This window comes from Patagioenas fasciata, chromosome W (assembly GCF_037038585.1).
Source record: "Patagioenas fasciata isolate bPatFas1 chromosome W, bPatFas1.hap1, whole genome shotgun sequence".
Taxonomy (NCBI): domain Eukaryota; kingdom Metazoa; phylum Chordata; class Aves; order Columbiformes; family Columbidae; genus Patagioenas; species Patagioenas fasciata.
The window spans coordinates 5,817,172-6,105,529 of NC_092559.1; positions in this window are offsets into that span (position 1 = coordinate 5,817,172).

The following is a 288,358-nucleotide window of genomic DNA, read 5'->3' on the forward strand; positions in this document are numbered from 1 at the left end:
TAGGGTTGCGCTTAGGGTTAGGGTTAGGTTTAGGGGTAGGGGTTTAGGATTACGCTTAGGGTTAGGGTTTAGGGTTAGGGTTAGGGTTTAGGATTACGCTTAGTGTTAGGGTTAGGGTTTAGGATTACGCTTAGGGTTAGGATTAGGGTTAGGGTTTAGGATTACGCTTAGGGTTAGGGCTTAGGGTTAGATTTAGTGTTAGGGTTATGCTTAGGGTTACGATTAGGATTAGGGTTAGGGGTTAGGGTTAGGATTATGGTTAGGATTAGGGTTAGGATTAGGGTTAAGGTTAGGGTTAGGGTTAGGGTTTTGAGTTAGGGTTAGGGTTAGGGTTAGGGATTCGGGTTAGGGTTACGGTCAATTAGGTTTAGGGCTACGCTTAGGGCTACGCTTAGGGTTGCGCTTAGGGTTAGGGTTAGGGTTAGGGATTAGGGTTAGGGTTACGGTCAATTAGGTTTAGGGTTAGGGTTAAGGCTACGCTTAGGGCTACGCTTAGGGTTGCGGTTAGGGTTAGGGTTAGGGGTTAGGGTTAGGGTTTAGGATTACGCTTAGGGTTAGGATTAGGGTTAGGGTTTAGGATTACACTTAGGGTTAGGGGTTAGGGTTAGGGTTAGGGTTTAGGATTACGCTTAGTGTTAGGATTAGGGTTAGGGTTTAGGATTACGCTTAGGGTTAGGGCTTAGGGTTAGATTTAGTGTTAGGGTTATGCTTAGGGTTACGATTAGTGTTAGAGTTAGGGGTTAGGGTTAGGGTTAGGGGTTAGGGTTAGGGTTTAGAGTTAGGGTTAGGGTTATTGTTAAAGTTAGGTTTAGAGTTAGGGGTTAGGGTCAGGATTAGGGTTAGGGTTATGGTTAGGGTTAGGGTCAGGATTAGGGTTAGGGTTAGGGTTAAGGTTAGGGTAAGTTTAAGGGGTTAGGGTTACAGTTAGGATTAGGGGTTAGGGTTAGTGTTAGGGTTAGGGGTTTTGGTTAGGGTTAGAGTTAACGGTAGGGTTAGGGTTAGGGATTAGGGTTAGGGTCAATTAGGCTTAGGGTTAGGGTTACGCTTAGGGTTGCGCTTAGGGTTAGGGGTTAGGGTTAGGGTTAGGGATTAGGGTTAGGGTTAGGGTCAATTAGGATTAGGGTTAGGGTTAGGGTTAGGGTTACGCTTAGGGTTAGGCTTAGGGTTAGGGTTAGGGATTAGGGTTAGGGGTTAGTGTTAGGGTTAGGGGTTTTGGTTAGGGTTAGAGTTAACGGTAGGGTTAGGGTTAGGGATTAGGGTTAGGGTTAGGGTCAATTAGGGTTAGGGTTACGCTTAGGGTTGCGCTTAGGGTTAGGGGTTAGGGTTAGGGTTAGGGGTTAGGGTTAGGGTCAATTAGGATTAGGGTTAGGGTTATGGTTAGGTTTAGGGTTAGGGTTAGGGTTACGCTTAGGGTTGCGCCTAGGGTTAGGCTTAGGGTTAGGGGTTAGGGTTAGGGTTAGGGATTAGGGTTAGGGTTAGGGTCAATTAGGTTTAGGGTTAGGGTTAGGGCTACGCTTAGGGTTGCGCTTAGCGTTAGGGTTAGGGTTAGGTTTAGGGGTTAGGGTTAGGGTTAGGGTTTAGGATTACGCTTAGGGTTAGGGTTTAGGGTTAGGGTTAGGGTTTAGGATTACGCTTAGGGTTAGGATTAGGGTTAGGGTTTAGGATTACGCTTAGGGTTAGGATTAGGGTTAGGGTTTAGGATTACGCTTAGGGTTAGGGCTTAGGGTTAGATTTAGTGTTAGGGTTATGCTTAGGGTTACGATTAGGATTAGGGTTAGGGGTTAGGGTTAGGATTAGGGTTAGGATTAGGGTTAAGGTTAGGGTTAGGGTTAGGGTTTTGAGTTAGGGTTAGGGTTAGGGTTAGGGATTCGGGTTAGGGTTACGGTCAATCAGGTTTAGGGCTACGCTTAGGGCTACGCTTAGGGTTGTGCTTAGTGTTAGGGTTAGGGTTAGGGATTCGGGTTAGGGTTACGGTCAATCAGGTTTAGGGCTACGCTTAGGGCTACGCTTAGGGTTGCGCTTAGGGTTAGGGTTAGGGTTAGGGATTAGGGTTAGGGTTACGGTCAATTAGGTTTAGGGTTAGGGTTAGGGCTACGCTTAGGGCTACGCTTAGGGTTGCGGTTAGGGTTAGGGTTAGGGTTAGGGGTTAGGGTTAGGGTTAGGGTTTAGGATTACGCTTAGGGTTTGGATTAGGGTTAGGGTTAGGGTTTAGGATTACGCTTAGGGTTAGGATTAGGGTTAGGGTTTAGGATTACGCTTAGGGTTAGGGGTTAGGGTTAGGGTTAGGGTTTAGGATTACGCTTAGTGTTAGGATTAGGGTTAGGGTTTAGGATTACGCTTAGGGTTAGGGCTTAGGCTTAGATTTAGTGTTAGGGTTATGCTTAGGGTTACGATTAGGGTTAGAGTTAGGGGTTAGGGTTAGGGGTTAGGGTTAGGGTTTAGAGTTAGGGTTAGGGTTATTGTTAAAGTTAGGTTAAGAGTTAGGGGTTAGGGTCAGGATTAGGGTTAGGGTTAGGGTTAAGGTTAGGGTAAGTTTAAGGGCTTAGGGTTACAGTTAGGATTAGGGGTTAGGGTTAGTGTTAGGGTTAGGGGTTTTGGTTAGGGTTAGAGTTAACGGTAGGGTTAGGGTTAGGGTTAGGGATTAGGGTTAGGGTTAGGGTCAATTAGGTTTAGGGTTAGGGTTAGGGCTACGCTTAGGGTTAGGGTTAGGGTTAGGGTTAGGGGTTAGGGTTAGGGTTAGGGTTGAGGATTACGCTTAGGGTTAGGATTAGGGTTAGGGTTTAGGATTACGCTTAGGGTTTGGGTTAGGGTTAGGGTTTAGGATTACGCTTAGGGTTAGGGCTTACGGTTAGGGTTAGGGTTAGGGCTAGGGCTAGGGTTAGGGTTAGGGCCGTTAGGGTTAGGGTTATGGTGTTGGGTTAGGTTTAGGGTTAGGGCCGTTAGGGTTAGGGCCATTAGAGTTAGGGTTAGGGTTAGGGTTACGATTAGGGGTTTGGTTTAGAGTTAGGGTTAGGGTTGGGGTTGTTAGGGTTAGGTTTAGGGTTAATGTTAGGGTTAGGGTTTTGGGTTAGGCTTAGGCTTAGGGTTAGGGCTATTACGGTTGGGTTACGGGTTAGGGGTTAGGGTTAGGGTTACGGATAGGAATAGGCTTAGGCTTAGAGTTAGGGTTAGGGGTTAGGGTTCGGGCTAGAGTTAGGCTTACGGGTTAGGGGTTAGGCGTAAGGGTAGGGTTAGGGCCTTAGGGTTAGGGCCTTAGGGTTATGTTTAGGCTTAGTGTTAGGGTTAGGGGTTAGGGTTAGGTGTTAGGTTTAGATTTAGGATTAGTGTTAGGGTTAGGGTTTAGGGTTATGGTTAGGTTTAGGTTTAGGGATGATGTTTAGGGTTTAGGGCATAGGGTTAGTGTTAAGGGTAGAGGTTAGGTTTAGGGTTACTGTTAGGTTAGGGTTAGGGCCGTTAGGGTTAGGGTTAGGGCCGTTAGGGTTAGGGTTAGGGTTAGGGCCATTAGAGTTAGGGTTAGGGCCATTAGGGTTGGGTTAGGGTTAGGCTTAGGGTTAGGGCCATTACGGTTGGGTTACGGGTTAGGGCCATTAGGGTTAGGGTTAGGGCCATTAGGGTTAGGGTCGTTAGGGTTAGGGTTAGGGCCATTAGGGTTGGGTTAGGGTTAGGGTTAGGGCCATTAGGGTTAGGGTCAGGGTTAGGGTTAGGGCTAGGGTTAGGGCCATTAGGGTTAGGGTCAGGGTCAGGGTTAGGGTTAGGGCCATTAGGGTTAGGGTCAGGGTTAGGGTTAGGGTTAGGGTTAGGGTTAGGGTTGGTTGGGGGTTAGGGTTGGGTTAGGGTTAGGGTTAGGGTTTAGGGTTAGGGTTAGGGTTATTGGGTTAGGGTTAGGGTTAGGTTAGGGTTAGGGGTTAGGGTTAGTGTTAGGGTTAGGGTTAGGGTTTAGGGTTAGGGTTAGGGTTAAGGTTTGGGTAAGTTTAAGGGGTTAGGGTTACAGTTAGGATTAGGGGTTAGGGTTAGTGTTAGGGTTAGGGGTTTTGGTTAGGGTTAGACTTAACGGTTAGGGTTAGGGTTAGGGTTAGGGTTAGGGTCAATTAGGGTTAGGGTTACGCTTAGGGTTGCGCTTAGGTTTAGGGGTTAGGGTTAGGGTTAGGGTTAGGGTTAGTGTTTAGGATTACGCTTAGGGTTAAGATTAGGGTTAGGGTTTAGGATTACGCTTAGGGTTAGGGGTTAGGGTTAGGGTTTAGGATTACGCTTAGGGTTAGGGTTTAGGATTACGCTTAGGGTTAGGATTAGGGTTAAGGTTTAGGATTACGCTTAGGGTTAGGGCTTAGGGTTAGATTTAGTGTTAGGGTTAGGGTTAGGGTTTAGTATTACGCTTAGGGTTAGGATTAGGGTTAGGGTTTAGGATTACGCTTAGGGTTAGGGGTTAGGGTTAGGGTTAGGGCTACGCTTAGGGTTGCGCTTAGGGTTGCGCTTAGGGTTAGGGTTAGGGTTAGGGATTAGGGTTAGGTTTACGGTCAATTAGGTTTAGGGTTAGGGTTAGGGCTACGCTTAGGGCTACGCTTAGGGTTGCGGTTAGGGTTAGGGTTAGGGGTTAGGGTTAGGGTTAGGGTTTAGGATTACGCTTAGGGTTAGGATTAGGGTTAGGGTTAGGGTTTAGGATTACGCTTAGGGTTAGGATTAGGGTTAGGGTTTAGGATTACGCTTAGGGTTAGGGGTTAGGGTTAGGGTTAGGGTTTAGGATTACGCTTAGTGTTAGGATTAGGGTTAGGGTTTAGGATTACGCTTAGGGTTAGGGCTTAGGGTTAGATTTAGTGTTAGGGTTATGCTTAGGGTTACGATTAGGGTTAGAGTTAGGGGTTAGGGTTAGGGGTTAGGGTTAGGATTAGGGTTAGGGTTAGGGTTTAGAGTTAGGGTTAGGGTTATTGTTAAAGTTAGGTTTAGAGTTAGGGGTTAGGGTCAGGATTAGGGTTAGGGTTACGGTTAGGGTTAGGGTCAGGATTAGGGTTAGGGTTAGGGTTAAGGTTAGGGTAAGTTTAAGGGGTTAGGGTTACAGTTAGGATGAGGGGTTAGGGTTAGTGTTAGGGTTAGGGGTTTTGGTTAGGGTTAGAGTTAACGGTAGGGTTAGGGTTAGGGATTAGGGTTAGGGTTAGGGTCAATTAGGGTTAGGGTTAGGGTTACGCTTAGGGTTGCGCTTAGGGTTAGGGGTTAGGGTTAGGGTTAGGGTTAGGGATTACGGTTAGGGTTAGGGTCAATTAGGATTAGGGTTAGGGTTAGGGTTAGGGTTACGCTTAGGGTTGCGCTTAGGGTTAGGCTTAGGGTTAAGGTTAGGGTTAGGGGTTAGGGTTAGGGTTAGGGATTAGGGTTAGGGGTTAGGGTTAGGGTTAGGGTTAGAGTTAGGATTAGGGGTTAGGGTTAGTGTTAGGGTTAGGGGTTTTGGTTAGGGTTAGAGTTAACGGTAGGGTTAGGGTTAGGGATTAGGGTTAGGGTTAGGGTCAATTAGGGTTAGGGTTACGCTTAGGGTTGCGCTTAGGGTTAGGGGTTAGGGTTAGGGGTTAGGGTTAGGGTTAGGGTTAGGGATTAGGGTTAGGGTTAGGGTCAATTAGGATTAGGGTTAGGGTTATGGTTAGGGTTAGGGTTAGGGTTACGCTTAGGGTTGCGCCTAGGGTTAGGCTTAGGGATAGGGGTTAGGGTTAGGGTTAGGTATTAGGGTTAGGGTTAGGGTCAATTAGGTTTAGGGTTAGGGTTAGGGCTACGCTTAGGGTTGCGCTTAGCGTTAGGGTTAGGGTTAGGGTTAGGGGTTAGGGTTAGGGTTTAGGATTACGCTTAGGGTTAGGGTTTAGGGTTAGGGTTAGGGTTTAGGATTATGCTTAGGGTTAGGATTAGGGTTAGGGTTTAGGATTACGCTTAGGGTTAGGATTAGGGTTAGGGTTTAGGATTACGCTTAGGGTTAGGGCTTAGGGTTAGATTTAGTGTTAGGGTTATGCTTAGGGTTACGATTAGGATTAGGGTTAGGGGTTAGGGTTAGGATTAGGGTTAGGATTAGGGTTAGGATTAGGGTTAAGGTTAGGGTTAGGGTTAGGGTTTTGAGTTAGGGTTAGGGCTACGCTTAGGGCTACGCTTAGGGCTACGCTTAGGGTTGCGCTTAGGGTTGCGCTTAGGGTTAGGGTTACGGTTAGGGTTAGGGATTAGGGTTAGGGTTACGGTCAATTAGGTTTAGGGTTAGGGTTAGGGCTACGCTTAGGGCTACGCTTAGGGTTGCGGTTAGGGTTAGGGTTAGGGGTTAGGGTTAGGGTTAGGGGTTAGGATTACGCTTAGGGTTAGGATTAGGGTTAGGGTTTAGGATTACGCTTAGGGTTAGGATTAGGGTTAGGGTTTAGGATTACGCTTAGGGTTAGGGCTTAGGGTTAGATTTAGTGTTAGGGTTATGCTTAGGGTTACAATTAGGGTTAGAGTTAGGGGTTAGGGTTAGGGTTAGGGGTTAGGGTTAGGGTTAGTGTTTAGAGTTAGGGTTAGAGTTATTGTTAAAGTTAGGTTTAGAGTTAGGGGTTAGGGTCAGGATTAGGGTTAGGGTTACGGTTAGGGTTAGGGTCAGGATTAGGGTTAGGGTTAGGGTTAAGGTTAGGGTAAGTTTAAGGGGTTAGGGTTACAGTTAGGATTAGGGGTTAGGGTTAGTGTTAGGGTTAGGGGTTTTGGTTAGGGTTAGAGTTAACGGTAGGGTTAGGGTTAGGGATTAGGGTTAGGGTTAGGGTCAATTAGGTTTAGGGTTAGGGTTAGGGTTAGGGTTAGGGGTTAGGGTTAGGGTTAGGGTTGAGGATTACGCTTAGGGTTAGGATTAGGGTTAGGGTTTAGGATTACGCTTAGGGTTTGGGTTAGGTTTAGGGTTAGGGTTAGGGTTTAGGATTACGCTTAGGGTTAGGGCTTAGGGTTAGGGTTAGGGTTAGGGCTAGGGTTAGGGTTAGGGTTAGGGCCGTTAGGGTTAGGGTTATGGTGTTGAGTTAGGTTTAGGGTTAGGGTTAGGGCCGTTAGGGTTAGGGCCATTAGAGTTAGGGTTAGGGTTACGATTAGGGGTTTGGTTTAGAGTTAGGGTTAGGGTTGGGGTTGTTAGGGTTAGGTTTAGGGTTAATGTTAGGGTTAGGGTTTTGGGTTAGGCTTAGGCTTAGGGTTAGGGCCATTACGGTTGGGTTAGGGGTTAGGGGTTAGGGTTTGGGTTACGGATAGGAATAGGGTTAGGCTTAGAGTTAGGGTTAGGGGTTAGGGTTCGGGCTAGAGTTAGGCTTACGGGTTAGGGGTTAGGCGTAAGGGTTAGGCGTAAGGGTAGGGTTAGGGCCTTAGGGTTAGGGCCTTAGGGTTATGTTTAGGCTTAGTGTTAGGGTTAGGGGTTAGGGTTAGGTGTTAGGTTTAGATTTAGGATTAGTGTTAGGGTTAGGGTTTAGGGTTATGGTTAGGGTTAGGTTTAGGGATGATGTTTAGGGTTTAGGGCATAGGGTTAGTGTTAAGGGTAGAGGTTAGGTTTAGGGTTACTGTTAGGTTAGGGTTAGGGCCGTTAGGGTTAGGGTTAGGGCCATTAGAGTTAGGGTTAGGGCCATTAGAGTTAGGGTTAGGGCCATTAGAGTTAGGGTTAGGGTTAGGGCCATTAGAGTTAGGGTTAGGGCCATTAGGGATGGGTTAGGGTTAGGCTTAGGGTTAGGGCCATTACGGTTGGGTTACGGGTTAGGGCCATTAGGGTTAGGGTTAGGGCCATTAGGGTTAGGGCCGTTAGGGTTAGGGTTAGGGCCATTAGGGTTGGGTTAGGGTTAGGGTTAGGGCCATTAGGGTTAGGGTCAGGGTTAGGGTTAGGGTTAGGGTTAGGGCCATTAGGGTTAGGGTCAGGGTCAGGGTTAGGGTCAGGGTTAGGGCCATTAGGGTTAGGGTCAGGGTTAGGGTTAGGGTTAGGGTTGGTTGGGGGTTAGGGTTGGGTTAGGGTTAGGGTTAGGGTTACGCTTAGGGTTGCGCTTAGGGTTAGGCTTAGGGTTAGTGTTAGGGGTTAGGGTTAGGGTTAGGGATTAGGGTTAGGGGTTAGGGTTAGGGTTAGGGTTAGGGTTAGAGTTAGGATTAGGGATTAGGGTTAGGGGTTAGGGTTAGGGTTAGGGTTAGGGTTAGAGTTAGAATTAGGGGTTAGGGTTAGTGTTAGGGTTAGGGGTTTTGGTTAGGGTTAGAGTTAACGTTAGGGTTAGGGTTAGGGATTAGGGTTAGGGTTAGGGTCAATTAGGGTTAGGGTTACGCTTAGGGTTGCGCTTAGGGTTAGGGGTTAGGGTTAGGGGTTAGGGTTAGGGTTAGGGTTAGGGATTAGGGTTAGGGTTAGGGTCAATTAGGATTAGGGTTAGGGTTATGGTTAGGGTTAGGGTTAGGGTTACGCTTAGGGTTGCGCCTAGGGTTAGGCTTAGGGATAGGGGTTAGGGTTAGGGTTAGGGATTAGGGTTAGGGTTAGGGTCAATTAGGTTTAGGGTTAGGGTTAGGGCTACGCTTAGGGTTGCGCTTAGCGTTAGGGTTAGGGTTAGGGTTAGGGGTTAGGGTTAGGGTTTAGGATTACGCTTAGGGTTAGGGTTTAGGGTTAGGGTTAGGGTTTAGGATTATGCTTAGGGTTAGGATTAGGGTTAGGGTTTAGGATTACGCTTAGGGTTAGGATTAGGGTTAGGGTTTAGGATTACGCTTAGGGTTAGGGCTTAGGGTTAGATTTAGTGTTAGGGTTATGCTTAGGGTTACGATTAGGATTAGGGTTAGGGGTTAGGGTTAGGATTAGGGTTAGGATTAGGGTTAGGATTAGGGTTAAGGTTAGGGTTAGGGTTAGGGTTTTGAGTTAGGGTTAGGGTTAGGGTTAGGGCTACGCTTAGGGCTACGCTTAGGGTTGCGCTTAGGGTTGCGCTTAGGGTTAGGGTTACGGTTAGGGTTAGGGATTAGGGTTAGGGTTACGGTCAATTAGGTTTAGGGTTAGGGTTAGGGCTACGCTTAGGGCTACGCTTAGGGTTGCGGTTAGGGTTAGGGTTAGGGTTAGGGGTTAGGGTTAGGGTTAGGGGTTAGGATTACGCTTAGGGTTAGGATTAGGGTTAGGGTTTAGGATTACGCTTAGGGTTAGGATTAGGGTTAGGGTTTAGGATTACGCTTAGGGTTAGGGCTTAGGGTTAGATTTAGTGTTAGGGTTATGCTTAGGGTTACAATTAGGGTTAGAGTTAGGGGTTAGGGTTAGGGTTAGGGGTTAGGGTTAGGGTTAGTGTTTAGAGTTAGGGTTAGAGTTATTGTTAAAGTTAGGTTTAGAGTTAGGGGTTAGGGTCAGGATTAGGGTTAGGGTTACGGTTAGGGTTAGGGTCAGGATTAGGGTTAGGGTTAGGGTTAAGGTTAGGGTAAGTTTAAGGGGTTAGGGTTACAGTTAGGATTAGGGGTTAGGGTTAGTGTTAGGGTTAGGGGTTTTGGTTAGGGTTAGAGTTAACGGTAGGGTTAGGGTTAGGGATTAGGGTTAGGGTTAGGGTCAATTAGGTTTAGGGTTAGGGTTAGGGTTAGGGGTTAGGGTTAGGGTTAGGGTTGAGGATTACGCTTAGGGTTAGGATTAGGGTTAGGGTTTAGGATTACGCTTAGGGTTTGGGTTAGGTTTAGGGTTAGGGTTAGGGTTTAGGATTACGCTTAGGGTTAGGGCTTAGGGTTAGGGTTAGGGTTAGGGCTAGGGTTAGGGTTAGGGTTAGGGCCGTTAGGGTTAGGGTTATGGTGTTGAGTTAGGTTTAGGGTTAGGGTTAGGGCCGTTAGGGTTAGGGCCATTAGAGTTAGGGTTAGGGTTACGATTAGGGGTTTGGTTTAGAGTTAGGGTTAGGGTTGGGGTTGTTAGGGTTAGGTTTAGGGTTAATGTTAGGGTTAGGGTTTTGGGTTAGGCTTAGGCTTAGGGTTAGGGCCATTACGGTTGGGTTAGGGGTTAGGGGTTAGGGTTTGGGTTACGGATAGGAATAGGGTTAGGCTTAGAGTTAGGGTTAGGGGTTAGGGTTCGGGCTAGAGTTAGGCTTACGGGTTAGGGGTTAGGCGTAAGGGTTAGGCGTAAGGGTAGGGTTAGGGCCTTAGGGTTAGGGCCTTAGGGTTATGTTTAGGCTTAGTGTTAGGGTTAGGGGTTAGGGTTAGGTGTTAGGTTTAGATTTAGGATTAGTGTTAGGGTTAGGGTTTAGGGTTATGGTTAGGGTTAGGTTTAGGGATGATGTTTAGGGTTTAGGGCATAGGGTTAGTGTTAAGGGTAGAGGTTAGGTTTAGGGTTACTGTTAGGTTAGGGTTAGGGCCGTTAGGGTTAGGGTTAGGGCCATTAGAGTTAGGGTTAGGGCCATTAGAGTTAGGGTTAGGGTTAGGGCCATTAGAGTTAGGGTTAGGGCCATTAGGGATGGGTTAGGGTTAGGCTTAGGGTTAGGGCCATTACGGTTGGGTTACGGGTTAGGGCCATTAGGGTTAGGGTTAGGGCCATTAGGGTTAGGGCCGTTAGGGTTAGGGTTAGGGCCATTAGGGTTGGGTTAGGGTTAGGGTTAGGGCCATTAGGGTTAGGGTCAGGGTTAGGGTTAGGGTTAGGGTTAGGGCCATTAGGGTTAGGGTCAGGGTCAGGGTTAGGGTCAGGGTTAGGGCCATTAGGGTTAGGGTCAGGGTTAGGGTTAGGGTTAGGGTTGGTTGGGGGTTAGGGTTGGGTTAGGGTTAGGGTTAGGGTTACGCTTAGGGTTGCGCTTAGGGTTAGGCTTAGGGTTAGTGTTAGGGGTTAGGGTTAGGGTTAGGGATTAGGGTTAGGGGTTAGGGTTAGGGTTAGGGTTAGGGTTAGAGTTAGGATTAGGGATTAGGGTTAGGGGTTAGGGTTAGGGTTAGGGTTAGAGTTAGAATTAGGGGTTAGGGTTAGTGTTAGGGTTAGGGGTTTTGGTTAGGGTTAGAGTTAACGTTAGGGTTAGGGTTAGGGATTAGGGTTAGGGTTAGGGTCAATTAGGGTTAGGGTTACGCTTAGGGTTGCGCTTAGGGTTAGGGTTAGGGGTTAGGGTTAGGGTTAGGGATTAGGGTTAGGGTTAGGGTCAATTAGGATTAGGGTTAGGGTTATGGTTAGGGTTAGGGTTAGGGTTAGGGTTACGCTTAGGGTTGCGCCTAGGGTTAGGCTTAGGGTTAGGGGTTAGGGTTAGGGGTTAGGGTTAGGGTTAGGGTTAGGGTTAGGGTTAGGGATTAGGGTTAGGGTTAGGGTCAATTAGGTTTAGGGTTAGGGTTAGGGCTACGCTTAGGGTTGCGCTTAGCGTTAGGGTTAGGGTTAGGGTTAGGGGTTAGGGTTAGGGTTAGGGTTTAGGATTACGCTTAGGGTTAGGGTTTAGGGTTAGGGTTAGGGTTTAGGATTATGCTTGGGGTTAGGATTAGGGTTAGGGTTTAGGATTAGGGTTAGGGTTAGTGTTTAGCATTATGCTTGGGGTTAGGATTAGGGTTAAGGTTTAGGATTACGCTTAGGGTTAGGGCTTAGGGTTAGATTTAGTGTTAGGGTTATGCTTAGGGTTACGATTAGGATTAGGGTTAGGGGTTAGGGTTAGGATTAGGGTTAGGATTAGGGTTAGGATTAGGGTTAAGGTTAGGGTTAGGGTTAGGGTTTTGAGTTAGGGTTAGGGTTAGGGTTAGGGCTACGCTTAGGGCTACGCTTAGGGTTGCGCTTAGGGTTGCGCTTAGGGTTAGGGTTACGGTTAGGGTTAGGGATTAGGGTTAGGGTTACGGTCAATTAGGTTTAGGGTTAGGGTTAGGGCTACGCTTAGGGCTACGGTTAGGGTTGCGGTTAGGGTTAGGGTTAGGGTTAGGGGTTAGGATTACGCTTAGGGTTAGGATTAGGGTTAGGGTTAGGGTTTAGGATTACGCTTAGGGTTAGGATTAGGGTTAGGGTTTAGGATTACGCTTAGGGTTAGGGGTTAGGGTTAGGGTTAGGGTTTAGGATTACGCTTAGGGTTAGGGGTTAGGGTTAGGGTTAGGGTTTAGGATTACGCTTAGTGTTAGGATTAGGGTTAGGGTTTAGGATTACGCTTAGGGTTAGGGCTTAGGGTTAGATTTAGTGTTAGGGTTATGCTTAGGGTTACGATTAGGGTTAGAGTTAGGGGTTAGGGTTAGGGTTAGGGGTTAGGGTTAGGGTTTAGAGTTAGGGTTAGAGTTATTGTTAAAGTTAGGTTTAGAGTTAGGGGTTAGGGTCAGGATTAGGGTTAGGGTTACGGTTAGGGTTAGGGTCAGGATTAGGGTTAGGGTTAGGGTTAAGGTTAGGGTAAGTTTAAGGGGTTAGGGTTACAGTTAGGATTAGGGGTTAGGGTTAGTGTTAGGGTTAGGGGTTTTGGTTAGGGTTAGAGTTAACGGTAGGGTTAGGGTTAGGGTTAGGGTTTAGGGTTAGGGTTAGGGTTAGGGTTAGGGTTCGGGTTAGGGTTAGGGTTAAGGTTAGGGTAAGTTTAAGGGGTTAGGGTTACAGTTAGGATTAGGGGTTAGGGTTAGTGTTAGGGTTAGGGGTTTTGGTTAGGGTTAGAGTTAACGGTAGGGTTAGGGTTAGGGATTAGGGTTAGGGTTAGGGTCAATTAGGATTAGGGTTAGGGTTAGGGTTAGGGTTACGCTTAGGGTTGCGCTTAGGGTTAGGCTTAGGGTTAGGGTTAGGGTTAGGGGTTAGGGTTAGGGTTAGGGGTTAGGGGTAGGGTTAGGGTTAGGGTTAGGATTAGGGGTTAGGGTTAGTGTTAGGGTTAGGGGTTTTGGTTAGGGTTAGAGTTAACGGTAGGGTTAGGGTTAGGGATTAGGGTTAGGGTTAGGGTCAATTAGGGTTAGGGTTACGCTTAGGGTTGCGCTTAGGGTTAGGGGTTAGGGTTAGGGGTTAGGGTTAGGGTTAGGGTTAGGGATTAGGGTTAGGGTTAGGGTCAATTAGGATTAGGGTTAGGGTTATGGTTAGGGTTAGGGTTAGGGTTAGGGTTACGCTTAGGGTTGCGCCTAGGGTTAGGCTTGGGGTTAGGGTTAGGGATTAGGGTTAGGGTTAGGGTCAATTAGGTTTAGGGTTAGGGTTAGGGCTACGCTTAGGGTTGCGCTTAGCGTTAGGGTTAGGGTTAGGGGTTAGGGTTAGGGTTAGGGTTTAGGATTACGCTTAGGGTTAGGGTTTAGGGTTAGGGTTAGGGTTTAGGATTATGCTTAGGGTTAGGATTAGGGTTAGGGTTTAGGATTACGCTTAGGGTTAGGATTAGGGTTAGGGTTTAGGATTACGCTTAGGGTTAGGGCTTAGGGTTAGATTTAGTGTTAGGGTTATGCTTAGGGTTACGATTAGGATTAGGGTTAGGGGTTAGGGTTAGGATTAGGGTTAGGATTAGGGTTAGGATTAGGGTTAAGGTTAGGGTTAGGGTTAGGGTTTTGAGTTAGGGTTAGGGTTAGGGTTAGGGCTACGCTTAGGGCTACGCTTAGGGTTGCGCTTAGGGTTGCGCTTAGGGTTAGGGTTACGGTTAGGGTTAGGGATTAGGGTTAGGGTTACGGTCAATTAGGTTTAGGGTTAGGGTTAGGGCTACGCTTAGGGCTACGCTTAGGGTTGCGGTTAGGGTTAGGGTTAGGGTTAGGGGTTAGGGTTAGGGTTAGGGGTTAGGATTACGCTTAGGGTTAGGATTAGGGTTAGGGTTTAGGATTACGCTTAGGGTTAGGATTAGGGTTAGGGTTTAGGATTACGCTTAGGGTTAGGGCTTAGGGTTAGATTTAGTGTTAGGGTTATGCTTAGGGTTACAATTAGGGTTAGAGTTAGGGGTTAGGGTTAGGGTTAGGGGTTAGGGTTAGGGTTAGTGTTTAGAGTTAGGGTTAGAGTTATTGTTAAAGTTAGGTTTAGAGTTAGGGGTTAGGGTCAGGATTAGGGTTAGGGTTACGGTTAGGGTTAGGGTCAGGATTAGGGTTAGGGTTAGGGTTAAGGTTAGGGTAAGTTTAAGGGGTTAGGGTTACAGTTAGGATTAGGGGTTAGGGTTAGTGTTAGGGTTAGGGGTTTTGGTTAGGGTTAGAGTTAACGGTAGGGTTAGGGTTAGGGATTAGGGTTAGGGTTAGGGTCAATTAGGTTTAGGGTTAGGGTTAGGGCTACGCTTAGGGTTAGGGTTAGGGGTTAGGGTTAGGGTTAGGGTTGAGGATTACGCTTAGGGTTAGGATTAGGGTTAGGGTTTAGGATTACGCTTAGGGTTAGGGTTAGGGTTATGGTTAGGGTTAGGGTTTAGGATTACGCTTAGGGTTAGGGCTTAGGGTTAGGGTTAGGGTTAGGGCTAGGGTTAGGGTTAGGGTTAGGGCCGTTAGGGTTAGGGTTATGGTGTTGGGTTAGGTTTAGGGTTAGGGTTAGGGCCGTTAGGGTTAGGGCCATTAGAGTTAGGGTTAGGGCCATTAGGGTTGGGTTAGGGTTAGGGTTACGATTAGGGGTTTGGTTTAGAGTTAGGGTTAGCGTTGGGGTTGTTAGGGTTAGGTTTAGGGTTAATGTTAGGGTTAGGGTTTTGGGTTAGGATTAGGCTTAGGGTTAGGGCCATTACGGTTGGGTTAGGGGTTAGGGGTTAGGGTTAGGGTTACGGATAGGAATAGGGTTAGGCTTAGAGTTAGGGTTAGGGGTTAGGGTTCGGGCTAGAGTTAGGCTTACGGGTTAGGGGTTAGGCGTAAGGGTTAGGCGTAAGGGTAGGGTTAGGGCCTTAGGGTTAGGGCCTTAGGGTTAGGGCCTTAGGGTTATGTTTAGGCTTAGTGTTAGGGTTAGGGGTTAGGGTTAGGTGTTAGGTTTAGATTTAGGATTAGTGTTAGTGTTAGGGTTTAGGGTTATAGTTAGGGTTAGGTTTAGGGATGATGTTTAGGGTTTAGGGCATAGGGTTAGTGTTAAGGGTAGAGGTTAGGTTTAGGGTTACTGTTAGGTTAGGGTTAGGGCCGTTAGGGTTAGGGTTAGGGCCATTAGAGTTAGGGTTAGGGTTAGGGTTAGGGCCATTAGAGTTAGGGTTAGGGCCATTAGAGTTAGGGTTAGGGCCATTAGGGTTGGGTTAGGGTTAGGCTTTGGGTTAGGGCCATTACGGTTGGGTTACGGGTTAGGGCCATTAGGGTTAGGGTTAGGGCCATTAGGGTTAGGGCCGTTAGGGTTAGGGTTAGGGCCATTAGGGTTGGGTTAGGGTTAGGGTTAGGGCCATTAGGGTTAGGGTCAGGGTTAGGGTTAGGGTTAGGGTTAGGGCCATTAGGGTTAGGGTCAGGGTCAGGGTTAGGGTTAGGGCCATTAGGGTTAGGGTCAGGGTTAGGGTTAGGGTTAGGGTTGGTTGGGGGTTAGGGTTGGGTTAGGGTTAGGGTTAGGGTTAGGGTTTAGAGTTAGGGTTAGGGTTATTGGGTTAGGGTTAGTGTTAGGGTTAGGGTTAGGGGTTACGGTTAGGGTTAGGGTTAGGGTTAGGGTTTAGGGTTAGGGTTAGGGTTAGGGTTAGGGTTAGGGTTAGGGTAAGTTTAAGGGGTTAGGGTTACAGTTAGGATTAGGGGTTAGGGTTAGTGTTAGGGTTAGGGGTTTTGGTTAGGGTTAGAGTTAACGGTTAGGGTTAGGGTTAGGGTTAGGGTTAGAGTTAGGGTTAGGGTCAATTAGGGTTAGGGTTACGCTTAGGGTTGCGCTTAGGTTTAGGGGTTAGGGTTAGGGTTAGGGTTAGGGTTAGGGTTTAGGATTACGCTTAGGGTTAGGATTAGGGTTAGGGTTTAGGATTACGCTTAGGGTTAGGGGTTAGGGTTAGGGTTAGGGTTTAGGATTACGCTTAGGGTTAGGGTTTAGGGTTAGGGTTAGGGTTTAGGATTACGCTTAGGGTTAGGGTTTAGGATTATGCTTAGGGTTAGGGCTTAGGGTTAGATTTAGTGTTAGGGTTAGGGTTAGGGCTACGCTTAGGGTTGCGCGTTACGGTTAGGGTTAGGCGTTAGGGTTAGGGTTAGGGTTTAGGATTACGCTTAGGGTTAGGATTAGGGTTAGGGTTTAGGATTACGCTTAGGGTTAGGGGTTAGGGTTAGGGTTAGGGTTTAGGATTACGCTTAGGGTTAGGGGTTAGGGTTAGGGTTAGGGTTTAGGATTACGCTTAGGGTTAGGATTAGGGTTAGGGTTTAGGATTACGCTTAGGGTTAGGGTTAGGGTTAGGGTTAGGGTTAGGGTCAGGATTAGGGTTAAGGTTAGGGTAAGTTTAAGGGGTTAGGGTTACAGTTAGGATTAGGGGTTAGGGTTAGGGTTAGGGGTTTTGGTTAGGGTTAGAGTTAACGGTAGGATTAGGGTTAGGGTTAGGGATTAGGGTTAGGGTCAATTAGGGTTAGGGTTAGGGTTAGGGCTACGCTTAGGGTTGCGCTTTAGGGTTAGGGTTAGGGTTAGGGTTAGGGGTTAGGGTTAGGGTTTAGGATTACGCTTAGGGTTAGGATTAGGGTTACGGTTTAGGATCACGCTTAGGGTTAGGGGTTAGGGTTAGGGTTAGGGTCAGGGCTACGCTTAGGGTTGCGGTTAGGGTTAGGGTTAGGGTTAGGTTTAGGGGTTAGGGTTAGGGTTAGGGTTAGGGTTTAGGATTACGCTTAGGGTTAGGATTAGGGTTAGGGTTTAGAATTACGCTTAGGGTTAGGGGTTAGGGTTAGGGTTTAGGATTACGCTTAGGGTTAGGGTTTAGGGTTAGGGTTAGGGTTAGGGTTTAGGATTACGCTTAGGGTTAGGGCTTAGGGTTAGATTTAGTGTTAGGGTTATGCTTAGGGTTACGATTAGGGTTAGGGTTAGGGGTTAGGGTTGGGATTAGGGTTAGGGTTTTGGGTTAGGGTTAGGGTTAGGGTTAGGGTCAGGATTAGGGTTAGGGTTAAGGTTAAGGTTAGGGTAAGTTTAAGGGGTTAGGGTTACAGTTAGGATTAGGGGTTAGGGTTAGTGTTAGGGTTAGGGGTTTTGGTTAGGGTTAGAGTTAACGGTAGGGTTAGGGTTAGGGTTAGGGCTACGCTTAGGGTTAGGGTTAGGGGTTAGGGTTAGGGTTAGGGTTTAGGATTACGCTTAGGGTTAGGATTAGGGTTAGGGTTTAGGATTACGCTTAGGGTTAGGGCTTAGGGTTAGGGTTTAGGATTATGCTTAGTGTTAGGATTAGGGTTAGGGTTAGGGTTAAAGTTAGGTTTAGGGTTAGGGTTAGGGTTACGGATAGGAATAGGGTTAGGCTTAGAGTTAAAGTTAGGGGTTAGGGTTAGGGCTAGATTTAGCCTTACGGGTTAGGGGCTAGGGTTAGGGCTAGGGTTAGGGTTAGGGTTAGGGCCGTTAGGGTTAGGGTTATGGTTTTGGGTTAGGTTTAGGGTTAGGGTTAGGGCCGTTAGGGTTAGGGCCATTAGAGTTAGGTTTAGGGTTAGGGTTACGATTATGGTTTTGGTTTAGGGTTAGGGTTAGGGTTGGGGTTACGATTAGGGTTTTGGTTTAGGGTTAGGGTTAGGGTTGGGGTTGTTAGGGTTAGGTTTAGGGTTAATGTTAGGGTTAGGGTTTTGGGTTAGGCTTAGGCTTAGGGTTAGGGCCATTACGGTTGGGTTAGGGGTTAGGGGTTAGGGTTAGGGGTTAGGGTTAGGGTTAGGGTTATTGTTACGGGGCTATTGTTGGGGCTGCAGGTTCCTCAGCAGGGAGCAGGAGGGGCAGGGCTGAGCTCTTCTCTGTGACAGTGACAGAACCCAGGGAATGGCAGAAGATGTGCCAGGGAGGGTCAGTGGGACATGAGGAAAAGGTTCTTCACCCAGAGGTGCTGGACACTGAACAGGCTCCCCAGGGAGGTGTCATGGCCCCAAGCCTGGGCCCCTGTATGATGTGACAGAGTGAACCTTCAGCTCCTTTGTGGATGGTGCAAAGCTGGGCAGAGGCCTTGGACAACCTCACCTGGTTCACCCTGCCCTGAGCAGGACACTGAGACAAGATGATGTTCAACCTGAGTTACTCTGTGATTCAAGGAATCTTTCCCTTGGAAAGGTTTTGGGAGAAGGAATAGGTGGAGGAACAAGAAAATAAAAAATAAACAGAGCAGTTCCTGTGAAGAATGCTTCTCTACTCAAATTGTTAGCAGGAAATCTATAATCAGCTCCCCAAACTCCCTGTTCTGCCCATTGGCCCCTGGGATTTACAGCACATTTCTTTACATCACATTCTGCAATGAAGTTTGCACTGATTGTTACAGCTTCCTCGCAGGAATCGCTTCATGTTTCCTTATAGAACCAGACGTAAACAGCCACCAGGGAATTTTTAATTAGAGGAAACAAAAAAGGAGGAAAAAAAAAGAAAACACAATAGAACTTAATGATGTTTCTCAGTTCTATGGTTAAATTCAGTATTTTCCAGTGAGGTCCGTTGCCGTAACTGAAGAGTTGCCCATAGGGAGTATGAGAGCAACTGAAAGACTGAGCTGAAAGACTTCACCTGCCTGAAGCTCAAAGCAGAGTGAGAGCTGAGAGGCTCTGAATGAGCAAAGAGTGAGAGGTGAAGAACCTCTGGGGAGCGATGGAAAGTGCAAATGTCCAGACAGGTTTCTGAAAATTCATATTTTGGCAGGATAGAAATTCCACAGATATTTTATTGGAAATACTGAATTATTTCATCTGATAAAAAAAATAAGAGTGGGGAGTTTTTTGTTGTTGTTGTCATTGGTGGTTTGGTTTTGTTTTTCAGTTTTGAGGGGAGTTCTCAGGTTTTCGGGCTGAGCTCCATGGTCTCACTATAAGCACCCAGCGCAAACCTCGAGAGGCCCCCGTGTACCTGAGGTGTTTGCCTGGGACTGGCAGGTATCAGACCAGACTGATGGAGCCACGTCAGTTTTGTCATTTACATCTAGTGTTCAAGAATTGTGTACTTAATTAGATAAGTTTCAGGAGTATGGGTAAAGAGGCAGGTGCGTGAAGAAGTGATAGAAGAATTTTCCAGTTTATATCATAGAATCATAGAAACGTTTCAGTTGGAAGAGACTCTCAGAACCAGTGAGTCCAAACATAACCTTACTTTATCCCTAAACCATGTCCCTGAGAACCTCATCCAAACTCCTTTTAAACCCCTGCAGGCATGGCGACTCCACCACTGCCCTGGGCAGCCTGTTCTAATGCCTGAAAACCCTTTTTGTGGATTATTTTTTCCTAAAATCCAATCTGAACCTCCTCTGGCGCAATTTGGGACCATTTCCTCTTCTCCGATCACTTGCTACTTGGGAGAAGAGAACAACATCTCCCATGCCCCATCCTCTTTTCAGGCACTGCAGAGAACGAGAAGGTCTCCCCTCAGTTCCTGTTCTCCAGACTGAACAGCCCCAGTTCCGTCAACTGCTCCTCATCACACTTGTGTTCCAGACCCTCAGCAGCTTCATCACCTCCTCTGCACTCTCTCTAGTGCCTCACTGTTCTTCTTATGATGAGGGGCCCAAAACTGAACACAGGAGTCAAGGTGCGGCCCCACCAGTTCCAAGTACAGTGGCACAATCACTTCCCTCATCCCACTGGCAACACTATTCCTGATACAAGCCAGGATGCCGGTGGCCTTTTTGGCCACCTCGGCACACACTGGCTCATGTTCAGCCTCTGTTGATCAACACCCCCAGGTCTTTTTCCAACAGCAGCTTTCCAGCCGCTCTTGCCCAAGCCTGTAGTGTTGCAGGAAGTTGTTATGACCTATGTGCCTGACCCAGCACTTGGCCTCGTTGAACCTCAGACAACTGGCCTCAGTCAGCCAAGATCCCTCTGTATGGCCTTCCAACCCTCCAGCAGATCAACACTCCCACCCAATTTGGTGTCATCTGCAAACTTAATGAGGGTGCACTCAATCCCCTCATCCAGATGATTGACAAAGAGATTAAACAGAACTGGTACCAATACTGAGCCTTGGGGACACCACTTGTGACCGGTCATCAACTGGATTTGGCTCTGTTCACCACAACTCTTCGGCCCAGCCCTCCATCCAGTTCTTTACCCATCCCAGATACACCATCCAGGCCACGAGCTGCAGTTTCTCCAGGAGATGCTGTGGGATACGGTGTCAAAGGTTTTACTGAAGTCTAACGACACAACATCCACAGCCTTTCCCTCATCTACTGGGGGTGTCACCTTATCATAGAAGGAGATCAGGTTTGTCCAGAGTACCTGCCTTTCATAACCCCCTGTTGGCTGGGCCTGATCACATGATCCTCTGGTATGTACTGCCTGATGTTACTCAAGATCACCTGCTCCATGACCTTTCCCTGCATCGAGGGCAGACTGACAGGTCTGTAGTTCCCCAGATTCTCCTTCCAGCCCTTCTTGTAGATGGGTGTCATATCTGCCAACTTCCAGTCAACTGGCATCTCCCTAATTAGCCAGGACCACAGCTAAATAAGGGGAAGTGGCTCAGTGATCGCCTCCGCCAGCTCCTCAGCACCCTTGGGTGCATCCCATGTGACCCCATAGACTTGTGGGTATCCAAGTGGTGTAGCAGGTTGCCAACCATTTCCTCTTGGATTATTTGGGCTTCATTCTGCTTCCTATCCCTGTCTTCTGGCTTGGGGTGGTGGGTACCTGGAGCACAACTGTTCTGACTTAGAGACTGAGGCAAAAAGGTATGTAATACCTCAGCCTTTCCCTTATCTTCTGTCACTATCTTTCCCTCTGCATCCATCGGGGACTGGACATCCTTTTTAGCCCTCCTGTTGTTGCTGATACATTTATAGAAACATTTCTTGTTGTCTTTAACAGCAGTAACCAGGCCTGACTCTAGTTGGGCTTTGGCCCTTCTAGTTTCTCCCTGCATAACTTCATGGCATTCTTGTATTCCTCTTGAGTAGCCTGACACTTCTTCCAAAGATTATAAATTCTGATTTTATTCCTATGTTTCAGCCCCAGCTCTCTACTCAGACAGGCCGGCCTTCCTCCCCGCCAGTTCACCTTCTGGCACATGGGGACAGCTGCTCCTGCTCCTCTGAGATCACCTTCCTGAAGACAGACCAGCCTTCCTGGACTGCGTTGTCCTTCAGAACTGCCTCCCGAGGGTCTCTGCCAACCAACCTTCTGAACAGGTCAATGTCTGCCCTTCAGAAATCCAAAGTAGCAGTTCTGCTGACCATCCTCCTCAAATTCAACTCCTGTCCCTTCACAGGACACCATACAGTTCACACCGTGTGTCTGAGGACGTTGTCCAGTCTCCTCTTGAACACTGTCAGGCTTGGACTGTGACCCCTCCCTGGGGATCCTGTTCAGTGTCCAGCACCTCTGGGTGAAGAACCTCTTCATCATGTCTGAACCCTGGCACATCTTCCTTCTATTCCCTTGGCTTCTGTCATTGGTCACCAAAGACAAGAGATCAGTACCTTCTCTCCCTTCTCACTTTGCCTTGTTGAAGCTCATACAATTGGACTCAGTCAACCAAGATCCCTCAGCATCTGCAAACTTAATGAGGATGCACTCAGTGCCCTCATCCAGATCATTGATAAAGAGATTAAACAAAACTGGCCCCAATACTGAGCCCTGGGGACACCACTCGTGACCAGCCACCAATCAGATTTGGCTCTATTCACCAAAACTCTTTGGGCCTGGCCCTCCAGCCAGTTCTTTACCCATCGCAGATACACCATCCAGGCCATGAGCTGCAGCTTCTCCAGGAGATGCTGTGGGATACGGTGTCAAAGGCTTTACTGCAGTCTAAGGACACAACACCCACAGCCTGTGTGGCAGATTCACTCCCCACCACAGACTTTCCCTCATCTGCTCAGCCGGTCACCTTGTCATAGAAGGAGATCAGGCTGGTCAAGCAGGACCTGCCTTTCACAAAACCATGCTGATTGGGCCCGATTGCTCGTCTGGTATGGGTGACCTCACAGTCCTTTCCCAGCCATGTTCCTGCTGTTGGCCTATCCCCTGCAGAGGCAGAAGTGACCTCACAGTCCCCTCCACAGCCATTGGCTTCCTACTGGACTATGGTTTCCTGACACACAAGTGACCACATGGCATTGTACCCAGCCATCACCCTGCTTGTGGTCCGGTGTGTGAGCAGATCAAACTGAACTGCTTTCATCAAATTTATCCAATAGATTTCCTATCAAGGGTTTGAGTGGAGAAACGTTCCTCAGAGGAGCTGCTGTATTTACTCTGGGGCATTTTATATCTCACTTGAAACAGCTCTCCAAGGAAAATATTCATGGAATCCTACGATAACACAGGTTGGAAGAGACCCCTGAACACCATCTCTGTCCCACTGACCTTTATGGCACCCCAAGGAACAGCTGACAGCATCAGTGCTCACTTGGGCTCATCTCACGACATGCACACAATGGACATGCACATGATGTGTATGGTTACATCTCATCTGTACAATGACACATGGACTTTTGACCTTGTATTTCATAGAATCATAGAATCTCTTGAGTTGGAAGGGGCGCACGAGGATCATCGACTCCAACTCCTGTCCCTGCACAGGACACCCCACAGGTCACACCGTGTGTCTGAGGACCTTGTCCAGTCTCTGCTTGATCACTGTCAGGTTGGGGCCCTGACTCCTCCCTGGGAAACTGTTCAGTGTCCAGCACCTCTGCAAACATGGAAACATGGACTTCTGACCTATTCATTCAGTGTAATTCCATGGAGGGACAAAGAACTCTGAGCTGGGGTGAGAGGCCAGTGCTGGAAATGGTGGTTGTGAGGGTCCAGCCCATGACGATTGCCCTGGGTGTCCAGTGCACAGGGGCACAGCCCAGCCCCTGCTCTGCTGGTCCTGGAGGAGGCCTGGCTGTGAGAGGACACTGCTGTGTGCCAGCCTGCACACACACACTGTTCAGCTGTGCCCTGGGGTTTGCATCTGTGGCCACTTTTGTGGGCATGTTCTTGAGAGAAGGTTTATAAGAAGACCTAAACCTTCAGGCCCTGCCCCGAGGAGATCACCTTTCTATCTGGAAAGGCTGTTGTGAGCCCAGCTCTGTCACAGCAGTGCCCATTGCCTGTCCCTGCCTGCGCTCACAGCACTGACACACAGCAGGACGGGGACCAAGCTGCCAGAGCACTCAGGCCTTGCACCAACACAAGGGATGAGAAGGAGAGTGTGGGAGTGGAACCAGAACAGCTCTGGGAGACCAAGCACTGGTGCTCTGTGGCAGTGCTGCCATGCTGGACTCTCTTCCCTTCTACCCATGCACACAGGAACTGTCCCTGCAGCTCCAAAATAGCCCTGCAGGAGGGACAGAGTGAAAAACAAGTCACTATACGAACCTTTATTTTGTTTAAACAAAAGGAGAGCACGGCTCCTCATTTATACAGCCAGTGGTTATAAAAGAAAAGCAGACAGAGAATTGGAAAGGGGATGAAAACATTATAACAATAAAAAACCAACACACCAAAACAGAAAATCCAGATGACAGGCTAAGCCTGTAATAAGTTACTTTAAAACTCCTATGCAGAAGCAGAGGGGCAGTTTATTACTCCAGAAAACACTTATATATGATTTTGCACAGGGCATCCTTGAGCTCCTGGTTCCTCATGCTGTAGATGAGGGGGTTCACTGCTGGAGGTAACACTGAGTACAGAACAGACACCACCAGGTCCGTGGATGTGGAGGAGAAAGAGGGGGGCTTCAGGTGAGCAAATATGCCAGTGCTGATAAACAGGGAGACCACGGCCAGGTGAGGGAGGCAGGTGGAAAAGGCTTTGTGCCGTCCCTGCTCAGAGGGGATCCTCAGCACGGCCCTGAAGATCTGCACGTAGGACACCATGATGAAAATGAAGCACATAAAAGCTAAACAGCAACTGACCACAAGAATCCCAAGTTCCCTGAGGTAGGTGTCTGAGCAGGAGAGCTTGAGGATCTGGGGGATTTCACAGAAGAACTGGCCCAGGGCATTGCCCTTGCACAGGGGCAGTGAAAATGTATTGGCCGTGTGCAGCAGAGCATAGAGAAACCCAGTGGCCCAGGCAGCTGCTGCCATGTGGACACAAGCTCTGCTGCCCAGGAGGGTCCCGTAGTGCAGGGGTTTGCAGATGGCAACGTAGTGGTCGTAGGACATGATGGTGAGAAGAAAATACTCTGCTGTAGCACAGAAAAAGAAAAAAAAGATCTGGGCAGCACATCCTGTGTATGAGATGGCCCTGGTGTCCCACAGAGAGTTGGCCATGGACTTTTCTCTGTTCTCCCTTTCATAACAATTCCGGGTTTAGTTTCCTCCCATTTCTGATCATTTCCCTGCTGCCTTGAGATTCTCCCCCTGGGAGGTGTTTCCCTGTCCATGTCTCTTCCATGTCAGTGCTCACAGACCCCATCCCACCCTCTGTGCCCTCCCCCTGGCCCTACAGATCCTGCCTGTTCACAGGGCACTGCCTGGGGGCATCTTCCTGTTTGCAGGTTGGAAAACAGGACAGGTCAGACTAAGGCTGACGGGTCCAGCCAATGGTGGAGATGAAGCCCAGGTCGAGGAGGGAGAGGTTGAGCAGGAAGAAGTACACGGGGGTGTGGAGGTGCTGGTCCCAGGCTATGGTGGTGATGATGAGGCCGTTGCCCAGGAGGGCAGCCAGGTAGATGCCCAGGAAGAGCCAGAAGTGCAAGAGCTGCAGCTCCCGTGTGTCTGTGAACGGCAGGAGCAGGAACTGGGTGATGGAGCTGCTATTGGACATCTGCAGCCTCTGGGCATAGGACACTGACAAGTTAGGGGAGATTTCTCTGAGCAAAGTCAAAGCCATTTCTCACACACCCTCCCCTGCTCCACGCTCCCTTGTCCTTTCCCAGACCTTCCTCCAGCTCCGTGTCTGAGCCCTGGGTGGTGCTGGCTGGAGGTGCCGTGAGGAGCAGGGCCTGTGCCCGCTGGCTGCCGAGGAGTCAGCCCTGCTCTGCAGCAGGGGGCATGGGAACAGGGGGCAGGGGACAGTCCTGGGGATCAGCTTTGTCGGATGGAACCAAAACAAGTCTCATCCTTTCCTAAAAAGCATTTTCTTGGTTGCAGCATCTCTGCACTTCTCTGAGGGGCTTTCAGATAACACACAGATGCTGTAGGACAGGTTTCCATCCTGGATGGAACCTCACTTCTTGGAAGGAAACCTCAGTGAAACAGACAAGGGTCCTAATGATGGCATTTGATTCAGGGAGACTCAGCTCATTCCCAGCCCCACAGCCTGCATTGCCCACAGCCCCACAGGGCAGAGCAAAGCTGGGACACGTGTTCCCATGGACACACCTGCAGGAAAGGACCCACATGATCAGGCTGTGACTCTGCAGCTGAAACTGCCATCCCCAGAGAGCCTGACAGCAAGAACAAGATCCCAACAGCAGTGACCCAGAGCAGGGGAGCAAGAAGGAAAATGTGCTGAGGGTGGGTGTGAGAGAGGCCAGGGCAGAGGCAGCCGGGCACTCAGACAGCATCACCCTTCCCCAGCTGTGCAGCCACCTCCCAGACACCAACATTGCCGGGCAGCTGCTCTCAGCCCCTGTGCTCTGCAGAGGAACTGGAGCTCTGGCTGCACAGGAGCTGCTTCATGCCTTGGAGCCCCCGGCCCTGAGGGCAGAGGCTTTGCTGGGTGGGACAGGAGGCCAGGGGGCTGCTCACAGAAGGAATCTGCACTGCAGGGGATCACAGGGACTTTTCTCTGTTCTCCCTCCCATAACAATTCCGGGTTTAGTTTCCTCTCACTTCTGATCATTTCCCTGGTGCCTGGAGATTCTCCCCCTGGGAGGTGTTTCCCTGTCCATGTCTCTTCCCTGTCAGTGCTCACAGACCCCATCCCACCCTCTCTGCCCTCCCCCTGGCCCTACAGATCCTGCCTGTTCACAGGGCACTGCCTGGGGGCATCTTCCTATTTGCAGGTTGTAAAACAGGACAGGTCAGACTGAGGCTGACGGGTCCAGCAAAGGTGATGCAGGTGCTGTGCACAGGCAGAGGGGTGGTGAAGGGATGTTATGAGCCTTCTGGCAGATGTACTGATCACTCAGAGTTGCAGTTCAGGAGTCTCAGTGACTTGTTTAAGCATGAGAGCTCATTTTCATTTTATCCTTTCCTGCACCCCCAACCCCTTGGGATAGGAAACTGAAAAGACAGGCTCAGGAAAGCTCCTTATCTGTCAGGTAATCCTTGCATTGATCTTCTCCTTGGGGCGTCCCCTTGGAAGAATCCTGCAGGACATCTGGAGCTGTGAGCAGTGCTGACCCACACAGTACCCTCTCAACAGCAGAAGCACCTTTCCTACCCTTATGGGGGATGCTCCTTTCCCCTGAAGCTTATCCCTGCAGCACTGTGGGGATCTCCCCGGTCAGGCTGAGCGCTGACCCTGGCAGGCGGCAGAGTCCCTGCCCCAGCACAGCCCTGGGGTGCAGGGACCCTGCTCTGCAGGACAGCCCTGGGCACCCCCGGGTGCTCACCCGGCTTCACAGCTGTTCAGCATTGCCTGACAAGATCCCCTCCTTACAGATCCCACCAGCTGTGCCTGTGCCAGTTTTAGGAGATGCCTCCATTAGCTACAGCTGCATTGCCCTGCATGCAGAGACTTACCATGGCATGGGCTGCAAAGGCTTCTCCTCCAGTGAGCTCTCAGTCATCCTCCCAATCCTGACCACCTTTCATCTCTCTCTGCCTTGCTCGTCTCCCTGAGATCCCCATGCAGAGCCCTCAGCCCTGCTGCGCTGTGCAGAGGAGCTGCTCCTGGGCAGAGCTGTCTCTCTGCAGCGCTGCCGCTTGCCAGGAGCTCCCTGTGTCCCAGGAGCCCAGCCCAGCTCAGCAGCACAGGAGCAGCCCAAGGCGCTTTAATGACCCCCCTGGTGGGTTTGGTGCTGTGCCCATTGACCTCAGACCCTGAGGTGGAGTTGATGCAACTTCTCAAGAAGTGAAAGTCAGAATCAAACTCCAAAGTTTCTTGCAATGTTATTGGGTCCCACTGAGGGGCACAACTGAGAAACCATCCACAGAGTTGGGTTAAAACAGAAAAATGGAGGCAGAGATGACAGATCAGGAAAAGCAAAGTAAATGTCTCTCTGATGCTGAGTAAACCTGGATGTGTTTCATTAACCAAAGGGCCAAGCCCTGACCCCCAGCCCTGGGAAGGCAGATCCTGTCCATCCCACGTTGCCCAGGGCCCTTCCTGGGACAGTGTGATGTGGGTCTGTGCAAGGCCAAGGGCAGGACTATGGTCCCACAGCTCCCAGGTTCCTGGCTGGGGACAAGGAGGCCATGAGGCCCCTGTGCTGGAAGGACAAGGTGTCTCCTCACAGGCATCAGAGGTGCAGACAACAGCCATAGCCAAGGGGAGAAGGAGCTCATGTCTGCTGGGGGTTTCAGCCCTTTACATCCCTTGATCATCTCCACCACAGCCTGTCCTGTGCTGTGGCATCCCCTGCACCTCTTTCCCTGCAGGCTGCAGACATCCCCCCTGCTGCCCCACCTTGCTCTTGTCTGAGCATCTTCCTTCCTTTGCTGACATCTCTGCATCCTCCCCAGCTGTTCCTTGGAGCACAAAGCCTTGGGCTGATGCAGACTCCCTCTGCTGACCTGCTCCACCACAGCACTGCCCTTCCAGTCACCTTCCTTGCTGCTCATGTCCAGCCTGGACCTCCCCAGCTGCACTTTGGGCCATTATTTTCTTCTCATGCTCTTTCCCACTAGGAAGAAAAACTCCACCACCTCTGAAACCACCCTTCGAGCACTCTCCGGCTACTCCTGCCCTGCTGCAGCCTCCCCAGCGCTGCTGGGCCAAAGCAGCCCAGGTCCCTCAGCATCCCACACCATGTGCACAAGGTGCTGAACCTGCTTGGCAGAGCCCTGCACTCTCCAGTTCCTCCCTGCTTCTCCAAACTGGGAAGCCGCACACTGGCACACCCCCGTGTGTGTGGGGTCACAGCAGTGCTGAACCGAATGGGATGAGAACTCCAGGTGTCTGGGTCCCCACGCTCCTCCTCATGCAGCCCCGTGTGCAGCTGCCTTGTTCATGGTGAGCATGCACCATGGGCTTGTGTGGGGACCTTGGAGTGCCCAGGCCCTTCTCCTCAGGGTCACTGCTCAGCATGTCAGGTCCTGCTCTATCCTGATGTGTGGGGTAATTCTCCCACCCTTATGCAGAATGTTTCACTTCTCCTTGTAAAACTGAAGAGCTTTCTGACGGGTGAATCCCAGATTTCCTCAAAGTTGTGCCTCTCCCTGGACTGAAGTTCCATTTGCTCAGCTGTTATTGTTTGCATGTAGAGGGCTTGTCCTGATGGGGGTGTGTCTCCCAAGATAACAAGATAAGGAGCTGCAGGGCACTATAAATACCATCTCCTGGAGAAACTGTGGGGTCTTGGGGGCCTGGTACTCGTAATGCCATGTCTGGACTCCAAGGGCAAGTTGTCCTTTATGTCAGAGAACAGCAGGAATGTGTGGAGCTCTGCCTGGGGACAGACAATGTCAGCTGAATTTTGAGGAGTCAGCATGAGAGGGCAGAACAACATGGGCAATGTTGTGGTCACTGGACATCAGCTGCAGACTCACTGGTCAGGAAGAGGAATTAGATGATGCCTTCTTCAAACAGATGAAAGAAGCCTCATGTTTCCAGGGCTGTGTCCTCGTGGCAGACCTGAGATATCCCAATATCTGCAAGGCACCAGCCTTCCAGGAGGGTTTGGAGCTCATTGACAACATCTTCCTGACACGGGTGTCTGAGGGGTCAGTGAGGTGAGGTGCCCTGTGGGACTTCACACTTACAAACCACAAAGAGTTGGTCAGGATGGAACAGTCAGGGATGGGAAAGTGGAGCTGAGGCTCCTGGGAGATGATAACAAGGCAAAGAGCAGGATTTCAGGAGAGCAAGCTTTGACCTGCTGAGGGACCTGCTTGGGTCCTATGGGATATGACCTTGGTGTCTGCAGTGCTTTTCTCTCACATTTCCTTCCTCCTCTCTCCCACCTGCTGTTGTGCAGCTTTTTTTACCCTTTCTCAAATTCAATATCCCAGAGGTGCTGCCAGCATCACTGAGTGGCTCAGATTTGGAAGGCGTGGGTCCATCTTGGAGCAGCTGAAATCAGTTCTGTCTGACGTTGGTGAACGTGAATTGTGAAACAAGGAAGAGGTGGTGAGGGATGTGAACATGAGTGTCCACCTTGGCTGTTGTGACCAGGAAACAGTGGGGTCCCAGGCACCAGAGGGGAGGGAGGGAGGCCAGCAGCAGAGCACAGGCTGGTGGGCTCCAGAGGAGAAGACTTTGACATACTGAGGGGTGGCGACCAATAGAGGTGGTGGCATGGAAGTAGATCTGAAGAGTGAAGGAGCTCAGGAAACCTAAACAAGCCTTACAGGACAACCTGCTCCAAGCACAAGAATGATCTTTCCAAGTACCCCTGAAAAGAAGCATTTATCTCATGGGGCTGGACCAGTTCTTCTGTGAAATCCCCCACATCCTCAAGCTCTCCTGCTCACACTCCTACCTCAGGCAACTTGGGCTTATTGTGGTTGGTGTCTGTTTAGCATTTGGGTGTTTTGTGTTCATTGTGCTGTCCTATGTGCAGATCTTCAGGGCCATGCTGAGGATCCCCTCTGAGCAGGGACGGCACAAAGCCTTTTCCACCTGCCTCCCTCACCTGGCCGTGGTCTCCCTGTTTGTCAGCACTGCCATGTTTGCCCACCTGAAACCTCCCTCCATCTCCTCCCCATCCCTGGACCTGGTGGTGTCTGTTCTATACTCGGTGGTGCCTCCAGCAGTGAACCCCCTCATCTACAGCATGAGGAACCAGGAGCTCAAGGACGCGCTGCAGAAACATATGACTCGATTTCTTCTGAAGCTATAAACTGTATCTATCTTCTTCTACGTAAGAGTTATAGTCTAACTCTTTGCAGGTTCATCCTGTCTGCAGTACTTTTTTTCTCTATTTGTGTTTTTTTTATTGTGATAATGTTTTAAGTCCCTTTGAAATTCACTGTCTGCTCTTCTCACTGAGTGGCTGTGATGATGAGGAATGGTGCTCTCTGTGTATAAACAAAATAAAGGGCCCTTCAGGAAATATTTTTCTGCTGACATCCTAACTCCAAGGCCTTTTTGGAGCTGCAGGGACAGTTCCTGTGTGTCTGGATGGAGAGGAAAAGAGTCCAGTATGGCAGCACTGCCAGGGAGCACCAGCACTGCGTGCTCTGGCACCTTTGTCACCATCCTGCTGTGTATCACTTGTGATCGCAAGCAGGGACAGGCGATGGGGATTGTGTGGCAGAGCTGGCCTCAGAACAGCCTTTCCAGAAAGAAAGGCTTAGGTCTTCATTCAAACTTTTTCTCAGAACCTCCTGCAGTGTCCTCTCACAGCCAGGCCTCCTGCCAGAGACCTGCAGGACCAGCAGAGCAGGGTCTGTGCTGTGCCCCTGTGCACTGGACACCCAACACAATCTGCCCCAATCATCATGGACTAATCCCTCACAATGTCCATTTCCATCACTGGCCTCTCACCCCAGCTCAGAGCGGTTCTTTGTCCCTCCATGGAAAGACAATGAATGAGTTGGTAAGAAGAAGAATGTTTGTGTTCTACAGATGAGATGTGTGCATGCACATCATGTACGTGAGATGAGATTAACAGAAGTGAGCACAAATGCTGTCAGATATACCGGGGGTAGCATTTTGCATCTGAGACACAGCAACCCTGTCTGTACAGACAGACTGAGGGACGAGATCTCAGAATCCCAGAATGTCAGGGATTGGAAGAGACCTGGAAAGCTCATCCAGTGCAATCTCCCCATGGAGCAGGAACACCCAGCTGAGGTTCCACAGGAAGGTGTCCAGGCGGGTTTGAATGTCTGCAGAGAAGGAGACTCCACAACCTCCCTGGGCAGCCTGGGCCAGGCTCTGCCACCCGCACCGGGAAGAAGTTTCTTTTCATCTTTCAGTGGAACCTCCTGTGTTCCAGTTTGCACCCATTACCCCTTGTCCTATCATTGGTTGTCACCGCGAAGAGCCTGGCTACATCCTCCTGACACTCACCCTTTATATATTTATGAACACTCATGAGGTCACCCCTCAGTGTCCTCTTCTCCAGCTCCAGAGCCCCAGCTCCCTCAGCCTTTCCTCACACGGGAGATGCTCCACTCCCTTCAGCATCGTGGTGGGTGCGCTGGACTCTCTCCAGCAGTTCCCTGCCCTTCTGGAACTGAGGAGCCACAACTGGACACAATATTCCAGCTGTGGTCTCCCCAGGGCAGAGCAGACGGGCAGGAGAACCTCTCTGACCTACTGACCACCCCCTTCTAACCCACCCCAGGTACCATTGGCCTTCCTGGCCACAAGAGCCCAGTGCTGGCTCATGGTCACCCTGCTGTCCCGAGGACCCCCAAAGCCCTTTCCCCTACACTACTCTCTAGCAGGCTGTTCCCCAACTTATACTGGAACCTGGGGTTGTTCCTGCCCAGATTCAAGACTCCACACTTGCCCTTGTTATATTTCATTAAATTTTCCCCCACTCAACTCTCCAGCCTGTCCAGGTCTCTGATGGCAGCACAGCTTCCAGTGTCAGCCACTCCTCCCAGCTTGGTGTCACCAGCAAACTTGCTGACAGTCACTCTATTCCCTCGTCCAAATCATTGATGAGTATATTGAATAATACTGGCCCCAGCACTGCCCCCTGGGGCACTGCACTGGATCCAGGCCTCAACTGGACTCTGCCCATTGACCACAACTCTCTAGCTTCTTCCCTTCAGCCAGTTCACAGTCCACCTCACTACCCGCTCATCCAGACCGCACTCCCTCAGTTTAGCAGCAAGGTTGCTGTGGGAGACGGTGTCAAATGCTTTACTGAAGTCAAGGTAGATCACATCCACTGCTTTGCCATCATCCATCCACCTTGTTATGTCCTCATAAAAGGCTATGAGGTTGGTCAAGCACGACTTGCCCTTGGTGAAGCCATGCTGACTGCCCCTAATGACCCTCTTATCCTTGATATGCTTTGAGATGGCACCAAGGGTAAGTTGTTCCATCACCTTCCCAGGGATGGAGGTGAGGCTGACCAGTCTATAGTTACCTGGGTTCTCCTTCTTGCCCTTTTTGAAGACTGGAGTGACATTTGCTTTCCTCAAGTCTTCAGGCACCTCTCCTGTTTCCCAAGACGTGGCAAAGATGATGGAGAACGGTCCAGCAATGACCTCAGCAAGCTCCCTCAGCACCCGCGGGTGCATCCCATCCGGACCGATGGATTTATGGATGTCCAGATTGCCCAACTGCTCCCTAACCCAGTCCTCATCAACCCAGGCAAACTCCTCCATTGTCCTGCTTTCCCCATGGGTCTCAGTGGTACAGGGCTCCTCAGGACAGCCCCTGGCAGAGCAGACAGAGACAAAGAAGCATTCAGTAACTCTGCCTTCTCTGTATCTTCTGTCACCAGGGCACCCACCTCGTTCATCAGTGGGCCTACATTGCCTCTGCTGTTAGTTTTATCTGCCACGTATTGGAAAAAACTCTTCCTGTTGTCCTTGACCCCTCTCGCCAGGTTTAATTCTAAGGAGGCCTTAGCTTTCCCAGTTGCCTCCCTACACCCTCTGACAACAGCCTGATATTCTCCCCAAGTGGCCAGCCCCTCCTTCATGATCTAGAAACTCTCCTCTCCCACTTGAGCACATCCAACATCTCCCTGTTCAACCACACAGGTCTCCTGGCTCCCTTCCTTGACTTCCTACGTGTCGGGATGCTCTGATCTTGTGCCCGGTACAAACAGTCCCTGAACACTGACCAACTATCTTGGGCCCCTTTACCTTCAAGCAGCCTTGCCCAGGGGATTTCCCCCTGCAATTGCCTGAAAAGGCCAAAGTTTACCCTGCTGAAGTCCAGGGTTGCAATTCTGCTTGCTATCCTGCTCCTGCCACAGGAGATCCTGAACTGCACCATCTCATGGTCGCTGCAGCCAAAGCAGCCCTCAACCGTTACCGCTTCAACCAGCCCCTCGTTAGTGAGGATGAGGTCCAGCAGCTCCTCGCCTAGTCGGCTCCTCTGCCCTTTGCATCAGAAAGTTCTCGTCAAAGCACTGGAGGATCTTCCTAGACTGTGGCTGGCTGGCTGAGTAGTCCTTCCAACAAACATCAGGGAAGTTAAAATCCCCCACCACAACCAGGGCCTGTGATTGCGAGGTTGCTCTCAACTGTCTGGTGGCTTGTATGCCCATCTGTCACGGTCCATTCAATGATGGGCTTGTGATGGTTCTGGTCACCTTGATCTCAGAGTGCAAAATTACAGTGACCAGAATGCCAAGGGCTTATAGTTCAATCAAGCAGTGTAACTTTATTAATTTGCCCATAAAGCGGCACGCGATAGAGAGAGAGAAAGAAAAAGAAGTCCTGCCAGTCCTCCATTGTGGTTCTGGATCCTCTGGTGGGAAGATCTTCAATTGTGTCCATTCTGGAGTCACCTTTTATGCTTCTTCACCCCCCCTCGCTCCCATTGTTTGAGGCCAGTCTCCGCCTTGATTTCACAACCCAGGCTCATACTGCGCAGGCTCGAAGGGTTCACGCTTTCTTTTCCCAACGCTTATGTGGCCTGCATTCAGGGGTCCTTTTCTGGTCCATTGGGTGACCTGAGGACCCTTGGCAAGCTCCTGGGCATGCTCCTCTTCATTGGCCATTGTTTGAGGGAGCAGGTGAGGGACATGTGTAACTGAGGCTGCAGGTGAGAACACATCTTCTGGACGGCAGCTCTTGTCCCTGGGTTGAAGAGACCCTCATAACAACAGCTTTCAGGAGGCAGGGGCTGCCTTGGCTGAAGCAGCAGGCAAAGTCCACACAGCAGCCATTGTAAGCAGGAGCCCCCCCATATCGGAGAAAACAGTTCAACACAATGCTTCTCCTTGGGCCTCTCTCCAAATCATCATCCAACTGTTCTTTCAGTCAGGGCCTCAGTTCTCTCAGATCACCCCAACCCAAGCATTCATTGCAGATCCCTCAACCCATTAACAATCACACAAAACCCATTGGAGATCCCCCCAAACCCAAACATGGGAGATCCCCTCAAACCCATTGGACATCCCCCAACCCATTGGAGATCCCTTAAACACATTGGAGACACCCCAAACCATACCATGGGAGATCTCCCAATGCATTGGATATCCCCTCAAACCCATTGGAGACCCCCAAAACCAACCATGGGAGTTCCCCCAACCCATTGGATATCCCCTGAAACCCATTGGAGATCCCCCCCAAACCCACTGGAGATCCCCCAAAACCAACCATGGGAGATCCCTCAACCCATTGGAGATCCCCCAATCGACTAGAGATCCACCCCAACCCATTGGAGATCCAACAACCCAACCACGGAAGATCCCCCAAACCCCTTGGAGATCCCCTAACCCATTGAAGGTCCCACCAAACCCATTGGAGATCATCCAACCCAACCATGGGAGATCTCCCCAACCCTTTGGAGATCCCCCAACCCAACCCATTGGAGATGCCACGAAACCCATTGGAGATGCCCCCAAACCCAAACATGGGAGATCCTCCAATCAATTGGACATCCCCTAACACATTGGAGATCTCTTAAACCCATTAAAGATCCCCCCCAACCTATTGGCGATCCCTCAACCCAACCATTGGAGATCCCCCCAACCATGGGAGATACTCCAACTCACTGGAGACCCCCACCCAAACCCATTAGAGACCCCCTCCCCCAACCCATTGGAGATCCCCCCAATCCCGTTGGAGTTCCCCCAATTCCCTGGAGATCTCTGAAACCCACTGGAGATCCCCCAAACCCATCGGAGATCCCCCCAAACCCACTGGCAGATGTACTGATCACTCAGAGTCGCAGTGACTTGTTTTAAGCATGAGAGCTCATTTTTGTTTTATCCTTTCCTGCACCCCCACCCCTTGGGATAGGAAACTGAAAAGACAGGGTCAGGAAAGATCCTTCTCTGTCAGGTAATCCTTGCATTGTTATTGCCCTTGGAAAAATTCTGAGGGTGATCTGGAGCTGTGAGTGGTGCTGACCCACACAGCACCCCCACCACAGCAGAGGCACCTTTCCTGCCCTTATGTGGGATGCTCCTTTCCCCAGAAGCTTCTCCCCACAGCACCACGGGGATCTACCCGGGCAGGATGAGCGCTGACCCTGGCAGGCGGCAGAGTCGCTGCCCTGGCACAGCCCTGGGGTGCAGGGACCCTGCTCTGCAGGACAGCCCTGGGCACCCCCGGGTGCTCACCGGGCTTCACAGCTGTTCAACATCGCCTGAAAAGATCCCCTCCTTACAGATCCCACGTGCTATGCCTGTGCTAACTCTAGGAGACGCCTCCAGGACCTACAGCTGCATTGCCCTGCATGCAGAGACTTACCATGGCAAGGGCTGCAAAGGTTTCTCCTCCAGTGAGCTCTCAGTCATCCTCCCAGTCCTGACCACCTTTAATCTCTCTCTGCCTTGCTCGTCTCCCTGAGATCCCCAGGCAGAGCCCTCAGCCCTGCTGCGCTGTGCAGAGGAGCTGCTCCTGGGCAGAGCTGTCTCTCTGCAGCGCTGCCGCTTGCCAGGAGCTCCCTCTGTCCCAGGAGCCCAGCCCAGCTCAGCAGCACAGGAGCAGCCCAAGGCACTTTAATGACTCCTGTGGTAGGTTTGGTGCTGTGTCCATGGACCTCAGAACCTGAGGAAAAGGTGATGAAACCTCTCAAGAAGTCAGAGTCAGATTCAAACTTCCAAGGTTGTTGTAATGTTAATGGGTCTCACTGAGGGACACAACTGAGAAATTGTCCCCAGGGTTGTTCAGAGTAGAAAACTGAAGACAGTGATGACTGGTCAGGAAAAGCAAAGTAAATGTCTCTCTGATGCTGAGTAAACCTGGATGTGTTTCATTAACCAAAGGGCCAAGCCCTGACCCCCAGCCCTGGGAAGGCAGATCCTGTCCCTCCCATGTTGCCCAGGGTCCTTCCTGGACAGTGTGATGTGGGGCTGTGCAAGGCCAAGGGCAGGACTATGGTCCCACACCTCCCAGGGTCCGGGCTGGGGACAAAGAGGCCATGAGGCCCCTGTGCTGGAAGGACAAGGTGTCTCCTCACAGGCATCAGAGGTGCAGACAACAGCCATAGCCAAGGGGAGAAGGAGCTCATGTCTGTTGGGGGCTTTCAGCCTCTTTACATCCCTTGACCATCTCCACCACAGCCTGTCCTGTGCTGTGGCATCCCCTGCACCTCTTTCCCTGCAGGCTGCAGACATCCCCCCTGCTGCCCCACCTTGCTCTTGTCTGAGCATCTTCCTTTGCTGAGCTCTCTCCATCCTCCCCAGCTGTTCCTTGAAGCACAAAGCCTTGGGCTGATGCAGACTCCCTCTGCTGACCTGCTCCACCACAGCACTGCCCTTCCAGTCACCTTCCTTGCTGCTCATGTCCAGCCTGGACCTCCCCAGCTGCACTTTGGGCCATTATTTCTTTCTCATGCTCTTTCCCACTATGCAGAAAACCTCCACCACCTCTGAAACCACCCTTCAAGCACTCTCAGGCTACTCCTGCACTGCTGCAGCCTCCCCAGCCCTGCTGGGCCAAAGCAGCCCAGGTCCCTCAGCATCGCACACCGTGTGCACAAGGTTCTGAACCTGCCTTAGCAGAGCCCTGCACTCTCCAGTTCCTCCCTGCTTCTCCAAACTGGGAAGCCGCACACTGGCACACCCCCGTGTGTGTGGGGTCACACCAGTGCTGAACCGAGTGGGATGAGAACTCCAGGTGTCTGGGTCCCCACGCTCCTCCTCATGCAGCCCCGTGTGCAGCTGCCTTGTTCATGGTGAGCGTGCACCACGGGCTGGTGTGGGGACCTTGGAGTGCCCAGGCCCTTCTCCTCAAGGTCACTGCTCAGCGTGTCAGGTCCTGCTCTGTCCTGATGGATGGGGTTATTGTCCCACCCTAATACAGAACTGGTCACTTCATCTTGTCAATATTCAGAGTTTTCTGATGGGTAAATACCAGATGCGAGGAGCTCTGCCTGGGGACAGACAATGTCACCTGAAGGTTGAGGAGTCAGCATGAGAGGGCAGAACAACATGGGCAGTGTTGTGGTGACTGGACATCAGCTACAGGATCCCTGATCAGGAAGAGGAATTAGATGAGGCCTCCTTCAGAGAAACGAAAGAAGCCTCATGTTTCCAGGGCCATGTCCTTGTGGCAGACCTGAGATATCCCAATATCTGCAAGGAACCAGCCATCCAGGAGGGTTTGGAGCTCATTGACAACATCTTCCTGACACGGGTGACTGAGGAGTCAGTGAGGTGAGGTGCCCTGTGGGACTTCACACTTACAAACCACAAAGAGGTGGTCAGGGATGGAACAGTCAGGGATGGGAAAGTGGAGCTGAGGCTCCTGGGAGATGATCACAAGGCCAAGAGCAGGATTTCAGGAGAGCAAGCTTTGGCCTGCTGAGGGACCTGCTTGGGTCCTATGGGACATGACCTTGGTGTCTGCAGTGCTTTTCTCTCACATTTCCTCTCTCCTCTCTCCCACCTGCTGTTGTGCAGCGGTTTTACACTTTCTCAAATACAATATCCAGAGGTGCTGCCAGCATCACTGAGTGGCTCAGATTTGGCAAGGAGTGGGTCCATCTTGGAGCGTCTGAAATCAGCTCTGTCTGTTGTCTGTCAAACTCCTGATGTCGTCTTAGAGAGGTGACAACTGTAGCACATCAGTACCTACCTCCAGTTCCAAGACTTTGCCATGTAAACCCAATAGAGAGTGACAATGTGTTGGATATTACCAGCTACATGATCATGGAGAAGAAATGGAAAAGATCTTCTGTCAGTAACTCAAGCAAGTCTCCAGTCAATGAGCAGGTTCCTATGGGGAACTGTAATTACCCTGCCATTCACTGGTCAAGCAAAACAGCAGCTGCCAACAATCCAGAGAACCTTGGGCCAACTGCTTAACAAAAGGGAGGGAATCATCTCTCCAAGTACCCATGAAAAGAAGCATTTCACAGTATCACAGTATCACAGTATGTTTGAGATTGGAAGGGACGTCGAAAGATCATCCAGTCCAATCCCCGAGCTGGAGCAGGATCGCCTAGGTGAGGTCACACGTGAACATGTCCAGGCGGGCTTTGAATGTCTCCAGAGAAGGAGACTCCACAATCCCCCTGGGCAGCCTGGTCCAGGCTCTGTCACCCTCACTGAGAAGTAGTTTTTTCTCAAGTTTAAGTGGAACCTCTTGTGTTCCAGCTTGATCCCATTGCCCCTTGTCCTATCATTGTTTGCCACTGAGAAGAGCCTGGCTCCATCCTCATGACACTCACCCTTTATATATTTATAAACATTAATAAGGTCACCCCTCAGTCTCCTCTTCTCCAAACTAAAGAGACGCAGCTCCCTCAGCCTTTCTTCATAAGGGAGATGCTCCACTCCCTTAATCATCTTTGTTGCCCTATGCTGGGCCCTCTCCAGCAGTTCCCTGTCTTTCTGGAACTGAGGGGCCCAGAACTGGACACAATATTCCAGATGGGGTCTCACCAGGGCGGAGTAGAGGGGAAGGAGGACCTCTCTTGATCTACTAACCACCCCTCTTCTTATACACCCGAGGATACCATTGGCCTTCTTGGCCACAAGGGCACAGTGCTGGCTCATGGTCATCCTGTTGTCCACCAGGACCCCCAGGTCCCTTTCCCCTACACTGCTCTCTAATATGTAATTTCCCAACCTATACTGGAACCTGGGTTTGTTCCTGCGCAGATGCAGGACTCTACACTTTCCCTTGTTAAATTCCATCAGGTTATTCCCCGCCCAACTCTCCAGCCTGTCCAGGTCCCGCTGGATGGCAGCACAGCCTTCTGGTGTGTCAGCCACTCCTCCCAGCTTAGTGTCATCAGCAAACTTGCTGATAGTACACTCAATTCCCTCATCCAAATCGTTAATTAATCTGTTGAATAATATTAGCCCCAGTACTGACCCCTGAGGCACTGCACTAGGTTCAGGCCTCCAAGTGGACTCCGCACCATTGACCACCTCACTACTCTATTGTCTAGACGACACCTCCTCAACTTAGCGGTGAGGATGCTGTGGGAGACTGTGTCAAAGGCTTTACTGAAGTCAAGGTAGACCACATCCACCGCTCTGCAATCATCCATCCACCTTGTTACATTCTCATAAAAGGCTATGAAATTGGTCAAGCATGACTTACGCTTGGTAAAGCCATGCTGACTGCCCCTAATGACCCTTTTATCCTTGACATGCCTTGAGATGACACCAAGTATAAGCTGTTCCATTACTTTCCCAGGGACAGAGGTGAGGCTGACCGGTCTATAATTACCCGGGTCCTCCATCTTGCCCTTTTTGAAGACTGCAGTGACATTTGCTTTCCTCCAATCCCTGGGCACCTCTCCCATTTCCCAAGACTTGGCAAAAATGATGGAGAGCAGTCTAGCAATGACTTCAGCCAGCTCCCTCAGCATCCGCAGATGCATCCCATCTGGACCCATGGATTTATGGACGTCCAGACTATTTAATTGCTCCCTAATCCAGTCCTCATCGACTAAAGCAAACTCCTCCATTAACCTGGCCTCATCCGGGGTCTCAGAGGTACAGGGCTCCCCAGGACAGCCTCCAACAGAGTAGACAGAGACAAAGAAGGCATTCAGTAACCCTGCCTTCTCTGTGTCTTCTGCCACCAGGGCACCCACCTCATTCATCAGTGGGCCTACATTACCTCTGGTATTAGTTTTACCTGCTATGTATTTGAAAAAGTTCTTTTTGCTGTTCTTGACCCCTCTCGCCAGCTGTAATTCTAAGGAGGCCTTGGCTACCCTAGTTGCCTTCCTGCATCCTCTATCAGCAGCCTTATATTCCTCCCAAGTGGCCAGTCCCTGCTTCCATGACCTGTAAACTCGCCTCTTCTGCTTGAGCATACCCAACAGATCCCTATTCAACCACGCAGGCCTCCTGGTTCCCTTCCTCGACTTCCTACGTGTGGGGATGCTCTGATCCTGAGCATGGAAGAAGCAATCTCTGAATGCAATCCAGCTCTCTTGGGCCCCTTTTCCTTCAAGCAGTCTTGCCCATGGGATTTCCCCCAGCAATTGCTTGAAAAGACCGAAGTCAGCCCTGCTAAAGTCCAGGGTTGCAATTCTACTTGCTATTCTGTTCCTGCCACACGAGATGCTGAACTCCACCATCTCGTGGTCACTGCAACCCAGGCAGCCCTCAACCTTTACTGCTTCGACCAGACCCTCTTTGTTAGTGAGGATGAGATCCAGCAGTGCACCTCTCCTGGTCGGCTCCTCCACCATCTGCATGAGGAAGTTATCATCAAGGCACTGGAGGAACCTCCTGGACTGTGGCTGGCTGGCTGAATGGTCCTTCCAGCAAACATCAGGGAAGTTAAAATCACCCACAACAACCAGGGCCTGTGACTGTGAGGCCACTCTCAGCTGCGCATAGAAGGCCTCATCAACTTCCTCAGCCTGATCTGGTGGCCTGTAATAGACACCTACAACAGTATCACCCCTGCCAGCCTGTCCCTTGATCCTGACCCATACACTCTCAACTCGTTCCTCATCCGCTCCTGGGCAGAATTTAGTACATTGCAGTTGCTCTCTCACATAGAGAGCAGCTCCACCACCACTCCTGGTTGACCTGTGTTTCCTGCTGGCAGAATGTCTCACAGCCCCCACTGAGGAGGGCAGGGGGTTGGGAGATGGGAGCACGTTTCAGTTTCCAGATCCCAGGACAGAGCCCAAACCATCCTGCCCTTGAAATCCAATTCCTTGAGCTGCACAGCTGGTGGGCTTCTGTGGATAATCATGTTAAAAAGCATCCTTCAAGTGTTTGTGTAATACGTCTAGGAATGTCAGTTTTTAAAGAAAAATAAAAGTTTAACAGGCTAATATTTAAATATCTGTAAAATAGTACTCTGTATCCGTGATAGCCCCTCTGGCAATGACAATTAAATAGATATTTGCACTATAAGGCATGATACCCCACCCACAAGCACACATCTAAGTGGTTCAGATGAAGGGTGGTCTGGCAAACGTGACCCTTTGTGTCCCCAGGTGCACGGACACTGCTCATGTGCCTCTGCAGAGAGTGGCAGGAGCTGGATCCCCTTCTCGGGACAGACTTCTTCCAGGAGAGACACAGACACAGGGGGAACTCATCAGGGCTTTACTGCATTTCACTTGGCATCAGTTTTGACACATTGGGTGCTGTCCTGTGACTGCCCTTTCTGCACAAATGATCATACAAAGACAACCATTTAGTAAGACATGTCCATAAAGGGTCTGTTATGGACAAGAAAGCTCACCATAAACTCTGGAGAGAGCGAGGAAGTTTATAATAAGCACCAGGAAGAACCAAGAAGCTTAAGGCCTCTTCTGAAGAGCGGGAGGCCTGAGCAGCCGTGATTGGCCATGTGTAGGTGTGGGAGAGGGTCAGGGCATGTCAGGGAGAAGCAATGAGATGGCTGATGGCTTCAGTGAACCCTTCCAGCCATGTCTGAACCCAGAAATGGAAAGCAGTTGATGTCTGCAGGTGGAGGAGGAACAGGAGGAAGAATTTCCTGGGAATATGGAAGGAAGAAAGGCCTCTCTTGGGCTAATCATGTATGGCAGTGTCATTTCCATCCTGTGGGCATGGCTGTGCCTGGGAGATGGGGAATGGCTGCTGCTGGGGTGGCCGTGCTCAGTCATGGCCCATGAGCTGACCCTGCTCTGCTCCTCTCACACTGCCCACACTTGGATGGTCCTCAGGAATCATCCATGAGCCTGGTGGATCCATGAACCTCCTGGAGTGATGGGTATGGATCCAAATAGAGGATTCAAGCAAGTTTGGGACTGGGACATTGAGGTGATTGGTGACCATTGCCAGGTGTATGAAAGAAGCTGGGTGAGTTGTGAAGAACTCACAGGCATTTGCAGCTCCACAGAAAACCAGAGCCTTGCAGTTAAAGCGACAGCACTTGACATAAAACCCACCCCCAAAGCATGAAACACTCACAGTGACCACAGGAGAAGCCTTGTAAAACATTTGAGAAAAATCTACCAGGTCCCAGGGGTCAGGGCTCACCCATTGTGATGATGAACAAGCATCAAGGGCTCACATGGCATCAGAGCCACCTCCCCATGGCCCTCACCACCTTTAACCAGTGTCTCCAAGTCTTTCCTTCACCGGCCCTCACGGACAGGGACCTGCACTGGTTGTTTCCTTCACAGCTGTGTCAGTGATAGCCCTTCATGGGGTCCCACACACCCTCAGAAACTTGGGGTTTGCTTCTGCCTTTCACTTCATTAGAGGTTTGTTCGTTGTTTCAGCATCTGCAGTTCAGGATCATGGCAGCAGAGGGCTCATTAACATCTGAAATGCTCTTACAAGGCAAGGCTCTGTGCATCTTTTTCCTAAAGGCTTCAAGTCTGTTGTTGATGATTAGGGAGATTTCAGAAATAGTAAAACAGAGAGCATTTCCATAATAAATAGCAATAAAGCTAAATTTCTTCTATTTCCTTCCATGCTCAGTTTTCATTTTCTGTAATGGTGTCTGAGTATCTGAGTTGCCTCAGGTCACCCTGACTTGAGCCCCATCCATTGCTGGGTTTTCTCCAGACTCCTGAGTTTAGGAATGAACTCCCAGGAGACCTTGCTGGTGAAGATGGGGGCAAAGAAGCTATGAAGAACCTCAGTCCTGTCTGATTGTACTCTTACAAAGTTGAGCAGGAGGCCCACGTCTCTTATTTTAAGGAAACTGTGTAAGCTCGTCTTGCTGCCTTCATTCTCCCCTGCAGCTATGAAGTTCAGATCAGCTTTGGCATCATCTTTACATCGATGGACAAGGTTTCTGAATTCCTCCTCTGCAGCTTCCCCTGCTTCCACCTCCTGTGTGCTGCCTTTTTGTCCTGGAGCTCCATTAGTTCAGATGAGCAGCCTCACAAGATAAATGCTTCTTTTCATGGGTTCTCAAAGAAATCATTCTTGTGCTTGGAGCAGCCTGTCCTGTAAGGCTGCTCTGGTTTCCTGAGCTTCTTCACCTTTCAGGCCTGCTTCCACGTAACCACCTCATCTGCCATCCTCCAGTACGTCAAAGTCTTCTCTGCAGCCCACCAGCCTGTGCTCTGCTGCTGGCCTTCCTCCCTCCCCTCTGGTGCCTGGGACTCCACTGTTTCCTGGTCACAACAGCCAAGGTGGACACTGACGTTCACATCCCTCACCAGCTCTTCCTTCTTGATCAGGAATAGATCCAGGTGAACATCACCCCTATTGGCCCACCAGGCAGACATGTTAAGAAGTCGGCCCAAGATCACCTCCTGGCCAGTGAGTGTCAGGGTAATTACAGTTCTCCATAGGAACCTGCTCATTGACTGGAGACATCCTAAGGTTGCTGACAGAAGATGTTTTCCATTTCTTCTCCACGGTCAAGTAATTTGTAACATCCAACTGGATGTACATGGCTAAGTCTTGGAACTGGGGGTGAGAGTGGCTGGGCACCTCACCTCACTGACTCCTGAGTCACCCATGTCAGGAAGACGTTGTCAATGAGCTCCAAAACCCTCCTTGTCCCCAGCCAGGAACCTGGGAGGTGTGGGACCATAGTCCTGCCCTTGGCCTTGCACAGCCCCACATCACACTGTCCAGGAAGGGCCCTGGGCAACGTGTGAGGGACAGGATCTGCCTTCCCAGGGCTGGGGGTCAGGGCTTGACCTTTGGTTAATGAAACACATCCAGGTTTACTCAGCATCAGAGAGACCTTTACTTTGCTTTTCCTGAACTGTCATCACTGCCTCCGGTTTTCTACTCTAACCAGATCCTGGAGACCGTTGCTCAGTAGTGTCCCTCAGTGAGACCCATTAACAATACCAGAAACTATGGAGTTTGAATCTGACTTTGATTTCTTGAGAAGTTTCTTCTTCTTCCCCTCAAGGTCTGATGTTCATGGACTCTGCACCAAAGCCACCAGAGGGGTCATTAAAGCGCCTTGGGCTGCTCCTGTGCTGCTGAGCTGGACTGGGCTCCTGGGACAGAGGGAGCTCCTGGCAAGCGGCAGCGCTGCAGAGAGACAGCTCTGCCCAGGAGCAGCTCCTCTGCACAGCGCAGCAGGGCTGAGGGCTCTGCCTGGGGATCTCAGGGAGACGAGCAAGGCAGAGAGAGATTAAAGGTGGTCAGGACTGGGAGGATGACTGAGAGCTCACTGGAGGAGAAACCTTTGCAGCCCTTGCCATGGTAAGTCTCTGGGTGCAGGGCAATGCAGCTGTAGCTAATGGAGGCATCTCCTAAAACTGGCACAGGCACAGCTTGTGGGATCTGTAAGGTGGGGGATCTTGCACCTCAATTTTGAACAGCTGTGAAGCCCGGTGAGCCCCCAGGGGTGCCCAGGGCTGTCCTACAGAGCAGGGTCCCTGCTCCCCAGGGCTGTGCCAGGGCAGGGACTCTGCCGCCTGCCAGGGTCAGCGCTCAGCCTGCCCGGGGAGATCCCATGGCAGCAGCTGTGGGTGGAAGGAGCGACCCCCGGCAGGGCAGGCAGGGAACTTGTGGGCTTGAAGGGTGCTGTGTGGGTCAGGGCTGCTCAGAGCTCCAGATCAACTCCACAGACATGGCAGAGGGTCCTTCTGAACAACGACATCAAGACAGGAACAGCTGCAAGGGAAGGAGTCTGTGCTTTCAGTTTTCCACTCTTGGTTGTCTGGTGTGCAGTGGGAGATGGGGATTTATTTCTCTCTTTGGAGAAGACACTGAGACCCCAGTTCTCGTTAGGACTTGTCTGAGCTGCTCCTGAGCCCCTGCACACACAGAGCTGCCCCTGGGCAGTGCCAGGAGGTGTGAGCAGGACAGAGCTGAGCACACAGCGGGTGGGACGGGGTCTGTGACACTGACAGGGAGCAGACCCAGGGACAGAGACACAGCTGCAGGCAGCACAGCCATGGGCAGGAAGAGTTAACTGCTACCAGAAATGCTGGGGACAGGATTTAGGAACCTCTCTCACATCCCCTGCAGTGCAGACACATTTCCCAGTGCAACCCCTGGTCTCCCCTCCTCTCCATCAGAGCCTCTGCCCCGAAGCAATGGGGTCCAGGTCACGAGTCTCCACTTCAGCAGCTGGACCTCCAGGGGAAGGGTTCCTGGAACGTGAAACACAAAAAAGGTGCTAAAAGTACTTGCTCTACAGTGTCATTTCATGAGTGGCAGCAGCACAGTCGGGTAAGGAGAAGGTTCCACAGCATGCCTGTCTGCCTTTCTGTCCTTGCTTTATTTCTCAGAAGCACTGCAGTGTTCTTTCCTGTTTCTCCACCTGTTCCTGGAGCTCTTGCTCTCTGGGGTTGGGGTGGGAGTGTGGGTCAGTTTTTGTCCTGACACCTATTCAGTGGATATTGTCCCAGAGCTGTGTTCATGGAAACTGCATTCCCAAGCTGCATTTTAAACCGTGATGAGCTGTTTTTCTCACTTGGTAGAAAGAGAGAATGAACGGAAACGTCCCTCCGTCAGGGAGGGGGTTTTCCATGAGAAACAGTCTGTTCATTTTCCTCAGAGAAGTCTCCCCTAACTTGTCACTGGCTTTTCCTCCTTGCACAGGTCCTCATGCCCACAGACAGCAAATGTCCAACAGCAGCTCCTTCACCCAGTTCCTCCTCCTGCCGTTCACAGACACACGGGAGCTGCAGCTCTTGCACTTCTGGCTCTTCCTGGGCATCTACCTGGCTGCCCTCCTGGGCAACGGCCTCATCATCACCACCATAGCCTGTGACCAGCACCTCCAGACCCCCATGTACTTCTTCCTGCTCAACCTCGCCCTCCTTGACCTGGGCTTCATCTCCACCACTGTCCCCAAATCCATGGCCAATTCCCTCTGGGACACCAGGACCATCTCCTTTTTAGGATGTGCTGCACAGCTCTTTTCATTTGTGTTCCTGATAATAGCAGAGTACTCTATGCTCACCATCATGTCCTATGACCGCTACGTTGCCATCTGCAAACCCCTGCACTACGGGACCCTCCTGGGCAGCAGAGCTTGTGTCCACATGGCAGCAGCTGCCTGGGCCACTGGGTTTCTCAATGCTCTGCTGCACACGGCCAATACATTTTCACTGCCCCTGTGCAAGGGCAATGCCCTGGGCCAGTTCTTCTGTGAAATCCCCCAGATCCTCAAGTTCTCATGCTCACACTCCTACCTCAGGGAAATTTGGCTTCTCATGTTTTGTGCTTCTTTTTTTGTGGGATGTTTTGTGTTCATTGTGGTGTCCTATGTGCAGATCTTCAGAGCTGTGCTGAGGATCCCTTCTGAGCAGGGACGGCACAAAGCCTTTTCCACCTGCCTCCCTCACCTGGCTGTCATCTCTCTGTTTGCCAGCACTGGCATTTTTGCCTATCTGAAGCCCCCCTCCATCTCTTCCCAATCCTTGGACCTGGTGGTGTCTGTTCTGTACTCGCTGATACCTCCAGCAGTGAACCCCCTCATCTACAGCATGAGGAACAAGGAACTCCAGGGTTCCATGTGGAAACTGATAACTGGATGTTTTCAATAACAAACAGCAACAAACTCTCATTTTCTCCATAGCAGTTATAGTTTAATTCACTGCAGGCTCAGCCATTCTTGTTCTCTTGTTGTTCTTGTCATGTTTTGTGATAATGTTGTCATCCCTTTCCTAATTCACTGTCTGCCTTTTTTTCTGACCAATTTTTATGTAAATGAGAAGCCATTGTGCCTGTGTTTAAAAAATAAATAAAGGGAACTACAGTGTTCTGTCTAGGTTTGTTTTTCTCCTGAGATCTTCTTTGAAGTCCTTTTTGGAGACACAGGGAGTTTCTGTTTGCATTGGTGGAGGGGAACAGAGTCCAGCCTGGCAGCCCTGCCAGGGAGCACCAGCGCTTGGTCTTCCAGAGCTGTTCTGGTTCCACTCCCACACTCTCCTTCTCATCCCTTGTGTTGGTGCAAGGCCTGAGTGCTCTGGCAGCTTGGTCCCCGTCCAGAAAATAAAGCAGGGACAGGCAATGGGCACTGCTGTGACAGAGCTGGCCTCAGAACAGCCTTTCCAGATAGAAAGGTGATCTCCTCAGGGCAGGGATGAAGGTTTAGATCTTCTTACAATGTTTTTCTCAATAACATTTTCAAGAAAGTGGCCACAGATGCAACACCAGGGTACAGCTGAACAGTGTGTGTGTGCAGGCTGGCACACAGCAGTCTCCTCTCACAGCCAGGCCTCCTGCCAGAGACCTGCAGGACCAGCAGAGCAGGGGCTGGGTTGTGCCCCTGTGCACCCCTTCAGAAGGTGCCTCAGGTCAATCACCATGCACTGGCCACTCACAACCACCATTTCCAGCCCTGCGCTCTCACCCAAAGAGGCTGTTCTTCCCTCCATGGGTAGACACTCAATGAGTGCTTCAGCAGTCCATGTTTGCTTTGGACAGATGAGATGTGAGTATCCACATCATGTATGTGAGGTGACATGAACGTGAGTGAGCACAAACACCATCAACTACTCCTTTTCCATTCTGTGAAGGTCTGTGGAACACACGAGGTCTTGAGCTCACTTCATATTGGGAGGAGCAACCTATGGGAAATCACCTGAATGCAGCACTGGGTTGTGCTTCCTTTGACTGAGGTCCCCGTGTCCATTCCCCATGACGTGGGACATCTCAGATGAGTCCAGAGCAGGTGACACAGCAGAGGGGTGAGGTGTCTCCCATCCTTTGGGAGTGGCAACAGGAAGCCAGAAGGACACTGTGACTCCTGCCTCTGTGTGTAAAAGGGACAGACTCTGTCTGTGAGCATCCCTGGGTGCATAAGGAGTCCTGAGATCAACTCAGATATGGATGCCAGACAGAACCCTGATATTTCTCTGTGTGACTCCAGGAACAGATCCCACTGGATCAGTGAGATTCATCTCAGCTGCACTGGACAGGATCATTGCAGGATCGTTCTCCAATCTGCTACATCACCCTTGCCTGTGATTCCACATTGTGCTTTCATAAGTGCCATAGAAACCAGAATGGTTCTGGGGTCCTAAGGAAATGCAGATCTCAAACCCATCTTCAAGAGGAGCAGGAATAGGAACGGGGAGAATAACAGGCTGGCCACCCTACCTCCCTCCCTGGGAAGGGGATGGGACGCGTCCTCCTGCAGCCGTTTCCAGGAATGTGAAGGACAAGGAAGGGACTGCTGAACCCAAATGGACAAGGAAAAGAAAGGCATGTTGTGTACAGGGCGTTTGCAAGGCTCAGCCATGGTCTCCTTCTGGCCAGAGTGATGCTGATGGGGCTCAAGAAGTGGATGCTGGGTGGGAAGTTGGCTGAACCATCAAGCCCAAATATCAGCAGTGGTACAAGGTCCTCTGTGCAGCCAGTTACTGGTGTCATCTCTCATTGACCAGCACTTGGGCCAACACTGTTGAACATCTTTATTCTCCCCTTCCAGGATGTAACACTGTGCACTTTCAGTGCCTTTGAGGATGATGGAGGCTTTTCATTCACATTGCTCGTAGGAAAAATATTTGACAAATTTGACAAAGGTGAGGGAGTGAGATGGGTGTCTGCAGCCTGCAGGGAAAGAGGAGCAGGTGTAGGATGATGTAGAGCACGATTCAATCTTGGTCAGGTCCTGGGTCCTCAGGAGGGGATGGATGGGTGTGGTATTATGAGGTCTCAGACACTCATAATCCAGTCACAATCGTGTGGCTGTGAAGGGACAGTGAGGTCAGTTCTGTCTCTGGAGGTGACAGCCCAGCAGCAGGGACATGGCTGGGAAAGAACCTCTGCCTAGGTACCCACAGGCCCTACCCAGGAAGAGGCCTTGGAGATGGGTTGTCATGTCCATCCTGCCTGAGAACATGATGGGACAGCAGCAGGGACATGTGCAACTTGGAAGGTGAGGACTGGATATGAGGAGTAAGAAATGTCACTGGAAGGGCAGTGCTGTGGTGCAAGAGGTCACCCAGAGGGAGCTGGATCAGCCCATGGTTTGTGTTCCAAGAGCAGCCAGTGAGGGTGCAGACACAGCAGTGAAGGTGCAGAAATGCTGGGATGAGAGCAGGTGGGGAAGCGAGATGGGTGTCTGCAGCCTGCAGGGAAAGAGGGGCAGGGGTAGGACCGTGTAGAACAGCCTGTGGTGGAGATGGCAAAGGGCGCTGGCAAGGCTGGAAGGGACCCACAGAACCCAGGTCTCTGCCCCTTGGCCATGGCAGTTGTCTCTGCCACTGAGGCCCAGGAGAAGCCATGTTGTCCTCATGGCACTGGGGCCTCTCTGCCTCCTTGCAGCCCCATGGGGAAGCTGGAAGTTGTTGTACCAGTGTTGTCCTTCCCTGGGCCTTGCACACCCACATCCCATGGTCCCAAGAAGAGCCCTGAGCCGTGTGTGAGGGACAGGATCCCCCTTCCCATTGCCTGGAGGTCATGGCTTCTCCTTTCTGCTTCAGAAAGCAAACCAAGGGGTTTCTCAGCATCAGAGCTGAAGAGAAGACTAAAAGGAGACCTCACGGTGGCTACAGCTTCCTCACGAGGGGAGAAGGAAGGGAAGGTACTGATCTCTTCTCTGTGGTGACCATTGACAGAACCCAAGGGAATGGAAGAAAGATGTGCCAGGGGAGGGTCAGTTGGACATGAGGAAAAGGTTCTTCACCCAGAGGTGCTGGACACTGAACTGGGTCCCAGGGAGGTGTCACGGCCCCAACCTGACAGTGTTCAAGAAGAGACTGGACAGCGTCCTCAGACACACGGTGTGACCTGTGGGGTGTCCTGTGCAGGGACAGGAGTTGGACTCCATGATCTTTGTGGGTCCCTTCCAACTCCGGACATTCTGTGATTCTATGAAATAATAGGTCAAAAGTCCATGTTTTCATTGCACAGATGAGATGTAACCATACACATCGTGTGCATGTCCACTGTGTGCATGTGGTGAGATGAACCCAAGGGAGCACTGATGCTGTCAGCTATTCCTTGGGGTGCCATAAAGGTCAGTGGGACAGAGATGGTGTTCAGGGGTCTCTTCCAACCTGCGCTATTGTAGGATTCCATTAATCTTTTCCTTGGAGAGCTCTTTCACGTCAGAAGAGACAAAGGAAGATGAAGAAAAAAACAGAGTCAGAAGCAGTGTAAATACAGCAGCTCCTCTGAGGAACGTTTCTCCACTCAAACCCTTGATAGGAAATCTATTGGATACATTTGATGAAAGCAGCTCAGTTTGATCTGCTCACACACTGGAGCACAAGGAGGGTGATGGCTGGGTACGATGCCATGTGGTCACTTGTGTCTCAGGAGCTCGTAGTCCAGTAGGAAGCCAATGGCTGTGCAGGGCACTGTGAGGTCACTTCTGCCTCTGCAGGGGATAGGCCAACAGCAGGAACATGGCTGGGAAAGGACTGTGAGGTCACTCATACCAGACGAGCAATCGGGCCCAATCAGCATGGCTTTGTGAAAGACAGGTCCTGCTTGACCAGCCTGATCTCCTTCTATGACAAGGTGACCGGCTGAGCAGATGAGGGAAAGTCTGTCGTGGGGAGTGAATCCGCCACAAAGGCTGTGGGTGTTGTGTCCTTAGACTGCATTAAAGCCTTTGACACCCACCATGATAAAACCTCCTTTCAGGTAGCTGTAGACAGCAATAAGCCTCCTTTTCTCAAGGCTGAACAGCCTCAGCTCCCTAAACCGTTCCTCATAACACTGGTGCTCCAGACCCTTCACCACCCTTGTCACGCTCCTCTGAACTCTCTCCAGCACCTCAATGTCTTCCTTGTCCTGAGGGGCCTAAAACTGACCCCAGGATTCAAGGTGCAGCCTCACCAGTGCCCAGTACAAAGGGATGATCACTCCTCCAGTCCTGCTAAAACTCGAATTGAATCAAGGCTTGAACACCTTGTTCTGACCCAGTTTGTGACAGGTTGGACTGCAGACTCCTGAGGTCCCTTCAACCTCAGTTCTCTTATGATCCTGTTGTGATGTTGGGCTCTGTTTCTAACTGGAGCAGAGCAGACGATTCTGGGGCAGGATCCACCTGTGCTGTAGGTGACCATCTAAACCAACATCTCAGCCAGGGAACCAGCCAACACCTCAGTGTGACTCGCTCTGGGCAAAGTGTGAGGAGTCCTGGGCAGGGAAGGTTGAGAGGGCATGGGGCGCTATGTAAGACACAAAATGATCTTGGCTTAATGATTGTAGGCCCATCAGATGTCAGTTAATGTCAATGAAAATTAAAATAAGAAGAACTGAAGGCAAAGATCCAAAGCAAAGGAAGGTGTCAACATACTTCTCTTTATTTTTCTTTACGGGGGCTTTCTTTTCTTTGAAAAGGAAAGAGTTTTCCAGAACTGGGCATGGATTTAAGACACAGATGTCTTCAGCTCCAGAGACACAAACACCTGGTGCCAGTGTAGGTGCCCCAGGAACCCCTGTCCAGGCTCCACCTGCATTGCAAGGTGCTCTAGTCTCCCCAGGTCCTGTGTGATAGATGCCAATCCCAGGCCAGCACCTCAGGTACACTGGGGCCCCTAAACTGGCACTGGCTGTTAATGATGAGACAGCTGATGACTGATGTCTGCTTGGAAAGGTGCACCTTTGCGTTGTTGTTTTGTTTCTGCTTTGTTTTGTTGTTGTTGTTCCTGCTGTTTTGTTTTTGATTTTGGTTTTTGTTTTGTTGGGTTTGGTTGGTTGGTTGGTTGGTTTTGCTTTGGTTTTGTGGGGTATTTGTTTCCCTGTTTTCTTTCTTTGATTGTTTGATTGGAGATTTTTGTTTAGTTATTGTTTTTTGTTTGTTTGTTTGTGTGGGTTTGAGTGTGGTTTGTTCTTTTTAACATATTAATTAAAAAAAATAAAAGGTCAAAAAGTGAATTATGGGGAAGTGTACTAAGGGTAGAAGAAGAAATATCGGTCTTCCCCTGTACTTCTGTCCTGGTTTTGTTAAAAACAAGTTTCTCTTTTAGCGAATTTTTGCCTGTCAGCTAAAGTCTTCATATTAGCTGCATTTTCCTGGAGAACCCGACACATGTTTTGGTTAAACCCAGCAAGGGAATGCAAACTTATTGATAAGCACGGATGGACATCTCGCGAGAGGGGCAACGAGAAACTGGTGATCGAGAGACTGACCAACCGTGTATAACATTCCATTCACGTGAATACTTCATATAAAAGTGGGAGATCACGAGGATCTCGTCCCTTTGCCCTTTTTCCCTTTTTCCTCATGGCTGACATTAGGAGAGGACCTTGCTGGTCGTCCCTGCGAACTGAGGCCAGTGACAGACTGAATCCAGCTCCGGTTGGCTACAGAGTCTAATCCAGGACTTTGGGTGCTGGCTCTGCAGTTGCTGAGACTTACAAGATTGGTTTTGTATATTTTGTATTATTTTCTCTATTCTTATTAGTAGCATTAGTAAAACATCTTTAACTTTTCCAACTCTCTTCTCTCTGTCCTTCTTTCCCTCCCGATCGCCTGTCCTGAGTGGGAAGGGGGGAGAGGGAGGGGCAAAAGGGGGAAGTGGGGGGGGAGGAGGTTAACAATACATCTGCCAGGGTTTGATTGTCACCCCGCAATCTTAACCCTCGACAGATAATTGGCGCCCAACGTGGGGCAAGAGAAAGGGGTAAATTTGGAGATTTTTGGCTTTTCTACTGCTCTGACGTACCTTTCAATTTTCTTGGCATGGTGCCAACTCAGAGTTGTGATACCCGCGCGTCTGTTTGCTTCGGATATTTTTTAGTGGTATTAAGGCAAAGTGAATTACATTGACTTAAAGATGTTGTGGCATAAGTTGTATCAGTTATTTTCTACATTGTGCTCACTGATCCCATATCTGTGTTGGTGTTTCTTTCTGAATCGAAGTATTCATTATATAACAACAAGAAACTGGACAGCGGTCATGATGATTCTGTGTGGTATGGCACTGGTTTATTTCATTATATTGCAGCCGCTAATGAATTTCTACTCGCTTCTGCTTTACCTTGAAAAACCTCCAGGAGAGATTAAAGAGCAGAATGGCTCTATATTTGCTAATTGGTCAAGCGAATCTTTAGAAAGGCTGACTAACAATACTTTTGTGTTTTCGCTAGGACAGTTTGCAAATGTTTTAGAGAACTTTGAATATCCTTGGAGCTTTGATAGAACTGTGATGGTGTTATCTGGTTTGCTGAATGTGTGTCAGTTTGTGTTACTGTTAAGAGAAATGAGGTTCAATAGGAGGTTTGCGTCTCTTCTTAGTCCTGAGATTTGCGGTGCGCCTTCGGAAGCTTTAGCAAAAAGCACTCCGAGCCGCTCGAGAAAAGGCAAAACAGCCAAAGCTGCTGCTGCAGCCACTGCCCCCCCAACCGCGGCTTCACAGGCTGAAGCTACAGCTCCTCCGCAGAGCTCCTCTGCCAAGGTCGCTGCAGATAACGTTGCTTCTCCAGCCTCAAAGGCTGACAAGGCAACCCCCCCCGTCTTCACACACTGGGCACTGTTGCTGCTGTAACCACAGCAATCACTGTGACAGTCATTCAGACTCTGAAAATGAATCAAATGATGGTGAACCCATATCAGCATCAGTTGCTGGTTGTAAGAAAGTCACTAGAAAGACCACTCGTGCAGCAGGTGATGGCACAGGGCCAACATCAACCCAAGAGGCATCATCATCAGGACAGGGTGGAGATGAAGTGACCACCACTCGGTCCTTTTCTCCAGGTGAGCTGAGAGATCTGCGAAAAGACTTCAGTCGTTGTGAAGGTGAGAATGTTTTAACCTGGCTGCTGCGATGCTGGGACAATGGGGCAGAAACAATTGAATTGGAAGGTGGTGAAGCCAGGCAGCTGGGATCTCTGTCAAAAGATTCCGCCATTGATAGGGTAATTTCAAGAGAGTCTAATGCCGCTACTCTCTGGACCCGACTCCTGCAGCTATGAAAGCCAGATTTCCCTACAAGGAAGATTGTATATCCAAGTTAGGGAAATGGAATACTATGGAGAGAGGTATCCAATTCCTAGAGAGAATTAGTCGTGCGAGAGATCATCTATCTAGGACCAAACAGCCAAGAGGGTACAGACCCAGATAGAATCAATTGTACAAAATCTATGTGGCGCAGATTTGTACAAAGTGCACCACCTGCATATGCTAAGTCATTGGCAGGAATGGTCTGGTCAGCTAGAGGTGTACAAGAAATTAATGAAGTGATTGAGCAGCTCCGGTACTTTGAGGACAGCCTTGCTGGTTCTCTACGGGCTTGTGTCTCCGCTGTGGAGAAACTCTGTGAAAAATCTGATGACCGGTTTGAAAAGCTGCTGCAAGAAATCCAAGAGCTCAGAGCAGACTCGTACCGTTCACGACCTGCACAAACCTATGTTTCAGCTGTTAGGAGAAGGCGTTTCCAATCTCGAGAGAGAGGGCAGAGACAGCCCACAAAAAGAGGTTCACTGTGGTTCTTCCTACATGAGCAGGGAGAAAACATGAATAAGTGGCATGGAAGGCCTACCTCAGAACTTCAAGAACGAGTACGTGAGATAAAAGGAAAAACTCCTAGGAAGGTGGCTGCTCCAGTTTACAAAAGGAGCAGAAGAGATTCTGATGCTCTTGAAGGAACCTCTAATTCACACCCAGAGACTGTGCAAAACAGGAATTAGAGGTGCCCTGCCTCCAACCAGGTGGAGGAAAGGGATAACAGAGTTTATTGGACTGTACAAATACTATGGCCTGGTACAACACAACCCCAGGAGTACAAAGCTTTAGTGGACACTGGTGCTCAGTGCACAATAATTCCTTCTAATTATAAAGGAACGCAATCCATCAATATTGTTGGAGTGACTGGGGGATCCCAGGAACTGACTGTTGTAGAGGCTGAAATGAGCCTAACTGGAAAAAACTGGCAAAAGCATCCCATTGTGACTGGTCCAGATGCTCCGTGCATCCTTGGCATAGACCACCTCAGGAGAGGGTATTTTAAGGACCCAAAAGGGTATAGGTGGGCATTTGGTATAGCAGCTGTGGACACTGAGAAAATTGAACAGCTGTCTGATTTGCCTGGTCTTTCAGATGACCCTTCTGTTGTAGGACGGCTGATGGTTGACGATCAGCAGGTGCCAATTACTACCACGACGGTGCATCGCCGGCAATATCGCACCAGTCGAGACTCTTGGATTCCTATCCAGAAGCTGATTCGTCAATTGGAAAGCCAGGGTGTGATCAGTAAGACTCGCTCACCTTTTAACAGCCCAATCTGGCCAGTGCGTTAGTCTAGTGACGAGTGGAGACTAACTGTAGGCTATCGTGGCCTGAGTGAAGTTACAGCACACTGAATGCTGCTGTGCCTGACATGCTAGAACTGCAATTTGAACTGGAGTCAAAGGCAGTGAAGTGCGATGCTACAATTGACATTGCTCATGCATTTTTCTCTATTCCTGTAGCAGCAGAGTGCAGGCCGCAGTTTGCTTTCACCTGGAGGGGCATCCAGTACACATGGAATCGCTTGCCCCAGGGGTGGAAACACAGTCCTACCATCTGCCATGGACTGATCCAGACCACGCTGGAGCAAGGTGAAGCTCCAGAACACTTGCAATATATTGATGACATCATCGTATGGGGCGACACAGCGAAAGAAGTCTTCGAGAAAGGTGAGAGAATAATTCATATTCTTTTGGATGCTGGTTTTGCCATAAAACGGAGCAAGGTCAAGGGACCTGCACGAGAGATCCAGTTTTTAGGAATAAAATGGCAAGATGGCCGTCGTCAGATCCCGATGGATGTGATCAACAAAATTGCAGCAATGTCTCCACCTACTAATAAAAAGGAGACACAGACTTTCTTAGGTGTTGTAGGTTTTTGGAGAATGCACATTCCTGACTACAGCCACATTGTGAGCCTCTCTATCGAGTGACTCGTAAAAGGAACCAATTTGAGTGGGGCCCTGAACAACGACAAGCCTTTGAACAAATTAAGCGTGAGATAACTCATGCAGTGGCCCTTGGACCAGTCCGAACTGGACTAGGTGTTAAAAATGTGCTCTACACCGCAGCCGGAGATAATGGACTTACCTGGAGCCTCTGGCAGAAAGCACCAGGAGAAACCCGAGGTCGACCCCTAGGTTTTTGGAGTCGAGGATAGAAAGGATCTGAGGCCAACTATACTCCAACTGAAAAGGAGAGACTGGCAGCATATGAAGGAGTTCGAGCTGCTTCAGAAGTGATGGGCACTGAAGCACAGCTCCTCCTGCACCTCGACTGCCGGTGCTGAGCTGGGTGTTCAAAGGGACGGTTCCCTCTCCACATCATGCAACCGAAGTTACATGGAGTAAATGGATTGCACTGATCACACAACGAGCTCGAATTGGAAGTCCCAACCGTCCAGGGATATTAGAAGTGATTACAGACTGGCCAGAAAGCAAAGACTTTGGGATGTCTCCAGATGAGGAGGAAGTAAAACGTGCTGAAGAAGCACCACCATATAATACGCTTTCAGAGACTGATAAGCAGTGTGCACTGTTCACAGGTGGATCCTGTTGTCTGTAGGAAAACATCGAAGGTGAAAGCTGCTGTGTGGAGTCCCACACGACAAGTTACAGAAGCCACTGAAGGACAAGGTGAATCCAGTCAGTTTGCAGAAGTGAAAGCCATCCAGCTGGCTTTGGACATTGCTGAACGAGAGAAGTGGCCAATACTTTATCTCTATACTGACTCATGGATGGTAGCAAATGCCTTGTGGGGGTGGCTCCAGCAATGGAAGAAAAGCAACTGGCAGCGCAGAGGTGAAACCATTTGGGCTGCCACGCTGTGGCAAGACATTGCTGCTCAGCTAGAGAGCCTGCCTGTGAAAGTTGGTCATGTAGATGCTCATGTGCCTAAAAGTCGAGCCTCCGAGGAACATCTAAACAACGAACAAGCGGATCAAGCTGCTAAGATTAAAGTAGCTGAGGTGGACTTGGGCTGGCAACATAAAGGTGAACTTTTCCTAGCTCGGTGGGCCCATGACGCTTCAGGGCATCAAGGTAGAGATGCAACATGAAAATGGGCTCGTGATCGAGGGGTGGATTTAACTATGGACACTGTTTCACAGGTTATTCATGAATGTGAAACTTGCGCCGAAATCAAACAAGCAAAACAGTTAAAGCCTGTATGGTATGGGGGGCGATGGTTAAAGTGTAAGTATGGAGAAGCTTGGCAGATTGATTATATTACACTTCCACGGACACGTCAAGGTAAGCGTTATGTACTTACAATGGTGGAAGCAACCACCGGATGGTTGGAAACATCTGCTGTACCTCATGTTACAGCCTGAAATACCATCTTGGGCCTTGAGAAGCAAGTCCTTTGGCGGCACGGTACGCCAGAAAGAATTGAATCAGACTATGGTACTCATTTCAAAAACAGTATTATAGACAATTGGGCCAAAGAACATGGTATTGAGTGGGTGTATCATATTCCATATCATGCACCAGCCTCTGGGAAAATTGAAAGGTACAATGGTTTGTTAAAAACTACACTAAAGGCACTTGGTGGTGGAACCTTTAAAAACTGGGATTCACATTTAGCAAAAGCCACTTGGTTGGGCAACACCAGGGGATCAACCAATCGAGCCGGGCCTGCCCAATCAGAAATTCTATGGACTGTGGAAGGAGATAAAGTCCCTGTAGTACACATGGAAAATATGTTAGGATAGGCAGTCTGGGTTCCTCCTGCCTCAGGCACAGGCAAACCTATTCGTGGGATTGTTTTTGCCCAGGGACCTGGCAGCACCTGGTGGGTGATGCTCAAGGATGGAGAAGTTCGGTGTGCACCTCAAGGGGATTTGATTTTAGGTGAAAATACTCAATACTGAACTGTATGATGTGAATTGCCGCACTAACAATGTTTAATAAGTGTCTTTCAGATCAAGACAATGGTGATGAAACCAGCGCTGGCTTCTTCGAGTGGCGCCCGACACCTTCTTGGAAGTTGGTGTCCTTAACCCACCAACAGGGGTCATGAGATGCACTTGGACCATTTTCCCTGCCCTGGGAGACTGTTGTGACAAAATGAACTTAATGAACTTTTCAAAGGATGGTCCACTGATTAATTACTCCTGTGTATATATGTACATATGCGTATATATATATATATATAGTAGTGATTAATTAGATTGTATTGATAGATTGTATTGATAAGGTTTAAGTATTCAGTGAATGTCATATTATAAGGGGTGGAATGTCCTGGTTTTGTTAAAAAACAAGTTTCTCTTTTAGTGAATTTGCCTGTCAGCTCAAGCTTCATATCAGCTGCATTTTCCTGGAGAACCGGACACATGTTTTGGCAAACCCAGCAATGGAATGAAAACTTATTGATAAGCACGGATGGACATCTCGCGAGAGGGGCAATAAGAAACCGGTGACAAACTGTGTATAACATTCCGTTCACGTGAATACTTCATATAAAAGCGGGAGATCACGAGGATCTCGGCCCTTTTTTCCTCATGGCCGACATTAGGAGAGGACCTTGCTGGTCGTCCCTGCAAACTGAGGCCAGTGAGAGACTGAATCCAGCTCCGGTTGGCTACAGAGTCCAATCCAGGACTTTGGGTGCTGGCTCTGCAGTTGCTCAGACTTACAAGATTGGTTTTGTATATTTGTATTATTTTCTCTATTCTTATCAGTAGCATCAGTAAAACATCTTTAACTTTTCCAACTCTCTTCCCTCTGTGCTTCTTCCCCTCCCAATCGCCTGTGCTGAGTGGGAAGGGGGAGAGGGAGGGGAAAAAGGGGGAATTGGGGGGGAGAGGAGGTTGACAACACATCTGGCAGGGTTTGATTGTCACCCCGCAATCTTAAACCTCGACAGGGACAAAGAGGGCCCTGGGATGTCACAATGGGCCCTGGGGACAAAGGGCGGTCCTCAGGATATCACAATGGGCCCTGGGGACAAGGGTGGTCACCAGGATGTCACAATGGGCTCTGGTGACAACGGGGTCCCCAGGATGTCACAATGGGCCCTGGGGACAACAGGCGGTCCTGGGATGTCACAATGGGCCCTGGGGACAAAGAGTGTCCCCAGGATGTCAGAATGTGCCCTGAGGACAAGTTGGGGTCCCCTGAATTTCACAATAGGCCCTGGGGACAAAGAGGGCTCCCCAGCATATCACAATGGGCCCTGGGGACAATGGGGGGTCCTGGGACGTCACAATGGGCCCTGGGGACAAGGAGGGATCCACAGGATGTCACAATGGGCCCTGGAGACAATGGGGGGTCCTGGGACGTCACAATGGGCCCTGGGGACAAGGGGGGGTCCCCAGGATGTCACAATGGGCCCTGGGGACAAAGAGGGGTCCCCTGAATGTCACAATGGGCCCTGGGGAGAAGGGGGTCCAGTGGATGTCACAATGGGCCCTGGGGACAAAAGGGTTTGCCATGGTGCCACAATGGGCCCTGGGGTCAAAGGGGGTCCCCATGGTGCTACAATGGGCCCTGGGGTCAAAGGGGGTCCACATGGTGCTACAATGGGCCCTGGGGACAAAGGAGGGTCCTGGGATGTCACAATGGGCCCTGGGGACAAGGTGGGGTCCCCAGGATGTCACAATGGGCCCTGGGGACAAGGGGGTGCCGAGGATGTCACAATGGGCCCTGGGGACAATGGGGGGTCCTGGGATGTCACAATGGGCCCTGGGGACAAGGAGGGATCCCCAGGATGTCACAATGGGCCCTGGAGACAATGGGGGGTCCTGGGACGTCACAATGGGCCCTGGGGACAAGGGGGGGTCCCCAGGATGTCACAGTGGGCCCTGGGGACAAGGGGGTGCTGAGGAGGTCACAATGGGCCCTGGGGACAATGGGGGGTCCTGGGATGTCACAATGGGCCCTGGGGACAAGGAGGGATCCCCAGGATGTCACAATGGGCCCTGGAGACAATGGGGGGTCCTGGGACGTCACAATGGGCCCTGGGGACAAGGGGGGGTCCCCAGGATGTCACAATGGGCCCTGGGGACAAGGGGGTGCCGAGGATGTCACAATGGGCCCTGGGGACAATGGGGGGTCCTGGGATGTCACAATGGGCCCTGGGGACAAGGAAGGGTCCCCAGGATGTCACAATGGGCCTTGGGAACAAGGGGGTCCCCCAGATATCACAATGGGCCCTGGGGACAAAGTAATGTCCTGGGCTGTCACAATGGACCCTGAGGACAAGGGGGGTCTCCATGGTGACACAATGGGCCCCAGTGACAAAGGGGGTCCCCTGAATGTCACAATAGGTCCTGGGGACAATGCGGGGTCCTGGGACGTCACAATGGGCCCTGGGGACAAGGAGGATCCCCAGGATGTCACAATGGGCCCTGGGGACAATGGGGGTTCCTGGGACGTCACAATGGGCCCTGGGGACAAGGGGGGGTCCCCAGGATGTCACAATGGGCCTTGGGGACAAAGAGGGGTCCCCTGAATGTCACAATGGGCCCTGGGGACAAGGGGGTGCAGAGGATGTCACAATGGGCCCTGGGGACAATGGGGGTTCCTGGGACGTCACAATGGGCCCTGGGGACAAGGGGGGGGTCCCCAGGATGTCACAATGGGGCCTGGGGACAAAGAGGGGTCCCCTGAATGTCACAATGGGCCCTGGGGACAAGGGGGTGCAGAGGATGTCACAATGGGCCCTGGGGACAATGGGGGGTCCTGGGACGTCACAATGGGCCCTGGGGACAAGGAGGGATCCCCAGGATGTCACAATGGGCCCTGGAGACAATGGGGGGTCTGGGACGTCACAATGGGCCCTGGGGACAAAGGGGGGGTCCCCAGGATGTCACAATGGGCCCTGGGGACAAGGGGGTGCCGAGGATGTCACAATGGGCCCTGGGGACAATGGGGGGTCCTGGGATGTCACAATGGGCCCTGGGGACAAGGGGGGGTCCCCAGGATGTCACAATGGGCCTTGGGAACAAGGGGGTCCCCCAGATATCACAATGGGCCCTGGGGACAAAGTAATGTCCTGGGCTGTCACAATGGACCCTGAGGACAAGGGGGGTCCCCAGGATGTCACAATGAAGTCTTGGGACAAAGGGGGTCCCCAGGATGTCACAATGGGCCCTGGGGACCAGGGGGGGTCCTGGGATGTCACAATGGGCCCCAGTGACAAAGGGGGTCCCTATGGTGCCATAATGGGCCCTGGGGACAAATGGGGTCCCCTGGATGTCACAATGGGCTCTGGGGACAAGGAGGGTCCCCAGGATGTCACAATGGGCCCTGGGGACAAAGAGCGTCCCCAGCATGTCACAATGGGCCCTGGGGACAAAGGGGGTCCCCACGGTATCAGAATGGGCCCTGGGGACAAAGGGGGGTCCCCTGAATGTCACAATGGGCCCTGGGGACAATGGGAGGTCCTGGGATGTCACAATGAGCCCTGCAGAAAAGCGTGGTACCCACGGTGTCCCAATGGGCCCTGGGCACAAGGGGGGGTCCCCATAGTGTCACAATGGGTCCTGGGGACAAGGAGGGATCCCCAGGATGTCACAATGGGCCCTGGGGATCCTGGGACGTCACAATGGGCCCTGGGGACAAGGGTGGGTCCCCAGGATGTCACAATGGGCCCTGGGGACAAGGGGGTGCCGAGGATGTCACAATGGGCCCTGGGGACAATGGGGGGTCCTGGGATGTCACAATGGGCCCTGGGGACAAGGGGGGGTCCCCAGGATGTCACAATGGGCCTTGGGAACAAGGGGGTCCCCCAGATATCCCAATGGGCCCTGGGGACAATGTAAGGTCCTGGGCTGTCACAATGGACCCTGAGGACAAGGGGGGTCCCCAGGCTGTCACAATGAAGTCTTGGGACAAAGGGGGTCCCCAGGATGTCACAATGGGCCCTGGGGACCAGGGCGGGTCCTGGGATGTCACAATGGGCCCCAGTGACAAAGGGGGTCCCTATGGTGCCACAATGGGCCCTGGGGACAAAGGGGGTCCCCTGGATGTCACAATGGGCTCTGGGGACAAAGAGCGTCCCCAGCATGTCACAATGGGCCCTGAAGACAAAGGGGGTCCCCACGGTATCAGAATGGGCCCTGGGGACAAAGGGGGGTCCCCTGAATGTCACAATGGGCCCTGGGGACAATGGGGGGTCCTGGGATGTCACAACGAGCCCTGCAGACAAGGGTGGTATCCACGGTGTCACAATGGGCCCTGGGCACAAGGGGGGCTCCCCATAGTGTCACAATGGGTCCTGGGGACAAGTGGGGTCCCCAGGATGTCACAATGGGCACTGAAGACAATGGGGGGTCCTGGGACGTCACATTGGGCCCTGGGGACAAGGGAGGGTCTCCAGGATGTCACAATGGGCCCTGGAGACAAAGAGGGGTCCCCTGAATGTCACAATGGGCCCTGGGGAGAAGGGGGTGCAGTGGATGTCACAATGGGCCCTGGGGACAAGGGGGGGTCCCCAGGATGTCACAATGGGCCTTGGGAACAAGGGGGTCCCCCAGATATCCCAATGGGCCCTGGGGACAATGTAAGGTCCTGGGCTGTCACAATGGACCCTGAGGACAAGGGGGGTCCCCAGGCTGTCACAATGAAGTCTTGGGACAAAGGGGGTCCCCAGGATGTCACAATGGGCCCTGGAGACAATGGGGGGTCCTGGGACGTCACAATGGGCCCTGGGGACAAGGGGGGGTCCCCAGGATGTCACAGTGGGCCCTGGGGACAAGGGGGTGCTGAGGAGGTCACAATGGGCCCTGGGGACAATGGGGGGTCCTGGGATGTCACAATGGGCCCTGGGGACAAGGAGGGATCCCCAGGATGTCACAATGGGCCCTGGAGACAATGGGGGGTCCTGGGACGTCACAATGGGCCCTGGGGACAAGGGGGGGTCCCCAGGATGTCACAATGGGCCCTGGGGACAAGGGGGTGCCGAGGATGTCACAATGGGCCCTGGGGACAATGGGGGGTCCTGGGATGTCACAATGGGCCCTGGGGACAAGGAAGGGTCCCCAGGATGTCACAATGGGCCTTGGGAACAAGGGGGTCCCCCAGATATCACAATGGGCCCTGGGGACAAAGTAATGTCCTGGGCTGTCACAATGGACCCTGAGGACAAGGGGGGTCTCCATGGTGACACAATGGGCCCCAGTGACAAAGGGGGTCCCCTGAATGTCACAATAGGTCCTGGGGACAATGCGGGGTCCTGGGACGTCACAATGGGCCCTGGGGACAAGGAGGATCCCCAGGATGTCACAATGGGCCCTGGGGACAATGGGGGTTCCTGGGACGTCACAATGGGCCCTGGGGACAAGGGGGGGTCCCCAGGATGTCACAATGGGCCTTGGGGACAAAGAGGGGTCCCCTGAATGTCACAATGGGCCCTGGGGACAAGGGGGTGCAGAGGATGTCACAATGGGCCCTGGGGACAATGGGGGTTCCTGGGACGTCACAATGGGCCCTGGGGACAAGGGGGGGGTCCCCAGGATGTCACAATGGGGCCTGGGGACAAAGAGGGGTCCCCTGAATGTCACAATGGGCCCTGGGGACAAGGGGGTGCAGAGGATGTCACAATGGGCCCTGGGGACAATGGGGGGTCCTGGGACGTCACAATGGGCCCTGGGGACAAGGAGGGATCCCCAGGATGTCACAATGGGCCCTGGAGACAATGGGGGGTCTGGGACGTCACAATGGGCCCTGGGGACAAAGGGGGGGTCCCCAGGATGTCACAATGGGCCCTGGGGACAAGGGGGTGCCGAGGATGTCACAATGGGCCCTGGGGACAATGGGGGGTCCTGGGATGTCACAATGGGCCCTGGGGACAAGGGGGGGTCCCCAGGATGTCACAATGGGCCTTGGGAACAAGGGGGTCCCCCAGATATCACAATGGGCCCTGGGGACAAAGTAATGTCCTGGGCTGTCACAATGGACCCTGAGGACAAGGGGGGTCCCCAGGATGTCACAATGAAGTCTTGGGACAAAGGGGGTCCCCAGGATGTCACAATGGGCCCTGGGGACCAGGGGGGGTCCTGGGATGTCACAATGGGCCCCAGTGACAAAGGGGGTCCCTATGGTGCCATAATGGGCCCTGGGGACAAATGGGGTCCCCTGGATGTCACAATGGGCTCTGGGGACAAGGAGGGTCCCCAGGATGTCACAATGGGCCCTGGGGACAAAGAGCGTCCCCAGCATGTCACAATGGGCCCTGGGGACAAAGGGGGTCCCCACGGTATCAGAATGGGCCCTGGGGACAAAGGGGGGTCCCCTGAATGTCACAATGGGCCCTGGGGACAATGGGAGGTCCTGGGATGTCACAATGAGCCCTGCAGAAAAGCGTGGTACCCACGGTGTCCCAATGGGCCCTGGGCACAAGGGGGGGTCCCCATAGTGTCACAATGGGTCCTGGGGACAAGGAGGGATCCCCAGGATGTCACAATGGGCCCTGGGGATCCTGGGACGTCACAATGGGCCCTGGGGACAAGGGTGGGTCCCCAGGATGTCACAATGGGCCCTGGGGACAAGGGGGTGCCGAGGATGTCACAATGGGCCCTGGGGACAATGGGGGGTCCTGGGATGTCACAATGGGCCCTGGGGACAAGGGGGGGTCCCCAGGATGTCACAATGGGCCTTGGGAACAAGGGGGTCCCCCAGATATCCCAATGGGCCCTGGGGACAATGTAAGGTCCTGGGCTGTCACAATGGACCCTGAGGACAAGGGGGGTCCCCAGGCTGTCACAATGAAGTCTTGGGACAAAGGGGGTCCCCAGGATGTCACAATGGGCCCTGGGGACCAGGGCGGGTCCTGGGATGTCACAATGGGCCCCAGTGACAAAGGGGGTCCCTATGGTGCCACAATGGGCCCTGGGGACAAAGGGGGTCCCCTGGATGTCACAATGGGCTCTGGGGACAAAGAGCGTCCCCAGCATGTCACAATGGGCCCTGAAGACAAAGGGGGTCCCCACGGTATCAGAATGGGCCCTGGGGACAAAGGGGGGTCCCCTGAATGTCACAATGGGCCCTGGGGACAATGGGGGGTCCTGGGATGTCACAACGAGCCCTGCAGACAAGGGTGGTATCCACGGTGTCACAATGGGCCCTGGGCACAAGGGGGGCTCCCCATAGTGTCACAATGGGTCCTGGGGACAAGTGGGGTCCCCAGGATGTCACAATGGGCACTGAAGACAATGGGGGGTCCTGGGACGTCACATTGGGCCCTGGGGACAAGGGAGGGTCTCCAGGATGTCACAATGGGCCCTGGAGACAAAGAGGGGTCCCCTGAATGTCACAATGGGCCCTGGGGAGAAGGGGGTGCAGTGGATGTCACAATGGGCCCTGGGGACAAGGGGGGGTCCCCAGGATGTCACAATGGGCCTTGGGAACAAGGGGGTCCCCCAGATATCCCAATGGGCCCTGGGGACAATGTAAGGTCCTGGGCTGTCACAATGGACCCTGAGGACAAGGGGGGTCCCCAGGCTGTCACAATGAAGTCTTGGGACAAAGGGGGTCCCCAGGATGTCACAATGGGCCCTGGGGACCAGGGCGGGTCCTGGGATGTCACAATGGGCCCCAGTGACAAAGGGGGTCCCTATGGTGCCACAATGGGCCCTGGGGACAAAGGGGGTCCCCTGGATGTCACAATGGGCTCTGGGGACAAAGAGCGTCCCCAGCATGTCACAATGGGCCCTGAAGACAAAGGGGGTCCCCACGGTATCAGAATGGGCCCTGGGGACAAAGGGGGGTCCCCTGAATGTCACAATGGGCCCTGGGGACAATGGGGGGTCCTGGGATGTCACAACGAGCCCTGCAGACAAGGGTGGTATCCACGGTGTCACAATGGGCCCTGGGCACAAGGGGGGCTCCCCATAGTGTCCAAATGGGTCCTGGGGACAAGTGGGGTCCCCAGGATGTCACAATGGGCACTGAAGACAATGGGGTGTCCTGGGACGTCACATTGGGCCCTGGGGACAAGGGAGGGTCTCCAGGATGTCACAATGGGCCCTGGAGACAAAGAGGGGTCCCCTGAATGTCACAATGGGCCCTGGGGAGAAGGGGGTGCAGTGGATGTCACAATGGGCCCTGGGGACAATGGGGGATGTCCAGGATGTCAGAATGAGTCCTGAGGACAAGGGGGGGTCCCCATGGTGTCACAATGGGTCCCCAGTGACAAGGAGGGGTCCCCATGGTGGCACAATAGGCCCTGGGGACAAAGGGGGGTCCTGGGATGTCACAATGGGCCCTGGGGACAAAGGGGGTGTCCCCATGGTGCCACAAAGAGCCCTGGGAGCAAGGGGGTGGCCAGGATGTCACAATGGGTCCTGGGGAAAATGGGGGGTGCCCAGGATGTCACAATGGACCCTGAGGACAAGCGGGGGTCTCCATGGTGACACAATGGTCCCCAGTGACAAAGGGGTTCCCCTGAATGTCACAATAGGTCCTGGGGACAATGGGGGGTCCTGGGACGTCACAATGGGCCCTGGGGACAAGGAGGGATCCCCAGGATGTCACAATGGGCCCTGGGGACAATGGGGGTTTCTGGGACATCACAATGGGCCCTGGGGACAAGGGGGGGTCCACAGGATGTCACAATGGGCCCTGGGGACAAGGGGGTGCAGAGGATGTCACAATGGGCCCTGGGGACAATAGGGGGTCCTGGGACGTCACAATGGGCCCTGGGGACAAGGAGGGATCCCCAGGATGTCACAATGGGCCCTGGGGACAATGGGGGTCCTGGGACGTCACAATGGGCCCTGGGGACAAGGAGGGATCCCCAGGATGTCACAATGGGCCCTGGGGATCCTGGGACGTCACAATGGGCCCTGGGGACAAGGGGGGGTCCCCAGGATGTCACAATGGGCCCTGGGGATCCTGGGACGTCACAATGGGCCCTGGGGACAAGGGGGGGTCCCCAGGATGTCACAATGGGCCCTGGGGACAAAGAGCGTCCCCAGGATGTCACAATGGGCCCTGGGGACAACAGGCGGTCCTGGGATGTCACAATGGGCCCTGGGGACAAAGAGTGTCCCCAGGATGTCAGAATGGGCCCTGAGGACAAGTTGGGGTCCCCTGAATTTCACAATGGGCCCTGGGGACAAAGAGAGCTCCCCAGCATATCACAATGGGCCCTGGGGACAATGGGGGGTCCTGGGACGTCACAATGGGCCCTGGGGACAAGGAGGGATCCACAGGATGTCACAATGGGCCCTGGGGACAATGGGGGGTCCTGGGACGTCACAATGTGCCCTGGGGACAAGGGGGGGTCCCCAGGATGTCACAATGGGCCCTGGGGACAAAGAGGGGTCCCCTGAATGTCACAATGGGCCCTGGGGAGAAGGGGGTGCAGTGGATGTCACAATGGGCCCTGGGGACAATGGGGGGTGTCCAGGATGTCAGAATGAGTCCTGAAGACAAGGGGGGGTCCCCATGGTGTCACAATGGGTCCCCAGTGACAAGGAGGGGTCCCCATGGGGTCACAATAGGCCCTGGGGACAAAGTGGGGTCCAAGAATGTCACAATGGGCCCTGGGGACAAAAGGGGTTGCCATGGTGCCACAATGGGCCCTGGGGTCAAAGGGGGTCCCCAGGATGTCACAATGGGCCCTGGGGACAAAGAGGGGTCCCTGGATGTCACAATGGGCCCTGGGGACAAGGGGGTGCAGAGGATGTCACAATGGGCCCTGGGGACAATGGGGGGTCCTGGGACGTCACAATGGGCCCTGGGGACAAGGAGGGATCCCCAGGATGTCACAATGGGCCCTGGAGACAATGGGGGTCCTGGGACGTCACAATGGGCCCTGGGGACAAGGGGGGATCCCCAGGATGTCACAATGGGCCCTGGGGACAAGGGGGTGCCGTGGATGTCACAATGGGCCCTGGGGACAATGGGGGGTCCTGGGATGTCACAATGGGCCCTAAGGACAAGGGGGGTTCCCCAGGCTGTCAGAATGGGCCTTAGGAACAAGGGGGTCCCCCAGATATCACAATGGGCCCTGGGGACAAAGTAAGGTCCTGGGCTGTCACAATGGACCCTGAGGACAAGGGGGGTCCCCAGGCTGTCACAATGAAGTCTTGGGACAAAGGGGGTCCCCAGGATGTCACAATGGGCCCTGGGGACCAGGGGGGGTCCTGGGATGTCACAATGGGCCCCAGTGACAAAGGGGGTCCCTATGGTGCCACAATGGGCCCTGGGGACAAATGGGGTCCCCTGGATGTCACAATGGGCTCTGGGGACAAGGAGGGTCCCCAGGATGTCACAATGGGCCCTGGGGACAAAGAGCGTCCCCAGCATGTCACAATGGGCCCTGGGGACAAAGGGTTTCCCTACGGTATCAGAATGGGCCCTGGGGACAAAGGGGGGTCCCCTGAATGTCACAGTGGGCCCTGGGGACAAGGGGGTGCAGAGGATGTCACAACGGGCCCTGGGGACAAAGGGGGATCCTGGGACGTCACAATGGGCCCTGGGGACAAGGAGGGATCCCCAGGATGTCACAATGGGCCCTGGGGACAATGGGGGGTCCTGGGACGTCACAATGGGCCCTAGGGACAAGGGGGCGTCCCCAGGATGTCACAATGGGCCCTGGGGACAACAGGCGGTCCTGGGATGTCACAATGGGCCTTGGGGACAAAGAGTGTCCCCAGGATGTCAGAATGGGCCCTGAGGACAAGTTGGGGTCCCCTGAATTTCACAATGGGCCCTGGGGACAAAGAGGGCTCCCCAGCATATCACAATGGGCCCTGGGGACAATGGGGGGTCCTGGGACGTCACAATGGGCCCTGGGGACAAGGAGGGATCCACAGGATGTCACAATGGGCCCTGGGGACAATGGGGGGTCCTGGGACGTCACAATGGGCCCTGGGGACAAGGGGGGGTCCCCAGGATGTCACAATGGGCCCTGGGGACAAAGAGGGGTCCCCTGAATGTCACAATGGGCCCTGGGGAGAAGGGGGTGCAGTGGATGTCACAATGGGCCCTGGGGACAATGGGGGGTGTCCAGGATGTCAGAATGAGTCCTGAGGACAAGGGGTGGTCCCCATGGTGTCACAATGGGTCCCCAGTGACAAGGAGGGGTCCCCATGGGGTCACAATAGGCCCTGGGGACAAAGTGGGGTCCAAGAATGTCACAATGGGCCCTGGGGACAAAAGGGGTTGCCATGGTGCCACAATGGGCCCTGGGGTCAAAGGGGGTCCCCAGGATGTCACAATGGGCCCTGGGGACAAAGAGGGGTCCCTGAATGTCACAATGGGCCCTGGGAACAAGGGGGTGCAGAGGATATCACAATGGGCCCTGGGGACAATGGGGGGTCCTGGGACGTCACAATGGGCCCTGGGGACAAGGAGGGATCCCCAGGATGTCACAATGGGCCCTGGAGACAATGGGGGTCCTGGAACGTCACAATGGGCCCTGGGGACAAGGGGGGGTCCCCAGGATGTCACAATGGGCCCTGGGGACAAGGGGGTGCCGTGGATGTCACAATGGGCCCTGGAAACAATGGGGGGTCCTGGGATGTCACAATGGGCCCTAAGGACAAGGGGGGGTCCCCAGGCTGTCAGAATGGGCCTTAGGAACAAGGGGGTCCCCCAGATATCACAATGGGCCCTGGGGACAAAGTAAGGTCCTGGGCTGTCACAATGGACCCTGAGGACAAGGGGGGTCCCCAGGCTGTCACAATGAAGTCTTGGGACAAAGGGGGTCCCCAGGATGTCACAATGGGCCCTGGGGACCAGGGGGGGTCCTGGGATGTCACAATGGGCCCCAGTGACAAAGGGGGTCCCTATGGTGCCACAATGGGCCCTGGGGACAAATGGGGTCCCCTGGATGTCACAATGGGCTCTGGGGACAAGGAGGGTCCCCAGGATGTCACAATGGGCCCTGGGGACAAAGAGCGTCCCCAGCATGTCACAATGGGCCCTGGGGACAAAGGGTTTCCCTACGGTATCAGAATGGGCCCTGGGGACAAAGGGGGGTCCCCTGAATGTCACAGTGGGCCCTGGGGACAAGGGGGTACAGAGGATGTCACAATGGGCCCTGGGGACAATGGGGGATCCTGGGACGTCACAATGGGCCCTGGGGACAAGGAGGGATCCCCAGGATGTCACAATGGGCCCTGGGGACAATGGGGGGGCCTGGGACGTCACAATGGGCCCTAGGGAAAAGGGGGGGTCCCCAGGATGTCACAATGGGCCCTGGGGACAAGGAGGGATCCCCAGTATGTCACAATGGGCCCTGGGGATCCTGGGACGTCACAATGGGCCCTGGGGACAAGGGGGGGTCCCCAGGATGTCACAATGGGGCCTGGGGACAAAGAGGGGTCCCCTGAATGTCACAATGGGCCCTGGGGACAAGGGGGTGCAGAGGATGTCACAATGGGCCCTGGGGACAATGGGGGGTCCTGGGACGTCACAATGGGCCCTGGGGACAAGGAGGGATCCCCAGGATGTCACAATGGGCCCTGGAGACAATGGGGGGTCTGGGACGTCACAATGGGCCCTGGGGACAAAGGGGGGGTCCCCAGGATGTCACAATGGGCCCTGGGGACAAGGGGGTGCCGAGGATGTCACAATGGGCCCTGGGGACAATGGGGGGTCCTGGGATGTCACAATGGGCCCTGGGGACAAGGGGGGGTCCCCAGGATGTCACAATGGGCCTTGGGAACAAGGGGGTCCCCCAGATATCACAATGGGCCCTGGGGACAAAGTAATGTCCTGGGCTGTCACAATGGACCCTGAGGACAAGGGGGGTCCCCAGGATGTCACAATGAAGTCTTGGGACAAAGGGGGTCCCCAGGATGTCACAATGGGCCCTGGGGACCAGGGGGGGTCCTGGGATGTCACAATGGGCCCCAGTGACAAAGGGGGTCCCTATGGTGCCATAATGGGCCCTGGGGACAAATGGGGTCCCCTGGATGTCACAATGGGCTCTGGGGACAAGGAGGGTCCCCAGGATGTCACAATGGGCCCTGGGGACAAAGAGCGTCCCCAGCATGTCACAATGGGCCCTGGGGACAAAGGGGGTCCCCACGGTATCAGAATGGGCCCTGGGGACAAAGGGGGGTCCCCTGAATGTCACAATGGGCCCTGGGGACAATGGGAGGTCCTGGGATGTCACAATGAGCCCTGCAGAAAAGCGTGGTACCCACGGTGTCCCAATGGGCCCTGGGCACAAGGGGGGGTCCCCATAGTGTCACAATGGGTCCTGGGGACAAGGAGGGATCCCCAGGATGTCACAATGGGCCCTGGGGATCCTGGGACGTCACAATGGGCCCTGGGGACAAGGGTGGGTCCCCAGGATGTCACAATGGGCCCTGGGGACAAGGGGGTGCCGAGGATGTCACAATGGGCCCTGGGGACAATGGGGGGTCCTGGGATGTCACAATGGGCCCTGGGGACAAGGGGGGGTCCCCAGGATGTCACAATGGGCCTTGGGAACAAGGGGGTCCCCCAGATATCCCAATGGGCCCTGGGGACAATGTAAGGTCCTGGGCTGTCACAATGGACCCTGAGGACAAGGGGGGTCCCCAGGCTGTCACAATGAAATCTTGGGACAAAGGGGGTCCCCAGGATGTCACAATGGGCCCTGGGGACCAGGGCGGGTCCTGGGATGTCACAATGGGCCCCAGTGACAAAGGGGGTCCCTATGGTGCCACAATGGGCCCTGGGGACAAAGGGGGTCCCCTGGATGTCACAATGGGCTCTGGGGACAAAGAGCGTCCCCAGCATGTCACAATGGGCCCTGAAGACAAAGGGGGTCCCCACGGTATCAGAATGGGCCCTGGGGACAAAGGGGGGTCCCCTGAATGTCACAATGGGCCCTGGGGACAATGGGGGGTCCTGGGATGTCACAACGAGCCCTGCAGACAAGGGTGGTATCCACGGTGTCACAATGGGCCCTGGGCACAAGGGGGGCTCCCCATAGTGTCACAATGGGTCCTGGGGACAAGTGGGGTCCCCAGGATGTCACAATGGGCACTGAAGACAATGGGGGGTCCTGGGACGTCACATTGGGCCCTGGGGACAAGGGAGGGTCTCCAGGATGTCACAATGGGCCCTGGAGACAAAGAGGGGTCCCCTGAATGTCACAATGGGCCCTGGGGAGAAGGGGGTGCAGTGGATGTCACAATGGGCCCTGGGGACAAGGGGGGGTCCCCAGGATGTCACAATGGGCCTTGGGAACAAGGGGGTCCCCCAGATATCCCAATGGGCCCTGGGGACAATGTAAGGTCCTGGGCTGTCACAATGGACCCTGAGGACAAGGGGGGTCCCCAGGCTGTCACAATGAAGTCTTGGGACAAAGGGGGTCCCCAGGATGTCACAATGGGCCCTGGGGACCAGGGCGGGTCCTGGGATGTCACAATGGGCCCCAGTGACAAAGGGGGTCCCTATGGTGCCACAATGGGCCCTGGGGACAAAGGGGGTCCCCTGGATGTCACAATGGGCTCTGGGGACAAAGAGCGTCCCCAGCATGTCACAATGGGCCCTGAAGACAAAGGGGGTCCCCACGGTATCAGAATGGGCCCTGGGGACAAAGGGGGGTCCCCTGAATGTCACAATGGGCCCTGGGGACAATGGGGGGTCCTGGGATGTCACAACGAGCCCTGCAGACAAGGGTGGTATCCACGGTGTCACAATGGGCCCTGGGCACAAGGGGGGCTCCCCATAGTGTCCAAATGGGTCCTGGGGACAAGTGGGGTCCCCAGGATGTCACAATGGGCACTGAAGACAATGGGGTGTCCTGGGACGTCACATTGGGCCCTGGGGACAAGGGAGGGTCTCCAGGATGTCACAATGGGCCCTGGAGACAAAGAGGGGTCCCCTGAATGTCACAATGGGCCCTGGGGAGAAGGGGGTGCAGTGGATGTCACAATGGGCCCTGGGGACAATGGGGGATGTCCAGGATGTCAGAATGAGTCCTGAGGACAAGGGGGGGTCCCCATGGTGTCACAATGGGTCCCCAGTGACAAGGAGGGGTCCCCATGGTGGCACAATAGGCCCTGGGGACAAAGGGGGGTCCTGGGATGTCACAATGGGCCCTGGGGACAAAGGGGGTGTCCCCATGGTGCCACAAAGAGCCCTGGGAGCAAGGGGGTGGCCAGGATGTCACAATGGGTCCTGGGGAAAATGGGGGGTGCCCAGGATGTCACAATGGACCCTGAGGACAAGCGGGGGTCTCCATGGTGACACAATGGTCCCCAGTGACAAAGGGGTTCCCCTGAATGTCACAATAGGTCCTGGGGACAATGGGGGGTCCTGGGACGTCACAATGGGCCCTGGGGACAAGGAGGGATCCCCAGGATGTCACAATGGGCCCTGGGGACAATGGGGGTTTCTGGGACATCACAATGGGCCCTGGGGACAAGGGGGGGTCCACAGGATGTCACAATGGGCCCTGGGGACAAGGGGGTGCAGAGGATGTCACAATGGGCCCTGGGGACAATAGGGGGTCCTGGGACGTCACAATGGGCCCTGGGGACAAGGAGGGATCCCCAGGATGTCACAATGGGCCCTGGGGACAATGGGGGTCCTGGGACGTCACAATGGGCCCTGGGGACAAGGAGGGATCCCCAGGATGTCACAATGGGCCCTGGGGATCGTGGGACGTCACAATGGGCCCTGGGGACAAGGGGGGGTCCCCAGGATGTCACAATGGGCCCTGGGGATCCTGGGACGTCACAATGGGCCCTGGGGACAAGGGGGGGTCCCCAGGATGTCACAATGGGCCCTGGGGACAAGGGGGTGCCGAGGATGTCACAATGGGCCCTGGGGACAATGGGGGGTCCTGGGATGTCACAATAGGACCTGGGGACAAGGGGGGGTCCCTGGGCTGTCAGAATGGGCCTTGGGAACAAGGGGGTCCCCCAGATATCACAATGGGCCCTGGGGACAAAGTAAGGTCCTGGGCTGTCACAATGGACCCTGAGGACAAGGGGGGTCCCCAGGCTGTCACAATGAAGTCTTGGGACAAAGGGGGTCCCCAGGATGTCACAATGGGCCCTGGGGACCAGGGCGGGTCCTGGGATGTCACAATGGGCCCCAGTGACAAAGGGGGTCCCTATGGTGCCACAATGGGCCCTGGGGACAAAGGGGGTCCCCTGGATGTCACAATGGGCTCTGGGGACAAGGAGGGTCCCCAGGATGTCACAATGGGCCCTGGGGACAAAGAGCGTCCCCAGGATGTCACAATGGGCCCTGGGGACAACAGGCGGTCCTGGGATGTCACAATGGGCCCTGGGGACAAAGAGTGTCCCCAGGATGTCAGAATGGGCCCTGAGGACAAGTTGGGGTCCCCTGAATTTCACAATGGGCCCTGGGGACAAAGAGAGCTCCCCAGCATATCACAATGGGCCCTGGGGACAATGGGGGGTCCTGGGACGTCACAATGGGCCCTGGGGACAAGGAGGGATCCACAGGATGTCACAATGGGCCCTGGGGACAATGGGGGGTCCTGGGACGTCACAATGTGCCCTGGGGACAAGGGGGGGTCCCCAGGATGTCACAATGGGCCCTGGGGACAAAGAGGGGTCCCCTGAATGTCACAATGGGCCCTGGGGAGAAGGGGGTGCAGTGGATGTCACAATGGGCCCTGGGGACAATGGGGGGTGTCCAGGATGTCAGAATGAGTCCTGAGGACAAGGGGGGGTCCCCATGGTGTCACAATGGGTCCCCAGTGACAAGGAGGGGTCCCCATGGGGTCACAATAGGCCCTGGGGACAAAGTGGGGTCCAAGAATGTCACAATGGGCCCTGGGGACAAAAGGGGTTGCCATGGTGCCACAATGGGCCCTGGGGTCAAAGGGGGTCCCCAGGATGTCACAATGGGCCCTGGGGACAAAGAGGGGTCCCTGGATGTCACAATGGGCCCTGGGGACAAGGGGGTGCAGAGGATGTCACAATGGGCCCTGGGGACAATGGGGGGTCCTGGGACGTCACAATGGGCCCTGGGGACAAGGAGGGATCCCCAGGATGTCACAATGGGCCCTGGAGACAATGGGGGTCCTGGGACGTCACAATGGGCCCTGGGGACAAGGGGGGATCCCCAGGATGTCACAATGGGCCCTGGGGACAAGGGGGTGCCGTGGATGTCACAATGGGCCCTGGGGACAATGGGGGGTCCTGGGATGTCACAATGGGCCCTAAGGACAAGGGGGGTTCCCCAGGCTGTCAGAATGGGCCTTAGGAACAAGGGGGTCCCCCAGATATCACAATGGGCCCTGGGGACAAAGTAAGGTCCTGGGCTGTCACAATGGACCCTGAGGACAAGGGGGGTCCCCAGGCTGTCACAATGAAGTCTTGGGACAAAGGGGGTCCCCAGGATGTCACAATGGGCCCTGGGGACCAGGGGGGGTCCTGGGATGTCACAATGGGCCCCAGTGACAAAGGGGGTCCCTATGGTGCCACAATGGGCCCTGGGGACAAATGGGGTCCCCTGGATGTCACAATGGGCTCTGGGGACAAGGAGGGTCCCCAGGATGTCACAATGGGCCCTGGGGACAAAGAGCGTCCCCAGCATGTCACAATGGGCCCTGGGGACAAAGGGTTTCCCTACGGTATCAGAATGGGCCCTGGGGACAAAGGGGGGTCCCCTGAATGTCACAGTGGGCCCTGGGGACAAGGGGGTGCAGAGGATGTCACAACGGGCCCTGGGGACAAAGGGGGATCCTGGGACGTCACAATGGGCCCTGGGGACAAGGACGGATCCCCAGGATGTCACAATGGGCCCTGGGGACAATGGGGGGTCATGGGACGTCACAATGGGCCCTAGGGACAAGGGGGCGTCCCCAGGATGTCACAATGGGCCCTGGGGACAACAGGCGGTCCTGGGATGTCACAATGGGCCTTGGGGACAAAGAGTGTCCCCAGGATGTCAGAATGGGCCCTGAGGACAAGTTGGGGTCCCCTGAATTTCACAATGGGCCCTGGGGACAAAGAGGGCTCCCCAGCATATCACAATGGGCCCTGGGGACAATGGGGGGTCCTGGGACGTCACAATGGGCCCTGGGGACAAGGAGGGATCCACAGGATGTCACAATGGGCCCTGGGGACAATGGGGGGTCCTGGGACGTCACAATGTGCCCTGGGGACAAGGGGGGGTCCCCAGGATGTCACAATGGGCCCTGGGGACAAAGAGGGGTCCCCTGAATGTCACAATGGGCCCTGGGGAGAAGGGGGTGCAGTGGATGTCACAATGGGCCCTGGGGACAATGGGGGGTGTCCAGGATGTCAGAATGAGTCCTGAGGACAAGGGGTGGTCCCCATGGTGTCACAATGGGTCCCCAGTGACAAGGAGGGGTCCCCATGGGGTCACAATAGGCCCTGGGGACAAAGTGGGGTCCAAGAATGTCACAATGGGCCCTAGGGACAAGGGGGGGTCCCCAGGATGTCACAATGGGCCCTGGGGACAAGGAGGGATCCCCAGGATGTCACAATGGGCCCTGGGGATCCTGGGACGTCACAATGGGCCCTGGGGACAAGGGGGGGTCCCCAGGATGTCACAATGGGCCCTGGGGACAAGGGGTTGCCGAGGATGTCACAATGAGCCCTGGGGACAATGGGGGGTCCTGGGATGTCACAATAGGCCCTGGGGACAAGGGGGGGTCCCCAGGCTGTCACAATGGGCCTTGGGAACAAGGGGGTCCCCCAGATATCACAATGGTCCCTGGGGACAAAGTAAGGTCCTGGGCTGTCACAATGGACCCTGACGACAAGGGGGGTCCCCAGGCTGTCACAATGAAGTCTTGGGACAAAGGGGGTCCCCAGGATGTCACAATGGGCCCTGGGGACCAGGGGGGGTCCTGGGATGTCACAATGGGCCCCAGTGACAAAGGGTGTCCCTATGGTGCCACAACGGGCCCTGGGGACAAAGGGGGTCCCCTGGATGTCACAATGGGCTCTGGGGACAAGGAGGGTCCCCAGGATGTCACAATGGGCCCTGGGGACAAAGAGCGTCCCCAGGATGTCACAATGGGCCCTGGGGACAACAGGCGGTCCTGGGATGTCACAATGGGCCCTGGGGACAAAGAGTGTCCCCAGGATGTCAGAATGGGCCCTGAGGACAAGTTGGGGTCCCCTGAATTTCACAATGGGCCCTGGGGACAAAGAGGGCTCCCCAGCATATCACAATGGGCCCTGGGGACAATGGGGGGTCCTGGGACGTCACAATGGGCCCTGGGGACAAGGAGGGATCCACAGGATGTCACAATGGGCCCTGGGGACAATGGGGGGTCCTGGGAAGTCACAATGGGCCCTGGGGACAAGGGGGGGTCCCCAGGATGTCACAATGGGCCCTGGGGCTAAGGGGGTGCAGTGGATGTCACAATGGGCCCTGGGGACAAGGGGGGGTCCCCTGAATGTCACAATGGGCCCTGGGGAGAAGGGGGTGCAGTGGATGTCACAATGGGCCCTGGGGACAATGGGGGGTGTCCAGGATGTCAGAATGAGTCCTGAGGACAAGGGGGGGTCCCCATGGTGTCACAATGGGTCCCCAGTGACAAGGAGGGGTCCCCATGGGGTCACAATAGGCCCTGGGGACAAAGAGGGGTCCCCTGAATGTCACAATGGGTCCTGGGGAGAAGGGGGTGCAGTGGATGTCACAATGGGCCCTGGGGACAATGGGGGGTGTCCAGGATGTCAGAATGAGTCCTGAGGACAAGGGGGGGTCCCCATGGTGTCACAATGGGTCCCCAGTGACAAGGAGGGGTCCCCATGGTGTCAGAATAGGCCCTGGGGACAAAGTGGGGTCCAAGAATGTCACAATGGGCCCTGGGGACAAAAGGGGTTGCCATGGTGCCACAATGGGCCCTGGGGTCAAAGGGGGTCCCCATGGTGCTACAATGGGCCCTGGGGACAAAGGGGGGTCCTGGGATGTCACAATGGGCCCTGGGGACAAAGGGGGTGTCTCCATGGTGCCACAACGGGCCCTGGGAGCAAGGGGGTGGCCAGGATGTCACAATGGGTCCTGGGGAAAATGGGGGGTGCCCAGGATGTCACAATGGACCCTGAGGACAAGCGGGGGTCTCCATGGTGTCACAACGGGCCCCAGTGACAAAGGGGGTCCCCTGAATGTCACAATAGGTCCTGGGGACAATGGGGGGTCCTGGGACGTCACAATGGGCCCTGGGGACAAGGAGGGATCCCCAGGATGTCACAATGGGCCCTGGAGACAATGGGGGTTCCTGGGACGTCACAATGGGCCCTGGGGAAAAGGGGGGGTCCCCAGGATGTCACAATGGGCCCTGGGGACAAAGAGGGGTCCCCTGAATGTCACAATGGGCCCTGGGGACAAGGGGGTGCAGAGGATGTCACAATGGGCCCTGGGGACAATGGAGGGTCCTGGGACGTCACAATGGGCCCTGGGGACAAGGAGGGATCCCCAGGATGTCACAATGGGCCCTGGAGACAATGGGGGTCCTGGGACGTCACAATGGGCCCTGGGGACAAGGGGGGGTCCCCAGGATGTCACAATGGGCCCTGGGGACAAGGGGGTGCCGAGGATGTCACAATGGGCCCTGGGGACAATGGGGGGCCCTGGGATGTCACAATAGGCCCTGGGGACAAGGGGGGGTCCCCAGGCTGTCACAATGGGCCTTGGGAACAAGGGGGTCCCCCAGATATCACAATGGGCCCTGGGGACAAAGTAAGGTCCTGGGCTGTCACAATGGACCCTGAGGACAAGGGGGGTCCCCAGGCTGTCACAATGAAGTCTTGGGACAAAGGGGGTCCCCAGGATGTCACAATGGGCCCTGGGGACCAGGGGGGGTCCTGGGATGTCACAATGGGCCCCAGTGACAAAGGGGGTCCCTATGGTGCCACAATGGGCCCTGGGGACAAAGGGGGTCCCCTGGATGTCTCAATGGGCTCTGGGGACAAGGAGGGTCCCCAGGATGTCACAATGGGCCCTGGGGACAAAGAGCGTCCCCAGGATGTCACAATGGGCCCTGGGGACAACAGGCGGTCCTGGGATGTCACAATGGGCCCTGGGGACAAAGAGCGTCCCCAGGATGTCAGAATGGGCCCTGAGGACAAGTTGGGGTCCCCTGAATTTCACAATGGGCCCTGGGGACAAAGAGGGCTCCCCAGCATATCACAATGGGCCCTGGGGACAATGGGGGGTCCTGGTACGTCACAATGGGCCCTGGGGACAAGGAGGGATCCCCAGGATGTCACAATGGGCCCTGGGGACAATGGGGGGTCCTGGGACGTCACAATGGGCCCTGGGGACAAGGGGGGGTCCCCAGGATGTCACAATGGGCCCTGGGGACAAAGAGGGGTCCCCTGAATGTCACAATGGGCCCTGGGGAGAAGGGGGTGCAGTGGATGTCACAATGGGCCCTGAGGACAATGGGGGGTGTCCAGGATGTCAGAATGAGTCCTGAGGACAAGGGGGGGTCCCCATGGTGTCACAATGGGTCCCCAGTGACAAGGAGGGGTCCCCTTGGTGTCACAATAGGCCCTGGGGACAAAGAGGGGTCCCCTGAATGTCACAATGGGTCCTGGGGAGAAGGGGGTGCAGTGGATGTCACAATGGGTCCTGGGGAAAATGGGGGGTGCCCAGGATGTCACAATGGACCCTGAGGACAAGCGGGGGTCTCCATGGTGTCACAACGGGCCCCAGTGACAAAGGGGGTCCCCTGAATGTCACAATAGGTCCTGGGGACAATGGGGGGTCCTGGGACGTCACAATGGGCCCTGGGGACAAGGAGGGATCCCCAGGATGTCACAATGGGCCCTGGAGACAATGGGGGTTCCTGGGACGTCACAATGGGCCCTGGGGAAAAGGGGGGGTCCCCAGGATGTCACAATGGGCCCTGGGGACAAAGAGGGGTCCCCTGAATGTCACAATGGGCCCTGGGGACAAGGGGGTGCAGAGGATGTCACAATGGGCCCTGGGGACAATGGGGGGTCCTGGGACGTCACAATGGGCCCTGGGGACAAGGAGGGATCCCCAGGATGTCACAATGGGCCCTGGAGACAATGGGGGTCCTGGGACGTCACAATGGGCCCTGGGGACAAGGGGGGGTCCCCAGGATGTCACAATGGGCCCTGGGGACAAGGGGGTGCCGAGGATGTCACAATGGGCCCTGGGGACAATGGGGGGTCCTGGGATGTCACAATAGGCCCTGGGGACAAGGGGGGGTCCCCAGGCTGTCACAATGGGCCTTGGGAACAAGGGGGTCCCCCAGATATCACAATGGGCCCTGGGGACAAAGTAAGGTCCTGGGCTGTCACAATGGACCCTGAGGACAAGGGGGGTCCCCAGGCTGTCACAATGAAGTCTTGGGACAAAGGGGGTCCCCAGGATGTCACAATGGGCCCTGGGGACCAGGGCGGGTCCTGGGATGTCACAATGGGCCCCAGTGACAAAGGGGGTCCCTATGGTGCCACAATGGGCCCTGGGGACAAAGGGGGTCCCCTGGATGTCACAATGGGCTCTGGGGACAAGGAGGGTCCCCAGGATGTCACAATGGGCCCTGGGGACAAAGAGCGTCCCCAGGATGTCACAATGGGCCCTGGGGACAACAGGCGGTCCTGGGATGTCACAATGGGCCCTGGGGACAAAGAGCGTCCCCAGGATGTCAGAATGGGCCCTGAGGACAAGTTGGGGTCCCCTGAATTTCACAATGGGCCCTGGGGACAAAGAGGGCTCCCCAGCATATCACAATGGGCCCTGGGGACAATGGGGGGTCCTGGGACGTCACAATGGGCCCTGGGGACAAGGAGGGATCCCCAGGATGTCACAATGGGCCCTGGGGACAATGGGGGGTCCTGGGACGTCACGGGCCCTGGGGACAAGGGGGGGTCCCCAGGATGTCACAATGGGGCCTGGGGACAAAGAGGGGTCCCCTGAATGTCACAATGGGCCCTGGGGAGAAGGGGGTGCAGTGGATGTCACAATGGGCCCTGGGGACAATGGGGGGTGTCCAGGATGTCAGAATGAGTCCTGAGGACAAGGGGGGGTCCCCATGGTGTCACAATGGGTCCCCAGTGACAAGGAGGGGTCCCCTTGGTGTCACAATAGGCCCTGGGGACAAAGAGGGGTCCCCTGAATGTCACAATGGGTCCTGGGGAGAAGGGGGTGCAGTGGATGTCACAATGGGCCCTGGGGACAATGGGGGGTGTCCAGGATGTCAGAATGAGTCCTGAGGACAAGGAGGGGTCCCCATGGTGTCACAATAGGCCCTGGGGACAAAGTGGGGTCCAAGAATGTCACAATGGGCCCTGGGGACAAAATGGGTTGCCATGGTGCCACAATGGGCCCTGGGGTCAAAGGGGGTCCCCATGGTGCTACAATGGGCCCTGGGGACAAAGGGGGTTCCTGGGATGTCACAATGGGCCCTGGGGACAAAGGGGGTGTCCCCATGGTGCCACAACGGGCCCTGGGAGCAAGGGGGTGGCCAGGATGTCACAATGGGTCCTGGGGAAAATGGGGGGTGCCCAGGATGTCCCAATGGACCCTGAGGACAAGCGGGGGTCTCCATGGTGTCACAACGGGCCCCAGTGACAAAGGGGTTCCCCTGAATGTCACAATAGGTCCTGGGGACAATGGGGGGTCCTGGGACGTCACAATGGGCCCTGGGGACAAGGAGGGATCCCCAGGATGTCACAATGGGCCCTGGAGACACTGGGGGTTCCTGGGACGTCACAATGGGCCCTGGGGAAAAGGGGGGGTCCCCAGGATGTCACAATGGGCCCTGGGGACAAAGAGGGGTCCCCTGAATGTCACAATGGGCCCTGGGGACAAGGGGGTGCAGAGGATGTCACAATGGGCCCTGGGGACAATGGGGGGTCCTGGGACGTCACAATGGGCCCTGGGGACAAGCAGGGATCCCCAGGATGTCACAATGGGCCCTGGAGACAATGGGGGTCCTGGGACGTCACAATGGGCCCTGGGGACAAGGAGGGGTCCCCAGGATGTCACAATGGGCCCTGGGGACAAGGGGGTGCCGAGGATGTCACAATAGGCCCTGGGGACAATGGGGGGTCCTGGGATGTCACAATGGGCCCTAAGGACAAGGGGGTGTCCCCAGGATGTCACAATGGGCCTTGGGAACAAGGGGGTCCCCCAGATATCACAATGGGCCCTGGGGACAAAGTAAGGTCCTGGGCTGTTACAATGGACCCTGAGGACAAGGGGGGTCCCCAGGATGTCACAATGAAGTCTTGGGACAAAGGGGGTCCCCAGGATGTCACAATGGGCCCTGGGGACCAGGGATGGTCCTGGGATGTCACAATGGGCCCCAGTGACAAAGGGGGTCCCTATGGTGCCACAATGGGCCCTGGGGACAAAGGGGGTCCCCTGGATGTCACAATGGGCTCTGGGGACAAGGAGGGTCCCCAGGATGTCACAATGGGCCCTGGGGACAAAGAGCGTCCCCAGCATGTCACAATGGGCCCTGGGGACAAAGGGGGTCCCCACGGTATCAGAATGGGCCCTGGGGACAAAGGGGGGTCCTGGGATGTCACAATGAGCCCTGCAGACAAGGGTGGTACCCACGGTGTCACAATGGGCCCTGGGCACAAGGGGGGGTCCCCATAGTGTCACAATGGGTCCTGGGGACAAGTGGGGTCCCCAGGATGTCACAATGGGCCCTGAAGACAATGAGGGGTCCTGGGACGTCACATTGGGCCCTGGGGACAAGGGAGGGTCCCCAGGATGTCACAATGGGCCCTGGGGACAAAGAGGGGTCCCCTGAATGTCACAATGGGCCCTGGGGAGAAGGGGGTGCAGTGGATGTCACAATGGGCCCTGGGGACAATGGGGGGTGTCCAGGATGTCAGAATGAGTCCTGAGGACAAAGGGGGGTCCCCATGGTGTCACAATGGGTCCCCAGTGACAAGGAGGGGTCCCCATGGTGTCACAATAGGCCCTGGAGACAAAGGGGGGTCCTGGGATGTCACAATGGGCCCTGGGGACAAAGGGGGTGTCCCCATGGTACCACAACGAGCCCTGGGAGCAAGGGGGTGGCCAGGATGTCACAATGGGTCCTGGGGAAAATGGGGGGTGCCCAGGATGTCACAATGGACCCTGAGGACAAGCGGGGGTCTCCATGGTGACACAATGGGCCCCAGTGACAAAGGGGGTCCCCTGAATGTCACAATAGGTCCTGGGGACAAAGGGGGGTCCTGGGACGTCACAATGGGCCCTGGGGACAAAGGGGGTGTCCCCATGGTGCAACAACGGGCCCTGGGAGCAAGGGGGTGGCCAGGATGTCACAATGGGTCCTGGGGAAAATGGGGGGTGCCCAGGATGTCACAATGGACCCTGAGGACAAGCGGGGGTCTCCATGGTGTCACAACGGGCCCCAGTGACAAAGGCGGTCCCCTGAATGTCACAATAGGTCCTGGGGACAATGCGGGGTCCTGGGACGTCACAATGGGCCCTGGGGACAAGGAGGGATCCCCAGGATGTCACAATGGGCCCTGGGGACAAAGAGCGTCCCCAGCATGTCACAATGGGCCCTGGGGACAAAGGGGGTCCCCACGGTATCAGAATGTGCCCTGGGGACAAAGGGGGGTCCCCTGAATGTCACAATGGGCCCTGGGGACAATGGGGGGTCCTGGGATGTCACAATGAGCCCTGCAGACAAGGGTGGTATCCACGGTGTCACAATGGGCCCTGGGGACAAGGGGGTGTCCCCAGGATGTCACAATGGGCCCTGGGGACAAGGGTGGTACCCACGGTGTCACAATGGTCACTGGGCAGAAGGGGGGGTTCCTATAGTGTCACAATGGGTCCTGGGGACAAGTGGGGTCCCCTCAAAGTCACAATGGGCCCTGGGGACCAGGGGGGGTCCTGGGATGTCACAATAGGCCCCAGTGACAAAGGGGGTCCCTATGGTGCCACAATGGGCCCTGGGGACAAAGGGGGTCCCCTGGATGTCACAATGGGCTCTGGGGACAAGGAGGGTCCCCAGGATGTCACAATGGGCCCTGGGGACAAAGAGCGTCCCCAGGATGTCACAATGGGCCCTGGGGACAACAGGCGGTCCTGGGATGTCACAATGGGCCCTGGGGACAAAGAGTGTCCCCAGGATGTCAGAATGGGCCCTGAGGACAAGTTGGGGTCCCCTGAATTTCACAATGGGCCCTGGGGACAAAGAGGGCTCCCCAGCATATCACAATGGGCCCTGGGGACAATGGGGGGTCCTGGGACGTCACAATGGGCCCTGGGGACAAGGAGGGATCCACAGGATGTCACAATGGGCCCTGGGGACAATGGGGGGTCCTGGGACGTCACAATGGGCCCTGGGGACAAGGGGGGGTCCCCAGGATGTCACAATGGGCCCTGGGGACAAAGAGGGGTCCCCTGAATGTCACAATGGGCCCTGGGGAGAAGGGGGTGCAGTGGATGTCACAATGGGCCCTGGGGACAATGGGGGGTGTCCAGGATGTCAGAATGAGTCCTGAGGATAAGGGGGGGTCCCCATGGTGTCACAATGGGTCCCCAGTGACAAGGAGGGGTCCCCATGGTGTCACAATAGGCCCTGGGGACAAAGTGGGGTCCCCATGGTGCTACAATGGGCCCTGGGTACAAAGGGGGTCCCCTGGATGTCACAATGGGCTCTGGGGACAAGGAGGGTCCCCAGGATGTCACAATGGGCCCTGGGGACAAAGAGCGTCCCCAGGATGTCACAATGGGCCCTGGGGACAACAGGCGGTCCTGGGATGTCACAATGGGCCCTGGGGACAAAGAGTGTCCCCAGGATGTCAGAATGGGCCCTGAGGACAAGTTGGGGTCCCCTGAATTTCACAATGGGCCCTGGGGGCAAAGAGGGCTCCCCAGCATATCACAATGGGCCCTGGGTACAATGGGGGGTCCTGGGACGTCACAATGGGCCCTGGGGACAAGGAGGGATCCACAGGATGTCACAATGGGCCCTGGGGACAATGGGGGGTCCTGGGACATCACAATGGGCCCTGGGGACAAGGGGGGGTCCCCAGGATGTCACAATGGGCCCTGGGGACAAAGAGGGGTCCCCTGAATGTCACAATGGGCCCTGGGGAGAAGGGGGTGCAGTGGATGTCACAATGGGCCCTGGGGACAATGGGGGGTGTCCAGGATGTCAGAATGAGTCCTGAGGACAAGGGGGGGTCCCCATGGTGTCACAATGGGTCCCCAGTGACAAGGAGGGGTCCCCTTGGTGTCACAATAGGCCCTGGGGACAAAGTGGGGTCCAAGAATGTCACAATGGGCCCTGGGGACAAAAGGGGTTGCCATGGTGCCACAATGGGCCCTGGGGTCAAAGGGGGTCCCCATGGTGCTACAATGGGCCCTGGGGACAAAGTGGGGTCCAAGAATGTCACAATGGGCCCTGGGGACAAAAGGGGTTGCCATGGTGCCACAATGGGCCCTGGGGTCAAAGGGGGTCCCCATGGTGCTACAATGGGCCCTGGGGACAAAGGGGGGTCCTGGGATGTCACAATGGGCCCTGGGGACAAAGGGGGTGTCCCCATGGTGCCACAACGGGCCCTGGGAGCAAGGGGTGGCCAGGATGTCACAATGGGTCCTGGGGAAAATGGGGGGTGCCCAGGATGTCCCAAAGGACCCTGAAGACAAGCGGGGGTCTCCATGGTGTCACAACGGGCCCCAGTGACAAAGGGGGTCCCCTGAATGTCACAATAGGTCCTGGGGACAATGCGGGGTCCTGGGACGTCACAATGGGCCCTGGGGACAAGGAGGGATCCCCAGGATGTCACAATGGGCCCTGGGGACAAAGAGCGTCCCCAGCATGTCACAATGGGCCCTGGGGACAAAGGGGGTCCCCACGGTATCAGAATGTGCCCTGGGGACAAAGGGGGGTCCCCTGAATGTCACAATGGGCCCTGGGGACAATGGGGGGTCCTGGGATGTCACAATGAGCCCTGCAGACAAGGGTGGTATCCACGGTGTCACAATGGGCCCTGGGGACAAGGGGGTGTCCCCAGGATGTCACAATGGGCCCTGGGGACAAGGGTGGTACCCACGGTGTCACAATGGTCACTGGGCAGAAGGGGGGGTTCCTATAGTGTCACAATGGGTCCTGGGGACAAGTGGGGTCCCCTCAAAGTCACAATGGGCCCTGGGGACCAGGGGGGGTCCTGGGATGTCACAATAGGCCCCAGTGACAAAGGGGGTCCCTATGGTGCCACAATGGGCCCTGGGGACAAAGGGGGTCCCCTGGATGTCACAATGGGCTCTGGGGACAAGGAGGGTCCCCAGGATGTCACAATGGGCCCTGGGGACAAAGAGCGTCCCCAGGATGTCACAATGGGCCCTGGGGACAACAGGCGGTCCTGGGATGTCACAATGGGCCCTGGGGACAAAGAGTGTCCCCAGGATGTCAGAATGGGCCCTGAGGACAAGTTGGGGTCCCCTGAATTTCACAATGGGCCCTGGGGACAAAGAGGGCTCCCCAGCATATCACAATGGGCCCTGGGGACAATGGGGGGTCCTGGGACGTCACAATGGGCCCTGGGGACAAGGAGGGATCCACAGGATGTCACAATGGGCCCTGGGGACAATGGGGGGTCCTGGGACGTCACAATGGGCCCTGGGGACAAGGGGGGGTCCCCAGGATGTCACAATGGGCCCTGGGGACAAAGAGGGGTCCCCTGAATGTCACAATGGGCCCTGGGGAGAAGGGGGTGCAGTGGATGTCACAATGGGCCCTGGGGACAATGGGGGGTGTCCAGGATGTCAGAATGAGTCCTGAGGATAAGGGGGGGTCCCCATGGTGTCACAATGGGTCCCCAGTGACAAGGAGGGGTCCCCATGGTGTCACAATAGGCCCTGGGGACAAAGTGGGGTCCCCATGGTGCTACAATGGGCCCTGGGTACAAAGGGGGTCCCCTGGATGTCACAATGGGCTCTGGGGACAAGGAGGGTCCCCAGGATGTCACAATGGGCCCTGGGGACAAAGAGCGTCCCCAGGATGTCACAATGGGCCCTGGGGACAACAGGCGGTCCTGGGATGTCACAATGGGCCCTGGGGACAAAGAGTGTCCCCAGGATGTCAGAATGGGCCCTGAGGACAAGTTGGGGTCCCCTGAATTTCACAATGGGCCCTGGGGGCAAAGAGGGCTCCCCAGCATATCACAATGGGCCCTGGGTACAATGGGGGGTCCTGGGACGTCACAATGGGCCCTGGGGACAAGGAGGGATCCACAGGATGTCACAATGGGCCCTGGGGACAATGGGGGGTCCTGGGACATCACAATGGGCCCTGGGGACAAGAGGGGGTCCCCAGGATGTCACAATGGGCCCTGGGGACAAAGAGGGGTCCCCTGAATGTCACAATGGGCCCTGGGGAGAAGGGGGTGCAGTGGATGTCACAATGGGCCCTGGGGACAATGGGGGGTGTCCAGGATGTCAGAATGAGTCCTGAGGACAAGGGGGGGTCCCCATGGTGTCACAATGGGTCCCCAGTGACAAGGAGGGGTCCCCTTGGTGTCACAATAGGCCCTGGGGACAAAGTGGGGTCCAAGAATGTCACAATGGGCCCTGGGGACAAAAGGGGTTGCCATGGTGCCACAATGGGCCCTGGGGTCAAAGGGGGTCCCCATGGTGCTACAATGGGCCCTGGGGACAAAGTGGGGTCCAAGAATGTCACAATGGGCCCTGGGGACAAAAGGGGTTGCCATGGTGCCACAATGGGCCCTGGGGTCAAAGGGGGTCCCCATGGTGCTACAATGGGCCCTGGGGACAAAGGGGGGTCCTGGGATGTCACAATGGACCCTAAGGACAAGGGGGTGTCCCCAGGATGTCACAATAGGCCTTGGGAACAAGGGGGTCCCCCAGATATCACAATGGGCCCTGGGGACAAAGTAAGGTCCTGGGCTGTCACAATGGGCCCTGGGGACAAAGGGGGTGTCCCCATGGTGCCACAACGGGCCCTGGGAGCAAGGGGGTGGCCAGGATGTCACAATGGGTCCTGGGGAAAATGGGGGGTGCCCACGATGTCACAATGGACCCTGAGGACAAGCGGGGGTCTCCATGGTGTCACAACGGGCCCCAGTGACAAAGGGGGTCCCCTGAATGTCACAATAGGTCCTGGGGACAATGGGGGGTCCTGGGACGTCACAATGGGCCCTGGGGACAAGGAGGGATCCCCAGGATGTCACAATGGGCCCTGGGGACAATGGGGGGTCCTGGGACGTCACAATGGGCCCTGGGGACAAGGGGGGGTCCCCAGGATGTCACAATGGGCCCTGGGGACAAAGAGGGGTCCCCTGAATGTCACAATGGGCCCTGGGGACAAGGGGTGCAGAGGATGTCACAATGGGCCCTGGGGACAATGGGGGGTCCTGGGACGTCACAATGGGCCCTGGGGACAAGGAGGGATCCCCAGGATGTCACAATGGGCCCTGGAGACAATGGGGGTCCTGGGACGTCACAATGGGCCCTGAGGACAAGGGGGGTTCCCCAGGATGTCACAATGGGCCCTGGGGACAAGGGGGTGCCGAGGATGTCACAATGGGCCCTGGGGACAATGGGGGGTCCTGGGATGTCACAATGGGCCCTGGGGACAAGGGGTGCAGAGGATGTCACAATGGGCCCTGGGGACAATGGGGGGTCCTGGGACGTCACAATGGGCCCTGGGGACAAGGAGGGATCCCCAGGATGTCACAATGGGCCCTGGAGACAATGGGGGTCCTGGGACGTCACAATGGGCCCTGAGGACAAGGGGGGTTCCCCAGGATGTCACAATGGGCCCTGGGGACAAGGGGGTGCCGAGGATGTCACAATGGGCCCTGGGGACAAAGAGGGGTCCCCTGAATGTCACAATGGGCCCTGGGGACAAGGGGTGCAGAGGATGTCACAATGGGCCCTGGGGACAATGGGGGGTCCTGGGACGTCACAATGGGCCCTGGGGACAAGGAGGGATCCCCAGGATGTCACAATGGGCCCTGGAGACAATGGGGGTCCTGGGACGTCACAATGGGCCCTGAGGACAAGGGGGGGTCCCCAGGATGTCACAATGGGCCCTGGGGACAAGGGGGTGCCGAGGATGTCACAATGGGCCCTGGGGACAATGGGGGGTCCTGGGATGTCACAATGGGCCCTAAGGACAAGGGGGTGTCCCCAGGATGTCACAATGGGCCTTGGGAACAAGGGGGTCCCCCAGATATCACAATGGGCCCTGGGGACAAAGTAAGGTCCTGGGCTGTCACAATGGACCCTGAGGACAAGGGGGGTCCCCAGGATGTCACAATGAAGTCTTGGGACAAAGGGGGTCCCCAGGATGTCACAATGGGCCCTGGGGACCAGGGCGGGTCCTGGGATGTCACAATGGGCCCCAGTGGCAAAGGGGGTCCCTATGGTGCCACAATGGGCCCTGGGGACAAATGGGGTCCCCTGGATGTCACAATGGGCTCTGGGGACAAGGAGGGTCCCCAGGATGTCACAATGGGCCCTGGGGACAAAGAGCGTCCCCAGCATGTCACAATGGGCCCTGGGGACAAAGGGGGTCCCCACGGTATCAGAATGGGCCCTGGGGACAAAGGGGGGTCCCCTGAATGTCACAATGGGCCCTGGGGACAATGGGGGGTCCTGGGATGTCACAATGAGCCCTGCAGACAAGGGTGGTACCCACGGTGTCACAATGGGCCCTGGGCACAAGGAGGGGTCCCCATAGTGTCACAATGGGTCCTGGGGACAAGTGGGGTCCCCAGGATGTCACAATGGGCACTGAAGACAATGGGGGGTCCTGGGACGTCACATTGGGCCCTGGGGACAAGGGAGGGTCTCCAGGATGTCACAATGGGCCCTGGAGACAAAGAGGGGTCCCCTGAATGTCACAATGGGCCCTGGGGACAAAGAGGCGTCTCCTGAATGTCACAATGGGCCCTGGGGAGAAGGTGGTGCAGTGGATGTCACAATGGGCCCTGGGGACAATGGGGGGTGTCCAGGATGTCAGAATGAGTCCTGAGGACAAGGGGGGGTCCCCATGGTGTCACAATGGGTCCCCAGTGACAAGGAGGGGTCCCCATGGTGTCACAATAGGCCCTGAGGACAAAGTGGGGTCCAAGAATGTCACAATGGGCCCTGGGGACAAGGAGGGATCCACAGGATGTCACAATGGGCCCTGGGGACAATGGGGGGTCCTGGGACATCACAATGGGCCCTGGGGACAAGGGGGGGTCCCCAGGATGTCACAATGGGCCCTGGGGACAAGGGGGTGCCGAGGATGTCACAATGGGCCCTGGGGACAATGGGGGGTCCTGGGATGTCACAATGGGCCCTGGGGACAAGGGGTGCAGAGGATGTCACAATGGGCCCTGGGGACAATGGGGGGTCCTGGGACGTCACAATGGGCCCTGGGGACAAGGAGGGATCCCCAGGATGTCACAATGGGCCCTGGAGACAATGGGGGTCCTGGGACGTCACAATGGGCCCTGAGGACAAGGGGGGTTCCCCAGGATGTCACAATGGGCCCTGGGGACAAGGGGGTGCCGAGGATGTCACAATGGGCCCTGGGGACAAAGAGGGGTCCCCTGAATGTCACAATGGGCCCTGGGGACAAGGGGTGCAGAGGATGTCACAATGGGCCCTGGGGACAATGGGGGGTCCTGGGACGTCACAATGGGCCCTGGGGACAAGGAGGGATCCCCAGGATGTCACAATGGGCCCTGGAGACAATGGGGGTCCTGGGACGTCACAATGGGCCCTGAGGACAAGGGGGGGTCCCCAGGATGTCACAATGGGCCCTGGGGACAAGGGGGTGCCGAGGATGTCACAATGGGCCCTGGGGACAATGGGGGGTCCTGGGATGTCACAATGGGCCCTAAGGACAAGGGGGTGTCCCCAGGATGTCACAATGGGCCTTGGGAACAAGGGGGTCCCCCAGATATCACAATGGGCCCTGGGGACAAAGTAAGGTCCTGGGCTGTCACAATGGACCCTGAGGACAAGGGGGGTCCCCAGGATGTCACAATGAAGTCTTGGGACAAAGGGGGTCCCCAGGATGTCACAATGGGCCCTGGGGACCAGGGGGGGTCCTGGGATGTCACAATGGGCCCCAGTGACAAAGGGGGTCCCTATGGTGCCACAATGGGCCCTGGGGACAAATGGGGTCCCCTGGATGTCACAATGGGCTCTGGGGACAAGGAGGGTCCCCAGGATGTCACAATGGGCCCTGGGGACAAAGAGCGTCCCCAGCATGTCACAATGGGCCCTGGGGACAAAGGGGGTCCCCACGGTATCAGAATGGGCCCTGGGGACAAAGGGGGGTCCCCTGAATGTCACAATGGGCCCTGGGGACAATGGGGGGTCCTGGGATGTCACAATGAGCCCTGCAGACAAGGGTGGTACCCACGGTGTCACAATGGGCCCTGGGCACAAGGAGGGGTCCCCATAGTGTCACAATGGGTCCTGGGGACAAGTGGGGTCCCCAGGATGTCACAATGGGCACTGAAGACAATGGGGGGTCCTGGGACGTCACATTGGGCCCTGGGGACAAGGGAGGGTCTCCAGGATGTCACAATGGGCCCTGGAGACAAAGAGGGGTCCCCTGAATGTCACAATGGGCCCTGGGGACAAAGAGGCGTCTCCTGAATGTCACAATGGGCCCTGGGGAGAAGGTGGTGCAGTGGATGTCACAATGGGCCCTGGGGACAATGGGGGGTGTCCAGGATGTCAGAATGAGTCCTGAGGACAAGGGGGGGTCCCCATGGTGTCACAATGGGTCCCCAGTGACAAGGAGGGGTCCCCATGGTGTCACAATAGGCCCTGAGGACAAAGTGGGGTCCAAGAATGTCACAATGGGCCCTGGGGACAAGGAGGGATCCACAGGATGTCACAATGGGCCCTGGGGACAATGGGGGGTCCTGGGACATCACAATGGGCCCTGGGGACAAGGGGGGGTCCCCAGGATGTCACAATGGGCCCTGGGGACAAAGAGGGGTCCCCTGAATGTCACAATGGGCCCTGGGGAGAAGGGGGTGCAGTGGATGTCACAATGGGCCCTGGGGACAATGGGGGGTGTCCAGGATGTCAGAATGAGTCCTGAGGACAAGGGGGGGTCCCCATGGTGTCACAATGGGTCCCCAGTGACAAGGAGGGGTCCCCTTGGTGTCACAATAGGCCCTGGGGACAAAGTGGGGTCCAAGAATGTCACAATGGGCCCTGGGGACAAAAGGGGTTGCCATGGTGCCACAATGGGCCCTGGGGTCAAAGGGGGTCCCCATGGTGCTACAATGGGCCCTGGGGACAAAGGGGGGTCCTGGGATGTCACAATGGGCCCTGGGGACAAAGGGGGTGTCCCCATGGTGCCACAACGGCCCCTGGGAGCAAGGGGGTGGCCAGGATGTCACAATGGGTCCTGGAGAAAATGGGGGGTGCCCAGGATGTCACAATGGGCCCTGGGGACAAAGAGGGGTCCCCTGAATGTCACAATGGGCCCTGGGGACAAGGGGTGCAGAGGATGTCACAATGGGCCCTGGGGACAATGGGGGGTCCTGGGACGTCACAATGGGCCCTGGGGACAAGGAGGGATCCCCAGGATGTCACAATGGGCCCTGGAGACAATGGGGGTCCTGGGACGTCACAATGGGCCCTGAGGACAAGGGGGGTTCCCCAGGATGTCACAATGGGCCCTGGGGACAAGGGGGTGCCGAGGATGTCACAATGGGCCCTGGGGACAATGGGGGGTCCTGGGATGTCACAATGGGCCCTGGGGACAAGGGGTGCAGAGGATGTCACAATGGGCCCTGGGGACAATGGGGGGTCCTGGGACGTCACAATGGGCCCTGGGGACAAGGAGGGATCCCCAGGATGTCACAATGGGCCCTGGAGACAATGGGGGTCCTGGGACGTCACAATGGGCCCTGAGGACAAGGGGGGTTCCCCAGGATGTCACAATGGGCCCTGGGGACAAGGGGGTGCCGAGGATGTCACAATGGGCCCTGGGGACAAAGAGGGGTCCCCTGAATGTCACAATGGGCCCTGGGGACAAGGGGTGCAGAGGATGTCACAATGGGCCCTGGGGACAATGGGGGGTCCTGGGACGTCACAATGGGCCCTGGGGACAAGGAGGGATCCCCAGGATGTCACAATGGGCCCTGGAGACAATGGGGGTCCTGGGACGTCACAATGGGCCCTGAGGACAAGGGGGGTTCCCCAGGATGTCACAATGGGCCCTGGGGACAAGGGGGTGCCGAGGATGTCACAATGGGCCCTGGGGACAAAGAGGGGTCCCCTGAATGTCACAATGGGCCCTGGGGACAAGGGGTGCAGAGGATGTCACAATGGGCCCTGGGGACAATGGGGGGTCCTGGGACGTCACAATGGGCCCTGGGGACAAGGAGGGATCCCCAGGATGTCACAATGGGCCCTGGAGACAATGGGGGTCCTGGGACGTCACAATGGGCCCTGAGGACAAGGGGGGTTCCCCAGGATGTCACAATGGGCCCTGGGGACAAGGGGGTGCCGAGGATGTCACAATGGGCCCTGGGGACAATGGGGGGTCCTGGGATGTCACAATGGGCCCTAAGGACAAGGGGGTGTCCCCAGGATGTCACAATGGGCCTTGGGAACAAGGGGGTCCCCCAGATATCACAATGGGCCCTGGGGACAAAGTAAGGTCCTGGGCTGTCACAATGGACCCTGAGGACAAGGGGGGTCCCCAGGATGTCACAATGAAGTCTTGGGACAAAGGGGGTCCCCAGGATGTCACAATGGGCCCTGGGGACCAGGGGGGGTCCTGGGATGTCACAATGGGCCCCAGTGACAAAGGGGGTCCCTATGGTGCCACAATGGGCCCTGGGGACAAATGGGGTCCCCTGGATGTCACAATGGGCCCTGGGGACAAAGAGGGGTCCCCTGAATGTCACAATGGGCCCTGGGGACAAGGGGTGCAGAGGATGTCACAATGGGCCCTGGGGACAATGGGGGGTCCTGGGACGTCACAATGGGCCCTGGGGACAAGGAGGGATCCCCAGGATGTCACAATGGGCCCTGGAGACAATGGGGGTCCTGGGACGTCACAATGGGCCCTGAGGACAAGGGGGGTTCCCCAGGATGTCACAATGGGCCCTGGGGACAAGGGGGTGCCGAGGATGTCACAATGGGCCCTGGGGACAAAGAGGGGTCCCCTGAATGTCACAATGGGCCCTGGGGACAAGGGGTGCAGAGGATGTCACAATGGGCCCTGGGGACAATGGGGGGTCCTGGGACGTCACAATGGGCCCTGGGGACAAGGAGGGATCCCCAGGATGTCACAATGGGCCCTGGAGACAATGGGGGTCCTGGGACGTCACAATGGGCCCTGAGGACAAGGGGGGTTCCCCAGGATGTCACAATGGGCCCTGGGGACAAGGGGGTGCCGAGGATGTCACAATGGGCCCTGGGGACAATGGGGGGTCCTGGGATGTCACAATGGGCCCTAAGGACAAGGGGGTGTCCCCAGGATGTCACAATGGGCCTTGGGAACAAGGGGGTCCCCCAGATATCACAATGGGCCCTGGGGACAAAGTAAGGTCCTGGGCTGTCACAATGGACCCTGAGGACAAGGGGGGTCCCCAGGATGTCACAATGAAGTCTTGGGACAAAGGGGGTCCCCAGGATGTCACAATGGGCCCTGGGGACCAGGGGGGGTCCTGGGATGTCACAATGGGCCCCAGTGACAAAGGGGGTCCCTATGGTGCCACAATGGGCCCTGGGGACAAATGGGGTCCCCTGGATGTCACAATGGGCCCTGGGGACAAAGAGGGGTCCCCTGAATGTCACAATGGGCCCTGGGGACAAGGGGTGCAGAGGATGTCACAATGGGCCCTGGGGACAATGGGGGGTCCTGGGACGTCACAATGGGCCCTGGGGACAAGGAGGGATCCCCAGGATGTCACAATGGGCCCTGGAGACAATGGGGGTCCTGGGACGTCACAATGGGCCCTGAGGACAAGGGGGGTTCCCCAGGATGTCACAATGGGCCCTGGGGACAAGGGGGTGCCGAGGATGTCACAATGGGCCCTGGGGACAAAGAGGGGTCCCCTGAATGTCACAATGGGCCCTGGGGACAAGGGGTGCAGAGGATGTCACAATGGGCCCTGGGGACAATGGGGGGTCCTGGGACGTCACAATGGGCCCTGGGGACAAGGAGGGATCCCCAGGATGTCACAATGGGCCCTGGAGACAATGGGGGTCCTGGGACGTCACAATGGGCCCTGAGGACAAGGGGGGTTCCCCAGGATGTCACAATGGGCCCTGGGGACAAGGGGGTGCCGAGGATGTCACAATGGGCCCTGGGGACAATGGGGGGTCCTGGGATGTCACAATGGGCCCTAAGGACAAGGGGGTGTCCCCAGGATGTCACAATGGGCCTTGGGAACAAGGGGGTCCCCCAGATATCACAATGGGCCCTGGGGACAAAGTAAGGTCCTGGGCTGTCACAATGGACCCTGAGGACAAGGGGGGTCCCCAGGATGTCACAATGAAGTCTTGGGACAAAGGGGGTCCCCAGGATGTCACAATGGGCCCTGGGGACCAGGGGGGGTCCTGGGATGTCACAATGGGCCCCAGTGACAAAGGGGGTCCCTATGGTGCCACAATGGGCCCTGGGGACAAATGGGGTCCCCTGGATGTCACAATGGGCTCTGGGGACAAGGAGGGTCCCCAGGATGTCACAATGGGCCCTGGGGACAAAGAGCGTCCCCAGCATGTCACAATGGGCCCTGGGGACAAAGGGGGTCCCCACGGTATCAGAATGGGCCCTGGGGACAAAGGGGGGTCCCCTGAATGTCACAATGGGCCCTGGGGACAATGGGGGGTCCTGGGATGTCACAATGAGCCCTGCAGACAAGGGTGGTACCCACGGTGTCACAATGGGCCCTGGGCACAAGGAGGGGTCCCCATAGTGTCACAATGGGTCCTGGGGACAAGTGGGGTCCCCAGGATGTCACAATGGGCACTGAAGACAATGGGGGGTCCTGGGACGTCACATTGGGCCCTGGGGACAAGGGAGGGTCTCCAGGATGTCACAATGGGCCCTGGAGACAAAGAGGGGTCCCCTGAATGTCACAATGGGCCCTGGGGACAAAGAGGCGTCTCCTGAATGTCACAATGGGCCCTGGGGAGAAGGTGGTGCAGTGGATGTCACAATGGGCCCTGGGGACAATGGGGGGTGTCCAGGATGTCAGAATGAGTCCTGAGGACAAGGGGGGGTCCCCATGGTGTCACAATGGGTCCCCAGTGACAAGGAGGGGTCCCCATGGTGTCACAATAGGCCCTGAGGACAAAGTGGGGTCCAAGAATGTCACAATGGGCCCTGGGGACAAGGAGGGATCCACAGGATGTCACAATGGGCCCTGGGGACAATGGGGGGTCCTGGGACATCACAATGGGCCCTGGGGACAAGGGGGGGTCCCCTGAATGTCACAATGGGCCCTGGGGAGAAGGGGGTGCAGTGGATGTCACAATGGGCCCTGGGGACAAGGAGGGATCCACAGGATGTCACAATGGGCCCTGGGGACAATGGGGGGTCCTGGGACATCACAATGGGCCCTGGGGACAAAGAGGGGTCCCCTGAATGTCACAATGGGCCCTGGGGAGAAGGGGGTGCAGTGGATGTCACAATGGGCCCTGGGGACAATGGGGGGTGTCCAGGATGTCAGAATGAGTCCTGAGGACAAGGGGGGGTCCCCATGGTGTCACAATGGGTCCCCAGTGACAAGGAGGGGTCCCCTTGGTGTCACAATAGGCCCTGGGGACAAAGTGGGGTCCAAGAATGTCACAATGGGCCCTGGGGACAAAAGGGGTTGCCATGGTGCCACAATGGGCCCTGGGGTCAAAGGGGGTCCCCATGGTGCTACAATGGGCCCTGGGGACAAAGGGGGGTCCTGGGATGTCACAATGGGCCCTGGGGACAAAGGGGGTGTCCCCATGGTGCCACAACGGCCCCTGGGAGCAAGGGGGTGGCCAGGATGTCACAATGGGTCCTGGAGAAAATGGGGGGTGCCCAGGATGTCACAATGGACCCTGAGGAAAAGCGGGGGTCTCCATGGTGTCACAACGGGCCCCAGTGACAAAGGGGGTCCCCTGAATGTCACAATAGGTCCTGGGGACAATGGGGGGTCCTGGGACGTCACAATGGGCCCTGGGGACAAGGAGGGATCCCCAGAATGTCACAATGGGCCCTGAGGACAATGGGGGGTCCTGGGACGTCACAATGGGCCCTGGGGACAAGGGGGGGTCCCCAGGATGTCACAATGGGCCCTGGGGACAAAGAGGGGTCCCCTGAATGTCACAATGGGCCCTGGGGACAAGGGGTGCAGAGGATGTCACAATGGGCCCTGGGGACAATGGGGGGTCCTGGGACGTCACAATGGGCCCTGGGGACAAGGAGGGATCCCCAGGATGTCACAATGGGCCCTGGAGACAATGGGGGTCCTGGGACGTCACAATGGGCCCTGAGGACAAGGGGGGTTCCCCAGGATGTCACAATGGGCCCTGGGGACAAGGGGGTGCCGAGGATGTCACAATGGGCCCTGGGGACAATGGGGGGTCCTGGGATGTCACAATGGGCCCTAAGGACAAGGGGGTGTCCCCAGGATGTCACAATGGGCCTTGGGAACAAGGGGGTCCCCCAGATATCACAATGGGCCCTGGGGACAAAGTAAGGTCCTGGGCTGTCACAATGGACCCTGAGGACAAGGGGGGTCCCCAGGATGTCACAATGAAGTCTTGGGACAAAGGGGGTCCCCAGGATGTCACAATGCGCCCTGGGGACCAGGGGGGGTCCTGGGATGTCACAATGGGCCCCAGTGACAAAGGGGGTCCCTATGGTGCCACAATGGGCCCTGGGGACAAATGGGGTCCCCTGGATGTCACAATGGGCTCTGGGGACAAGGAGGGTCCCCAGGATGTCACAATGGGCCCTGGGGACAAAGAGCGTCACCAGCATGTCACAATGGGCCCTGGGGACAAAGGGGGTCCCCACGGTATCAGAATGGGCCCTGGGGACAAAGGGGGGTCCCCTGAATGTCACAATGGGCCCTGGGGACAATGGGGGGTCCTGGGATGTCACAATGAGCCCTGCAGACAAGGGTGGTACCCACGGTGTCACAATGGGCCCTGGGCACAAGGAGGGGTCCCCATAGTGTCACAATGGGTCCTGGGGACAAGTAGGGTCCCCAGGATGTCACAATGGGCACTGAAGACAATGGGGGGTCCTGGGACGTCACATTGGGCCCTGGGGACAAGGGAGGGTCCCCAGGATGTCACAATGGGCCCTGGAGACAAAGAGGCGTCTCCTGAATGTCACAATGGGCCCTGGGGAGAAGGGGGTGCAGTGGATGTCACAATGGGCCCTGGGGACAATGGGGGGTGTCCAGGATGTCAGAATGAGTCCTGAGGACAAGGGGGGGTCCCCATGGTGTCAGAATGGGTCCCCAGTGACAAGGAGGGGTCCCCATGGTGTCACAATAGGCCCTGGGGACAAAGTGGGGTCCAAGAATGTCACAATGGGCCCTGGGGACAAAAGGGGTTGCCATGGTGCCACAATGGGCCCTAGGGTCAAAGGGGGTCCCCATGGTGCTACAATGGGCCCTGGAGACAAAGGGGGGTCCTGGGATGTCACAATGGGCCCTGGGGACAAAGGGGGTGTCCCCATGGTGCAACAACGGGCCCTGGGAGCAAGGGGGTGGCCAGGATGTCACAATGGGTCCTGGGGAAAATGGGGGGTGCCCAGAATGTCACAATGGACCCTGAGGACAAGCGGGGGTCTCCATGGTGTCACAATGGGCCCCAGTGACAAAGGGGGTCCCCTGAATGTCACAATAGGTCCTGGGGACAATGCGGGGTCCTGGGACGTCACAATGGGCCCTGGGGACAAGGAGGGATCCCCAGGATGTCACAATGGGCCCTGGGGACAAAGAGCGTCCCCAGCATGTCACAATGGGCCCTGGGGACAAAGGGGGTCCCCACGTCATCAGAATGGGCCCTGGGGACAAGGGGGTGCCGAGGATGTCACAATGGGCCCTGGGGACAATGGGGGGTCCTGGGATGTCACAATGAGCCCTGCAGACAAGGGTGGTATCCACGGTGTCACAATGGGCCCTGGGGACAAGGGGGTGTCCCCAGGATGTCACAATGGGCCCTGGGGACAAGGGTGGTACCCACGGTGTCACAATGGTCACTGGGCACAAGGGGGGGTTCCTATAGTGTCACAATGGGTCCTGGGGACAAGTGGGGTCCCCTCAAAGTCACAATGGGCCCTGGGGACCAGGGGGGGTCCTGGGATGTCACAATGGGCCCCAGTGACAAAGGGGGTCCCTATGGTGCCACAATGGGCCCTGGGGACAAAGGGGGTCCCCTGGATGTCACAATGGGCTCTGGGGACAAGGAGGGTCCCCAGGATGTCACAATGGGCCCTGGGGACAAAGAGCGTCCCCAGGATGTCACAATGGGCCCTGGGGACAACAGGCGGTCCTGGGATGTCACAATGGGCCCTGGGGACAAAGAGTGTCCCCAGGATGTCAGAATGGGCCCTGAGGACAAGTTGGGGTCCCCTGAATTTCAAAATGGGCCCTGGGGACAAAGAGGGCTCCCCAGCATATCACAGTGGGCCCTGGGGACAATGGGGGGTCCTGGGACGTCACAATGGGCCCTGGGGACAAGGAGGGATCCACAGGATGTCACAATGGGCCCTGGGGACAATGGGGGGTCCTGGGACGTCACAATGGGCCCTGGGGACAAGGGGGGGTCCCCAGGATGTCACAATGGGCCCTGGGGACAAAGAGGGGTCCCCTGAATGTCACAATGGGCCCTGGGGAGAAGGGGGTGCAGTGGATGTCACAATGGGCCCTGGGGACAATGGGGGGTGTCCAGGATGTCAGAATGAGTCCTGAGGATAAGGGGGTTCCCCATGGTGTCACAATGGGTCCCCAGTGACAAGGAGGGGTCCCCATGGTGTCACAATAGGCCCTGGGGACAAAGTGGGGTCACCATGGTGCTACAATGGGCCCTGGGTACAAAGGGGGTCCCCTGGATGTCACAATGGGCTCTGGGGACAAGGAGGGTCTCCAGGATATCACAATGGGCCCTGGGGACAAAGAGCGTCCCCAGGATGTCACAATGGGCCCTGGGGACAACAGGCGGTCCTGGGATGTCACAATGGGCCCTGGGGACAAAGAGTGTCCCCAGGATGTCAGAATGGGCCCTGAGGACAAGTTGGGGTCCCCTGAATTTCACAATGGGCCCTGGGGACAAAGAGGGCTCCCCAGCATATCACAATGGGCCCTGGGGACAATGGGGGGTCCTGGGACGTCACAATGGGCCCTGGGGACAAGGAGGGATCCACAGGATGTCACAATGGGCCCTGGGGACAATGGGGGGTCCCCGGACATCACAATGGGCCCTGGGGACAAGGGGGGGTCCCCAGGATGTCACAATAGGCCCTGGGGACAAAGAGGGGTCCCCTGAATGTCACAATGGGCCCTGGGGAGAAGGGGGTGCAGTGGATGTCACAATGGGCCCTGGGGACAATGGGGGGTGTCCAGGATGTCAGAATGAGTCCTGAGGACAAGGGGGGGTCCCCATGGTGTCACAATGGGTCCCCAGTGACAAGGAGGGGTCCCCTTGGTGTCACAATAGGCCCTGGGGACAAAGTGGGGTCCAAGAATGTCACAATGGGCCCTGGGGACAAAAGGGGTTGCCATGGTGCCACAATGGGCCCTGGGGTCAAAGGGGGTCCCCATGGTGCTACAATGGGCCCTGGGGACAAAGGGGGGTCCTGGGATGTCACAATGGGCCCTGGGGACAAAGGGGGTGTCCCCATGGTGCCACAACGGGCCCTGGGAGCAAGGGGTGGCCAGGATGTCACAATGGGTCCTGGGGAAAATGGGGGGTGCCCAGGATGTCCCAATGGACCCTGAAGACAAGCGGGGGTCTCCATGGTGTCACAACGGGCCCCAGTGACAAAGGGGGTCCCCTGAATGTCACAATAGGTCCTGGAGACAATGGGGGGTCCTGGGACATCACAATGGGCCCTGGGGAAAAGGGGGGGTCCCCAGGATGTCACAATGGGCCCTGGGGACAAAGAGGGGTCCCCTGAATGTCACAATGGGCCCTGGGGACAAGGGAGTGCAGAGGATGTCACAATGGGCCCTGGGGACAATGGGGGGTCCTGGGACGTCACAATGGGCCCTGGGGACAAGGAGGGATCCCCAGGATGTCACAATGGGCCCTGGGGATCCTGGGACGTCACAATGGGCCCTGGGGACAAGGGGGGGTCCCCAGGATGTCACAATGGGCCCTGGGGACAATGGGGGGTCCTGGGATGTCACAATAGGCCCTGGGGACAAGGGGGGGTCCCCAGGCTGTCACAATGGGCCTTGGGAACAAGGGGGTCCCCCAGATATCACAATGGGCCCTGGGGACAAAGTAAGGTCCTGGGCTGTCACAATGGACCCTGAGGACAAGGGGGGTCCCCAGGATGTCACAATGAAGTCTTGGGACAAAGGGGGTCCCCAGGATGTCACAATGGGTCCTGGGGACCAGGGGGGGTCCTGGGATGTCACAATGGGCCCCAGTGACAAAGGGGGTCCCTATGGTGCCACAATGGGCCCTGGGGACAAAGGGGGTCCCCTGGATGTCACAATGGGCTCTGGGGACAAGGAGGGTCCCCAGGATGTCACAATGGGCCCTGGGGACAAAGAGCGTCCCCAGGATGTCACAATGGGCCCTGGGGACAACAGGCGGTCCTGGGATGTCACAATGGGCCCTGGGGACAAAGAGTGTCCCCAGGATGTCAGAATGGGCCCTGAGGACAAGTTGGGGTCCCCTGAATTTCACAATGGGCCCTGGGGACAAAGAGGGCTCCCCAGCATATCACAATGGGCCCTGGGGACAATGGGGGGTCCTGGGACATCACAATGGGCCCTGGGGACAAGGAGGGATCCACAGGATGTCACAATGGGCCCTGGGGACAATGGGGGGTCCTGGGACGTCACAATGGGCCCTGGGGACAAGGGGGGGTCCCCAGGATGTCACAATGGGCCCTGGGGACAAAGAGGGGTCCCCTGAATGTCACAATGGGCCCTGGGGAGAAGGGGGTACAGTGGATGTCACAATGGGCCCTGGGGACAATGGGGGGTGTCCAGGATGTCAGAATGAGTCCTGAGGACAAGGGGGGGTCCCCATGGTGTCACAATGGGTCCCCAGTGACAAGGAGGGGTCCCCATGGTGTCACAATAGGCCCTGGGGACAAAGTGGGGTCCCCATGGTGCTACAATGGGCCCTGGGTACAAAGGGGGTCCCCTGGATGTCACAATGGGCTCTGGGGACAAGGAGGGTCCCCAGGATGTCACAATGGGCACTGGGGACAAAGAGCGTCCCCAGCATGTCACAATGGGCCCTGGGGACAACAGGCGGTCCTGGGATGTCACAATGGGCCCTGGGGACAAAGAGTGTCCCCAGGATGTCAGAATGGGCCCTGAGGACAAGTTGGGGTCCCCTGAATTTCACAATGGGCCCTGGGGACAAAGAGGGCTCCCCAGCACATCACAATGGGCCCTGGGGACAATGGGGGGTCCTGGGACGTCACAATGGGCCCTGGGGACAAGGAGGGATCCACAGGATGTCACAATGGGCCCTGGGGACAATGGGGGGTCCTGGGACATCACAATGGGCCCTGGGGACAAGGGGGGGTCCCCAGGATGTCACAATGGGCCCTGAGGACAATGGGGGGTCCTGGGACGTCACAATGGGCCCTGGGGACAAGGGGGGGTCCCCAGGATGTCACAATGGGCCCTGGGGACAAAGAGGGGTCCCCTGAATGTCACAATGGGCCCTGGGGACAAGGGGTGCAGAGGATGTCACAATGGGCCCTGGGGACAATGGGGGGTCCTGGGACGTCACAATGGGCCCTGGGAACAAGGAGGGATCCCCAGGATGTCACAATGGGCCCTGGAGACAATGGGGGTCCTGGGATGTCACAATGGGCCCTGAGGACAAGGGGGGTTCCCCAGGATGTCACAATGGGCCCTGGGGACAAGGGGGTGCCGAGGATGTCACAATGGGCCCTGGGGACAATGGGGGGTCCTGGGATGTCACAATGGGCCCTAAGGACAAGGGGGTGTCCCCAGGATGTCACAATGGGCCTTGGGAACAAGGAAGTCCCCCAGATATCACAATGGGCCCTGGGGACAAAGTAAGGTCCTGGGCTGTCACAATGGACCCTGAGGACAAGGGGGGTCCCCAGGATGTCACAATGAAGTCTTGGGACAAAGGGGGTCCCCAGGATGTCACAATGGGCCCTGGGGACCAGGGGGGGTCCTGGGATGTCACAATGGGCCCCAGTGACAAAGGGGGTCCCTATGGTGCCACAATGGGCCCTGGGGACAAATGGGGTCCCCTGGATGTCACAATGGGCTCTGGGGACAAGGAGGGTCCCCAGGATGTCACAATGGGCCCTGGGGACAAAGAGCGTCCCCAGCATGTCACAATGGGCCCTGGGGACAAAGGGGGTCCCCACGGTATCAGAATGGGCCCTGGGGACAAAGGGGGGTCCCCTGAATGTCACAATGGGCCCTGGGGACAATGGGGGGTCCTGGGATGTCACAATGAGCCCTGCAGACAAGGGTGGTACCCACGGTGTCACAATGGGCCCTGGGCACAAGGAGGGGTCCCCATAGTGTCACAATGGGTCCTGGGGACAAGTGGGGTCCCCAGGATGTCACAATGGGCACTGAAGACAATGGGGGGTCCTGGGACGTCACATTGGACCCTGGGGACAAGGGTGGGTCCCCAGGATGTCACAATGGGCCCTGGGGACAAAGAGGGGTCCCCTGAATGTCACAATGGGCCCTGGGGACAAAGAGGCGTCTCCTGAATGTCACAATGGGCCCTGGGGAGAAGGGGGTGCAGTGGATGTCACAATGGGCCCTGGGGACAATGGGGGGTGTCCAGGATGTCAGAATGAGTCCTGAGGACAAGGGGGGGTCCCCATGGTGTCACAATGGGTCCCCAGTGACAAGGAGGGGTCCCCATGGTGTCACAATAGGCCCTGGGGACAAAGTGGGGTCCAAGAATGTCACAATGGGCCCTGGGGCCAAAAGGGGTTGCCATGGTGCCACAATGGGCCCTGGGGTCAAAGGGGGTCCCCATGGTGCTACAATGGGCCCTGGGGACAAAGGGGGGTCCTGGGATGTCACAATGGGCCCTGGGGACAAAGGGGGTGTCCCCATGGTGCCACAACGGGCCCTGGGAGCAAGGGGGTGGCCACGATGTCACAATGGGTCCTGGGGAAAATGGGGGGTGCCCACGATGTCACAATGGACCCTGAGGACAAGCGGGGGTCTCCATGGTGTCACAACGGGCCCCAGTGACAAAGGGGGTCCCCTGAATGTCACAATAGGTCCTGGGGACAATGGGGGGTCCTGGGACGTCACAATGGGCCCTGGGGACAAGGAGGGATCCCCAGGATGTCACAATGGGCCCTGGGGACAATGGGGGGTCCTGGGACGTCACAATGGGCCCTGGGGACAAGGGGGGGTCCCCAGGATGTCACAATGGGCCCTGGGGACAAAGAGGGGTCCCCTGAATGTCACAATGGGCCCTGGGGACAAGGGGTGCAGAGGATGTCACAATGGGCCCTGGGGACAATGGGGGGTCCTGGGACGTCACAATGGGCCCTGGGGACAAGGAGGGATCCCCAGGATGTCACAATGGGCCCTGGAGACAATGGGGGTCCTGGGACGTCACAATGGGCCCTGAGGACAAGGGGGGTTCCCCAGGATGTCACAATGGGCCCTGGGGACAAGGGGGTGCCGAGGATGTCACAATGGGCCCTGGGGACAATGGGGGGTCCTGGGATGTCACAATGGGCCCTAAGGACAAGGGGGTGTCCCCAGGATGTCACAATGGGCCTTGGGAACAAGGGGGTCCCCCAGATATCACAATGGGCCCTGGGGACAAAGTAAGGTCCTGGGCTGTCACAATGGACCCTGAGGACAAGGGGGGTCCCCAGGATGTCACAATGAAGTCTTGGGACAAAGGGGGTCCCCAGGATGTCACAATGGGCCCTGGGGACCAGGGGGGGTCCTGGGATGTCACAATGGGCCCCAGTGACAAAGGGGGTCCCTATGGTGCCACAATGGGCCCTGGGGACAAATGGGGTCCCCTGGATGTCACAATGGGCTCTGGGGACAAGGAGGGTCCCCAGGATGTCACAATGGGCCCTGGGGACAAAGAGCGTCCCCAGCATGTCACAATGGGCCCTGGGGACAAAGGGGGTCCCCACGGTATCAGAATGGGCCCTGGGGACAAAGGGGGGTCCCCTGAATGTCACAATGGGCCCTGGGGACAATGGGGGGTCCTGGGATGTCACAATGAGCCCTGCAGACAAGGGTGGTACCCACGGTGTCACAATGGGCCCTGGGCACAAGGAGGGGTCCCCATAGTGTCACAATGGGTCCTGGGGACAAGTGGGGTCCCCAGGATGTCACAATGGGCACTGAAGACAATGGGGGGTCCTGGGACGTCACATTGGGCCCTGGGGACAAGGGAGGGACCCCAGGATGTCACAATGGGCCCTGGAGACAAAGAGGGGTCCCCTGAATGTCACAATGGGCCCTGGGGACAAAGAGGCGTCTCCTGAATGTCACAATGGGCCCTGGGGAGAAGGTGGTGCAGTGGATGTCACAATGGGCCCTGGGGACAATGGGGGGTGTCCAGGATGTCAGAATGAGTCCTGAGGACAAGGGGGGGTCCCCATGGTGTCACAATGGGTCCCCAGTGACAAGGAGGGGTCCCCATGGTGTCACAATAGGCCCTGGGGACAAAGTGGAGTCCAAGAATGTCCCAATGGGCCCTGGGGACAAGGAGGGATCCACAGGATGTCACAATGGGCCCTGGGGACAATGGGGGGTCCTGGGACATCACAATGGGCCCTGGGGACAAGGGGGGGTCCCCAGGATGTCACAATGGGCCCTGGGGAGAAGGGGGTGCAGTGGATGTCACAATGGGCCCTGGGGACAATGGAGGGTGTCCAGGATGTCAGAATGAGTCCTGAGGACAAGGGGGGGTCCCCATGGTGTCACAATGGGTCCCCAGTGACAAGGAGGGGTCCCCTTGGTGTCACAATAGGCCCTGGGGACAAAGTGGGGTCCAAGAATGTCACAATGGGCCCTGGGGACAAAAGGGGTTGCCATGGTGCCACAATGGGCCCTGGGGTCAAAGGGGGTCCCCATGGTGCTACAATGGGCCCTGGGGACAAAGGGGGGTCCTGGGATGTCACAATGGGCCCTGGGGACAAAGGGGGTGTCTCCATGGTGCCACAAGGGCCCCTGGGAGCAAGGGGGTGGCCAGGATGTCACAATGGGTCCTGGGGAAAATGGGGGGTGCCCAGGATGTCACAATGAACCCTGAGGAAAACCGGGGGTCTCCATGGTGTCACAACGGGCCCCAGTGACAAAGGGGGTCCCCTGAATGTCACAATAGGTCCTGGGGACAATGGGGGGTCCTGGGACGTCACAATGGGCCCTGGGGACAAGGAGGGATCCCCAGGATGTCACAATGGGCCCTGAGGACAATGGGGGGTCCTGGGACGTCACAATGGGCCCTGGGGACAAGGGGGGGTCCCCAGGATGTCACAATGGGCCCTGGGGACAAAGAGGGGTCCCCTGAATGTCACAATGGGCCCTGGGGACAAGGGGTGCAGAGGATGTCACAATGGGCCCTGGGGACAATGGGGGGTCCTGGGACGTCACAATGGGCCCTGGGGACAAGGAGGGATCCCCAGGATGTCACAATGGGCCCTGGAGACAATGGGGGTCCTGGGACGTCACAATGGGCCCTGAGGACAAGGGGGGTTCCCCAGGATGTCACAATGGGCCCTGGGGACAAGGGGGTGCCGAGGATGTCACAATGGGCCCTGGGGACAATGGGGGGTCCTGGGATGTCACAATGGACCCTAAGGACAAGGGGGTGTCCCCAGGATGTCACAATGGGCCTTGGGAACAAGGGGGTCCCCCAGATATCACAATGGGCCCTGGGGACAAAGTAAGGTCCTGGGCTGTCACAATGGACCCTGAGGACAAGGGGGGTCCCCAGGATGTCACAATGAAGTCTTGGGACAAAGGGGGTCCCCAGGATGTCACAATGGGCCCTGGGGACCAGGGGGGGTCCTGGGATGTCACAATGGGCCCCAGTGACAAAGGGGGTCCCTATGGTGCCACAATGGGCCCTGGGGACAAATGGGGTCCCCTGGATGTCACAATGGGCTCTGGGGACAAGGAGGGTCCCCAGGATGTCACAATGGGCCCTGGGGACAAAGAGCGTCCCCAGCATGTCACAATGGGCCCTGGGGACAAAGGGGGTCCCCACGGTATCAGAATGGGCCCTGGGGACAAAGGGGGGTCCCCTGAATGTCACAATGGGCCCTGGGGACAATGGGGGGTCCTGGGATGTCACAATGAGCCCTGCAGACAAGGGTGGTACCCACGGTGTCACAATGGGCCCTGGGCACAAGGGGGGGTCCCCATAGTGTCACAATGGGTCCTGGGGACAAGTGGGGTCCCCAGGATGTCACAATGGGCACTGAAGACAATGGGGGGTCCTGGGACATCACATTGGGCCCTGGGGACAAGGGTGGGTCCCCAGGATGTCACAATGGGCCCTGGGGACAAAGAGGGGTCCCCTGAATGTCACAATGGGCCCTGGGGACAAAGAGGCGTCTCCTGAATGTCACAATGGGCCCTGGGGAGAAGGGGGTGCAGTGGATGTCACAATGGGCCCTGGGGACAATGGGGGGTGTCCAGGATGTCAGAATGAGTCCTGAGGACAAGGGGGGGTCCCCATGGTGTCACAATGGGTCCCCAGTGACAAGGAGGGGTCCCCATGGTGTCACAATAGGCCCTGGGGACAAAGTGGGGTCCAAGAATGTCACAATGGGCCCTGGAGACAAAAGGGGTTGCCATGGTGCCACAATGGGCCCTGGGGTCAAAGGGGGTCCCCATGGTGCTACAATGGGCCCTGGGGACAAAGGGGGTGTCCCCATGGTGCGACAACGGGCCCTGGGAGCAAGGGGGTGGCCAGGATGTCACAATGGGTCCTGGGGAAAATGGGGGGTGCCCAGGATGTCTCAATGGACCCTGAGGACAAGCGGGGGTCTCCATGGTGTCACAACGGGCCCCAGTGACAAAGGGGGTCCCCTGAATGTCACAATAGGTCCTGGGGACAATGGGGGGTCCTGGGACGTCACAATGGGCCCTGGGGACAAGGAGGGATCCCCAGGATGTCACAATGGGCCCTGGGGACAATGGGGGGTCCTGGGACGTCACAATGGGCCCTGGGGACAAGGGGGGGTCCCCAGGATGTCACAATGGGCCCTGGGGACAAAGAGGGGTCCCCTGAATGTCACAATGGGCCCTGGGGAGAAGGGGGTGCAGAGGATGTCACAATGGGCCCTGGGGACAATGGGGGGTCCTGGGACGTCACAATGGGCCCTGGGGACAAGGAGGGATCCCCAGGATGTCACAATGGGCCCTGGAGACAATGGGGGTCCTGGGACGTCACAATGGGCCCTGAGGACAAGGGGGGTTCCCCAGGATGTCACAATGGGCCCTGGGGACAAGGGGGTGCCGAGGATGTCACAATGGGCCCTGGGGACAATGGGGGGTCCTGGGATGTCACAATGGGCCCTAAGGACAAGGGGGTGTCCCCAGGATGTCACAATGGGCCTTGGGAACAAGGGGGTCCCCCAGATATCACAATGGGCCCTGGGGACAAAGTAAGGTCCTGGGCTGTCACAATGGACCCTGAGGACAAGGGGGGTCCCCAGGATGTCACAATGAAGTCTTGGGACAAAGGGGGTCCCCAGGATGTCACAATGGGCCCTGGGGACCAGGGGGGGTCCTGGGATGTCACAATGGGCCCCAGTGACAAAGGGGGTCCCTATGGTGCCACAATGGGCCCTGGGGACAAATGGGGTCCCCTGGATGTCACAATGGGCTCTGGGGACAAGGAGGGTCCCCAGGATGTCACAATGGGCCCTGGGGACAAAGAGCGTCCCCAGCATGTCACAATGGGCCCTGGGGACAAAGGGGGTCCCCACGGTATCAGAATGGGCCCTGGGGACAAAGGGGGGTCCCCTGAATGTCACAATGGGCCCTGGGGACAATGGGGGGTCCTGGGATGTCACAATGAGCCCTGCAGACAAGGGTGGTACCCACGGTGTCACAATGGGCCCTGGGCACAAGGAGGGGTCCCCATAGTGTCACAATGGGTCCTGGGGACAAGTGGGGTCCCCAGGATGTCACAATGGGCACTGAAGACAATGGGGGGTCCTGGGACGTCACATTGGGCCCTGGGGAAAAGGGAGGGTCCCCAGGATGTCACAATGGGCCCTGGAGACAAAGAGGGGTCCCCTGAATGTCACAATGGGCCCTGGGGACAAAGAGGCGTCTCCTGAATGTCACAATGGGCCCTGGGGACAATGGGGGGTGTCCAGGATGTCAGAATGAGTCCTGAGGACAAGGGGGGGTCCCCATGGTGTCACAATGGGTCCCCAGTGACAAGGAGGGGTCCCCATGGTGTCACAATAGGCCCTGGGGACAAAGTGGGGTCCAAGAATGTCACAATGGGCCCTGGAGACAAAAGGGGTTGCCATGGTGCCACAATGGGCCCTGGGGTCAAAGGGGGTCCCCATGGTGCTACAATGGGCCCTGGGGACAAAGGGGGGTCCTGGGATGTCACAATGGGCCCTGGGGACAAAGGGGGTGTCCCCATGGTGCCACAACGGGCCCTGGGAGCAAGGGGGTGGCCAGGATGTCACAATGGGTCCTGGGGAAAATGGGGGGTGCCCAGGATGTCCCAATGGACCCTGAGGACAAGCGGGGGTCTCCATGGTGTCACAACGGGCCCCAGTGACAAAGGGCGTCCCCTGAATGTCACAATAGGTCCTGGGGACAATGGGGGGTCCTGGGACGTCACAATGGGCCCTGGGGACAAGGAGGGATCCCCAGGATGTCACAATGGGCCCTGGGGACAATGGGGGGTCCTGGGACGTCACAATGGGCCCTGGGGACAAGGGGGGGTCCCCAGGATGTCACAATGGGCCCTGGGGACAAAGAGGGGTCCCCTGAATGTCACAATGGGCCCTGGGGACAAGGGGTGCAGAGGATGTCACAATGGGCCCTGGGGACAATGGGGGGTCCTGGGACGTCACAATGGGCCCTGGGGACAAGGAGGGATCCCCAGGATGTCACAATGGGCCCTGGAGACAATGGGGGTCCTGGGACGTCACAATGGGCCCTGAGGACAAGGGGGGTTCCCCAGGATGTCACAATGGGCCCTGGGGACAAGGGGGTGCCGAGGATGTCACAATGGGCCCTGGGGACAATGGGGGGTCCTGGGATGTCACAATGGGCCCTAAGGACAAGGGGGTGTCCCCAGGATGTCACAATGGGCCTTGGGAACAAGGGGGTCCCCCAGATATCACAATGGGCCCTGGGGACAAAGTAAGGTCCTGGGCTGTCACAATGGACCCTGAGGACAAGGGGGGTCCCCAGGATGTCACAATGAAGTCTTGGGACAAAGGGGGTCCCCAGGATGTCACAATGGGCCCTGGGGACCAGGGGGGGTCCTGGGATGTCACAATGGGCCCCAGTGACAAAGGGGGTCCCTATGGTGCCACAATGGGCCCTGGGGACAAAGTAAGGTCCTGGGCTGTCACAATGGACCCTGAGGACAAGGGGGGTCCCCAGGATGTCACAATGAAGTCTTGGGACAAAGGGGGTCCCCAGGATGTCACAATGGGCCCTGGGGACCAGGGGGGGTCCTGGGATGTCACAATGGGCCCCAGTGACAAAGGGGGTCCCTATGGTGCCACAATGGGCCCTGGGGACAAATGGGGTCCCCTGGATGTCACAATGGGCTCTGGGGACAAGGAGGGTCCCCAGGATGTCACAATGGGCCCTGGGGACAAAGGGGGTCCCCACGGTATCAGAATGGGCCCTGGGGACAAAGGGGGGTCCCCTGAATGTCACAATGGGCCCTGGGGACAATGGGGGGTCCTGGGATGTCACAATGAGCCCTGCAGACAAGGGTGGTACCCACGGTGTCACAATGGGCCCTGGGCACAAGGAGGGGTCCCCATAGTGTCACAATGGGTCCTGGGGACAAGTGGGGTCCCCAGGATGTCACAATGGGCACTGAAGACAATGGGGGGTCCTGGGACGTCACATTGGGCCCTGGGGACAAGGGAGGGTCCCCAGGATGTCACAATGGGCCCTGGAGACAAAGAGGGGTCCCCTGAATGTCACAATGGGCCCTGGGGACAAAGAGGCGTCTCCTGAATGTCACAATGGGCCCTGGGGACAATGGGGGGTGTCCAGGATGTCAGAATGAGTCCTGAGGACAAGGGGGGGTCCCCATGGTGTCACAATGGGTCCCCAGTGACAAGGAGGGGTCCCCATGGTGTCACAATAGGCCCTGGGGACAAAGTGGGGTCCAAGAATGTCACAATGGGCCCTGGAGACAAAAGGGGTTGCCATGGTGCCACAATGGGCCCTGGGGTCAAAGGGGGTCCCCATGGTGCTACAATGGGCCCTGGGGACAAAGGGGGGTCCTGGGATGTCACAATGGGCCCTGGGGACAAAGGGGGTGTCCCCATGGTGCCACAACGGGCCCTGGGAGCAAGGGGGTGCCCAGGATGTCCCAATGGACCCTGAGGACAAGCGGGGGTCTCCATGGTGTCACAACGGGCCCCAGTGACAAAGGGGGTCCCCTGAATGTCACAATAGGTCCTGGGGACAATGGGGGGTCCTGGGACGTCACAATGGGCCCTGGGGACAAGGAGGGATCCCCAGGATGTCACAATGGGCCCTGGAGACAATGGGGGGTCCTGGGACGTCACAATGGGCCCTGAGGACAAGGGGGGTTCCCCAGGATGTCACAATGGGCCCTGGGGACAAGGGGGTGCCGAGGATGTCACAATGGGCCCTGGGGACAATGGGGGGTCCTGGGATGTCACAATGGGCCCTAAGGACAAGGGGGTGTCCCCAGGATGTCACAATGGGCCTTGGGAACAAGGGGGTCCCCCAGATATCACAATGGGCCCTGGGGACAAAGTAAGGTCCTGGGCTGTCACAATGGACCCTGAGGACAAGGGGGGTCCCCAGGATGTCACAATGAAGTCTTGGGACAAAGGGGGTCCCCAGGATGTCACAATGGGCCCTGGGGACCAGGGGGGGTCCTGGGATGTCACAATGGGCCCCAGTGACAAAGGGGGTCCCTATGGTGCCACAATGGGCCCTGGGGACAAATGGGGTCCCCTGGATGTCACAATGGGCTCTGGGGACAAGGAGGGTCCCCAGGATGTCACAATGGGCCCTGGGGACAAAGAGCGTCCCCAGCATGTCACAATGGGCCCTGGGGACAAAGGGGGTCCCCACGGTATCAGAATGGGCCCTGGGGACAAAGGGGGGTCCCCTGAATGTCACAATGGGCCCTGGGGACAATGGGGGGTCCTGGGATGTCACAATGAGCCCTGCAGACAAGGGTGGTACCCACGGTGTCACAATGGGCCCTGGGCACAAGGAGGGGTCCCCATAGTGTCACAATGGGTCCTGGGGACAAGTGGGGTCCCCAGGATGTCACAATGGGCACTGAAGACAATGGGGGGTCCTGGGACGTCACATTGGGCCCTGGGGACAAGGGAGGGTCCCCAGGATGTCACAATGGGCCCTGGAGACAAAGAGGGGTCCCCTGAATGTCACAATGGGCCCTGGGGACAAAGAGGCGTCTCCTGAATGTCACAATGGGCCCTGGGGACAATGGGGGGTGTCCAGGATGTCAGAATGAGTCCTGAGGACAAGGGGGGGTCCCCATGGTGTCACAATGGGTCCCCAGTGACAAGGAGGGGTCCCCATGGTGTCACAATAGGCCCTGGGGACAAAGTGGGGTCCAAGAATGTCACAATGGGCCCTGGAGACAAAAGGGGTTGCCATGGTGCCACAATGGGCCCTGGGGTCAAAGGGGGTCCCCATGGTGCTACAATGGGCCCTGGGGACAAAGGGGGGTCCTGGGATGTCACAATGGGCCCTGGGGACAAAGGGGGTGTCCCCATGGTGCCACAACGGGCCCTGGGAGCAAGGGGGTGGCCAGGATGTCACAATGGGTCCTGGGGAAAATGGGGGGTGCCCAGGATGTCCCAATGGACCCTGAGGACAAGCGGGGGTCTCCATGGTGTCACAACGGGCCCCAGTGACAAAGGGCGTCCCCTGAATGTCACAATAGGTCCTGGGGACAATGGGGGGTCCTGGGACGTCACAATGGGCCCTGGGGACAAGGAGGGATCCCCAGGATGTCACAATGGGCCCTGGGGACAATGGGGGGTCCTGGGACGTCACAATGGGCCCTGGGGACAAGGGGGGGTCCCCAGGATGTCACAATGGGCCCTGGGGACAAAGAGGGGTCCCCTGAATGTCACAATGGGCCCTGGGGACAAGGGGTGCAGAGGATGTCACAATGGGCCCTGGGGACAATGGGGGGTCCTGGGACGTCACAATGGGCCCTGGGGACAAGGAGGGATCCCCAGGATGTCACAATGGGCCCTGGAGACAATGGGGGTCCTGGGACGTCACAATGGGCCCTGAGGACAAGGGGGGTTCCCCAGGATGTCACAATGGGCCCTGGGGACAAGGGGGTGCCGAGGATGTCACAATGGGCCCTGGGGACAATGGGGGGTCCTGGGATGTCACAATGGGCCCTAAGGACAAGGGGGTGTCCCCAGGATGTCACAATGGGCCTTGGGAACAAGGGGGTCCCCCAGATATCACAATGGGCCCTGGGGACAAAGTAAGGTCCTGGGCTGTCACAATGGACCCTGAGGACAAGGGGGGTCCCCAGGATGTCACAATGAAGTCTTGGGACAAAGGGGGTCCCCAGGATGTCACAATGGGCCCTGGGGACCAGGGGGGGTCCTGGGATGTCACAATGGGCCCCAGTGACAAAGGGGGTCCCTATGGTGCCACAATGGGCCCTGGGGACAAATGGGGTCCCCTGGATGTCACAATGGGCTCTGGGGACAAGGAGGGTCCCCAGGATGTCACAATGGGCCCTGGGGACAAAGAGCGTCCCCAGCATGTCACAATGGGCCCTGGGGACAAAGGGGGTCCCCACGGTATCAGAATGGGCCCTGGGGACAAAGGGGGGTCCCCTGAATGTCACAATGGGCCCTGGGGACAATGGGGGGTCCTGGGATGTCACAATGAGCCCTGCAGACAAGGGTGGTACCCACGGTGTCACAATGGGCCCTGGGCACAAGGAGGGGTCCCCATAGTGTCACAATGGGTCCTGGGGACAAGTGGGGTCCCCAGGATGTCACAATGGGCACTGAAGACAATGGGGGGTCTTGGGACGTCACATTGGGCCCTGGGGACAAGGGAGGGTCCCCAGGATGTCACAATGGGCCCTGGAGACAAAGAGGGGTCCCCTGAATGTCACAATGGGCCCTGGGGACAAAGAGGCGTCTCCTGAATGTCACAATGGGCCCTGGGGACAATGGGGGGTGTCCAGGATGTCAGAATGAGTCCTGAGGACAAGGGGGGGTCCCCATGGTGTCACAATGGGTCCCCAGTGACAAGGAGGGGTCCCCATGGTGTCACAATAGGCCCTGGGGACAAAGTGGGGTCCAAGAATGTCACAATGGGCCCTGGGGACAAAAGGGGTTGCCATGGTGCCACAATGGGCCCTGGGGTCAAAGGGGGTCCCCATGGTGCTACAATGGGCCCTGGGGACAAAGGGGGGTCCTGGGATGTCACAATGGGCCCTGGGGACAAAGGGGGTGTCCCCATGGTGCAACAACGGGCCCTGGGAGCAAGGGGGTGGCCAGGATGTCACAATGGGTCCTGGGGAAAATGGGGGGTGCCCAGGATGTCACAATGGACCCTGAGGACAAGCGGGGGTCTCCATGGTGTCACAATGGGCATCAGTGACAAAGGGGGTCCCCTGAATGTCACAATAGGTCCTGGGGACAATGCGGGGTCCTGGGACGTCACAATGGGCCCTGGGGACAAGGAGGGATCCCCAGGATGTCACAATGGGCCCTGGGGACAAAGAGCGTCCCCAGCATGTCACAATGGGCCCTGGGGACAAAGGGGGTCCCCACGGTATCAGAATGGGCCCTGGGGACAAAGGGGGGTCCCCTGAATGTCACAATGGGCCCTGGGGACAATGGGGGGTCCTGGGATGTCACAATGAGCCCTGCAGACAAGGGTGGTATCCACGGTGTCACAATGGGCCCTGGGGACAAGGGGGTGTCCCCAGGATGTCACAATGGGCCCTGGGGACAAGGGTGGTACCCACGGTGTCACAATGGTCACTGGGCACAAGGGGGGGTTCCTATAGTGTCACAATGGGTCCTGGGGACAAGTGGGGTCCCCTCAAAGTCACAATGGGCCCTGGGGACAATGGGGGGTCATCGGACGTCACAATGGGCCCTGGGGACAAGTTGGGATCCCCAGGATGTCACAATGGGCCCTGGGGACAATGGCGGGTCCTGGGACGTCACAATGGGCCCTGGGGACAAGGGGGGGTCCCCAGGATGTCACAATGGGCCCTGGGGACAAAGAGGGGTCCCCTGAATGTCACAATGGGCCCTGGGGACAAGGGGGTGCCGAGGATGTCACAGTGGGCCCTGGGGACAATGGGGGGTCCTAGGACGTCACAATGGGCCCTGGGGACAAGGGGGGGTCCCCAGGATGTCACAATGAACCCTGAGGACAAGCGGGGGTCTCCATGGTGTCACAATGGGCCCCAGTGACAAAGGGGGTCCCCTGAATGTCACAATAGGTCCTGGGGACAATGCGGGGTCCTGGGACGTCACAATGGGCCCTGGGGACAAGGAGGGATCCCCAGGATGTCACAATGGGCCCTGAGGACAATGGGGGGTCCTGGGACGTCACAATGGGCCCTGGGGACAAGGGGGGGTCCCCAGGATGTCACAATGGGCCCTGGGGACAAAGAGGGGTCCCCTGAATGTCACAATGGGCCCTGGGGACAAGGGGTGCAGAGGATGTCACAATGGGCCCTGGGGACAATGGGGGGTCCTGGGACGTCACAATGGGCCCTGGGGACAAGGAGGGATCCCCAGGATGTCACAATGGGCCCTGGAGACAATGGGGGTCCTGGGACGTCACAATGGGACCTGAGGACAAGGGGGGTTCCCCAGGATGTCACAATGGGCCCTGGGGACAAGGGGGTGCCGAGGATGTCACAATGGGCCCTGGGGACAATGGGGGGTCCTGGGATGTCACAATGGACCCTAAGGACAAGGGGGTGTCCCCAGGATGTCACAATGGGCCCTGGAGACAAAGAGGGGTCCCCTGAATGTCACAATGGGCCCTGGGGACAAAGAGGCGTCTCCTGAATATCACAATGGGCCCTGGGGACAATGGGGGGTGTCCAGGATGTCAGAATGAGTCCTGAGGACAAGGGGGGGTCCCCATGGTGTCACAATAGGCCCTGGGGACAAAGTGGGGTACAAGAATGTCACAATGGGCCCTGGGGACAAAAGGGGTTGCCATGGTGCCACAATGGGCCCTGGGGTCAAAGGGGGTCCCCATGGTGCTACAATGGGCCCTGGGGACAAAGGGGGGTCCTGGGATGTCACAATGGGCCCTGGGGACAAAGGGGGTGTCCCCATGGTGCAACAACGGGCCCTGGGAGCAAGGGGGTGGCCAGGATGTCACAATGGGTCCTGGGGAAAATGGGGGGTGCCCAGGATGTCACAATGGACCCTGAGGACAAGCGGGGGTCTCCATGGTGTCACAATGGGCATCAGTGACAAAGGGGGTCCCCTGAATGTCACAATAGGTCCTGGGGACAATGTGGGGTCCTGGGACGTCACAATGGGCCCTGGGGACAAGGAGGGATCCCCAGGATGTCACAATGGGCCCTGGGGACAAAGAGCGTCCCCAGCATGTCACAATGGGCCCTGGGGACAAAGGGGGTCCCCACGGTATCAGAATGGGCCCTGGGGACAAAGGGGGGTCCCCTGAATGTCACAATGGGCCCTGGGGACAATGGGGGGTCCTGGGATGTCACAATGAGCCCTGCAGACAAGGGTGGTATCCACGGTGTCACAATGGGCCCTGGGGACAAGGGGGTGTCCCCAGGATGTCACAATGGGCCCTGGGGACAAGGGGGTGTCCCCAGGATGTCACAATGGGCCCTGGGGACAAGGGTGGTACCCACGGTGTCACAATGGTCACTGGGCACAAGGGGGGGTTCCTATAGTGTCACAATGGGTCCTGGGGACAAGTGGGGTCCCCTCAAAGTCACAATGGGCCCTGGGGACAATGGGGGGTCATCGGACGTCACAATGGGCCCTGGGGACAAGTTGGGATCCCCAGGATGTCACAATGGGCCCTGGGGACAATGGCGGGTCCTGGGACGTCACAATGGGCCCTGGGGACAAGGGGGGGTCCCCAGGATGTCACAATGGGCCCTGGGGACAAAGAGGGGTCCCCTGAATGTCACAATGGGCCCTGGGGACAAGGGGGTGCCGAGGATGTCACAGTGGGCCCTGGGGACAATGGGGGGTCCTAGGACGTCACAATGGGCCCTGGGGACAAGGGGGGGTCCCCAGGATGTCACAATGGACCCTGAGGACAAGCGGGGGTCTCCATGGTGTCACAATGGGCCCCAGTGACAAAGGGGGTCCCCTGAATGTCACAATAGGTCCTGGGGACAATGCGGGGTCCTGGGACGTCACAATGGGCCCTGGGGACAAGGAGGGATCCCCAGGATGTCACAATGGGCCCTGGGGACAAAGAGCGTCCCCAGCATGTCACAATGGGCCCTGGGGACAAAGGGGGTCCCCACGGTATCAGAATGGGCCCTGGGGACAAAGGGGGGTCCCCTGAATGTCACAATGGGCCCTGGGGACAATGGGGGGTCCTGGGATGTCACAATGAGCCCTGCAGACAAGGGTGGTATCCACGGTGTCACAATGGGCCCTGGGGACAAGGGGGTGTCCCCAGGATGTCACAATGGGCCCTGGGGACAAGGGTGGTTCCCACGGTGTCACAATGGTCACTGGGCACAAGGGGGGGTTCCTATAGTGTCACAATGGGTCCTGGGGACAAGTGGGGTCCCCTCAAAGTCACAATGGGCCCTGGGGACAATGGGGGGTCCTCGGACGTCACAATGGGCCCTGGGGACAAGTTGGGATCCCCAGGATGTCACAATGGGCCCTGGGGACAATGGCGGGTCCTGGGACGTCACAATGGGCCCTGGGGACAAGGGGGGGTCCCCAGGATGTCACAATGGGCCCTGGGGACAAAGAGGGGTCCCCTGAATGTCACAATGGGCCCTGGGGACAAGGGGGTGCCGAGGATGTCACAGTGGGCCCTGGGGACAATGGGGGGTCCTAGGACGTCACAATGGGCCCTGGGGACAAGGGGGGGTCCCCAGGATGTCACAATGGGCCCTGGCGACAAAGTGGGGTCCCCCGAATGTCACAATGGGCCCTGGGGACAAGGGGGTGCAGAGGATGTCACAATGGACCCTGGGGACAATGGGGGGGTGTCCTGGGACGTCACAATGGGCCCTGGGGACAAGGAGGGATCCCCAGGATGTCAGAATGGGCCCTGGAAACAATGGGGGCTCCTGGGACGTCACAATGGGCCCTGGGGACAAGGGGGGGTCCCCAGGATGTCACAATGGGCCCTGGGGACAAAGTGGGGTCCCCTGAATGTCACAATGGGCCCTGGGGACAAGGGGGTGCAGAGGATGTCACAATGGGCCCTGGGGACAATGGGGGGGTGTCCTGGGACGTCACAATGGGCCCTGGGGACAAGGAGGGATCCCCAGGATGTCAGAATGGGCCCTGGAAACAATGGGGGCTCCTGGGACGTCACAATGGGCCCTGGGGACAAGGGGGGGTCCCCAGGATGTCACAATGGGCCCTGGGGACAAAGAGGGGTCCCCTGAATGTCACAATGGGCCCTGGGGACAATGTAAGGTCCTGGGCTGTCACAATGGACCCTGAGGACAAGGGGGTGCCGAGGATGTCACAATGGGCCCTGGGGACAAGGGGGGGTCCACAGGATGCCACAATGGGCCTTGGGAACAAGGGGGTCCCCCAGATATCACAATGGGCCCTGGGGACAATGTAAGGTCCTGGGCTGTCACAATGGACCCTGAGGACAAGGGGGGTCCCCAGGATGTCACAATGAAGTCTTGGGACAAAGGGGGTCCCCAGGATGTCACAATGGGCCCTGGGGACCAGGGGGGGTCCTGGGATGTCACAATGGGCCCCAGTGACAAAGGGGGTCCCTATGGTGCCACAATGGGCCCTGGGGACAAAGGGGGTCCCCTGGATGTCACAATGGGCTCTGGGGACAAGGAGGGTCCCCAGGATGTCACAATGGGCCCTGGGGACAAGGGGGTGTCCCCAGCATGTCACAATGGGCCCTGGGGACAAAGGGGGTCCCCACGGTATCTGAATGGGCCCTGGGGACAAAGGGGGGTCCCCTGAATGTCCCAATGGGCCCTGGGGACAATGGGAGGTCCTTGGATATCACAATGAGCCCTGCAGACAAGGGTGGTACCCACGGTGTCACAATGGGCTCTGGGCACAAGGCGGGGTCCCCATAGTGTCACAATGGGTCCTGGGGACAAGTGGGGTCCCCAGGATGTCACAATGGGCCCTGGGGACAATGGGGGGTCCTGGGACGTCACAATGGGCCCTGGGGACAAGGGGGGGTCCCCAGGATGTCACAATGGGCCCTGGGGACAAAGAGGGGTCCCCTGAATGTCACAATGGGCCCTGGGGAGAAGGGGGTGCAGTGGATGTCACAATGGGCCCTGGGGACAATGGGGGGTGTCCAGGATGTCAGAATGAGTCCTGAGGACAAGGGGGGGTCCCCATGGTGTCACAATGGGTCCCCAGTGACAAGGAGGGGTCCCCATGGTGTCACAATAGGCCCTGGGGACAAAGTGGGGTACAAGAATGTCACAATGGGCCCTGGGGACAAAAGGGGTTGCCATGGTGCCACAATGGGTCCTGGGGTCAAAGGGGGTCCCCATGGTGCTACAATGGGCCCTGGGGATAAAGTGGGGTCCTGGGATGTCACAATGGGCCCTGGGGACAAAGGGGGTGTCCCCATGGTGCCACAACGGGCCCTGGGAGCAAGGGGGTGGCCAGGATGTCACAATGGGTCCTGGGGAAAATGGGGGGTGCCCAGGATGTCACAATGGACCCTGAGGACAAGCGGGGGTCTCCATGGTGTCACAACGGGCCCCAGTGACAAAGGGGGTCCCCTGAATGTCACAATATGTCCTGGGGACAATGGGGGGTCCTGGGACGTCACAATGGGCCCTGGGGACAAGGAGGGATCCCCAGGATGTCACAATGGGCCCTGAGGACAATGGGGGGTCCTGGGACGTCACAATGGGCCCTGGGGACAAGGAGGGATCCCCAGGATGTCACAATGGGCCCTGAGGACAATGGGGGTTGCTGGGACGTCACAATGGGCCCTGGGGACAAGGGGGTGCAGAGGATGTCACAATGGGCCCTGGGGACAAAGAGGGGTCCCCTGAATGTCACAATGGGCCCTGGGGACAAGGGGGTGTCCCCAGGATGTCACAATGGTCCCTGGGGACAATGGGGGGTCCTGGGACGTCACAATGGGCCCTGGGGACAAGGAGGGATCCCCAGGATGTCACAGTGGTCCCTGGGGACAAAGTGGGGTGCCCAGGATGTCACAGTGGGCCCTGAGGAAAAGGGGGGCTCCCCATGGTGTCACAATGGGTCCCCAGTGACAAGGAGGGTCCCCATGGTGTCACGATGGGTCCTGGGGACAAGGGGGTCCCCAGGATGTAACAACGGACCCTGGGGACAATGGGGGGTCCTGGGGCGTCACAATGGGTCCTGGGGACAAGGACGGATCTCCAGGATGTCACAATGGGCCGTGGGGACTATGGGGGGTCCTGGACGTCACAATGGGCCCTGGGGACAAGGGGGCGTCGCCAGGATGTCACAAGGGGCCCTGGGGACAAAGAGGGGTCCCTACAGTGTCACAATGGGTCCTGGGGACACAGAGGGGCCATAGGACCTCACAATCGGCCCTGGGGACAAAGTGGGGGTCCCCTGAAAGTCACAATGAGCCCGGGGAACAGAGGGGGTCCCCAGGATCTCACACTGGGCCCTGGGGACAATGTGGGGTCCTGGGATGTCACAATGGGCCCTGGGGACAAAGGGGGCTCCCCAGGATATCACAATGTGGCCTGAGGACAAGGGGAGGTCCCCATGGTGTTACAATGGGTCCCCAGCGACAAGGGGGTCCCCCATGGTGTCACAATGAGCCCTGGGGACAATGGGGGGTCCTGGGATGTCACAATGGGCCCTGGGGATAAGGGGTTAGGGGGTTGTGTTAGGGAGTTGGAGGATTAGGTGGTGCAGGATTTGGGGGTGCAAGGCCAGGGGAGCAGGATTTTGCGGGGCCTGATTTGGGGCTACAGGGTCTGTGGCTGCAGGTTCCAGGGGTGCCGGATTTGGGGGTTCAGGGTTTAGGGGTGCAGTGGTTTGGAGTGCAGTGGTTTGGGGTGCAGGGTTTGGGGAAGGAGGATATAGGGGTGCAGTGGTTTGGAGTGCAGTGGTTTGGGGTGCAGGGTTTGGGGAAGGAGGATATAGGGGTGCAGGATCTTGGGTTGCAGGGGTTTGGGGTGGAGGGCTTGGTAGGGCAGGATTGGGGGTGGAAAGTTTAGGGGGTAGGGCTGGGGGTGCAGGATTTGGGGGTGAAGGGGTTGTGAGGTGCAGGGTTCTGGGCTGCAGGGTTTGGGAGATCGGTACGTGGGGCTGGAGGATTTGGGGGTGCAGGGTTTGGAGCAGCAGGATCTGGGGGTGCAAGATTGGGGGTAGCAGGGTTTTGGGGGAGCAGGGTTTAGGGGTCAGGCTTTAGGGGGACAGGGTTTGGGGGGCAGGGTTGGGAGGGATGATTTTGGGGTGCAGGGTTTAGGGCAGCAGGATCTTGGGGTGAAAGGGTTTGGCGTGAAGGGTTGGGTAGGACAGGATTTGGGGTGCAGGATTTTAGGGTGCAACTTGTGGGGGTCAGGATTTGGGGTACAGGGTTTGGGGGTGCAGGGTTTAGTGGTGCAGGGTTTGGGGGTGCAGGTCTTGGGGAGGCAGAATTGGGGGTGCAGGTTTTTGGAGTTCAGGGATTTGGGGGTGCAGATTTTGGGTGTTCAGGACCTGGGGGTGCAGGATTTGGGGATGTAGGTTTGGGGTGCAGGGCTTAGGGTTTCAGTATCTTGGGTTGAAGAGGTTTGGGGTGAAGGGTTGTGTATGGCAGGATTTGGGGGTGCAGGGCTTTGGGCTGAATGTTTGGGGGTGCAGGGTTCGCATGTTTAGGAACTGGGGGTGCAGGATTTGGGTTTGCAGGTTTGGGGAATTTTGCGGTAAAGGATTTGGGGTGCAGGGTTGGGGACGCAGGATCTGAGGGTGCAGCGTTTGGGGTGCAGAGTTAGGGGCTGCAGGATCTGGGGTGCAGGGTTTGGGGGGCACTGTTTTGGGGGGAAGGATTTGCGAGATGCAGGGTTTAAGGGTTTAGAATTTGGAGGTGTCGAATTTTGGGGTGCAGGAGGTGTGGGGTTTGGGGTTGCAGGATTTGGGGGAGAATGGTTTGGGGGTGCAAGACTTGAGGGTGCAGGGTTTGGGGGTTTGGGACATGGGGCTGGAAGATTTGGGGGTGCAGGATTTGGGGTGCAGTGTGTGGGGGTGCAAGATCTTGGGGTGTACGAGCGTTGGGTGTGGGATTTGAAGGACAATGATTTGGGGGTGCAGGGATTGGGGGTGTAGGGTTTTGGGGTTGCTGCGTTTGGAGATTTGGGATGTGGAGGTCAAGGATTTGGGGGTACAAGGGCTGGTTGCAGGATTTGGGGGTACAGGGTTTGGTTGCAGGATTTGGGGTGCAGGGTTTGAAGTGCAGGGCTAAAGGGGGCAGGATTTGGAGGTGCAAGATTTGGTGGTCTGGGGTACTGGGGTGCAGGGTTTTGGGGTGCGGGATTTGGGGGTGCAGGTTCCATGTCTTTAGGAACTGGGCGGGGAGGGTTTCTTGGTGCGGACTTTTGAGTGCAAGTTTGAGGGGCCTTGATTTTGGGGTGCACGGTTTGGGTGGCAGGATTCCGGGTGTAAGGTTTTGAGGTGCAGGACTTGGGGTGCAGGTTTCACACGTTAAGGAACTGGGGCTGCAGAGGTTGGGGGTGCAGCGTTGTGGGCTGCAGGGTTGAAGGGTGCAGGATTTAGGGGTACAGGTTTTGGGGGTGCAGGAGCTGGGGGTGCAGGCTGTAGGGATCCGAATATGGGGGTGCAGGGTTCTGGGGTGCAGGATCTGGGTGAGCAGGCTGTTGGGGTACAGAACCTTGTAGTTCAGCGTTTAGAGGCAGGATTTGGGGGTGCAGGGCTTTGGGGTGAGGGGTCTGGGGTGAGGGGTTCAGGTGTTCAGCACCTGGGGGTGCAGGACCTGAGGGCTGGAGGATTTGGGGGTGCAGGGATTTCAGGGTGCAACTTGTGGTGTGCAGGGTTTTGGATATAGGGTTTAGGGGTGCAGAGTTTTGGGGGGGAGGATTGGGGAAGCAGGGTTTTGGGGTGCAAGGTTCAGTGGTGCAGGGTTCTGGGGGTGCAGGGTTTAGCGCCAGAATTGGGGGTGCAGGGTTTGGGATTGCAGGGTGTTGGGGGAAGGATCTGGGGGTACAAGATTGGGGGTAGCAGGGTTTTGGGGAGCAGGGTTTCAGGGTCAGGCTTTAGGGGGACAGGGTTTGGGGGGCAGGGCTGGGAGGGATGATTTGGGGGTGCAGGGTTTAGGGCAGCAGGATCTTGGGGTGAAGGGATTTGGGGTGAAGGGTGAGTAGGACAGGATTTGGGGGTGCAGGATTTTAGGGTGCAACTTGTGGGGGCAGGATTTGGGGTACAGGAGGTTGGGGGTGCAGGGTTTGGGGTGTAGGATTTAGTGGAGTAGAGAATGGGGGTGAAGGTCTTGTGGAGGCAGAATTGGGGGTGCAGGTCTTGGGGAGGCAGAATTGGGGGTGCAGATTTTGGCTGTTCAGGACCTGGGGGTGCAGGATTTGGGGATGTAGGTTTTGGGGGGTAGATTTTGGGGTGCTGGGTTCGGCACATGGGTCTGGAGGATTTGGGGGTGCAGGGTTAAGGGGTTTAGGATTTTGGGGTGCACAGTTTAGGGTGCACGTTCTGGGCATGTATGATTTGAGAGTGCAGGGCTTTGGGGTACAGGATTTGGGGTGCAGGGTTTTGGGGTCAGGATCTGGGGGTGCAGGGTGTTGGGGAGAAGGATTTGGGGGTGCAGCATTTTGAAGTGCAGGGTTTGGAGGAGGGAGGTTTTGGGGGTGAAGGATTTGGTGGTTCAGGTTTTGGGGGTGCAGTGTTAAGAGGGTGGAGGTTTAGGGGTGCAGGATTTGGGGGTTCAGGATTTGGGGGTGCAGGGTATGGGAGGGAAGGATCTGGGGCTTCAGGATTTGGGGGTGCACTGTTGGGGGTGCAGGGTTTAGAAGTCAGGTCTAAGAGTGCAGCGTTTGGGGTGCAGAGTGTGGGGTGCATAGGACTGGGGCACAGGATTTGGGGGTGCGGGGTTTCAGGGATCAGGAGTTGGAGGTGTGGAGTTTTGGGGTGCAGGGGATGGGGTTGAAGGATCTGAGGGTGTAGGGTGGTGGGGGAAGGATTTGGGGGTGAGAGATTTGGGTGCAGGATTTGGGGGTTCAGTGTTTAGGGCAGCACAATCTTGGGGTGCAGGGGTTTGCAGTGAAAGGTTTGGTAGGCAGGATTTGGGGTGCAGGATTCTGGGGTGCTGGGTTTGGGGTACAGGATTTGGTGTTGCAGGGATGGGGTTGAAGGGCTTGGGTTTCCAGGCCTTTGAGGTGCAGGATTTGGAGGTGCAAGGTTTGGGAGGGAATTCTTTGGGGTGCAGGGTTTGGGGGCAGGGTTTAGGGGTGTAGGGTATAGGACGGAAGGATTTGGGAATGCAGGGTTTGGGGTGCAGGTTTCGGGGTTCAGGAAGGTAGGGAGGGCAGGATTAGGGGGTGCAAAGTTTCAGTTGTAGGGTTTAGGGGTGCAGAGTTTGGTAGGGCCGAATTTGGGGGTGCAGGGTTTGGGGTGCAGGGTTTGGGAAGACAGGATCGGGGGTGGAGGATTTGGGGGTGCAGGATTGAGGGGCAGGGTTTTGGTGCAGGGCTTGTGGTCAGGATCTGGGGTGCGGGTTTGGGAAGAGTATTTTGGGGTGCAGGATTTTGGGTGCCGTGTTTGCGGGGCAGGTTTGGGGTGATCACTGCACCTTTTCCTTTCTCCAGGTGCAGAGCCCGTGCCTCACTTGGTTCCGTCTGCAAACAGCGCCCATCCGAGCTCGAATCCCCCTGCTCCTCTCACCCTGTGCAGCTCTTTGTGCGCTGAGCTCCGCACTCAGCACCAGCGGGTGCGGCTCCTCCTGAGGGGCTGGGGGGAGGGGGCGGGGCCAAGGGCTGGTTTGAGGGGGCGGGGCTGAGGCGGCGAGCTGCGATTGGCTGGCCGGGCCGCAGCGGCCGTTCCCGCCTGAGCCTTGGGGCGGAGCCAGAGCGGGAGTGCGGGGGGCGGCCGGGCCAGGAGCCGCCCGCAGAGCGCCCGGAGAGCGGGCTTCGGGGAGTCTGCCCAGGAACGAGCGGCAGGAGGAGAGGAGACGGCCCCAGCGGTACCGGGTGAGCTTCTGGCTGGAGCCTGGGAGCTGTTCCTCCCAGCGAGGGCTGTCGGGCACTGAACGGGCTGCCCAGGGCAGGGCTGGAGCCGCCATCCCTGGAGGGGTTTCCACAGGAGCTCCTGAGGGCCGTGGGCAGTGCCGGGGGGTTGTGCTTGGACTCCAGCACCTTCAAGGTGTTTGACACCCAAAGGGATTCTGTGGCACACTCCATTTTCACATTGCCATGGAGCCCGGAGGTCCCAGCGGGGTTTGGATCAGCGTGTTCTGGAACATTCTCAGTGGTCGGGTCTGTGTGCAGAGTGTGGTGGGAACGAGAAGAGAGGAGATGGAGAGAACAGTGGGGAGGTGGAGGAGCAAGAGTGGAGGTGAATACCAGAGAGAGCGAGTGTGTGCGGATCAGCAGTGATTACCCCAAACCTGCCCCGCAGACACGGCACCCAAAATCCTGCACCCCAAAATACTCTTCCCAAACCCGCCCCCCCACATCCTTCCCCCCAGAACCCTCAAACCCCAAATCCTGCACCCTAGATTCTGCATCCCTGTTAACCCTTCACCCCAAAACCCTGCAACACAAAATCCTGCAGCACCAAATCCTGCAACCCCAATTTCGGCCCTACCAAACTCTGCACCCCTAAACCCTACAAGCAAAATCTTGCACCCCCTAAACCTGCCCTCCCAAATCCTAAACCCCCAACAATGCACCCCCAAACCCTGCACCCCAAATCCTGCCCCCCCAACTTGCACTCTGCACCCCCAAACCGTGCACTCCCAATCCCTGAACACCCAAGTCCTGCACCTCCACGTCCTTAGCGCCCAAAATGTGCACCCCAGATCCTCCCCACCCAGTCCTGCACCCCTAATATTCCACCCTCTAATAATGCACCCCTAAGCCTCGCACCCTGAAAGCTGCACCCCCAGGTCCTGAGTCCCCAAACCCTGCACCCCCAAATCCCGCGCCCTTAAATCCTGTCCTCCTAAAACCCAGGACCCCCATAATTTGCCTCCTCAAACCCTGCTCCCCAAAACCCTGCACTCCCAAACACAGCACCCCCAGGTCCTGAACACCCAAACCCTGCACCCCAAAACCCTGCACCCCCAAAAGCAGCACCCCCAGGTCCTGAACTCTGCACCCCAAACCCTGCAATCCCAAACCCTGCACCCATAATTCTGCCTCCCAAACCCTGATCCCTGAAACACTCCACCTCCAAACCCGGCACCCCCAAATCGTTCCCCAACACCCTGCACCCCCTAACCCTGAACCCCAAATACCAAAAACCCTGCACCCCAACATCCTGCAAGGTTTGGTAACCTTGCACCCTCAAATATTGCACTCCCCAAACCTGCATCCCGAAAGCATTCCTGCCCAAATTCTGGACCCTAAGATCCTGCACCCTAAAACCCTGCACCCCCAAAATCCTTCTCCCCAACCCTGCACCCCCAAAAACTCCGCCCCCACAACCTGAGCCCCCAAACCCTGTACTAAAACCTGCAACCACAGACCTGGCACGCCCAAACTCTGCACCCCAAATCCTCCCTCCCCAAAACCTGCACCCCAAAACCGTACAGGCCCAGATCTTGCACCCCTAAATCTCTGCACTCCACAACCCTGCACCCTCAAATCCTGCACCCCTATATCCTGCCCCCCAAAACCCTGGCACCTCCAAACCCTTGACCCCCAAATCCTGCAACCCTAAACTAGGCACCCCCAAACCCTTCCCCACCAAACCCTGCACCCCCAATTCCTCCATCCCCACGTCATGAGCCCCCAAACCCTGCTCCCTAAAACTCTGCACCCCCAAATCCTGAATTCCCAGGCCCTGCACCCCAAACTTAGCTGTCAAAACTGTGCACCCAAAATTCTGCCCCCACCGAACCCTAACCCTGGCTCCCCAAACCCTGCCCCCCAAACCCTGCTTCCCGTTATCCTCCAACCCCACAGCCCAAATCCCCAGAACCAGCAACCCCAAAACCCTGTACCCCCATCCCTGCACCCCAAATCATTTTCCTTCAAATCCTACCTGCAAAACTTGTACACCCCAAGATCCTGCACCCCCAAACCCTGTGCCCCAAACACTGCACCCCCAAACCCTGCCCTTCTAGATCCTGCACCCCAATACCCTGCCCCCCCACGTTCTGAACCCCCAAAACCTGCTCCCCAAACCCTACCCCCCCCTAAACTGTCCACCCCCAAACTCTGCCCTACCGAGCCCTCCACCCCAAACCCCTGCACACCAAGATCCTGCTGCCCTAAACCCTGCACCCCCTTATCATCCTTCCCTAAACCCTGCACCCCAAACCCTGCACCCCAAATCCTGCACTCCAAAATCATACACCCTGAAACACTGAAACCCCAAATCCTACCCCTCAAACACTGCACCCCAAATCCTTCCTCCAGAACACTGCAGCCCTAAACCCTGCACCCTAAATCCCTGCAGCCCCAAATCCCGTCTAACCTTGGACCCCCAAAACCTGCACCCCTAGATCCTTCTCCCCAAGTGAATGCACCCCCAAAACCTGAACCCCAAACCCTGTACCCCAAAACTCTACATCAACAAATCCTGAACCCTTAAACCCTGCACCCCCAGATCCTCCCTCCCCAAATGATTGCACCCCCAAATAAAAGCACCCCCAGATCCTGCTGCCCCATACCCAGCACCCCAAACTCTGCACCCAAAAATCCTGCACTCTCATAACCCTGAACCTCAAATAATTCCCTCGACCCTGCACCCCCAAAACCTGTAACCCCAAACGCTGCACCCCCAGATCCTGTCCCCAAACTCTGCACTGCCAGATCCTGCCCCCCATAACCCTTAAAGCCCAAATATTGCACCCCCAGATCCTTCCTCAACACCCTGTACCCCCAAATTCCCCACCGAAAACCTGCAGCCCCAAACCCTGCACCCCCAAATCCCTGCACCCCCAAACCCTGACCCCCCAGATAATGCCCCCAAAACCCTGCATCCCCAATTCTTCACCCCTAAACTCTGCACCCTCAAAACGTGCACCCCTAAATTCTGCACCCCCAAATCCTTCCTCCCAAGCCATGGACCCCCAAAACCTGTAATACCAAACTCTACAACCCCGAATCCTGCACCCCAAAACCCTGAACCCCAAAATACTGCACCCCTAAATTCTGCACCCCAAACCCTGCAGGCCAACCCCGGCACCCCGACGCCCTGCACCCCCAGTTCCTGAACACAGAAAACCTGCCAATGGGAACCCCAGAACCTTGCACCACAAATCACTTTCCTTCAAATCCCACACCCAAAACTCATACACCCCAAGATGCTGCACCCCAAAACCCTGCCCCCTAAACTTTGTACCCCAAACCCTACACCCCAAAACCTGCAGTCCCAGACCTTGCACCTGAAAACTCTACACCCCCAAATCCTTCACCCCAAAATCCTGCCCTACCAAGCCCTGCACCCTCAGATCCTGCACCCCAAAACCTTCACCCCAAAACCATCACCCCAAACCCTTCACCTGGCAACTCTGCCCCCCAAACCCTTCACCCCCCAACCCTACACCCCCAAATCCTCCACCCCAAAACCCTGTACCCCAAAACCCTTTACCCTAAAAGCTGCACCAGCAGATCCTTCCCTCAACTCCCTGCACCCCCAATTCCTGCCCCACCAGACCCTGCACCCCCAACCCTGCTCCTCTGTTCCTGCTCTCCACAAGCCTGCACCCCCAAATCTGTCCCCCAAAACTCTGAACCCCAACAGCACGCACGCTCGAATCCTCCACCCCTCATCCTGACCCCCAAACCCCTCACCCCAAAACCCTGCACCCCAGTACCCCAGACCACCAAATCTTGCACCTGCAAATCCTGTCCCCTTCAAACCCCTGTACCCCGAAATCTTGAACCCAAGTCCTGTACCGTGAAATCCTGCACCCAAGCCCTGTACCCCCAAATCCTTGACACCCACATCCTGAATCTTCAAAAACTGCAACCCCAAACCCTGCCCCCCCAAACCCTGCACCCCTGAACCCTGCACCCCAGATCCTGCACCACTGAACCCTGCATCCCCCAATCCCTTAACTCCCAAAACCTGCACCCCCAGACCCTGTAGCATCAAATCTGCCCCCCAAAACCCTGCAGCCCTGAACTCTGCACCCCCAAATAATTTTCCTTCAAATCTCACACCCAAAGCTCGTAGACCCCAAGCTCATGCACCCCCAAACCTGCACCCCAAACCCTGTACCCCAGATCCTGCACCCCTGAACCCTGCATCCCCAATTCCTGCCCACCAAACCCTGCACCCCCTAACCCTGAACCCCAAATCCCTCACCCAAACACCCTGCACCCCCAAATCCTGCACCCCAAATCCTTCCCCAACACCCTGCTGCCCCAAATCCTGCACTCCCTAACCCTGAACCTGAAATCCCTCACCCAAAATCCTGCACCCCAGAACCCTGTACCCCAAAATCCTGCCCTACCCAACCCTTCACCTCGAAATTCTGTCCCCCAACCCTACACCCCTAAATCCCGCACCCCCAGATCCTGCCGCCCAAATCCTGAAACCCCAAATCATGCACACCCGATTCTTCTCTCACAAGCCCTGCACCCCAAAACTCTGCACCCCCAAATCCTGTCCCCCAAAACATTGCGCCCCAAACCTTGAACCCGCAAACCCTGCACACCCAGGTCCTGAACACCTGAACCCTGCACCCCCAAATCCTTTAATCCCCAAACCCTGTACCCCAAATCCTTCCCCAACACCCTGGACCCCCAAAGCCTGCACCCCATAACTCTGAACCCCCAATCCCTCACTCAAAATCCCTGCACCCACAAACCCTTCACCCCAAGATCCTTCCCCACAACACCCTGCACCCATAGATCCTGTACCCCCAGATCCTGCACCCAACACCCTGCACCCCAGAACCCTGAACCTCCAAACTCAGCCCTACCAAACCTTCACCCTAAAATCCTGCACCCTAAAATCCTTCTCCCCAACCCCCAACCCTGCACACCCAAATCCTGCACCCCAAAACTCAGCACCACAGAACCCTTTGCCCCAAAGACCTGCACCTCAAAATTCCTGCCACCCTAGACCCTGAACCCCCAAACCCTGCACTCTAAATCCTGCTCTCTAAACCCTTTGCCCCAAAACCCTGCGCCCTCAAATCCTGCCTCCCAAAAATGTACATCCCGAACCCTGAACCCCAAACCCTGCACCCCAAGATCCTGCCCCACCAAACCCTGCACCCCAAGTCTCTGCTACCCTAAACCCTGCACCCCCAAATCCTTGCCCCCCAATCCTGCTGACCAAAAGTCGGCTCCTCTAAATCCTGCACCCCAATATCCTGCCCCTCCAAAACCCTACACCCCCTAAACCCTGCACCCCAAATCTGCACCCCCAAACCCTGCACTCCCCAATCCTTCATCCCCAAGGCCGTCACCCCTCAAATGCTGCACCCCTGAAATCCTGTTCCCTGAGACCCTGCACCCCCAGGTCCTGAAACCCAAACCCCTGCACCCCAAAATACTGCACCCCAACCCCTGCAGGCCAACCCCGGCACCCCAGAGCCCTTCAACGCAAAATCCCGCACCCCCAGTTCCTGAACACGCAAAACCTGCTCCCCCAAACCCTGCACCCCAAAACCTTGCACCACAAATCATTTTTTTTCAAATCCCACACCCAAAACTCGTACACCCCAAGATCCTGCGCCCCAAACCCTGCCCCCTAAACTTTGTACCCCCAAACCCTACACCCCAAAACCTGCAGTCCCAAACCCTGCCCCCCAAGCCCTACACCCCAAAATCTACAGTCCCAAACCCTGCACCCCAAAATACTGCACTCCAAAATCCTGCACGCCCAGATTTTACACTCCCAAACCCTTCACCCCCAAAACATTCACCTCCTAACACTGAGCCCCCAAATCCTGCACCCCCAAATCCTGCCTCATCAAGCCCTGTACCCTGAAGCCGTGCATCCCAAAAGCCTGCACTGTAAATCCTGCCCCCCAAACCTGCCCCCCGAAATTGTCCCCCATACAACCTTAACCCCCCCAATCCTGAATCCCCCTAATCCTGCACCCCAGATCCTTGCCCCCAAGCCCTTCACCCCCAAACCTGGCATCCCAAACCCTGCCCCCCAAATATCTCGCCCCCAGATCCTTCCCCCAAACCATTTCCCCCGAATCTTGTAGGTCCAAACCCATCCCCCAAGCCCCTGAACTCTGCTCCCCAAACCTTGTCACCCAAATCCATCACCCCCAGATCCTGCTCCCCAAAACCTGCACCCAAAATCTTGCCCCACTAACCCTGCACCCCCAAATTCTGACCCCCAATCAATGCACTGACAAACTCTGCACCCGCAGATCCTTCCCCCCCAACCCGGCACCCTGAAATCCCTCACCCCAAATCCCTGCACTCTCAAATCTTGCATCCCCACAAAATGTGCACCCCAAGTTCTACCCCCAGACACCCTGCCCCCATTAATCCTGTACCCCCAAATCCTGCACCCCCAAGTGCTGAAACTTCAAACACTGCACATTCAGAGCCTTTCTTGCCCTGCCCTGCACCCCCAAATCGTGCAAGCCCCTAAATCCTCCAACCCCCAGGTCCTGGAGCCCTGAACCCTGCACCCCAACCCCTCACCCCAAAGCCCTGCACCCTCAAATCCTGCCTCTAAACCCTGAACACACGAACCCTGCACCCCCAACCTCACCCGAAAGTCCTGCACCCCCCGACCCTGCTCTACCAAACCCTTCAGTGCAGACCCCTGCACCCCAAGATCCTGAATTCCAAAGTCTGCACCCCGTGATCATCCATCCCCAAACCCTGCACCCCCAGATCCTTCACCTCAAAACCCGGCACCCCAGAATCCCGAACCACCAAATCTTGCACCCCCAAATCCTGCCCCCTCAAACCCTGCACTTCAAACCCTGCAGCCCCAAATCGTTCCCCCCAAGCCCCTGTGCCCCTAAACCATGCACCTCATTATTCTTTCCCTCAAACCCTTCACCCCCCAGCCGTACAACCCCAAGTCCTGCACCCTAAATCCTACATCCCCAAACCCTGCACCCCCAAATCCTGTCCCCCAACAATGCACCCCCAAAGCCTGCACCCCAAATCCTGCCCCCCCAGCTTGCACTCTGCACCCCCAAACCGTGCACTCCCACTCCCTGAACGCCCAAGTCCTGCACCCCCACGTCCTTAGCGCCCAAAATGTGCACCCCAGATCCTCCCCACCCAGTCCTGCACCCCTAATATTCCACCCTCTAATAATGCACCCCTAAGCCTCGCACCCTGAAAGCTGCACCCCCAGGTCCTGAGTCCCCAAACCCTGCACCCCCAAATCCCGCGCCCTTAAATCCTGTCCTCCTAAAACCCAGGACCCCCATAATTTGCCTCCCTAAACCCTGCTCCCCAAACCACTGCACCCCCAATGCAGCACCCTCAGGTCCTGAACACCCAAATCCTGCACCCCAAAACCCTGCACCCCCAAACACAGCACCCCGAAAGAATTCCCTCCCAAACCTTGCACCTCCAAGGCCTGGAAACCCAAGCCCTTCAACCCCATCCCTGCAACACCAAATCCTGTGCCCCAAAACCCAGCACCCCAGAATCCTGCACCCCAAATCCTGCCCTACCAAACCTTTCACTGCAAACCCCTGCACCCCAAGATTGTGCTGCCCTAAACAATGAACCCCCAAATCCTGCAGCCCCAGGTCCTTGCCTCCCAAAACTCTGCACCCCCAAATGCTGCACCTCCAATCTCTCACCCCCAAATCCTTCCGCACAGAGTCCCAGGATGTCAGGGGTTGGAAGGGACCTGGAAAGCTCATCCGGTGCAATCCCCCCATGGAGCAGGAACACCCAGCTGAGGTGACACAGGAAGGCGTGTACCCCACCACCCTGCACCCCCAAATCCTTCACCCCCAAACCCTGCCCCCCAAAACTCCACCCCTCCACATCCTGAACCCTGAAACCCCGCACCCCCAAATCCTCTGCCCCAATGCTCTGCACCCTTAACACTCTGCAACCTTAAACTTTCCCCCAAACCCTGAACTCTGAAACTCTGCACCCCAAAACCCTGATCCCCCAAATTCTTTCCCAAACCCTGCACCCTTGATTCCTGCACCCCCAGTTCCTGAACTCATGAAACCTGCACCCCCAAACCCCTGCACCCCCAAACCCTGCACTCTTAGACCTGACTTCTAAACCCTGCACCCCGAAACGGTGCACCCCCAAATCCTGAAGCCCCAGATCCTTCCCTCCCATACCCTGCAGCCCAAATCCTGAACCCCCAAATCCTGAACTCCAGGATCTTGCACCCCCAGACCCTGTACCCCCAAATCAGGCCCCAAAAACCCTGCACTCCCAACCCTGCACCCCCAAATCCTGCACCTCTAATCCTCCACCCCCTTAACACTGCACCCCCAAAACCTGCACCACCATATCTTGCACCCTCAAAACCTGAACCACCAAACCTTGCACCTCCAAAACCTCCCTCCTCCAAACCCTGCCCCTCTAATCCTCCACCCCCTTAACACTGCACCCCCAAAACCTGCACCACCATATCTTGCACCCTCAAAACCTGAACCACCAAACCTTGCACCTCCAAAACCTCCCTCCTCCAAACCCTGCCCTTCAAAATGCTGCACCCCGAATCCTTCTCCCCAACACCCTGCACCCCCAGATCCTGACCCCAAAACCCTGCACCCCAAATCCTGTACCCCAAAGCCCTGCACTCTCAAATCATACATGCCCAGAACGTGCACCCTAAACCGTGCACCCCAAAATCCTAAACCCCTTAACCCTGCACCCCCAAATCCTCCAGACCCATGTCCCGAACCCAGCACCCCAAAATCTACCCCCCAAAACCAACATCCCCAAATCCTGCACCCCCAGGTCCTGAACACCCAAAATCTGCACCCCCAAACCCTTAACTCCCAAAACCTGCACCCCCAATTCTGCTTCCCCAGGATCTACAACCCAATCCGTGCTCCACTAAATCCTGCACCCACAAACCCTGCACCCCCAATCCCCTGTACCCCAAATCCTGCCCCCACAAGTGGCACCCTAAAAACCTGCACCCCAAATCCTGTCCTACCCAACCCTTCACCCCAAACCCCTTCACCCCAAGATCCTGCTGCCCTAAACCCTGCACCCCCAAATCATCCCTCCCAGTCCTGCCCCCCAAACCCTGACCCCCTAAAGCCTGACCCCGAAACCCTGCTCCCCAAAACCCTGGTACCCCAAACCTTGTACCCTCAGATCCTACACCCAATATCCTGCAATCCCAAACAATGCACCCCGATATTCTGATCCCTACAGCCTGCACCCCCAGCTCCTGCACCCCCAAAACCTGTACCCCTAAATCCTGCACCCTTCAACCCTGCAGCCCACAACGCTGCACCCCCAACCTCTGCAGCCCCAGTTCCTTAACGTGTGAAACCTGTGCCCCCAAGTCCTGCACCCCAAAACCTTACACCCGGAATCCTGCCCCCCAAACCATGCACCCCAAAATCAAGGCCCCTCAAACTTGCACTCAAAAGTCCGCACCACAAAATCCTGCCCCCCCAGTTCCTAAAGACATGGAACCTGCACCCCCAAAGCCTCACCCTAAAGCCCTGCAGCCCCAAATCCGGCCCTACCAAACCCTTCAGCCCCGCACCCCACGATCCTCCTACCCTAAACCCCAAGAGCCTGCACCCATAAATCCTGGAGCCCCAGATCCTGCACCCGACACCCTGCACCCCAGAACTCTGCACCTCCAGATCTAAACCCTTCAACCCTGCACCCCAAATCCTCCCCAAAACACTCCACCCCCAAAGCCTACAGCCCTGAATCCTGCCCCACAAACCCTGCACCCCCAGATCTGTCCCCGAAACTCTGTGCCCCAACAGCATGCACGCTCAAATCCTCCACCCCACATCCTGACCCCCAAATCCCTCACCCCAAAACCCTGCACCCCAATACCCCAGACCACCAAATCTTGCACCTCCAAATCCTGCCCCCTTTAGACCTGCACTTCAAACCCTGCACCCCAAATCCTGCAACCAAACATTGTACCCCCAAATCCTTGACCTCCACATCCCGAATCTCCAAATGCAGCAACCCCAAAACCCTACACCCCCAATCCCTGCACCCCCAAATCATTGTCCTTCAAATCCCACACCCAACGCTCGTACACCCCCAGATCTTGCACCCCCACACACTGCACCCCAAATCCTGCACCCCCAAATCCTCCAGCCCTACGTCCCAAACCCCCAAACCCTGCACCCCCAGTTCCTGAACATGCGAACCCTGCACCCCCAAACCCGAAGCCCGAAGCCCTGCACCCCCAAATCCTGTCCTACCCAACCCTTCACCCCAAACCACTTCACCCCAAGATCCTGCTGCCCTAAACCCTGCACCCCAAAATCATCCCTCCCAACCCTGCCCCCCAAACCCTGTCCCCGTAAAGCCTGACCCCGAAACCCTGCTCCCCAAAACCCTGCTACCCCCAATCTTGCACCCCCCAACTCTGCACCCCCAGATCCTGCTGCTCCAAACCCTGCACCCCAAATCCTCCAGCCCCACGTACCGATCTCCCAAACCCTGCACCCCAGAACCCTGCACCCCACAACCCCTTCACCCCCAAATCCTGCACCCCCAGCCCTACCCCCTAAACCTTCCACCCGCAAACCCTGCCCTACCAAGCCCTCCACCCCAAACCCCTGCACCCCAAGATCCTGCACCCTAAACCCTGCACCTCCATATCCTCCTTCCCCAAACCCTGCACCCCAAAACACTGCACTCCAAACCACTGCACCCCTAAATCCTGCAACCCCAAATCCTGGCCCCCAAACCCGGCACCCCAAACTCCTGCACCCAAAGATCCTACTGCCCTAAACCCTGAACCCCCAAATCCTGCACCCCTGGAACCTGCAACCCCAGACCCTGTAGCCCCAAATCAGGCCCCGCAAAATCCTGCTCCCCCAGCCTTGCACCCTCAAATCCTGCACCACCTAATCCTCCAACCCCCTAACACAACCCCCTAACCCCTTGTCCCCAGGGCCCATTGTGACATCCCAGGACCACCCATTGTCCCCAGGGCCCATTGTGACATCCTGGGGACCCCTCTTTGTCCCCAGGGCCCATTGTGATGTCCCAGGACCCCCCATTGTGCCCAGAGCCCATTGTGACAGCCTAGGGAGCCCCTTTGTCCCCAGGGCCCATTGTGACACCATGGGGACCCCCCATGTTCCCAGGGCCTATTGTGACATCCCAGGACCCTCCATTGTCCCCAGGGCCCATTGTGACATCCTGAGGACCCCCCTTCGTCCCCAGGGCCGATTGTGCGACTGTGGGGACTCCCTTTGTCCCCAGGGCCCATTGTGATGTCCCAGGACCCCTCATTGTCCCCAGGACCCATCATGGCACCGTGGGGACCCCCCTTGTCACTGGGGACCCATTGTGACACCATGGGGACCTCCCACTGTCCTCAGGGCCCATTGAGACATCCTGGGGACCCCCTTTGTCACTGGGGACCCATTGTGACATCCTGGGGAACCCTCTTTATCCCCAGGGCCCATTGTGACACCGTGGGGACCCCATTAGTCCCCAGGGCCCAGTGTGACATCCTGGGGACCTCCCTTTGTCCCCAGGGCTCATTGTGGCACCATGGGAAAGCCCTTTGTCACTGGGGCACATTGTGATATCCCAGGACCCCACTTTGTCCCCAGGGCCCATTGTGACATCCCAGGACCTCCTATTGTCGCCTGGGCCCATTGTGACACCATGGGGACCTTCCTTTGTCCCTGGGGCCCATTGTGACACCATAGAGACCGCCCCTTGTCCCCCGGGCCCGTTGTGACACCATGAGGACACCCCCTTGTCCTCAGAACTCATTGTGACATCCTGGGCACCCCCATTGTCCCCAGGGTCCACTGCGACATCATGGGGACCACCTTTGTCCCCAGGGCGCATTGTGACATCCTGGGGAAACCCTTGTCCCCAGTGCCCATTGTGGCGTCCCAGGACCCCCCATTGTCCCCAGGGCCCATTGTGGCACCATGGGGACCCACCTTTGTCCCCAGGGTCTATTGTGAGACCATGGGGACACCCCCGTGTCACTGGGGACCCACTGTGACACCATGGAGACCCCCCTTGTACTCAGGAGCCATTCTGACATCCTGGGTACCCCACATTGTTCCAAGGGCCCATTGTGACATCCTCGGGACCCCACTTTGTCCCCAGAGCCCATTGTGACATCCCAGGACCCCACTTTGTCCCCAGTGCCCATTGTGACACCATGTGACACCATGGGGACCCCTCTGGTCCGCAGGGCCCATTGTGACATTCAGGGGACCCCCTTTGTCACTGGGGCCCATTGTAACATCCCAGGCCCCACTTTGTCCCCAGTGACCATTGTGACACCGTGGGGACCCCTCTTGTCCCCAGGGGCCATTGTGACATCCTGGGGATCCCCCATTGTCCCCAGGGTGTTGTGACACCATGGGGACCCCCTTTGTCCCCAAGGCCCATTGTGATGTCTCAGGATCCCCCGTTGTCCCCAGGGCCCATTGTTGCACCATGGGGACCCCCTTTGTCACTGGGGCCCATTGTGACATCCCAGGACCCCAATTTGTCCCCAGGACCCATTGTGACACCGTGGGTATCGCTCTGTGTCCCCAGGGCCCCTTGTGACACCATGGGGACCTCCCTTTGTCCCCAGGGCCCATTGTGACATCCCAGGACCCCCCTTTGTCCCCAGGGCCCATTGTGGCATCGCAGAACCCCCCATTGTCCCCAGGGCCCATTGTGACATCCTGGGGATCGCCCTGTGTCCCCAGGGCCCATTGTGACACCGTGGGGACCCTCTTTGTCCCCAGGGCCCATTGTGAAAGGGTGGGACCCCTCTTGTCCCCAGGGCTCATTGTGACATCCTGGGGACCCCCTTTGTCCACAGAGACCATTGTGACATCGCAGGACCTCCCATTTTCCCCAGGGCCCATTGTAACATCCTGGGGATCTCCTTTGTCCCCAGGGCCCAATGTGACACTGTGGGGACCCCACCTTGTCCCGAGGGTCCATTGTTACATTCCACGACCCCTCCTTGTCCCCAGGGCCCATTGTGACATCCTGGGGACCCCTTTGTCACCAGAGTCCCTTGTGACATCCTGGGGATGCCCTTTGTCCCCAGGGCCCATTGTGACATCCTGGGGACCCCCCTTTGTCCCCAGGGCCCATTGTGACATCCTTGGGACCCCGTTTGTCCCCAGGGTCCATTGTGACGTCCCAGGACCCCCTATTGTTCCCAGGGCCCATTGTGACATCCTGGCGACCCCCCATTGTCTCCAGGGCCCATTGTGACAGGGTGGGGACCCCTTTTTTCCCCAGGGCCCATTGTGACATTCAGGGAACCAACCTTTGTCCCCAGGGCCCGTTGTGACACCATGGGGACCCCCATTGTCCCCAGGGCCCATAGTGGCACCGTGGGGATCCCCCTTTTCACTGGAAACCCATTCTGACACCGCAGGACCCCCCTTGTCCCCAGGGCCCATTGCGACATCCCAGGAACTCCCTTTGTCCCCAGGGTACTTTGTGGCACCATGGGGACCCCCTTTGTCACTGGGGCCCATTGTGACATCCCGGGACACCCCTGGTCCCCAGGGCCCATTGTGACATCCTCGGGACCCCCTTTGTCCCCAGAGCCCATTGTGACATCCTGGGAAGCCCCCATTGTCCCCAGGGCCCATTGTGAACATCCTGGAGACGCCCTTTGTGCTCAGGGCCCATTGTGACACCGTGGGGACCCCCTTTGTCCCCAGAGCCCATTGTGGCATCCCAGGATTCCCCTTTGTCCCCAGGGCCCGTTGTGACATCCTGCTGACCCCTCTTTGTCCCCAGGGCCCATTGTGACACCGTGGGGACCCACCTAGTTCTCAGGGCCCATTATGACATTCAGGGGACCCCTCTTTGTCTCCAGGGCCTATTGTGACATCGTGGGGAACCCCCGTTGTCTCCAGGGCCCATTGTGACGTCCCAGGACCCCCTATTGTCCCCAGGACCCATTGTGACATCCTGGGGACTCCCTTTGGAATCAGGGCTCATTGTGACATCCCAAGACCCCCCAGTGTCCCCAGGACCCATTGTGACATCCTGGGGTCCCCCTTTGTCCTCAGGGTCCATTGTAACATCCTTGGGATGCCTCTTGTCCCCAGAGCCCATTGTGACATCCTGGGGGCGCCACTTTGTCCCCAGGGTTCATTGTGACACCGTGGGGACCCCGCTTGTCCTCAGGGCCCATTGTGACATCCCAGGACCCCCCATTGTCCCCAGGGCCCATAGTGAACATCCTGGGGACCCCCCTTTATCCCCAGGGCCCATTGTGACATCCTGGGGACCCTCCTTTATCCCCAGGGCCCATTGTGACATCCTGGGGACCCCCTTTGTCCCCAGGGCCCATTGTGACATCCTGGGGACCCCCTTGTCCCCAGGGCCTATCGTGATACCGTGGGTTTCCCATATATTCTCAGGGCCCATTGTGACAGGGTGGGACACCTCTTGGCCCCAGGGCCCATTGTGACATCCTGGGGACCCCTTTGTCACCGGAGCCCATTGTGATATCCTGGGGAGCCCCCTTTGTCCCCAGGGCCCATTGTGACATCCCAGGACCCCCTCGTTGTCCCCAGGGTTCATTGTGACACCGTGGGGACCCCCCTTGTCTGCAGGGCCCATTGTGATATCCCAGGACCCCACTTTGTCCCTACGTCCCATTTTGACACCGTGGGGACCCCGCTTGTCCTCAAGGACCATTGTGAACATTCAGGGGACCCCCAGTGTCCCCAGGGCCTATTGTGACATCCTGGGGACCCCCTTGTCTGCAGGACCCATTGTGACATCCCAGGACCCCAACCAGCACTGAGTCCCTGTGGGACCCTCCCTGCCCCCCAGCCTCTTGCCACACGGCCCCATCCCAGGGCACGCTTTGAGCCTTTGGGCCCGTTTCAAATCAAAGCTGGGATTGCTTTGGCACTTTGGGCCACTTTTGAGCTAAATCTGGGCACATTTGTGCCCTTTGGGATCGTTTCTGCCTATATCTGGGAGTTCTTTGGCTTTCCAGTTTTGTTTATACGACAAGGGGTGTTCCCACGGTGCCACAATGGCCCTGGGGACAAAGGGGATCCCCAGGATGTCACAATGGGTCCTGGGGACAAGGAGGGGTCGTGGAATGTCACAATGGGCCCTTGGGACAAGGGGGGTCCTCACGGTGCCACAATGGGCCCTGGGGACAAAGGGGATCCCCAGGATTTCAAAATGGGCCCTAAGGACAATGGGGGGTCCTGGGACGTCACAATTGGCACTGGAGACAAGGGGGTGGTCCCCAGGATGTCACAATAGGCCCTGGGGACTAAGAGGGGTGCCCTGAATGTCACAATGGGCCCTGAGGACAAGGGGGGGTCCTGGGACGTCACAATGTCCCCCTGTGGACAAAGGGGGTCCCCATGGTACCACAATGGGCCCTGTCGACAAACGGGGTCCCCAGGATGTCACAATGGGCCCTGGGGACAAGAGGGGTCCCACCCTCTCACAATGGGCCCGGGGGACAAAGAGGGGTGCCCTGAATGTCACAATGGACCCTGTGGACAAGGGGGGGTCCTCGGATGTCACAATGGGCCCTCGGAACAATTGGGGGGTCCTAAAGATATCACAATGGGCCCTCTGGACAAACGAGGGTCCCCAAAATGTCACAATTTGCCCTGGGGACAACGGGGGGTCATGGGACGTCACAATGGGCCCTGGGGACAAAGGGAGTCGCCAGGATGTCACAATGGGTCCTGGGGACAAGGGGGTCCCCAGGATGTTACAATGCGCCCTGGGGACAAAGTGGGGTCCTAGGACGTCACAATGGGCCCTGGGGACAAGAGGGGATCCCCTGAATGTCACAATGGGCCCTGGGTACAAAGTGGGGTCCTGGGATGTCACAATGGTCCCCTGTGACAAAGGGGGTCCCCATGGTGCCAAAATGGGCCCTGGGGACAAGGGGCGTCCCCAGGATGTTACAGTGGGCCCTGGGGACAACTGGGGGTCCTGGACGTCACAATGGGCTCTGGAGACAAGGGGGGGTCCCCAAGATGTCACAATAGGTTCTGGGTACAAAGAGGGGTCCCCTGAATATCACAATGGGCCCTGGGGACAACGGGGGGTCCTGGACGTCACAATGGGCTCTGGAGACAAGGGGGGGTCCCCAAGATGTCACAATAGGTCCTGGGTACAAAGAGGGGTCCCCTGAATATCACAATGGGCCCTGGGGACAACGGGGGGTCCTGGACGTCACAAAGGGCCCTAAGGACAAAGGGGGGTCCCTAAAATGCCACAAGGAGCACTGGGGACAAGGGGGGATCCTGGGACGTCAGAATGGGCCCTGGGTACAAAGGGGGTCCCCACGGTGTCACAATTGGCCCCGGGGACAAAGTGGGGTCTCTAAGATGTCACAATGGGCTTTGGGGACAAGGAGGGTCCCCAGGATGTCACAATGGACACTGGAGACAAAACGGGGGTCCCTACGGTGCCACGGTGGGCCCTGGGGACAAGGGGGTCCCCAGGATGTCACAACAGACTGTGAGGACAATAGCAGTCCCCAGGATGTCACAATGGGCCGTGGGGACAAGAGGGGTCCCCAGGATTTCACAATGGGCCCTGGGGACAAGAGGGGGTCCCCTGAATGTCACAATGGGCCCTGGGTACAAAGTGGGGTCCTGGGATGTCACAATGGTCCCCTGTGACAAAGGGGGTCCCCATGGTGCCAAAATGGGCCCTGGGGACAAGGGGCGTCCCCAGGATGTTACAGTGGGCCCTGGGGACAACTGGGGGTCCTGGACGTCACAATGGGCTCTGGAGACAAGGGGGGGTCCCCAAGATGTCACAATAGGTCCTGGGTACAAAGAGGGGTCCCCTGAATATCATAATGGGCCCTGGGGACAACGGGGGGTCCTGGACGTCACAAAGGGCCCTAGGGACAAAGGGGGGTCCCTAAAATGCCACAATGAGCACTGGGGACAAGGGGGGATCCTGGGACGTCAGAATGGGCCCTGGGTACAAAGGGGGTCCCCACGGTGTCACAATTGGCCCCAGGGACAAAGTGGGGTATCTAAGATGTCACAATGGGCTTTGGGGACAAGGAGGGTCCCCAGGATGTCACAATGGACACTGGAGACAAAACGGGGGTCCCTACGGTGCCACGGTGGGCCCTGGGGACAAGGGGGTCCCCAGGATGTCACAGCAGACTGTGAGGACAATAGGAGTCCCCAGGATGTCACAATGGGCCGTGGGGACAAGGGGGGTCCCCAGGATTTCACAATGGGCCCTGGGGACAAAGGGCGTGCCCAGAATGTCACAATGCACCCTGGGCACAAAGGGGGTCCTGGGATGTCACAATGGGCCCTGGGGACAAAGGGGGGTCCCCAGGATGTCACAATGGGCCCTGGGAACAATGGGGGGTCCTGAGATGTCACAATGGGCCCTGGGGACAAAGGGCGTGCCCAGAATGTCACAATGCACCCTGGGGACAAAGGGGGTCCTGGGATGTCACAATGGGCCCTGGGGACAAAGAGGGGTCCCCTGAATGTCACAATGGTCCCTGGGGACAAGGGTGGTCCAAACAGTGTCACAATGGGCCCTGGGAAAAAGGGGGCTCCCCAGGATGTCACAATGGGCACTGGAGACAAAGGGGGGGTCCCCATTGTGTCACAGTGCGTCCCCAGTGACAAGGTGGGTCCCCACGGTGTCACAATGGGCCCTGGGGACAGTTGGGGTCCTGGGATGTCACAATGGGCCCTGGGGAGAAAGACGGTCCCCAGGATGTCACAATGGGCACTGGGGACAAAAGGGCTCCCCATGGTGTCACAATGGGCCCTGGGGACAAACGGGGTCCCAAGGATGTCACAATGGGCCCTGGGGACTTGGGGGTCCCCAGGATGTCACAATGGGCTCTGGGGACAATGCGGGGTCCTGGGACGTCACAATGGGCCTTGGGGACAAAGGGGGTACCCACGGTGCCACGATGAGCCCTGGGCACAAGAGGGTGTACAGGATGTCACAATGGACTCTGGGGACGCTGTGGGGTGCCCAGGATATCACAAGGGGCCTTAAGGACAAGGAGGGGTCCCAGGATGTGACAATGGGCCCTGGGGGCAAAGAGGGGTCCACTGAATGTCACAATGGGTCCTGGGGACAGTTGGGGGTCCCCTGAATGTCACAATGGGCCCTGGGGACAATGGGGGGTCCTGGGACGACACAATGGGCCCTGCGGACAACAGGAGGGCCCCAGGATGTCACAATGGGCCCTGGGGGCAAAGGGGGTCCCCAGGATGTCACAATGGGCTCTGGGGACAATGGGGGGTCCTGGGATGTCACAATGGGCCCTGGAGACAATGGGGAGTCCTGGGATGTCACAATGGGCTCTGGGGACAACGGGGGGTCCTGGGATGTCACAATGGGCCCTGGGGACAATGTGGGGTACTGGGATGTCACAATGGGCCCCAGTGACAAAGGGGGTCCCCATACTGCCACAATGGGCCCTGGGGACAAAGGGGGCTCCCCAGGATGTCACAATGGGCCTTGGGCACAATGAGGGGTCCTCAGATGTCACAATGGGCCCCATAGACAAATGGGGTCCCAATGGTGTCACAATGGGCCGTGGGGACAAAGGGGGTCCCCTGAATGTCACAATGGGTCCTGGGGACTAGGGGGTCCCCACGGTGTCACAATGGGCCCTTGGGACAAAGTGAGATCCTGGGTTGTCACAATGGGCCCCAGTGACAAAGGGGGTCCCCATGGTGCCCCAATGGGCCGTGGGGACAAAGGGAGTCCCCAGGATGTCACAATGGGCCCTGGTGACAAAGGGGGTGTCCCCATGATGTCACAATGGACCCTGGGGACAATGGGGGTTACTGTGACGTCACAATGGGCCCTGTAGACAAGGGGACTTCTCCAGGATGTCACAATGGGCCCTGGGATGTCACAATGGGCCCTAAGGACAAAGGGGGTCCCCATGGTGCCACAATGGGCCCTGGGGACAAACGGGGTCCCCAGGATGCCATAATGGGCCCTCGGGACAAAGAGGGTCCCCACGGTATCACAATGGGTCCTAGGGATGAAGAGGGGTCCCCTGAATGTCACAATGGTCTCTGGGCACAAAGGGGGTCCCCAGGGTGTCACAATGAGCCCTGGGGACAAAGGGGGTCCCCACGGTGCCACGATGGGCCCTGGGGACAATGGGGGGTCTTGAGATGTCACAATGGGTCCTGGGGACAAAGGGGGTCCCCAGGATGTCACAATGGCCCTGGGGACAAGGAGGGGTCCTGAGATGTCACAATGGGCCCTGGAGACAAGGGGGGGTCCCCAGGATGTCACGATAGGCCCTGAGGGCAATGGGGGGTCCTGGCATGGCACAATGGCCCCTGGGGACAAAGAAAGGTCCCCAGGATGTCACAGTGTGCCCTAGGGGACAATGGGGGGTCCTGCGATGTCACAATGGGCCCTGGGGACAAAGGGAGTCACAGGATGGCACAATGGGCCCTGGGGAAAAAGGGGGTCCCCAGGATGTCACAATAGACCCTGGGGACAGCGGGGGCTCCTTGGCCGTCACAATGGACCCTGGGGACAAAGGGGGCTCCCCAGGATATCACAATGGGCTCTGGTGACAAAGGGGTCCCCAGGATGTCACAATGGGCCCTGGGGACAATGGGGGGTCCTGCGATGTCACAATGGGTCCTGGGGACAAGAGGGGGTCCCCAGGATGTGAGAATGGGTCCTGGGGACAAAGGGGGTCTCCCAGATGTCACAATGGGCCTTGGGGATAATGGGGGGTCCTGTGATGTCACAATGGGCCGTGGGGACAAAGGGGGCTCCCAGGGATGTGACAATGGGTTCTGGGGACAAACGGGAATCTGCGATGTCACAATAGGCCCTGGGGGCAAAGGGGGTCCCCATAGTGTCACAATGGCCCCTGGGGACAATAGGGGGTGCCCAGGATGTCACAATGGGCTTGGGGACAAAGGGGGTTCCCTAGGATGTAACAATGGGCCCTGAGGACAATGAGTTGTCCTGGGATGTCAAAATGGGCCCTGGGGACAAAGGGGGCTCCCCAGGATGTCACAATGGACTCTGGGGACAAAGGGGGTTCCCCAGGATGTAACAATGGGCCCTGAGGACAATGGGGGGTCACCAGGATGTCACAATGGGCTCTGGGGACAATGGGGAGTCCTGGGATGTCACAATAGACCCCAGTGACAAAGGGGATCCCCATGGTGTCACAATGGGCCCTGGGTACAAAGGGAGTTCCCCAAGATGTCTCAATGGGCCCTGGGGACAAAGGGGGTCGCCACGATGTCACAATGTGCTCTGCAGACAATGGGGTGTTCTGGGGCTTCAAAATCGACCCTGGGGACAAAGGGGGTCCCCAGGATGTCACAATAGGCCCTGGGGACAAAGAGGGGTCCCCTGAATGTCAAAATGGGCCCTGGGGACAAGGGGGGACCCCACGGTGTCACAATGGGCCCTGGGGACAAAGTGGGCTCCTGGGATGTCACAATGGGCACTGGGGACAACAGGGGGTCCTGGGACGTAACAATGGGCCCTGGGGAAAAGTGGGGGGGGCCCAGGATGCAACAATGGGCCCTGGGGACAAAGAGGGGTCCCCTGAATGTCACAATGGGCCCTGGGGATAACAGGGGTCCTGGGATGTCACAATAGGCTCCAGTGACAAAGGGGGTCCCCGCGGTGTCACAATGCACCCTGGGGACAAAGGGGGATCCTGCGACGTCACAATGGGCCCTGGGGACAAAGAGGGTCCCCAGAATGTCACAACGGGCCCTGGAGACAATGTGGGGTCCCCATGCTGTCACAATGCGTCCCCAGTGACAAGGGAGGTCCCCATGGTGTCACAATAGGCCCTGGGGACAAGGGGGGGGCTCCAGGGTGTTCCCCGTGGGAACAAATGGGGGGTCCTGAGATGTCACAATGGGCCCTGGGGACAAAGTGGGGTCCTGGGATGTCACAATGGGGCCCAGTGACAAAGGGGTCCCCATTGTGCCACAATGGGCCCTGGGGACAAACGGGGTTCCCAGGATGTCACAATGGACCCTGGAGACAACGAGGGGTCCCTTCAATGTCACAATGGGACTTGGGGACAACGGGGGGTCCGGGAATTTCACAGTGGGCCATGGGGACAAAGGGGGTCCCCAGGATGTCACAATGGGCACTGGGGACAAGGGGGTCCCCAGTGTGTCACGATGGGCCCTGAAGATAACAGGTGGTCATGGGACGTCACAATGGGCTCTGGGGACAATGGGGGTCCCCATGGGGTCACAATGCGTCCCCAGTGACAAGGGGGGTCCCCATGGTGTCACAATGGGCCCTGGGGACAAGGGGGGTCCCCACGGTGTCATAATGGGCCTTGGGTACAAAGTTGGGTCCTGAGATGTCACATTGGACCACAGTGACAAAAGGGGGCCCCATGGTGCCACAATTGGCCCTGGGGACCAAGAGGGGTCCCCTGAATGTCACGATGGGCTCTGGGGATCAAGGGGGGTCCCCACGGTGTCACAATGGGCGCTGGGGACAATGGGGGTCCCCATGGTGTAACAATGGGCCCAAGTGACAAGGAGGGTTCCCACGGTGCGACGATGAGCCCTGGAGACATGGGGGTCCCCCGGATGTCACAATGGGCCCTGGGGACAAAGGGGGTCCCCAGGATGTCACAATGGGCCCTGGGGACAACGGGGGGTCCTGGGATGTCACGATGGGCCCTGGGGACAAAGAGAGTCCTCAGGATGTCACAATGGGCCCTGGGGACCAGGGGGTCCTCAGGATGTCACAATGGGCCCTGGGGACAAAGGGGGCTCCCCAGGATGTCACAATGGGCCCTGGGGACAAAGGGGGTCCTCAGGATGTCACAATGGGCCCTGGGGACAAGGGGGTCCCCAGGATGTCACAATGGACCCTGGGGACAAAGAGAGTCCTCAGGATGTCACAATGGGCCCTGGGGACAAAGGGGGTCCCCACAGTGTCACAATGGGCCCAGGGGACAACAGGGGGTCCTGGGACGTAACAATGGGCCCTGGGGAAAAGTGGGGGGGGCCCAGGATGCAACAATGGGCCCTGGGGACAAAGAGGGGTCCCCTGAATGTCACAATGGGCCCTGGGGATAACAGGGGTCCTGGGACATCACAATGGTCCCTGGGGACAAAGAGGGTTTACCAGGATGTTACAACGGGCTCTGGGGACAAGGGGTGGTCCTGAGATGTCACAATGGGCCCTGGCCACATAGTGGGTCCCCAGGATGTCACAATGGGCACTGGGGACAAAGGGGGCATCCCCATGGCATTACAGTGGGCCCAAGCAACAAGAGGGGTCCTCACGATGCCACTATGGACCCTGGGGACAATGGGGTCCCCCGGATGTCACAATGGGTCCTTCGGACAAACGGGGTCCCAGGATATCACAATAGGTCCTGGGGACAAGGGGGGTCCCCAGGATGTCACAATGGGCCTGGAGACAAAAAGGGTACCCATAGTGCCAAAATGGGCCCTGGGGACAAAAGGGGGTCCCCAGTATGTCACAATGGGCCCTCAGGAAAAAGGGGGGTCCTTCGATATCACAATGGGCCCTGGGTACAAAGAGGGTCCCCAGGATGTCACGATGGGCACTGGGGACAAAGAGGGCGTCCCCATGGTGTCACAATGGGTCCCCAGTGACAAGGGCGGTCCCCAGGATGCCACAATGGGCCCCGAGGAAAAAGGGGGGTCCTTGGATATCACAATGGGCCCTGGGGACAAGGGTCGTCCCCACCGTGACACAATGGGCCATGGGGACAAAGGAGGTCACCCAGGATTTCACAATGGGCCCCACTGACAAAGGGAGTCCCCACGGTGTCACAACGGGCCCTGGGGACAATGGGGGGGTCCCCATGGTGTCACAATGTGTCCCCAGTGACAATGGGGGTCCCCACAGTGCCATGATGGGCCATAGGGACAAGGGGGTCCCCAGGATTTCACAATGGACCCTGGGGACAATGAGGGGTACCCAGGATGTCACAATGGGCCCTGGGGACCAGGTGGGGCTCTCCAGAATGTCACAATGGGCCCTGGGGACAAAGAGGGGTCCCCTGAATGTCACAATGGGCCCTGGGGACAAGGGGGGTCCTGGGATGTCACAATGGGCCCCAGTGACAAAGGGGGTCCCCATGGTGTCAAAATGGGTCCCGCGTGATAAGGGGGTTCCCCACAGTGCCACGATGGACCAGAGGGAAAAGGGGGGGTCCCCATGGTGTTAAAATGGGTTACCAGTGACAGGAAGGGTCCACATGGTGTCACGATGGGCCCTGGGGACAATGGGAGGTCCTGGGATGTCACAATGAGCCCTGGGGACAAACGGGGGTCCCTATGGTGTCACAATGGGTCCCCAGTGACAAGTGGGGTCCTGAGATGTCACAGTGGGCCCTTGGGACAGTGGGGGGTCCTGGGATGTCACAATGGGCCCTGGAGACAAGGAGGGGTCCCCAGGATATCACAATGGGCCCTGAGGACAAGGGGGGGTTCTGGGACGTCACAATGGACCCTAGGGGACAATGGGGGGTGCACAGGATGTCACAATGGCCCCTGAGGACAATGGGGCGTCCCCATGGTGTCACAATGTGTCCCCAGTGACAAGGGGGGTACCCATGGTGTAACAATGGGCCATGGGCAAAATGGGTGGGTCCTGGGAGGTGTACAATGGGCCCTGGGGACAACGGGGAGTCCTGGGACGTCCAATGGATCCTCTGGACAAAGGGGGTCCCCAGGATGTCACAATGGGCCCTGGGGACAAAGGGGGTCCCCATGGTGCCACAATGGGCCCTGGGGAAAAAGGGGGTCCCCAGAATGTCACAATGGGCCCTGGGGACAAAGGGGGGGTCCCCATGTTGTCACAATGGGTCCCCAGTGACAAGGGCGGTCCTGGGATGTCACAATGGGCCCTGGGGACAAGGAGGGGTCCTGGGATCTCACAATGGGCCCCAGTGACAAAGGTAGTCCCCATGGTGCCACAATGGGACCTGGGAACAAAGGGGGTCCCCAGGATGTCAGAATATGCCCTGGGGATAATGGGGTGTCCCCATGGTGTTACAATGGGCCCTGGGGACAAGAGGGGGTGCCCAGGATGTCACAATGGATACTGAGGAGATGAGGGGGTCCCCATGGTGTTACAATGGGTCCCCAGTGATAAGGGGGGGTCCCCATGGTGTCACAATGGGCCCTGGGGACAAAGTGGACCCCTGGGATGTCACAATGGGCCCTGGGGACAAGGGGGGGTCCTCCTTGTGTCACAATGGGTCCCCCGTGACAAGGCAGGTCCCCATGGTGTCACAATGGGCTCTGGGGACAAAGGGGGTCCCCAGGATGTCACAGTGGGCCCTGAAGACAAAGGTGGATCCCCTGAACGTCACAATGGGCCCTGGCGACAGTGGGGGATCCTGGGATGTCACAATGGGCACTGGGGACAAGGGGAGCTTTTGGGACATCACAATGGGCCCTGGGGACAAAGGGGCTCCCCAGGATGTCACAATGGGCCCTGGGGACAAGGGGGTCCCCAGGATGTCACAATGGGCCCTGAGGATAACGAGTGGTCCCCATAGTGTCACAATGGGTCCTGGGGACAATGGCTGGTCCTGGGACGTCACAATGGGCCCTGGGGACAAGGGGGATCCCCACCCTGTCACAATGGGCCCTGGGGACAAAGGGGGTCCCCACGGCGTCACAATGTGCCCTTGGGAGAAAGGGAGGTCCCCAGGATGTCACAATGGGCCCTGAGGACAAGGGGAGGTCCCCATGGTGTCACAATGGGTCCCCAGTGACAAGGGGGTCCCCCATGGTATCACAATGAGCCCTGCGGACAATGGGGGGTCCTGGGGACAAGGGGTTTAGGGGGTTGTGTTAGGGGGTTGGAGGATTAGGTGATGCAGGATTTGGGGGTGCAAGGCCGGGGGAGCAGGATTTTGCGGGGCCTGATTTGAGGCTACAGGGTCTGGGGTTGCAGGTTCCAGGGGTGCAGGATTTGGGGGTTCAGGGTTTAGGGGTGCAGTGGTTTGGAGTGCAGTGGTTTGGGGTGCAGTGTTTGGGGAAGGAGGATATGGGGGTGCAGGGTTTAGGGTGCAGGATCTTGGGGTGCAGGGGTTTGGGGTGGGGGACTTGGTAGGGCAGGATTTGGGGGTGGAAAGTTTAGGGGGTAGGGCTGGGGGTGCAGGATTTGGGGGTGAAGGGGTTGTGGGGTGCAGGGTTCTGGGGTGCAGGGTTTGGGAGATCGGTACGTGGGGCTGGAGGATTTGGGGGTGCAGGGTTTGGAGCAGCAGGATCTGGGGGTGCAAGATTGGGGGTAGCAGGGTTTTGGGGGAGCAGGGTTTAGGGGTCAGGCTTTAGGGGGACAGGGTTTGGGGGGCAGGGTTGGGAGGGATGATTTTGGGGTGCAGGGTTTAGGGCAGCAGGATCTTGGGGTGAAGTGGTTTGGGGTGAAGGGTTGGGTAGGACAGGATTTGGGGTGCAGGTTTTTAGGGTGCAACTTGTGGGGGTCAGGATTTGGGGTACAGGGTTTGGGGGTGCAGGGTTTAGTGGTGCAGGGTTTGGGGGTTCAGGTCTTGGGGAGGCAGAATTGGGGGTGCAGGTTTTTGGAGTTTAGGGATTTGGGGGTGCAGATTTTGGGTGTTCAGGACCTGGGGGTGCAGGATTTGGGGATGTAGGTTTGGGGTGCAGGGCTTAGGGTTTCAGTATCTTGGGTTGAAGAGGTTTGGGGTGAAGGGTTGTGTATGGCAGGATTTGGGGGTGCAGGGCTTTGGGCTGAATGTTTGGGGGTGCAGGGTTCGCATGTTTAGGAACTGGGGGTGCAGGATTTGGGTTTGCAGGTTTGGGGAATTTTGCGGTAAAGGATTTGGGGTGCAGGGTTGGGGACGCAGGATCTGAGGGTGCAGCGTTTGGGGTGCAGAGTTAGGGGCTGCAGGATCTGGGGTGCAGGGTTTGGGGGGCACTGTTTTGGGGGGAAGGATTTGGGGGATGCAGGGTTTAAGGGTTTAGAATTTGGAGGTGTCGAATTTTGGGGTGCAGGAGGTGTGGGGTTTGGGGTTGCAGGATTGGGGGGAGAATGGTTTGGGGGTGCAAGACTTGAGGGTGCAGGGTTTGGGGGTTTGGGACATGGGGCTGGAAGATTTGGGGGTGCAGGATTTGGGGTGCAGTGTGTGGGGGTGCAAGATCTTGGGGTGTACGAGCGTTGGGTGTGGGATTTGAATGACAATGATTTGGGGGTGCAGGGATTGGGGGTGTAGGGTTTTGGGGTTGCTGCGTTTGGAGATTCGGGATGTGGAGGTCAAGGATTTGGGGGTACAAGGGCTGGTTGCAGGATTTGGGGGTACAGGGTTTGGTTGCAGGATTTGGGGTGCAGGGTTTGAAGTGCAGGGCTTAAGGGGGCAGGATTTGGAGGTGCAAGATTTGGTGGTCTGGGGTACTGGGGTGCAGGGTTTTGGGGTGCGGGATTTGGGGGTGCAGGTTCCATGTCTTTAGGAACTGGGGGGGCAGGATTTTGTGGTGCGGACTTTTCAGTGCAAGTTTGAGGGGCCTTGATTTTGGGGTGCACGGTTTGGGGGGCAGGATTCCGGGTGTAAGGTTTTGGGGTGCAGGACTTGGGGGCGCAGGTTTCACACGTTAAGGAACTGGGGCTGCAGAGGTTGGGGGTGCAGCGTTGTGGGCTGCAGGGTTGAAGGGTGCAGGATTTAGGGGTACAGGTTTTGGGGGTGCAGGAGCTGGGGGTGCAGGCTGTAGGGATCCGAATATGGGGGTGCAGGGTTCTGGGGTGCAGGATCTGGGTGAGCAGGCTGTTGGGGTACAGAACCTTGTAGTTCAGCGTTTAGAGGCAGGATTTGGGGGTGCAGGGATTTGGGGGTGCAGGGCTTTGGGGTGCAAATTATGGGGTAGAAGGTTTTGGGGTGCAGGGTTTTGGGGGTGCAGGGTTTAGCGCCAGAACTGAGGGTGCAGGGTTTGGGATTGCAGGGTGTTGGGGTAAAGGATCTGGGGGTACAAGATTGGGGGTAGCAGGGTTTTGGGGAGCAGGGTTTAGGGGTCAGGCTTTAGGGGGACAGGTTTTGGGGGGCAGGGCTGGGAGGGATGATTTGGGGGTGCAGGGTTTAGGGCAGCAGGATCTTGGGGTGAAGGGGTTTGGGGTGAAGGGTGGGTAGGACAGGATTTGGGGTGCAGGATTTTAGGGTGCAACTTGTGGGGGCAGGATTTGGGGTACAGGAGGTTGGGGGTGCAGGGTTTGGGGGTGTAGGATTTAGTGGAGCAGGGACTGGGGGTGAAGGTCTTGTGGAGGCAGAATTGGGGGTGCAGGTCTTGGGGAGGCAGAATTGGGGGTGCAGATTTTGGGTGTTCAGGACCTGGGGGTGCAGGATTTGGGGATGTAGGTTTTGGGGGGTAGATTTTGGGGTGCTGGGTTCGGCACATGGGTCTGGAGGATTTGGGGGTGCAGGGTTAAGGGGTTTAGGATTTTGGGGTGCACAGTTTAGGGTGCACGTTCTGGGCATGTATGATTTCAGAGTGCAGGGCTTTGGGGTACAGGATTTGGGGTGCAGGGTTTTGGAGTCAGGATCTGGGGGTGCAGGGTGTTGGGGAGAAGGATTTGGGGGTGCAGCATTTTGAAGGGCAGGGTTTGGAGGAGGGAGGTTTTGGGGGTGAAGGATTTGGTGGTTCAGGTTTTGGGGGTGCAGTGTTAAGAGGGTGGAGGATTAGGGGTGCAGGATTTGGGGGTTCAGGATGTGGGGGTGCACGGTATGGGAGGGAAGGATCTGGGGCTTCAGGATTTGGGGGTGCACTGTTTGGGGGTGCAGGGTTTAGAAGTCAGGTCTAAGAGTGCAGCGTTTGGGGTGCAGACTGTGGGGTGCATAGGACTGGGGCACAGGATTTGGGGGTGCGGGGTTTCAGGGATCAGGAGTTGGAGGTGTGGAGTTTTGGGGTGGAGGGGATGGGGTTGAAGGATCTGAGGGTGTAGGGTGGTGGGGGAAGGATTTGGGGGTGAGAGATTTGGGTGCAGGATTTGGGGGTTCAGTGTTTAGGGCAGCACAATCTTGGGGTGCAGGGGTTTGCAGTGAAAGGTTTGGTAGGCAGGCTTTGGGCTGCAGGATTCTGGGGGGCTGGGTTTGGGGTACAGGATTTGGTGTTGCAGGGATGGGGTTGAAGAGCTTGGGTTTCCAGGCCTTTGAGGTGCAGGATTTGGAGGTGCAGGGTTTGGGAGGGAATTCTTTGGGGTGCAGGGTTTGGGGGCAGGGTTTAGGGGTGTAGGGTATAGGACGGAAGGATTTGGGAATGCAGGGTTTGGGGTGCAGGTTTCGGGGTTCAGGAAGGTAGGGAGGGCAGGATTAGGGGGTGCAAGGTTTCAGTTGTAGGGTTTAGGGGTGCAGAGTTTGGTAGGGACGAATTTGGGGGTGCAGGATCTGGGGTGCAGGGTTTGGGAAGACAGGATCGGGGGTGGAGGATTTGGGGGTGCAGGATTGAGGGGCAGGGTTTTGGTGCAGGGCTTGGGGTCAGGATCTGGGGTACAGGTTTGGGAAGAGTATTTGGGGGTGCATGATTGAGGGGCAGGGTTTTGGTGCAGGGCTTGGGGTCAGGATCTGGGGTGCAGGTTTGGGAAGAGTATTTTGGGGTGCAGGATTTTGGGTGCCGTGTCTGCGGGGCAGGTTTGGGGTGATCACTGCTGATCCGCACACACTCGCTCTCTCTGGTATTCACCTCCACTCCTGCTCCTCCACCTCCCCACTGTTCTCTCCATCTCCTCTCTTCTCGTTCCCACCCCCCCACCCCAGTTCCTGGTGCTGAGTGCGGAGCTCAGCGCACACAGAGCTGCCCAGGGTGAGCAGTGCAGGTGCGGTTCGAGCTGGGAGGAAAGGCTGTGGGTGTGTTCAGCGTTCTGGGCATGATGGGTATGAACCCCTACCGTGTTTAACACACCCGTGCTGTTTAACGGGGGCGTGTGGGGCGGAGCGAATCCCCCGCGCTGCTTTGCTTTTGCTCTGATGAACGGGAGTTTAAGGAATACAAGTGAGGAATTGGATTGAAATAAATAACTTACGCTTTTGCTATGGATAAAAACGTTTAAGCCAATAATTCACAAACAAATTTCGTAACTTTTTACATAGAACTTAAGCACCTTTTCCTTTCTCCAGGTGCAGAGCCCGTGCCTCACTTGGTTCCGTCTGCAAACAGCGCCCATCCCAGCTCGAATCCCCCTGCCCCTCTCACCCTGTGCAGCTCTTTGTGCGCTGAGCTCCGCACTCAGCACCAGCGGGTGCGGCTCCTCCTGAGGGGCTGGGGGGAGGGGGCGGGGCCAAGGGCTGGTTTGAGGGGGCGGGGCTGAGGCGGCGAGTTGCGATTGGCCGGCCGGGCCGCAGCGGCCGTTCCCGCCTGAGCCTTGGGGCGGAGCCAGAGCGGGAGTGCGGGGGGCGGCCGGGCCAGGAGCCGCCCGCAGAGCGCCCGGAGAGCGGGCTTCGGGGACTGTGCCCGGGAACAAGCGGCAGGAGGAGAGGAGACGGCCCCAGCGGTACCGGGTGAGCTTCTGGCTGGAGCCTGGGAGCTGTTCCTCCCAGCGAGGGCTGTCGGGCACTGAACGGGCTGCCCAGGGCAGGGCTGGAGCCGTCATCCCTGGAGGGGATTCCACAGGAGCTCCTGAGGGCCGTGGGCAGTGCCGGGGGGTTGTGCTTGGACTCCAGCACCTTCAAGGTGTTTGACACCCAAAGGGATTCTGTGGCACACTCCATTTTCACATTGCCATGGAGCCCGGAGGTCCCAGCGGGGTTTGGATCAGCGTGTTCTGGAACATTCTCAGTGGTCGGGTCTGTGTGCAGAGTGTGGTGGGAACGAGAAGAGAGGAGATGGAGAGAACAGTGGGGAGGTGGAGGAGCAGGAGTGGAGGTGAATACCAGAGAGAGCGAGTGTGTGCGGATCAGCAGTGATCACCCCAAACCTGCCCCGCAGACACGGCACCCAAAATCCTGCACCCCAAAATACTCTTCCCAAACCTGCACCCCAGATCCTGACCCCAAGCCCTGCACCAAAACCCTGCCCCTCAATCCTGCACCCCCAAATCCTCCACCCCTGATCCTGTCTTCCCAAACCCTGCACCCCAAATCCTGCACCCCCAAATTCGGCCCTACCAAACTCTGCACCCCTAAACCCTACAACTGAAACCTTGCACCCCCTAATCCTGCCCTCCCTACCTTCCTGAACCCCAAAACCTGCACCCCAAACCCTGCATTCCCAAATCTTTCCGTCCTATACCCTGCACCCCTAAACCCTGCCCCCAAACCCTGCACCCCAAAGAATTCCCTCCCAAACCTTGCACCTCCAAATCCTGCACCTCAAAGGCCTGGAAACCCAAGCCCTTCAACCCCATCCCTGCAACACCAAATCCTGTACCCCAAACCAGCACCCCAGAATCCTGCACCCCAAATCCTGCCTACCAAACCTTTCACTGCAAACCCCTGCACCCCAAGATTGTGCTGCCCTAAACACTGAACCCCCAAATCCTGCAGCCCCGGATCCTTGCCTGCCAAAACTCTGCATCTCCAAATCCTGCGCCCCAAATCTCTCCCCCACCACCCTGCACTCCCAACCCCTGCACCCCAAAACTCCACACCTCCAAATCCTGAACCCTGAAACCTCGCACCCCCAAATCCTGTGCCCCAGTCCTGTGCACCCCACACTCTGCAACCTTAAATTTCCCCCCAAGCCCCTGCACCCCAAACGCTGCACTCTTAGACCTGACTTCTAAACCCTGCACCCCCAAACAGTGCACCCCCAAATCCTGAAGCCCCAGATCCTTCCCTCCCATACTGTGCACCCCCAAATCCTGAACCCCCAGATCCTGAATTCCAGGATCTTGCACCCCCAGACCCTGCACCCCCAAATCAGACACACGAAAACTCTGCACCCCCAAATCTTGCACCTCTAAGCCTCCACCCCTTAACACTGCGTCCCCAAATCTTTCACCCCAAAACCTCAACCCAGAACCCTGTACCCCAAAACCCTACACCTCCAAATCCTGAACCCTTAAACCCTGCACCCCCAGATCCTCCCCCCAAATGAATGAACCCCCAAAACCTACACCCCCAGATGCTGCTGCCCCATACCCCGCACCCCAAACTCTGCACCCAGAAATCCTGCACTCTCATAACCCTGCACCTCAAACAATTCCCTCGACCCTGCACCCCCAGAACCTGTAACCCCAATCGCTGCACCCCCAGGTCCTGTCCCCAAACTCTGCACTGCCAGATCCTGCCCCCCTAAACCCTTAAAGCCCAAATATTGTACCCTCAGATCCTTCCTCAACACCCTGCACCCCCAAATTCCCCACCGAAAACCTGCACCCCCAGATCCTGCACCACCAAGTTCTGTACCCTGAAACCCTGCACTGAAAATCCTGCCCCCTAACTCTGCACCCCCAAATCCTGCACCCCCAAATCCTGCATCCCGAAACCCTGCACCCCCAAATCCTTCAACCCCCAAAGCCAATGCACTGCCAAACCCTGGACCCCCAGATACTGCACCCCAGAACCCTGCACGTTGAAATCCTGCACCCCAAACCCTGCAGCCCAGAACCCTATACCCGATATCCTGCCGCCCCACAACTTGCACCCCCCAAACCTGCAACCCCAAATACTGCACCCCAAATCCTGCATCTTGAAACCCTGCACCCCTAAATCCTTCCTCCCAAGCCATGAATCCCCAAAACCTGTAATACCAAATCCTACACCCCCAAATCCTGCACCCCAAAATCGTTGCCCCAAACCATTCGCCCCCGAATCTTTTATGTCCAAACCTGTCCCCCAAAACCTTGCACCCCTGAACTCTGCTCCCCCAAAGCCGGCCTGCGAAACCTTGTCAACCAATTCCATCACCCCCAGATCCTGCTCCCCAAACCCTGCACCCAAAATCCTGCCCCACAAACCCTGCGCCCTCAGATCCTTCCTTACCCAACCCTGCACCCCCAAATCCTCCAACCCCCAAATCCTCCATCCCCCAAGTCCTGAACCCTGCACCCCCAACTCCTCACCCCAAAGCCCTGCACCCCCAAATCCTGCCTCTAAACCCTGAACAACAAGGTTCTGCACCCCAAACCCTGCTCCCCCATATCCTGCTCCCCAGATCCTGCACCCCAGAATCCTGCACCCCCATACTGTGATCCCTGCACCCTGCACCCCCAGATCCTTCCCTCCCAAAACCCATAGCCCCATAACCCTGCACCCCAAAACGCTGCACCTCCAGATCGTGAACCTTTAAACCCTGCACCCCAAATCCTTCCTCCCCAAAACCTGCACCCCAAAACCCTACAATCCCAGATCTTGCACCTGCAAATCTCTGCACTCCACAACCCTGCACCCTCAAATCCTGCACCTGTATATCCTGCCCCCCAAAACCCTGGCACCTCCAAACCCTTGACCCCCAAATCCTGCAACCCTAAACCAGGCACCCCAAACCCTTCCCCACCAAACCCTGCACCCCTCAGACCCTGAAGCCCAAATCCCTCTCCCAAAGCCCCTGCACCCCTTAAATCCTGCACCCCTGAAATCCTGTTCCCTAAGACCCTGCACCCCAAAATACTGCACCCCAATCCCTGCAGGCCAACCCCGGCACCCCAGAGCCCTTCAACGCAAAATCCTGCACCCCCAGTTCTGAACATGCAAAACCTGCCCCCTAAACCCTGCACCCCAAAACCTGCCCCCTAACACTGCACCCCAAAGCCCAGCACCCCAAAATCCTTCCCCCCCAGTTTCTAAAGACATGAAACCTGCACCCCGATAACCTCACCCTAAAGCCCTGCACCCCCAAATCCTGCCCTACCAAAGCCTTCAGCCCTGCACCCCAAGATCCTCCTACCCTAAACCCCCAACACCCTGCACCCATAAATCCTGGAACCAAACCTTGCACTACAAACCCCTACACCCCAAATCCTTCCCCCCTAACCCTGCACCCTGAAACCCTTCAACCCCAGATCATACACCCCCAAACCCTGCACCCCGAAAGCATTCACCCCGTAACACTGCACCCCCAAATCCTGGAACCCCGAATCTTGAAATCTCAAACCCTGCACTGCAACACCTTGCGCTTCCAAACCCTGCACCCCCAAACCTTGCACCCCCAGATTCTGCACCCGAAAACCCGGCACCCCAGACCCCTGCACACCTAAATTCTGCACCTCCAGGCTCTACACGTGTGGACCCTGTACCCCCAAACCCTGCATACACAAAACCTGACCTTGGAAATCCTGCACCCCCAAATCCTCCAGCCCCACGTCCTGAACTCCCAAACCCTGTACCCCTAAAACCTGCAACCACAAACCTGGCACCTCCAAACTCTGCACCCCAAATCTTCCCTCCCCAAAACCTGCACCCCAAAACCATACAAGCCCATATCTTGCACCCCTAAATCTCTGCACTCCACAACTCTGCACCCTCAAATCCTGCACCCCTATATCCTGCCCCCCAAAACCCTGCACCTCCAAACCCTTGACCCCCAAATCCTGCAACCCTAAACCAGGCACCCCAAACCCTTCCCCACCAAACCCTGCACCCCCAGTTCCTCCATCCCCACGTCATGAACCCCAAACCCTGCTCCCCAAAACTCTTCACCCCCAAAGCCTGAATTCCCAACCCCTGCACCCCAAACTTAGCTGTCAAAACTGTGCTTCCCAAAATTCTGCCTCCTCAAGCCTGGCCCCACAGAACCCTGACCCTCACCCTGGCTCCCCAAACCCTGCACCCCAAACCCTGCACCCCCAAATCATTTTCCTTCAAATCCTGCATCCAAAACTCGTACACCCCAAGATCATGCACCCCCAAGTCCTGAAACTTCAAACCCTGCACCCTCAGATCCTTCCTTACCCAACCCTGCACCCCCAAACACTGCACCCTAAATCTGGCTTCCCCAAACCGTGCACCCCAAAATCAAGGCCCCTCAAACTTGATTCAAAAATCTGCACCACAAAACCCTGCCCCCCCCAGTTCCTAAAGACATGGAACCTGCACCCCCAAAGCCTCACCCTAAAGCCCTGCACCCCCAAATCCGGCCCTACCAAACCCTTCAGACCTGCACCCCAAGATCCTCCTACCCTAAGCCCCCAACACCATACACCCATAAATCCTGGAACCCCAGATCCTGCACCCCAAAACTCTGCAGCTCCAGATCCTAAACCCTTCAACCCTGCACCCCAAATCCTCCCCAAACACTCTACCCCCAAAGCCTACAGCCCTGAATCCTGCCCCACAAACCCTGCACCCCCAGATCTGTCCCCGAAACTCTGCCCCAACAGCACGCATGCTCAAATCCTCCACCCACAAATCCCTGACCCCAAAACCCTGCACCCCCAATCCCTGCACCCCCAAATCATTGTCCTTCAAATCCCACACCCAAAGCTCGTACACCCCAAGATCTTGCACCCCCACACAATGCACCCCAAATCCTGCACCCCCAAATCCTCCAGCCCCACGTCCCAAACCCCCAAACCCTGCACCCTCAAGTCTTGCACCCCCAAACCATTCTTCCCCAAATCCTGCAACCCCAAACCACACACCTCCTGCACCCCAAAATTCGACACCTCCAAATTCTAAACTCTTAAACCCTGCATCTCGCAAATCCTTCCCCCCAAAACAGTGCCCCCCAAACCCTGCACCCCAGATCCTGCAGCCCCTAACTCTGCACCCCAAACGCTGCACCCTCAGATCCTGCGTCCCCCAACCCTGCACCCCAAATCCTTTACCGCAAAATTCCCCAAACCTGCAAACCCAAATCCTGCACCCCCAGTTCCTGAACATGTGAACCCTGCACCCCCAAACCTTCAGCCCGAAGCCCTGCACCCCCAAATCCTGCCGTACACAACCCTTCACCCCAAACCTCTTCAACCCAAGATACTGAAACCCTAAGCCCTGCACCCCAAACCTACATCCCCAAATCCTGCACCCCCAGGTCCTGAAGACCCAAAATCTGCACCCCCAAATCCCTTAACTCCAAAAACCTGCACCCCCAATTCTGCCTCCCCAAGACCTGCACCCCCAAACCCTGCACCACTAAACCCTGCACCCCAAATCCTGACCCCCACAAGTTGCACCCTAAAAACCTGCACCCCAAATCCTGTCCTACACAACCCTTCACCCCAAATCCCTTCAACCCAAGATTCTGCTGACCTAAACCCTGCACCCCAAAATCATCCCTCCCAACCCTGCCCCCTAAACCCTGTCCCCCTAAAGCCTGACCCCTAAACCCTGCTCCCCAAAACCCTGCTACCCCCAATCTTGCACCCCCAGATCCTGCTGCTCCAAACCCTGCACCCCCAAATCCTCCAGCCCCACGTACCGATCTCCCAAACCCTGCACCCCAGAAGTCTGCATCTCACAACCCCTTCACCCCCAAATCCTGCACCCCCAGCCCTACCCCCTAAACTTTCCACCCCCAGTCCTGCCCTACCAAGCCCTCCACCCCAAACCCCTGCACCCCAAGATCCTGCACCCTGAACCCTGCACCCCTATATCCTCCTTCCCCAAACCCTTCACCCCAAACCACTGCACTCCAAACCACTGCACCCCTAAACCCTGAACCCCCAAATCCTGCACCCCTGGAACCTGCAACCACAGACCCTGTAGCCCCAAATCAGGCCCCGCAAAATCCTGCTCCCTTGGCCTTGCACCCCCAAATCCTGCACCACCTAATCCTCCAGACCCCTAACACAACCCCCTAAACCCCTTGTCCCCAGGGCCCACTGTGACATCCCAGGACCCCCCATTGTCCCCAGGGCTCATTGTGACACCATGGGGGACCCCCTTGTCGCTGGGGACCCATTGTAACACCATGGGGACCTCCCCTTGTCCTCAGGCCCCATTGTGATATCCTGGGGAGCCCCCTTTGTCACTGGGGCCCATTGTGACATCCCAGGACCCCACATTGTCCCCAGGGCCCATTGTGACATCCTGGGGACCCCTCTTTGTCCCCAGGACCCATTGTGATGTCCCAGGACCCCCCATTGTCCCCAGAGCGCATTGTGACATCCTGGAGACCCTTTTTGTCCGTAGGGCCCATTGTGACGTCCCAGGACCCCCCATTGTCCCCAGGGTCCATTGTTACATCCTGGGGACCCCCTTGTCCCCAGGACCCATCGTGACACCATGGGGACCCTCCTTGTTACTGGGGACCCATTGTGACACCATGGGGAGCCCCCCTTGTCCTCAGGGCCCATTGTGACATCCTGGGCCCCCTCCTTTGTCCCCCGGGACCATTGTAACACCGTGGGGACCCCTTTTTGTCCCCAGGGCCCATTGTGACACTGTGGGGAACCCCCTTGTCCCCAGGGCCTATTGTTATGTCCCAGGACCCCCCTTTGTCCCCAGGGCCCATTGTGACACCTTGGGAACCCCCTTGTCACTGGGGACCCATTGTGACACCATGGGGAACACCCCTTGTCCTCAGGGCCTATTGTGAACATCCTGGAGAACCTCCAATGTCCCCAGAGCCCGGTGTGAGATTCTGGGGACCCCCTCTGTTCCCCGGGCTCATTGTGACTTTCAGGGGACCCCCCCATTGTCGCCAGGGCCGATTGTGAGGTCCTAGGGTCCCTCTGTGTCCCCAGGGCCCATCGTGACACCATGGGGACCCTCCTTGTCACTGGGGACCCATTGTGACATCCCAGGACTCCACATTGTCCCCAGGGCCCATTGTGACATCCTGGGGACCCCTCTTTGTCCCCAGGACCCATTGTGACGTCCCAGGACCCCCCATTGTCCCCAGGGTCCATTGTTACATCCTGGGGACCCCCTTGTCCCCAGGACCCATCGTGACACCATGGGGACCCTCCTTGTCACTGGGGACCCATTGTGAAACCATGGGGAGCCCCCCTTTTCCTCAGGGCCCACTGTGACATCCTGGGCACCCCACTTTGTCCCCCGGGACCATTGTAACACCGTGGGGACCCCCTTTGTCCCCAGGGCCTATTGTTAAATCCCAGGACCCCCCATTGTCCCCAGGGCCCATTGTGACACCTTGGGGACCCCCTTGTCACTGGGGACCCATTGTGACACCATGGGGACCACCCCTTGTCCTCAGGGCCTATTGTGAACATCCTGGGGAACCTCCATTGTACCCAGAGCCCATTGTGAGTTCCTGGGGACCCCCTTGTCCCCAGGTCACATTGTGACATCCTGGGGAGCCTCTTTGTCCCCACGGCCCATTGTGACATCCTGGGGACCCCCTTTGTCCCCAGGGCCCATTGTGACATCCTGGGGACCTCCTTGTTCCCAGGACCCATCCTGGCACCGTGGGGACCTCCCTTGTCACTGGGGACCCTTTGTGACACCATGGGGACCTCCCATTGTCCTCAGGGCCCACTGAGACATCCTGGGGACCCCCTTTGTCACTGGGGACCCGTTGTGACATCCCAGGAACCCCATTGTCCCAAGGGCCCATTGTGACATCCTAGGGACCTCCCTTTGTCCCCAGGGCTCATTGTGGCACCATGGGGACCCCCTTTGTCACTGTGTCACATTGTGATATCCAAGAATCCCACGTTGTCCCCAAGGCCCATTTTGACATCCTGGGGACCCCCTTTCTCCCCAGGGCCCATTGTGACATTCAGGGGACCCCTCTTTGTCCCCAGGGCCCATTGTGACATCCTGGGGACCCCCCCTTGTCACTGGGGCCCATTGTGACGTCCCAGGACCCCCCATTGTCCCCAGGACCCATTGTGACATCCTGGGGATCCCTGCTTGGCCCCAGGGCCCATTGTGACGTCTTAGGACACCCCATTGTCCCCCGGACCCATTGCGACATTCAGGGCACCCCCTTGTCCCCAGGGCCCATTGTGGCACCATGGGGACCCCCTTTGTCACCGGGGCCCATTGTGACATCCCAGGACTCCACTTTGTCCCAAGGGCTTATTGTGACACCATGGGGACCTCCCTTGTTCCCAGGGCCCATTGTGGCACCATGGGGAACCCCTTTGTCAGTGGGGGCCATTGTGACATTCCAGGACTCCACTTGTCCCCAGGACCCATTGTGACACTATGGGGACCCCCCCTTGTTCCCAGGGCCCATTGTGACACCGTCGACACCCCCCTTGTCCGCAGGGGTCATTGTGACATCCTGGGGACCCCCTTTCTCCCCAGGGCCCATTGTGACATCGCAGGACCCCCCCTGGTCCCCAGGGCCCATTGTGACATCCTGGGGATCCCCCTTTGTCCCCAGGGTCCATTGTGACATCCTGCGGACCCCCCTTTGTCCCCAGGGCCCATTTTGACATTCAGGGGACCCACCATTGTCCCCAGGGCCTATTGTGAACTTCAAGGGACCCCCATTGTACCCAGGGCTGATTGTGACGTCCTAGGGCCCCTCTTTGGCCCGGGACCCCCCATTGTCCCCATGGCCCATTGTGACATCCTGGGGATCCCTCCTTGTCCCCAGGGCCCATTGTGACGTCCCAGGACGCCCCATTGTCCCCAGGGCCCATTGTGACATCCTCTGCACCCCCTTGTCCCAAGGGCCCATTGTGACATTCAGGGGACCCCTCTTTGTCCCCAGGGCCCATTGTGACATCCTGGGGACCCCTCTTGTCCCCAGGGCTCATTGTGACGTCCCAGGACCCCCCATTGTCCCCAGGGCCCATTTTGACATCCTGGGGATCCCTCCTTGTCCCCAGGGCCTATTGTGACGTCCCAGGACCCCCCCATTGTCCCCAGGGCCCATTGTGACATTCAGGGGACCCCCTTTGTCACTGGGGCCCATTGTGACATAGCAGGACCCCACATTGTCCCCAGGGCCCATTGTGACATCCTGGGGACCCCTCTTTGTCCTAAGGACCCATTGTGACGTCCCAGGACCCCGCATTGTCCCCAGAGCCCATTGTGACATCCTGGAGACCCCCTTTGTCCCCAGGACCCATTGTGACGTCCCAGGGCCCCCCATTGTCCCCAGGGTTCATTGTTACATCCTGGGGACCCCATTGTCCCCAGGACCCATCGTGACACCATGGGGACCCTCCTTGTCACTGGGGACCCATTGTGACACCATGGGGACCCCTCCTTGTCCTCAGGGCCCATTGTGACATCCTGGGCATCCCCCTTTGTCCCCCGGGACCATTGTAACACCGTGGGGACCCCCTTTGTCCCCAGGGCCTATTGTTAAATCCCAGGACCCCCCATTGTCCCCAGGGCCCATTGTGACACCTTGGGGACCCCCTTGTCACTGGGGACCCATTGTGACACCATGGGGACCACCCCTTGTCCTCAGGGCCTATTGTGAACATCCTGGGGAACCTCCATTGTACCCAGAGCCCATTGTGAGTTCCTGGGGACCCCCTTGTCCCCAGGTCACATTGTGACATCCTGGGGAGCCTCTTTGTCCCCACGGCCCATTGTGACATCCTGGGGACCCCCTTTGTCCCCAGGGCCCATTGTGACATCCTGGGGACCTCCTTGTCCCCAGGACCCATCCTGGCACCGTGGGGACCTCCCTTGTCACTGGGGACCCTTTGTGACACCATGGGGACCTCCCATTGTCCTCAGGGCCCACTGAGACATCCTGGGGACCCCCTTTGTCACTGGGGACCCGTTGTGACATCCCAGGAACCCCATTGTCCCAAGGGCCCATTGTGACATCCTAGGGACCTCCCTTTGTCCCCAGGGCTCATTGTGGCACCATGGGGACCCCCTTTGTCACTGTGTCACATTGTGATATCCAAGAATCCCACGTTGTCCCCAAGGCCCATTTTGACATCCTGGGGACCCCCTTTCTCCCCAGGGCCCATTGTGACATTCAGGGGACCCCTCTTTGTCCCCAGGGCCCATTGTGACATCCTGGGGACCCCCCCTTGTCACTGGGGCCCATTGTGACGTCCCAGGACCCCCCATTGTCCCCAGGGCCCATTGTGACATCCTGGGGATCCCTGCTTGGCCCCAGGGCCCATTGTGACGTCTTAGGACACCCCATTGTCCCCCGGACACATTGCGACATTCAGGGCACCCCCTTGTCCCCAGGGCCCATTGTGGCACCATGGGGACCCCCTTTGTCACCGGGGCCCATTGTGACATCCCAGGACTCCACTTTGTCCCAAGGGCTTATTGTGACACCATGGGGACCTCCCTTGTTCCCAGGGCCCATTGTGACATCCCATGACCCCCCTTTGTCCCCAGTGCTATTGTGAAATCCTGGGGACCCCCTTTGTGCCCAGGGCCCATTGTGGCACCATGGGGAACCCCTTTGTCAGTGGGGGCCATTGTGACATTCCAGGACTCCACTTTGTCCCCAGGGCTCGTTTTGACACCTTGGGGACTCCCATTGTCCCCAGGGCCCATTGTGACATCCTGGGGATCCCCCTTTGTCCCCAGGGTCCATTGTGACATCCTGGGCAACCCCATTGTCCCCAGGGCCCATTGTGACATCTGGGGGACCCCCTTGTCCCCAGGAGCCATCGTGGCACCGTGGGGACCCTACTTGTCACTTGGGGCCATTGTGACACCATGGGGACCCCCCCTTTGTCCCCAGTGCCCATTGTGACATCCTGCGGACCCCCCTTTGTCCCCAGGGCCCATTTTGACATTCAGGGGACTCACCATTGTCCCCAGGGCCCATTGTGACCTTCAAGGGACCCCCATTGTTCCCAGGGCCCATTGTGACTTTCAGGGGACCCCACCTTGTCCCCAGGGCTGATTGTGATGTCCTAGGGCCCCTCTGTGTCCCCAGGGCCCATTGTGACACTTTAGAGACCCCTCTTTGTCCCCAGGGCCCATTGTGACATCTTGGGGACCCCCCCTTGTCCCCAGGGCCCATTGTGACGTCCCAGGACCCCCCATTGTCCCCAGGGCCCATTGTGACATCCTCGGCACCCCCTTGTACCCAGGGCCCATTGTGACATCCCAGGACCCCCCATTTTCCCCAGGGCCCAGTGTGACATTCAGGGGACCCCCTTTGTCACTGGGGCCCATTGTGACATCCCAGGACCCCACATTGTCCCCAGGGCCCATTGTGACATTCAGGGGTCCCCCCCTTGTCCCCAGGGCCCATTGTGATGTCCCAGGACCCCTCAGTGTCCCCACGGCCCATTGTGACATCCTGGGGACCCCCCTTTGTCACTGGGGCTCATTGAGACATCGTGGGGACCAACTTTGTCCGCAGGGCCCATTGTGACGTCCCAGGACCTCCCGTTGTCCCCAGTGTCCATTGTGACATCCGAGGAGCCCACTTTGTCCCCAGGACCCATTTTGATATTGAGGGGAGCCACGTTTGTCCCCAGGGCCCATTGTGACACCATGGGCCCCCCCCCTTGTCACTGGGGACCCATTGTGACACCATGGGGACCCCCCCTTGTCCTCAGGACTCATTCTCACATCCTGGGCACTCTCCATTGTCCCCAGGGCCCACTGTGACATCCTGGGGACCCCCTTGCTCCCAGGGCCCATTGTGGCACCATGGGGACATCCCCTTTGTCCCCAGGGACCATTGTGACATCCCAGGACCCCCCTTTGTCCCCAGGGCCCATTGTAGCACCATGGGGACCCCCTTTGACCCCAGGGCCTATTGTGGCACCATGACAACCTCTTTTGTCCCCAGGGCCCATTGTGACATTCTAGCACCCCACTTTGTCCCCAGGGCCTATTGTGACACCATGGGTACCCCTCCTTGTCACTGGGGACCCATTGTGACACCATGGGGACCCCCCCTTGTCCTCAGGACTCATTCTCACATCCTGGGCACTCTCCATTGTCCCCAGGGCCCATTGTGACATCCTGGGGACCCTCAATGTCCCCAGGGCCCATTGTGACATCCCAGAACCTCCTATTGTCCCCAGGGCCCATTGTGACATCCTGGGGACCCCCATTGTCTCCAGGGCCCATTGTGACATTCCAGGACCCCCCATTGTCCGCAGGGCCCATTGTGACATCCACTGCACCCCCTTGTCCCCAGGGCCCATTGTGACATTCAGGGGACCCCTCTTTGTCCCCAGGGCCCATTGTGACATCCTGGGGACCCCGCCTTGTCACTGGGGCCCATTGTGGCGTCCCAGGACCCCCCATTGTCCCCAGGGCCCATTGTGACATCCTGGGGATCCCTGCTTGACCCCAGGGCCCATTGTGACGTCTTAGGACCCCCCATTGTCCCCAGGGCCCATTGTGACATTCAGGGCACCCCCTTGTCCCCAGGGCCCATTGTGACATTCAGGGGATGCCTCTTTCTACCCAGGGCACATTGTGACATCCTGGGGACCCCCCCTTGTACCCAGGGCCCATTGTGACGTCCCAGGACCCCCTATTGTCCCCAGGGCCCATTGTGACATCCTGGGGATCCCTCCTTGTCCCCAGGGCCCATTGTGACGTCCCAGGACCCCCCATTGTCCACCAGGACCCATTGTGACATCCCAGGACCCCACATTGTCCCCAAGACCCATTGTGACATCCTGGGGACCCTCATTGTCCCCAGGGCTGATTGTACACATTCCAGGACCCCCCATTGTCCACCAGGACCCATTTTGACATCCCAGAACCTGCTATTGTCCCCAGGGCCGATTGTGAGATCCTGGGGACCCCCATTGTCCCCAGGGCTGATTGTACACATTCCAGGACCGCCCATTGTCCCCAGGGCCCATTGTGACATCCACTGCACCTCCTTGTCCCCAGGGCCCATTGTGATATTCAGGGGACCCCTCTTTGTCCCCAGGGCCCATTGTGACATCCTGGGGACCCCCCCTTGTCACTGGGGCCCATTGTGACGTCCCGGGACCCCCCATTGTCCCCAGGGCCCATTGTGACATTCAGGGGACCCCCTTTGTCACTGGGGCCCATTGTGACATCCCAGGACCCCACATTGTCCACAGGGCCCATTGTGACACCGTGGGGATCCCCTTTGTCCCCAGAGCCCATTGTGATATCCAGGGGACCCCTTTTGTCCCCAGGGCCCATTGTGACATCGCAGGACCCACCGTGGTCCCCAGTGCCCATTGTGACATCCTGGGGACCCCTTTTGTCCCCAGGGCCCATTGTGGCACCATGGGGACCCCCTTTGTCACTGGGGCCCATTGTGACATCCCAGGACCCCAGTTTGTCCCCAGGGCTTATTGTGACACCATGGGGACCTCCCTTGTCCCCAGGGCCCATTGTGACATCCCATGACCCCCCTTTGTCCCCAGTGCTATTGTGAAATCCTGGGGACCTCCTTTGTGCCCAGGGCCCTTTGTGGCACCATGGGGAACGCCTTTGTCACTGGGGGCCATTGTGACATTCCAGGATTCCACTTTGTCCCCAGGGCTCGTTCTGACACCTTGGGGACTCCCATTGTCCCCAGGGCCCATGGTGATATCCTGGGGATCCCCCTTTGTCCCCAGGGTCCATTGTGACATCCTGGGCAACCCCATTGTCCGCAGGGCCCATTGTGACATCTGGGGGACCCCCTTGTCCCCAGGACCCATCGTGGCACCGTGGGGCCCTCTTTGTCACTTGGGCCCATTGTGACACCATGGGGACGCCCCCTTTGTCCCCAGTGCCCATTGTGACATCCTGCGGACCCCCCTTTGTCCCCAGGGCCCATTTTGACATTCAGGGCACCCACCATTGTCCCCAGGGCCCATTGTGACCTTCAAGGGACCCCCATTGTTCCCAGGGCCAATTGAGTCCTGGGGAGCCCCCTCTGTTCCCAGGGCTCATTGTGACTTTCAGGGGATCCCCCCTTGTCCCCAGGGCTGATTGTGACGTCCTAGGGCCCCTCTTTGTCCCCAGGGCCCATTGTGACATCCTGGGGACCCCCCCTTGTCCCCAGAGCCCATTGTGACATCCCAGGACCCCCCATTGTCTCCAGGGCCCATTGTGACATCCTGGGGATCCCTCCTTGTCCCCAGGGCCCATTGTGATGTCCCAGGACCCCCCATTGTCCCCAGGGCCCATTGTGACATCCTCGGCACCCCCTTGTCCCCAGGGCCCATTGTGACATTCAGGGGACCCCTCTTTGTCCCCAGGGCCCATTGTGACGTCCCAGGAACCCCCATTGTCCCCAAGGCCCATTGTGACATTCAGGGGACCCCTCTTTGTCCCCAGGGCCCATTGTGACATCCTGGGGACCCCCTCTTGTCCCCAGGGCCCATTGTGACGTCCCAGGAACCCCCATTGTCCCCAGGGCCCATTGTGACATCTTGGGGATCCCTCCTTGTCCCCAGGGCCCATTGTGACGTCCCAGGACCCCGCCATTGTCCCCAGGACACATTGTGACATTCAGGGGACCCCCTTTGTCACTGGGGCCCCTTGTGACATCCTGGGGATCCCTCCTTGTCCCCAGGGCCTATTGTGACGTCCCAGAACCCCCCATTGTCCCCAGGGACCATTGTGACATTCAGGGGACCCCCTTTGTCACCGGGGCCCATTGTGACGTCCGAGGACCCCCCATTGTCCCAAGGGTCCATTGTGACACCTTGGGGACCCCCTTGTCACTGGAGACCCATTGTGACAGCATGGGGACCCCCTTGTCCCCAGGACCCATCGTGACACCTTGGGGACCCTCCTTGTCACTGGGGACCTGTTGTGACACCATGGGGACCCCCCCTTGTCCTCAGGGCCCATTGTGACATCCTGGGCATCCCCCTTTGTCCCCCGGGACCATTGTAACACTGTGGGGACCCCCTTTATCCCCAGGGCCCATTGTGACACTGTGGGGAACCCTCTTGTCCTTCAGGGCCTATTGTTACGTCCCAGGACCGCCCATTGTCCCCAGGGCCCATTGTGACACCTTGGGGACCCCCTTGTCACTGGAGACCCATTGTGACAGCATGGGGACCACCCCTTGTCCTCAGGGCCTATTGTGAACATCCTGGGGAACCTCCATTGTCCCCAGAGCCCATTGTGAGTTCCTGGAGACCCCCTTGTCCCCAGGTCCCATTGTGACATCCTGGGGAGCCTCTTTGTCCCCAGGGCCCATTGTGACATCCTGGGGACCTCCTTTGTCACTGGGGACCCATTGTGACACCATGGGGACCTCCCATTGTCTTCAGGGCCCATTGAGACATCCTGGGGACCCCCTTTGTCACTGAGGACCCATTGTGACATCCCAGGAACCCCATTGTCCCAAGGGCCCATCGTGACATCCTGGGGACCCCCCTTTGTCTCCAGGACATATTGTGACACCGTGGGGACCTCATTAGTCCCCAGGGCCCATTGTGACATCCTAGGGATCCCCTCTTGTCCCCAGGGCCCATGGTGACGTCCCAGGACCCCCCCTTGTCCCTAGGGCCCATTGTGACATTCACGGGACTCCCCTTTGTCCCCAGGGCCCATTCTGATAAGGTGGAGACCCCCTTTGTCCCCAGGGCCAATTGTGACATCCTGGGGACGCCCTTTGTACCCAGGGCCCATTTTGACACCGTCAACACCCCCCTTTGTCCCCAGGGCCCATTGTGACATCCTGGGGACCCTCCTTGTCCCCAGAGCCCATTGTGACATCCAGGGGACCCCCTTTGTCCCCAGGGCCCATTGTGGCACCATGGGGACCACCTTTGTCACTGGGGCCCATTGTGACATCCCAGGACCCCCCTTTGTCCCCAGGGCCCATTGTGGTACCATGGGGACCCCCTTTGTCACTGGGGCCCATTGTGACATCCTGGGGACCCCCCTTTGTCCCCAGGGCCCATTGTGACATCCTGGGGTCCCCCCTTTGTCCCCAGGGCCCATTGAAATGTCCCAGGACCACCCTTTGTCCTCAGGGTTCATTGTGACATCCTGGGGACCCCATTTGTCCCCACGGCCCATTGTGGCACCATGGGGACCCCCTTTGTCACCGGGGCCCATTGTGACATCCCAGGACCCCACTTTGTCCCCAGGGCTTATTGTGACACCATGGGGATCTCCCTTGTCCCCAGGGCCCATTGTGACATCCCATGACCCCCCTTTATCCCCAGTGCTATTGTGAAATCCTGGGGACCCCTTTTGTCCCCAGGGCCCATTGTGGCACCATGGGGAACCCCTTTGTCACTGGGGGCCATTGTGACATTCCAGGATTCCACTTTGTCCCCAGGACTCGTTCTGACACCTTGGGGACTCCCATTGTCCCCAGGGCCCATTGTGACATCCTGGGCAACCCCATTGTCCCCAGGGCCCATTGTGACATCTGGGGGACGCCCTTGTCCCCAGGACCCATCCTGGCACCGTGGGGACCCTCCTTGTCACTTGGGCCCATTGTGACACCATGGGGACCCCCTCTTTGTCTCCAGTACCCATTGTGACATCCTGGGGATCCCTCCTTGTCCCCAGGGCCCATTGTGACGTCCCAGGACCCGCCATTGTCCCCAGGACCCATTGTGACATTCAGGGGACCCCCTTTGTCACTGGGGCCCATTGTGAAATCCCAGGACTCCACATTGTCCCCAGGGCCCATTGTGACATCCTGGGGACCCCCTTTGTCCCCAGGGCCCATTGTGGCACCATGGGGACCCCCTTTGTCACTGGGGCCCATTGTGACATCCCAGGAGCCCCCTTTGTCCCCAGGGCCCATTGTGACATCCTGGGGACCCCCATTGTTCCCACGGCCCATTGTGACATTCCAGGACCCCCCATTGTCCCCAGGGCCCATTGTGACATCCACTGCACCCCCTTGTCCACAGGGCCCATTGTGACATTCAGGGGACCCCTCTTTGTCCCCAGGGCCCATTGTGACATCCTGGGGCCCCTCCTTGTCCCCAGGGCCCATTGTGACGTCTTAGGACCCCCCATTGTCCCCAGGGCCCATTGTGACATTCAGGGCACCCCCTTGTCCCCAGGGCCCATTGTGACATTCCGGGGACGCCTCTTTGTCCCCAGGACCCATTGTGACATTCAGGTGACCCCTTTGTCACTGGGTCCCATTGTGACATCCCAGGACCCCACACTGTCCCCAGGACACATTGTGACATCCTGGGGACCCCACTTGTCCCCAGGACCCATTGTGACACTATGGGGACCCCCCCTTGTTCCCAGGGCCCATTGTGACACCGTGGGTACCACCCTTGTCCGCAGGGCTCATTGTGACATCCCAAGACCCCCCTTTGTCCCCAGGGCCCATTCTGATACCGTGGGGATCCCCTTTGTCCCCAGAGCCCATTGTGACATCCAGGGGACCCCCTTTGTCCTCAGGGCCCATTGTGACATCGCAGGACCCCCCTGGTCGCCAGGGCCCATTGTGACATCCTGGGGATGCCCCCTTGTCACCAGGACCCGTTGTGACGTCCCAGGACCCCCCATTGTCCCCAGGGCCCATTGTGACATCCTGGGGATCCCTGCTTGGCCCCAGGGCCCATTGTGACGTCTTAGGACCCCCCATTGTCCCCAGGGCCCATTGTGACATTCAGGGGACGCCTCTTTGTACCCAGGGCACATTGTGACATCCTGGGGAACCCTTTTGTCCCCACGGCCCATTGTGGCACCATGGGGACCCCCTTTGTCACTGGGGCCCATTGTGACATCCCAGGACCCCACTTTGTCCCCAGGCCTTATTGTGACACCATGGGGACCTCCCTTGTCCCCAGAGCCCATTGTGACATCCAGGGGACCCACTTTGTCCTCAGGGCCCATTGTGACATCGCAGGACCCCCCTGGTCGCCAGGGCCCATTGTGACTTCCTGGGGATGCCCCCTTGTCACCAGGACCCGTTGTGACGTCCCAGGACCCCCCATTGTCCCCAGGGCCCATTGTGACATCCTGGGGATCCCTGCTTGGCCCCAGGGCCCATTGTGACGTCTTAGGACCCCCCATTGTCCCCAGGGCCCATTGTGACATTCAGGGGACGCCTCTTTGTACCCAGGGCACATTGTGACATCCTGGGGACCCCTTTTGTCCCCACGGCCCATTGTGGCACCATGGGGACCCCCTTTGTCACTGGGGCCCATTGTGACATCCCAGGACCCCACTTTGTCCCCAGGGCTTATTGTGACACCATGGGGACCTCCCTTGTCCCCAGGGCCCATTGTGACATCCCATGACCCCCCTTTGTCCCCAGTACTATTGTGGAATCCTGGGGACCCCCTTTGTGCCCAGGGCCCATTGTGGCACCATGGGGAACCCCTTTGTCACTGGGGGCCATTGTGACATTCCAGGATTCCACTTTGTCCCCAGGGCTCGTTCTGACACCTTGGGGACTCCCATTGTCCCAAGGGCCCATTGTGACATCCTGGGGATCCCCCTTTGTCCCCAGGGTCCATTGTGACATCCTGGGCAACCTCATTGTCCCCAGGGCCCATTGTGACATCTGGGGGACCCCCTTGTCCCCAGGACCCATCGTGGCACCGTGGGGACCCTCCTTGTCACTTGGTCCCATTGTGACACCATGGGCACCCCCTCTTTGTCCCCAGTGCCCATTGTGACATCCTGCGGACCCCGCTTTGACCCCAGGGCCCATTTTGACATTCAGGGGACCCACCATTGTCCTCAGGGCCCATTGTGAGGTCCCAGGACCCCCCATTGTCCCCAGGGCCCATTGTGACATCCTCGGCACCTCCTTGTCCCCAGGGCCGATTGCGACCTTCAAGGGACCCCCATTGTTCCCAGGGCCCATTGTGATGTCCTGGGGAGCCCCCTATGTTCCCAGGGCTCATTGTGACATCCTGGAGACCCCCCCTTGTCCCCAGGGCCCATTGTGACGTCCCAGGACCCCCCATTGTTCCCAGGGCCCATTGTGACGTCCTGGGGAGCCCCCTCTGTTCCCAGGGCTCATTGTGACTTTCAGGGGACCCCCCCTTGTCCCCAGGGCTTATTGTGACATCCTAGGGCCCCTCTGTGTCCCCAGGGCCCATTGTGACACTTTAGAGACCCCTCTTTGTCCCCAGGGCCCATTGTGACATCCTGGGGACCCCCCCTTGTCCCCAGGGCCCATTGTGACGTCCCAGGACCCCCCATTGTCCCCAGGGCCCATTGTGACATCCTGGGGTCCCCCCTTTGTCCCCAGGGCCCATTGAAATGTCCCAGGACCACCCTTTGTCCCCAGGGTTCATTGTGACATCCTGGGGACCCCATTTGTCCCCACGGCCCATTGTGGCACCATGGGGACCCCCTTTGTCACCGGGGCCCATTGTGACATCCCAGGACCCCACTTTGTCCCCAGGGCTTATTGTGACACCATGGGGATCTCCCTTGTCCCCAGGGCCCATTGTGACATCCCATGACCCCCCTTTATCCCCAGTGCTATTGTGAAATCCTGGGGACCCCTTTTGTCCCCAGGGCCCATTGTGGCACCATGGGGAACCCCTTTGTCACTGGGGGCCATTGTGACATTCCAGGATTCCACTTTGTCCCCAGGACTCGTTCTGACACCTTGGGGACTCCCATTGTCCCCAGGGCCCATTGTGACATCCTGGGCAACCCCATTGTCCCCAGGGCCCATTGTGACATCTGGGGGACGCCCTTGTCCCCAGGACCCATCCTGGCACCGTGGGGACCCTCCTTGTCACTTGGGCCCATTGTGACACCATGGGGACCCCCTCTTTGTCTCCAGTACCCATTGTGACATCCTGGGGATCCCTCCTTGTCCCCAGGGCCCATTGTGACGTCCCAGGACCCGCCATTGTCCCCAGGACCCATTGTGACATTCAGGGGACCCCCTTTGTCACTGGGGCCCATTGTGAAATCCCAGGACTCCACATTGTCCCCAGGGCCCATTGTGACATCCTGGGGACCCCCTTTGTCCCCAGGGCCCATTGTGGCACCATGGGGACCCCCTTTGTCACTGGGGCCCATTGTGACATCCCAGGAGCCCCCTTTGTCCCCAGGGCCCATTGTGACATCCTGGGGACCCCCATTGTTCCCACGGCCCATTGTGACATTCCAGGACCCCCCATTGTCCCCAGGGCCCATTGTGACATCCACTGCACCCCCTTGTCCACAGGGCCCATTGTGACATTCAGGGGACCCCTCTTTGTCCCCAGGGCCCATTGTGACATCCTGGGGCCCCTCCTTGTCCCCAGGGCCCATTGTGACGTCTTAGGACCCCCCATTGTCCCCAGGGCCCATTGTGACATTCAGGGCACCCCCTTGTCCCCAGGGCCCATTGTGACATTCCGGGGACGCCTCTTTGTCCCCAGGACCCATTGTGACATTCAGGTGACCCCTTTGTCACTGGGTCCCATTGTGACATCCCAGGACCCCACACTGTCCCCAGGACACATTGTGACATCCTGGGGACCCCACTTGTCCCCAGGACCCATTGTGACACTATGGGGACCCCCCCTTGTTCCCAGGGCCCATTGTGACACCGTGGGTACCACCCTTGTCCGCAGGGCTCATTGTGACATCCCAAGACCCCCCTTTGTCCCCAGGGCCCATTCTGATACCGTGGGGATCCCCTTTGTCCCCAGAGCCCATTGTGACATCCAGGGGACCCCCTTTGTCCTCAGGGCCCATTGTGACATCGCAGGACCCCCCTGGTCGCCAGGGCCCATTGTGACATCCTGGGGATGCCCCCTTGTCACCAGGACCCGTTGTGACGTCCCAGGACCCCCCATTGTCCCCAGGGCCCATTGTGACATCCTGGGGATCCCTGCTTGGCCCCAGGGCCCATTGTGACGTCTTAGGACCCCCCATTGTCCCCAGGGCCCATTGTGACATTCAGGGGACGCCTCTTTGTACCCAGGGCACATTGTGACATCCTGGGGAACCCTTTTGTCCCCACGGCCCATTGTGGCACCATGGGGACCCCCTTTGTCACTGGGGCCCATTGTGACATCCCAGGACCCCACTTTGTCCCCAGGCCTTATTGTGACACCATGGGGACCTCCCTTGTCCCCAGAGCCCATTGTGACATCCAGGGGACCCACTTTGTCCTCAGGGCCCATTGTGACATCGCAGGACCCCCCTGGTCGCCAGGGCCCATTGTGACTTCCTGGGGATGCCCCCTTGTCACCAGGACCCATTGTGACGTCTCAGGACCCCCCATTGTCCCCAGGGCCCATTGTGACATCCTGGGGATCCCTGCTTGGCCCCAGGGCCCATTGTGACGTCTTAGGACCCCCCATTGTCCCCAGGGCCCATTGTGACATTCAGGGGACCCCCCCTTGTCCCCAGGGCCCATTGTGACGTCCCAGGACCCCCCATTGTCCCCAGGGCCCATTGTGACATCCTGGGGACCCCCTCTTGTCCCCAGGGCCCATTGTGACGTCCCAGGACCCCCCATTGTCCCCAGGGCCCATTGTGACATCCTGGGGAACCCTCCTTGTCCCCAGGGCCCATTGTGACGTCCCAGGACCCCCCATTGTCCCCAGGGCCCATTGTGACATTCAGGGGACCCCCTTTGTCACTGGGGCCCATTGTGACATCCCAGGACCCCCCCTTGTCCCCAGAGCCCATTGTGACATCCTGGAGACCCCCTTTGTCTCCAGGGCCCATTGTGACGTCCGAGGACCCCCCATTGTCACCAGGGTCCATTGTTACATCCTGGGGACCCCCTTGTCCCCAGGACCCATCGTGACACCATGGGGACCCTCCTTGTCACTGGGGACCCATTGTGACACCATGGGGACCCTGCCTTGTCCTCATGGCCCATTGTGACATCCTGGGCATCCCCCTTTGTCCCCCGGGACCATTGTAACACCGTGCGGACCCCCTTTGTCCCCAGGGCCCATTGTGACACTGTGGGGAAGCCCCTTGTCCCCAGGGCCTATTGTTACATCCCAGGACCCCCCATTGTCCCCAGGGCCCATTGTGACACCTTGGGGACCCCCTTGTCACTGGAGACCCATTGTGACAGCATGGGGACCACCCCTTGTCCTCAGGGCCTATTGTGAACATCCTGGGGAACCTCCATTGTCCCCAGAGCCCATTGTGAGTTCCAGGAGACCCCCTTGTCCCCAGGTCCCATTGTGACATCCTGGGGAGCCTCTTTGTCCCCAGGGCCCACTGAGACATCCTGGGGACCCCCTTTGTCACTGGGGACCCATTGTGACATCCCAGGAACCCCATTGTCCCCAGGGCCCATTGTGACATCCCAGGACCCCCCATTATCCCCAGGGCCCATTGTGACCTCCTCGGCACCCCCTTGTCCCCAGGGCCCATTGTGACATTCACGGGACCCCCTTTGTCCCCAGGGCCCATTCTGATATGGTGGGGACCTCCTTTGTCCCCAGGGCCCATTGTGACATCCTGGGGACGCCCTTTGTCCCCAGGGCCCATTTTGACACCGTCGACACCTCCCTTTGTCCCCAGGGCCCATTGTGACATCCTGGGGACCCTCCTTTTCCCCAGAGCCCATTGTGACATCCAGGGGACCCCCTTTGTCCCCAGGGCCCATTGTGACATCCTGGGGTCCCCCCTTTGTCCCCAGGGCCTATTGAAATGTCCCAGGACCACCGTTTGTCCCCAGGGTTCATTGTGACATCCTGGGGACCCCATTTGTCCCCACGGCCCATTGTGGCACCATGGGGACCCCGTTTGTCACTGGGGCCCATTGTGACATCCCAGGACCCCACTTTGTCCCCAGGGCTTATTGTGACACCATGGGGATCTCCCTTGTCCCCAGGGCCCATTGTGGCATCCCATGACCTTCCTTTATCCCCAGTGCTATTGTGAAATCCTGGGGACCCCTTTTGTCCCCAGGGCCCATTGTGCCACCATGGGGAACCCCTTTGTCACTGGGGGCCATTGTGACATTCCAGGATTCCACTTTGTCCCCAGGGCTCGTTCTGACACCTTGGGGACTCCCATTGTCCCCAGGGCCCATTGTGACATCCTGGGCAACCCCATTGTCCCCAGGGCCCATTGTGACATCTGGGGGACGCCCTTGTCTCCAGGACCCATCGTGGCACCGTGGGGACCCTCCTTGTCACTTGGGCCCATTGTGACACCATGGAGACCCCCCCTTTGTCTCCAGTACCCATTGTGACATCCTGGGGATCCCTCCTTTTCCCCAGGACCCATTGTGACATTCAGGAGACCCTCTTTGTCACTGGGGCCCATTGTGAAATCCCAGGACTCCACATTGTCCCCAGGGCCTATTGTGACATCCTGGGGACCCCACTTGTCCCCAGGACCCATTGTGACACTATGGGGACCCCCCCTTGTGCCCAGAGCCCACTGTGACACTGTGGGTACCACCCTTGTCCGCAGGGCTCATTGTGACATCCCAGGACCCCCCATTGTCCCCGGGGCCCATTGTGACATTCTAGGACCCCACTTTGTCCCCAGGGCCTATTGTGATATCATGGGGACCCCTCCTTGTCACTGGGGACCCATTGTGAAACCATGGGGACCCCCCCTTTGTCCCCAGTGCCCATTGTGACATCCTGCGCACCCCCCTTTGTCCCCAGGGTCCATTGTGACATCCTGGGCAACCCCATTGTCCCCAGGGCCCATTGTGACATCTGGGGGACGCCCTTGTCCCCAGGACCCATCGTGGCACCGTGAGGACCCCCATTGTCCCCAGGGCCCATTGTGACATTCCAGGACCCCCCATTGTCCCCAGGGCCCATTGTGACATCCTCGGCACCCCCTTGTCCCCAGGGCCCATTGTGACATGCTGGGCAACCCCCCTTGTCCCCAGGGCCCATTGTGACGTCCCAGGACCCCCCCTTCTCCCCAGGGCCCATTGTGACATTCAGGGGACCCCCCCTTATCCCCAGGGCCCATTGTGACATTCCAGGACCCCCCATTGTCCCCAGGGCCCATTGTGACATCCTGGGGATCGCTCCTTTTCCCCAGGGCCCATTTTGACGTCCCAGGACCCCCCATTGTCCCCAGGGCCCATTGTGACATCCTCGGCACCCCCTTGTCCCCAGGGCCCATTGTGACATCCTGGGCAACCCCCCTTGTCCCCAGGGCCCATTGTGACGTCCCAGGACCCCCCCTTATCCCCAGGGCCCATTGTGACATCTCAGGACCCCACATTGTCCCCAGGGCCCATTGTGACATCCTGGGGACCCCACTTGTCCCCAGGAACCATTGTGACACCATGGGGACCCCCATTTGTGCCCAGGGCCCATTGTGGCACTGTGGGTACCACCCTTGTCCGCAGGGCTCATTGTGACATCCCAGGACCCCCCCTTGTCCCCAGGGCCCATTGTGACGTTCAGGGGACCCCCCTTTGTCCCCAGGGCCTATTCTGATACCGTGGGGACCCCCTTTGTCCCCAGGGCCCATTGTGACATCCTGGGGGCGCTCTTTGTCCCCAGGGCCCATTGTGACATCCTGGGGACCGTCCTTGTCCCCAGAGCCCATTGTGACATCCAGGGGACCCCCTTTGTCCCCAGGGCCCATTGTGGCACCATAGGGACCCACTTTGTCACTAGGGCCCATTGTGACATCCCAGGACCCGCCCTGGTCCCCAGGGCCCATTGTGACATCTATGGGACCCCCATTGTCCCAAGACTTCATTGTGACATCCTGGGGACCCCCCTTGTCCTCAGGGTCCATTGTGACAGCCCAGGACCTTACTTTGTCCCCAGGGCCCATTGTGATATCTGGGGGACCCCCTTGTTCCCAGGGCCCATTGTGACATCCTGGAGACACCCCCTTGTCCCCAGGGCCCATTGTGACGTCCCAGGACCCCCCATTTTCTCCAGGGCCCATTGTGACATCCTGGGGATCCCTCCTTGTCCCCAGGGCCATTGTGACATCCGGCGGACCCCCCTTTGTCCCCAGGGCCCATTGTGACATCCTAGGGACCCGTTTCTCCCCAGGGCCCATTGTGGCACCATGGGGACCCCCCCTTGTCACTGGGGGCCCATTGTGACACCATGGAGACCCCTGCTTGTCCTCAGGGTCCATTGTGACATCCTGGGCACCCCCCATTTTCCCCAGGACCCATTGTGACATCCTGGCCACCCCCTTGCTCCCAGGGCCCATTGTGGCACCATGGGGACACCCCCTTGTCCCCAGGGCCCATTGTGACATCCCAGGACCCCCCTTTGTCCCCAGGACCCATTGTAGCACCATGGGGGCCCCTTTTGTCCCCAGGGCCCATTGTGACATTCTTGGACCCCACTTTGTCCCCAGGGCCTATTGTGACACCATGGGGACACCTCCTTGTCACTGGGGACCCATTGTGACACCATGGGGACCCCTCCTTGTCCTCAGGACTCATTCTCACCTCCTGGGTACCCCCCATTGTCCCCAGGGCCCATTGTGACATCGTGGGGACCCTCATTGTCCCCAGGGCCCATTGTGACATCCTGGGGACCCCCATTGTCCCCAGGGCCCATTGTGACATACTCGGCACCCCCTTGTCCCCAGGGCCCATTGTGACATCCTGGGCACCCCCCCTTGTCCCCAGGGCCCATTGTGATGTTCCAGGACCCCCCCTTGTCCCCAGGGCCCATTGTGACATTCAGGGGACCCCTCTTTGTCCCCAGGGCCCATTGTGACATCCTGGGGACCCCCCCTTATCCCCAGGGATCATTGTGACGTCCCAGGACCCCCCATTGTCCTTAGGGCCCATTGTGACATCCTGGGGATCGCTCCTTGTCCCCAGGGCCCATTGTGACGTCCCAGAACCCCCCATTGTCCCCAGGGCCCATTGTGACATCCTGGGGATCCCTGCTTGGCCCCAGGGCCCATTGTGACGTCTTAGGACCCCCCATTGTCCCCAGGGCCCATTGTGACATTCAGGGGACCCCCCCTTGTCCCCAGGGCCCATTGTGACGTCCCAGGACCCCCCATTGTCCCCAGGGCCCATTGTGACATCCTGGGGACCCCCTCTTGTCCCCAGGGCCCATTGTGACGTCCCAGGACCCCCCATTGTCCCCAGGGCCCATTGTGACATCCTGGGGAACCCTCCTTGTCCCCAGGGCCCATTGTGACGTCCCAGGACCCCCCATTGTCCCCAGGGCCCATTGTGACATTCAGGGGACCCCCTTTGTCACTGGGGCCCATTGTGACATCCCAGGACCCCCCCTTGTCCCCAGAGCCCATTGTGACATCCTGGAGACCCCCTTTGTCTCCAGGGCCCATTGTGACGTCCGAGGACCCCCCATTGTCACCAGGGTCCATTGTTACATCCTGGGGACCCCCTTGTCCCCAGGACCCATCGTGACACCATGGGGACCCTCCTTGTCACTGGGGACCCATTGTGACACCATGGGGACCCTGCCTTGTCCTCATGGCCCATTGTGACATCCTGGGCATCCCCCTTTGTCCCCCGGGACCATTGTAACACCGTGCGGACCCCCTTTGTCCCCAGGGCCCATTGTGACACTGTGGGGAAGCCCCTTGTCCCCAGGGCCTATTGTTACATCCCAGGACCCCCCATTGTCCCCAGGGCCCATTGTGACACCTTGGGGACCCCCTTGTCACTGGAGACCCATTGTGACAGCATGGGGACCACCCCTTGTCCTCAGGGCCTATTGTGAACATCCTGGGGAACCTCCATTGTCCCCAGAGCCCATTGTGAGTTCCAGGAGACCCCCTTGTCCCCAGGTCCCATTGTGACATCCTGGGGAGCCTCTTTGTCCCCAGGGCCCACTGAGACATCCTGGGGACCCCCTTTGTCACTGGGGACCCATTGTGACATCCCAGGAACCCCATTGTCCCCAGGGCCCATTGTGACATCCCAGGACCCCCCATTATCCCCAGGGCCCATTGTGACCTCCTCGGCACCCCCTTGTCCCCAGGGCCCATTGTGACATTCACGGGACCCCCTTTGTCCCCAGGGCCCATTCTGATATGGTGGGGACCTCCTTTGTCCCCAGGGCCCATTGTGACATCCTGGGGACGCCCTTTGTCCCCAGGGCCCATTTTGACACCGTCGACACCTCCCTTTGTCCCCAGGGCCCATTGTGACATCCTGGGGACCCTCCTTCTCCCCAGAGCCCATTGTGACATCCAGGGGACCCCCTTTGTCCCCAGGGCCCATTGTGACATCCTGGGGTCCCCCCTTTGTCCCCAGGGCCTATTGAAATGTCCCAGGACCACCGTTTGTCCCCAGGGTTCATTGTGACATCCTGGGGACCCCATTTGTCCCCACGGCCCATTGTGGCACCATGGGGACCCCGTTTGTCACTGGGGCCCATTGTGACATCCCAGGACCCCACTTTGTCCCCAGGGCTTATTGTGACACCATGGGGATCTCCCTTGTCCCCAGGGCCCATTGTGGCATCCCATGACCTTCCTTTATCCCCAGTGCTATTGTGAAATCCTGGGGACCCCTTTTGTCCCCAGGGCCCATTGTGCCACCATGGGGAACCCCTTTGTCACTGGGGGCCATTGTGACATTCCAGGATTCCACTTTGTCCCCAGGGCTCGTTCTGACACCTTGGGGACTCCCATTGTCCCCAGGGCCCATTGTGACATCCTGGGCAACCCCATTGTCCCCAGGGCCCATTGTGACATCTGGGGGACGCCCTTGTCTCCAGGACCCATCGTGGCACCGTGGGGACCCTCCTTGTCACTTGGGCCCATTGTGACACCATGGAGACCCCCCCTTTGTCTCCAGTACCCATTGTGACATCCTGGGGATCCCTCCTTTTCCCCAGGACCCATTGTGACATTCAGGAGACCCTCTTTGTCACTGGGGCCCATTGTGAAATCCCAGGACTCCACATTGTCCCCAGGGCCTATTGTGACATCCTGGGGACCCCACTTGTCCCCAGGACCCATTGTGACACTATGGGGACCCCCCCTTGTGCCCAGAGCCCACTGTGACACTGTGGGTACCACCCTTGTCCGCAGGGCTCATTGTGACATCCCAGGACCCCCCATTGTCCCCGGGGCCCATTGTGACATTCTAGGACCCCACTTTGTCCCCAGGGCCTATTGTGATATCATGGGGACCCCTCCTTGTCACTGGGGACCCATTGTGAAACCATGGGGACCCCCCCTTTGTCCCCAGTGCCCATTGTGACATCCTGCGCACCCCCCTTTGTCCCCAGGGTCCATTGTGACATCCTGGGCAACCCCATTGTCCCCAGGGCCCATTGTGACATCTGGGGGACGCCCTTGTCCCCAGGACCCATCGTGGCACCGTGGGGACCCCCATTGTCCCCAGGGCCCATTGTGACATTCCAGGACCCCCCATTGTCCCCAGGGCCCATTGTGACATCCTCGGCACCCCCTTGTCCCCAGGGCCCATTGTGACATGCTGGGCAACCCCCCTTGTCCCCAGGGCCCATTGTGACGTCCCAGGACCCCCCCTTCTCCCCAGGGCCCATTGTGACATTCAGGGGACCCCCCCTTATCCCCAGGGCCCATTGTGACATTCCAGGACCCCCCATTGTCCCCAGGGCCCATTGTGACATCCTGGGGATCGCTCCTTTTCCCCAGGGCCCATTTTGACGTCCCAGGACCCCCCATTGTCCCCAGGGCCCATTGTGACATCCTCGGCACCCCCTTGTCCCCAGGGCCCATTGTGACATCCTGGGCAACCCCCCTTGTCCCCAGGGCCCATTGTGACGTCCCAGGACCCCCCCTTATCCCCAGGGCCCATTGTGACATCTCAGGACCCCACATTGTCCCCAGGGCCCATTGTGACATCCTGGGGACCCCACTTGTCCCCAGGAACCATTGTGACACCATGGGGACCCCCATTTGTGCCCAGGGCCCATTGTGGCACTGTGGGTACCACCCTTGTCCGCAGGGCTCATTGTGACATCCCAGGACCCCCCCTTGTCCCCAGGGCCCATTGTGACGTTCAGGGGACCCCCCTTTGTCCCCAGGGCCTATTCTGATACCGTGGGGACCCCCTTTGTCCCCAGGGCCCATTGTGACATCCTGGGGGCGCTCTTTGTCCCCAGGGCCCATTGTGACATCCTGGGGACCGTCCTTGTCCCCAGAGCCCATTGTGACATCCAGGGGACCCCCTTTGTCCCCAGGGCCCATTGTGGCACCATAGGGACCCACTTTGTCACTAGGGCCCATTGTGACATCCCAGGACCCGCCCTGGTCCCCAGGGCCCATTGTGACATCTATGGGACCCCCATTGTCCCAAGACTTCATTGTGACATCCTGGGGACCCCCCTTGTCCTCAGGGTCCATTGTGACAGCCCAGGACCTTACTTTGTCCCCAGGGCCCATTGTGATATCTGGGGGACCCCCTTGTTCCCAGGGCCCATTGTGACATCCTGGAGACACCCCCTTGTCCCCAGGGCCCATTGTGACGTCCCAGGACCCCCCATTTTCTCCAGGGCCCATTGTGACATCCTGGGGATCCCTCCTTGTCCCCAGGGCCATTGTGACATCCGGCGGACCCCCCTTTGTCCCCAGGGCCCATTGTGACATCCTAGGGACCCGTTTCTCCCCAGGGCCCATTGTGGCACCATGGGGACCCCCCCTTGTCACTGGGGGCCCATTGTGACACCATGGAGACCCCTGCTTGTCCTCAGGGTCCATTGTGACATCCTGGGCACCCCCCATTTTCCCCAGGACCCATTGTGACATCCTGGCCACCCCCTTGCTCCCAGGGCCCATTGTGGCACCATGGGGACACCCCCTTGTCCCCAGGGCCCATTGTGACATCCCAGGACCCCCCTTTGTCCCCAGGACCCATTGTAGCACCATGGGGGCCCCTTTTGTCCCCAGGGCCCATTGTGACATTCTTGGACCCCACTTTGTCCCCAGGGCCTATTGTGACACCATGGGGACACCTCCTTGTCACTGGGGACCCATTGTGACACCATGGGGACCCCTCCTTGTCCTCAGGACTCATTCTCACCTCCTGGGTACCCCCCATTGTCCCCAGGGCCCATTGTGACATCGTGGGGACCCTCATTGTCCCCAGGGCCCATTGTGACATCCTGGGGACCCCCATTGTCCCCAGGGCCCATTGTGACATACTCGGCACCCCCTTGTCCCCAGGGCCCATTGTGACATCCTGGGCACCCCCCCTTGTCCCCAGGGCCCATTGTGATGTTCCAGGACCCCCCCTTGTCCCCAGGGCCCATTGTGACATTCAGGGGACCCCTCTTTGTCCCCAGGGCCCATTGTGACATCCTGGGGACCCCCCCTTATCCCCAGGGATCATTGTGACGTCCCAGGACCCCCCATTGTCCTTAGGGCCCATTGTGACATCCTGGGGATCGCTCCTTGTCCCCAGGGCCCATTGTGACGTCCCAGAACCCCCCATTGTCCCCAGGACCCATTGTGACATTCAGGGGACCCCTGTCGAGGGTTAGGATTGCGGGGTGACAATCAAACCCTGGCAGATGTATTGTTAACCTCCTCTCCCCCCCACTTCTCCCTTTTGCCCCTGCCTCTCCCCCCTTCCCACTCAGGACAGGCGATCGGGAGGGAAAGAAGGACAGAGAGAGAAGAGTTGGAAAAGTTAAAGATGTTTTACTAATGCTACTAATAAGAATAGATAAAATAATAAAAAATATACAAAACCAATCTTGTAAGTCTCAGCAACTGCAGAGCCAGCACCCAAAGTCCTGGATTAGACTCTGCAGCCAACCGGAGCTGGATTCAGTCTCTCACTAGGCCTCAGTTCGCAGGGACGACCAGCAAGGTCCTCTCGTAATGTCAGCCATGAGGAAAAAGGGAAAAAAGCAAAGGGCCGAGATCCTCGTGATCTCCCACTTTTATATGAAGTATTCACGTGAATGGAATGTTATACACCGTTGGTCAGTCTCTCGGACATCAGTTTTCTCGTTGCCCCTCTCGTGAGATGTCCATCCGTGCTTATCAATAAGTTTTCATTCCATTGCTAGGTTTAACCAAAACATGTGTTGGGTTCTCCAGGAAAATGCAGCTAACATGAAGGCTTTAGCTGACAGGCAAATTCACTAAAAAAGAAACTTGTTTTTAACAAAACCAGGACATTCCACCCCTTATAATATGACATTCACTGAATACTTAAACCTTATCAATACAATCTATCAATACAATCTAATTAATCACTACTACTATATATATATATACATATGTACATATATACACAGGAGTAATTAATCAGTGGACCATCCTTTGAAAAGTTAATTAAGTTCATTTTGTCACCACAGTCTCCCAGGGCAGGAAAAATGGTACAAGTGCATCTCATGACCCCTGTTGGTGGGTTAAGGACACCAACTTCCAAGAAGGTGTCGGGCGCCACTCGAAGAAGCCAGCGCTGGTTTCATCACCATTGTCTTGATCTGAAAGACACTTATTAAACATTGTTAGTGCGGCAATTCACATCATACAGTTCAGCATTGCCTATTTTCACCTAAAATCAAATCCCCTTGAGGTACACACCGAACTTCTCCATCCTTAAGCATCACCCACCAGGTGCTGCCAGGTCCCTGGGCAAAAACAATCCCACGAATAGGTTTGCCTGTGCCTGAGGCAGGAGTAACCCATACTGCCTTTCCTAAGATATTTTTCATGTGTACTACAGGGACTTTATCTCCTTCTACAGTCCATAGAATTTCTGATTGGGCAGGCCCGGCTCGATTGGTTGATCCCCTAGTGTTGACCAACCAAGTGGCTTTTGCTAAATGTGAATCCCAGTTTTTAAAGGTTCCGCCACCAAGTGCCTTTAGTGTAGTTTTTAACAAACCATTGTACCTTTCAATTTTCCCAGAGGCTGGTGCATGATATGGAATATGATATACCCACTCAATACCATGTTCTTTGGCCCAATTGTCTATAATACTGTTTTTGAAATGAGTACCGTTGTCTGATTCAATTCTTTCTGGCGTACCGTGCCGCCAAAGGACTTGCTTCTCAAGGCCCAAGATAGTATTTCGGGCTGTAGCATGAGGTACGGCATATGTTGCCAACCATCCAGTGGTTGCTTCTACCATTGTAAGTACATAACGCTTACCTTGACGTGTTTGTGGAAGTGTAATATAATCAATCTGCCAAGCTTCTCCATACTTATACTTTAACCATCGCCCCCCATACCATACAGGTTTTAACCGTTTTGCTTGTTTGATTTCGGCGCAAGTTTCACATTCATGAATAACCTGTGAAATAGTGTCCATAGTTAAATCCACCCCTCGATCACGAGCCCATTTGTATGTTGCATCTCTGCCTTGATGCCCTGAAGCATCATGGGCCCACCGAGCTAGGAAAAGTTCACCTTTATGTTGCCAGTCCAAGCCCACCTCAGCTACTTTAATCTTAGCAGCTTGATCCGCTTGTTGGTTGTTTAGATGTTCCTCGGTGGCTCGACTTTTAGGCACATGAGCATCTACATGACGAACTTTCACAGGCAGGTTCTCTAGCCGAGCAGCAATGTCTTGCCACAGTGTGGCAGCCCAAATGGGTTTACCTCTGCGCTGCCAGTTGCTTTTCTTCCATTGCTGTAGCCACCCCCACAAGGCATTTGCTACCATCCATGAGTCAGTATAGAGATAAAGTATTGGCCACTTCTCTCGTTCAGCAATGTCCAAAGCCAGCTGGATGGCTTTCACTTCTGCAAACTGACTGGATTCACCTTGTCCTTCAGTGGCTTCTGTAACTTGTCGTGTGGGACTCCACACAGCAGCTTTCACCTTCGATGTTTTCCTACAAGACGACAGGATCCATCTGTGAACAGTGCATACTGCTTATCAGTCTCTGAAAGCGTATTATATGGTGGTGCTTCTTCAGCACGTTTTACTTCCTCCTCATCTGGAGACATCCCAAAGTCTTTGCTTTCTGGCCAGTCTGTAATCACTTCTAATATCCCTGGACGGTTGGGACTTCCAATTCGAGCTCGTTGTGTGATCAGTGCAATCCATTTACTCCATGTAACTTCGGTTGCATGATGTGGAGAGGGAACCGTCCCTTTGAACATCCAGCTCAGCACCGGCAGTCGAGGTGCCAGGAGGAGCTGTGCTTCAGTGCCCATCACTTCTGAAGCAGCTCGAACTCCTTCATATGCTGCTAGTATCTCCTTTTCAGTTGGAGTACAGCTGGCCTCAGATCCTTTGTATCCTCGACTCCAAAAACCTAGGGGTCGACCTCGGGTTTCTCCTGGTGCTTTCTGCCAGAGGCTCCAGGTAAGTCCATTATCTCCGGCTGCGGTGTAGAGCACATTTTTAACATCTAGTCCAGTTCGGACTGGTCCAAGGGCCACTGCATGAGTTATCTCACGCTTAATTTGTTCAAAGGCTTGTCGTTGTTCAGGGCCCCACTCAAATTGGTTCTTTTTATGAGTCACTCGATAGAGAGGGCTCACAATGTGGCTGTAGTCAGGAATGTGCATTCTCCAAAAACCTACAACGCCCAAGAAAGTCTGTGTCTCCTTCTTATTAGTAGGTGGAGACATTGCTGCAATTTTGTTGATCACATCCATTGGGATCTGACGACGGCCATCTTGCCATTTTATTCCTAAAAACTGGATCTCTCGTGCAGGTCCCTTGACCTTGCTTCGTTTTATGGCAAAACCAGCATCCAAAAGAATCTGAATTATTCTCTCACCTTTCTCGAAGACTTCTTTTGCTGTGTCACCCCATACAATGATGTCATCAATATATTGCAAGTGTTCTGGAGCTTCACCTTGCTCCAGCGTGGTCTGGATCAGTCCATGGCAGATGGTAGGACTGTGTTTCCACCCCTGGGGCAAGCGATTCCATGTATACTGGATGCCCCTCCAGGTGAAAGCAAACTGCGGCCTGCACTCTGCTGCTACAGGAATAGAGAAAAATGCATTAGCAATGTCAATTGTAGCATACCACTTGGCTGCCTTTGACTCCAGTTCAAATTGCAGTTCTAGCATGTCAGGCACAGCAGCACTCAGTGGTGGTGTAACTTCATTCAGGCCACGATAGTCTACAGTTAGTCTCCACTCGTCACTAGACTTACGCACTGGCCAGATTGGGCTGTTAAAAGGTGAGCGAGTCTTACTGATCACACCCTGGCTTTCCAATTGACGGATCAGCTTCTGGATAGGAATCAAAGAGTCTCGATTGGTGCGATATTGCCGGCGATGCACCGTCGTGGTAGCAATTGGCACCTGCTGATCGTCAACCCTCAGCCGTCCTACAACAGAAGGGTCATCTGAAAGACCAGGCAAATCAGACAGCTGTTCAATTTTCTCAGTGTCCACAGCTGCTATACCAAATGCCCACCTATACCCTTTTGGGTCCTTAAAATACCCTCTCCTGAGGTAGTCTATACCAAGGATGCACGGAGCATCTGGACCAGTCACAATGGGATGCTTTTGCGAGTTTTTTCCAGTTAGGTTCATTTCAGCCTCTACAACAGTCAGTTCCTGGGATCCCCCAGTCACTCCAACAATATTGATGGATTGCATTCCTTTATAATTAGAAGGAATTATTGTGCACTGAGCACCAGTGTCCACCAAAGCTTTGTACTCCTGGGGTTGTGTTGTACCAGGCCATAATATTTGTACAGTCCAATAAACTCTGTTATCCCTTTCCTCCACCTGGTTGGAGGCAGGGCACCTCTAATTCCTGTTTTGCACAGTCTCTGGGTGTGAATTAGAGGTTCCTTCAAAAGCATCAGAATCTCTTCTGCTCCTTTTGTAAACTGGAGCAGCCACCTTCCTAGGAGTTTTTCCTTTTATCTCACGTACTCGTTCTTGAAGTTCTGAGGTAGGCCTTCCATGCCACTTATTCATATTTTCTCCCTGCTCATGTAGGAAGAACCACAGTGAACCTCTTTTTGTGGGCTGTCTCTGCCCTCTCTCTCGAGATTGGAAACGCCTTCTCCTAACAGCTGAAACATAGGTTTGTGCAGGTCGTGAACGGTACGAGTCTTCTCTGAGCTCTTTGATTTCTTGCAACAGCTTTTCAAACCGGTCATCAGATTTTTCACACAGTTTCTCCACAGCGGAGACACAAGCCCGTAGAGAACCAGCAAGGCTGTCCTCAAAGTACCGGAGCTGCTCAATCACTTCATTAATTTCTTGTACACCTCTAGCTGACCAGACCATTCCTGCCAATGACTTAGCATATGCAGGTGGTGCACTTTGTACAAATCTGCGCCACATAGATTTTGTACAATTGATTCTATCTGGGTCTGTCCCCTCTTGGCTGTTTGGTCCTAGATAGATGATCTCTCGCATAGCTAATTCTCTCAGGAACTGGATACCTCTCTCCATAGTATTCCATTTCCCTAACGTGGATATACAATCTTCCTTGTAGGGAAAACTGACTTTCATAGCTGCCAGGAGTCGGGTCCAGAGAGTAGCGGCATTAGACTCTCTTGAAATTGCCCTATCAATGGTGGAATCTTTTGACAGAGATCCCAGCTGCCTAGCTTCACCACCTTCTAATTCAATTGTTTCTGCCCCATTGTCCCAGCATCGCAGCAGCCAGGTTAAAATATTCTCGCCTTCACGACGACTGAAGTCTTCTCGCAGATCTCTCAGCTCACCTGGAGAAAAGGACCGAGTGGTGGTCACTTCATCTCCACCCTGTCCTGATGATGATGCCTCTTGGGTTGATGTTGGCCCTGTGCCATCACCTGCTGCACGGGTAGTCTTTATAGTGACTTTCTTACAACCAGCAACTGATGCTGATATGGGTTCACCATCATCTGATTCATTTCCAGAATCTGAATGACTGTCACAGTGATTGCTGTGGTTACAGCAGCAACAGTGCCCAGTGTGTGAAGACGGGGGGGCTGCCTTGTTAGCCTTTGAGGCTGGAGAAGTAACGTTATCTGCAGCGACCTTGGCAGAGGAGCTCTGCGGAGGAGCTGTAGCTTCAGCCTGTGAAGCCGCGGTTGGGGGGACAGTGGCTGCAGCAGCAGCTTTGGCTGTTTTACCTTTTCTCGAGCGGCTAGGAGTGCTTTTTGCTAAAGCTTCCGAAGACACACCGCAAATCTCAGGACTAAGAAGAGACGCAAACCTCCTATTGAACCTCATTTCTCTTAACAGTAACACAAACTGACACACATTCAGCAAACCAGATAACACCATCACAGTTCTATCAAAGCTCCAAGGGTATTCAAAGTTCTCTAAAACATTTGCAAACTGTCCTAGCGAAAACACGAAAGTATTGTTAGTCAGCCTTTCTAAAGATTCGCTTGACCAATTAGCAAATATAGAGCCATTCTGCTCTTTAATCTCTCCTGGAGGTTTTTCAAGGTAAAGCAAAAGCGAGTAGAAATTCATTAGCGGCTACAATATAATGAAATAAACCAGTGCCATACCACACAGCATCATCATGACCGCTGTCCAGTTTCTTGTTGTTATATAATGAATACTTCGATTCAGAAAGAAACACCAACAAAGATATGGGATCAGCGAGCACAATGTAGAAAATAGCTGATATAACTTATGCCACAACATCTTTAAATCAATGTAATTCACTTTGCCTTAATACCACTAAATAATATCCAAAGCAAACAGACGCGCGAGTATCACAACTCTATGAGTTGGCACCGTGCCAAGAAAATTGAAAGGTACGTCAGAGCAGTAGAAAAGCCAAAAATCTCCAAATTTACCCCTTTCTCGTGCCCCACGTTGGGCGCCAATTATCTGTCGAGGGTTAAGATTGCGGGGTGACAATCAAACCCTGGCAGATGTATTGTTAACCTCCTCTCCCCCCCACTTCCCCCTTTTGCCCCTGCCTCTCCCCCCTTCCCACTCAGGACAGGCGATCGGGAGGGAAAGAAGGACAGAGAGAAGAGAGCTGGAAAAGTTAGAGATGTTTTACTAACGCTACTAATAAGAATAGAGAAAATAATACAAAATATACAAAACCAATCTTGTAAGTCTCAGCAACTGCAGAGCCAGCACCCGAAGTCCTGGATTAGACTCTGTAGCCAACCGGAGCTGGATTCAGTCTCTCACTAGGCCTCAGTTCGCAGGGACGACCAGCAAGGTCCTCTCCTAATGTCAGCCATGAGGAAAAAAGGGAAAGAGGGCAAAGGGGCGAGATCCTCGTGATCTCCCACTTTCATATGAAGTATTCATGTGAATGGAATGTTATACACCGTTGGTCAGTCTCTCGGACATCAGTTTTCTCGTTGCCCCTCTCGTGAGATGTCCATCCGTGCTTATCAATAAGTTTGCATTCCATTGCTAGGTTTAACCAAAACATGTGTCAGGTTCTCCAGGAAAATGCAGCTAATATGAAGGCTTTAGCTGACAGGCAAAAATTCGCTAAAAGAGAAACTTGTTTTTAACAAAACCAGGACATAAGCCTAAACCGCAAAGATCTTTCCAAAACATCCCCAGACTTGGCTCCAAAGTGGCCGAAAGTCTCCAAGAGACAAGTCGGGAAGAAGGATATGGAACAGAGGGAGAAAGGCAAGGGAGCAGGCCAAAGGGAGACAGGAGGAAAAAGCAGTGCCGGGCTGCAGGACTGAAATGGAGGAATTGAAAGAGGAAAGCTAGGAAGCTGGAGAGTTTGAGAAAAGGAGAGAGGAAAGAAGAGACATGCAGCCAGACGAGGGCTTAGTGAGAGAGGCTGGGACAGAGAACAGGATGAGAAGGAAATAAGGCAAGGCAAGGCAAGGCTAGGCCAAAGGACGTGTCTTTGATTTATATTTTCTACCACATTCATCTTGAGATGAGGAGGAAAGCCATCAGACCTTATGGATTAGGCCCAAACAAAAGCCCCAGCTACTTGAGACACTTAGACTAAGCCTAAACCACAAAGATCTCTCCATAAAGATGGTTTTTATACTGTACTTCCATAATCAGCTGGCAGTACAAAAGAACAAGCGGCAGATGTACTTAGGCTGAGTCATGGTGGTTTGGTGCAGAGACCATGCATATCATGGGAATATTTCAGCATTTCTGCTCTGGTTTTCAGTGTATTACACCAAAACACCCACCTGATGACATCATTTCAAGAGCAAAAGCAGCAATTTGCAGAATTCAGCTTCTTTGGGGAACTGAGCAATTGCTGAGCTGACACCATGTCCTGCTGGGTCCCTGTCACCTGCAGAGTGCCCGCATCCTCACCACGGTCGCGGGCATTGTGACAAAGGTTCTATGTCAGCTGGGTGTGGCAGTCGAGCGCCCCCTAGGAGACGGTGAGCCTGTCAGCCCTGGGCCTGTCACTGCATTCTGTACCCCCTGTCACCAGCGAGGCCTCTGAAAAGTTTCCAAAACATCCCCAGACTTGGGTCCAAAGTGGCCAAAAGTCTCCAAGAGACAAGTCGGGAAGAAGGATATGGAACAGAGGGAGAAAGGCAAGGGAGCAGGCCAAAGGGAGGCAAGAGGAAAAAGTAGTGCCGGGCTGCAGGACTGAAATGGAGGAATTGAAAGAGGAAAGCCAGGAAGCAGGAGAGTTTGAGAAAAGGAGAGAGGAAAGAAGAGACATGTAGCCAGACGATGGGTTAGTGAGAGAGGCTGGGACAGAGAACAGGATGAGAAGGAAATAAGGCAAGGCAAGGCAAGGCAAGGCAAGGCAAGGCTAGGCCAAAGGACGTTTCTTTGATTTATATTTTCTACCACATTCATCTTGAGATGAGGAGGAAAGCCATCAGACCTTATGGATTAGGCCCAAACAAAAGCCCCGGCTACTTGAGACACTTAGACTAAGCCTAAACCACAAAGATCTCTCCATAAAGATGGTTTTTATACTGTACTTCCACAATCAGCTGGCAGTACAAAAGAACAATCGGCAGATGAACTTAGCCTGAGTCATGGTGGTTTGGTGCAGAGACCGTGCATATCATGGGAATATTTCAGCATTTCTGCTCTGGTCTTCAGTGTATTACACCAAAACACCCACCTGATGACATCATTTCAAGAGCAAAAGCAGCAATTTGCAGAATTCAGCTTCTTTGGGGAACTGAGCAATTGCTGAGCTGACACCAAGTCCTGCTGGGTCCCTGTCACCTGCAGAGTGCCCGCATCCTCACCACGGTAGCGGGCATTGTGACAAAGGTTCTATGTCAGCTGGGTGTGGCAGTCGAGCGCCCCCTAGGAGACGGTGAGCCTGTCAGCCCCGGGCCTATCACTGCATTCTGTACCCCCTGTCACCAGCGAGGCCTCTGAAAAGTTTCCAAAACATCCCCAGACTTGGGTCCAAAGTGGCCAAAAGTCTCCAAGAGACAAGTTGGGAAGAAGGATATGGAACAGAGGGAGAAAGGCAAGGGAGCAGGCCAAAGGGAGGCAAGAGGAAAAAGTAGTGCCGGGCTGCAGGACTGAAATGGAAGAATTGAAAGAGGAAAGCCAGGAAGCAGGAGAGCTTGAGAAAAGGAGAGAGGAAAGAAGAGACATGCAGCCAGACGAGGGGTTAGTGAGAGAGGCTGGGACAGAGAACAGGATGAGAAGGAAATAAGGCAAGGCAAGGCAAGGCTAGGCCAAAGGACGTTTCCTTGATTTATATTTTCTACCACATTCATCTTGAGATGAGGAGGAAAGCCATCAGACCTTATGGATTAGGCCCAAACAAATGCCCCGGCTACTTGAGACACTTAGACTAAGCCTAAACCACAAAGATCTCTCCATAAAGATGGTTTTTATACTGTACTTCCATGTTGTTTTATCCATGCGAGCCACGGAACCTGACACACCAATATGATGTTCACAGAGTTCGCTTTATTATTGCACCGGGCTAGCTTTATAGCAAAGCTGCCCTGTCCACGCGCCTTACAACAACGTGATTGGTTGTAAATCGTGTTATACAATAACATGATAGGCTGCATGTACTGTCCACGCGCTCTGCACGCATGTGTCTGGCGATTGCTCACTCATTATTACCTTCTAATGGTGCTCCTTTAGTCTCTTTTGTCTCTGGCTTCACCTCTCAGCCAGGCTGGCGACAACCCCATCCCCCTGGGGCGGGGGGGGGCTCTGCCACTACATCTCCCCCTCTTTTATTTAATATTAACAATACGCCGTATCATGCTTTAAATACAGTGTGAAATACAGGGTAAGAACATTAAGGCTAATACAATTACAATTAACAAGAACAAACCTGTTTTCAATATTCCTTTTAACCAAACAAGGCATTCACCCCAAAAAACCCAATATCTTCTGTTATTTTCTTGTTCTGCAAATCTTCTATCTTTTTAACTTTTAAGTTCAAACAACACATACAATCAAACTCTTCATAACTGTGAACATGTCCAATAACAAAAAATTAATTGCTGCTCTGTTTTACAAAGTGGTATTCTCAACATTGGCTACATTCGTTGCTTAAAGCGATAACATGTCTGAGGTTAAAGGTTGTCATCACTGCAATCGGTTTCTTCTCTGTTAGCTAGTCAAGGTCTCACCCACTTTGCTGGGATCCATGAATTTTTGTGGTTACCTGTAGAAACACAAGCATATCCCCTTCCCCAGGTTATTAGTGACATAGGACCTTCCCATTGTTGTGTTGTCGGATTAAACACACTAACCTTAGGCACATTTTCGGAAAAATCTTTGACATTTTTGATTTGGTGCATAACAACCGGTTCCATTTCAGTTTCACTTTTAGGATTAAGCCAGTTCAGCACATACAGTGCCTTCATCAATACCTCTTCTGGGCTCACACCAATTCCCCCTTGTTTTTTCAAAACAGACAAAAGATTTTTTAATGCACGGTGTGCACGCTCAATAATTGCTTGGCCAGTAGAATTATAAGGGATTCCAAACAGGTGTTGTACCTTCCACTGGGTGAGGAAGGCTGCAAGTCTGTCAGAGTGGTATGCAGGACCATTATCTGTTTTGATTTGTGTAGGGACACCCATGACAGCAAAAGCTTGTAGTAAATGACGTTTTACTGCCTTTGCATTTGCTGAGGTCAAGGCTGTAGCCCACAGCAGTCCTGAACAGGTATCTATGGAGACATGAATGTACTTTTGTCTGCCAAATGGTGCAAATTCAGTAATATCAGTTTGCCATAACTGACCTGGCTGCAAGCCCCGAGGATTTACTCCCTTTTGTTGGAGAGGGACTATGCGGGCACAATCAGGACAAGCTGCAATAATGGCTCGAGCTTGTTCCTTTGTAATTGTAAACTGTTTTCGGAGTGCTGCTGAGGATTGATGAAAGAATTCGTGAGCCTGTCTGGCTTGTTCAAAAGGGGATATATCTGCTACTGCCACAAGTTTGTCTATGGTGCTGTTTCCCTCTACTAGACCACCTGGTATGTTAGTATGGCTTTTTATATGCATGATAAATACTGGTGCTGTCCTATAATCTAATACGTTCCACAAATCTAACAATGCTTCAAACAATAAGGAATTGGAAACTCGCTGCAAAAGTGCTCTATGTATTCTTTGTACAATTCCCACAACATAAAGAGAATCTGTTACCAGATTAACTGGAGAGTTATGCCATTTTTGCAATGCTGCTAAGCATATTGAGGGCAGTTTCTTTTAATATGTCCTGTCTGTTTGCAAGTAAAACATGCTAGGCCACAAGAAGAAGGGCTTCCACCTTTCATTGCAGGCTTACGTGCTGCAGCCAAGGCCGCAGCGTGGGCTTGAGCATATATTTTTGCTTTTTCTACCTCCTGTTGCATAATTGGTACCTGTGTGCAAGCTTCCACCATCTCTGCTAAAGAAGCAGTTTTTCCCAAACCGGCTAATATCTGTTGGCATTGGGTGTTTGCATTCATCATAGCCAAATCTTTCCCCACAGCAGCTTTTGCCTCTGGAGTCAAGTTAGGAGAGGCATCTATCACTTCTTTTAAACAATCCACAAATGTCATATATGGTTCCCCAGGATCCCACTCTATTGTAGAATAGGGTGGCACAGGGTTACCTCTATTTGGCAATTCTTTCACTGCCGCCAAGGCAAGCCCTTGCGTTTGCTGCAAAATCCTTGGATGAAGTGCTGCCTGAGTAGCACCATCCGCATATTGCCCACGACCCAGTAACTGGTCCATGCTAGCTAACCGCAACGGATCATCAGCTGGTAAACGAACATTTTCTAATACTGCCAATTCCACTTTCCCCTGCCACTTGTCCAAGAACAGCAAATACCCCGTTGGAGTAAGCAATAACTCCATCAACGCCCTAATACCTGTTTGAGTTAGTACTTGCTCCTTGAAAAATGAATTGATTAGCTGCATCACATGCTTATTATCCATACCATATTGCATAACTGCACTTTGCAATTGCTTAACCGTTTTCCAATCAAAAGGCGACCACTGCCTTTGTCCTCTATTATCTATGTGCACTGGCATTGCTGTAATACTACCAGGTAACATGATCCCTTCAATAGTTGCATCTCTGATTACCCCTTGCCAATGTTGCCCTGCATTATAAGAATGATCTCGAGGAATATCTCTACCCTGATGCACAGCAGCAGCACCCAAATTATCATTATTATCACTGCTATACAATTCCCTTGTGTTTCCCTGTGGATCAGTAAGTCGACGCATATTTGCAAACCGATCTGCTAACCCAGTCTCCAGGCCTTTTCCATATCGCGCTTTTAAATATTCATCTGTTTCTCTTACAGACCACATCCCATCTTCAACACATTGTCTAGCCCATTTTTGTATTTGCTCCCTTTTGATACGGAGCTCCTCGGGAGTGAGGTCTAATTCCACCCCCTCCCTTTCCTGTTTTCCCCGTTTTTCACATTCCCTGCCAGTTGCCTCCAGCCCGTCCTTAATTGCATCTGACGCCTTTTTATATGCTATTAACCGCGAAGTTTTACTGTTACCGCCATCTAGTCGTTTCATAGCTTCTAGAACTTCTTGCATCTGGCTCTCCTGCCGTCTCAGTAAGTCCTTCAGGCTCCGCACGTGGCTCTCCTCCTGGAAGTCAGGGCAATTCTGTGGTGCTCCGTCCTGGTGTTCCATCGGGTCCTCCGGCAAAGGCACGTCGGCTGGATTAACTTGTCCTGGCTTGTTGAAACTTGCCGGTTGCTGCCATTCGTTGTCGGAGCCAGGCAATGGCTCAACGGGCGCAGAGGGTATAATTTGCTCTCCGCCCCAGAACTCCAGATCTGATACGGGACATACCAGCGGTGTTGATTCTTCGGAGTTCTCGGAGGGTGGGCAGCTCGCGGCGGGCGGCTCCGAGGGGACGGCACACAGCTCCGGCTCCTCTGAGACTTCCTGCATTAGCTGCCTGACCTCCCACCAGGGTCCGGCGAGATCGCAAGCCTCGCGGCTCCCCCTTGTAAACGCTTCCCATAGTTCGGTCCCTATGTCCTCCCATGTACCGGGAGAAAAAAATTCGTCCATCGAATGAACACAGCCCTTACGCTGGGCGAATAGTAAAAGGCGCTCCACCGCGTCTTTTTCCAAAATTCTTCCTGTTCTTGCAGCCAGCTGCAGAATACTTCTCACTATTATTTTTTCTTCCACGGATGCCGTGTTTCCCATGCCACCTGCTTCTTCGTAGGCCTACTTTCCGCTATGATTGAGCGCTGGGCTGGTGTCGCCCCCAGGTGGCGTCCTCGCGTCTTCACTTCCGGCGATCTTGCTTCGATACGAAGTATCACGTCGGGGTCACCAAAGTGTTGTTTTATCCATGCGAGCCACGGAACCTGACACACCAATATGATGTTCACAGAGCTCACTTTATTATTGGACCGGGCTAGCTTTATAGCAAAGCTGCCCTGTCCACGCGCCTTACAACAACGTGATTGGTTGTAACTCGTGTTATACAATAACATGATAGGCTGCATGTACTGTCCACGCGCTCTGCACGCATGTGTCCGGCGATTGCTCACTCATTATTACCTTCTAATGGTGCTCCTTTAGTCTCTTTTGTCTCTGGCTTCACCTCTCAGCCAGGCTGGCGACAACCCCATCCCCCTGGGGCGGGGGGGGGCTCTGCCACTACACTTCCACAATCAGCTGGCAGTACAAAAGAACAAGCGGCAGATGTACTTAGGCTGAGTCATGGTGGTTTGGTGCAGAGACCATGCATATCATGGGAATATTTCAGCATTTCTGCTCTGGTTTTCAGTGTATTACACCAAAACACCCACCTGATGACATCATTTCAAGAGCAAAAGCAGCAATTTGCAGAATTCAGCTTCTTTGGGGAACTGAGCAATTGCTGAGCTGACACCATGTCCTGCTGGGTCCCTGTCACCTGCAGAGTGCCCGCATCCTCACCACGGTAGTGGGCATTGTGACAAAGGTTCTATGTCATCTGGGTGTGGCAGTCGAGCGCCCCCTAGGAGACGGTGAGCCTGTCAGCCCCGGGCCTGTCACTGCCTGCTGTCCCCTCTGTCAGCAGCGAGGCCTCTGAAAAGTTTCCAAAACATCCCCAGACTTGGCTCCAAAGTGGCCAAATGTCTCCAAGAGACAAGTCGGGAAGAAGGATATGGAACAGAGGGAGAAAGGCAAGGGAGCAGGCCAAAGGGAGGCAAGAGGAAAAAGCAGTGCCGGGCTGCAGGACTGAAATGGAGGAATTGAAAGAGGAAAGCCAGGAAGCAGGAGAGTTTGAGAAAAGGAGAGAGGAACGAAGAGACATGCAGCCAGACGATGGGTTAGTGAGAGAGGCTGGGACAGAGAACAGGATGAGAAGGAAATAAGGCAAGGCAAGGCAAGGCAAGGCTAGGCCAAAGGACGTTTCTTTGATTTATATTTTCTACCACATTCATCTGGAGATGAGGAGGAAAGCCATCAGACCTTATATATTAGGCCCAAACAAAAGCCCCGGCTACTTGAGACACTTAGACTAAGCCTAAACCGCAAAGATCTCTCCATAAAGATGGTTTTTATACTGTACTTCCACAATCAGTTGGCAGTACAAAAGAACAAGTGTCAGATGTACTTAGGCCGAGTCATGGTGGTTTGGTGCAGAGACCATGCATATCATGGGAATATTTCAGCATTTCTGCTCTGGTTTTCAGTGTATTACACCAAAACACCCACCTGATGACATCATTTCAAGAGCAAAAGCAGCAATTTGCAGAATTCAGCTTCTTTGGGGAACTGAGCAATTGCTGAGCTGACACCAAGTCCTGCTGGGTCCCTGTCACCTGCAGAGTGCCCGCATCCTCGCCACAGTAATGGGCATTGCGACAAAGGTTCTATGTCAGCTGGGTGTGGCAGCCGAGCGCCCGCTAGGGGAGGGGGAGCCTGTGAGCCCCGGGCCTGTCACTGCCTGCTGTCCCCCCTGTCAGCAGCGAGGCCTCTGAAAAGTTTCCAAAACATCCCCAGACTTGGGTCCAAAGTGGCCAAAAGTCTCCAAGAGAGAAGTCGAGAAGAAGGATATGGAACAGAGGGAGAAAGCCAAGGGAGCAGGCCAAAGGGAGGCAAGAGGAAAAAGTAGTGCCGGGCTGCAGGACTGAAATGGAGGAATTGAAAGAGGAAAGCCAGGAAGCAGGAGAGTTTGAGAAAAGGAGAGAGGAAAGAAGAGACATGCAGCCAGACGAGGGGTTAGTGAGAGAGGCTGGGACAGAGAACAGGATGAGAAGGAAATAAGGCAAGGCAAGGCAAGGCTAGGCCAAAGGACGTTTCCTTGATTTATATTTTCTACCACATTCATCTGGAGACGAGGAGGAAAGTCATCAGACCTTACGGATTAGGCCCAAACAAAAGCCCTGGCTACTTGAGACACTTAGACTAAGCCTAAACCACAAAGATCTCTCCATAAAGATGGTTTTTATACTGTACTTCCACAACCTTCTGTCAGTACAGAAGAACAAGCGGCAGATGTACTTAGGCTGAGTCATGGTGGTTTGGTGCAGAGACCATGCATATCATGGGAATATTTCAGCATTTCTGCTCTGGTTTTCAGTGTATTACTCCAAAACACCCACCTGATGACATCATTTCAAGAGCAAAAGCAGCAATTTGCAGAATTCAGCTTCTTTGGGGAACTGAGCAATTGCTGAGCTGACACCAAGTCCTGCTGGGTCACTGTCACCTGCAGAGTGCCCGCATCCTCACCACGGTAGTGGGCATTGTGACAAAGGTTCTATGTCAGCTGGGTGTGGCAGTCAAGCGCCCCCTAGGAGAGGGGGAGCCTGTCATCCCCGGGCCTGTCACTGCATTCTGTACCCCCTGTCACCAGCGAGGCCTCTGAAAAGTTTCCAAAACATCCCCAGACTTGGCTCCAAAGTGGCCAAAAGTCTCCAAGTGACAAGTTGGGAAGAAGGATATGGAACAGAGGGAGAAAGCCAAGGGAGCAGGCCAAAGAAAGGCAAGAGGAAAAAGTAGTGCCGGGCTGCAGGACTGAAATGGAGGAATTGAAAGAGGAAAGCCAGGAAGCAGGAGAGTTTGAGAAAAGGAGAGAGGAAAGAAGAGACATGCAGCCAGACGAGGGGTTAGTGAGAGAGGCTGGGACAGAGAACAGGATGAGAAGGAAATAAGGCAAGGCAAGGCAAGGCTAGGCCAAAGGACGTTTCCTTGATTTATATTTTCTACCACATTCATCTGGAGACGAGGAGGAAAGTCATCAGACCTTACGGATTAGGCCCAAACAAAAGCCCTGGCTACTTGAGACACTTAGACTAAGCCTAAACCACAAAGATCTCTCCATAAAGATGGTTTTTATACTGTACTTCCACAACCTTCTGTCAGTACAGAAGAACAAGCGGCAGATGTACTTAGGCTGAGTCATGGTGGTTTGGTGCAGAGACCATGCATATCATGGGAATATTTCAGCATTTCTGCTCTGGTTTTCAATGTATTACTCCAAAACACCCACCTGATGACATCATTTCAAGAGCAAAAGCAGCAATTTGCAGAATTCAGCTTCTTTGGGGAACTGAGCAATTGCTGAGCTGACACCAAGTCCTGCTGGGTCCCTGTCACCTGCAGCGTGCCCGCATCCTCACCACGGTCGCGGGCATTGTGACAAAGGTTCTATGTCAGGTGGGTGTGGCAGCCGAGCGCCCGCTAAGGGAGAGGGAGGCTGTCAGCCCCGGGCCTGTCACTGCCTGCTGTCCCCCCTGTCACCAGCGAGGCCTCTGAAAAGTTTCCAAAACATCCCCAGACTTGGCTCCAAAGTGGCCAAATGTCTCCAAGAGACAAGTCGGGAAGAAGGATATGGAACAGAGGGAGAAAGGCAAGAGAGCAGGCCAAAGGGAGGCAAGAGGAAAAAGCAGTGCCGGGCTGCAGGACTGAAATGGAGGAATTGAAAGACGAAAGCCCGGAAGCAAGAGAGTTTGAGAAAAGGAGAGAGGAAAGAAGAGACATGCAGCCAGACGAGGGGTTAGTGAGAGAGGCTGGGACAGAGAACAGGATGAGAAGGAAATAAGGCAAGGCAAGGCAAGGCTAGGCCAAAGGACGTTTCCTTGATTTATATATTCTACCACATTCATCTGGAGACGAGGAGGAAAGCCATCAGACCTTATATATTAGGCCCAAACAAAAGCCCCGGCTACTTGAGACACTTAGACTAAGCCTAAACCACAAAGATCTCTCCATAAAGATGGTTTTTATACTGTACTTCCACAATCTTCTGGCAGTACAGAAGAACAAGCAGCAGATGTACTTAGGCTGAGTCATGGTGGTTTGGTGCAGAGACCATGCATATCATGGGAATATTTCAGCATTTCTGCTCTGGTTTTCAGTGTATTACACCAAAACACCCACCTGATGACATCATTTCAAGAGCAAAAGCAGCAATTTGGAGAATTCAGCTTCTTTGGGGAACTGAGCAATTGCTTAGCTGACACCAAGTCCTGCTGGGTCCCTGTCACCTGCAGAGTGCCCGCATCCTCACCACGGTAGCGGGCATTGTGACAAAGGTTCTATGTCAGCTGGGTGTGGAAGCCGAGAGCCAGCTAGGGGAGGGTGAGCCTGTCAGCCCCGGGCCTGTCACTACCTGCTGTCCCCCCTGTCACCAGCGAGCCCTCTGAAAAGTTTCCAAAACATCCCCAGACGTGTCTCCAAAGTGGCCACAAGTCTCCAAGAGACAAGTCGGGAAGAAGGATATGGAACAGAGGGAGAAAGGCAAGGGAGCAGGCCAAAGGGAGGCAAGAGGAAAAAGTAGTGCCGGGCTGCCGGACTGAAATGGAGGAATTGAAAGAGGAAATCCAGGAAGCAGGAGAGTTTGAGAAAAGGAGAGAGGAAAGAAGAGACATGCAGCCAGACGAGGGGTTAGTGAGAGAGGCTGGGACAGAGAACAGGATGAGAAGGAAATAAGGCAAGGCAAGGCAAGGCTAGGCCAAAGGACGTTTCCTTGATTTATATTTTCTACCACATTCATCTGGAGACAAAGAGGAAAGCCATCAGACCTTACGGATTAGGCCCAAACAAAAGCCCTGGCTACTTGAGACACTTAGACTAAGCCTAAACCACAAAGATCTCTCCATAAAGATGGTTTTTATACTGTACTTCCACAACCTTCTGTCAGTACAGAAGAACAAGCGGCAGATGTACTTAAGCTGAGTCATGGTGGTTTGGTGCAGAAACCATGCATATCATGGGAATAGTTCAGCATTTCTGCTCTGATTTTCAGTGTATTACACCAAAACACCCACCTGATGACATCATTTCAAGAGCAAAAGCAGCAATTTGCAGAATTCAGCTTCTTTGGGGAACTGAGCAATTGCTGAGCTGACACCAAGTCCTGCTGGGTCCCTGTCACCTGCAGAGTGCCCGCGTCCTCACCACGGTAGCGGGCATTGTGACAAAGGTTCTATGTCAGCTGGGTGTGGCAGTCGAGCGCCCCCTAGGAGAGGGGGAGCCTGTCAGCCCCGGGCCTGTCACTGCATTCTGTAACCCCTGTCACCAGCGAGGCCTCTGAAAAGTTTCCAAAGCATCCCCAGACTTGGCTCCAAAGTGGCCAAAAGTCTCCAAGAGACAAGTCGGGAAGAAGGATATGGAACAGAGGAAGAAATGCAAGGGAGCAGACAAAGGGAGGCAAGAGGAAAAAGTAGTGCCGGGCTGCAGGTCTGAAATGGAGGAATTGAAAGACGAAAGCCAGGAAGCAGGAGAGTTTGAGAAAAGGAGAGAGGAAAGAAGAGACATGCAGCCAGACGAGGGGTTAGTGAGAGAGGCTGGGACAGAGAACAGGATGAGAAGGAAATAAGGCAAGGCAAGGCAAGGCTAGGCCAAGGGACGTTTCCTTGATTAATATTATCTACCACATTCATCTTGAGACGAGGAGGAAAGCCATCAGACCTTACGGATTAGTCCCAAACAAAAGCCCTGGCTACTTGAGACACTTAGACTAAGCCTAAACCACAAAGATCTCTCCATAAAGATGGTTTTTATACTGTACTTCTGCAACCTTCTGTCAGTACAGAAGAACAAGCGGCAGATGTACTTAGGCTGAGTCATGGTGGTTTGGTGCAGAGACCATGCATATCATGGGAATATTTCAGCATTTCTGCTCTGGTTTTCAGTGTATTACACTAAAACACCCACCTGATGACATCATTTCAAGAGCAAAAGCAGCAATTTGCAGAATTCAGCTTCTTTGGGGAACTGAGCAATTGCTGAGCTGACACCAAGTCCTGCTGGGTCCCTGTCACCTGCAGAGTGCCCGCATCCTCACCACGGTAGCGGGCATTGTGACAAAGGTTCTATGTCAGCTGGGTGTGGCAGTCGAGCGCCCCCTAGGAGAGGGGGAGCCTGTCAGCCCCGGGCCTGTCACTGCATTCTGTAACCCCTGTCACCAGCGAGGCCTCTGAAAAGTTTCCAAAACATCCCCAGACTTGGCTCCAAAGTGGCCACAAGTCTCCAAGAGACAAGTCGGGAAGAAGGATATGGAACAGAGGAAGAAAGGCAAGGGAGCAGGCCAAAGGGAGGCAAGAGGAAAAAGTTGTGCCGGGCTGCAGGTCTGAAATGGAGGAATTGAAAGACGAAAGCCAGGAAGCAGGAGAGTTTGAGAAAAGGAGAGAGGAAAAAAGAGACATGGAGCCAGACGAGGGGTTAGTGAGAGAGGCTGGGACAGAGAACAGGATGAGAAGGAAATAAGGCAAGGCAAGGCAAGGCTAGGCCAAAGGACGTTTCCTTGATTTATATTTTCTACCACATTCATCTGGAGATGAGGAGGAAAGCCATCAGACCTTATGGATTAGGCCCAAACAAAAACCCCGGCTACATGAGACACTTAGACTAAGCCTAAACCACAAAGATCTCTCCATAAAGATGGTTTTTATACTGTACTTCCACAATCAGCTGGCAGTACAAAAGAACAAGCGTCAGATGTACTTAGGCCGAGTCATGGTGGTTTGGTGCAGAGACCATGCATATCATGGGAATATTTCAGCATTTCTTCTCTGGTTTTCAGTGTATTACACCAAAACACCCACCTGATGACATCATTTCAAGAGCAAAACCAGCAATTTGCAGAATTATGCTTCTTTGGGGAACTGAGCAATTGCTGAGCTGACACCAAGTCCTGCTGGGTCCCTGTCACCTGCAGAGTGCCCGCATCCTCACCACGGTAGCGGGCATTGTGACAAAGGTTCTATGTCAGCTGGGTGTGGCAGCCGAGCGCCCGCTAGGGGACGGGGAGCCTGTCAGCCCCGGGCCTGTCACTGCCTGCTGTCCCCCCTGTCACCAGCGAGGCCTCTGAAAAGTTTCCAAAACATCCCCAGACTTGGCTCCAAAGTGGCCAAAAGTCTCCAAGAGACAAGTCGGGAAGAAGGATATGGAACAGATGGAGAAAGACAAGGGAGCAGGCCAAAGGGAGGCAAGAGGAAAAAGTAGTGCCGGGCTGCAGGACTGAAATGGAGGAATTGAAAGACGAAAGCCAGGAAGCAGGAGAGTTTGAGAAAAGGAGAGAGGAAAGAAGAGACATGCAGCCAGACGAGGGGTTAGTGAGAGAGGCTGGGACAGAGAACAGGATGAGAAGGAAATAAGGCAAGGCAAGGCAAGGCTAGGCCGAAGGACGTTTCCTTGATTTATATTTTCTACCACATTCATCTGGAGACAAGGAGGAAAGCCATCAGACCTTACGGATTAGGCCCAAACAAAAGCCCTAGCTACTTGAGACACTTTGACTAAGCCTAAACCACAAAGATCTCTCCATAAAGATGGTTTTTATACTGTACTTCCACAACCTTCTGTCAGTACAGAAGAACAAGCGGCAGATGTACTTAGGCTGAGTCATGGTGGTTTGGTGCAGAGACCATGCATATCATGGGAATATTTCAGCATTTCTGCTCTGATTTTCAGTGTATTACACCAAAACACCCACCTGATGACATCATTTCAAGAGCAAAAGCAGCAATTTGCAGAATTCAGCTTCTCTGGGGAACTGAGCAATTGCTGAGCTGACACCAAGTCCTGCTGGGTCCCTGTCACCTGCAGAGTGCCCGCATCCTCACCACGGTAGCAGGCATTGTGACAAAGGTTCTATGTCAGCTGGGTGTGGCAGTCGAGCGCCCCCTAGGAGACGGTGAGCCTGTCAGCCCCGGGCCTGTCACTGCATTCTGTACCCCCTGTCACCAGCGAGGCCTCTGAAAAGTTTCCAAAACATCCCCAGACTTGACTCCAAAGTGGTCAAAAGTCTCCAAGAGACAAGTCGGGAAGAAGGATATGGAACAGATGGAGAAAGGCAAGGGAGCAGGCCAAAGGGAGGAAAGAGGAAAAAGTAATGCCGGGCTGCAGGACTGAAATGGAGGAATTGAAAGACGAAAGCCAGGAAGCAGGAGAGTTTGAGAAAAGGAGAGAGGAAAGAAGAGACATGCAGCCAGACGAGGGGTTAGTGAGAGAGGCTGGGACAGAGAACAGGATGAGAAGGAAATAAGGCAAGGCAAGGCAAGGCTAGGCCAAAGGACGTTTCCTTGATTTATATTTTCTACCACATTCATCTGGAGACAAGGAGGAAAGCCATAAGACCTTACGGATTAGGCCCAAACAAAAGCCCTAGCTACTTGAGACACTTAGACTAAGCCTAAACCACAAAGATCTCTCCATAAAGATGGTTTTTATACTGTACTTCCACAACCTTCTGTCAGTACAGAAGAACAAGCGGCAGATGTACTTAGGCTGAGTCATGGTGGTTTGGTGCAGAGACCATGCATATCATGGGAATATTTCAGCATTTCTGCTCTGATTTTCAGTGTATTACACCAAAACACCCACCTGATGACATCATTTCAAGAGCAAAAGCAGCAATTTGCAGAATTCAGCTTCTCTGGGGAACTGAGCAATTGCTGAGCTGACACCAAGTCCTGCTGGGTCCCTGTCACCTGCAGAGTGCCCGCATCCTCACCACGGTAGCGGGCATTGTGACAAAGGTTCTATGTCAGCTGGGTGTGGCAGTCGAGCGCCCCCTAGGAGACGGTGAGCCTGTCAGCCCCGGGCCTGTCACTGCATTCTGTATCCCCTGTCACCAGCGAGGCCTCTGAAAAGTTTCCAAAACATCCCCAGACTTGACTCCAAAGTGGTCAAAAGTCTCCAAGAGACAAGTCGGGAAGAAGGATATGGAACAGATGGAGAAAGGCAAGGGAGCAGGCCAAAGGGAGGCAAGAGGAAAAAGTAGTGCCGGGCTGCAGGACTGAAATGGAGGAATTGAAAGACGAAAGCCAGGAAGCAGGAGAGTTTGAGAAAAGGAGAGAGGAAAGAAGAGACATGCAGCCAGACGAGGGGTTAGTGAGAGAGGCTGGGACAGAGAACAGGATGAGAAGGAAATAAGGCAAGGCAAGGCTAGGCCAAAGGACGTTTCCTTGATTTATATTTTCTACCACATTCATCTGGAGACAAGGAGGAAAGCCATCAGACCTTACGGATTAGGCCCAAACAAAAGCCCTGGCTACTTGAGACACTTAGACTAAGCCTAAACCACAAAGATCTCTCCATAAAGATGGTTTTTATACTGTACTTCCACAATCAGCTGGCAGTACAAAAGAACAAGCGGCAGATGTACTTAGGCTGAGTCATGGTGGTTTGGTGCAGAGACCATGCATATCATGGGAATATTTCAGCATTTCTGCTCTGATTTTCAGTGTATTACACCAAAACACCCACCTGATGACATCATTTCAAGAGCAAAAGCAGCAATTTGCAGAATTCAGCTTCTTTGGGGAACTGAGCAATTGCTGACCTGACACCAAGTCCTGCTGGGTCCCTGTCACCTGCAGAGTGCCCGCATCCTCACCACGGTAGCGGGCATTGTGACAAAGGTTCTATGTCAGCTGGGTGTGGAAGCCGAGAGCCAGCTAGGGGAGGGTGAGCCTGTCAGCCCCGGGCCTGTCACTGCCTGCTGTCCCCCCTGTCACCAGCGAGGCCTCTGAAAAGTTTCCAAAACATCCCCAGACTTGGCTCCAAAGTGGCCAAAAGTCTCCAAGAGACAAGTCGGGAAGAAGGATATGGAACAGATGGAGAAAGGCAAGGGAGCAGGCCAAAGGGAGGCAAGAGGAAAAAGTAGTGCCGGGCTGCAGGACTGAAATGGAGGAATTGAAAGACGAAAGCCAGGAAGCAGGAGAGTTTGAGAAAAGGAGAGAGGAAAGAAGAGACATGCAGCCAGACGAGGGGTTAGTGAGAGAGGCTGGGACAGAGAACAGGATGAGAAGGAAATAAGGCAAGGCAAGGCAAGGCTAGGCCAAAGGACGTTTCCTTGATTTATATTTTCTACCACATTCATCTGGAGACAAGGAGGAAAGCCATCAGACCTTACGGATTAGTCCCAAATAAAAGCCCTAGCTACCTGAGACACTTAGACTAAGCCTAAACCACAAAGATCTGTCCATAAAGATGGTTTTTATACTGTACTTCCACAACCTTCTGTCAGTACAGAAGAACAAGCGGCAGATGTACTTAGGCTGAGTCATGGTGGTTTGGTGCAGAGACCATGCATATCATGGGAATATTTCAGCATTTCTGCTCTGATTTTCAGTGTATTACACCAAAACACCCACCTGATGACATCATTTCAAGAGCAAAAGCAGCAATTTGCAGAATTCAGCTTCTCTGGGGAACTGAGCAATTGCTGAGCTGACACCAAGTCCTGCTGGGTCCCTGTCACCTGCAGAGTCCCCGCATCCTCACCACGGTAGCGGGCATTGTGACAAAGGTTCTATGTCAGCTGGGTGTGGCAGCCGAGCGCCCACTAGGGGAGGGGGAGCCTGTCAGCCCCGGGCCTGTCACTGCCTGCTGTCCCCCCTGTCACCAGCGAGGCCTCTGAAAAGTTTCCAAAACATCCCCAGACTTGGGTCCAAAGTGGCCACAAGTCTCCAAGAGACAAGTCGGGAAGAAGGATATGGAACAGAGGAAGAAAGGCAAGGGAGCAGGCCAAAGGGAGGCAAGATGAAAAAGTAGTGCCGGGCTGCAGGTCTGAAATGGAGGAATTGAAAGACGAAAACCAGGAAGCAGGAGAGTTTGAGAAAAGGAGAGAGGAAAGAAGAGACATGCAGCCAGACGAGGGGTTAGTGAGAGAGGCTGGGACAGAGAACAGGATGAGAAGGAAATAAGGCAAGGCAAGGCAAGGCTAGGCCAAGGGACGTTTCCTTGATTAATATTTTCTACCACATTCATCTGGAGATGAGGAGGAAAGCCATCAGACCTTATGGATTAGGCCCAAACAAAAACCCCGGCTACATGAGACACTTAGACTAAGCCTAAACCACAAAGATCTGTCCATAAAGATGGTTTTTATACTGTACTTCCACAATCAGCTGGCAGTACAAAAGAACAAGCCTCAGATGTACTTAGGCCGAGTCATGGTGGTTTGGTGCAGAGACCATGCATATCATGGGAATATTTCAGCATTTCTTCTCTGGTTTTCAGTGTATTACACCAAAACACCCACCTGATGACATCATTTCAAGAGCAAAACCAGCAATTTGCAGAATTATGCTTCTTTGGGGAACTGAGCAATTGCTGAGCTGACACCAAGTCCTGCTGGGTCCCTGTCACCTGCAGAGTGCCCGCATCCTCACCACGGTAGCGGGCATTGTGACAAAGGTTCTATGTCAGCTGGGTGTGGCAGCCGAGCGCCCGCTAGGGGAGGGGGAGCCTGTCAGCCCCGGGCCTGTCACTGCCTGCTGTCCCCCCTGTCACCAGCGAGCCCTCTGAAAAGTTTCCAAAACATCCCCAGACTTGGCTCCAAAGTGGCCAAAAGTCTCCAAGAGACAAGTCGGGAAGAAGGATATGGAACAGATGGAGAAAGGCAAGGGAGCAGGCCAAAGGGAGGCAAGAGGAAAAAGTAGTGCCGGGCTGCAGGACTGAAATGGAGGAATTGAAAGACGAAAGCCAGGAAGCAGGAGAGTTTGAGAAAAGGAGAGAGGAAAGAAGAGACATGCAGCCAGACGAGGGGTTAGTGAGAGAGGCTGGGACAGAGAACAGGATGAGAAGGAAATAAGGCAAGGCAAGGCAAGGCTAGGCCAAAGGACGTTTCCTTGATTTATATTTTCTACCACATTCATCTGGAGACAAGGAGGAAAGCCATCAGACCTTACGGATTAGGCCCAAATAAAAGCCCTAGCTACTTGAGACACTTAGACTAAGCCTAAACCACAAAGACCTCTCCATAAAGATGGTTTTTATACTGTACTTCCACAACCTTCTGTCAGTACAGAAGTACAAGCGGCAGATGTACTTAAGCTGAGTCATGGTGGTTTGGTGCAGAGACCATGCATATCATGGGAATAGTTCAGCATTTCTGCTCTGGTTTTCAGTGTATTACACCAAAACACCCACCTGATGACATCATTTCAAGAGCAAAACCAGCAATTTGCAGAATTATGCTTCTCTGGGGAACTGAGCAATTGCTGAGCTGACACCAAGTCCTGCTGGGTCCCTGTCACCTGCAGAGTGCCCGCATCCTCACCACGGTAGCGGGCATTGTGACAAAGGTTCTATGTCAGCTAGGTGTAGCAGACGCGCGCCCCCTAGGGGAGGGGGAGCCTGTCAGCCCCGGGCCTGTCACTGCCTGCTGTCCCCCCTGTCACCAGCGAGGCCTCTGAAAAGTTTCCAAAACATCCCCAGACTTGGGTCCAAAGTGGCCAAAAGTCTCCAAGAGACAAGTCGGGAAGAAGGATATGGAACAGTTGGAGAAAGCCAAGGAAGAAGGACAAAGGGAGGCAAGAGGAAAAAGCAGTGCTGGGCTGCAGGACTGAAATGGAGGAATTGAAAGAGGAAAGCCAGGAAGCAGGAGAGTTTGAGAAAAGGAGAGAGGAAAAAAGAGACATGGAGCCAGACGAGGGGTTAGTGAGAGAGGCTGGGACAGAGAACAGGATGAGAAGGAAATAAGGCAAGGCAAGGCAAGGCTAGGCCAAAGGACGTTTCTTTGATTTATATTTTCTACCACATTCATCTGGAGATGAGGAGGAAAGCCATCAGACCTTATGGATTAGGCCCAAACAAAAGCCCCGGCTACTTGAGACACTTAGACTAAGCCTAAACCACAAAGATCTCTCCATAAAGATCGTTTTTATACTGTACTTCCACAATCAGCTGGCAGTACAAAAGCACAAGCGGCAGATGTACTTAGGCTGAGTCATGGTGGTTTGGTGCAGAGACCATGCATATCATGGGAATATTTCAGCATTTCTGCTCTGGTTTTCAGTGTATTACACCAAAACACCCACCTGATGACATCATTTCAAGAGCAAAAGCAGCAATTTGCAGCATTCAGCTTCTTTGGGGAACTGAGCAATTGCTGAGCTGACACCAAGTCCTGCTGGGTCCCTGTCACCTGCAGAGTGCCCGCATCCTCACCACAGTAGCAGGCATTGTGACAAAGGTTCTATGTCAGCTGGGTGTGGCAGTCGAGCGCCCCCTAGGAGAGGGGGAGCCTGTCAGCCCCGGGCCTGTCACTGCTTGCTGTCCCCCCTGTCACCAGCGAGGCCTCTGAAAAGTTTCCAAAACATGCCCAGACTTGGCTCCAAAGTGGCCAAAAGTCTCCAAGAGACAAGTCGGGAAGAAGGATATGGAACAGAGGGAGAAAGGGAACGGAGCAGGACAAAGGGAGGCAAGAGGAAAAAGTAGTGCCGGGCTGCAGGACTGTAATGGAGGAATTGAAAGACGAAAGCCAGGAAGCAGGAGAGTTTGAGAAAAGGAGAGAGGAAAGAAGAGACATGCAGCCAGACGAGCGGTTAGTGAGAGAGTCTGGGACAGAGAACAGGATGAGAAGGAAATAAGGCAAGGCAAGGCTAGGCCAAAGGACGTTTCTTTGATTTATATTTTCTACCACATTCATCTTGAGATGAGGAGGAAAGCCATAAGACCTTATGGATTAGGCCCAAAAAAAAACCCCAGCTACTTGAGACACTTAGACTAAGCCTAAACCACAAAGATCCCTCCATAAAGATGGTTTTTATACTGTACTTCCACAATCAGCTGGCAGTACAAAAGAACAAGCGGCAGATGTACTTAGGCCGAGTCATGGTGGTTTTGTGCAGAGACCATGCGTATCATGGGAATATTTCAGCATTTCTGCTCTGGTTTTCAGTGTATTACACCAAAACACCCACCTGATGACATCATTTCAAGAGCAAAAGCAGCAATTTGCAGAATTCAGCTTCTTTGGGGAACTGAGCAATTGCTGAGCTGACACCAAGTCCTGCTGGGTCCCTGTCACCTGCAGAGTGCCCGCATCCTCACCACGGTAGCGGGCATTGTGACAAAGGTTCTATGTCAGCTGGGTGTGGCAGTCGAGCGCCCCCTAGGAGAGGGGGAGCCTGTCAGCCCCGGGCCTGTCACTGCCTGCTGTCCCCCCTGTCACCAGCGAGGCCTCTGAAAAGTTTCCAAAACATCCCCAGACTTGGGTCCAAAGTGGCCCGAAGTCTCCAAGAGACAAGTTGGGAAGAAGGATATGGAACAGAGGGAGAAAGGCAAGGGAGCAGGCCAAAGGGAGGCAAGAGGAAAAAGTAGTGCCGGGCTGCAGGACTGAAATGGAGGAATTGAAAGACGAAAGCCAGGAAGCAGGAGAGTTTGAGAAAAGGAGAGAGGAAAGAAGAGACATGCAGCCAGACGAGGGGTTAGTGAGAGAGGCTGGGACAGAGAACAGGATGAGAAGGAAATAAGGCAAGGCAAGGCAAGGCTAGGCCAAAGGACGTTTCTTTGATTTATATTTTCTACCACATTCATCTTGAGATGAGGAGGAAAGCCATCAGACCTTATGGATTAGGCCCAAACAAAAGCCCCGGTTACTTGAGACACTTAGACTAAGCCTAAACCACAAAGATCTCTCCATAAAGATGGTTTTTATACTGTACTTCCACAACCTTCTGTCAGTACAGAAGAACAAGCGGCATGTACTTAGGCTGAGTCATGGTGGTTTGGTGCAGAGACCATGCGTCTCATGGGAATATTTCAGCACTTCCGCTCTGGTTTTCAGTGTATTACACCAAAACACCCACCTGATGACATCATTTCAAGAGCAAAAGCAGCAATTTGCAGAATTCAGCTTCTTTGGGGAACTGAGCAATTGCTGAGCTGACACCAAGTCCTGCTGGGTCCCTGTCACCTGCAGAGTGCCCGCATCCTCACCACAGTAGCAGGCATTGTGACAAAGGTTCTATGTCAGCTGGGTGTGGCAGTCGAGCGCCCCCTAGGAGAGGGGGAGCCTGTCAGCCCCGGGCCTGTTACTGCTTGCTGTCCCCCCTGTCACCAGCGAGGCCTCTGAAAAGTTTCCAAAACATCCCCAGACTTGGCTCCAAAGTGGCCAAAAGTCTCCAAGAGACAAGTCGGGAAGAAGGACATGGAACAGAGGGAGAAAGGCAAGGGAGCAGGCCAAAGGGAGGCAAGAGGAAAAAGTAGTGCCGGGCTGCAGGACTGAAATGGAGGAATTGAAAGAGGAAATCCAGGAAGCAGGAGAGATTGAGAAAAGGATTGAGGAAAGAAGAGACATGCAGCCAGACGAGGGGTTAGTGAGAGAGGCTGGGACAGAGAACAGGATGAGAAGTAAAATAAGGCAAGGCAAGGCAAGGCTAGGCCAAAGGACGTTTCCTTGATTTATATTTTCTACCACATTCATCTGGAGACGAGGAGGAAAGCCATCAGACCTTACGGATTAGGCCCAAACAAAAGCCCTGGCTACTTGAGACACTTAGACTAAGCCTAAACCACAAAGATCCCTCCATAAAGATGGTTTTTATACTGTACTTCCACAATCAGCTGGCAGTACAAAAGAACAAGCGGCAGATGTACTTAGGCCGAGTCATGGTGGTTTGGTGCAGAGACCATGCGTATCATGGGAATATTTCAGCATTTCTGCTCTGGTTTTCAGTGTATTACACCAAAACACCCACCTGATGACATCATTTCAAGAGCAAAAGCAGCAATTTGCAGAATTCAGCTTCTTTGGGGAACTGAGCAATTGCTGAGCTGACACCAAGTCCTGCTGGGTCCCTGTCACCTGCAGAGTGCCCGCATCCTCACCACGGTAGCGGGCATTGCGACAAAGGTTCTATGTCAGCTGGGTGTGGCAGCCGAGCGCCCCCTAGGGGAGGGGGAGCCTGTCAGCCCCGGGCCTGTCACTGCCTGCTGTCCCCCATGTCACCAGCGAGGCCTCTGAAAAGTTTCCAAAACATCCCCAGACTTGGGTCCAAAGTGGCCCGAAGTCTCCAAGAGACAAGTTGGGAAGAAGGATATGGAACAGAGGGAGAAAGGCAAGGGAGCAGGCCAAAGGGAGGCAAGAGGAAAAAGTAGTGCCGGGCTGAAGGACTGAAATGGAGGAATTGAAAGAGGAAAGCCAGGAAGCAGGAGAGTTTGAGAAAAGGAGAGAGGAAAGAAGAGACATGGAGCCAGACGAGGGGTTAGTGAGAGAGGCTAGGACAGAGAACAGGATGAGAAGGAAATAAGGCAAGGCAAGGCAAGGCTAGGCCAAAGGACGTTTCTTTGATTTATATTTTCTACCACATTCATCTTGAGATGAGGAGGAAAGCCATCAGACCTTATGGATTAGGCCCAAACAAAAGCCCCGGCTACTTGAGACACTTAGACTAAGCCTAAACCACAAAGATCTCTCCATAAAGATCGTTTTTATACTGTACTTCCACAATCAGCTGGCAGTACAAAAGCACAAGCGGCAGATGTACTTAGGCTGAGTCATGGTGGTTTGGTGCAGAGACCATGCATATCATGGGAATATTTCAGCATATCTGCTCTGGTTTTCAGTGTATTACACCAAAACACCCACCTGATGACATCATTTCAAGAGCAAAAGCAGCAATTTGCAGAATTCAGCTTCTTTGGGGAACTGAGCAATTGCTGAGCTGACACCAAGTCCTGCTGGGTCCCTGTCACCTGCAGAGTGCCCGCATCCTCACCAGAGTAGCGGGCATTGTGACAAAGGTTCTATGTCAGCTGGGTGTGGAAGCCGAGCCCCCGCTAGGGGAGGGGGAGCCTGTCAGCCCCGGGCCTGTCACTGCCTGCTGTCCCCCCTGTCACCAGCAAGGCCTCTGAAAAGTTTCCAAAACATCCCCAGACTTGGGTCCAAAGTGGCCAAAAGTCTCCAAGAGACAAGTTGGGAAGAAGGATATGGAACAGAGGGAGAAAGGCAAGGGAGCAGGCCAAAGGGAGGCAAGAGGAAAAAGTAGTGCCGGGCTGCAGGACTGAAATGGAGGAATTGAAAGAGGAAAGCCAGGAAGCAGGAGAGTTTGAGAAAAGGAGAGAGGAAAGAAGAGACATGCAGCCAGACGAGGGGTTAGTGAGAGAGGCTGGGACAGAGAACAGGATGAGAAGGAAATAAGGCAAGGCAAGGCAAGGCTAGGCCAAAGGACGTTTCCTTGATTTATATTTTCTAACACATTCATCTTGAGAGGAGGAGGAAAGCCATCAGACCTTATGGATTAGGCCCAAACAAAAGCCCCGGCTACTTGAGACACTTAGACTAAGCCTAAACCACAAAGATCTCTCCATAAAGATGGTTTTTATACTGTACTTCCACAATCTTCTGTCAGTACAAAAGAACAAGCGGCAGATTTACTTAGGCCGAGTCGTGGTGGTTTGGTGCAGAGACCATGCATATCATGGGAATATTTCAGCATTTCTGCTCTGGTTTTCAGTGTATTACACCAAAACACCCACCTGATGACATCATTTCAAGAGTAAAAGCAGCAATTTGCAGCATTCAGCTTCTTTGGGGAACTGAGCAATTGCTGAGCTGACACCAAGTCCTGCTGGGTCCCTGTCACCTGCAGAGTGCCTGCATCCTCACCACGGTAGCGGGCATTGCGACAAAGGTTCTATGTCAGCTGGGTGTGGCAGCCGAGCGCCCGCTAGGGGAGGGGGAGCCTGTCAGCCCTGGGCCTGTCACTGCCTGCTGTCCCCCCTGTCACCAGTGAGGCCTCTGAAAAGTTTCCAAAACATCTCCAGACTTGGGTGCAAAGTGGCCAAATGTCTCCAAGAGACAAGTTGGGAAGAAGGATATGGAACAGAGGGAGAAAGGCAAGGGAGCAGGCCAAAGGGAGGCAAGAGGAAAAAGTAGTGCCGGGCTGAAGGACTGAAATGGAGGAATTGAAAGAGGAAAGCCAGGAAGCAGGAGAGTTTGAGAAAAGGAGAGAGGAAAGAAGAGACATGGAGCCAGACGAGGGGTTAGTGAGAGAGGCTAGGACAGAGAACAGGATGAGAAGGAAATAAGGCAAGGCAAGGCAAGGCTAGGCCAAAGGACGTTTCTTTGATTTATATTTTCTACCACATTCATCTTGAGATGAGGAGGAAAGCCATCAGACCTTATGGATTAGGCCCAAACAAAAGCCCCGGCTACTTGAGACACTTAGACTAAGCCTAAACCACAAAGATCTCTCCATAAAGATCGTTTTTATACTGTACTTCCACAATCAGCTGGCAGTACAAAAGCACAAGCAGCAGATGTACTTAGGCTGAGTCATGGTGGTTTGGTGCAGAGACCATGCATATCATGGGAATATTTCAGCATATCTGCTCTGGTTTTCAGTGTATTACACCAAAACACCCACCTGATGACATCATTTCAAGAGCAAAAGCAGCAATTTGCAGAATTCAGCTTCTTTGGGGAACTGAGCAATTGCTGAGCTGACACCAAGTCCTGCTGGGTCCCTGTCACCTGCAGAGTGCCCGCATCCTCACCAGAGTAGCGGGCATTGTGACAAAGGTTCTATGTCAGCTGGGTGTGGAAGCCGAGCCCCCGCTAGGGGAGGGGGAGCCTGTCAGCCCCGGGCCTGTCACTGCCTGCTGTCCCCCCTGTCACCAGCAAGGCCTCTGAAAAGTTTCCAAAACATCCCCAGACTTGGGTCCAAAGTGGCCAAAAGTCTCCAAGAGACAAGTTGGGAAGAAGGATATGGAACAGAGGGAGAAAGGCAAGGGAGCAGGCCAAAGGGAGGCAGGAGGAAAAAGTAGTGCGGGGCTGCAGGACTGAAATGGAGGAATTGAAAGAGGAAAGCCAGGAAGCAGGAGAGTTTGAGAAAAGGAGAGAGGAAAGAAGAGACCTGCAGCCAGACGAAGGGTTAGTGAGAGAGGCTGGGACAGAGAACAGGATGAGAAGGAAATAAGGGAAAACAAGGCAAGGCTAGGCCAAAGGACGTTTCTTTGATTTATATTTTCTACCACATTCATCTGGAGACGAGGAGGAAAGCCATCAGACCTTACGGATTAGGCCCAAACAAAAGCCCTGGCTACTTGAGACACTTAGACTAAGCCTAAACCACAAAGATCCCTCCATAAAGATGGTTTTTATACTGTACTTCCACAATCTTCTGTCAGTACAAAAGAACAAGCGGCAGATTTACTTAGGCCGAGTCGTGGTGGTTTGGTGCAGAGACCATGCATATCATGGGAATATTTCAGCATTTCTGCTCTGATTTTCAGTGTATTACACCAAAACACCCACCTGATGACATCATTTCAAGAGCAAAAGCAGCAATTTGCAGAATTCAGCTTCTTTGGGGAACTGAGCAATTGCTGAGCTGACACCAAGTCCTGCTGGGTCCCTGTCACCTGCAGAGTGCCCGCATCCTCACCACGGTAGCAGGCATTGTGACAAAGGTTCTATGTCACCTGGGTGTGGCAGCCGAGCGCCCGCTAGGAGAGGGGGAGCCTGTCAGCCCTGGGCCTGTCACTGCCTGCTGTCCCCCCTGTCACCAGTGAGGCCTCTGAAAAGTTTCCAAAACATCTCCAGACTTGGGTGCAAAGTGGCCAAATGTCTCCAAGAGACAAGTCGGGAAGAAGGATATGGAACAGAGGGAGAAAGGCAAGGGAGCAGGCCAAAGGGAGGCAAGAGGAAAAAGTAGTGCCGGGCTGCAGGACTGTAATGGCGGAATTGAAAGACGAAAGCCAGGAAGCAGGAGAGTTTGAGAAAAGGAGAGAGGAAAGAAGAGACATGCAGCCAGACGAGGGGTTAGTGAGAGAGGCTGGGACAGAGAACAGGATGAGAAGGAAATAAGGCAAGGCAAGGCAAGGCTAGGCCAAAGGACGTTTCCTTGATTTATATTTTCTACCACATTCATCTGGAGACGAGGAGGAAAGCCATCAGACCTCACGGATTAGGCCCAAACAAAAGCCCTGGCTACTTGAGACACTTAGACTAAGCCTAAACCACAAAGATCTCTCCATAAAGATGGTTTTTATACTGTACTTCCACAGTCAGCTGGCAGTACAAAAGCACAAGCGGCAGATGTACTTAGGCTGAGTCATGGTGTTTTGGCGTAGAGACCATGCATATCATGGGAATATTTCAGCATTTCTGCTCTGATTTTCAGTGTATTACACCAAAACACCCACCTGATGACATCATTTCAAGAGCAAAAGCAGCAATTTGCAGAATTCACCTTCTTTGGGGAACTGAGCAATTGCTGAGCTGACACCAAGTCCTGCTGGGTCCCTGTCACCTGCAGAGTGCCCGCATCCTCACCACGGTAGCGGGCATTGTGACAAAGGTTCTATGTCAGCTGGGTGTGGCAGCCGAGCGCCCGCTAGGGGAGGGGGAGCCTGTCAGCCCTGGGCCTGTCACTGCCTGCTGTCCCCCCTGTCACCAGCGAGGCCTCTGAAAAGTTTCCAAAACATGCCCAGACTTGGGTGAAGCATGGCCAAAAGTCTCCAAGAGACAAGTCGGGAAGAAAGATATGGAACAGAGGGAGAAAGGCAAGGGAGCAGGCCAAAGGGAGGCAAGAGGAAAAAGTAGTGCCGGGCTGCAGGACTGAAATGGAGGAATTGAAAGACGAAAGCCAGGAAGCAGGAGAGTTTGAGAAAAGGAGAGAGGAAAGAAGAGACATGCAGCCAGACGAGGGCTTAGTGAGAGAGGCTGGGACAGAGAACAGGATGAGAAGGAAATAAGGCAAGGCAAGGCAAGGTTAGATCAAAGGACGTTTCTTTGATTTATATTTTCTACCACATTCATCTTGAGATGAGGAGGAAAGCCATAAGACCTTATGGATTAGGCCAAACAAAAGCCCCGGCTACGTGAGACACTTAGACTAAGCCTAAACCACAAAGATCTCTCCATAAAGATGGTTTTTACACTGTACTTCCACAATCCGCTGGCAGTACAAGAGAAGAAGCGGCAGATGTACTTAGGCTGAGTCATGGTGGTTTGGTGCAGAGACCATGCATATCATGGGAATATTTCAGCATTTCTGCTCTGGTTTTCAGTGTATTACACCAAAACACCCGCCTGATGACATCATTTCAAGAGCAAAAGCAGCAATTTGCAGCATTCAGCTTCTTTGGGGAACTGAGCAATTGCTGAGCTGACACCAAGTCCTGCTGGGTCCCTGTCACCTGCAGAGTGCCCGCATCCTCACCACGGTAGCGGGCATTGTGACAAAGGTTCTATGTCAGCTGGGTGTGGCAGTCGAGCGCCCGCTAGGGGAGGGGGAGCCTGTCAGCCCCGGGCCTGGCACTGCCTGCTGTCCCCCCTATCACCAGTGAGGCCTCTGAAAAGTTTCCAAAACATCCCCAGACTTGGGTGCAAAGTGGCCAAAAGTCTCTAAGAGACAAGTTGGGAAGAAGGATATGAAGCAGAGGGAGAAAGCCAAGGGAGCAGGCCAAAGGGAGGCAAGAGGAAAAAGTAGTGCCGGGCTGCAGGACTGAAATGGAGGAATTGAAAGACGAAAGCCAGGAAGCAGGAGAGTTTGAGAAAAGGAGAGAGGAAAGAAGAGACATGCAGCCAGATGGGGGGTTAGTGAGAGAGGCTGGGACAGAGAACAGGATGAGAAGGAAATAAGGCAAGGCAAGGCAAGGTTAGGCCAAAGGACGTTTCTTTGATTTATATTTTCTACCACATTCATCTTGAGATGAGGAGGAAAGCCATCAGACCTTATGGATTAGGCCAAACAAAAGCCCCGGCTACGTGAGACACTTAGACTAAGCCTAAACCACAAAGATCTCTCCATAAAGATGGTTTTTACACTGTACTTCAACAATCCGCTGGCAGTACAAGAGAAGAAGCGGCAGATGTACTTAGGCTGAGTCATGGTGGTTTGGTGCAGAGACCATGCATATCATGGGAATATTTCAGCATTTCTGCTCTGGTTTTCAGTGTATTACACCAAAACAGCCACCTGATGACATCATTTCAAGAGCAAAAGCAGCAATTTGCAGAATTCAGCTTCTTTGGGGAACTGAGCAATTGCTGAGCTGACACCAAGTCCTGCTGGGTCCCTGTCACCTGCAGAGTGCCCGCATCCTCACCACGGTAGCGGGCATTGTGACAAAGGTTCTATGTCAGCTGGGTGTGGCAGTCGAGCGCCCGCTAGGGGAGGGGGAGCCTGTCAGCCCCGGGCCTGTCACTGCCTGCTGTCCCCCCTGTCACCAGCGAGGCCTCTGAAAAGTTTCCAAAACATGCCCAGACTTGGGTGAAGCATGGCCAAAAGTCTCCAAGAGACAAGTCGGGAAGAAGGATATGGAACAGAGGGAGAAAGGCAAGGGAGCAGGCCAATGGGAGGCAAGAGGAAAAAGTAGTGCCGGGCTGCAGGACTGCAATGGAGGAATTGAAAGACGAAAGCCAGGAAGCAGGAGAGTTTGAGAAAAGGAGAGAGGAAAGAAGAGACATGCAGCCAGACGAGGGCTTAGTGAGACAGGCTGGGAGAGAGAACAGGATGAGAAGGAAATAAGGCAAGGCAAGGCAAGCTTAGGCCAAAGGACGTTTCTTTGATTTATATTTTCTACCACATTCATCTTGAGATGAGGAGGAAAGCCATCAGACCTTATGGATTAGGCCAAACAAAAGCCCCGGCTACGTGAGACACTTAGACTACGCCTAAACCACAAAGATCTCTCCATAAAGATGGTTTTTACACTGTACTTCCACAATCCGCTGGCAGTACAAGAGAAGAAGCGGCAGATGTACTTAGGCTGATTCATGGTGGTTTGGTGCAGAGACCATGCATATCATGGGAATATTTCAGCATTTCTGATCTGGTTTTCAGTGTATTACACCAAAACAGCCACCTGATGACATCATTTCAAGAGCAAAAGCAGCAATTTGCAGAATTCAGTTTCTTTGGGGAACTGAGCAATTGCTGAGCTGACACCAAGTCCTGCTGGGTCACTGTCACCTGCAGAGTGCCCGCATCCTCACCACGGTAGCGGGCATTGTGACAAAGGTTCTATGTCAGCTGGGTGTGGCAGTCGAGCGCCCGCTAGGGGAGGGGGAGCCTGTCAGCCCCGGGCCTGTCACTGCCTGCTGTCCCCCCTGTCACCAGCGAGCCCTCTGAAAAGTTTCCAAAACATCCCCAGACTTGGGTGCAAAGTGGCCAAAAGTCTCTAAGAGACAAGTTGGGAAGAAGGATATGGAGCAGAGGGAGAAAGCCAAGGGAGCAGGCCAAAGGGAGGCAAGAGGAAAAAGTAGTGCCGGGCTGCAGGACTGAAATGGAGGAATTGAAAGACGAAAGCCAGGAAGCAGGAGAGTTTGAGAAAAGGAGAGAGGAAAGAAGAGACATGCAGCCAGATGAGGGGTTAGTGAGAGAGGCTGGGACAGAGAACAGGATGAGAAGGAAATAAGGCAAGGCAAGGCAAGGCTAGGCCAAATGACTTCTCTTTGATTTATATTTTCTAGAACATTCATCTGGAGATGAGGAGAAAAGCCATCAGACCTTATGGATTAGGCCCAAACAAAAGCCCCAGCTACTTGAGACACTTAGACTAAGCCTAAACCACAAAGATCTCTCCATAAAGATGGTTTTTATACTGTACTTCCACAATCTTCTGGCAGTACAGAAGAACAAGCGGCAGATTTACTTAGGCTGAGTCATGGTGGTTTGGTGCAGAGACCATGCATATCATGGGAATATTTCAGCATTTCTGCTCTGGTTTTCAGTGTATTACACCAAAACACCCACCTGATGACATCATTTCAAGAGCAAAAGCAGCAATTTGCAGAATTCAGCTTCTTTGGAGAACTGAGCAATTGCTGAGCTGACACCAAGTCCTGCTGGGTCCCTGTCACCTGCAGAGTGCCCGCATCCTCACCACGGTCGCGGGCATTGTGACAAAGGTTCTATGTCAGCTGGGTGTGGCAGTCGAGCGCCCGCTAGGGGAGGGGGAGCCTGTCAGCCCCGGGCCTGTCACTGCCTGCTGTCCCCCCTGTCACCAGCGAGGCCTCTGAAAAGTTTCCAAAACATCCCCAGACTTGGGTGCAAAGTGGCCAAAAGTCTCTAAGAGACAAGTTGGGAAGAAGAATATGGAGCAGAGGGAGAAAGCCAAGGGAGCAGGCCAAAGGGAGGCAAGAGGAAAAAGTAGTGCCGGGCTGCAGGACTGAAATGGAGGAATTGAAAGACGAAAGCCAGGAAGCAGGAGAGTTTGAGAAAAGGAGAGAGGAAAGAAGAGACATGCAGCCAGACAAGGGGTTATTGAGAGAGGCTTGGACAGAGAACAGGATGAGAAGGAAATAAGGCAAGGCAAGGCAAGGCTAGGCCAAAGGACGTTTCTTTGATTTATATTTTCTACCACATTCATCTTGAGATGAGGAGGAAAGCCATCAGACCTTATGGATTAGGCCCAAACAAAAGCCCCGGCTACTTGAGACGCTTAGACTAAGCCTAAACCACAAAGATCTTACCTTAAAGATGGTTTTTATACTGTACTTCCACAATCTTCTGTCAGTACAGAAGAACAAGTGGCAGATGTACTTAGGCCGAGTCATGGTGGTTTGGTGCAGAGACCATGAATATCATGGGAATAGTTCAGCATTTCTGCTCTGGTTTTCAGTGTATTACACCAAAACACCCACCTGATGACATCATTTCAAGAGCAAAAGCAGCAATTTGCAGAATTCAGCTTCTTTGGGGAACTGAGCAATTGCTGAGCTGACACCAAGTCCTGTTGGGTCCCTGTCACCTGCAGAGTGCCCGCATCCTCACCACGGTAGCGGGCATTGTGACAAAGGTTCTATGTCAGCTGGGTGTGGCAGTCGAGCGCCCGCTAGGGGAGGGTGAGCCTGTCAGCCCCGGGCCTGTCACTGCCTGCTGTCCCCCCTGTCACCAGCGAGGCCTCTGAAAAGTTTCCAAAACATGCCCAGACTTGGGTCCAAAGTGGCCAAAAGTCTCCAAGAGACAAGTCGGGAAGAAGGATAAGGAACAGAGGGAGAAAGGCAAGGGAGCAGGCCAAAGGGAGGCAAGAGGAAAAAGTAGTGCCGGGCTGCAGGACTGAAATGGAGGGATTGAAAGACGAAAGTCAGGAAGCAGGAGAGTTTGAGAAAAGGAGAGAGGAAAGAAGAGACATGCAGCCAGACAAGGGGTTAGTGGGACAGGCTGGGACAGAGAACAGGATGAGAAGGAAATAAGGCAAGGCAAGGCAAGGCTAGGCCAAAGGACGTTTCTTTGATTTATATTTTCTACTACATTCATCTGGAGATGAGGAGGAAAGCCATCAGACCTTATGGATTAGGCCAAACAAAAGCCCCGGCTATGTGAGACGCTTAGACTAAGCCTAAACCACAAAGATCTCTCCATAAAGATGGTTTTTACACTGTACTTCCACAATCTGCTGGCAGTACAAGAGAAAAAGCGGCAGATGTACTTAGGCTGAGTCATGGTGGTTTGGTGCAGAGACCATGCATATCATGGGAATAGTTCAGCATTTCTGCTCTGGTTTTCAGTGTATTACACCAAAACACCAACCTGATGACATCATTTCAAGAACAAAAGCAGCAATTTGCAGAATTCAGTTTCTTTGGGGAACTGAGCAATTGCTGAGCTGACACCAAGTCCTGCTGGGTCCCTGTCACCTGCAGAGTGCCCGCATCCTCACCACGGTAGCGGGCATTGTGACAAAGGTTCTATGTCAGCTGGGTGTGGCAGTCGAGCGCCCGCTAGGGGAGGGGGAGCCTGTCAGCCCCGGGCCTGTCACTGCCTGCTGTCCCCCCTGTCACCAGCGAGGCCTCTGAAAAGTTTCCAAAACATCCCCAGACTTGGGTCCAAAGTGGCCAAAAGCCTCTAAGAGACAAGTTGGGAAGAAGGATATGGAGCAGAGGGAGAAAGCCAAGGGAGCAGGCCAAAGGGAGGCAAGAGGAAAAAGTAGTGCCGGGCTGCAGGACTGAAATGGAGGAATTGAAAGACGAAAGCCAGGAAGCAGGAGAGTTTGAGAAAAGGAGAGAGGAAAGAAGAGACATGCAGCCAGATGAGGGGTTAGTGAGAGAGGCTGGGACAGAGAACAGGATGAGAAGGAAATAAGGCAAGGCAAGGCAAGGCTAGGCCAAATGACTTCTCTTTGATTTATATTTTCTAGAACATTCATCTGGAGATGAGGAGAAAAGCCATCAGACCTTATGGATTAGGCCCAAACAAAAGCCCCAGCTACTTGAGACACTTAGACTAAGCCTAAACCACAAAGATCTCTCCATAAAGATGGTTTTTATACTGTACTTCCACAATCTTCTGTCAGTACAGAAGAACAAGCGGCAGATGTACTTAGGCTGAGTCATGGTGGTTTGGTGCAGAGACCATGCATATCATGGGAATAGTTCAGCATTTCTGCTCTGGTTTTCAGTGTATTGCACCAAAACACCCACCTGATGACATCATTTCAAGAGCAAAAGCAGCAATTTGCAGAATTCAGTTTCTTTGGGGAACTGAGCAATTGCTGAGCTGACACCAAGTCCTGCTGGGTCCCTGTCACCTGCAGAGTGCCCGCATCCTCACCACGGTAGCGGGCATTGTGACAAAGGTTCTATGTCAGCTGGGTGTGGCAGCCGAGCGCCCGCTAGGGGATGGGGAGCCTGTCAGCCCCGGGCCTGTCACTGCCTGCTGTCCCCCCTGTCACCAGCGAGGCCTCTGAAAAGTTTCCAAAACATGCCCAGACTTGGGTCCAAAGTGGCCAAAAGTCTCCAAGAGACAAGTCGGGAAGAAGGATAAGGAACAGAGGGAGAAAGCCAAGGGAGCAGGCCAAAGGGAGGCAAGAGGAAAAAGTAGTGCCGGGCTGCAGGACTGAAATGGAGGAATTGAAAGACGAAAGTCAGGAAGCAGGGGAGTTTGAGAAAAGGAGAGAGGAAAGAAGAGACATGCAGCCAGACAAGGGGTTAGTGGGACAGGCTGGGACAGAGAACAGGATGAGAAGGAAATAAGGCAAGGCAAGGCAAGGCTACGCCAAAGGACGTTTCTTTGATTTATATTTTCTACCACATTCATCTGGAGATGAGGAGGAAAGCCATCAGACCTTATGGATTAGGCCAAACAAAAGCCCCGGCTACGTGAGACACTTAGACTAAGCCTAAACCACAAAGATCTCTCCATAAAGATGGTTTTTACACTGTACTTCCACAATCCGCTGGCACTACAAGAGAACAAGAGGCAGATGTACTTAGGCTGAGTCATGGTGGTTTGGTGCAGAGACCATGCATATCATGGGAATATTTCAGCATTTCTGCTCTGGTTTTCAGTGTATTACACCAAAACAGCCACCTGATGACATCATTTCAAGAGCAAAAGCAGCAATTTGCAGAATTCAGCTTCTTTGGGGAACTGAGCAATTGCTGAGCTGACACCAAGTCCTGCTGGGTCCCTGTCACCTGCAGAGTGTCCACATCCTCACCACGGTCGCGGGCATTGTGACAAAGGTTCTATGTCAGCTGGGTGTGGCAGTCGAGCGCACCCTAGGGGATGGGGAGCCTGTCAGCCCCGGGCCTGTCACTGCCTGCTGTCCCCCCTGTCACCAGCGAGGCCTCTGAAAAGTTTCCAAAACATGCCCAGACTTGGCTCCAAAGTCGCCAAAAGTCTCCAAGAGACAAGTCGGGAAGAAGGATATGGAACAGAGGGTGAAGCCAAGGGAGCAGGCCAAAGGGAGGCAAGAGGCAAAAATAGTGCGGGACTGCAGGACTGAAATGGAGGAATTGAAAGACGAAAGCCAGGAAGCAGGAGAGTTTGAGAAAAGGAGAGAGGAAAGAAGAGACATGCAGCCAGACGAGGGCTTAGTTGGAGAGGCTGGGACAGAGAACAGGATGAGAAGGAAATAAGGCAAGGCAAGGCAAGGCTAGGCCAAAGGACGTTTCCTTGATTTATATTTTCCACCACATTCATCTTGAGATGAGGAGGAAAGCCATCAGGCCTTATGGATTAGGCCCAAACAAAAGCCCTGGCTACTTAAGACACTTAGACTAAGCCTAAACCACAAAGATCTCTCCATAAAGATGGTTTTTATACTGTAGTTCCACAATCTTCTGGCAGTACAAAAGAACAAGGAGCAGATGTACTTAGGCTGAGTCATGGTGGTTTGGTGCAAAGACCATGCATATCATGGGAATAGTTCAGCATTTCTGCTCTGGTTTTCAGTGTATTACACCAAAACACCTACCTGATGACATCATTTCAAGAGCAAAAGCAGCAATTTGCAGAATTTAGCTTCTTGGAGGAACTGAGCAATTGCTGAGCTGACACCTAGTCTTGCTGGGTCCCTGTCACCTGCAGAGTGCCCGCATCCTCACCACGGTAGCGGGCATTGTGACAAAGGTTCTATGTCAGCTGGGTGTGGCAGCCGAGCGCCCGCTAGGGGAGGGGGAGCCTGTCAGCCCCGGGCCTGTCACTGCCTGCTGTCCCCCCTGTCACCAGCGAGGCCTGTGAAAAGTCTCCAAAACATCCCCAGAGTTGGCTCCAAAGTGGCCAAAAGTCTCCAAGAGACAAGTCGGGAAGACGGATATGGAACAGAGGGAGAAAAACAAGGGAGCAGGCCAAAGGGAGGCAAGAGGAAAAACTAGTGCGGGGCTGCAGGACTGAAATGGAGGAATTGAAAGACGAAAGCCAGGAAGCAGGAGAGTTTGAGAAAAGGAGAGAGGAAAGAAGAGACATGCAGCCAGACGAGGGGTTAGTGAGAGAGGCTGGGACAGAGAACAGGATGAGAAGGAAATAAGGCAAGACAAGGCAAGGCTAGGCCAAAGGACGTTTCTTTGATTTATATTTTCTACCACATTCATCTTGAGATGAGGAGGAAAGCCATCAGACCTTATGGATTAGGCCCAAACAAAAGCCCCGGTTACTTGAGACACTTAGACTAAGCCTAAAACACAAAGATCTCTCCATAAAGATGGTTTTTATACTGTACTTCCACAATCAGTTGGCAGTACAAAAGAACAAGCGGCAGATGTATTTAGGCTGAATCATGGTGGTTTGGTGCAGAGACCATGCATATCATGGGAATATTTCAGCATTTCTGCTCTGGTTTTCAGTGTATTACACCAAAACACCCGCCTGATGACATCATTTCAAGAGCAAAAGCAGCAATTTGCAGAATTCAGCTTCTTTGGGGAACTGAGCAATTGCTGAGCTGACACCAAGTCCTGCTGGGTCCCTGTCACCTGCAGAGTGCCCGCATCCTCACCACGGTAGCAGGCATTGTGACAAAGGTTCTATGTCAGCTGGGTGTGGCAGCCGAGCGCCCGCTAGGGGATGGGGAGCCTGTCAGCCCCGGGCCTGTCACTGCCTGCTGTCCCCCCTGTCACCAGCGAGGCCTCTGAAAAGTTTCCAAAACATCCCCAGACTTGGCTCCAAAGTGGCCAAAAGTCTCCAAGAGACAAGTCGGGAAGAAGGATATGGAACAGAGGGAGAAAGCCAAGGGAGCAGGCCAAAGGGAGGTAAGAGGAAAAACTAGTGCCGGGCTGCAGCACTGAAATGGAGGAATTGAAAGGCGAAAGCCAGGAAGCAGGAGAGTTTGAGAAAAGGAGAGAGGAAAGAAGAGACATGCAGCCAGACGAGGGCTTAGTGAAGGAGGCTGGGACAGAGAACAGGATGAGAAGGAAATAAGGCAAGACAAGGCAAGGCTAGGCCAAAGGACGTTTCTTTGATTTATATTTTCTACCACATTCATCTTGAGATGAGGAGGAAAGCCATCAGGCCTTATGGATTAGGCCCAAACAAAAGCCCCGGCTACTTGAGACACTTAGACTAAGCCTAAACCACAAAGATCTCTCATTAAAGATGGTTTTTATACTGTACTTCCACAATCAGTTGGCAGTACAAAAGAATAAGCGGCAGTTTTACTTAGGCTGAGTCATGGTGGTTTGGTGCAGAGACCATGCATATCATGGGAATAGTTCAGCATTTCTGCTCTGGTTTTCAGTGTATTACACCAAAACAGCCACCTGATGACATCATTTCAAGAGCAAAAGCAGCAATTTGCAGAATTCAGCTTCTTTGGGGAACTGAGCAATTGCTGAGCTGACACCAAGTCCTGCTGGGTCCCTGTCACCTGCAGGGTGCCCGCATCCTCACCACGGTAGCGGGCATTGTGACAAAGGTTCTATGTCAGCTGGGTGTGGCAGCCGAGCGCCCGCTAGGAGAGGGGGAGCGTGTCAGCCCCGGGCCTGTCACTGCCTGCTGTGCCCCCTGTCACCAGCGAGGCCTCTGAAAAGCTTTCAAAACATCCCCAGACTTGGCTCCAAAGTGGCCAAAAGTCTCCAAGAGACAAGTCGGGAAGAAGGATATGGAACAGAGGGAGAAAGGCAAGGGAGCAGGCCAAAGGGAGGTAAGAGGAAAACTAGTGCGGGGCTGCAGGACTGAAATTGAGGAACTGAAAGGCGAAAGCCAGGAAGCAGGAGAGTTTGAGAAAAGGAGAGAGGAAAGAAGAGACATGCAGCCAGACGAGGGGTTAGTGAGAGAGGCTGGGACAGAGAACAGGATGAGAAGGAAATAAGGCAAGACAAGGCAAGGCTAGGCCAAAGGACGTTTCTTTGATTTATATTTTCTACCACATTCATCTTGAGATGAGTAGGAAAGCCATCAGACCTTATGGATTAGGCCCAAACAAAAGCCCCAGTTACTTGAGACACTTAGACTAAGCCTAAAACACAAAGATCTCTCCATAAAGATGGTTTTTATACTGTACTTCCACAATCAGTTGGCAGTACAAAAGAACAAGCGGCAGATGTATTTAGGCTGAGTCATGGTGGTTTGGTGCAGAGACCATGCATATCATGGGAATATTTCAGCATTTCTGCTCTGGTTTTCAGTGTATTACACCAAAACACCCGCCTGATGACATCATTTCAAGAGCAAAAGCAGCAATTTGCAGAATTCAGCTTCTTTGGGGAACTGAGCAATTGCTGAGCTGACACCAAGTCCTGCTGGGTCCCTGTCACCTGCAGAGTGCCCGCATCCTCACCACGGTAGCGGGCATTGTGACAAATGTTCTATGTCAGCTGGGTGTGGCAGCCGAGCGCCCGCTAGGGGAGGGGGAGCCTGTCAGCCCCAAGCCTGTCACTGCCTGCTGTCCCCCCTGTCACCAGTGAGGCCTGTGAAAAGTTTCCAAAACATCCCCAGAGTTGGCTCCAAAGTGGCCAAAAGTCTCCAAGAGACAAGTCGGGAAGACGGATATGGAACAGAGGGAGAAAAACAAGGGAGCAGGCCAAAGGGAGGCAAGAGGAAAAACTAGTGCGGGGCTGCAGGACTGAAATGGAGGAATTGAAAGACGAAAGCCAGGAAGCAGGAGAGTTTGAGAAAAGGAGAGAGGAAAGAAGAGACATGCAGCCAGACGAGGGGTTAGTGAGAGAGGCTGGGACAGAGAACAGGATGAGAAGGAAATAAGGCAAGACAAGGCAAGGCTAGGCCAAAGGACGTTTCTTTGATTTATATTTTCTACCACATTCATCTTGAGATGAGGAGGAAAGCCATCAGGCCTTATGGATTAGGCCCAAACAAAAGCCCCGGCTACTTGAGACACTTAGACTAAGCCTAAACCACAAAGATCTCTCATTAAACATGGTTTTTATACTGTACTTCCACAATCAGTTGGCAGTACAAAAGAATAAGCGGCAGTTTTACTTAGGCTGAGTCATGGTGGTTTGGTGCAGAGACCATGCATATCATGGGAATAGTTCAGCATTTCTGCTCTGGTTTTCAGTGTATTACACCAAAACACCCACCTGATGACATCATTTCAAGAGCAAAAGCAGCAATTTGCAGAATTCAGCTTCTTTGGGGAACTGAGCAATTGCTGAGCTGACACCAAGTCCTGCTGGGTCCCTGTCACCTGCAGGGTGCCCGCATCCTCACCACGGTAGCGGGCATTGTGACAAATGTTCTATGTCAGCTGGGTGTGGCAGCCGAGCGCCCGCTAGGGGAGGGGGAGCCTGTCAGCCCCGGGCCTGTCACTGCCTGCTGTCCCCCCTGTCACCAGCGAGGCCTCTGAAAAGTTTCCAAAACATGCCCAGACTTGGCTCCAAAGTGGCCAAAAGTCTCCAAGAGACAAGTCGGGAAGAAGGATATGGAAAAGAGGGAGAAAGGCAAGGGAGCAGGCCAAAGGGAGGTAAGAGGAAAAACTAGTGCCGGGCTGCAGCACTGAAATGGAGGAATTGAAAGGCGAAAGCCAGGAAGCAGGAGAGTTTGAGAAAAGGAGAGAGGAAAGAAGAGACATGCAGCCAGACGAGGGCTTAGTGAAGGAGGCTGGGACAGAGAACAGGATGAGAAGGAAATAAGACAAGACAAGGCAAGGCTAGGCCAAAGGACGTTTCTTTGATTTATAATTTCTACCACATTCATCTTGAGATGAGGAGGAAAGCCATCAGGCCTTACGGATTAGACCCAAACAAAAGCCCCGGCTACTTGAGACACTTAGACTAAGCCTAAACCACAAAGATCTCTCATTAAAGATGGTTTTTCTACTGTACTTCCACAATCAGTTGGCAGTACAAAAGAATAAGCAGCAGTTTTACTTAGGCTGAGTCATGGTGGTTTGGTGCAGAGACCATGCATATCATGGGAATAGTTCAGCATTTCTGCTCTGGTTTTCAGTGTATTACACCAAAACACCCACCTGATGACATCATTTCAACAGCAAAAGCAGCAATTTGCAGAATTCAGCTTCTTTGGGGAACTGAGCAATTGCTGAGCTGACACCAAGTCCTGCTGGGTCCCTGTCACCTGCAGGGTGCCCGCATCCTCACCACGGTAGCGGGCATTGTGACAAAGGTTCTATGTCAGCTGGGTGTGGCAGCCGAGCGCCCGCTAGGAGAGGGGGAGCCTGTCAGCCCCGGGCCTGTCACTGCCTGCTGTGCCCCCTGTCACCAGCGAGGCCTCTGAAAAGTTTCCAAAACATCCCCAGACTTGGGTCCAAAGTGGCCAAAAGTCTCCAAGAGACAAGTCGGGAAGAAGGATGTGGAACAGAGGGAGAAAGGCAAGGGAGCAGGCCAAAGGGAGGCAAGAGGAAAAACTAGTGCGGGGCTGCAGCACTGAAATTGAGGAATTGAAAGGCGAAAGCCAGGAAGCAGGAGAGTTTGAGAAAAGGAGAGAGGAAAGAAGAGACATGCAGCCAGACGAGGGGTTAGTGAGAGAGGCTGGGACAGAGAACAGGATGAGAAGGAAATAAGGCAAGACAAGGCAAGGCTAGGCCAAAGGACGTTTCTTTGATTTATAATTTCTACCACATTCATCTTGAGATGAGTAGGAAAGCCATCAGACCTTATGGATTAGGCCCAAACAAAAGCCCCGGCTACTTGAGACACTTAGACTAAGCCTAAACCACAAAGATCTCTCCATAAAGATGGTTTTTATACTGTACTTCCACAATCTGTTGGCAGTACAAAAGAACAAGCGGCAGATGTATTTAGGCTGAGTCATGGTGGTTTGGTGCAGAGACCATGCATATCATGTGAATATTTCAGCATTTCTGCTCTGGTTTTCAGTGTATTACACCAAAACACCTACCTGATGACATCATTTCAAGAGCAAAAGCAGCAATTTGCAGAATTTAGCTTCTTGGAGGAACTGAGCAATTGCTGAGCTGACACCTAGTCTTGCTGGGTCCCTGTCACCTGCAGAGTGCCCGCATCCTCACCACGGTAGCGGGCATTGTGACAAAGGTTCTATGTCAGCTGGGTGTGGCAGCCGAGCGCCCGCTAGGGGAGGGGGAGCCTGTCAGCCCCGGGCCTGTCACTGCCTGCTGTCCCCCCTGTCACCAGCGAGGCCTGTGAAAAGTCTCCAAAACATCCCCAGAGTTGGCTCCAAAGTGGCCAAAAGTCTCCAAGAGACAAGTCGGGAAGACGGATATGGAACAGAGGGAGAAAAACAAGGGAGCAGGCCAAAGGGAGGCAAGAGGAAAAACTAGTGCGGGGCTGCAGGACTGAAATGGAGGAATTGAAAGACGAAAGCCAGGAAGCAGGAGAGTTTGAGAAAAGGAGAGAGGAAAGAAGAGACATGCAGCCAGACGAGGGGTTAGTGAGAGAGGCTGGGACAGAGAACAGGATGAGAAGGAAATAAGGCAAGACAAGGCAAGGCTAGGCCAAAGGACGTTTCTTTGATTTATATTTTCTACCACATTCATCTTGAGATGAGGAGGAAAGCCATCAGACCTTATGGATTAGGCCCAAACAAAAGCCCCGGTTACTTGAGACACTTAGACTAAGCCTAAAACACAAAGATCTCTCCATAAAGATGGTTTTTATACTGTACTTCCACAATCAGTTGGCAGTACAAAAGAACAAGCGGCAGATGTATTTAGGCTGAATCATGGTGGTTTGGTGCAGAGACCATGCATATCATGGGAATATTTCAGCATTTCTGCTCTGGTTTTCAGTGTATTACACCAAAACACCCGCCTGATGACATCATTTCAAGAGCAAAAGCAGCAATTTGCAGAATTCAGCTTCTTTGGGGAACTGAGCAATTGCTGAGCTGACACCAAGTCCTGCTGGGTCCCTGTCACCTGCAGAGTGCCCGCATCCTCACCACGGTAGCAGGCATTGTGACAAAGGTTCTATGTCAGCTGGGTGTGGCAGCCGAGCGCCCGCTAGGGGATGGGGAGCCTGTCAGCCCCGGGCCTGTCACTGCCTGCTGTCCCCCCTGTCACCAGCGAGGCCTCTGAAAAGTTTCCAAAACATCCCCAGACTTGGCTCCAAAGTGGCCAAAAGTCTCCAAGAGACAAGTCGGGAAGAAGGATATGGAACAGAGGGAGAAAGCCAAGGGAGCAGGCCAAAGGGAGGTAAGAGGAAAAACTAGTGCCGGGCTGCAGCACTGAAATGGAGGAATTGAAAGGCGAAAGCCAGGAAGCAGGAGAGTTTGAGAAAAGGAGAGAGGAAAGAAGAGACATGCAGCCAGACGAGGGCTTAGTGAAGGAGGCTGGGACAGAGAACAGGATGAGAAGGAAATAAGGCAAGACAAGGCAAGGCTAGGCCAAAGGACGTTTCTTTGATTTATATTTTCTACCACATTCATCTTGAGATGAGGAGGAAAGCCATCAGGCCTTATGGATTAGGCCCAAACAAAAGCCCCGGCTACTTGAGACACTTAGACTAAGCCTAAACCACAAAGATCTCTCATTAAAGATGGTTTTTATACTGTACTTCCACAATCAGTTGGCAGTACAAAAGAATAAGCGGCAGTTTTACTTAGGCTGAGTCATGGTGGTTTGGTGCAGAGACCATGCATATCATGGGAATAGTTCAGCATTTCTGCTCTGGTTTTCAGTGTATTACACCAAAACAGCCACCTGATGACATCATTTCAAGAGCAAAAGCAGCAATTTGCAGAATTCAGCTTCTTTGGGGAACTGAGCAATTGCTGAGCTGACACCAAGTCCTGCTGGGTCCCTGTCACCTGCAGGGTGCCCGCATCCTCACCACGGTAGCGGGCATTGTGACAAAGGTTCTATGTCAGCTGGGTGTGGCAGCCGAGCGCCCGCTAGGAGAGGGGGAGCGTGTCAGCCCCGGGCCTGTCACTGCCTGCTGTGCCCCCTGTCACCAGCGAGGCCTCTGAAAAGCTTCCAAAACATCCCCAGACTTGGCTCCAAAGTGGCCAAAAGTCTCCAAGAGACAAGTCGGGAAGAAGGATATGGAACAGAGGGAGAAAGGCAAGGGAGCAGGCCAAAGGGAGGTAAGAGGAAAACTAGTGCGGGGCTGCAGGACTGAAATTGAGGAACTGAAAGGCGAAAGCCAGGAAGCAGGAGAGTTTGAGAAAAGGAGAGAGGAAAGAAGAGACATGCAGCCAGACGAGGGGTTAGTGAGAGAGGCTGGGACAGAGAACAGGATGAGAAGGAAATAAGGCAAGACAAGGCAAGGCTAGGCCAAAGGACGTTTCTTTGATTTATATTTTCTACCACATTCATCTTGAGATGAGTAGGAAAGCCATCAGACCTTATGGATTAGGCCCAAACAAAAGCCCCAGTTACTTGAGACACTTAGACTAAGCCTAAAACACAAAGATCTCTCCATAAAGATGGTTTTTATACTGTACTTCCACAATCAGTTGGCAGTACAAAAGAACAAGCGGCAGATGTATTTAGGCTGAGTCATGGTGGTTTGGTGCAGAGACCATGCATATCATGGGAATATTTCAGCATTTCTGCTCTGGTTTTCAGTGTATTACACCAAAACACCCGCCTGATGACATCATTTCAAGAGCAAAAGCAGCAATTTGCAGAATTCAGCTTCTTTGGGGAACTGAGCAATTGCTGAGCTGACACCAAGTCCTGCTGGGTCCCTGTCACCTGCAGAGTGCCCGCATCCTCACCACGGTAGCGGGCATTGTGACAAATGTTCTATGTCAGCTGGGTGTGGCAGCCGAGCGCCCGCTAGGGGAGGGGGAGCCTGTCAGCCCCAAGCCTGTCACTGCCTGCTGTCCCCCCTGTCACCAGTGAGGCCTGTGAAAAGTTTCCAAAACATCCCCAGAGTTGGCTCCAAAGTGGCCAAAAGTCTCCAAGAGACAAGTCGGGAAGACGGATATGGAACAGAGGGAGAAAAACAAGGGAGCAGGCCAAAGGGAGGCAAGAGGAAAAACTAGTGCGGGGCTGCAGGACTGAAATGGAGGAATTGAAAGACGAAAGCCAGGAAGCAGGAGAGTTTGAGAAAAGGAGAGAGGAAAGAAGAGACATGCAGCCAGACGAGGGGTTAGTGAGAGAGGCTGGGACAGAGAACAGGATGAGAAGGAAATAAGGCAAGACAAGGCAAGGCTAGGCCAAAGGACGTTTCTTTGATTTATATTTTCTACCACATTCATCTTGAGATGAGGAGGAAAGCCATCAGGCCTTATGGATTAGGCCCAAACAAAAGCCCCGGCTACTTGAGACACTTAGACTAAGCCTAAACCACAAAGATCTCTCATTAAACATGGTTTTTATACTGTACTTCCACAATCAGTTGGCAGTACAAAAGAATAAGCGGCAGTTTTACTTAGGCTGAGTCATGGTGGTTTGGTGCAGAGACCATGCATATCATGGGAATAGTTCAGCATTTCTGCTCTGGTTTTCAGTGTATTACACCAAAACACCCACCTGATGACATCATTTCAAGAGCAAAAGCAGCAATTTGCAGAATTCAGCTTCTTTGGGGAACTGAGCAATTGCTGAGCTGACACCAAGTCCTGCTGGGTCCCTGTCACCTGCAGGGTGCCCGCATCCTCACCACGGTAGCGGGCATTGTGACAAATGTTCTATGTCAGCTGGGTGTGGCAGCCGAGCGCCCGCTAGGGGAGGGGGAGCCTGTCAGCCCCGGGCCTGTCACTGCCTGCTGTCCCCCCTGTCACCAGCGAGGCCTCTGAAAAGTTTCCAAAACATGCCCAGACTTGGCTCCAAAGTGGCCAAAAGTCTCCAAGAGACAAGTCGGGAAGAAGGATATGGAAAAGAGGGAGAAAGGCAAGGGAGCAGGCCAAAGGGAGGTAAGAGGAAAAACTAGTGCCGGGCTGCAGCACTGAAATGGAGGAATTGAAAGGCGAAAGCCAGGAAGCAGGAGAGTTTGAGAAAAGGAGAGAGGAAAGAAGAGACATGCAGCCAGACGAGGGCTTAGTGAAGGAGGCTGGGACAGAGAACAGGATGAGAAGGAAATAAGACAAGACAAGGCAAGGCTAGGCCAAAGGACGTTTCTTTGATTTATAATTTCTACCACATTCATCTTGAGATGAGGAGGAAAGCCATCAGGCCTTACGGATTAGACCCAAACAAAAGCCCCGGCTACTTGAGACACTTAGACTAAGCCTAAACCACAAAGATCTCTCATTAAAGATGGTTTTTCTACTGTACTTCCACAATCAGTTGGCAGTACAAAAGAATAAGCAGCAGTTTTACTTAGGCTGAGTCATGGTGGTTTGGTGCAGAGACCATGCATATCATGGGAATAGTTCAGCATTTCTGCTCTGGTTTTCAGTGTATTACACCAAAACACCCACCTGATGACATCATTTCAACAGCAAAAGCAGCAATTTGCAGAATTCAGCTTCTTTGGGGAACTGAGCAATTGCTGAGCTGACACCAAGTCCTGCTGGGTCCCTGTCACCTGCAGGGTGCCCGCATCCTCACCACGGTAGCGGGCATTGTGACAAAGGTTCTATGTCAGCTGGGTGTGGCAGCCGAGCGCCCGCTAGGAGAGGGGGAGCCTGTCAGCCCCGGGCCTGTCACTGCCTGCTGTGCCCCCTGTCACCAGCGAGGCCTCTGAAAAGTTTCCAAAACATCCCCAGACTTGGGTCCAAAGTGGCCAAAAGTCTCCAAGAGACAAGTCGGGAAGAAGGATGTGGAACAGAGGGAGAAAGGCAAGGGAGCAGGCCAAAGGGAGGCAAGAGGAAAAACTAGTGCGGGGCTGCAGCACTGAAATTGAGGAATTGAAAGGCGAAAGCCAGGAAGCAGGAGAGTTTGAGAAAAGGAGAGAGGAAAGAAGAGACATGCAGCCAGACGAGGGGTTAGTGAGAGAGGCTGGGACAGAGAACAGGATGAGAAGGAAATAAGGCAAGACAAGGCAAGGCTAGGCCAAAGGACGTTTCTTTGATTTATAATTTCTACCACATTCATCTTGAGATGAGTAGGAAAGCCATCAGACCTTATGGATTAGGCCCAAACAAAAGCCCCGGTTACTTGAGACACTTAGACTAAGCCTAAACCACAAAGATCTCTCCATAAAGATGGTTTTTATACTGTACTTCCACAATCTGTTGGCAGTACAAAAGAACAAGCGGCAGATGTATTTAGGCTGAGTCATGGTGGTTTGGTGCAGAGACCATGCATATCATGTGAATATTTCAGCATTTCTGCTCTGGTTTTCAGTGTATTGCACCAAAACACCCACCTGATGACATCATTTCAAGAGCAAAAGCAGCAATTTTCAGAATTCAGCTTCTTTGGGGAACTGAGCAATTGCTGAGCTGACACCTAGTCCTGCTGGGTCCCTGTCACCTGCAGAGTGCCCGCATCCTCACCACGGTAGCGGGCATTGTGACAAAAGTTCTACGTCAGCTGGGTGTGGCAGCCGAGCGTCCCGTAGGGGAGGGTGAGCCTGTCAGCCCCGGGTCTGTCACTGCCTGCTGTCCCCCCTGTCACCAGCGAGGCCTCTGAAAAGTTTCCAAAACATCCCCAGACTTGGGTCCAAAGTGGCCAAAAGTCTCCAAGAGACAAGTCGGGAAGAAGGATATGGAACGCAGGGAGAAAGGCAAGGGAGCAGGTCAAAGGGAGGTAAGAAGAAAAACTAGTGCCGGGCTGCAGAACTATAATGGAGGAATTGAAAGGCGAAAGCCAGGAAGCAGGAGAGTTTGAGAAAAGGAGAGAGGAAAGAAGAGACATGCAGCCAGACGAGGGGTTAGTGAAGGAGGCTGGGACAGAGAACAGGATGAGAAGGAAATAAGGCAAGACAAGGCAAGGCTGGGCCAAAGGACGTTTCTTTGATTTATAATTTCTACCACATTCATCTTGAGATGAGGAGGAAAGCCATCAGGCCTTATGGATTAGGCCCAAACAAAAGCCCCGGCTACTTGAGACACTTAGACTAAGCCTAAACCACAAAGATCTCTCCATAAAGATGGTTTTTATACTGTACTTCCACAATCAGTTGGCAGTACAAAAGAATAAGCGGCAGTTTTACTTAGGCTGAGTCATGGTGGTTTGGTGCAGAGACCATGCATATCATGGGAATATTTCAGCATTTCTGCTCTGGTTTTCAGTGTATTACACCAAAACACCCACCTGATGACATCATTTCAAGAGCAAAAGCAGCAATTTGCAGAATTCAGCTTCTTTGGGGAACTGAGCAATTGCTGAGCTGACACCAAGTCCTGCTGGGTCCCTGTCACCTGCAGAGTGCCCGCATCCTCACCACGGTAGCGGGCATTGTGACAAAGGTTCTATGTCAGCTGGGTGTGGCAGCCGAGCGCACCCTAGGAGAGGGGGAGCCTGTCATCCCCGGGCCTGTCACTGTCTGCTGTGCCCCCTGTCACCAGCGAGGCCTCTGAAAAGTTTCCAGAACATCCCCAGACTTGGCTCCAAAGTGGCCAAAAGTCTCCAAGAGACAAGTCAGGAAGAAGGATATGGAACAGAGGGAGAAAGGCAAGGGAGCAGGCCAAAGGGAGGTTAGAGGAAAACTAGTGCGGGGCTGCAGGACTGAAATGGAGGAATTGAAAGACGAAAGCCAGGAAGCAGGAGAGTTTGAGAAAAGGAGAGAGGAAAGAAGAGACATGCAGCCAGACGAGGGCTTAGTGAGAGAGGCTGGGACAGAGAACAGGATGAGAAGGAAATAAGGCAAGGCCAGGCAAGGCTAGGCCAAAGGACGTTTCTTTGATTTATATAAATTCTACCACATTCATCTTGAGATGAGGAGGAAAGCCATCAGACCTTATGCATTAGGCCCAAACAAAAGCCCCGGCTACATAAGACACTTAGACTAAGCCTAAACCACAAAGATCTCTCCATAAATATGGTTTTTATACTGTACTTCCACAATCAGTTGGCAGTACAAAAGAATAAGCGGCAGTTTTACTTAGGCTGAGTCATGGTGGTTTGGTGCAGAGACCATGCATATCATGGGAATATTTCAGCATTTCTGCTCTGGTTTTCAGTGTATTACACCAAAACACCCACCTGATGACATCATTTCAAGAGCAAAAGCAGCAATTTGCAGAATTCAGCTTCTTTGGGGAACTGAGCAATTGCTGAGCTGACACCAAGTCCTGCTGGGTCCCTGTCACCTGCAGAGTGCCCGCATCCTCACCACGGTAGCGGGCATTGTGACAAAGATTCTACGTCAGCTGGGTGTGGAAACCGAGCGACCGCTAGGGGAGGGGGAGCCTGTCAGCCCCGGGCCTGTCACTGCCTGCTGTCCCCCCTGTCACCAGCGAGCCCTCTGAAAAGTTTCCAAAACATCCCCAGACTTGGCTCCAAAGTGGCCGAAAGTCTCCAAGAGACAAGTCTGGAAGAAGAAAATGGAACTGAGGAAGAAAGCCAAGGGAGCAGGCCAAAGGGAGGCAGGAGGAAAAAGTAGTGCCGGGCAGCAGGACTGAAATGGAGGAATTGAAAGACGAAACCCAGGAAGCAGGAGATTTTGAGAAAAGGAGAGAGGAAAGAAGAGACATGCAGCCAGACGAGGGGTTAGTGAGAGAGGCTGGGACAGAGAACAGGATGAGAAGGAAATAAGGCAAGGCAAGGCAAGGCTAGGCCAAAGGACGTTTCCTTGATTTATATTTTCTAACACATTCATCTGGAGAGGAGGAGAAAAGCCATCAGACCTTATGGATTAGGCCCAAACAAAAGCCGCGTCTACTTGAGACACTTAGACTAAGCCTAAACCACAAAGATCTCTCCATAAATATGGTTTTTATACTGTACTTCCACAATCTTCTGGCAGTACAGAAGAACAAGCGGCAGGTGTACTTAGGCTGAGTCATGGTGGTTTGGTGCAGAGACCATGCATATCATGGGAATAGTTCAGCATTTCTGCTCTGGTTTTCAGTATATTACACCAAAACACCCACCTGATGACATCATTTCAACATCAAAACAACAATTAGAAGAATTTAGCTACTTTGGGGAACTGAGCAAATGCTGATCTGACACCAAGTCCTGCTGGATCCCTGTCACCTGCAGAGTGCCTGCATCCTCACCACGGTAGCGGGTATTGTGACAAAGGTTCTATGTCAACCGGGAGTGGCAGCCGAGCACCCGCTAGGGGAGGGACAGCCTGTCAGCCCGGGGCTGTCACTGCCTGCTGTCCCCCCTGTCAACAGCGAGGCCTCTGAAAAGTTTCCAAAACATCCCCAGACTTGGCTCCAAAGTGGCCAAAAGTCTCCAAGAGACACGTCGGGAAGAAGGATATGGAACAGAGGGAGAAAGCCAAGGGAGCAGGCCAAAGGGAGGCAAGAGGAAAAAGTAGTGCGGGGCTGCAGGACTGAAATGGAGGAATTGAAAGACGAAAGCCAGGAAGCAGGAGAGTTTGAGAAAAGGAGAGAGGAAAGAAGAGACATGCAGCCAGATGAGGAGTTATTGAGAGAGGCTGGGACAGAGAACAAAATGAGAAGGAAATAAGGCAAGGCAAGGCAAGGCTAGGCCAAAGGATGTTTCCTTGATTTATATTTTCTACCACATTCATCTGGAGACGAGGAGGAAAGCCATCAGACCTTATGGATTAGGCCCAAACAAAAGCGCCGGCTACTTGAGACACTTAGACTAAGCCTAAACCACAAAGATCTCTCCATAAAGATGGTTTTTATACTGTACTTCCACAATCTTCTGGCAGTACAGAAGAACAAGCGGCAGATGTATTTAGGCTGAGTCATGGTGGTTCGGTGCAGAGACCATGCATATCATGGGAATATTTCAGCATTTCTGCTCTGGTTTTCAGTGTATTACACCAAAACACCCACCTGATGACATCATTTCAAGAGCAAAAGCAGCAATTTGCAGAATTCAGCTTCTTTGGGGAACTGAACAATTGCTGAGCTGACACCTAGTCCTGCTGGGTCCCTGTCACCTGCGGAGTGCCCGCATCCTCACCACGGTAGCGGGCATTGTGACAAAGGTTCTCTGTCAGCTGGGTGTGGCAGCCGAGCGCCTACTAGGGGAGGGGGAGACTGTCATCCCCGGGCCTGTCACTGCCTGCTGTCCCCCCTGTCACCAGCGAGGCCTCTGAAAAGTTTCCAAAACATCCCCACACTTGGGTGCAAAGTGGCCAAAAGTCTACAAGAGACAAGTCGGGAAGAAGGATATGGAACAGAGGGAGAAAGGCAAGGGAGCAGGCCAAAGAGAGCTATGAGGTAAAACTAGTGCAGGGCTGCAGGACTGAAATGGAGGAATTGAAAGGCGAAAGCCAGGAAGGAGGAGAGTTTGAGAAAAGGAGAGAGGAAAGAAGAGACATGCAGCCAGACGAGGGGTTAGTGAGAGAGGCTGGGACAGAGAACAGGATGAGAAGGAAATAAGGTAAGGCAAGACAAGGCTAGGCCAAAGGACGTTTCTTTGATTTATATAAATTATACCACATTCATCTTGAGATGAGGAGGAAAGCCATCAGACCTTATGGATTAGGCCCAAACAAAAACCCCAGCTACTTGAGACACTTAGACTAAGCCTAAACCACAAAGATCCCTCCATAAAGATGGTTTTTATACTGTACTTCCACAATCAGTTGGCAGTAAGAAAGAACAAGCGGCACATGTACTTAGGCTGAGTCATGGTGGTTTGGTGCAGAGACCATGCATATCATGGGAATATTTCAGCATTTCTGCTCTGGTTTTCAGTGTATTACACCAAAACACCCGCCTGATGACATCATTTCAAGAGCAAAAGCAGCAATTTGCAGAGTTCAGCTTCTTTGGGGAACTGAGCAATTGCTGAGCTGACACCAAGTCCTGCTGGGTCCCTGTCACCTGCAGAGTGCCCGCATCCTCACCACGGTAGCAGGCATTGTGACAAAGGTTCTATGTCAGCTGGGTGTGGCAGCCGAGCGCCCGCTAGGGGAGGGGGAGCCTGTCAGCCCCGGGCCTGTCACTGCCTGCTGTCCCCCCTGTCACCAGCGAGGCCTGTGAAAAGTTTCCAAAACATCCCCAGAGTTGGCTCCAAAGTGGCCAAAAGTCTCCAAGAGACAAGTCGGGAAGACGGATATGGAACAGAGGGAGAAAAACAAGGGAGCAGGCCAAAGGGAGGCAAGAAAAAAAACTAGTGCGGGGCTGCAGGACTGAAATGGAGGAATTGAAAGACGAAAGCCAGGAAGCAGGAGAGTTTGAGAAAAGGAGAGAGGAAAGAAGAGACATGCAGCCAGACGAGGGGTTAGTGAGAGAGGCTGGGACAGAGAACAGGATGAGAAGGAAATAAGGCAAGACAAGGCAAGGCTAGGCCAAAGGATGTTTCTTTGATTTATAATTTCTACCACATTCATCTTGAGATGAGGAGGAAAGCCATCAGGCCTTATGGATTAGGCCCAAACAAAAGCCCCGGCTACTTGAGACACTTAGACTAAGCCTAAACCACAAAGATCTCTCATTAAACATGGTTTTTATACTGTACTTCCACAATCAGTTGGCAGTACAAAAGAATAAGCGGCAGTTTTACTTAGGCTGAGTCATGGTGGTTTGGTGCAGAGACCATGCATATCATGGGAATAGTTCAGCATTTCTGCTCTGGTTTTCAGTGTATTACACCAAAACACCCACCTGATGACATCATTTCAAGAGCAAAAGCAGCAATTTGCAGAATTCAGCTTCTTTGGGGAACTGAGCAATTGCTGAGCTGACACCAAGTCCTGCTGGGTCCCTGTCACCTGCAGGGTGCCCGCATCCTCACCACGGTAGCGGGCATTGTGACAAATGTTCTATGTCAGCTGGGTGTGGCAGCCGAGCGCCCGCTAGGGGAGGGGGAGCCTGTCAGCCCCGGGCCTGTCACTGCCTGCTGTCCCCCCTGTCACCAGCGAGGCCTCTGAAAAGTTTCCAAAACATCCCCAGACTTGGCTCCAAAGTGGCCAAAAGTCTCCAAGAGACAAGTCGGGAAGAAGGATATGGAACAGAGGGAGAAAGGCAAGGGAGCAGGCCAAAGGGAGGTAAGAGGAAAAACTAGTGCCGGGCTGCAGCACTGAAATGGAGGAATTGAAAGGCGAAAGCCATGAATCAGGAGAGTTTGAGAAAAGGAGAGAGGAAAGAAGAGACATGCAGCCAGACGAGGGCTTAGTGAAGGAGGCTGGGACAGAGAACAGGATGAGAAGGAAATAAGACAAGACAAGGCAAGGCTAGGCCAAAGGACGTTTCTTTGATTTATATTTTCTACCACATTCATCTTGAGAGGAGGAGGAAAGCCATCAGACCTTACGGATTAGGCCCAAACAAAAGCCCCGGCTACTTGAGACACTTAGACTAAGCCTAAACCACAAAGATCTCTCCATAAAGATGGTTTTTACACTGTACTTCCACAATCTTCTGGCAGTACAGAAGAACAAGCAGCAGATGTACTTAGGCTGAGTCATGGTGGTTTGGTGCAGAGACCATGCATATCATGGGAATATTTCAGCATTTCTGCTCTGGTTTTCAGTGTATTACACCAAAACACCCACCTGATGACATCATTTCAAGAGCAAAAGCAGCAATTTGCAGAATTCAGCTTCTTTGGGGAACTGAGCAATTGCTGAGCTGACACCAAGTCCTGCTGGGTCCCTGTCACCTGCAGAGTGCCCGCATCCTCACCACGGTAGCGGGCATTGTGACAAAGGTTCTATGGCAGCTGGGTGGTGCAGTCGAGCGCCCCCTAGGAGAGGGGGAGCCTGTCATCCCCGGGCCTGTCACTGCCTGCTGTCCCCCCTGTCACCAGCGAGGCCTCTGAAAAGTTTCCAAAACATCCCCAGACTTGGCTCCAAAGTGGCCAAAAGTCTCCAAGAGACAAGTCGGGAAGAAGGATATGGAACAGAGGGAGAAAGGCAAGGGAGCAGGCCAAAGGGAGGTAAGAGAAAAAACTAGTGCGGGGCTGCAGGACTGAAATGGAGGAATTGAAAGACGAAAGCCAGGAAGCAGGAGAGTTTGAGAAAAGGAGAGAGGAAAGAAGAGACATGCAGCCAGACGAGGGGGTAGTGAGAGAGGCTGGGACAGAGAACAGGATGAGAAGGAAATAAGGAAAGGCAAGGCAAGGCTAGGCCAAAGGACGTTTCTTTGATTTATATTTTCTACCACATTCATCTGGAGAGGAGGAGGAAAGCCATCAGACCTTATGCATTAGGCCCAAACAAAAGCCCCGGCTACTTGAGACACTTAGACTAAGCCTAAACCACAAAGATCTCTCCATAAAGATGGTTTTTATACTGTACTTCCACAATCTTCTGGCAGTAGAGTAGAACAAGCGGCAGATGTACTTAGGCTGAGTCATGGTGGTTTGGTGCAGAGACCATGCATATCATGGGAATATTTCAGCATTTCTGCTCTGGTTTTCAGTGTATTACACCAAAACACCCACCTGATGACATCATTTCAAGAGCAAAAGCAGCGATTTGCAGAATTCAGCTTCTTTGGGGAACTGAGCAATTGCTGAGCTGACAGCAAGTCCTGCTGGGTCCCTGTCACCTGCAGAGTGCCCGCATCCTCACCACGGTAGCGGGCATTGTGACAAAGGTTCTATGTCAGCTGGGTGTGGCAGCCGAGCGCCTGCTAGGGGAGGGGGAGCCTGTCAGCCCCGGGCCTGTCACTGCCTGCTGTCCCCCCTGTCACCAGCGAGGCCTCTGAAAAGTTTCCAAAACATCCCCAGACTTGGCTCCAAAGTGGCCAAAAGTCTAGAAGAGACAAGTCGGGAAGAAGGATATGGAACAGAGGGAGAAAGGCAAGGGAGCAGGCCAAAGGGAGGTAAGAGGTAAAACTAGTGCAGGGCTGCAGGACTGTAATGGAGGAATTGAAAGACGAAAGCCAGGAAGGAGGAGAGATGAGAAAAGGAGAGAGGAAAGAAGAGACATGCAGCCAGACGAGGGGTTAGTGAGAGAGGCTGGGACAGAGCACAGGATGAGAAGGAAATAAGGCAAGGCAAGACAAGGCTAGGCCAAAGGACGTTTCTTTGATTTATATAAATTCTACCACATTCATCTTGAGATGAGGAGGAAAGCCATCAGACCTTATGGATTAGGCCCAAACAAAAGCCCCGGCTACTTGAGACACTTAGACTAAGCCTAAACCACAAAGATCTCTCATTAAACATGGTTTTTATACTGTACTTCCACAATCTTCTGGCAGTAGAGTAGAACAAGCGGCAGATGTACTTAGGCTGAGTCATGGTGGTTTGGTGCAGAGACCATGCATATCATGGGAATAGTTCAGCATTTCTGCTCTGGTTTTCAGTGTATTACACCAAAACACCCACCTGATGACATCATTTCAAGAGCAAAAGCAGCAATTTGCAGAATTCAGCTTCTTTGGGGAACTGAGCAATTGCTGAGCTGACACCAAGTCCTGCTGGGTCCCTGTCACCTGCAGGGTGCCCGCATCCTCACCACGGTAGCGGGCATTGTGACAAATGTTCTATGTCAGCTGGGTGTGGCAGCCGAGCGCCCGCTAGGGGAGGGGGAGCCTGTCAGCCCCGGGCCTGTCACTGCCTGCTGTCCCCCCTGTCACCAGCGAGGCCTCTGAAAAGTTTCCAAAACATCCCCAGACTTGGCTCCAAAGTGGCCAAAAGTCTCCAAGAGACAAGTCGGGAAGAAGGATATGGAACAGAGGGAGAAAGGCAAGGGAGCAGGCCAAAGGGAGGTAAGAGGAAAAACTAGTGCCGGGCTGCAGCACTGAAATGGAGGAATTGAAAGGCGAAAGCCAGGAAGCAGGAGAGTTTGAGAAAAGGAGAGAGGAAAGAAGAGACATGCAGCCAGACGAGGGCTTAGTGAAGGAGGCTGGGACAGAGAACAGGATGAGAAGGAAATAAGACAAGACAAGGCAAGGCTAGGCCAAAGGACGTTTCTTTGATTTATATTTTCTACCACATTCATCTTGAGAGGAGGAGGAAAGCCATCAGACCTTACGGATTAGGCCCAAACAAAAGCCCCGGCTACTTGAGACACTTAGACTAAGCCTAAACCACAAAGATCTCTCCATAAAGATGGTTTTTACACTGTACTTCCACAATCTTCTGGCAGTACAGAAGAACAAGCAGCAGATGTACTTAGGCTGAGTCATGGTGGTTTGGTGCAGAGACCATGCATATCATGGGAATATTTCAGCATTTCTGCTCTGGTTTTCAGTGTATTACACCAAAACACCCACCTGATGACATCATTTCAAGAGCAAAAGCAGCAATTTGCAGAATTCAGCTTCTTTGGGGAACTGAGCAATTGCTGAGCTGACACCAAGTCCTGCTGGGTCCCTGTCACCTGCAGAGTGCCCGCATCCTCACCACGGTAGCGGGCATTGTGACAAAGGTTCTATGGCAGCTGGGTGGTGCAGTCGAGCGCCCCCTAGGAGAGGGGGAGCCTGTCATCCCCGGGCCTGTCACTGCCTGCTGTCCCCCCTGTCACCAGCGAGGCCTCTGAAAAGTTTCCAAAACATCCCCAGACTTGGCTCCAAAGTGGCCAAAAGTCTCCAAGAGACAAGTCGGGAAGAAGGATATGGAACAGAGGGAGAAAGGCAAGGGAGCAGGCCAAAGGGAGGTAAGAGAAAAAACTAGTGCGGGGCTGCAGGACTGAAATGGAGGAATTGAAAGACGAAAGCCAGGAAGCAGGAGAGTTTGAGAAAAGGAGAGAGGAAAGAAGAGACATGCAGCCAGACGAGGGGGTAGTGAGAGAGGCTGGGACAGAGAACAGGATGAGAAGGAAATAAGGAAAGGCAAGGCAAGGCTAGGCCAAAGGACGTTTCTTTGATTTATATTTTCTACCACATTCATCTGGAGAGGAGGAGGAAAGCCATCAGACCTTATGCATTAGGCCCAAACAAAAGCCCCGGCTACTTGAGACACTTAGACTAAGCCTAAACCACAAAGATCTCTCCATAAAGATGGTTTTTATACTGTACTTCCACAATCTTCTGGCAGTAGAGTAGAACAAGCGGCAGATGTACTTAGGCTGAGTCATGGTGGTTTGGTGCAGAGACCATGCATATCATGGGAATATTTCAGCATTTCTGCTCTGGTTTTCAGTGTATTACACCAAAACACCCACCTGATGACATCATTTCAAGAGCAAAAGCAGCGATTTGCAGAATTCAGCTTCTTTGGGGAACTGAGCAATTGCTGAGCTGACAGCAAGTCCTGCTGGGTCCCTGTCACCTGCAGAGTGCCCGCATCCTCACCACGGTAGCGGGCATTGTGACAAAGGTTCTATGTCAGCTGGGTGTGGCAGCCGAGCGCCTGCTAGGGGAGGGGGAGCCTGTCAGCCCCGGGCCTGTCACTGCCTGCTGTCCCCCCTGTCACCAGCGAGGCCTCTGAAAAGTTTCCAAAACATCCCCAGACTTGGCTCCAAAGTGGCCAAAAGTCTAGAAGAGACAAGTCGGGAAGAAGGATATGGAACAGAGGGAGAAAGGCAAGGGAGCAGGCCAAAGGGAGGTAAGAGGTAAAACTAGTGCAGGGCTGCAGGACTGTAATGGAGGAATTGAAAGACGAAAGCCAGGAAGGAGGAGAGATGAGAAAAGGAGAGAGGAAAGAAGAGACATGCAGCCAGACGAGGGGTTAGTGAGAGAGGCTGGGACAGAGCACAGGATGAGAAGGAAATAAGGCAAGGCAAGACAAGGCTAGGCCAAAGGACGTTTCTTTGATTTATATAAATTCTACCACATTCATCTTGAGATGAGGAGGAAAGCCATCAGACCTTATGGATTAGGCCCAAACAAAAGCCCCGGCTACTTGAGACACTTAGACTAAGCCTAAACCACAAAGATCTCTCATTAAACATGGTTTTTATACTGTACTTCCACAATCTTCTGGCAGTAGAGTAGAACAAGCGGCAGATGTACTTAGGCTGAGTCATGGTGGTTTGGTGCAGAGACCATGCATATCATGGGAATATTTCAGCATTTCTGCTCTGGTTTTCAGTGTATTACACCAAAACACCCACCTGATGACATCATTTCAAGAACAAAAGCAGCAATTTGCAGAATTCAGCTTCTTTGGGGAACTGAGCAATTGCTGAGCTGACACCAAGTCCTGCTGGGTCCCTGTCACCTGCAGAGTGCCCGCATCCTCACCACGGTAGCGGGCATTGTGACAAAGGTTCTATGTCAGCTGGGTGTGGCAGCCGAGCGCCCCCGAGGGGAGGGGCAGCCTGTCAGCCCCGGGCCTGTCACTGCCTGCTGTCCCCCCTGTCACCAGCAAGGCCTCTGAAAAGTTTCCAAAACATCCCCAGACTTGGGTCCAGCGTGGCCAAAAGTCTCCAAGAGACAAGTCGGAAAGAAGGATATGGAACAAAGGGAGAAAGCGAAGGGAGCAAGCCAAAGGGAGGGAAGAGGAAAAGCTAGGGCCGGGCTGCAGGACTGAAATGGAGGAATGGAAAGACAAAAGCCAGGAAGCAGGAGCGTTTGGGAAAAGGAGAGAGGAAAGAAGAGACATGCAGCCAGACGAGGGCTTAGTGAGAGAGGCTGGGACAGAGAACAAGACGAGAAGGAAATAAGGCAAGGCAAGGCTGGGCCAAAGGACGTTTCCTTGCTTTATATTTTCTACCACATTCATCTGGAGACGAGCAGGAAAGCCATCAGACCTGATGGATTAGGCCCAAGCAAAAACCCCGGCTACTTGAGACACTTAGACTAAGCCTAAACCACAAAGATCTCTCCATAAAGATGGTTTTTATACTGTACTTCCACAATCTTCTGGCAGTACAGAAGAAAAAGCGGCAGATGTACTTAGGCTGAGTCATGGTGGTTTGGTGCAGAGACCATGCATATCATGGGAATATTTCAGCATTTCTGCTCTGGTTTTCAGTGTATTACACCAAAACACCCACCTGATGACATCATTTCAAGAGCAAAAGCAGTAATTTGCAGAATTCAGCTTCTTTGGGGAACTGAGCAATTGCTGAGCTGACAGCAAGTCCTGCTGGGTCCCTGTCACCTGCAGAGTGCCCGCATCCTCACCACGGTAGCGGGCATTGTGACAAAGGTTCTATGTCAGCTGGGTGTGGCAGCCGAGCGCCCGCTAGGGGAGGGGGAGCCTGTCAGCCCCGGGCCTGTCACTGCCTGCTGTCCCCCCTGTCACCAGCGAGCCCTCTGAAAAGTTTCCAAAACATCCCCAGACTTGGCTCCAAAGTGGCCAAAAGTCTCCAAGAGACAAGTCGGGAAGAAGGATATGGAACAGAGGGAGAAAGGCAAGGGAGCAGGCCAAAGGGAGGTAAGAGAAAAAACTAGTGCGGGGCTGCAGGACTGAAATGGAGGAATTGAAAGACGAAAGCCAGGAAGCAGGAGAGTTTGAGAAAAGGAGAGAGGAAAGAAGAGACATGCAGCCAGACGAGGGGGTAGTGAGAGAGGCTGGGACAGAGAACAGGATGAGAAGGAAATAAGGAAAGGCAAGGCAAGGCTAGGCCAAAGGACGTTTCTTTGATTTATATTTTCTACCACATTCATCTGGAGAGGAGGAGGAAAGCCATCAGACCTTATGCATTAGGCCCAAACAAAAGCCCCGGCTACTTGAGACACTTAGACTAAGCCTAAACCACAAAGATCTCTCCATAAAGATGGTTTTTATACTGTACTTCCACAATCTTCTGGCAGTAGAGTAGAACAAGCGGCAGATATACTTAGGCTGAGTCATGGTGGTTTGGTGCAGAGACCATGCATATCATGGGAATATTTCAGCATTTCTGCTCTGGTTTTCAGTGTATTACACCAAAACACCCACCTGATGACATCATTTCAAGAGCAAAAGCAGCAATTTGCAGAATTCAGCTTCTTTGGGGAACTGAGCAATTGCTGAGCTGACACCAAGTCCTGCTGGGTCCCTGTCACCTGCAGAGTGCCCGCATCCTCACCACGGTAGCGGGCATTGTGACAAAGGTTCTATGTCAGCTGGGTGTGGCAGCCGAGCACCCGCTAGGGGAGGGGGAGCCTGTCAGCCCCGGGCCTGTCACTACCTGCTGTCCCCACTGTTACCAGCAAGGCCTCTGAAAAGTTTCCAAAACATCCCCAGAATTGGCTCCAAAGTGGCCAAAAGTCTCCAAGAGACAAGTCGGGAAGAAGGATATGGAACAGAGGGAGAAAGGCAAGGGAGCAGGCCAAAGGGAGGCAAGAGGAAAAACTGGTGCGGGGCTGCAGGACTGAAATGGAGGAATTGAAAGGCGAAAGCCAGGAAGCAGGAGAGTTTGAGAAAAGGAGAGAGGAAAGAAGAGACATGCAGCCAGACGAGGGTTAGTGAGAGAGGCTGGGACAGAGAACAGGATGAGATGGAAATAAGGCAAGGCACGGAAAGGCTAGGCCAAAGGACGTTTCCTTGATTTATGTTTTCTACCACATTCATCTGGAGAGGAGAAGGAAAGCCATCAGACCTTATGGATTAGGCCCAAACAAAAACCCCGGCTACCTGAGACACTTAGACTAAGCCTAAACCACAAAGATCTCTCCATAAAGATGGTTTTTACAGTGTACTTCCACAATCAGCTGGCAGTACAAAAGAACAAGCGGCAGATGTACTTAGGCTGAGTCATGGTGGTTTGGTGCAGAGACCATGCATATCATGGGAATATTTCAGCATTTCTGCTCTGGTTTTCAGTGTATTACACCAAAACACCCACCTGATGACATCATTTCAAGAGCAAAAGCAGCAATTTGCAGAATTCAGCTTCTTTGGGGAACTGAGCAATTGCTGAGCTGACAGCAAGTCCTGCTGGGTCCCTGTCACCTGCAGAGTGCCCGCATCCTCACCACGGTAGCGGGCATTGTGACAAAGGTTCTATGTCAGCTGGGTGTGGCAGCCGAGCACCCGCTAGGGGAGGGGGAGCCTGTCAGCCCCGGGCCTGTCACTGCCTGCTGTCCCCACTGTTACCAGCAAGGCCTCTGAAAAGTTTCCAAAACATCCCCAGAATTGGCTCCAAAGTGGCCAAAAGTCTCCAAGAGACAAGTCGGGAAGAAGGATATGGAACAGAGGGAGAAAGGCAAGGGAGCAGGCCAAAGGGAGGCAAGAGGAAAAACTGGTGCAGGGCTGCAGGACTGAAATGGAGGAATTGAAAGGCGAAAGCCAGGAAGCAGGAGAGTTTGAGAAAAGGAGAGAGGAAAGAAGAGACATGCAGCCAGACGAGGGTTAGTGAGAGAGGCTGGGACAGAGAATAGGATGAGACGGAAATAAGGCAAGGCAAGGCAAGGCTAGGCCAAAGGACGTTTCTTTCATTTATATTTTCTACCACATTCATCTGGAGATGAGGAGGAAAGCCATCAGGCCTTATGGATTAGGCCCAAACAAAAGCCCCGGCTACTTGAGACACTTAGACTAATCCTAAACCACAAAGATCTCTCCATAAAGATGGTTTTTATAGTGTACTTCCACAATCAGCTGGCAGTACAAAAGAACAAGCGGCAGATGTACTTAGGCTGAGTCATGGTGGTTTGGTGCAGAGACCGTGCATATCATGGGAATATTTCAGCATTTCTGCTCTGGTTTTCAGTGTATTACACCAAAACACCCACCTGATGACATCATTTCAAGAGCAAAAGCAGCAATTTGCAGAATTCAGCTTCTTTGGGGAACTGAGCAATTGCTGAGCTGACACCAAGTCCTGCTGGGTCCCTGTCACCTGCAGAGTGCCCGCATCCTCACCACGGTAGCGGGCATTGTGACAAAGGTTCTATGTCAGCTGGGTGTGGCAGCCGAGCGCCCGCTAGCGGAGGGGGAGCCTGTCACCCCCGGGCCTGTCACTGCCTGCTGTCCCCCCTGTCACCAGCAACGCATCTGAAAAGTTTCCAAAACTGCCCCAGACTTGGCTCCAAAATGGCCAAAAGTCTCCAAGAGACAAGTCGGGAAGAAGGATATGGAACAGAGGGAGAAAGCCAAGAAAGCAGGCCAAAGGGAGGCAAAAGGCAAAACTAGTGCGGGACTGCAGGACTGAAATGGAGGAATTGAAAGACGAAAGCCAGGAAGCAGGAGAGTTTGAGAAAAGGAGAGAGGAAAGAAGAGACATGCAGCCAGACGAGGGGTTAGTGAGAGAGGCTAAGACAGAGAACAGGATGAGAAGGAAATAAGGCAAGGCAAGGCAAGGCTAGGCCAAAGGACGTTTCTTTGATTTATATTTTCTACCACATTCATCTGGAGATGAGGAGGAAAGATATCAGGCCTTATGGATTAGGCCCAAACAAAAGCCCCGGCTACTTGAGACACTTAGACTAAGCCTAAACCACAAAGATCTCTCCATAAAGATGGTTTTTATAGTGTACTTCCACAATCAGTTGGCAGTACAAAAGAACAAGCGGCAGATGTACTTAGGCTGAGTCACTGTGGTTTGGTGCAGAGACCATGCATATCATGGGAATATTTCAGCATTTCTGCTCTGGTTTTCAGTGTATTACACCAAAACACCCACCTGATGACATCATTTCAAGAGCAAAAGCAGCAATTTGCAGAATTCAGCTTCTTTGGGGAACTGAGCAATTGCTGAGCTGACACCAAGTCCTGCTGGGTCCCTCTCACCTGCAGAGTGCCCGCATCCTCACCACGGTAGCGGGCATTGTGACAAAGGTTCTATGTCAGCTGGGTGTGGCAGCCGAGCGCCCGCTAGGGGAGGTGGAGCCTGTCAGCCCCGGGCCTGTCACTGCCTGCTGTCCCCCCTGTCACCAACGAGGCCTCTGAAAAGTTTCCAAAACATCCCCAGATTGGCTCCAAAGTGGCCAAAAGTCTCCAAGAGACAAGTCGGGAAGAAGGATATGGAACAGAGGGAGAAAGTCAAGGGAGCAGAACAAAGGGAGGCAAGAGGAAAAAGTAGTGCCGGGCTGCAGGACTGAAATGGAGGAATTGAAAGACGAAAGCCATGAATCAGGAGAGTTTGAGAAAAGGAGAGAGGAAAGAAGAGACATGCAGCCAGACGAGGGCTTAGTGAGAGAGGCTGGGACAGAGAACAGGATGAGAAGGAAATAAGGCAAGGCACGGAAAGGCTAGGCCAAAGGACGTTCCCTTGATTTATATTTTCTACCACATTCATCTTGAGAGGAGGAGGAAAGCCATAAGACCTTATGGATTAGGCCCAAACAAAAACCCCGGCTACTTGAGACACTTAGACTAAGCCTAAACCACAAAGATCTCTCCATAAAGATGGTTTTTACAGTGTACTTCCACAATCAGCTGGCAGTACAGAAGAACAAGCGGCAGATGTACTTAGGCTGAGTCATGGTGGTTTGGTGCAGAGACCATGCATATCATGGGAATATTTCAGCATTTCTGCTCTGGTTTTCAGTGTATTACACCAAAACACCCACCTGATGACATCATTTCAAGAGCAAAAGCAGCAATTTGCAGAATTCAGCTTCTTTGGGGAACTGAGCAATTGCTGAGCTGACACCAAGTCCTGCTGGGTCCCTGTCACCTGCAGAGTGCCCGCATCCTCACCACGGTAGCGGGCATTGTGACAAAGGTTCTATGTCAGCTGGGTGTGGCAGCCGAGCGCCCGCTAGGGGAGGGGGAGCCTGTCAGCCCCGGGCCTGTCACTGCCTGCTGTCCCCCCGTCACCAGCGAGGCCTCTGAAAAGTTTCCAAAACATCCCCAGACTTGGGTCCAAAGTGGCCAAATGTCTCCAAGAGACAAGTCGGGAAGAAGGATATGGAACAGAGGGAGAAAGCCAAGGGTGCAGGCCAAAGGGAGGCAAGAAAAAAAACTAGTGCGGGGCTGCAGGACTGAAATGGAGGAATTGAAAGACGAAATCCAGGAAGCAGGAGAGTTTGAGAAAAGGAGAGACGAAAGAAGAGACATGCAGCCAGACGAGGGGTTAGTGAGAGAGGCTGGCACAGAGAACAGGATGAGAAGGAAATAAGGCAAGGCAAGGCAAGGCTAGGCCAAAGGACGTTTCCTTGATTTGTATTTCTACCACATTCATCTGGAGATGAGGAGGAAAGCCATCAGACCTGATAGATTACGCCCAAGCAAAAACCCCGGCTACTTGAGACACTTAGGCTAAGCCTAAAATGCAAAGATGTCTCCATAAGGATGGTGTTTATAATCTACTTCCACAATCTGCTGGCAGTACAAAAGAATAAGCAGCAGATATACTTAGGCTGAGTCACGGTGCTTTGCTCCTAAGACCATGCATACCATGGGAATATTTCAGCATTTCTGCTCTGGTTTTCAGTGTATTACACCAAAACACCCACCTGATGACATCATTTCAAGAGCAAAAGCAGCAATTTGCAGAATTCAGCTTCTTTGGGGAACTGAGCAATTGCTGAGCTGACACCAAGTCCTGCTGGGTCCCTGTCACCTGCAGAGTGCCCGCATCCTCACCACGGTAGCGGGCATTGTGACAAAGGTTCTATGTCAGCTGGGTGTGGCAGCCGAGCGCCCGCTAGGGGAGGGGGAGCCTGTCAGCCCCGGGCCTGTCACTGCCTGCTGTCCCCCCTGTCACCAGCAAGGCATCTGAAAAGTTTCCAAAACATCCCCAGATTGGCTCCAAAGTGGCCAAAAGTCTCCAAGAGACAAGTCGGGAAGAAGGATATGGAACAGAGGGAGAAAGGCAAGGGAGCAGGCCAAAGGGAGGCAAGAGGAAAAAGTAGTGCCGGGCTGCAGGACTGAAATGGAGGAATTGAAAGACGAAAGCCAGGAAGCAGGAGAGTTTGAGAAAAGGAGAGAGGAAAGAAGAGACATGCAGCCAGACGAGGGCTTAGTGAGAGAGGCTGGGACAGAGAACAGGATGAGAAGGAAATAAGGCAAGGCACGGAAAGGCTAGGCCAAAGGACGTTCCCTTGATTTATATTTTCTACCACATTCATCTTGAGAGGAGGAGGAAAGCCATAAGACCTTATGGATTAGGCCCAAACAAAAACCCCGGCTACTTGAGACACTTAGACTAAGCCTAAACCACAAAGATCTCTCCATAAAGATGGTTTTTACAGTGTACTTCCACAATCAGCTGGCAGTACAGAAGAACAAGCGGCAGATGTACTTAGGCTGAGTCATGGTGGTTTGGTGCAGAGACCATGCATATCATGGGAATATTTCAGCATTTCTGCTCTGGTTTTCAGTGTATTACACCAAAACACCCACCTGATGACATCATTTCAAGAGCAAAAGCAGCAATTTGCAGAATTCAGCTTCTTTGGGGAACTGAGCAATTGCTGAGCTGACACCAAGTCCTGCTGGGTCCCTGTCACCTGCAGAGTGCCCGCATCCTCACCACGGTAGCGGGCATTGTGACAAAGGTTCTATGTCAGCTGGGTGTGGCAGCCGAGCGCCCGCTAGGGGAGGGGGAGCCTGTCAGCCCCGGGCCTGTCACTGCCTGCTGTCCCCCCGTCACCAGCGAGGCCTCTGAAAAGTTTCCAAAACATCCCCAGACTTGGGTCCAAAGTGGCCAAATGTCTCCAAGAGACAAGTCGGGAAGAAGGATATGGAACAGAGGGAGAAAGCCAAGGGAGCAGGCCAAAGGGAGGCAAGAAAAAAAACTAGTGCGGGGCTGCAGGACTGAAATGGAGGAATTGAAAGACGAAATCCAGGAAGCAGGAGAGTTTGAGAAAAGGAGAGACGAAAGAAGAGACATGCAGCCAGACGAGGGGTTAGTGAGAGAGGCTGGCACAGAGAACAGGATGAGAAGGAAATAAGGCAAGGCAAGGCAAGGCTAGGCCAAAGGACGTTTCCTTGATTTGTATTTCTACCACATTCATCTGGAGATGAGGAGGAAAGCCATCAGACCTGATAGATTACGCCCAAGCAAGAACCCCGGCTACTTGAGACACTTAGGCTAAGTCTAAAATGCAAAGATGTCTCCATAAGGATGGTGTTTATAATCTACTTCCACAATCTGCTGGCAGTACAAAAGAATAAGCAGCAGATATACTTAGGCTGAGTCACGGTGCTTTGCTCCTAAGACCATGCATACCATGGGAATATTTCAGCATTTCTGCTCTGGTTTTCAGTGTATTACACCAAAACACCCACCTGATGACATCATTTCAAGAGCAAAAGCAGCAATTTGCAGAATTCAGCTTCTTTGGGGAACTGAGCAATTGCTGAGCTGACACCAAGTCCTGCTGGGTCCCTGTCACCTGCAGAGTGCCCGCATCCTCACCACGGTAGCGGGCATTGTGACAAAGGTTCTATGTCAGCTGGGTGTGGCAGCCGAGCGCCCGCTAGGGGAGGGGGAGCCTGTCAGCCCCGGGCCTGTCACTGCCTGCTGTCCCCCCTGTCACCAGCAAGGCATCTGAAAAGTTTCCAAAACATCCCCAGATTGGCTCCAAAGTGGCCAAAAGTCTCCAAGAGACAAGTCGGGAAGAAGGATATGGAACAGAGGGAGAAAGGCAAGGGAGCAGGCCAAAGGGAGGCAAGAGGAAAAAGTAGTGCCGGGCTGCAGGACTGAAATGGAGGAATTGAAAGACGAAAGCCAGGAAGCAGGAGAGTTTGAGAAAAGGAGAGAGGAAAGAAGAGACACGCAGCCAGACGAGGGGTTAATGAGAGAGGCTGGGACAGAGAACAGGATGAGAAGGAAATAAGGCAAGGCAAGGCAAGGCTAGGCCAAAGGACGTTTCTTTGATTTATATTTTCTACCACATTCATCTTGAGAGGTGGAGGAAAGCCATCAGACCTTATGGATTAGGCCCAAACAAAAGCCCCGGCTACTTGAGACACTTAGACTAAGCTTAAACCACAAAGATCTCTCCATAAAGATGGTTTTTATACTGTACTTCCACAATCAGTTGGCAGTACAGAAGAACAAGCGGCAGATGTACTTAGGCTGAGTCATGGTGGTTTGGTGCAGAGACCATGCGTATCATGGGAATATTTCAGCATTTCTGCTCTGGTTTTCAGTGTATTACACCAAAACACCCACCTGATGACATCATTTCAAGAGCAAAAGCAGCAATTTGCAGAATTCAGCTTCTTTGGGGAACTGAGCAATTGCTGAGCTGACACCAAGTCCTGCCGGGTCCCTGTCACCTGCAGAGTGCCCGCATCCTCACCACGGTAGCGGGCATTGTGACAAAGGTTCTATGGCAGCTGGGTGTGGCAGCCGAGCGCCCGCTAGGGGAGGGGGAGCCTGTCAGCCCCGGGCCTGTCACTGCCTGCTGTCCCCCCTGTCACCAGCGAGGCCTCTGAAAAGTTTCCAAAACATCCCCAGAATTGGCTCCAAAGTGGCCAAAAGTCTCCAAGAGACAAGTCGGGAAGAAAGATATGGAACAGAGGGAGAAAGGCAAGGGAGCAGGCCAAAGGGAGGCAAGAGAGAAAACTGGTGCGGGACTGCAGGACTGAAATGGAGGAATTGAAAGGCGAAAGCCAGGAAGCAGGAGAGTTTGAGAAAAGGAGAGAGGAAAGAAGAGACATGCAGCCAGACGAGGGGTTAGTGAGAGAGGCTGGCACAGAGAACAGGATGAGAAGGAAATAAGGCAAGGCAAGTCAAGGTTAGGCCAAAGGACGTTTCTTTGATTTATATTTTCTACCACATTCATCTGGAGATGAGGAGGAAAGCCATCAGGCCTTATGGATTAGGCCCAAACAAAAGCCCCGGCTACTTGAGACACTTAGACTAAGCCTAAACCACAAAGATCTCTCCATAAAGATGTTTTTTATAGTGTACTTCCACAATCAGCTGGCAGTACAAAAGAACAAGCGGCAGATGTACTTAGGCTGAGTCATGGTGGTTTGGTGCAGAGACCAGGCATATCATGGGAATAGTTCAGCATTTCTGCTCTGGTTTTCAGTGTATTACACCAAAACACCCACCTGATGACATCATTTCAAGAGCAAAAGCAGCAATTTGCAGAATTCAGCTTCTTTGGGGAACTGAGCAATTGCTGAGCTGACACCAAGTCCTGCTGGGTCCCTGTCACCCACAGAGTGCGCGCATCCTCACCACGGTAGCGGGCATTGTGACAAAGGTTCTATGTCAGCTGGGTGTGGCAGCCGAGCGCCCGCTAGGGGAGGTGGAGCCTGTCAGCCCCAGGCCTGTCACTGCCTGCTGTCCCCCCTGTCACCAGCGAGGCCTATGAAAAGTTTCCAAAACATCCCCAGACTTGGCTCCAAAGTGGCCAAAAGTCTCCAAGAGACAAGTCGGAAAGAAGGATATGGAATGTAGTGGCAGAGCCCCCCCTCCGCCCCAGAGTGATGGGGTTGTCGCCAGCCTAGCTGAGAGGTGAAGCCAGAGACAAAAGAAACTAAAGGAGCACCATTAGAAGGTAATAATGAGTGAGCAATTGCCGGACACATGCGTGCAGAGTGCGTGGACAGCACATGCAGCCTATCATGTTATTGTATAACACGAGTTACAACCAATCACGTTGTTGAAAGGCGCGTGGACAGGGCAGCTTTGCTATAAAGCTAGCCCAGTCCGACAATAAAGCGAACTCTGTGAACATCATATTGGTGTGTCAGGTTCCGTGGCTCGCATGGATAAAGCAACACTTTGGTGACCCCGACGTGATACTTCGTATCGAAGCAAGATCGCCGGAAGTGAAGACGCGAGGACGCCACCTGGGGGCGACACCAGCCCAGCGCTCAATCATAGCGGAAAGTAGGCCTACGAGGAAGCAGGTGGCATGGGAAACACGGCATCCGTGGAAGAAAAAATAATAATGAGAAGTATTCTGCAGCTGGCTGCAAGAACAGGAAGAATTTTGGAAAAAGAAGCAGTGGAGCGCCTTTTACTTTTCGCCCAGCATAAGGGCTGTGTTCATTCGACGGACGAATTTTTTTCTCCCGGTACATGGGAGGACATAGGGACCGAACTATGGGAAGCGGTTACAAGGGGGAGCCGCGAGGCTTGCGATCTCGCCGGACCCTGGCGGGAGGTCAGGCAGCTGATGCAGGAAGTCTCAGAGGAGCCGAGCTGTGCGCCGTCCCCTCGGAGCCTCCCGCTGCGAGCTGCCCACCCTCCGAGAACTCCGAAGAATCAACACCGCTGGTATGTCCCGTATCAGATCTGGAGTTCTGGGGCGGAGAGCAAATTATACCCTCTGCGCCCGTTGAGCCATTGCCTGGCTCCGACAACGAATGGCAGCAACCGGCAAGTTTCAACAAGCCAGGACAAGTTAATCCAGCCGACGTGCCTTTGCCGGAGGAGCCGATGGAACACCTGGACGGAGCACCGCAGAATCGCCCTGACTTCCAGGAGGAGACCCACGTGCAGAGCCTGAAGGACTTACTGAGACGGCAGGAGAGCCAGATGCAAGGAGTTCTAGAAGCTATGAAACGACTAGATGGCGGTAACAGTAAAACTTCGCGGTTAATAGCATATAAAAAGGCGTCAGATGCAATTAAGGACGGGCTGGAGGCAATTGGCAGGGAATGTGAAAAACGGGGAAAACAGGAAAGGGAGGGGGTGGAATTAGACCTCACTCCCGAGGAGCTCCGTATCAAAAGGGAGCAAATACAAAAATGGGCTAGACAATGTGTTGAAGATGGGATGTGGTCTGTAAGAGAAGCAGATGAATATTTGAGAGCGCGATATGGAAAAGGGCTGGAGACTGGGTTAGCAGATCGGTTTGCAAATATGCGTCGACTTACTGATCCACAGGGAAACACAAGGGAATTGTATAGCAGTGATAATAATGATAATTTGGGTGCTGCTGCTGTGCATCAGGGTAGAGATATTCCTCGAGATCATTCTTATAATGCAGGGCAACGTTGGCAAGGGGTAATCAGAGATGCAACTATTGAAGGGATCATGTTACCTGGTAGTATTACAGCAATGCCAGTGCACATAGATAATAGAGGACAAAGGCAGTGGTCGCCTTTTGATTGGAAAACGGTTAAGCAATTGCAAAGTGCAGTTATGCAATATGGTATGGATAATAAGCACGTGATGCAGCTAATCAATTCATTTTTCAAGGGGCAAGTACTAACTTAAAGAGATATTAGGGCACTGATGGAGTTATTGCTTCCTCCAACGGGGTATTTGCTGTTCTTGGACAAGTGGCAGGGGAAAGTGGAACTGGCAGTATTAGAAAATGTTCGTTTACCAGCTGATGATCCGTTGCGGTTAGCTAGCATGGACCAGTTACTGGGTCGTGGGCAATATGCGGATGGTGCTACTCAGGCAGCACTCCATCCAAGGATTTTGCAGCAAACGCAAGGGCTTGCCTTGGCGGCAGTGAAAGAATTGCCAAATAGAGGTAACCCTGTGCCACCCTATTCTACAATAGAGTGGGATCCTGGGGAACCATATATGACATTTGTGGATCATTTAAAAGAAGTGATAGATGCCTCTCCTAACGTGACTCCAGAGGCAAAAGCTGCTGTGGGGAAAGATTTGGCTATGATGAATGCAAACACCCAATGCCAACAGATATTAGCCGGTTTGGGAAAAACTGCTTCTTTAGCAGAGATGGTGGAAGCTTGCACACAGGTACCAATTATGCAACAGGAGGTAGAAAAAGCAAAAATACATGCTCAAGCCCACGCTGCGGCCTTGGCTGCAGCACGTAAGCCTGCAATGAAAGGTGGAAGCCCTTCTTGTGGCCTAGCATGTTTTACTTGCAAACAGACAGGACATATTAAAAGAAACTGCCCTCAATATGCTTAGCAGCATTGCAAAAATGGCATAACTCTCCAGTTAATCTGGTAACAGATTCTCTTTATGTTGTGGGAATTGTACAAAGAATACATAGAGCGCTTTTGCAGCGAGTTTCCAATTCCTTGTTGTTTGAAGCATTGTTAGATTTGTGGAACGTATTAGATTATAGGACAGCACCAGTATTTATCATGCATATAAAAAGCCATACTAACGTACCAGGTGGTCTAGTAGAGGGAAACAGCATCATAGACAAACTTTTGGCAGTAGCAGATATATCCCCTTTTGAACAAGTCAGACAAGCTCACGAATTCTTTCATCAATCCTCAGCAGCACTCCGAAAGCATTTTACAATTACAAAGGAACAAGCTCGAGCCATTATTGCAGCTTGTCCTGATTGTGCCCGCATAGTACCTCTCCAACAAAAGGGAGTAAATCCTCGGGGCTTGCAGCCAGGTCAGTTATGGCAAACTGATATTACTGAATTTGCACCATTTGGCAGACAAAAGTACATTCATGTCTCCATAGATACCTGTTCAGGACTGCTGTGGGCTACAGCCTTGACCTCAGCAAATACAAAGCCAGTAAAACATCATTTACTACAAGCTTTTGCTGTCATGGGTGTCCCTACACAAATCAAAACAGATAATGGTCCTGCATACCACTCTGACAGACTTGCAGCCTTCCTCACCCAGTGGAAGGTACAACACCTGTTTGGAATCCCTTATAATTCTACTGGCCAAGCAATTATTGAGCGTGCACACCGTGCATTAAAAAATCTTTTGTCTGTTTTGAAAAAACAAGGGGGAATTGGTGTGAGCCCAGAAGAGGTATTGATGAAGGCATTGTATGTGCTGAACTGGCTTAATCCTAAAAGTGAAACTGAAATGGAACCGGTTGTTATGCACCATATCAAAAATGTCAAAGATTTTTCCGAAAATGTGCCTAAGGTTAGTGTGTTTAATCCGACAACACAACAATGGGAAGGTCCTATGTCACTAATAACCTGGGGAAGGGGATATGCTTGTGTTTCTACAGGTAACCACAAAAATTCATGGATCCCAGCAAAGTGGGTGAGACCTTGGCTAGCTAACAGAGAAGAAACCGATTGCAGTGATGACAACCCTTAACCTCAGACATGTTATCGCTTTAAGCAACGAATGTAGCCAATGTTGAGAATACCACTTTGTAAAACAGAGCAGCAATTAATTTTTTCTTATTGGACATGTTCACAGTTATGAAGACTTCGATTGCATGTGTTGTTTGAACTTAAAAAGATAGAAGATTTGCAGAACAAGAAAATAACAGAAGATATTGGGTTTTTTGGGGTGAATGCCTTGTTTGGTTAAAAGGAATATTGAAAACAGGTTTGTTCTTGTTAATTGTAATTGTATTAGCCTTAATGTTCTTACCCTGTATTTCACACTGTATTTAAAGCAAGATATGGCGTATTGATAATATTAAATAAAAGAGGGGGAGATGTAGTGGCAGAGCCCCCCCCCCCCGCCCCAGGGGGATGGGGTTGTCGCCAGCCTGGCTGAGAGGTGAAGCCAGAGACAAAAGAAACTAAAGGAGCACCATTAGAAGGTAATAATGAGTGAGCAATCGCCGGACACATGCGTGCAGAGCGCGTGGACAGCACATGCAGCCTATCGTGTTATTGTATAACACGACTTACAACCAATCACGTTGTTGTAAGGCGGGTGGACAGGGCAGTTTTGCTGTAAAGCTAGCCCGGTCCGACAATAAAGCGAACTCTGTGAATATCATATTGGTGTGTCAGGTTCCGTGGCTCGCATGGATAAAGCAACAAAGGAACAAAGGGAGAAAGCGAAGGGAGCAAGCCAAAGGGAGGGAAGAGGAAAATCTCGTGCCGGGCTGCAGGACTGAAATGGAGGAATGGAAAGACAAAAGCCAGGAAGCAGGAGAGTTTGAGAAAAGGAGAGAGGAAAGAAGAGACATGCAGCCAGACAAGGGCTTAGTGAGAGAGGCTGGGACAGAGATCAGGATGAGAAGGAAATAAGGCAAGGCAAGGCAAGGCTAGGCCAAAGGACGTTTCCTTGCTTTATATTTTCTACCACATTCATCTGGAGATGAGCAGGAAAGCCATCAGACCTGATGGATTAAGACCAAGCAAAAACCCCGGCTACTTGAGACACTTAGACTAAGCCTAAAATGCAAAGATCTCTCCATAAGGATGGTTTTTATACTCTACTTCCACAATCTGCTGGCAGTACAAAAGAATAAGCGGCAGATCTCCTTAGGCTGAGTCACGGTGCTTTGCTCCTAAGACCATGCATACCATGGGAATATTTCAGCATTTCTGCTCTGGTTTTCAGTGTATTACACCAAAACACCCACCTGATGACATCATTTCCAGAGCAACAGCAGCAATTTGCAGAATTCAGCTTCTTTGGGGAACTGAGAAATTGCTGAGCTGACACCAAGTCCTGCTGTGTCCCTGTCACCCACAGAGTGCGCGCATCCTCACCACGGTAGCGGGCATTGTGACAAAGGTTCTATGTCAGCTGGGTGTGGCAGTCGAGCGCCCCCTAGAGGAGGGGGAGCCTGTCAGCCCCGGGCCTGTCACTGCCTGCTGTCCCCCCTGTCACCAGCGAGGCCTCTGAAAAGTTTCCAAAACATCCCCAGACTTGGGTCCAGCGTGGCCAAAAGTCTCCAAGAGACAAGTCGGAAAGAAGGATATGGAACAAAGGGAGAAAGCGAAGGGTGCATGCCAAAGGGAGGGAAGAGGAAAAGCTAGGGCCGGCCTGCAGGACTGAAATGGAGGAATGGAAAGACAAAAGCCAGGAAGCAGGAGAGTTGGAGAAAAGGAGAGAGGAAAGAAGAGACATGCAGCCAGACGAGGGGTTAGTGAGAGAGGCTGGGACAGAGAACAGGATGAGAAGGAAATAAGGCAAGGCAAGGCTAAGCCAAAGGACGTTTCCTTGCTTTATATTTTCTACCACATTCATCTGGAGACGAGGAGGAAAGCCATCAGACCTGATGGATTAGGCCCAAGCAAAAACCCCGGCTACTTGAGACACTTAGACTAAGCCTAAAATGCAAAGATCTCTCCATCAGGATGGTTTTTATACTCTACTTCCACAATCTGCTGGCAGTACAAAAGAATAAGCGGCAGATCTACTTAGGAGCAAAGCACCGTGACACAGCCTAAAACCATGCATACCATGGGAATATTTCAGCATTTCTGCTCTGGTTTTCAGTGTATTACACCAAAACACCCACTTGATGACATCATTGCAACAGCAAGAGCAGCAATTTGCAGAATTCGGCTTCTTTGGGGAACTGAGCAATTGCTGAGCTGACACCAAGTCCTGCTGTGTCTCTGTCACGCGCAGAGTGCCCGCATCCTCACCACGGTAGTGGGCATTGTGACAAAGGTTCTATGTCAGCTGGGTGTGGCAGCCGAGCGCCCCCGAGGGGAGGGGCAGCCTGTCAGCCCCGGGCCTGTCACTGCCTGCTGTCTCCCCCCTCAGCAGCGAGGCCTCTGAAAAGTTTCCAAAACATCCCCAGACTTGGGTCCAGCGTGGCCAAAAGTCTCCAAGAGACAAGTCGGAAAGAAGGATATGGAACAAAGGGAGAAAGCGAAGGGAGCAAGCCAAAGGGAGGGAAGAGGAAAATCTAGTGCCGGCCTGCAGGACTGAAATGGAGGAATGGAAAGACAAAAGCCAGGAAGCAGGAGAGTTTGAGAAAAGGAGAGAGGAAAGAAGAGACATGCAGCCAGACGAGGGCTTAGTGAGAGAGGCTGGCACAGAGAACAGGATGAGAAGGAAATAAGGCAAGGCAAGGCTAGGCCAAAGGACGTTTCCTTGCTTTATATTTGTCCTGGTTTTGTTAAAAACAAGTTTCTCTTTTAGTGAATTTGCCTGTCAGCTAAAGCCTTCATGTTAGCTGCATTTTCCTGGAGAACCCAACACATGTTTTGGTTAAACCTAGCAATGGAATGCAAACTTATTGATAAGCACGGATGGACATCTCGCGAGAGGGGCAACGAGAAACTGATGTCCGAGAGACTGACCAACGGTGTATAACGTTCCATTCACGTGAATACTTCATATAAAAGTGGGAGATCACGAGGATCTCGTCCCTTTTTGCCCTTTTTGCCCTTTTTCCCTTTTTCCTCATGGCTGACATTCGGAGAGGACCTTGCTGGTCGTCCCTGTGAACTGAGGCCTAGTGAGAGACTGAATCCAGCTCCGGTTGGCTACAGAGTCTAATCCAGGACTTTGGGTGCTGGCTCTGCAGTTGCTGAGACTTACAAGATTGGTTTTGTATATTTTGTATTATTTTCTCTATTCTTATTAGTAGCATTAGTAAAACATCTTTAACTTTTCCAACTCTCTTCTCTCTGTCCTTCTTTCCCTCCCGATCGCCTGTCCTCAGTGGAAAGGGGGGAGAGGCAGGGGCAAAAGGGGGAAGTGGGGGGGAGAGGAGGTTAACAATACATCTGCCAGGGTTTGATTGTCACCCCGCAATCTTAACCCTCGACAATATTTTCTACCACATTCATCTGGAGACGAGGAGGAAAGCCATCAGACCTGATAGATTACGCCCAAGCAAAAACCCCGGCTACTTGAGACACTTAGACTAAGCCTAAAATGCAAAGATGTCTCCATAAGGATGGTTTTTATAATCTACTTCCACAATCTGCTGGCAGTACAAAAGAATAAGCAGCAGATCTACTTAGGCTGAGTCACGGTGCTTTGCTCCTAAGACCATGCATACCATGGGAATATTTCAGCATTTCTGCTCTGGTTTTCAGTGTATTACACCAAAACACCCACCTGATGACATCATTGCAACAGCAACAGCAGCAATTTGCAGAATTCAGCTTCTTTGGAAAACTGAGAAATTGCTGAGCTGACACCAAGTCCTGCTGTGTCTCTGTCACGCGCAGAGTGCCCGCATCCTCACCACGGTAGCGGGCATTGTGACAAAGGTTCTATGTCAGCTGGGTGTGGCAGCCGAGCGCCCGCTAGGGGAGGGGCAGCCTGTCAGCCCCGGGCCTGTCACTGCCTGCTGTCCCCCCTGTCACCAGCAAGGCCTCTGAAAAGTTTCCAAAACATCCCCAGACTTGGGTCCAAAGTGGCCAACAGTCTCCAAGAGACAAGTCGGAAAGAAGGATATGGAACAAAGGGAGAAAGCGAAGGGAGCAAGCCAAAGGGAGGGAAGAGGAAAAGCTAGGGCCGGGCTGCAGGACTGAAATGGAGGAATGGAAAGACAAAAGCCAGGAAGCAGGAGAGTTTGAGAAAAGGAGAGAGGAAAGAAGAGACATGCAGCCAGACGAGGGCTTAGTGAGAGAGGCTGGGACAGAGAACAGGACGAGAAGGAAATAAGGCAAGGCAAGGCTGGGCCAAAGGACGTTTCCTTGCTTTATATTTTCTACCGCATTCATCTGGAGACGAGCAGGAAAGCCATCAGACCTGATGGATTAGGCCCAAGCAAAAACCCCGGCTACTTGAGACACTTAGACTAAGCCTAAAATGCAAAGATCTCTCCATCAGGATAGTTTTTATACTCTACTTCCACAATCTGTTGGCAGGACAAAAGAATAAGCGGCAGATCTACTTAGGCTGAGTCACGGTGCTTTGCTCCTAAGACCATGCATACCATGGGAATATTTCAGCATTTCTGCTCTGGTTTTCAGTGTATTACACCAAAACACCCACCTGATGACATCATTGCAACAGCAACAGCAGCAATTTGCAGAATTCAGCTTCTTTGGGGAACTGAGAAATTGCTGAGCTGACACCAAGTCCTGCTGGGTCCCTGTCACGCACACAGAGTGCCCACATCCTCACCACGGGAGCGGGCATTGTGACAAAGGTTCTATGTCAGCTGTTGCTCTTCCGACCGGCAAGAGAGCTACAACGAAGCATGCCGAACGGAGAATATAGCAGCAGCTCATCTGTTCACACCTTGTTTCTGCCTTGTGCTTGAACGCCAATACGTTCGTGCTTCTGTGAGATGAAAGACGTCCTTCTTCATATGTGGTTGCTCACACCGGTCCACTTGTTTGTGTATCCATTCAGTGCTGGGCTGCGGGGCATTCAGAAGTGTCTCTGTGGAGACGTCTGCATAGAGGCAGCTGTCAGAACACGCACACTCGATTGTTCACCAAAACATATGCAGACGCGTCCTTACCCTGTAGATTTGGATGGACAGAGTTCCCTGTGTTCGCAAGAGACAAGGGAATCGCATCTGTATGCACAGAAGCAATAGCGGACCGTTTCCCTTGGAGTGAACACGAAAGAGCCGTCTATACACTCGCAGACAGGGGAACGTGCCTCAATGCGGTCACAGAGGCAGCAGCTTTTGAACAGAGGCTCTGGTGATTCTGGCACACTCCTGAAAGTCGCGCACACTGCTGTTCACTCGCTAAACGACCTCTTGGGAAACACGTCTCCGGTCCATGTACCGCTCAGATTTCTTCTCGTGTAACTGTGAACTGTGTCAGCGCGGGGATTCCGTCTCTGTTGAGCAGATGTCAATCCTGCCTCGCTTTTGCTTTGTTGCCTCTACCAAGATGATTTCCCGTTTCTCTCTTCACTGGAGCAGGCAGACACAGCCAACGCACAGCACGTGTCAAGAGACACACTCCATCCGCTGAGCTCAACGCTTGTGCAGATGCACGTGTGCGACGAAGTCAACACACGTGCTTGTGGAGAGAAAGAAAGGGACTCCCAGGCGTGTGGAGCAACGGATAGAAAGAGCGGGCGCTAAGGAACACAGAGTTTCAGGCAGACTGTCTCCACACAAACAGGCACCTGTCTGCAGGTATCCTAGATCTTGATTCTTGAACTTGAGGAAACACGCGTCTGAGCAAAACTCCCAAACGCTTCCAGGAAAGACACAGGCTCTCCCACAAGCACACAAGTGTTTGCCCTCAGCTATAGATCAGCGACAAGCTTGTGAAGAGATGCCCTGCTATTCTTTCGCCTTATGGCATCATGTGTTTCGTTTCTCTTGGAGATCGATTGCTAAGCGTCTTTCCTCGGGCGACTGTGAAGCATTTGCCACCGGAGGAGAAGTAGTACGGAGCAGCATTCAGTACTGTCTACGTCACGGCCCCTTATAAGACGGCGGCACTGGCGCACACACACACAGAGGAGACGGCGGCACTACTTAAAAGCTTCAAGATGCTGGGAAGAAGTGCCAGTCCCTTAGACTGGAGGGGTACAGAGCACAGCTGCCGATGCAGCCCAGAACTACACCATAAAACACAACTGCGCAGAAACATCCAAAATGCAAAAACCATCCACGCTTTCAGCTGCTGATACAAGAAAACCAGGACCCGATTGGCGCTACGCCAACTGGCACCGGCGTTCCGGATCCCGGGATGGCGCCCGGGATGCCTGTCGGGTCCCTCAAGCGCGACGAGACCCCGGGACCGTCTGACAGGCACAATGCAAGCCTCCCGACCTGCAATACAACACTGACACTAGGCTGGAGCTGCCCTGCCCGGGACACGCTGGCATCGCACTGTGAAGTTCCCTGGACCCTTCGCCTGCCCAAAAGGGACTGTTCCTGGATCACCCTTGCCCCAAAGAGAACTTTACCCCCCTCCCTGCAGTTCCCAACCCCTTCCCAGCCCCCCAGCCTCCACTTATCTTTCAGAGGGCCAAGAGACTGAATCCATCTTCAACAGAGGAAAACACCACATGTGCTGATAGAGATCGTCCTGCATCACCAAGTTCCTCCTTGTCCTGGTTTTCTTAAAAAACAAGTTTCTCTTTTAGTGAATTTTTGCCTGTCAGCTAAAGCCTTCATATTAGCTGCATTTTCCTGGAGAACCCAACACATGTTTTGGTTAAACCTAGCAATGGAATGCAAACTTATTGATAAGCACGGATGGACATCTCGCGAGAGGGGCAACGAGAAACTGATGATCGAGAGACTGACCAACCATGTATAACATTCCATTCACGTGAATACTTCATATAAAAGTGGGAGATCACGAGGATCTCGGCCCCCTTTTGCCCTTTTTGCCCTTTTTCCCTTTTTCCTCATGGCTGACATTAGGAGAGGACCTTGCTGGTCGTCCCTGTGAACTGAGGCCTAGTGAGAGACTGAATGCAGCTCCGGTTGGCTACAGAGTCTAATCCAGGACTTTGGGTGCTGGCTCTGCAGTTGCTGAGACTTACAAGATTGGTTTTGTATATTTTGTATTATTTTCTCTATTCTTATTAGTAGCATTAGTAAAACATCTTTAACTTTTCCAACTCTCTTCTCTCTGTCCTTCTTTCCCTCCCGATCGCCTGTCCTGAGTGGGAAGGGGGGAGAGGCAGGGGCAAAAGGGGGAAGTGGGGGGGAGAGGAGGTTAACAATACATCTGCCAGGGTTTGATTGTCACCCCGCAATCCTAACCCTCGACAGATAATTGGCGCCCAACGTGGGGCAAGAGAAAGGGGTAAATTTGGAGATTTTTGGCTTTTCTACTGCTCTGACGTACCTTTCAATTTTCTTGGCACGGTGCCAACTCATAGAATTGTGATACTCGCGCGTCTGTTTGCTTTGGATATTATTTAGTGGTATTAAGGCAAAGTGAATTACATCGATTTAAAGATGTTATGGCAAAAGTTGTATCAGTTATTTTCTACATTGTGCTCGCTGATCCCATATCTGTGTTGGTGTTTCTTTCTGAATCGAAGTATTCATTATATAACAACAAGAAACTGGACAGCGGTCATGATGATGCTGTGTGGTATGGCACTGGTTTATTTCATTATACTGCAGCCGCTAATGAATTTCTACTCGCTTCTGCTTTACCTTGAAAAACCTCCAGGAGAGATTAAAGAGCAGAATGGCTCTATATTTGCTAATTGGTCAAGCGAATCTTTAGAAAGGCTGACTAACAATACTTTTGTGTTTTCGCTAGGACAGTTTGCAAATGTTTTAGAGAACTTTGAATATCCTTGGAGCTTTGATAGAACTGTGATGGTGTTATCTGGTTTGCTGAATGTGTGTCAGTTTGTGTTACTGTTAAGAGAAATGAGGTTCAATAGGAGGTTTGCGTCTCTTTTTAGTCCTGAGATTTGCGGTGCGCCTTCGGAAGCTTTAGCAAAAAGCACTCCTAGCCGCTCGAGAAAAGGCAAAACAGCCAAAGCTGCTGCTGCAGCCACTGTCCCCCCAACCGCGGCTTCACAGGCTGAAGCTACAGCTCCTCCGCAGAGCTCCTCTGCCAAGGTCGCTGCAGATAACGTTACCTCTCCAGCCTCAAAGGCTGACAAGGCAGCCCCCCCGTTTTCACACACTGGGCACTGTTGCTGCTGTAACCACAGCAATCACTGTGACAGTCATTCAGACTCTGAAAATGAATCAAATGATGGTGAACCCATATCAGCATCAGTTGCTGGTTGTAAGAAAGTCACTAGAAAGACTACCCGTGCAGCAGGTGATGGCACAGGGCCAACATCAACCCAAGGGGCATCATTAGGACAGGGAGGAGATGAAGTGACCACCACTCGGTCCTTTTCTCCAGGTGAGCTGAGAGATCTGCGAAAAGACTTCAGTCGTTGTGAAGGCGAGAATATTTCAACCTGGCTGCTGCGATGCTGGGACAACGGGGCAGAAACAATTGAATTAGAAGGTGGTGAAGCCAGGCAGCTGGGATCTCTGTCAAAAGATTCCACCATTGATAGGGCAATGTCAAGAGAGTGTAATGCCGCCACTCTCTGGACCCAACTCCTGCAGCTATGAAAGCCAGATTTCCCTACAAGGAAGATTGTATATCCAAGTTAGGGAAATGGAATACTATGGAGAGAGGTATCCAGTTCCTGAGAGAATTAGCTGTGCGAGAGATCATCTATCTAGGACCAAACAGCCAAGGGGGGACAGACCCAGATAGAATCAATTGTACAAAATCTATGTGGCGCAGATTTGTACAAAGTGCACCACCTGCATATGCTAAGTCATTGGCAGGAATGGTCTGGTCAGCTAGAGGTGCACAAGAAATTAATGAAGTGATTGAGCAGCTCCGGTACTTTGAGGACAGCCTTGCTGGTTCTCTGCGGGCTTGTGTCTCCGCTGTGGAGAAACTGTGTGAAAAATCTGATGACCGGTTTGAAAAGCTGTTGCAAGAAATCAAAGAGCTCAGAGAAGACTCGTACCGTTCACGACCTGCACAAACCTATGTTTCAGCTGTTAGGAGAAGGCGTTTCCAATCTCGAGAGAGAGGGCAGAGGCAGCCCACAAAAAGAGGTTCACTGTGGTTCTTCCTACATGAGCAGGGAGAAAACATGAATAAGTGGCATGGAAGGCCTACCTCAGAACTTCAAGAACGAGTACGTGAGATAAAAGGAAAAACTCCTAGGAAGGTGGCTGCTCCAGTTTACAAAAGGAGCAGAAGAGATTCTGATGCTCTTGAAGGAACCTCTAATTCACACCCAGAGACTGTGCAAAACAGGAATTAGAGGTGCCCTGCCTCCAACCAGGTGGAGGAAAGGGATAACAGAGTCTATTGAACTGTACAAATACTATGGCCTGGTACAACACAACCCCAGGAGTACAAAGCTTTAGTGGACACTGGTGCTCAGTGCACAATAATTCCTTCTAATTATAAAGGAACACAATCCATCAATATTGTTGGAGTGACTGGGGGATCCCAGGAACTGACTGTTGTAGAGGCTGAAATGAGCTTAACTGGAAAAAACTGGCAAAAGCATCCCATTGTGACTGGTCCAGATGCTCCGTGCATCCTTGGCATAGACCACCTCAGGAGAGGGTATTTTAAGGACCCAAAAGGGTATAGGTGGGCATTTGGTATAGCAGCTGTGGACACTGAGAAAATTGAACAGCTGTCTGATTTGCCTGGTCTTTCAGATGACCCCTCTGTTGTAGGACTGCTGATGGTTGACGGTCAGCAGGTGCCAATTGCTACCACGACGGTGCATCGCCGGCAATATCGCACCAATCGAGACTCTTTGATTCCTATCCAGAAGCTGATCCGTCAATTGGAAAGCCAGGGTGTGATCAGTAAGACCCGCTCACCTTTTAACAGCCCAATCTGGCCAGTGCGTTAGTCTAGTGACGAGTGGAGACTAACTGTAGGCTATCGTGGCCTGAATGAAGTTACAGCACACTGAATGCTGCTGTGCCTGACATGCTAGAACTGCAATTTGAACTGGAGTCAAAGGCAGCCAAGTGGTATGCTACAATTGACATTGCTCATGCATTTTTCTCTATTCCTGCAGCAGCAGAGTGCAGGCCGCAGTTTGCTTTCACCTGGAGGGGCATCCAGTATACATGGAATCGCTTGCCCCAGGGGTGGAAACACAGCCCTACCATCTGCCATGGACTGATCCAGACCACGCTGGAGCAAGGTGAAGCTCCAGAACACTTGCAATATATTGATGACATCATCGTATGGGGCGACACAGCGAAAGAAGTCTTCGAGAAAGGTGAGAGAATAATTCAGATTCTTTTGGATGCTGGTTTTGATATAAAACGGAGCAAGGTCAAGGGACCTGCACGAGAGATCCAGTTTTTAGGAATAAAATGGCAAGATGGCCGTTGTCAGATCCCAATGGATGTGATCAACAAAATTGCAGCAATGTCTCCACCTACTAATAAAAAGGAGACACAGACTTTCTTGGGCGTTGTAGGTTTTTGGAGAATGCATATTCCTGACTACAGCCACATTGTGAGCCCTCTCTATCGAGTGACTCGTAAAAAGAACCAATTTGAGTGGGGCCCTGAACAACGACAAGCCTTTGAACAAATTAAGCGTGAGATAACTCATGCGGTGGCCCTTGGACCAGTCCGAACTGGACTAGATGTTAAAAATGTGCTCTACATCGCAGCCGGAGATAATGGACTTACCTGGAGCCTCTGGCAGAAAGCACCAGGAGAAACCCGAGGTCGACCCTTAGGTTTTTGGAGTCGAGGATACAAAGGATCTGAGGCCAACTATACTCCAACTGAAAAGGAGATACTAGCAGCATATGAAGGAGTTCGAGCTGCTTCAGAAGTGATGGGCACTGAAGCACAGCTCCTCCTGCACCTCGACTGCCGGTGCTGAGCTGGATCTTCAAAGGGACGGTTCCCTCTCCACATCATGCAACCGAAGTTACATGGAGTAAATGGATTGCACTGATCACGCAATGAGCTCGAATTGGAAGTCCCAACCGTCCAGGGATATTAGAAGTGATTACAGACTGGCCAGAAAGCAAAGACTTTGGGATGTCTCCAGATGAGGAGGAAGTAAAACGTGCTGAAGAAGCACCACCATATAATCCGCTTTCAGAGACTGATAAGCAGTATGCACTGTTCACAGACGGATCCTGTCGTCTCTAGGAAAACATCGAAGGTGAAAGCTGCTGTGTGGAGTCCCACACGACAAGTTACAGAAGCCACTGAAGGACAAGGTGAATCCAGTCAGTTTGCAGCAGTGAAAGCCATCCAGCTGGCTTTGGACATTGCTGAACGAGAGAAGTGGCCAATGCTTTATCTTTATACTGACTCATGGATGGTAGCAAATGCCTTGTGGGGGTGGCTACAGCAATGGAAGAAAAGCAACTGGCAGCGCAGAGGTGAAACCATTGGGAACCACGCTGTGGCAAGACATTGCTGCTCGGCTAGAGAGGCTGCCTGTGAAAGTTCGTCATGTAGATGCTCATGTGCCTAAAAGTCGAGCCACCAAGGAACATCGAAACAACCAACAAGCAGATCAAGCTGCTAAGATTAAAGTAGCTGAGGTGGACTTGGACTGGCAACATAAAGGTGAACTTTTCCTAGCTCGGTGGGCCCATGACGCTTCAGGGCATCAAGGTAGAGATGCAACATGAAAATGGGCTCGTGATCGAGGGGTGGATTTAACTATGGACACTATTTCACAGGTTATTCATGAATGTGAAACTTGCGCCGAAATCAAACAAGCAAAACAGTTAAAGCCTGTATGGTATGGGGGGCGATGGTTAAAGTGTAAGTATGGAGAAGCTTGGCAGATTAATTATATCACACTTCCACAGACACGTCAAGGTAAGCGTTATGTACTTACAGTGGTGGAAGCAACCACCGGATGGTTGGAAACATCTGCCGTACCTCATGTTACAGCCCGAAATACCATCTTGGGCCTTGAGAAGCAAGTCCTTTGGCGGCACGGTACGCCAGAAAGAATTGAATCAGACTATGGTACTCATTTCAAAAACAGTATTATAGACAATTGGGCCAAAGAACATGGTATTGAGTGGGTGTATCATATTCCATATCATGCACCAGCCTCTGGGAAAATTGAAAGGTACAATGGTTTGTTAAAAACTACACTAAAGGCACTTGGTGGTGGAACCTTTAAAAACTGGGATTCACATTTAGCAAAAGCCACTTGGTTGGTCAACACCAGGGGATCAACCAATCGAGCCGGGCCTGCCCAATCAGAAATTCTATGGACTGTGGAAGGAGATAAAGTCCCTGTAGTACACATGGAAAATATGTTAGGATAGGCAGTCTGGGTTCCTCCTGCCTCAGGCACAGGCAAACCTATTCGTGGGATTGTTTTTGCCCAGGGACCTGGCAGCACCTGGTGGGTGATGCTGAAGGATGGAGAAGTTCAGTGTGTACCTCAAGGGGATTTGATTTCAGGTGAAAATACTCAATACTGAACTGTATGATGTGAATTGCCGCACTAACAATGTTTAATAAGTGTCTTTCAGATCAAGACAATGGTGATGAAACCAGCGCTGGCTTCTTCGAGTGGCGCCCGACACCTTCTTGGAAGTTGGTGTCCTTAACCCACCAACAGGGGTCATGAGATGCACTTGGACCATTTTCCCTGCCCTGGGAGACTGTGGTGACAAAATGAACTTAATGAACTTTTCAAAGGATGGTCCACTGATTAATTACTCCTGTGTATATATGTACATATGTGTATATATATATATATAGTAGTGATTAATTAGATTGTATTGATAGATTGTATTGATAAGGTTTAAGTATTCAGTGAATGTCATATTATAAGGGGTGGAATGTCCTGGTTTTGTTAAACAACAAGTTTCTCTTTTAGTGAATTTGCCTGTCAGCTCAAGCTTCATATCAGCTGCATTTTCCTGGAGAACCGGACACATGTTTTGGCAAACCCAGCAATGGAATGAAAACTTATTGATAAGCACGGATGCACATCTCGCGAGAGGGGCAATAAGAAACCGGTGACAACTGTGTATAACATTACGTTCACGTGAATGCTTCATATAAAAGCGGGAGATCACGATGATCTCGACCCTTTTTTCCTCATGGCCGACATTAGGAGAGGACCTTACTGGTCGTCCCTGCGAACTGAGGCCAGTGAGAGACTGAATCCAGCTCCGGTTGGCTACAGAGTCTAATCCAGGACTTTGGGTGCCTGCCCTGCAGTTGCTGAGACTTACAAGATTGGTTTTGTATATTTTGTATTATTTTCTCTGTTCTTATCAGTAGCATCAGTAAAACATCTTTAACTTTTCCAACTCTCTTCCCTCTGTGCTTCTTCCCCTCCCAATCGCCTGTGCTGAGTGGGAAGGGGGAGAGGGAGGGGAAAAAGGGGGAATTGGGGGGGGGAGAGGAGGTTGACAACACATCTGGCAGGGTTTGAGTGTCACCCCGCAATCTTAAAACTCGACAGGGACAAAAAGGGTCGTGGGATGTCACAATGGGCCCTGCAGACAATGGTGGTCGCCAGGATATCACAATGGGCTCTGGTGACAATGGGGTCCCCAGGATGTCACAATGGGCCCTGGGGACAACAGGCGGTCCTGGGATGTCACAATGGGCCCTGGGGACAAAGACTGTCCCCAGGATGTCACAATGGGCCCTGGGGACAATGGGGGGTCCTGGGACGTCACAATGGGCCCTGGGGACAAGGGGGGGTCCCCAGGATGTCACAATGGGCCCTGGGGACAAAGAGGGGTCCCCTGAATGTCACAATGGGCCCTGGGGACAAGGGGGTGCCGAGGATGTCACAATGGACCCTGGGGACAATGGGGGGTCCTGGGACGTCACAATCGGCCCTGAGGACAAAGGGGGTCCCCACGGTATCAGAATGGGCCCTGGGGACAAAGGGGGGTCCCCTGAATGTCACAATGGGCCCTGGGGACAATGGGGGGTCCTGGGACGTCACAATGGGCCCTGGGGACAAGGGGGGGTCCCCAGGATGTCACAATGGGCCCTGGGGACAAAGAGGGGTCCCCTGAATGTCACAATGGGCCCTGGAGACAAGGGGGTGCAGTGGATGTCACAATGGGCCCTGGGGACAATGGGGGGTGTCCAGGATGTCACAAAGAGTCCTGAGGACAAGGGGGGGTCCCCATGGTGTCACAATAGGCCCTGGGGACAAAGTGGGGTCCAAGAATGTCACAATGGGCCCTGGGGACAAAAGGGGTTGCCATGGTGCCACAATGGGCCCTGGGGTCAAAGGGGGTCCCCATGGTGCTACAATGGGCCCTGGGGACAAAGGGGGGTCCTGGGATGTCACAATGGGCCCTGGGGACAAAGGGGATGTCCCCATGGTGCCACAACGGGCCCTGGGAGCAAGGGGGTGGCCAGGATGTCACAACGGGTCCTGGGGAAAATGGGGGGTGCCCAGGATATCACAATGGACCCTGAGGACAAGCGGGGGTCTCCATGGTGTCACAATGGGCCCCAGTGACAAAGGGGGTCCCCTGAATGTCACAAGAGGTCCTGGGGACAATGGGGTATCCTGGGACGTCACAATGGGCCCTGGGGACAAGGAGGGATCCCCAGGATGTCACAATGGGCCCTGGGGACAATGGGGGGTCCTGGGACGTCACAATGGGCCCTGGAGACAAGGGGGGGATCCCCAGGATGTCACAATGGGCCCTGGGGACAAAGAGGGGCCCCCTGAATGTCACAATGGGCCCTGGGGACAAAGGGGTGCAGAGGATGTCACAATGGGCCCTGGGGACAATGGGGGGTCCTGGGACGTCACAATGGGCCCTGGGGACAAGGGGGGGTCCCCAGGATGTCACAATGGGCCCTGGGGACAATGGGGGGTCCTGGGACGTCACAATGGGCCTTGGGAACAAGGGGGTACCCCAGATATCACAATGGGCCCTAGGGACAATGTAAGGTCCTGGGCTGTCACAATGGACCCTGAGGACAAGGGGGGTCCCCAGGATGTCACAATGGGGCCTGGGGACCAGGGTGGGTCCTGGGATGTCACAATGGGCACCAGTGACAAAGGGGGTCCCTATGGTGCCACAATGGGCCCTGGGGACAAAGGGGGTCCCCTGGATGTCACAATGGGCTCTGGGGACAAGGAGGGTCCCCAAGATGTCACAATGGGCCCTGGGGACAAAGAGCGTCCCCAGTATGTCACAATGGGCCCTGGGGACAAAGGGGGTCCCCACGGTATCAGAATGGGCCCTGGGGACAAAGGGGGGTCCCCTGAATGTCACAATGGGCCCTGGGGACAATGGGGGGTCCTGGGATGTCACAATGAGCCCTGCGGACAAGGGTGGTACCCACGGTGTCACAATGGGCCCTGGGCACAAGGGGGAGTCCCCATAGTGTCACAATGGGTCCTGGGGACAAGTGGGGTCCCCAGGATGTCACAATGGTCTCTGGGGACAATGTGGGGTCCCCAGGATGTCACAATGGGCCCTGGGGACAATGTGGGGTCCTGGGATTTCACAATGGGCCCCAGTGACAAAGGGGGTCCCCTGAATGTCACAATGGGTCCTGGGGACAATGGGGGGTCCTGGGACGTCACAATGGGCTCTGGGGACAAGGAGGGATTCCCAGGATGTCACAATGGGCCCTGGGGACAAGGGGGTGTCCCCAAGATGTCACAATGGGCCCTGCAGACAAGGGTGGTACCCAGGGTGTCACAATGGTCACTGGGCACAAGGGGGGGTCCCTATAATGTCACAATGGGCTCTGGGGACAATGTGGGGTCCCCAGGATGTCACAATGGGCCCTGGGGACAATGTGGGGTCCTGGGATTTCACAATGGGCCCCAGTGACAAACGGGGGCCCCTGAATGTCACAATGGGCCCTGGGGACAATGGGGGGTCCTGGGACGTGACAATGGGCCCTGGGGACAAGGAGGGATACCCAGGATGTCACAATGGGCCCTGGGGACAATGGCGGGTCCTGAGACATCACAATGGGCCCTGGGGACAAGGGGGGTTCCCCAGGATGTCACAATGGGCCCTGGGAACAAAGAGGGGTCCCCTGAATGTCACAATGGGCCCTGGGGACAAGGGGGTGCCGAGGATGTCACAATGGGCCCTGGGGACAATGGGGGGTCCTGGGGCCTCACAATGGGCCCTGAGGACAATGGTGGGTCCCCTGAATGTCACAATGGGCCCTGGGGACAAAGGGGGGTCCGCAGGATGTCACAATGGGCACTGGGGACAAAGGGGGGGTCCCCATGGTGTCACAGTGGGCCCAAGTGACAAGGAGGGTCCCCACGGTGCCACGATGGGTCCTGGGGACAAGCGCATCCTCCAGATGTCACAATGGGCCCTGGGGACAATGGGGTTGCCCAGGATGTCACAATGGGCCCTGGGGACAATGGGAGTCCCCAAGGTGTCAGAACGAGCCCTAGGGACAAAGTGGAATCCTGGAATGTCACAATGGCCCCCAGTGACAAAGGGGTTCCCCATGGTGCCACAATGGGCCCTGGGGACAAAAGGGGTCCCCAGGATTTCACAATAGCACTGGGGACAAAGGGGGGTCATGGGGTGTCACAATGGGCCCCAGTGACAAACGGGGTCCCCATGGTGCCACAATGGGCCGTGGGGACAAATGGGGTCCCCAGGATGTCACAATGAACGCTGGGGACAAAGGGTGGTCCTGGGACATTTCAATGGGCCCTGGGGACAAAGGGGGGACCCCAAAATTTCACAATGGGCCCTGGGGACAATGGGGGGTCCTGGGATGTCACAATGGGCCTTGGGGACAAAGGGGGTCCCCAGGATGTCACGATGGGCACTAGGGAAAAGGGGGTCCCCCAGATATCGCAATGGGCCCTGGGGACAAAGTAAGGTCCTGGGCTGTCACAGTGGACCATGAGGAAAAGCGGGGTCCCCAGGATGTCACAATGGGCCCTGGGGACCAGGGGGGGTCCTGGGATGTCACAATGGGCCCCAGTGACAAAGACGGTCCTCATGGTGCCACAATGGGCCCTGGAGACAAACGGGGTCCCCTGGATGTCACAATGGGCCCTGGGGACAATGGGGGGTCCTGGGACGTCACAATGGGCCCTGGAAACAAGGGGGGGGTCACCAGGATGTCACAATGGGCCCTGGGGACAAGGGGGTGCAGACGATGTCACAATGGGCCCTGGGGACTATGGGGGGTCCTGGGACGTCACAATGGGCCCTGGGGACAAGGAGGGATCTCCAGGATGTCACAATGGGCCCTGGGGACAAGGGGGGGTCCCCAGGATGTCACAATGGGCCCTGGGGACAAGGGGGTGCCGAGGATGTCACAATGGGCCCTGGGGACAATGGGGGGTCCTGGGATGCCACAATGGGCCCTGGGGACAAGGGTGGGTCCCCAGGATGTCACAATGGGCCCTGGGGACAAGGGGGTCTTCCAGATATCACAATGGGCCCTGGGGACAATGTAAGGTCCTGGGCTGTCACAATGGACCCTGAGGACATGGGGCTCCCCAGGATGTCACAATGGGGCCTGGGGACAAAGACTGTCCCCAGGATGTCACAATGGGCCCTGGGGACAAGGAGGGATCCCCAGGATGTCACAATGGGCCCTGGGGACAATGGGGGGTCCTGGGACGTCACAATGGGCCCTGGGGACAAGGGGGGATCCCCAGGATGTCACAATGGGCCCTGGGGACAAAGAGGGGTCCCCTCAATGTCACAATGGGTCCTGGGGACAAGGGGGTGCAGTGGATGTCACAATGGGCCCTGGGGACAATGGGGGGTGTCCAGGATGTCACAATGAGTCCTGAGGACAGGGGGGGTCGCCATGGTGTCACAATGGGTCCCCAGTGAGAAGGAGGGGTCCCCATGGTGTCACAATAGGCCCTGGGGACAAATGGGGTCCCCTGGATGTCACAATGGGCTCTGGGGACAAAGGGGGGTCCCCAGGATGTCACAATGGGCCCTGGGGACAAAGAGCGTCCCCAGCATGTCACAATGGGCCCTGGGGACAAAGGGGGGTCCCCTGAATGTCACAATGGGCCCTGGGTAAATGGGGGGTCCTGGGATGTCACAATGAGCCCTGCAGACAAGGGTGGTACCCACGGTGTCACAATGGGCCCTGGGGACAAGGGGGGTTCCCCAGGATGTCACAATGGGCCCTGGGAACAAAGAGGGGTCCCCTGAATGTCACAATGGGCCCTGGGGACAAGGGGGTGCCGAGGATGTCACAATGGGCCCTGGGGACAATGGGGGGTCCTGGGGCCTCACAATGGGCCCTGAGGACAATGGTGGGTCCCCTGAATGTCACAATGGGCCCTGGGGACAAAGGGGGGTCCGCAGGATGTCACAATGGGCACTGGGGACAAAGGGGGGGTCCCCATGGTGTCACAGTGGGCCCAAGTGACAAGGAGGGTCCCCACGGTGCCACGATGGGTCCTGGGGACAAGCGCATCCTCCAGATGTCACAATGGGCCCTGGGGACAATGGGGTTGCCCAGGATGTCACAATGGGCCCTGGGGACAATGGGAGTCCCCAAGGTGTCAGAACGAGCCCTAGGGACAAAGTGGAATCCTGGAATGTCACAATGGCCCCCAGTGACAAAGGGGTTCCCCATGGTGCCACAATGGGCCCTGGGGACAAAAGGGGTCCCCAGGATTTCACAATAGCACTGGGGACAAAGGGGGGTCATGGGGTGTCACAATGGGCCCCAGTGACAAACGGGGTCCCCATGGTGCCACAATGGGCCGTGGGGACAAATGGGGTCCCCAGGATGTCACAATGAACGCTGGGGACAAAGGGTGGTCCTGGGACATTTCAATGGGCCCTGGGGACAAAGGGGGGACCCCAAAATTTCACAATGGGCCCTGGGGACAATGGGGGGTCCTGGGATGTCACAATGGGCCTTGGGGACAAAGGGGGTCCCCAGGATGTCACGATGGGCACTAGGGAAAAGGGGGTCCCCCAGATATCGCAATGGGCCCTGGGGACAAAGTAAGGTCCTGGGCTGTCACAGTGGACCATGAGGAAAAGCGGGGTCCCCAGGATGTCACAATGGGCCCTGGGGACCAGGGGGGGTCCTGGGATGTCACAATGGGCCCCAGTGACAAAGACGGTCCTCATGGTGCCACAATGGGCCCTGGAGACAAACGGGGTCCCCTGGATGTCACAATGGGCCCTGGGGACAATGGGGGGTCCTGGGACGTCACAATGGGCCCTGGAAACAAGGGGGGGGTCACCAGGATGTCACAATGGGCCCTGGGGACAAGGGGGTGCAGACGATGTCACAATGGGCCCTGGGGACTATGGGGGGTCCTGGGACGTCACAATGGGCCCTGGGGACAAGGAGGGATCTCCAGGATGTCACAATGGGCCCTGGGGACAAGGGGGGGTCCCCAGGATGTCACAATGGGCCCTGGGGACAAGGGGGTGCCGAGGATGTCACAATGGGCCCTGGGGACAATGGGGGGTCCTGGGATGCCACAATGGGCCCTGGGGACAAGGGTGGGTCCCCAGGATGTCACAATGGGCCCTGGGGACAAGGGGGTCTTCCAGATATCACAATGGGCCCTGGGGACAATGTAAGGTCCTGGGCTGTCACAATGGACCCTGAGGACATGGGGCTCCCCAGGATGTCACAATGGGGCCTGGGGACAAAGACTGTCCCCAGGATGTCACAATGGGCCCTGGGGACAAGGAGGGATCCCCAGGATGTCACAATGGGCCCTGGGGACAATGGGGGGTCCTGGGACGTCACAATGGGCCCTGGGGACAAGGGGGGATCCCCAGGATGTCACAATGGGCCCTGGGGACAAAGAGGGGTCCCCTCAATGTCACAATGGGTCCTGGGGACAAGGGGGTGCAGTGGATGTCACAATGGGCCCTGGGGACAATGGGGGGTGTCCAGGATGTCACAATGAGTCCTGAGGACAGGGGGGGTCGCCATGGTGTCACAATGGGTCCCCAGTGAGAAGGAGGGGTCCCCATGGTGTCACAATAGGCCCTGGGGACAAATGGGGTCCCCTGGATGTCACAATGGGCTCTGGGGACAAAGGGGGGTCCCCAGGATGTCACAATGGGCCCTGGGGACAAAGAGCGTCCCCAGCATGTCACAATGGGCCCTGGGGACAAAGGGGGGTCCCCTGAATGTCACAATGGGCCCTGGGTAAATGGGGGGTCCTGGGATGTCACAATGAGCCCTGCAGACAAGGGTGGTACCCACGGTGTCACAATGGGCCCTGGGCACAAGGGGGGGTCCCCATAGTGTCACAATGGGTCCTGGGGACAAGTGGGGTCCCCAGGATGTCACAATGGGCCCTGGGGACAATGGGGGGTCCTGGGACGTCACAATGGGCCCTGGGGACAATGTGGGGTCCACTGAATGTCACAATAGGCCCTGGGGACAAGGGGGTGCCGAGGATGTCACAATGGGCCCTGGGGACAATGGGGGGTCCCTTGAATGTCACAATGGGCCCTGGGGACAAACGGGGGTCCACAGGATGTCACAATGGGCCCTGGGGACAATGTGGGGTCCTGGGATTTCACAATGGGCCCCAGTGACAAAGGGGGTCCCCTGAATGTCACAATGGGTCCTGGGGATAATGGGGGGTCCTGGGACGTCCCAATGGGCCCTGGGGACAAGGAGGGATTCCCAGGATGTCACAATGGGCCCTGCGGACAAGGGTGGTACCCACGGTGTCACAATGGTCACTGGGCACAAGGGGGGGTCCCTATAGTGTCACAATGGGTCCTGGGGACAAGTGGGGTCCCCAGGATGTCACAATGGGCCCTGGGGACAAGGGGGTGCAGAGGATGTCACAATGGGATCTGGGGACAATGGGGGGTCCTGGGACGTCACAATGGGCCCTGGGGACAAGGGGGGGTCCCCAGGATGTCACAATGGGCCCTGGGGACAAAGGGGGTCCCCTGGATGTCACAATGGGCTCTGGGGACAAGGAGGGTCCCCAAGATGTCACAATGAGCCCTGGGGACAAAGAGCGTCCCCAGCATGTCACAATGGGCCCTGGGGACAAAGGGGGTCCCCACGGTATCAGAATGGGCCCTGGTGACAAAGGGGGGTCCCCTGAATGTCACAGTGGGCCCTGGGCACAATGGGGGGTCCCCATAGTGTCACAATGGGTCCTGGGGACAAGTGGGGTCCCCAGGATGTCACAATGGGCCCTGGGGACAATGTGGGGTCCTGGGATGTCACAATGGGCCCCAGTGACAAAGGGGGTCCCCTGAATGTCACAATGGGTCATGGGGACAATGGGGGGGTCCTGGGACGTCACAATGGGCCCTGGGGACAAGGAGCGATCCCCAGGATGTCACAATGGGCCCTGGGGACAATGGGGGGTCCTGGGACGTCACAATGGGCCCTGGGGATAACGGGGGGTCCCCAGGATGTCACAATGGGCCCTGGGGACAATGGGGGGTCCTGGAATGTCACAATGGGCCCTGGGGACCAGGGGGTCCCCAGGATGTCACAATGGGCCCTGGGGACAATGGGCGGTGCCCAGGATGTGAAAATGAGTCCTGAGGTCAAGGAGGGGTCCCCATGGTGTCACAATAGGCCATGGGGACAAAGTGGGGTCCTAGAATGTCACAATGGGCCTTGGGGACAAAAGGGGTCCCCATGGTGCTACAATGGGTCCTGGGAGCAATGGGGTGGCTAGGATACCACAATGGGTCCTGGCAAAAATGGGGGGTGCCCAGGATGTCACAATGGACCCTGAGGACAAGCAGGGGTCTCCATGGTGTCACAATGGGCACCCAGTGACAAGGGGGGGTCCCTATGGTGCCACAATGCGCCCTGGGGAGAAACGGGTCTCCAGGATGTCACAATGGGCCCTAGGGACAAAGGGGGGTCCGCCGGCTGTCACAATGGGCCCTGGGTACAATGGGGGGTCCTGGGATGTCACAATGGGCTCTGGGGACAAGGAGGGATCCCCAGGATGTCACAATGGGCCCTGGAGACAATGGAGGGTCCTGGGACGTCACAATGGGCCCTGGGGACAAGGGGTTCCCCCAGATATCACAATGGGCCCTGGGGACAAAGTAAGGTCCTGGGCTGTCACAATGGACCCTGAGGACAAGGGGGGTCTCCAGGATGTCACAATGGGCCCTGGGGACCAGGGGGGGTCCTGGGATGTCACAATGGGCCCTAGTGACAAAGTGGGTCCCTATGGTGCCACAATGGGCCCTGGGGACAAAGGGGGGTCCCCTGAATTTCACAATGGGCCCTGGGGACAATGGGGGGTCCTGGGATGTCACAATGAGCCCTGCAGACAAGGGTGGTACCCGCAGTGTCACAATGGGCCCTGGGCACAAGGGGGGGTCCCCAGGATGTCACAATGGGTCCTGGGGACAAGTGGGGTCCCCAGGATGTCACAATGGGCCCTGGGGACAATGTGGGGTCCTGGGATCTCACAGTGGGCCCCAGTGACAAAGGGGAGTCCCCTGAATGTCACAATGGGTCCTGGGGACAATGGGGGGTCCTGGGACGTCACAATGGGCCCTGGGGACAAGGAGCGATATGCAGGATGTCACAATGGGCCCTGGGGACAATGGGGGGTCCTGGGACGTCACAATGGGTCCTGGAAATAAGGGGGGGTCCCCAGGATGTCACAATGGGCCCTGGGGACAAAGAGGGGTCCCCTGAATGTCACAATGGGCCCTGGGGACAAGGGGGGTCCTGGGACGTCACAATGGGCCCTGGGGACAAGGGGGGGTGCCCAGGATGTCACAATGGACCCTGGGGACAAGGGGGTGCCGAGGATGTCACAATGGGCCCTGGGGACAATGGGGGGTCCTGGAATGTCACAATGGGCCCTGGGGACAATGGGGGTCCCCAGAATGTCACAATGGGCCCTGGGGACAATGAGGGTCCCCAGGATGTCACAATGGGCCCTGGGGACAATGGGGGGTGCCCAGTATGTGAGAATGAGTCCTGAGGACAAGGAGGGGTCCCCATGGTGTCACAATGGATCCCCAGTGACAAGGAGGGGTCCCCATGTTGTCACAATAGGCCCTGGGGACAAAGTGGGGTCCTAGAATGTCACAATGGCCCTGGGGACAAAAGGGGTCCCCATGGTGCTACAATGGGTCCTGGGGACAAAGGGGGGTCCTGGGATGTCACAATGGGCCCTGGGGACAAGGGGGTGTCCCCATGGTGCTACAATGGGTCCTGGGAGCAAGGGTGTGGCCAGGATGTCACAATGGGTCCTGGGGAAAATGGGGGGTGCCCAGGATGTCACAATGGACCCTGGGGACAAGGGGGGGTCTCCAGGATGTCACAATGGGCCCTGGGAACAAGGGGGTCCCCCAGATATCACAATGGGCCCTGGGGACAAAGTAAGGTCCTGGACTGTCACAATGGACCCTGAGGACAAGGGGGGTCCCCAGGATGTCACAATGAAGTCTTGGGACAAAGGGGGTCCCCAGGATGTCAAAATGGGTCCTGGGGACCAGGGGGGGTCCTGGGATGTCACAATGGGCCCTAGTGACAAAGTGGGTCGCTATGGTGCCACAATGGGCCCTGGGGACAAAGGGGGTCCCCTGAATGTCACAATGGGCTCTGGGGACAAGGAGGGTCCCCAGGATGTCACAATGGGCCCTGGGGACAAAGAGCGTCCCCAGGATGTCACAATGGGCCCTGGGGACAAAGGGGGTCCCCACGGTATCAGAATGGGCCCTGGTGACAAAGGGGGGTCCCCTGAATGTCACAGTGGGTCCTGGGGACAATGGGGGGTCCTGGGATGTCACAATGAGCCCTGCGGACAAGGGTGGTACCCACAGTGTCACAATGGGCCCTGGGCACACGGGGGGGTCCCCATAGTGTCACAATGGGTCCTGGGGACAAGTGGGGTCCCCAGGATGTCACAATGGGCCCTGGGGACAATGTGGGGTCCTGGGATGTCACAATGGGCCCCAGTGACAAAGGGGGTCCCCTGAATGTCACAATGGGTCCTGGGGACAATGGGGGGTCCTGGGATGTCACAATGGGCCCTGGGGAGAAGGGGGGGGGTCCCCAGGATGTCACAATGTGCCCTGGGTACAAAGAGGCGTTCCCGTAATGTCACAATGGGCCCTGGGGACAATGGGGGGTCCTAAGACGTCACAATGGGCTCTGGGGACAAGGAGGGATCCCCAGGATGTCACAATGGGCCCTGGGGACAATGGGGGGTCCTGGGACGTCACAATGGGCCCCAGTGACAAGGGGGGGTCCCCAGGATGTCACAATGGGCCCTGGGGACAAGGGGGTGCAGTGGATGTCACAATGGGCCCTGGGGACAATGTGGGGTCCTGGGATGTCACAATGGGCCCCAGTGACAAGGGGGGGTCCCCTGAATGTCAAAATGGGCCCTGGGGACAAGGGGGTGCAGTGGATGTCACAATGGGCCCTGGGGACAATGTGGGGTCCTGGGACGTCACAATGGGCCCCAGTGACAAGGGGGGGTCCCCTGAATGTCACAATGGGCCCTGGGGACAAGGGGGTGCAGTGGATGTCACAATGGGCCCTGGGGACAATGGGGTTCCTGGGACGTCACAGTGGGCCCTGGGGACAAGGAGGGATCCCCAGGATGTCACAATGGGCCGTGGGGACTATGGGGTGTCCTGGGACGTCACAATGGGCCCTGGGGACAAGGGGGCGTTGCCAGGATGTCACAATGGGTCCTGGGGACAAGTGGGGTCCCCAGGATGTCACAATGGGCCCTGGGGACAATGTGGGGTCCTGGGATGTCACAATGGGCCCCAGTGACAAAGGGGGTCCCCTGAATGTCACAATGGGTCCTTGGGACAATGGGGGGTCCTGGGATGTCACAATGGGCCCTGGGGAGAAGGGGGGGGGTCCCCAGGATGTCACAATGTGCCCTGGGTACAAAGAGGCGTTCCCGGAATGTCACAATGGGCCCTGGGGACAAGGGGGTACCCTGAATGTCACAATGGGCCCTGGGGACAATGCGGGGTCCTAAGACGTCACAATGGGCTCTGGGGACAAGGAGGGATCCCCAGGATGTCACAATGGGCCCTGGGGACAATGGGGGGTCCTGGGACGTCACAATGGGCCCCAGTGACAAGGGGGGGTCCCCAGGATGTCACAATGGGCCCTGGGGACAAGGGGGTGCAGTGGATGTCACAATGGGCCCTGGGGACAATGTGGGGTCCTGGGATGTCACAATGGGCCCCAGTGACAAGGGGGGGTCCCCTGAATGTCACAATGGGCCCTGGGGACAAAGGGGTGCAGTGGATGTCACAATGGGCCCTGGGGACAATGTGGGGTCCTGGGACGTCACAATGGGCCCCAGTGACAAGGGGGGGTCCCCTGAATGTCACAATGGGCCCTGGGGACAAGGGGGTGCAGTGGATGTCACAATGGGCCCCGGGGACAATGTGGGGTCCTGGGATGTCACAATGGGCCCCAGTGACAAAGGGGGTCCCCTGAATGTCACAATGGGCCCTGGGGACAAAGGGGGTCCCCACGGTATCAGAATGGGCCCTGGTGACAAAGGGGGGTCCCCTGAATGTCACAGTGGGTCCTGGGGACAATGGGGGGTCCTGGGATGTCACAATGAGCCCTGCGGACAAGGGTGGTACCCACAGTGTCACAATGGGCCCTGGGCACACGGGGGGGTCCCCATAGTGTCACAATGGGTCCTGGGGACAAGTGGGGTCCCCAGGATGTCACAATGGGCCCTGGGGACAATGTGGGGTCCTGGGATGTCACAATGGGCCCCAGTGACAAAGGGGGTCCCCTGAATGTCACAATGGGTCCTGGGGACAATGGGGGGTCCTGGGATGTCACAATGGGCCCTGGGGAGAAGGGGGGGGGTCCCCAGGATGTCACAATGTGCCCTGGGTACAAAGAGGCGTTCCCGGAATGTCACAATGGGCCCTGGGGACAAGGGGGTACCCTGAATGTCACAATGGGCCCTGGGGACAATGGGGGGTCCTAAGACGTCACAATGGGCTCTGGGGACAAGGAGGGATCCCCATGATGTCACAATGGGCCCTGGGGACAATGGGGGGTCCTGGGACGTCACAATGGGCCCCAGTGACAAGGGGGGGTCCCCAGGATGTCACAATGGGCCCTGGGGACAAGGGGGTGCAGTGGATGTCACAATGGGCCCTGGGGACAATGTGGGGTCCTGGGATGTCACAATGGGCCCCAGTGACAAGGGGGGGTCCCCTGAATGTCACAATGGGCCCTGGGGACAAGGGGGTGCAGTGGATGTCACAGTGGGCCCTGGGGACAATGTGGGGTCCTGGGACATCACAATGGGCCCCAGTGACAAGGGGGGGGCCCCTGAATGTCACAATGGGCCCTGGGGACAAGGGGGTGCAGTGGATGTCACAATGGGCCCCGGGGACAATGTGGGGTCCTGGGATGTCACAATGGGCCCCAGTGACAAAGGGGGTCCCCTGAATGTCACAATGGGCCCTGGGGACAAAGGGGGTCCCCACGGTATCAGAATGGGCCCTGGTGACAAAGGGGGGTCCCCTGAATGTCACAGTGGGTCCTGGGGACAATGGTGGGTCCTGGGATGTCACAATGAGCCCTGCGGACAAGGGTGGTACCCACAGTGTCACAATGGGCCCTGGGCACACGGGGGGGTCCCCATAGTGTCACAATGGGTCCTGGGGACAAGTGGGGTCCCCAGGATGTCACAATGGGCCCTGGGGACAATGTGGGGTCCTGGGATGTCACAATGGGCCCCAGTGACAAAGGGGGTCCCCTGAATGTCACAATGGGTCCTGGGGACAATGGGGGGTCCTA